At 44.1% G+C, this 288,358-nt stretch overlaps 5 protein-coding genes and 1 long non-coding RNA gene across 10 annotated transcripts; 3 read left to right on the plus strand and 3 right to left on the minus strand.

Moving 5' to 3' along the window:
• The first annotated feature begins 39,215 nt into the window (after window positions 1-39,215).
• On the plus strand, window positions 39,216-90,698 carry LMTK2 (lemur tyrosine kinase 2). Its single transcript, XM_054992400.1, has 14 exons — window positions 39,216-39,593; window positions 53,510-53,637; window positions 58,411-58,555; window positions 60,927-61,000; window positions 62,105-62,223; window positions 63,674-63,761; window positions 72,025-72,158; window positions 74,202-74,286; window positions 75,340-75,461; window positions 76,426-76,575; window positions 77,697-80,559; window positions 83,167-83,302; window positions 84,483-84,735; window positions 86,349-90,698. The coding sequence occupies exons 1-14, from the start codon at window positions 39,464-39,466 to the stop codon at window positions 86,371-86,373; spliced, it is 4,452 nt and encodes a 1,483-aa protein (XP_054848375.1). The 5' UTR covers window positions 39,216-39,463; the 3' UTR covers window positions 86,374-90,698.
• A 1,317-nt stretch (window positions 90,699-92,015) lies between these two features.
• BHLHA15 (basic helix-loop-helix family member a15) lies at window positions 92,016-95,295 on the plus strand. Its single transcript, XM_054992401.1, has 3 exons — window positions 92,016-92,363; window positions 93,555-94,250; window positions 94,637-95,295. The coding sequence occupies exons 2-3, from the start codon at window positions 93,737-93,739 to the stop codon at window positions 94,717-94,719; spliced, it is 597 nt and encodes a 198-aa protein (XP_054848376.1). The 5' UTR covers window positions 92,016-92,363; window positions 93,555-93,736; the 3' UTR covers window positions 94,720-95,295.
• Window positions 95,296-101,617: 6,322 nt separating this feature from the next.
• Window positions 101,618-104,220, minus strand: LOC129338996 (uncharacterized). Its single transcript, XR_008597982.1, has 2 exons — window positions 103,907-104,220; window positions 101,618-102,686 (listed from the first exon to the last, which is right to left on the minus strand). It is a non-coding gene; the product is annotated as an uncharacterized LOC129338996 (long non-coding RNA).
• Window positions 104,221-108,103: 3,883 nt separating this feature from the next.
• On the minus strand, window positions 108,104-165,001 carry TECPR1 (tectonin beta-propeller repeat containing 1). Of its 4 annotated transcripts, none has more exons than XM_054993507.1 (25): window positions 164,953-165,001; window positions 155,245-155,477; window positions 154,149-154,331; window positions 150,773-150,895; window positions 149,067-149,192; window positions 146,329-146,503; window positions 146,146-146,246; window positions 145,572-145,673; window positions 145,057-145,202; window positions 143,294-143,808; window positions 142,613-142,758; window positions 140,962-141,117; window positions 140,253-140,402; window positions 138,580-138,737; window positions 136,682-136,809; window positions 135,476-135,578; window positions 132,027-132,123; window positions 129,976-130,055; window positions 128,205-128,261; window positions 125,066-125,240; window positions 123,381-123,516; window positions 121,429-121,521; window positions 121,159-121,265; window positions 113,662-113,781; window positions 108,104-111,843 (listed from the first exon to the last, which is right to left on the minus strand). In XM_054993507.1, exons 2-25 carry the CDS (start codon window positions 155,473-155,475, stop codon window positions 111,646-111,648), a joined length of 3,606 nt encoding a protein of 1,201 aa, XP_054849482.1. In that variant the 5' UTR covers window positions 155,476-155,477; window positions 164,953-165,001; the 3' UTR covers window positions 108,104-111,645. The 4 variants fall into 4 exon arrangements, with proteins under 4 accessions (XP_054849482.1, XP_054849481.1, XP_054849483.1 ...); XM_054993506.1 differs by lacking the exon at window positions 164,953-165,001 and adding an exon at window positions 158,890-158,962; XM_054993508.1 differs by lacking the exons at window positions 108,104-111,843; window positions 164,953-165,001 and adding exons at window positions 112,215-112,346; window positions 158,890-158,962.
• A 414-nt stretch (window positions 165,002-165,415) lies between these two features.
• On the plus strand, window positions 165,416-183,012 carry BRI3 (brain protein I3). The gene is made up of 3 exons (XM_054993061.1): window positions 165,416-165,817; window positions 172,160-172,277; window positions 182,618-183,012. Exons 1-3 carry the CDS (start codon window positions 165,655-165,657, stop codon window positions 182,748-182,750), a joined length of 414 nt encoding a protein of 137 aa, XP_054849036.1. The 5' UTR covers window positions 165,416-165,654; the 3' UTR covers window positions 182,751-183,012.
• A 3,021-nt stretch (window positions 183,013-186,033) lies between these two features.
• BAIAP2L1 (BAR/IMD domain containing adaptor protein 2 like 1) lies at window positions 186,034-252,202 on the minus strand. 2 transcript variants are annotated; one of them, XM_054993282.1, is made up of 14 exons: window positions 251,858-252,202; window positions 235,905-235,980; window positions 229,840-229,926; window positions 202,012-202,073; window positions 201,854-201,925; window positions 201,133-201,270; window positions 200,543-200,695; window positions 199,395-199,562; window positions 198,475-198,622; window positions 197,261-197,468; window positions 196,431-196,508; window positions 194,922-195,117; window positions 188,195-188,235; window positions 186,034-187,175 (listed from the first exon to the last, which is right to left on the minus strand). In XM_054993282.1, exons 1-14 carry the CDS (start codon window positions 251,906-251,908, stop codon window positions 187,100-187,102), a joined length of 1,554 nt encoding a protein of 517 aa, XP_054849257.1. In that variant the 5' UTR covers window positions 251,909-252,202; the 3' UTR covers window positions 186,034-187,099. The 2 variants fall into 2 exon arrangements, with proteins under 2 accessions (XP_054849257.1, XP_054849258.1); XM_054993283.1 differs by having other exon boundaries at window positions 194,922-195,090; window positions 251,858-252,200.
• Window positions 252,203-288,358: the final 36,156 nt, after the last annotated feature.

Consider the following 288,358-nt stretch of genomic DNA (forward strand, 5'->3'; position numbering starts at 1 on the left):
CAGTTCTTAACCAAGTTTAACCCAGTCTCTTTGTGGTAGCATCAGCATCTGAATAGTTGGTATGTTTGCAAGGTCAGAATGTAGACTAGTAGTGCACTTAGGGTGAACAATAGAAGACAATCTGGACAGGGGGATCTACTCTCAGAAAAATGGCAAACGCATGTGTATTGTGCTCTTCTGGTATGCCCGGCAGGAGTGCCAGAATCATAACAGAAAATAGCTGTGAACCCTGGGCAATTCATCATGACTGAGAAGGTTCCTCCCCAGGGCTTTTTTTCAGGGGGAATGCGGGGGAACGGAGTTCCGGAACCTCTTGAAAATGGTCACATGGTGGGTGGCCCCGCCCCCTGATCTCCAGCCAGAGGGGAGTTGAGATTGCCTTCTGCGCCGCTGAGCGGCGCGGAGGGCAATCTCAACTCCCCTCTGGCTGGAGATCAGGGGGCGGGGCCACCAGCCATGTGACCATTTTCTCAAAGGGCAACCCACTGAGTTCCACCACCTCTTTCCCCAGAAAAAAAGTCCTGTTCCTCCCTATTACCAAACATATCTACAGCATAACTTTGATGATGCCATTTGGTTCTCTGAATCTTCAGAAATGCAACATATGCAAGGTCTCCCCTCCTCCTTTAAAAAGTGGTACACACTGTGATACTAAAACTTCTAAGATTGGCTCACTCTTCCGTTCTTGGGGAGGGGGCAGGGCACTGCTGCTAATATGCATTACCCTGGGTGCAAGCCAACACTGGCTGAGTTCAAGTAGACGTGGAATCAGCTGTTGTTGATGATGGATGGTTTGTTTTGCTAGGAATAAGGATGTCCCCTGTATAACTCTGGGATTCTGGAACCAAGGAAGCTCAGGGCTGGCTTTGTCATTAAGCAAGCTAATGCATCTTCCCCTTAAGTATTACATTTTGCAGATACCACTGAAGGCTGCCAACTGACCATTATTCAGTGTATCGTTATAGTTTTACCACCACCGGGAGAGTAGTGGCAAAGTGGACTGTGGGTTTTCTGCACGAAAATATCTCACACTGTCTGTGGGAAGCCCCTTGCATTTCACAGAGCTCTGAGGTTCCGAAGCAAGGAAGGTGTTCCCTTCATTTGAGATGTTCCTAAAATTAGAAGCCTTTTTGGCAACTCTGCTTGCGAAGCGCTTGCTAGGTCACTTCTGCCCAGGCCACAAATGAGACTTGCAGAGTGAGATGAGGTTTCCCTCAGGGACAAATACGGTACTTGGTCTCCACAGTGTTCCCAGACCTGAGCCAGGGAAATTCCACTGCTTCTTGACGGAGCCACTGGCTTGCAGCAGTGAGAACCAGGGTTTATTGGCAGGGCAAACCCTTATAAATTATAGGCACAAACAGATGACGTTGGCCCTCTGAAATCAAAAGCAAGCGTGCTTTCTCACTCAGAGCCTTACACAGGTTGGACACTTGTCAGCTTCCCTCAAGTTTTGATGGGAAATGTAGGTTTCCTGGTTTTACAGCTTGGCTCTCCATAACAGCTGCAAGACCAGGATGCCTACATTTCCCATCAAAACTTGAGGGAAGCTGACAAGTGTCCAACCTGTGTAAGGCATCACTTGTAGCTTGGCTCTTAGTATAGATCCCTGCAAGACCAGGTCTACTGCTTTTGGAATGAATAGGCCCACAGCAGTGAATATGATTATCTTCTCTCCCCCCCCCCACCGTTATCCTCACAACTGTCCTGTGAGGTAGGCCAATACTGTCGGTTGGTATGCATTTTTAATCCTACCCTTCTTAGAATGAGCTGTGAGTGATATGTATAATTCTCCCTCCCCTGCACATCCCATTTTTATGCTCACTATAACCTTGTGAGGTTGGCTTGGCTGAGAGAAAATCATTGGCACATGGTCACCCTGTGGATCTCATGGTAAGGGAGAGCAGGGATTTGAACCCAGGTCTCTCGGATCCTAGTCAACTACACCACACTGGCTCTCATCACATTTTCTTAATATGTGCTCGGGTTGCTGCTTCGTTGGACCTTTTCTGTGACTGCTTTTGAATCCCAAATTCTAACTATCACTTATATGTGAATCTGCTTGTTCATTTAGATCATCTTCAGATACTATGCTTTGCATCCACTGTCTGAGTTGTGTTAGATGGGTATGCAATACAGGGATTTCTCTATAGTGACACCTGCCCGGCTTCTTTGTGGGTGGGATTAGGAGGTATTCTTTGGGGAACTGAAAAGATGTCCTAGCCTTTTCTCATTGGTTTTCACGCTTCATTGACATTGTTTTCTCCTGTAATTGTTGTAGTATTATGTTTTTAATGTCATTTGTTTTTATTATAACGTAAGCAACTTTGTTAGAATTTTTGATGGAGGGTAGGGTTGCCAGCTCCAAGATGGGAAATTCCTGGAGATCTGGGGGGTAAAACCTGGAGAAGCCTGGAGAAAGTGGGGTTTGGGGAGGGAAAGGACCTTGGCATGGCATAATTCCATAACATCTACCCCCCAAAGTAGCCATTTTCTCCAGATGAACTGATCTCTGTGACCTGGAGACCACTTGTAATTCCAGGAGATCTCCAGCCACTACCTGGAGGATGGCAACCCTAATGGAGGGGCAGGTATAAATGTTTTAAATCTATAAGCAGCAAGTGTTGGGTTTTTTTAAAAAAATTAGAACTCTCAAAAATTGCTCAACTGATCCATAATTTCAGACTGTGATTAATGAACTTTTTAGTGTTCATGCAATTATGCTACATTTTTATTTAACAAAATGTACTTGCTTACCTGGAAATTTCAAATTTGAGGGTCTCTCAAACTTCTTTTGCACCTTAACTGTCTCATAATCCAAAACGTCTATGACATCAAAGGATTTCAGTCAATGGGCAAATGGAAGAGTTTAAGACACCTATGTTTTAAGAATCCCAAATTAATCCTAATCCTAATTATGCATCATGAAAAGATAAATTCTGCAACCTGGGGTAAGCAAACTAAGCAAATGTAGGTGAATTTACTGAACTCGTATTGATTTCTTCTGCTTCATACTTGATATAAAATCTTATTCAGCCACCTCTCTGGCTTCTCAGTGTAGCTCTGTAGAAACCGCTATTTGTAGAGGATTGGACTATAGAAAGGCATTGGCTGTTGATAGTTTGATACCTTCAAGTTTTGGGTTGGATGGAAAATAGGTTAAAACAAGTTTTGGCTACTCCGCTCTTGAGAGAAAAACTAGTCTTTCTGTCCTCCCCTTGATGAAGGTCCCGGTTGAAAGGAACAGGTTTGTGTGGCGATTGATTTGTGACCTCTGAAGTTGACACACAGGATATAATATCTGTAGATTTCTTTATAGGCTGGGCTATCCAAACTGATGTGAAGGCCTCTAAAGGAAACTGTGAGAAGAAAATGTGCTTTGGCAAAGTTTCATATATAGCAATGTAAGCGGTGTCTTGCAAGTTTATTCTGACTCGCGGAGTGAAAAAAAAATTATTCCGTACTGATAACAAACTGTGCAAACACATTTGTGCAATTCTAATTTTGTCCTACGGTATTGGGTTGCCTGGGGTTAAGTTGCATAATGGTAAGCAGAGTAACTGGGACATGATCCAGTGCAAAGTGAGGCATGAAACTGGCACTCCCCCCCCCTTGTAAATGTGTATCAGCAAGAAGCAGACATTCCAGCAACTACTGGTGCAGAGCTAGAAGAGATCTGTGCAGTTTGATACCCGCATTCTTTTGAAATGAATCATTCTTTAAGGCAGACACAGGATCTCTCGCTCACTGTGAGACACATGCAAACATCAGTCTGGTTTAGACCCGGATGCGTAGCGACTTCTGTCTATGTACTTATATGGCCTCAATCTCTATAGTGGCTGAATGCTCGCTGCAGAAGGAGGTGTGGGCAATACTGGAATACCCCAGTAGTATTCCAAGGAGCAAATGCATTTCTCTGGGATTATGTGCTTGTTACAATGTATGTCTGTTTGTGATTGTACTTCCAGGAGACAAAATGTGCGCCCCATGCCAATGCTATTTTGGCACTGGCATTCCAGCAGTTATGTTTGCATTTACTAATTTTTGCATTTTTTTGTTTATCTTTTACATATTATTACTTGCCTCTCTTACCTTCTAACAAGGATGGCTGGTTTACACAGAGCTGCCATCTAGGGGCACAGTCCACAGCGCAATATGATAGGGTCCTATGCCTTATCCTCAAGTGGAGGCTGGGAAGCTGGGTGATGCAAGGATTCATGTGCATCCACAGCAGGGAACCTATGTTTCTTGGGAGCAGACACAACCATTTCCTGGTTAGGAGGAGCCATTCCTAACCATGGAGCAATCGTGGCAGCTCCAATCTGCAGCGGCAAGTTGGCTTGGCCATCGGCTAGGACCCAGATGGTTTGAAGACATGGCAGCACAGAGCGGCTGTTTAGCTGCAGCCTTAAGTCTTGATGCATTGTGAATGTCTTAGGTGCCTGGGCTGGGAAACCACTCTGAAGAAGCAGTTTGGATGCTTGGAGCACCATCAGAGCATACCCTCTGGGAATTGTTGTGAAGAAAATGTAAAAAATAGATTCTCTCTCTCTCTCTCTCTCTCTCTCTCTCTCTCTCTCACACACACACACACACACACACACACACACACACACACACAAACACACACCTTATATGTGAATGAGGCTACCCCATCACAACTGGTTTGATTCAGAGATTCTTGTTGCTTTGGCCATTTTTTACCCACATTCCCTATCCTTGTAGGAAGGATAATGGAGAATGTGCTTCTAACAAAACTTGTGTTTTAAATGAAACATTTCAGAACTGGAACTAAACTGACTTCTTATTAGACAAGACTTGGTGGAGAATGGATACTTGGGGTAGTATGAGATTCAGTTAATCTGATTCCAGGACTGGTTATGTATTTCCATCCTTTATGATTTACACGTTGCAATCAAAGAATGGCACCTTAACTGGTGTGAGTGACAAAAAAGTGGTTGTTTGTAGGGCATTCTCCAATGCAATCAACTTTGAACAAGCACCTTTGCAAATATCACACTTTTTATTTCAGGGAAATGTCACATTAACTCATCACCACACTTCCACAAATGCCTTTTAAAAATGCCTTGTCCTAGTCCCCCTGTGCCTGTAAAACTATATAACGGGTTCACCTTTCCACTTTGCATGAAAGGGCAATCTAATATCTGGTTATGGCTGAGGTACAAGTGTTCCGAAGGGGGGGGTGCGGTGAGAACTACAGCGATGTGTGCAAATGCCACGGCAAATGTGTTGTGGGTAGTGTCCCATCACACGTACCTCCCTTTCAAAGCCCTAGAGATTGATTGCTTGGATTATCTCAATTTGCAGAAGGGGGAATGGACAAAACTAACTGGCAATTCCTCACGTGACTGGGATTTAGGAGGGGGATCTGTCAGCAGCATCAAAAGGTTTACACGTGCTCCAAAGGCCCTTGTTTGCCAGGGACGTCCATTGTTTTCTAATCCCTGTCCCAGGTAAAGCACTTCGTCTCTCGTGTTCCCCTTGATTGCACAAGCATGGAAGTGCGTGAATGCAGATGCTGGGGTCAGAACAGAGGTGAGTGATGGAGATCACGGATCTTGGTTATCATGATAGCTCTGCATTGTGGCCGCATAGAAATTATAAAGGAGGCTTGTGCTTCCTTCTGCCTCTGTTTGGATTTGCTAATGGGGGCTATCCCCACCCTGTGCTGCTGCTAGCCCTTTAAAGGGGCTTGGAGGTGACAGCACCCTTATTTTGCAATATTTTTTTTCTTTAAAGGGCTCTATCAGCATGCAGTGGTATGTTTGGGCAGGGTGGTGGTGGTTTGCTATTCCATGCAGGAGTGAAGGGGTTAAACTCTCCCATGCCAATCCTTCCCTGATCCTAATTAGGCCCAGTTTAAAAAGACGCTGGGAAGACTGGTCAGAGATCTCTAAGCCTGGTGCCCATTTTGACCCTTGAGCTCCATGCAGCTTGTGAGGCAGGGGATCGGAGGGCCTTGCTTAAGAATATCCTCCCCCCTTGAACTCACTGGGACTTATTTCAGGGTCACCCTGCATAGATTCAGGCCACGTATCCCCTTGGGACAAGTCTAGTCATAACTCACTGTCCAGGCTGACTTCACTGGGGCCCTGAGTATGACTGGCTCAGATTGGAAACCTCTAGTTAGAGTAATTATTCTATCCTTCTAAGTCCTTTGAAGTCAACAAGCTTCAAAGGGCCTCCACTTTGTTTAGGACTGGACTCTTGTTGTCCTGCCAAGGGGTCATTCCCCCCGCCCCCATTATGGCAAAGAAAAAAAGAGAAAGAGGGGGAAAAAACACAACCCAACAAAAGAAGGAAAAGATAGAGACAAAAACCAATGTTGCTCAAAATATGGTACAAATAAATTAGGAACCAGTAAAAAAAAAATTAAAACTGATAATAAGTAATACAAAAATAAGGTTAAAATTAAAAACAATAATAGTGTGGTCCAACAAATTAGTACTATACCATTGTATATAAAAATGAACAGTTTCCAGATATACAGGTATTGTACATTTATCACCATATGTATAGAACCAATAAAAATGAACACGTTCCAAATATCACCATGTGTATAGAACCAAACACATTTTAGCCTCAGGCCTTATCTCATGCGGTGTACCCCATAAATATAACTCTTTCTTACAGACTGATCATCACAAAAGGAACAGGAAAATAAAATCTGTATAATTATTGTGTATATATTATTTTCATGGGAAATTAAACTGATTTTAAATATGAAGCTTATTAAAATATTTTAATTAATAGCCCAGTTGAAAAGGAAGGGAGCAAAAAATGCACAGGGAGTGGCCTAAGGGTTACGTCAGCGTAACCTGAATTTACACTGGCATAACTCCCCCCCCCCCGCAGCTGGGCACATGGCTATGGTACTGCTCTGCTGTAACCCCCCCCCCCCCCGGCTGGGGTCTGGCCACAGCAGCTGGGTGCGGGCACATGTGCGGCATAATTCATTGCACCAGCCCCTGGGGGGCAGGACCTGAGGTAGTTGGCTCCCTAAGCTGCTCTGGGCCTGGGAATGCCAGGGTGGGACGTTGTATAGCGAAAAATGGCAGTGTATTGTACGGTGCCCATTGTACGGGAAAAACTTGCTCCCCCAATGCCCCGCCCTGCCCACGTAGCTCAGTGGAGCACAGGATGCAATGACCACAGGAACCAATCCGCTTATACGCTCGTGGTGGCTGAGCCCTCTCCCCGGCAGCCAGTCTGTCCTCTGTACACCCTACATAAACTTTGCCCAGAGTGGCCATGGCCCCAGGTAAGTGGGGGCTCAGCGGGAGGCCCTGCCTGAGAGCACCCTGCCATAGGGACTTAGAGCACAAGCTGGGAGTAGGCTCATAAGGTGGGCAGGGCAAGAGTGCACCAGGGGACTTAGCAAAATTTGGGGAGCACTGGGACTCACTCAGGGAAGGAGAGCTGGCTCCCGAACGTCTAACTGACCACTTTCGCTCAAGTTCCCTTGCAGGTTATCCTGAGTCCCAGCTCAGGGAGGGCTGAACTGCACCCACCGCTAAGGAGGAACTGGGGAGCTGGCTGCTGTGGCTCGCTCATTCACACCAGCCTCCCCATTCCCCTCACAGGCCCCCACAGACAAGGCCTGCCAGGGAGAGGGCATGGCCCCTGCCCACAAGCTTGCACATGATCCAGGCCTACCAAGGAGGCAAACGCCCAAGGAGCCATGTTAGCCACAGCTGTTACAGGGTGGGCGGATTCCAGCAGCCCATGCCGGGGCTCCGGGTGAACACCCTCAGCCAGGCTCCCCGCTCAGGCAGAGAAAAGGACGCGGTCGCAAATCGGGGTGACTGGGTGGTCTCTTTTGTAACTCCCTGTCGATGGTGGGCACACAGCTCGTTGACTGTCTCCCTCACAGGATCAGAGTTGCAAGCAGCCATGGAAACAGGCCATCTGGATGTGGATGAGGGGTACATTCTCTCTGGAGGGGCATGCATGATCTGGGTGCTGATAGTGCCTGTGACCATGGAGCCACCATTGCTGCTGCTCCCAGCCACGAACACCCTCCCAGGAAGTTGCTGACCAGGCCAAAGTTTGCTCGAGGCTGTTCCTCTTGCCTCACGTGTGTCTGTTTCCCTTTCAGACAGGTCGCAACCCATCAGGGAGGCCATGGAGCATGGCTGTCTCTGCCCTTGGTGATCCTTCTTCACTGTTATTGAAGCCCAGCCCAGAGAGGGGTTCCCCAGGCAGCCCGTATCTCTGCCTCACTCCTGTGAGGGCAGCAGTCGGTATGGATCTTGTGGCTCCAACTGCTGTGCAAATAGGCTCTGCTTCCCTCCCAGCTGAGGGATGTAGACGGGACGCACCTCCAGGCATCCCATTCACTTTTCGCAGTTTAATAAAATCCATGTTGAACAACTTCCCTGTCTGTTTGCTTGTCTGTGCATGACAGCTGCCCCCCTCCACTTTCCCAATGGGCTGCCATTTTACACTTTAGGCAATTGGTCTCTGACTCGGGGCTGGGATGGGTGGGGTGGCTCCAAAGGGGCGCCAGGTGCATCTGTGCCTTTCTGGGGCTCTGCTGCCCAAAGGAGCAGGTGTTCAGCAGCCAGCTTCCCTCCCCCCCTTCAGGTTTATGGCAGGCAACGAGATGGGACTTGGAGTGTGTCTGGGGTGGGGCTGGGGGTGCCACAGAGGACTCTCCTTCCCCGACAGCTCTCCTGCTGTCTGATAAAGCAGGCAGAGGACCTCTACGTACAGGGAGCAAGGTTGTTGCCAGGGGGTGGGATGGGGAGCAACATCCTGGGATCCTCACAGTCTCTACCCCCATGAGGCCAGCCTACTCTCCCATTAGTTCTTTGCAAAGGTAGGGATGGACCATGAGAATCCTGCACTGGGGATTGGGATGGTGGCCCCGGAGCAGGTTCTCCAGTCCTGCAAGCCATCACTACACTTTGGGGCTCTCTTCCTGGGACTGGAGCATGGCTCATGCGATCCACCTTGTGTTCTTCTTGCACCTTCTTGATGCTGTGACGTGTTTCAATGGAGCCACTGCAAGTCGATGGGCATTTGTTGCACCCATCACATCCAGTGGTCCTTCCCGTCTCCCCAACAGTCTCCCCATCAGCTGCTGCAAAACCCACCCCCTGCTCACCTCTATGGAGCTGCCCCTCCATGACCTTGAGGGGGGCACTCCTGAGTGCTGGGTCTCACCACCTTTCGATCCCTCTTTTCAAGGAGGCGGAGCATGTTTCTCGGGGCGGCAGTAGAGGGACTTGCAGGCAAGCGGCGCTTCAGTTGCCAACCTGGCCCTTGTCGGAAATGGGTGCTGGGCAAGCAAGAGGGCGGGTGACCTTCCTGCAGTGCCGGATCTAGGGTTGCCCATGCCCAGGGCAACCCTAGGCTGAGTACCTCACGTGCACACGCAGCGCGCGCACTCCCACGCCGCGTGTTGATGTCACTTCGTGATGTCATCATGTGGGGGCGGCGGCGGCGGAGGCAGCGTGTGGGGCTGGGAAGCCTCCCACGCCATTCACCTCCCCTCAGGCAAATGGCACGGGTGGCCTCGCAGCCCCGCGCGCTGCTTTCGTCTGCCCCGCGGGACAGGGGGTGGCCGGCTTGCTGTGCACCCCCTGCCCTGCAGGGCAGGCAAAAGGCAGCATGGCCACCTGCGCCATTCACCTGCCCTGCTGGAGAGGGGGCAGCTGGCTGCCCCCTGTCCTGCGGGGCAGGCGCATGGCGCAGGTGGCCTTGCAGCACCCTGCGCTGCCTTTCGCCTGCTGCGTGGGACAGGGGGCTGCCGGCTTGCCGCCCACCCCCTGTCCTGCAGGGCAGGCGAATGGCACGGACAGCCCTGCAGCCCCCTGCGCTGCCTTTTGCCTGCCCTGCAGGACAGGGTGTGCATGGCAAGCCAGCCACCCCCTGTCCCGCAGGGCAGGCGAAAGGCAGTGCGGGGGGCTGCAAGGCTGCCCTCGCTGCTGTCTGCGTCCTCTGGCAGCTGGCAGCTCTTCCCAGTGCCCCCTCCGTGGTGGCGCCAGGGGCAGACTACTCCCCATGCCCCCCCTCGATCCAGCCCTGCCTTCCTGTACCATTGGTGAACTCCCCCCTCGCCGGGGCAGGGCTCCTCTCAAGGCACATGCCTCTTTTGGGGTGTGGCAGGCCCGATCAAGCCGGTCTTTCTGCCCTGTCCACCTGCTCTCTGCATGGTGGGGGAGTGCCATTGGCAGCTGGCAATGAGAGACACGGCCCGGCCCAAGGACTGGCTATGCCTTCCCCTGCCACTCACAGCATTGTCATCTGCAGCTGCACTCTGATGGGGGTGGCGCTGCCATTGGCTGGCGCTGGTGGAGTTGTCAGGGAAATGGCGAGGTGGGCGCTCTCGGCAGCGGCCGCACCACCCCCTGTCCCGCAGGGCAGGCGAAAGGCAGTGCGGGGGGCTGCAAGGCTGCCCTCGCTGCTGTCTGCGTCCTCTGGCAGCTGGCAGCTCTTCCCGGTGCCCCCTCCCTGGTGGCGCCAGGGGCAGACTACTCCCCATGCCCCCCCTCGATCCAGCCCTGCCTTCCTGTACCATTGGTGAACTCCCCCCTCGCCGGGGCAGGGCTCCTCTCAAGGCACATGCCTCTTTTGGGGTGTGGCAGGCCCGATCAAGCCGGTCTTTCTGCCCTGTCCACCTGCTCTCTGCATGGTGGGGGAGTGCCATTGGCAGCTGGCAATGAGAGACACGGCCCGGCCCAAGGACTGGCTATGCCTTCCCCTGCCACTCACAGCATTGTCATCTGCAGCTGCACTCTGATGGGGGTGGCGCTGCCATTGACTGGCGCTGGTGGAGTTGTCAGGGAAATGGCGAGGTGGGCGCTCTCGGCAGCGGCCGCACCATGCCTTGCTGGGCTTGGGTGCCGGCATGGCTCTCCCACAAAAGTCCATAAAGTGCTGCAGGAGCACTGCTGCTATGCCTACACTCAGGCGCAGGTGTCAGGTGGTGCCTTTGGATTGGGCTGTAAGTTACTTACATACAGTAATGATGTTACAAACAATTGTGGAATAAATACATACCAATCTTCCAACGAGAAAAACGTTGAATCCAATGTGGGCAACGCTTAAAGAGTTTTTCTGATGGGAAGATCGGAATGCATTCATTCCATGATGGTTTATATAAGTAACTTTATTAAAATACTTTTAATTAACTTTAAACAGGCTGTTACTTGCCCACTAATTAAAAAAAATCTCTAAACAAAAACGATGTGGCCAATTATCACCCAGTCTCTAATCTGCCCTTTTTAGGCAAAGTAGTTGAGAGAGCAGTAGCTGACCAGCTCCAGGTCTTCTTGGATAATTTTAGTGCTTTGGACTCTTTTCAGTCTGTCCATGGGATGGCAGCAGGTCTAGTAGCTTTAGTGGATGATCTTTGCCTGAATACAGACAAAGGCTATGCTTCATTATTGCTCCTCTTGGATCCATCTGAAGCCTTTGATATAGTGGACCATGTTATCTTATTGAGGCCTTTGGAGGCAGAAGTGGGTATCAAAGGATGTGCCTTGGACTGGTTTAAATCATTTTTCATAGAATTAGCCTCAAAGGGTCACTATTGGAGACCAGCTATTTCCAGAGTGGAAATTATCTTGCAGGGTTCCACAGGGCACAATCTTATCCTGCATGTTGTACAACCTCTATGTAAAGCCTTTAGGAGAACTCATTTGTAGCTATGAATCGGATGCCATCGATATGCAGATGACATCCAACTCCATATATCGCTATCCGAATTACTGCAGGATGCAGTAGAAACCTTGGGTCACAGTCTGAAAGCAAACAAATTGAAATTGACCCTAAAGAAAATGGAAGTGATGCTGGTTTGGAAGGCAGAGCCCTTGGAGAGCATTGTACTCTCCACTTTCAATAGAGTTTGTCTGACCCTTGCAGTCTAGGGGTTATCCTGAATCCTGTGCTACTGCTGGAAAATCAAGTTAAGGCAGCTGCAAAAAAAAAATGCTTTCTACAACCTTAGTCTAGCCTGGAAGATGGCTCCTGTCCTTACCTTGACCCTGCTGATCTGGTCATCGAAACTCAACTACTGTCATGCATTATACATAAGTCTGCCCTCTAAGATAACTTGGAGACTCCAGTAGGTGCAGAACTCTGCAGGTTGGTTATGGGGAGCTAGGAGGAGAATGAATATCACTCCCATTCTGCAGTCACTCCACTGGCTACCTACCTATCAGTTACAAGGCTCAGTTCAAGGTATTGGCTATCACATATAAAACTCTTCATGGCTTTGGTCTGGCATATCAATAGGACTGCCTTTCTCTCTATGTTCCACCATGGCAGCTTTGCTCATCTGAACAGGGCCTTCTGCAGATGCCACCTTGCACATGAGCAAGATCAACGGCTGCTTGTACATGTGCATTCTATGTGGTAGCCCTTACCTTATGGAATGGCTACCTGAAGAAGTCAGGGAAGCTCCCACTATCCTGGTCTTCCACAAATGATGCAAAACTGAATTGTTCAAGAAGGCTTCTTTATTGAGATGGGAGGGCTGTACTGTAAGGAAGTGGTCTCAGAGGGATGCATCACTTGAGGGATAGTGACTATAGACTTTACTACTGTGTGCTACTGTATGCTGTCTGTTGCTTTGGGTATGATCCAGATTGATTGATTGATTGATTGATTGATTTAACTTATAATACGCTCTCCTTGTGAACAGGCTCAAAGCGGATAACACTAGTATTAAAATTTACATTAAAACCATAAATAGACATACAATCCAGTCATAAAAACAACTCTACTGGGTAGCTCTGTGTGGCTTAATGTGTCAGTCTTAAAATTGCTTATGTTCTGTTTCAGCATTTCTTCCACTCTGTATTGGATTTCTGCTCATTTTGAATCTTTGCAAATTTGCATTCATAGTCCCCACTACACTGTTTATTGAAATGTCCTTGAAACTGACTGTACTAACTCACACTGTGTAATTCTCCTTGAGTCTCAGTGAGAAAGCAAGGCCATAAAAAAATGTAAATAAATGAAATAATGAATAAAATATATTTGAAATCAGTTTGGTTTCCAATGAAAATAACATATACACAATACTAATACAGATTTATTTCCTCTTTTTTGATTCACTTTGTGCACAGTCAGTCATTGTGTAAGAAAAAGTTGTATTTATGGGGTGCATTCTACGAGATGAGATTATACCACTGAGGAAGGCCTTAGGCGGAAATGCATTTGGTTCTATATATACGTGATAAATCCACAATACCTGTATATTTAGAAACTCTGTTTTTATATACAATGGTATGGTTTGAATATGTTGAACTACTATTATTTTTAACCTTATAACCCCCCCCCCAATGCCTTGCTAAGGATTTTGCTTGCCATCCAGTTACACTGCAATTATTTGTCCTGTGCCGATTTTTTAAAAGTAGTGTTTGTTCTTAAAGGCACATTAGGAAAATCACAATTGCCCCCATGGGCAATTTTCCGCATCCAAAATACACCTCACCAGGTGAAGTGGTGCCGTGCGCTGCATGGTGCATTAATGGCCACATCTGTGCATGCCTGTGCCCTAGGGACAAATGACTTGGGCCGTTGTCACACGGGCCCTTATTTCGTCAGTTTTGCACTAGAAATAGTTTCTTCTGTTATTGTTATTAGAATGGATTCTCCCATTTTTTGATGACTGCTTGCGCTTCCAGTCAGTCACATTAAAAGGGAAAAGCGCAATTCGACGGTCAGTCAAAGTGCCTCCGGAAACGGGGCCCTAAAACCCTGCCCCTTTTTATTTTTTATTTTTTTGCATATTTGTACTATATCGCTCTTCTATTATACCAACGTTGTGCTGGGCCAACCCAAAAGTCAACCATGATAGGTAGCAGAGGTTTCCCGCCCATGGCAGAATATCGCTATAGCGCTATAGTGCTATAAGGCTGACTTTAAAAAAAAATTTACTTTGAGGCTTAATTGCAGGTCGCACTGGGGCTTGTGGGAGTGTAGGGCAGGAGAATCAGTGTTAGGTGAGACAGATGATCAGGGAGAGTGAGCGTTTTGGTGTTGCAAAGCATTCATAGTCGATCCAGGGCATTCACATGGAAGTGGATAAAGATGACATAAAGAGTCCCAAAGCGTGAATTGGGGAGAATGGCGAAATCGCAAGAGAGCTGGAGTAAAGTGAGCATTCAGCGGGAGATGGTGCTAGTTTGGTGCTAAATTTATGGCCGTGTGATGACGGCCTTGGTTAATTGCAGAGAGATAACTTCTGAGGAAGGTCAATTACGAAACGGGCTTACATCTAGATGCTCATCACAAGGGTGGAACTTTTCAGGACAGGATCACATTATTCATTGTGATACTTTTTTGTCATCTATGTAATATGCAAAGATCATACGTAATTTTATTAAGTATAAATATAGTAGCCATACATCACAGCAATTGTTTATCTTTGGGTTTGTACACTGTGATCCCAGTTGTTTTTCTGCTCTAGGGACAAAAGGGGACATTCATTAGCAGGGATGGTGCAAGGCAGAATTTAGGGGACTCTCCCTGATAAACAGGAAGACAGTTTGGAGTGTATGAATACAGAATTGAAATAGTATGCTGAAATGGTGGGTGGGTGTGGGTGTAGGAGCTTGAGCAGTGCTCTTGAGTGTGAGAATTGGGACGCTGTAAGCATGACCCTATTTAAATCGACCAAATGTTGGCGGGTATCATTTTCAGGCAGCATAAATATTCATCCATCTGCACTCCTCCCCCCCCCCCCGTCCCCGCTCCTGCCTTCACAGAGGACATCTCTTGCTAGAATGCCTGCAGAGCACCACCTAGTGGGCCTCTGGGCCAGAAACTTCACTGCAGCTTGGAAGAGACGGGACTCCTTCGGAGTCAGCAAAGATGAGATCTTGTGTGAAATCAGTTCCTATATATAAAAGATATAGCATTAGCCTAATAAGGCAGAGCAAGGAGCATCAGCGGGGCCTACAAGCAGTAAATTTGCTAGTGGGCACATTTTCTCTGGATGCTGCTGCCCTTAAAGACTGTGGTCAGAAAAGCTTAAGCTGTTTAAATGCAGTAAACTCCGAGGAGAGAGTTGAACCTGAGCTGTACGTTTATATTGGCTCAGTTAAGGAGATAGAACTTTGGGCTGTGTTATTTAAGACCCAGGTGGAGGATGCTATATTTTCAAATTTCCTCTACTATGCTATTGGAAACATTACATTGCAATGTGAAGGTTTCTTAAATGTATGTATTTTTAAAAGGAGGAATGTACAAAAATATGACCCTGAAAATGCAATGCAATCTGAGGTGGTACAGTCCGGAATTCTGCCCTCCCCACCACGTATTACTCCATCCTGCATAATCTGTCAATTAACTCTTGTTTCTTCACAAATCCCATTTTGTAGACAGAGGAAGAAAGAATAAGGGGTCAGGAAATACCACTTGTTTATTTAGATATTTATATTCTACTTTCCCCCCCAATGGGGAACCAAAGTGGCTTACAACGTTGTCCTCCCTGCCTTCATTTTATCCACACAACAACCACCCTGTAAGGTGGGTTAAGCTGAGAGAGTAGCTGGCCCAGACACCCAGTGAGCTGACATGGCAGAGTGGAGACTTGAACTGGGGTGAACTTTCAGGCCTAGAAGACCCTCTAGATGGCGCTCTTCAGGAATTCTAGTTAGAGACAGCTCTAACCACTATGCCATGATGGTTTAGGCTTTCTCAAATTGGAAACATTTATAAATGAGCAGCAGGAAGGTTAGAGCTGCAGCATTGTGTGAATGCTGAACATTATGTATGCTCATACTGTCCCTATTTACCGGCTACAGTCTCTGTTTTCCAGCACCTGTCTCTGCTAAATCGCTGTCTCTACTTTTGCCTTTTGAAGAAGACTTCTCAAAATAAAGACATTTCTTAGCATGTAAAGTGACTTTTATAGAGTCCACTGCTACAGGATGCAATGATGGCTTTAAAAGGGGAGTACACATGTTCATGGAGGTTAGGGCCATTAATAGCTATCAGCCACGAAGACTCAATTGGTATTTATTTATTTTAATTTTACTTCATTTATACCCCACCTTTCTCCCCGATGGGGGTTCAAAGCAGCTTACCTCAGTCTCCTCTCCTCCATTTTTTCCTCATAAAAGCCCTGTGAGGTAGGTTAGACTGAGAGGGCGTGCCTGGCCCAAAGTCACCCAACAAGCATCTGTGTCACAGTGGGGATTCGAAACTGGGACCGCTGGATCCTAGTCTGTCACTCTAGCCACTATACCACACTGGCTCTATAAATGGAACCTCCATTTAATATACTACTGCTTGGGGCAACAATAAACAGAGCCTTTGGTCTCCACACCTTGCCTGGAGGTCTTCGTGGGCCATCTGTATGGCCACTGTGTGAAAAAGGAAGCTGAGTTAGTTGGGCCAACGGTTGATCTAATGTTAGTGTGAGTTGTTGAAACTGCCATTCTTCAGAGTTTAGTGCCCTCCCTGTGATCTCCTAGAAGTTACATTTCTGAAAGATTGTTTCAGGTGGGCAGTAATGTTGGTTTGCAGGAGGAGAGCAAGATTTGAGTCCTTAACACCTTGAAGATTTCCAGGGTATAAGCTTTCCAGTCATCTGACGAAGGGAGCTTTGATTCTTGAAAGCTTATTCCCTGAAATCTTGTTGGTCTCTAAGGTGCTACTGGATTCAGATCTTGCTTTTCTGAAAGAGTGGGTCTTGTTTTGTGTGCATCCACATGCATGCTCATGAAGGCACCATGCAGCGCCACAGTCTGCTTTTTCACACGCTACAGCCTTTGAGGTCTGTTTTGAAGCATTACAGCATAGTGCCAGACAGTTATATTTTTTCCTAATGGATCTGTGGTCTAAAGACCAAACTTCACCTTGCAGACTGCGGTGTACAACCTTCAGCAAAGCGTGAATGGTTGCGGAGAATCATCATGCAATCCTACACAGAGTTACACCCTTCGAAGCTTATTGACTTCAACAGACTTAGAAGAGTGCTTAGGATTCCACAGTAAGGATGTTAAAGCACATTCTTACTTTCACCTGCAAAATGTTGGCAGGCATGGAAGTAAAGTCATCCGTGGTTTAACATGAAAACTAGAAGCCAACCTGCACTCTGGCTTACTTGAGTTACATTGTTCAAGAATGATGCTTTCTAGCTTGGTTCAGACATAATACAAAACCATGTTTTATTATAACTAGGATTCAGTTTGCAGATGATCCTGGCTTTTATTTGAACAAATGCTGTTTTTATCTTCTTTGCTCCGTAGCTGAGTAGGGCAGTGTGAGGGAATAAACTACAGTGTATGCATCTGCGTATCCTTTGCAACTAGAGTTGGCTTAATTGTGATTACTAAACTAACTTCAAATCCTGGCTTCAGATCTTAGTATATAATTTTTAAAAAATTTACTTCATATCTACCCTGCCTTTCTTCCCAGTGGGAACCCAAAGCAGTTGAAATTGTTTTCCTCTTGTCCATTTATCCTCACAACAACCTTGTGAAGTAGTTTAGGCTGAGAGTGTGTGACTGCCACAAGCCCAAGCTCAACTATGGCAGTGTGGGGATTCAAACCTGAGTCTCCCAAATTCTGATCTGACTGGATCTTGGCCAACCCCAGTGGTGTGTCCCACATTCAGATGGTCACATAAACCATAATTAGTTTAATTAAACTATGGTATTGTGTGATGGTTAAACAGACTCCTCTGTACACAGAAGCAGTGCTGTGATCCAAGCAGAGCTGGTGGGGTTTTTGTTCTTTTTTTTATGCCCCACCTTTCTCCCTAATGGGAGCACCAAATGGCTACATCGTTCTCTCGGATCCTAGGCTGACACTGTTTCCACTACACCAGACTAGCTCTCTAGCACACTTTGAGTGCCATGTTGGTACCCCAAACTGTACCCTAGCCTCTCTCCATGTTGCCCACCACCCAGCTGTATGTTTTTTTTTTTAATTTCCTCATATTTTCTTGTTGTATTGCAGTGAGAACAGAAAACACTACCTTAAATGCCTTGGTGCTTAGCTAGGATCTTGAAACAAACAAACAAAAATCAAGAAGATCCATGACAAAGCTTCATCTTGATACCAACCATTTCTCTTCACTCTGCTTGTCTCTGGGGCCTTAGCTCTTCCTGTGTTCTTTAAAGGAAAAGCAGCAACTGGCTAACACTGCAAGCAACAGACTACCTTTGAAGTCTTGCTGACTTATACAGAACTGCAAAACTGCTGTAAAACTGCCTTGAAACACATTGCTGATAAACAGTTGGGCCCAACACACCTTCTCCACCCTCATTTTACACAAGCAGTTTCCACCCACCATGCTGTCTCTCTGGCTCTTGCATGGTTTCCTCCACACTCAAATCAATTCACCCCAAGATCTGGCCATCTCCCTTTGAAGCAGCTTTCACCTGTTGCCTCTATAAATGGCCCCTTTCCTTGCTATTGCCTTGCTGCCACAACTGGTTGTCAGGTGCTACACAAGGATGCAGTGGTTGTAGGAAGAAGGATGTGTGTGTGTGTGTAAAAAGTTGTCAAGTTGCAACCAACTTATGGTGGCCTCGTAGGGTTTTCAAGGCAAGAGATGAACAAAGGTTGTTTGCCACTGCCCACCTCTGTGTAGTGACCCTGGACTTCTTCCGTGGTCTCCCATCCAAGTATTAACCTGGGCCGACCCTGCTTAGCTTCTGAGATCTTATGAGATCAGGACTAGCCTGGGCTATCCAGAGTAGGCAGGAGGATATGCTGGGAACCAAACAATCTAATCATGGGACTCTCCATCGTTTATATGAGGAAGAGCATAAAGTGTTCCTTTTTTAGCAGGCACAAAAAGAGGTGGGCATAGTTGGGAGCTGTCAACAACCTAAGGGCCTGGCACTGTAAAGTTTCAGCAGTGGTCACAGCCTGCCCTCTCCCTCTGAGGCTTGGCACTGGCCTCCCCTCCCCTCTGCCCTTTCTTTGCATGTTCACTACTTGCCTCCATGTTCCAGGGTCTGTCTTGATCTGGTTTATAGCTATGCTGGGGCTGCTCCACAGCATCTTCTCTTGAGAGAGCCCGTGGAACAGGCCTTGGATTCTCCTCCAGAGCAACCTGCGCAAGTGGACGAATTGATGCTCTATATAGGGAAGGAATTAGGCTTGTGTCAGAAGATCAGTATTGCCCACTCAGTTTGGCTGTTGCTGTCTGATGGCCTGCAGCCGGGTCCTTTTAACTGGAGATGCTGGGAAGTGAAACACTATAAACTTCAGCCTTTGTACTTTCTCTAGACCAGTTCTCTCTCCCTTCTTTACATTTCTTTCAGACTGCCCGTTGCAGTTGACTCTGGGATGTAAAAACTACACAAGGCAGGCAGGGGAAGGCGAAGAGAGGTTTCTAACGCCTCTCTTAAAGTACTAATTTTTCCATCTGAGTCATCTAAGTCCCTGCTCCATTCTCTCGCTTCAGGAACAGCTCCGCTCCTCTCAGGGATCAACCTTCTCAGCAATTTCAAATTTACATTTATGTCTTTAGAAACTCAGTATTGTGTTTCTTCACAATGGACTTCTGTTGTGAAAGCAGCTCTATTATTAGCCTGAGCAGGTTTTGACCTCTTTCCACTGAGTCATATTTGCCATTTACCAGGGTATTAAAAATAATGATTATCAGTGTTAGTCTCTACACTATGTAGAAATAGTGTGTTTGTGTGTATGTGTGTGTTAACCTCTCAAAGGTGATGTTTATAGTAGGATGCTTCCACTTTAGGATACCTTTGTGCTGTTCACTTATTCCTTTTTTGTAACTAGCAGCCACTTAAATTAAAATGATGGTTCCCATGACACTAAATAAATGCTCTGCATTCCCTGTTTGTTTTTTAAGTAACACTAATTCCCTGGGATAAGATTCTTTCACCTAGCAGTAAGTCCTGCTCTGCAAACATTTTGCTTTCTCCTGCAACTGTCCCTTTTGCATTTTTCTCTTTCCCTCTTTTTTGTTTCTGCTTCTCAATTAAATTAATTATTTTCTGTTCACCTGCTATAGGTGTCGGCATTCCTGAACTGACACTTTTTAATTAATTAGTTAATTAACTTTATTTATGGTCCTCCTTTCTTGCTGAGCACGAGGCACTCAATAAAAAATGCACTACAACTCAGATCACAAAAACTAGAACCATTTGGGGAAAAACACATCAGTGCTGGAGGAGCAACGGCCTCACCAGAAGTCAGAAAAAAAGAAAAACCAGGAGCAAGGTGGAAGGATTTATTAAGGTTTTTTTTAATCCCTACGTATTTCGCTTTAAGCTTCGTCAGGGGATCTTCTATGGAGAATTTCAGGTTTCACCTTGAGCAATGGAAATGTGTGGGGATCAAAAAAATACATCAGGTATGATATATCATAGTGCAAAACAAATGAAATGACAAAAGCAGAAAACAATGCAGTGTAAGAGCAAGACAGTACATGCCATACTACAATCATGTTCCCTTTGTAAAAGTTCCCTCTGTTTCATTATACTAAAGGTTTGTTCCCTTTACAGAAATGACCTCCTGAACAATTCTGTTCTAGACAAGAACTCTGTGTGTGTGGTGGTGTGTGTGTGAATTACTACTTTTCACTTTGCAGCCAAAACGATTGCTCATTAATTTCCTTTCCTTTTTAAATGCATGTCCATGGAATGCCCCTGCGTCGTTTACTAACTTGAAGCCTCCAAAATCTCCAACCAATAAATAATTCAGATCTGTAGTCCTCCTTCTGCAAATCTACCATGTAACGTACCTGAAAGAATGAGAAATGGCCCTTGTGCACTTGCGTAATTTGAAATGAAGAAAATGAAACTGAAGCTAATTGAAAACCAGCTGGATCATAAACCCAGACTGGACATGTAGAGGATGCGGCACCATAGGAGAAGGGATGGAAGCGCGGTAGCATGGAGCACACATGAGATGGTGTTAATTTCCTCTTTATAAACATTTTTTTGTTAACATCCCTGCGATGACTCAGTAATTCAGAAGCACTTGGAAGGTTTTGAGGGCTAAACTCTAAACAAGGAGGACGTCAATTGAAGGTGCCGTTCCGTGACATGACTGTGGGGTGACATGACCATTTCCCAGCAATTTGCAGGTATTTGCCTCATGATGGCGTGCTTTTGCTATCTCATATTCTTCTGTGAGGCAAAGCAAATTGCTGTGCATTTTATCTATCTGTAATTTTTATGTTATTCACAGGGTTTCATTGGCTAGGTTTGGGACTCGAGAGGTTTTTAATTATTTGTATTAGGCCGTTATTTTATTGTGATTTTATTGAATATTCTATTTTTGTATTGGATTTAACTGCTGTAATTGTTGTGAACCGCCTCAAGATCTTCATTGAAGAGAAGCAGTATAACAACAACAACATTCGATTTATATACCGCCCTTCAGGACAACTTAATGCCCACTCAGAGCGGTTTACAAAGTATGCCATTATTATCCCCACAACAAAACACCCTGTGAGGTGGGTGGGGCTGAGAGAGCGCCTAGAAGCTGTGACTGACCCAAGGTTACCCAGCTGGCTTCAAGTGGAGGAGTGGGGAATTAAACCCGGTTCTCCAGATTAGAGTCCTGCCGCTCTCAACCACTACACCAAACTGGCTCTCAAAAATTGAATAAATAAATAAATAAATAAATCATACATGGAGATCTCTGTGCTGGATCCATCTCTGGGATGCCTGCTTCAATTTTGAACTTGTGCTGCTCCCTGCTGTTGTCGCATCAAGCACCTGTGTGTGTGAATCAGTGAGGCAGAACTTTCATATTGCCTATTCAGTGGCAAACGGGTCAGTGTAAACTATCTTAGTGTAAGCTGTTCTAGAATACTTCGATTTCTAAGTACTGGTTCGGGCTTCATTGTGCATGCCATGATTTCTCTGCATGTGATTGCTATATGGCCATGGTTCTGCTCCTGTCAGAAGACTAGCTCTGCCTAGAGTCCCATAGTGTTGGATTTTGTACTTCCAGCACTGTCATACACTTGTTCAGATCATCCAGGGATTTGGTGTCATCAGTATGCTGAAGTCACCCAGCTCTATTGTTTATTTTCCCTCCAGCAAAGTCAAATGGTGCTGTAGACGTTTGAGCAAGTGATTGGAGGCTAGCTGAGGAACAATATGATCAAGATGTATTGTCGAAGGCTTTCACGGCCGGAGAACGATGGTTGTTGGGGGTTTTCCGGGCTGTATTGCCGTGGTCTTGGCATTGTAGTTCCTGACGTTTCGCCAGCAGCTGTGGCTGGCATCTTCAGAGGTGTAGCACCAAAAGACAGAGATCTCTCAGTGTCACAGTGTGGAAAAGATGTAGGTCATTTGTATCTACTCAGGAGGGGTGGGGTTGAGCTGAGTCATTCTGTAAGAGTTTCCCAGGGTGTGGAATGCTACTGGCGGGAGGCTTCACTGTATCCTGAGGAGGTTCTTTTGCATATGGATTGGTGCTTGATGTGCTAATCTTCTCTGCAGGGCTATTGTCGGGTGTGGAGTGTTTTGTTGGCCTGGTGTTTTTCAGAACTGGAGCCCATGCTCTGTTCATTCTTAAGGTTTCTTCTTTCCTGTTGAAGTTTTGCTTATGCTTGTGAATTTCAATGGCTTCCCTGTGCAGTCTGACAAAGTAGTTGGAAGTGTTGTCCAGTATTTTGGTGTCCTGGAATAAGATACTGTGCCCTGTTTGAGTTAGGCTATGTTCAGCCACTGCTGATTTTTCAGGCTGTCCAAGTCTGCAGTGTCTTTCATGTTCTTTTATTCTTGTCTGGATGCTACGCTTTGTGGTCCCAATGTAAACTTGTCCACAGCTGCAGGGTATACGGTATACTCCTGCAGAGGTGAGGGGGTCTCTGCTGTCTTTTGCTGATCGTAGCATCTGTTGTATTTTTCGGGTGGGTCTGAATACTGCTTGAAGGTTATGCTTTTTCATAAGCTTTCCCATCTGATCAGTAATTCCTTTGATATATGGCAAAAACACTTTTCCTGTGGGAGACTGTTTTTCTTTGGTTGTTTGATTCATCCTGGGTTTGATTGCTCTTCGGATTTCATTTCTGGAGTAGCCATTTGCCTGAAGTGCGTGGTTTAGATGATTAATTTCCTCATTGAGAAAGCGCGGCTCACATATCCGTCTTGCACGATCCACTAATGTTTTCATTATGCCTCTTTTCTGTCGGGGGTGGTGATTGGAGTTTTTTGTGTAAGTACCGATCAATCTGACAGACCATCAACTCTCACCAGAAGAAACCTCCATCTTGGCAAAGGGAGGAAACTTTGCAGTCACCCCCACCAGAATTCCTGTGGAAGACATCATTGCAAATGTAGAAGCTGCCATCCGTCATCTACCTGAAGAGGAAGCTGAGGAAATAAGAGGAGAGACAGCCAGGATTCTACGAAAGGCAAAGCTTCCCGCCAGCAATATAACACGCAAGGAGAGAGATGCCATCAAGACCCTCAATGCAGATCCAGACATCATCATTCTACCAGCTGATAAAGGCAATGCTACAGTGATCATGAAAACAGAGGAATACAAAAAGAAGATTAAGGAACTCCTGGACCCCTCCACCTACAAAAAACTAAAACGAGATCCCACCTGCAAAATCACCAGGCTAACAAATGCGCTGATCAAGAATTCCTCACTACATCCCGACACGCACAGCAAACTATGCAAGACAGAAGCACAGCCACCTAGACTATATGGACTCCCCAAAATACATAAAGATTCAGTCCCACTCCGACCCATTGTGAGTGCCATTGGTTCACCGACATATGAATTAGCTAGACATCTGGCAGATCTCCTGCAGGACCACATCGGGAAAACCTCGTCTTACATCAAAGATTCAGCAGATTTCATCAACAAAATCAGTTCTCTGAAACTCAATCCACAAGACATACTTGTCAGTTTTGATGTTGTATCCCTGTTTACCAAGGTTCCAGTAAAAGACACTATTGCACTGATTAATCAGATTTTCCCAGAGGACGTAACAGCCTTATTCCATCATTGTCTGACAACCAGTTACTTCCAATGGGACAACGAATTCTATGAACAGATGGATGGGGTGGCCATGGGGAGCCCACTCAGCCCAGTTATAGCAAACTTCTACATGGAACATTTTGAAAAAACAGCTCTAGAATCAGCACCCCACAAACCCAGTGTATGGTTCCGGTTTGTGGATGATACATTCATCATTTGGAGCCATGGGGAGGAAGAATTGATGGAGTTTTTGAATCATCTCAACAACATCCACCTGAACATACAATTCACAATGGAGAAAGAAAGTGAGGGAAAACTCTCATTCCTGGATACCTTGGTCATCCGCAAAGCAAACTTTCAGTTAGGTCACAAGGTCTACAGGAAACCAACTCACACTGATCGGTACTTACATAAAAACTCCAATCACCACCCCCGACAGAAAAGAGGCATAATGAAAACATTAGTGGATCGTGCAAGACGGATATGTGAGCCGCGCTTTCTCAATGAGGAAATTAATCATCTAAACCACGCACTTCAGGCAAATGGCTACTCCAGAAATGAAATCCGAAGAGCAATCAAACCCAGGATGAATCAAACAACCAAAGAAAAACAGTCTCCCACAGGAAAAGTGTTTTTGCCATATATCAAAGGAATTACTGATCAGATGGGAAAGCTTATGAAAAAGCATAACCTTCAAGCAGTATTCAGACCCACCCGAAAAATACAACAGATGCTACGATCAGCAAAAGACAGCAGAGACCCCCTCACCTCTGCAGGAGTATACCGTATACCCTGCAGCTGTGGACAAGTTTACATCGGGACCACAAAGCGTAGCATCCAGACAAGAATAAAAGAACATGAAAGACACTGCAGACTTGGACAGCCTGAAAAATCAGCAGTGGCTGAACATAGCCTAACTCAAACAGGGCACAGTATCTTATTCCAGGACACCAAAATACTGGACAACACTTCCAACTACTTTGTCAGACTGCACAGGGAAGCCATTGAAATTCACAAGCATAAGCAAAACTTCAACAGGAAAGAAGAAACCTTAAGAATGAACAGAGCATGGGCTCCAGTTCTGAAAAACACCAGGCCAACAAAACACTCCACACCCGACAATAGCCCTGCAGAGAAGATTAGCACATCAAGCACCAATCCATATGCAAAAGAACCTCCTCAGGATACAGTGAAGCCTCCCGCCATTAGCATTCCACACCCTGGGAAACTCTTACAGAATGACTCAGCTCAACCCCACCCCTCCTGAGTAGATACAAATGACCTACATCTTTTCCACACTGTGACACTGAGAGATCTCTGTCTTTTGGTGCTACACCTCTGAAGATGCCAGCCACAGCTGCTGGCGAAACGTCAGGAACTACAATGCCAAGACCACGGCAATACAGCCCGGAAAACCCCCAACAACCATCAATATGATCAAGCCCAATTCAAACAAGATGCTTGTGTCATTGGTGGGTATTCTTCTGGCCATGGAGGTGGACTTCAGCCTGTACTGGATGGGGTTCCACTCCCTCCTAAAGGATCATATCCAAAGTTTGAGATTGTTTTAAGGTATGGTGTTATATTTGGATCTTCAAGAAGTTTCTGTAGCTTGAAGTGCCCTTTACTAGCTTATGTCTGTTGGAAGGAAAGAACTGCGGAATGTCACTTAATGCTATCACAGACATTGGTGTCTAAGGGAGTCGGTACAGGGAGTAGAGTCAGTACAGGGCTAGATAGGTCACTGCTTGGCTTTGCCACTGTCCATTTCTGTCACTTTGCTACCCACAATGCTACACTCAGAGGTTTCTTCCTTCTGGGCTGTTTTCACACGTCTTATTGGCCACGGAACATCGTGCAAAGCTCCCGGAATGACAGCATCTTCCTGGCGCGATTTCGTGCAAGAACTGGAGTTATTATGATGGGAAATCGCGCCAGGAAGATGCTGTCGTTCCGGGAGCTTTGCACAATGTTCTGCAGCCGGTAAGACATGTGAAAATGGCACTGGTCATTCCCCCCTCCCCTTTTATCCACCATGAGGGCTTGGCATGCTTTCTACAATCTTTCTCCATCCTAGTTTTGATAGAAATCTAGAAGCCTTTACTCTGCCTTTCCTATCTAGTATGGAGTTCTCTTACAATAAGGAACTTCTGTTTCTTTTCTAAGTAACAAACCTTAGTGTGAATTTATTCCTCCAGAAGCCAAACTGCACAATTCTGCTGTGCAGAGACACGGCTCTGCTTTCAAGGCTGGCTGTGCCCTTTCTTGGAAAGAAATGGATTTGCCAGGGTTATCCATTCTCTGGTCACATCAGGTTTAAATCACTGTCGTGCACTTTACACACGGTTGCCTTTGAAGATCACCTGGAAACTTCTGCTGGTCCAAAATGCTGCAGCAGGTAACGAATCCACCACTCCATATTGACAGATCTACATTCCCTTCCAGTTTGGCCATTTTCACACGGCTTACCAGCCTCCAGAATGCTGTGCAAAACTCCCGGCAGACAGCATCTTCTTGCGCAATTTCACGCAAAACTCCCAGATAACAGTATCTTCCTGGCGTGATTTTGCACTAGAAGACGCTGTCTGCCAGGAGTTTTGCGCAACGTTTCAGAGGCTGGTAAGCCATGTGAAAACGGCCTTTGTTTCGGAATGCCAGGGGATACCCTCTGTTGGTCTAGAAGGGCAACACCACCAGAGGGCTTTGTCATTTTGGCAGTTTATGGCTTGAATCCTGCCATCCAATCTTCTCTCTGCCCAACTTGACCATGGAGGGTTATGGGAAAGATAAAATGGAAGAGAACATTGTACTCCATTCTGAACTCTGCCAGGGAATGGTGGGATCAAAATGTGACAGACCCCAGAAAGACGAAGGATTTTAAAAATTCTGATGTCTTTGTTGTTTCCAGTATTTCTATGATATATTACAGGGTGTCACAAAATTCTTGAGCGAGAGAGTGAGAGAGAGCATGCACGGCATGGAATCATTAAGTTTTCTGTTGAGGCATGCCTGACAGGAAATGAATTTTTCAGCAGAGCTTCTGTCAGCAAAATATTCATCCGCTATAATCTCCTACTGGAGTAACTTGCTGTCTGCTTAGAATGACTGTTGCTCTGCCACATGGAATTGGAACAAAATGGCATGATTTCAAAGAACACATTCCTTTGGCCGCCGTAACACAAATCCTACTGACATGGAATACATGCTTTGAATGCAGAGTAGTTTCCGTTCATCCAGGCAGCTGGGGAGGAAACTGTAGGGATTTCCATTAAGTGACATTAGGATTGGCTTTCATGTGACGTTTGTCAGGGAGGGATATTAGCGAGAGTCAGTAACAGAGCTATGTCATGGGGTGGGGGTGGGAGGATGACAAGAATGAAGCTGTGGCATGTGGTATTACATAATTATGCTGTGTACAATTGCCAGAGCCCATTTGCAGAAGCACTGCAAGGTTTATTCTAAGCGTTTTCTTTCCTCCATTGCACAAGCAGTCGGTCCAGGATGTCCACCCATCGAGTGAACATGAACACACACACACAATTGTTTTTTTAGCTGGAAGAAAGGCAAACAAGAAAATAGAGAAAGGAAATAGGGTGGTGGGTAGGAAATAAAGAAGAGAGGGGGAGAATAGAAGGAAGGGAAAAAGAGCAAGAAAAGAAGGGAGGCGGGGGAGATGGTAAAGCACAAGAAGACGGGAAGTGTGTCCAGTCCTGGCTGAGTGCTGAGCACAAGGCAACTTGGTGTATCTCTGAAGGGTGGAACCAGCAAGGAACAAGGCTTGTTTAGAGGCAAGCAGCAGAACCTTGGATAGCTCCACAGCTGACGGCTTGTTCCAGTGACCATTAGAGGTGATCAAACTCTTAAGCAGGAGAGGGCAGGCTTAGCTAGATCCAGCCCTGCCCCACCTTCCTAGGGAACGGAGGACTGTGCTTAATGGCCCTGTGTTTGTCTATGGAGCCTGGCATTTGCATGGTGTTTTTGGACCTTCTAGCAGGTGCCATGGTGTCTCTTCGTGATGGTATTCTTGGAAGCTGTGGAACCCACAGACTCCATCGTTCAGCTTTAACAGCTGTTGCTCTCGAAAGCAGATATTCCAAATCTTAACATTGCCCTGGGCTGTTCGGGATCTCTGTGACATCAGAGCAGGTATTTTATTTAAATACTTGTGCCCTGCCTTTCACCCTGAGGAGACCTAAAGTAGTTTACAACCCAAAAAGGGGGATTATACACAAACCAATAAACAAAACGGCACAACAGCAGACACCATCTTGGTATGGCCCTCCTCCGAAGATCTGGGCGGCAAGCCACGGGCTAAGGGTCAAGAGCCCTGTGGCTTTTGCCCTCTGGTCACACCTGAACAGAAAGGGGTGAGAATCCTCAGCAGGATGGGGCAGCTCCTCCAGTCTTCCCCTTCCTGCTAAAAAACTCCCTCCTCAAGCCCACCAAGACCAGAGCAAAGCAAATCAACCACTATCTACTGGACAGCACCTACCGCCTGCTCTGTTCTCCAGCAGCACATGAATTGGGATCAGTCCTGTCCCTCAAATGAAAGCTAGAGGATGGGGTGGGGTGGGGTCGTAAGACAAGTTGTCTGCAGTGATCAGAACAGATTGGAGATAATCTTTCAGCTGTGTTAGGGTCATTTTTTAAAAAAAAAATCTTGTTTAAAAAACCCCCAGACCTATTCTTAAAAAAAAGTTTTATCATCATCGAGCTGCTGTGTGATATGTCAGCAATTCACCTCTGGAGAGTTAATTTTTTCTTCTTCTGAATGTTAGACTTTGTTCCTTGGCTTTCATTTCCCTCTAAGAAAAGCTTGCTGACAGGATCAAACTCTCTTTCTCCCCCACCCCACCCCACCCTGTTTTGTTCAAACATCGCCATGGTTTTCTGTTCTTGTTTCCAGATGCTGTCAAGACTGGGGATGGGCTAATCACTTGGGGAGATAGGGCTGGATTAAGGACTGTGGCTCTGAAAGCATCAAGAGACAGCAGGACACGAGACTCCTCTGCCTTGAAAGCTCTAGATGTTGAATACGGAAAGCCAAATGGAAATGTTCCAGCCTGAGTGCATTTATTTATTTATTTAACTTATAGTAAGCTCTCCCCGCAAGCAGGCTCAGAGTGGATAACAGTGTTTGAATCTACATAAAATTGCCATTTAAAACCATAAAACCAGGGCTTTTTTTCAGCAGGGATGCGGTGGAACGGAGTTCCGGAACCTCTTGAAAATGGTCACATGGCTGGTGGCCCCGCCCCCTGATCTCCAGACAGAGGGGAGATTTGATTGCCCTCTGCACTGGCATGGAGGGCAATCTAAACTCCCCTCTGTCTGGAGATCCGGGGCGGGGCCACCAGCCATGTGACCATTTTCTCCGTGGGCAACCCACTGAGTTCCACCACCTCTTTTCCCAGAAAAAAAGCCCTGCATAAAACAAATTCAGCAGTAAAAGGAACAGCACTAAGAGGCGGCCCATATTACCCATTTCGAAAACATTTCTATGGGTGGGAGGTGAGGGACAGCAATGGTCCAACAGATGGAAAGAAAAAAACAGGAAGGGGTTACGTTCCCTCTCTGTAGGTGGCTGGACAGAAGGCTCATCCATAACCCAGCCTCAGCCATATGCCTGGCAGAACATCTCTGTCTTGCAGGCCTGGCGAAAAGATAACAAACCTTGTTGAGCTGAAGGCCAAATCCACACACACTCATCATCCGCTTATCTTGCGCAGTCCATGCTGTGCATCATCACATTCACCCTCCCAGTGCATCTTCGTGGCGCAATCAGTTCTCCACACACCACTGAGTAAAGCGTTATAGTGGGCAATTCCGTCCTCCGTCATCAGCGTTGACGGTGCACATCACTTCCCATTTTTTTTTAAGTTAGTTTTGCGCTATACCGATATTCCGACTTTTAAGAAATGGCAAGGTTCCCTCTCCCTCAACTTTGATTGGCCAATTTTTTGTTCGTCACAGACCACTTTCTAACAATTGGCTGGTGACATACGCATTCTCCAGGGACCATTTCTTTTCCCGTGCAAACTGCTGCTCACTAAAGTAGGTTTTGCAGTATACCGACCTTTCTTTATTGTGCAAATGCGCTATGAAAGCCCTTTAAAAAAAAAAAAGGGCCAGGCAAAAACAGATTTCCGCCATTATCAAGTGGTACGGAAAGGAGGTGCAATTGGGGCGCAGTGATGGCGGGGAACACACGGAATGGGAAAGCGTGTGAGTATCTGCTTGAAAAGCGCCGTGGTTGCAAAAAAGGTGCGGAAACAAAAAGGAAGCGTGGATTCGGCCCAAGTCTCAACAGACAGAGAATTCTGCCAGGTTGGTGCCAGGACCAAAAAGGCCCTGGCTCTGGTTGAGGCCAAGCAAGCTTCCCTAGAACCAGGGGCCACTATTTGTAAAAATGTAAGCATCAGATCTCACTTTGCCTATTTAGTACGGTGCAGACTTCCAGGATTTAATTATTTGTTGGCTTCCATCCCAGTACATGGGATCTTACAGAGTTACATCTGATACAATTAAATGGGGTTATAGATTAAGATGAGGAAAAGATCTTTCAGTAGATATTCTAGAGGAAGCATGGAGGAAATTAATTAATGAAATGTCGGAGATTTTGCTTAAGGTAGGAATTAGAACCCATTGTTTTGTTTTCTGAGGGCATTACGCTCCAGCTAAATTTTCTTTGTTGGATGGACCAACAAAAAGGTACTCTCATCCTTGTGTGACAGGAATGTACAGTGGTGAAAGACTTTTGAAACTTAATACATAATGAGAGCAATTCTAAGCAGGTCAGCTCAGAATCAGGTCTGTTCAATGGTGCTTACTCCCAGGAAGTATTCTTAGGTTTGCCCTGAATATTATTTTTTTAATAGTAAGCTACATATTTATTGGGAGAGTATTCCAAGAAAATTAGGAAAGAACATGTACGTTTAGTCAGGGATTTAATAATAGCTGCACAGATGGCTCTACCACAAATTTGGAGGCAGTAGGGACTCCAAAATAATAAAAAAGAGAATGGCTGTATAAAATATGATGTGTTAGTTATGTGCAGGGCTTTTTTTCAGTGGGAACGCGGTGGAACGGAGTACCGGCACCTGACATGGAGGGCAATCTAAACTCCCCTTTGTCTGGAGATCAGGGGGCAGGGCCACCGGCCATGTGACCATTTTCGCCAAGGGCGATTTAAACTTTAAAAAACTCCCTCCTTGTTCCAGCTGACCCAAAGTGACGTCATTGTGCGGTCCTGAGTTCCACCACTGAGTTCCACCACCTCTTTTCCCAGAAAAAAAGCCCTGTGACAAGCTGGACAAATGAGTTTGTTCAGAAATGGCTGGAACTCAAACCATCTGCTAGAGAAGATTAAAGAAGAGATTGTGGAATGTATCTAATTTCGAATTAATATTTGATAGGTTCTTTACTTCTAGTTTTATATTTGGCAGTTAGTTATGTTGGGAAAAAATGTAACAAATACACAGCATTGTGACTTCGGGTATTTGTTATCTCTTGATGTAAAGATAAGGAACTTAAGTTGTAATTGGACTAAAAGAAGGAGAAGGGGCTAGTATAGTATATTTATAATAAAAATTAAATCAGAGGGTGGCTGGCCCCAGACCTCTCAGCAAACTTCATGGAAGCCTGAGGATTTGAACCCAGGTCTCCAATACTCTGGTCATCCCTCTAACCACTATGCCACTCTTGCCAGACTTTGTGTTTCAGATGCTGGACTGCATTTCCCACAGAGAACATTGTTGAGAAGTACTGAAGATAATGGAAAAGCAGTAAAATAAGCAGCTTCCCTGAGCTGATCCAATTAACCCAGTCTAAAAAAAGAATTCTTTTTAAACACTTCCCACGTACAGCAGCCGTGGAAGTAATGTGGCAGCGATAGCAGCGCATAATTAGGAAGCATGCAGCTGTTCAGTTAGATAACCCAGTTTTGTACAATCCACCCTCCGGTTTTCTGGCATTTCAATAGATACACCTATTTGGAAATCTTCAAATTGTTAAAGCCTCTCTCTTTTTTTTGCGGCAATATGAACCAGGTATTTAGCCTGTGTTTTTTGCACTTCATACTTAGCTGGAGGGAGATAGATCGGTTGTAGCTGCCCATAGCAAATGCAAAAAATAGATCTTGCAGCACAGGCTTTCCCCCCCCTCTCAAGATGAGAGCACAAGAGGGTGTCAAGGAGCTGTGAAGTGAGAGAGCAAGGTTTCGTATCTGGAGTGGTGCAGTAGTGAGGAGGCTGAGCTGTCAGTTAAGCTTAAATCTCACCTCTCTGATCATCTCACCAGCAGAATTATACCTCTTGACTTCAGCAGACCAAGAACTCTGCTTGGGCTGGCTCTGTAGGCAGCCTAAGGCCATGCGTTCTCTCTGCTCTCCCTCATCAGTAATATTTATTTATCTATTTATTTCACCTATTTATAGCCCAGCTTACTTACTGAGAGCTGAGGCGCATTACAGAATAAAGAGAGAGAAAATGTGTAATCATACAACATAAGACAACCAATGTATGATCCAATAGGGCCAGAGATACCAAGTGTCTGGTCATAGATCCAGAAGAGTTAGCCGTGTTAGTCTGTAGTAGCAAAATTGGAAAGAGTCCTGTAGCTCCTTTAAGACTAACCAACTTTACTGTAGCGTAAGCTTTCGAGAATCACAGTTCTCTTCGTCAGATGCATCTGATGTCGCATCTGACGAAGAGAACTGTGATTCTCGAAAGCTTACGCTACAGTAAAGTTGGTTCGTCATAAAGGAGCTACTGGACTCTTTTCAAGTGTCTGGTGACCCTGTTCTCCTGTTCACCCCCCCCCCCCCAGCCCAGCCCTGCAGCAGCAGACACCGTCCTCAGACCCTGCAGTGCCATCTCTCTCAGTGTCTCAGCTGCAGGTGCCTCTATAGAGCCCTGGGCTACCTTCACCATTAGCACACCAGCAGCCGACTCCCAGGCACATCCCTGGAGAACAGCCTGCAGCCACCCAGCTGACTCACCCTTCTCCTGCAGATGCCCAGGCAGCTCAACCTCAGCCAGGCCCACAGGAGATTGCTGGCAGCATGAGCTGGGCAAGCACAGACCCCAAGCTGCCAAGGGAGCCACTGGAGAGGCTCCAGAAGCAGCAGGGGTGAGCCAGGCAGAGAACAGAGCAAATGCCCTGGGCTGGGCTGGAGTGGGTGGGGCCAAGAGACTGCAGAGCCTACCTAGCCCTCTCATCAGATAGGCTGGGAGAAGGGTCACACAGGGAGGCTGGGTGAGGATTGGGAGACGATCCAGGGAGGTGGGGCTCATCCCTAGGCAGGCCACCAAGGGGTCAAAAACACCCTGGTGCATCTATTGGATCATTTCTTTTCGCCCTTGATGGCAGGTGATGTGAAAGAATTCTGCAAGACATATTCAGTGTGCCAGTGGACCTCCGCTCAACCTCCACACGGAGCCCCCTTGGCTTCCTTACCAGTAATCCAAATGCCCTTTGAGCATGCGGCCATGGACTTTGTGGGGCCCTTGCCATGGATGCCAAGGGGTTACTAGTACCTCCTGGTCCTCATGGACTACTCTACCCGATACCTGGAAGTTGTTCCCCTCCGCAACATGCAGACTGTGGGGGTAGCAACGGCACTGCTTTGGTTCTTTGCTCATGTGGGCCTACCCAGGGAGATTTTGACAGACTGGGGTGCCCCATTTACGGCTGCTATGATGAAGCAATTATGCCAGACACTTGGCATCCGACAGATCCATATGTCCACCTACCATCCCCAAATGGATGGGTTGGTTGAATGTTTCAACCAGACCTTGAAGTCCATGCTGCATAAACTATAACAGAACAGTCCACGCCAGTGGGACTTGTATGTGGACCCTTTGCTTTTTGCTGTGCGGGAGACCCCACAGGCCTCAACTGGCTTCACTCCCTTCGAGCTGCTGTATGGCTGGAAGCCCTGAGGGATCCTAGTCCTAGTGGAGTCCCGCTGGGTGGACCCTGGCCCTGCAGAAGGCATAGATCCTCCTGAATATGTAAGGCGACTATGGGACCAGTTGGACAAGACTTGGGAGGTGGCTGGGCAACATCTTTGTGTGACCCGGCAGGCGCAGAAGGAGCAGTATGACAAGGAGGCAAAGACATGGTCCCTGACTGTTGACAGCAAAGTTCTGGTAAGCTGTTGGGTCTTACCCCAAGGCCTCAGTGACCACTGACAGGGACCATTTCTGGTGACCCAGGTCGTGAACCCTTTGTCATATGAGGTACAGTGTGGACCCCCCCACTGGCATAGGAAAGAATTGCACATCAATGATCTTAGAGAATGGAAGGAGTGGGAGCCTGTGGAATGCCAGTTGGCCAATGATCCCCATGCCCTCCCTGAGGGAGATCTGCCATGGGGGAGTCAAGAACCCACTGACATTATGTCCAGGATGGATGACGATCTGACACTAGTGCAACAGCAGCAGCAGATTCATCATCTGGTAGAACAGGTGCCTGGCATCTTCTCCTACAAGCCAGACTGTACCTCTTGGGTAAGACACACAGTTTCCACTCCCCCAGGGCAAGCGGCCTGAGCAGTTTGGTGCCCTATCCCTCAGAAGCAGAGGGAGATGGTGGCTCAGGAAGTTGATGATATGCTGTGCATGGACATAACTGAGCCCTCTCACAGCACCTGGTGCAGTCTGATAGTTTTGGTACCTAAACAGGATGGGAGCACCTGGTTTTGTATAGAGAGGTGAACAACCTGGCATAATTCAATGCCTACCCCATGCCTAGGGCTGACCTCTTGATTGATCAGTTGGGCACAGCCCATTACCTGTCCGCCATAGATCTTACCAAGGGCTATTGGGAGGTCCCTATGAAGGCGTCCAACAAGATGACAGCCTTTGCCACCCCACAGGGCTTGTTCCAATTTAAAGTGATGCCCTTTGGACTTCAAGGGGCTACCGCTGCATTTTAGAGGTTGGTCGATTGGTGAGGAAGGAGCCTCACACAAACTTCAATGACAGTGTGCACAGCAATGGAAGCTGTAAACTGGCTAAAGCAAGTCATCATGTGAGCCATGCAAAATATGGTGTTAGAAGGTGTAAGATAATGCTTTAAAAGCCAGGTAATTACTACAGTAATAAGGGCATAATTCAAGTGTGTTCATATAGATTATGGGCATCTGAAAGTGCTGCAAAAGTGTTACTATTTTTATTATAGATTTTTTAAAAAGTTACCTAGATAAATAGATGCTTGAAAGAGGATGCACTTACTGATTAGTTAAGATATTCCATGAAGATACAGTGCTGGTTATAGACTGGATGGGGAAAAAACAGATATGGATGGATGTCATCTTTGAACTCATTGTTCCAAATCAGTACAAATCAAATTCAAGTTTTATTGATTTTCACTGTGATACAGTTGCTCATGTCCATCAATAAAAATAGACAAAATCCTTCTAAGCCATCCAGAAATACGTGACAGTTTGCTTATATACATTATAGCACAGTGCTGGTTTTAGCAACCATCAGTGAGTTCATGTAAACCTCTCTGGCAGAATGCAAATGGCATGATAAAATGTGATTTTGTTTAAATTATGGTTTATGCAAAGTCTGTGTTCGTGATGGTGAACACAGTTCGATAGTATGGGTCACTAATAAACTGTAGCAGTCCACACACATTCTGTTAAAGAGTTCTGAACCTTGATCAGGCCAACAGCAAACTCCCAAACCAAAAATAGTGTAATATTTTTTTCTGAGGACCACTGAAAACAACACAAAATAGCTGCAAGCTTTTGAGATCTCCATACCTCTTCATCAGGCTACCTTTAAAAAAATCCAACTCATTGTGTTCTTCTTAGATGAGATGCATGTTCCCTATTTCATTTTATTTCACTTTGGTTTTGTACATTTGTTTGTACTATGTAATCTTGGTGCACAGTTTTTATATGCACTTTATTACATATAAAGTGCATATAATATATTACATATGTAATATAAGATATTACATATATTACATAATTTAAAAGTACAATATACATACATTATATACATATAGTGCTGATTTACTGACACTCAAATAACCTTGGAAATTCATACATTTTACAGGAAAAAGTCACTATGAAGAAACAGAAAAATGGCTTGGAAATGAAGAATCACCTATTTGAGTGGCTCAAGGAAGGTCAAAACAGCAGGTAAGAGAAATTCAAAAGCATCTCTAAATTTTACAAAAGTCCTTTTCTGAAAAGTCCCAGTATTGCTGGAAGAATCTGTGCCCTCACCGGGCTGTTATCTAATTTTTGACACAATTAGCTATTTGGGGCACTTTGCATTGAAATTAAGGATCTGATTTGTCAACCACATTATGGTTCTTAAGCTTGCCTTGTTCTATAAGGAGCATTTTGATGTTAAGGGCAAACATCTTTCAACATCTCTGAGGCAGTCAATCCACATCTTCATGTATACCCCCAAAGAATTCTGAGCTGCCTCTATTCAGGCATCATCTGCAGATCATCTCACATCAGACCCACACCTTGGAGAACAGCATAAGCAGGTTAAAACCAGTCACTGCTTTGACTCAGAGTGTGACTAATACAGCCGGGAGCCTCAGCATATGAGATATATATGGAATAAGACGCAAATGTGTCAAACTTTCACATCAGCCCAGATTGTAATGCCTGTCTAGCTACACATTGTTTAATGGCTCCCAAGGCGCTCAGGGTTCGCCTCCATGGTTATTCTCACAACCATCCTGTGAGAGAGGTTAGACTGAGAGACAAGGTCTCACTTTCCCTTCCCTTCTCCCTAAATAAAGGGGATGATGAGTGATAGCTGCACTTGGCTCAGTTTCCCAGTTCCATATAGTGATTAGGGCTTCTGGAATGTTGTGCTCTTGTTCACCTCCTTGGAATCCCTGTATCTAAGAACATAAGTAGAGTCTTGCTGGATCAGAGCAGCGGACCATCTAGCCCAGCATCTAGTCTCACACAGTGGCCAACCAGGGCATAGAGGCTTGGGCCTTCCCCTGATGCCGCCTCCTGGCACTAGTATTGGTTTACTGCCCCTGAACATGGAGGTTCCCTTTAGTCACCATGGCTGGTAGCCTCTGATAGACCTAGCCTCCCCAAATCTGCCTAATCCCCTTTGAAAGCTATCTGTGCCTGTGGCCATCATGTCCTCTGGCAGCAAATGTCACATTTAATCACTTGTTGTGTAAAGAAGTTGTGTGGAATATTTGTTTCCTTTTCCCTCCATTTGATCTTTACAACTAGTAAGGTAGGTTATCCCGAGGGAGCGTGACCAGCCCCTGGCTGTCTAGCGAGCTTCATGACTGAGTGGGGATTTGGATCTGAGGGTTCCCACATCGTAGTCCGATGTTCTGATCACTTTGCGGCGCTGCCAGACTTAGTGGCTTGCAGATGAAAATAACTATCAGCATTTTAATAGTCATCGTCATCAGTCTTTAGTGTGTTAGCAAAAAGCCATTGCGAAAATACAAGAGAAAATTAAATGCACTTTAATAGTGTATTTTAAGTGCTCAGATTCCCACATTTTCAATCTGAATGTCTTGTTTCACCTGCTTCCATTTATCCATACTCCACCTGTCCCAATTTACTAGTTTCCAACCTTTGTCCTTGTTTTGTCCCTCTTTATGCCATTTGTGGATGCCTTATTTTTATCAGTACGAGTTGATATCAGAGTTCAGCCCCTTCCCTTTGACTTTAGCGATTAAATCTTTGTGTGCATATGAGGAGGGGGGCATCTTTCACACATCCATAAGGTTGCTGGGTCTCAAGTTTTGGCCCTGAAAGCTCAGATTTAGGGGGTCATTCTCAGCACCTCAGAGTGGTTGAAATCTTAAGTGGCTGGCTTGATGGTACTGGGGGAGTGAATGGTCCTTCTCACAAAATGTGTAGTGGAACAATTTACTAGTGAGACAATCTAATGCATTAAATTAATATGTTATAATGTGTGAAATAATACATTATTAAAGAGTTCAGTGGATGTTAAGGAGGGAAAAAAAGGCAGAGAGGAGAACTAAAAAAAGATGCTGTTGGTTTCCCAAGCTGAAAAAGAGCTTGGTAAGATCTAAAGTTTGGGAACATTTTAAGTCGCACTAACAAAAGTATAACCATGCTGTTGCTTTGAGTCCCCCCACTCCCATGAATCAATATGGCTCCTTGCAATTTCTCTCTGTTTTGAGGAACAGTAGGATGGTGCCACTGAGCATACATAGAGTGCATTCCCATCAATGTAGAACTCCTGGCCTGGCAGCTGAGGTACTGGGAGGCCAGTGGCCTAAATATCAGCAGGCCTAAGCAGAGATGTACTCTTCAAAGCCCATTGAATTAAATGGACTGCAAGAGATGTAGTACGTCTGCAAAGGATGGTACTGTAAATGGTCTTAGGAGGGCCACACTACCCCAGCACCTACCCCCAGGGGAGATACAGGGGTAATTGGCCTACATTACAAGGCTGCTTGTAAGGATGGATTAGTGGCTGCTAATAAACATGGAATGTTTTGAACACTGAAAAATGCTACAAATACAGAATTATCTATAATAAATACACAGTATACACAAACAAATTATGATATCTTTATACATGCAAAGTATTATTTTATACCTATAATAATGCCAAATATTATTCATGTAAAGTTTTTACTTGTAAATACACATCCTCGTGAAATACATACATATAATTAGAATGTAATTGTAATACATGTAGATATAGTATACAATATATACACATATATCAGTATCACACACACATACACTCATATATGCAAAGTATAATTCCAAAAGATAAATATTATTTTATCTATTTTTATGCAAAGTATTATGTATAAAACATTATATACGCATATGCACGTGAAATGTACATAAATATACATACATATTTAACAATGTAATTGTAATACTTAGACCCAGTATATAATTATAATTTATACACGAACACAACCCTCAAATATATGTATGTGTGTGAAACAATTTATAAATATGTATAGATTTTAAAAATTGGCACAACCTGCTCGTCACAGTGTAAGGCTTCCGCAATACACCGAGTCCAATTTTTTAAAATATAAAAGAGAGCGAAGGGGGGCGAATAGTCCCATCCCTGACCGAGCCTCTGCTTCGCGCTCCTCTCGGAGAGCGAGCCCGATTGGTCCCTTCCACCCGTCCATATCCCGGCTCAGACCCGCCCTCTTTCCTTTCTCATCCCCTCTCCCCCCCTTCTCCTGTGCTCTGCGGGGGAGCGGATCGGCCCACGATTGGCTGCGGGCGCTGTCACTCCCAGCCGGCCCGCCCCCTTCTCAGGTAGCCCGGAAGATGGCGGCGTCGAGAGGGGCTGCCGCGGCCGTGGCCGGTGGCGATGCGGCCGGCCGGGTGGCGTGAGGGGAGCCGCCGCGGTGGGCTTTCCCGACCGCTCCCCGCTTTTCCTCCTCGGCGGGAACCGATGCGGGGGGCCGCCGAGCCGCGCGGGCTGAGGGGAGACGCGGCGGCCGGGAGGCCCGGCGGAGGGCGGCGTTGAGGAGCCGGCGGGGGAGAGAGCCGGGCGGCCGGCGGGCGCTGCGTGAGCGCGGCATGCGCGGGAGACGCCGGCGGCGGGGGGGTTCGCCCCGCGGCGCCGGCCTCGGCCTGGCGTCCCAGCTTTCCTTCTTCCTGCTGCTCCTGGGCGGCGGCGCGGCCGTCCCACTTCCGCAAGCAGGTGCAGGTGAGGCGCGGGGGTGGGGGCGGCGGGGCCTCTGCCCGGGCGGCGGGAGCCTTCCGTGGGATCGGTTCTGGTCCTGAGCGATTGCCAGGGCGGAAGGCGCAGCTCTTGCCAAGGGCCTGATGGCTCTTCGCTGCCTCCGAGGGAGTCGGGGCCACCTGGGAGGCTTCTCTTCCGCCTAACAACAAGCCTGTGAGGTGGAAGGGGCGAGAGGGAATGGCTGGCCCGAATTCGCCAAAGTGTCCCACGGTTCTCCCCCCTCCTCCTTGAATCCTCATAACAGCCCTGTGAGGTAGGGGAGGCTGAGGGGGAATGGTTGGCCCCAATTTGCCCAGAGTGTTTCATGATTCTCCCCCTCCTCCTTTGAGCCTCACAACAACCCTGTGAGGTAGGGGAGGCTGGCAGAGAGTGACTGGCCCCAATTCACCCACTAATTTTTATTCCCCGCCCTTTTTTTTTTACAATTCATTTTCACAACATCCTTGTGAGTCTGGGAAGAGGGGGCTGGCCTGAGATTCCTCAGTGAAATTCATCTCTGAGGGGTTTTTTGAACCTGTGCGTCTCTGGTTTAAGTCTGATACTGTGATGCTTTGTTCTATAAATGCACAAATAACATTCTATAAATGCACTAAATAACAAGACTTTTAAGAAACAAGAGCAAGATCTAGGTATTTCTGTGTTGCAGATGAAGAGTCATAGCATCGTGTTTGTGATGCCAAACCAGGCATGACTCTGGGAAATCCATGGTTAGCATTCCTGTGATTGAATCAAGGAAAGAAGTTGGTGGGAGAAGATCTGACCTGCTTCCCACAGTTTTCCTGGTCTGAAACCTGCCTCCCTAGTTGCTCCATTTCAGAGTGCAGGCAGAAGATGATGGCTGATCCACTTTGTGAATACTTCTCTGTTAAAAATTCCTTCCAAATAGATAATCTGAGCACAAGAAAAAAAGGAGGACTAGAACCTTTCTTCATGTGGTGCTAATTTTCTATTTGTATGGATTTTTTGTAATAAGAAGGAACATTTGAAGCAGGGGGTGCTTGAGGCACCTGCAGCCTCAAGTGCTTCCTCATTTCCACCTCCATAGGTCAACAGCAAAGCATGCCTGCTTATCCTCCCTGTCTCAGCCGAACTTTGTTGCAGTATTATATATGTGTGTGACAGAGAAAGGAAGACCAAACAGTAGTTTTTTCTGTAAAGTCATTTGGAACTGCTGTGTAAATAGGGATACAGGAAGTGAAGGTTGTCTTGAAACTGCTGTTACCTGCTTGTGTCCTGAATTTTTTTTCCAATGCAAAATCCCCCCACCTTTTAACAGAACTGTCTTACAACTTCCAAATGTGATCATCATGTTTCTGTACGTCATGTTCACTTGTTGAAGTTGCCGCTCTCTTGGTTCAGTACTAGGAAGGAGAACAAAGCTCTTGTATCTTCAGTGGCTGTGTAGAAGATGGGATTTCATTAAGAGCAGAGTTTGTCATGAAGTATGTGTGAGGGAAGCTATACTAGCTGAAATTCTGCCTATTGTGCAACTGTAAGGAGCTCGATGCCCTTTGCATTTGGACCAACATTGGCAATCCTTGCAGTTGCTGAAGTGGATCTCCACTATGTTACCCAAATTGTTAGGCTTCTGCCAGGTGGCCACCGATACCAAGAAGCACCTTTGAGCCTTTCTTGGTACTGTGTGTAAATTCTTAGGCTTCTGCCAGCTGGCCACGTGACACTGAGAATCACCTTTGAGCCTTTCTTGGTACTGTGTGTAGATGTGTGTACAGTTAGTGTGGTGTAGAAAGCCAAAAGTACCTTCCAGGTGATATCTCTGCCCTACAGGCACAGAAAATACAAAAAGCATCCCTTGGGGGGAATTACTGTGAAAACAAGCATTAACTGATCCATTTTAATGGATTTCAAGAGCATTCTCAGAGGGTCAGATTCTCATCCTTGGTGATGGAAATGGGGCTGTGGGGGAGAGGGGTGCTCAAGAAGTGAAAGGAAGCTTTGGAATGGGTGACAGCAGTGGGCTGTAAGCTTGGATAGAGTGCCTCATACTAGGAAAAGTGCAGTTGACCATGCATCTGCAGTAGGAAGTGGCGCTCTCAGGTCTGATGGCATGACTTCCACACAGGATGGAGCTCCAACCCAGCTTCTTTCTGTAGAACTTTGCTTGAGGACAGAATCGGTGATGGAAGGCAGGTTAGGAAGATGAAGCCTGCCACCAAAGAGTGTATAGAAGATGAAAGAACACATGCTTTATCAACAAGATTATACTCTCCTAGTCTGTCATTCTGGAATAATTACCACTACCACCCCTACTTCTCATACCCCTCATTGCTCATGTCATTTGAAATCCCACTTTGGATGACAGGATCTGGGTGAAAGGGTGATAAATGGCTGGGGAAGGGTGATGTGCTAGATCAAAGCTGGTGGGCAGCTGAAGGAGGAATAAGAGGCAGTGTATTGATGCAGTTGAAGTGTAAGATGGAATCAGTGGAGTGACTGAGCAAAGCTATCCTTTTCTCATGAAACTGTATAGAATGGGGGGGGTCTTAGTTCTAAACTAGAGCTAACAAAAAGCTGTGTTTTAATGAGGTAAACTGCATGGGAAGGGAACTGGACCCAGACAATGGTAGAGATCCTTCATCTGGGCTCTTTGCCTGCTGAATATTGCTTTTATGTTGCCCCTCTGAATTCTTCATCAACAGAAAGGAATTTGTCACCTCTGCTCTCAGAGTTCCTTTGTTAGCGAAGGCTTAATAGTCATACTGCATATGTGTAGGGGGGTTGGATTTACTTTTCGGGGGGGGGTGCAAGGTATGTATTTGTGTTAGGCTGAAAGATGTCACTTCTGCATATGCCACAGTCTTCAAAGGGTTGAATGGCTTCCTTGGGATCTACGACTTACGTGGATCGTTTGTGTACTGCTGTGACCCACTCTGCTTTGAGATTCCTCTGGGGTTCTGCCTTGACTGAGATTTAGGTTTTGGGCTTGAGGCTCATTCTATGCAATCGAGCCCCTTGTTACTAGAATCTCTCTTCTGCTCCTCCATTTCTGTTGCTTATTCCTTCCTTCCAATTCTGTTGGATTGCATCTCTTTTAGACTTGGTTATTTCTTTTCCTTCCATGGATCTCATGTTGCAGTATAGCTTTATTGGCTCAGAATGGACTCTCTTATTTCCCTTTTCAAGATTTCCTCTAATCGAAACATCTTTATTGCCTCATCCCAATAACATTATAAGTAGAATTTTAACATCTCCAGCAAAATCTCAAAAGTTTATGTTGTTGAATGGACCACATACCTGTTTAATCCTGGCTGTTAAAAGCCAATCCAAACCATAGAAAGTTTATAGTGTTGCAGGAAAATATTAAAATGTGGATTTTGCATCTGTGGGTAAATGAACTTCTGCCCCTGTTATGCGGATGCTGAGGATGCCTCCTGATATGCCTTTGGAGTTCAGATTATTATTATTATTATTATTATTATTATTATTATTATTATTATTATTATTATTACATTTCTAGACCGCCCTCCCCGTCAGACACTCTCAGGGCGGTGTAACAACATACGATTTTTACATAAAGATTAAAAACAATAAAAACATTATAAAAACATTATTCCATATACAATTAAAATTGGCTAATATAAATATTAAAATACAGCATTTTAGACGCAGGGCTTGGCTCTTGCATCATGCCCTGCCTCACACTTATGAGCTCCTGCATGGGTGGTGGATGGTCTTCAGTGGTATGGCCGGCGAGAGGACAGCCTAGCCGCCACCAAATGCCTGGCAGAACATCTCCGTATTGCAGGCCTGGCGGAAAGATGATAAATCCTGCCAGGCCCTAGTTTCCTCAGACAGAGAGTTCCATCAGGTCGGAGCCAGGACCGAAAAGGCCCTGGCTCTGGTAGAGGCCAGGCGGACCTCCCTGGGGCCAGGGACCATCAGCAAGTGCTTATTGGCTGATCGAAGCAACCTCCGGGGAACATATCGGGAGAGGCCATCCCAAAAGGTATGCTGGGCCCCCACATATAGTGCACAGATGATGGTAAAATTTTGGATGGCTCATTCTAAAGATGGCAATGGTGGTGGGCCATGAGGTGCGGTTACGGCACTAGCTGTTTGGCTGATATAATTATTACAAGTTGGGCCCCTGCAAAAATTGTATGGTGGGATTCCAGAAAGCTGTGCTGGACATCTGGCAACTCTCCCTCGCAGAGAGCTTTCCCCTTTGCTATCTCCCTTCCAAACACTGTTCCTCTTTGTTCCCCCTCCACAGGGGAAGGGTGTTGGGGAGGGGGGGAAAGGAGATGAGTTCTTGGAAAGGGCAAAGGGGAAAGGTACTTGGAGGGAGGCAAAGGGAAAGGTGTTTGGAAGGGATGCTTGGAAATCACCTTTCCTGTTAATCTTTCAACCCTCACATTTCCTTGTTAATGTTTCCACCCAACTTTCCCTGTTAATCTCCCCTCAAGTACCTTTCCTTATCAATATTTCTACCCGCCCACCATACCCTCCTCAGCCTTTTCTTGTTCTTGAGGTGCTGCCTCCTGACTTGCTGCCATGTCAAGTGTGCAGGGGAGATGTGAGGCTGGCTCCCAGACCCCTGCAGCTGATTGGCCTGCGGTGACTTCTTACCTAGTCACTTGGAGCCTCTTCCATCCTCCCCTCCCTCCATCTCCTCAGAGCTAACATGCAGGCTGCTGCCACTGCTCTTCCCCACAATGCTGATTTATAGGCACTTTTAGCTATTTAAGAATTGTCATGAGGCCTCACTCTGGATCAGGCGCATGGTGATCTGGATTGGGGCCTGGCAGTAATTTTTTAAACAGCTAAATTTTTCGGCATGGCCCAGGAGAAGCGTGGGATGGGGGATTTCAGGGATCTTCCTCTCCCCCCCCCCACCTCTGCTTCGTTCACTGCTGAACATGACAGAGGAAGAGGGAAGTGCATTTTCTGCACATGTGCATAAAATGTTTATTTTGAGCGGGGGGGGGGGATTAAGCCTCCAAATGTATTTTTTAAACCATAGAGATTTTTCTGTAACCCTGGGGGATCCCCCAAGATTGCAGAAGCATCTGTTTTCTAGCCTAGCTCCACTGATCCGCGGATTTAAGTATCCTCATGGGAGGCCATTTGGCTATTATTATATGTGATTGCTAGGACCGCTGCAGACTTAGGCTGTAGTTAGGGTCAAGGTAATCCACACTTGGATTTCCCACAGTATTTCTAGCTGCAGGGAGACCTGATTTGGATTGGGGTTGTGTTCTGGGAATGGAAGGGTTTGATTTTTTTTAAAACCTTGTGCAGTGTTCCTGGTGTGTACTGCTTCCCCTCGCCTCCAGTCCTGGTTGGTGAAGTACAGGTATTCATATTCTCCCTCCCACTAATAGAATGATAGCTATTAATAGCTCTAATAGGTATCTGATGAAGGGAGTGTGCCTTTCAAAATTTTTTGGAAATTTTGTTGGTCTTTATGGTGCTACTGGACTTGAACCTTGCTGTTCTATAGCAGACCAACATAGCTATTTACCTGAAACTGTCTAATAGCTTGAGGAAAGGATGGGAAATTTCTATCATGAAAACAGTATAGAAAAGGGTTAACCCTCACGGTACTATGGACCCAATTTTAATGTCTCCCAGCTGTTTTTTAAAAAAAGATTTGAAGATATATCTGAAACTCTGAACATGGCTCTCCCATGTCATGTGAAGTTTGATACTTAAGGTGTCTCCTCCTCCTTTAAGGAGGGAGAATTCTTCTCCATGAGAATACCAGATGTATTGAAAATTGCGCCTGGATCACCCAGATCCTAGTCCATCACTCCAGCCAATACATCACACTGGCGTGCATAAGCATGCTCCTTTAAGACAATTTGATTTGTATCCTGTCCTTTCACAAAGGTTTGGTGCAATTAACACATTAAAAACTTAAAATCCATCACACGTAAAGGATAAAGGTTAAAACTTGACCATTGTGCGTGCACCCTTACCCAAAGATGCCAAAGCGAGTCTCATTTCTGGAATATGTTTGGATACCATCTCTGGCAATCTCCTGGGATATTTCAGGCAGTTTCTCTCCAATGTACTAAAGTCCTAACCCAGATCAGACATGATAGCTGTTCCACATCCATTTTATTGCACAGCTTGCAGACAACGCACTGTTCAGTACTCAGCCCATTGGTGAGATGGCCAGAAGCCTCACAGGGGAACAAGCGTATCCTTTCCACACTATTCATGACCTAAAGAACTTCTAACTACAGGAGTGGGAAATCCTGCCCACAAAACTCAAAGAGTTTACAAAGCAGTATTCTTTGGTATATACAATCAGTGATCGCCACAGTACCTGTGAAGGGATAAGCACAAATGTAAACGTGGGGCAGACATTCTAAGGAGTCACTGTCAAATTGCTGCTATCTGCTGCACGCCGACAATTTATCTACAGATGCACATATATCTGTTGTACACCATATGGCATGCTGTAGTAATTTGTATTAATAATTTTGTAATTTCCTTGTTATTTGCTATGGCTGTGCTGAAGCAATAAAGATACGTACATATGGCATGCAAATGCAGTGGTCCAATCCACCACTCTTCTTAATGTCAGAGGAGATCAAGGGCTGCAAAAATTGCTCTGTGGCCACATATTGCCCACTCTTGGGACAGCAATTGAAGAAACATTGATGGGGAACATAGCACGGGCTTAGTAGCAACAGGAGCTTTTTCAGATCACCACTCAGACACGACTTCCAGTCCTTAACATGTCCCCCAGAACTGGCATTAGGGAGAATCAGAACATGATGAGAAAGGTGCCACACCACCAAGATGACAGATGTGATTTTCAAACTGTGTATTCTGCAAAAGTTTCTCGACGAACGATCCCTAAAGGAAATGGAAAAGGAGGCACGATTAAGCTGGTATCACACATACAAAAGGCCATTCTCTGCTTGACTGTGGAAGCTTGCAGGGTGACCTCGGGCCAGTCCCATACTCAGCCTCGACCGTCTCACAGAGTTTGTTAGGAGGAAAAAATGGAGGCGAGAGAATGATTGTAAGCGGCTTTGGATCCTCATTGGGGAGGAAGATGGGCTATAAATGATGAAAAAAAATGAAATTTAGCGGCTGTTCGAGACCTCTGGGTCAAATGAACAGTAATAGAAAAGAAAAGGAAGGAAGAAAAATTGAAGAAAATATATGACCTGGCAAGAGTTGCTCTTCTCTTACCTGTCAGACCTCTTACCTGCCAAGTCCTCAGTTTCAGGTGGGTATCCATGTTGGTCTGCAGTAGAAAAGCAAGATCTGTGTCCAGTAGCACTCTGAAGACCAACTAGGTTTCCAGGGTATATATCTGAGGAAGGGAGCTCGACTCTTGAGATCTTACACCCTGGAAATCTTGTTGGTCTTTGACATGCCATTGGACTCAGATCTTTTGGTGAAGAAGGAAGCTCTGTACAGCTCGCAGGGTGTAATTTTTGCCTGGTAACTTTCATGTCTGCAAACAGAACACTGAAATCTTTCTCATTTTGTCACAACTGTGACTTGCACCTTTCTTATCTGAGGTGTTCACTTTTTTGTAGCTTTTCACTTCTCCATATTTTCCAGCTGCTATGGAGGGGTTTATTTTATCTTCCATATTTTCTTTCCAATTCTGGCCTCAACTGTACTGTTGCTGAAAGCTTTGATGCATCTCCAAAAACGGACTTGATTCTTTTGAAGTTTGTTCCTTTTTCACAGGATTCTCAAAAACAGAAGTGAAAATTAGTTCTGAATTTTTTTTTTCAACCTGTGGTTTATGTAGGTGCTGATGGGGTTGGTTGCGGTTAACAATTATAAACACTTTTTGAAACCAAAATGCTTGTCTCTCCCTGAAGATATTACGCTGTTTATATTAGCTGTGCAATAGAATTATTGCGGAGTAACTAACACCTCTAAAACAATATTATACATTCAGGTAAAAATTCTTGCATCTGCTGTTTCGAACCTTGCAACTTTTTCCTTTCTGACATTATCACCTCAAATTTATTACATGATCCTTAATACTGATGTTTGAGAGCCACTGTGGTATAGCGGTTTAGAGAGGCACCCAAATTTGAATCCCCCTTCTGTCCTGACACCTTGTTGGGTGACTCTCAGCCTAAACTACCTCACTGGTAGTTTAGGCTGAGATCCGAGGCATCCAAATTTGGGTGGTACGATCCGAGGCACCCAAATTTGAATCCCCCTTCTGTCCTGAAAGCTTGTTGGGTGACTCTCAGCCTAAACTGCCTCACTGGGTTATTGTAAGGATAAAATGGAGAGAGAGGAAAGTGATGTATGCTGCTTTGGGTTCTTATTGGGGAGAAAAGTGAGGTATCAGTGAAGTCAATCAATCAATACTCTGTCTCTTCATACCCAAGGGGTCAGGCAAGAACTGAAATGAGTTAGAAAGAAAATGACACTGCATTATTTAGAAGAATTACTGTATTATTACTATTCTTTCTTTATTATTATTACAGCACTTAGCCAGTACGTTAACCATAAAATTTAAGTGCACATTTTACAACTATTATTACTATTAAATTTATAGTCCATTCTCCCCACAGGTGGGCTCAGAGCACATAACATCGTGTAATAAAACCACATTAAAACATAAAATTCAGTACAAGAAGACAGCAATTCTACATGGCAGCCTGTATTGCTGAACCCAACTCAGTACATCTCATAGGGTGGGAGATGGTATACAGCATTAGGTGAGTCGCTAGGAGGAAGGGGGTTATGATCCCCCCTCAACAGGAGACCAGCAAAGGAGCTCACCCACACCCTAACCTCAGCCATATGCCTGGTGGAACATCTTTGTCTTACAGGCCCAGCAGAAGGATAACAAATCCTGCTGGGCTCTAGTTTCCACAAACAGAGAGTTCCACCAGGTCGGTGCCAGGACCGAAAAGGCCCTTGCCCTGGTTGAGGCCAGGTGAGCATCCTTGGAGCCAGGGACCACCAGCAGGTGTTTATCTGGTCATCTCAGCAATTACCAGATTTCAGCCAAAAAAATGAAAAGCTCTCAGAACTTCCTGTAGCAATAGCAATTTAAAATTAATCCAAAATCAATTAAAATAAGATTTTAGTGAATTCTTGGTCCAGCATGATAAAAAGACTGCTTTATCTTCTTCCTGTGACCTTGCTGATAGTGGTTAATAGCTTGGGAGGAAGAGAGGGAATTGGCAGCAGTCAAGTTAGCTAAGCATTCGTCCCTCTTTTTCTGCAGGCAATTTAAAGTTTGGGAAGGGTGCGGGAATGACCCTTGAGCTCTTAGCCCGTGGCTTGCCATCATGGCCCTGAGTGAGCTGTGATGTCATAAGTGCCACCAGCCCAGAATGAACTGAAGGCACATCATCTGTTCCTACATTGTATTGGAGGGCATGCAAGGTTTTATGTATTTAAATTGCATTTTGTTTTGTATATTTCATCTTGCAGGTTCTAGGAGAAAGCGGGGTAAAATATTTTAAATAAACAAACTTAGTGCTAGGCATAATCATTTTTCCGTTTGCTGTTGCTTTAACTGATTTACCTGTTGTAAACCACCTTGGGCATAACTCTTTTTACAGAAAGGAAGCCCAGACATTCAGCAAACAAACAGACAGACAGACAGACAGACAGACAGACAGACAGACAGACAGACAGACAGACAGACAGACAAATAAAGGAGGCGTGTCTGGCTGCTGCCATTTTTTCAATGTGCCCTCTGGGATGGCACTTTATAGTTCCGAGGAAAGGAACTCTTGGCCTGAGCTGGATCCAGACATGGTGGGGGGATGCCTGACCATTCTGTCTTCTCCTGCTGGTGCTGAATCCAGGCCTTGTGAGGGAGGGTGTTTGCAAGGCTGAATAAGAGGCAGCTTACCAACCAGCATGGTGACTGATTCGGTACAGTCAGCTCAAATTGACTAACTGAACTCCTGGACCATGTCAGGCTTCCTGAAATGTCTAGTGCTCCTTCCTATCTGGAAGCTCTTATTTCTGTGACGGCAAGACAGTTTCCTGAGTTTAGCTTTGGTGGGCTATAATTTCAGCTGGTCCTTGTAAATCCAGTTTTGAATAATGTTACTAGCTCTCATCCAACTTAATTTAGCCTGCTTATGTATTATGTTAGTTACTTGTGGGTCATGAAGAGTGTGAAAAGCGGAGGAGCAGAGAACCCTCTCGTCTAGTTTCTCAGAAATGCCCTCTCTGTTCACATGCAGGCGGTTCTTACTCACCAGAGGCAGCCAAGAAAGTGACTGCTTGCAAGCCTCTTGTAATTAGGTAAAAGTACAAACTGTAGAATTAAAACTTCATGCTCATTTTCATCTTCATCATTTCTATATTGTCAGTTAAAAAGTACCTTCTGTCACTTCTTTCTCTCTGACTGAAATGCCATACCTGGTTCATTTTAGAGATGCTTTAAACTGGCTTTAATTATCAAACCATTTTCTATTTTTAACGATAGATCTGTTAAGTATTTGAGTCATTGCGGAGGATGGGGGGAAAAGCTGTCACAGGTTTCCAGTAGAAAATGTCTTCATTTAAATCCTGAGGAACATAATCAGTGTAGGGAGATGATATGAGAGCCTCATAATATTATCCAGAGGAGTTAGCCGTGTTAGTCTGTAGTAGCAAAATCAAAAAGAGTCCAGTAGCACCTTTAAGACTAACCAATTTTATTGTAGCATAAGCTTTCGAGAATCAAGTTCTCTTCGTCAGATCTGACGAAGAGAACTTGATTCTCGAAAGCTTATGCTACAATAAAATTGGTTAGTCTTAAAGGTGCTACTGGACTCTTTTTGATCATAATATTATGTGTTACACGTGCTCATAAGTTGTCAGTGACAAGATTTGGTATTTGACTAGTTAAATATTTGGATCTTGCCCAGGATGCTGCCACTGAATGATCACTGACTTATAATATTTATGATATTCCATGATGCAGCCGTTTTGTAGGTTTGAAAATTGTCTTGAGTGTTTAGCCCCCATGCTCTACAACTCACTCGGGTGACGGGGTGCATAAAGAGAAGCATGGTGGTAAAACTACGTGAGAGGGAAAGAAGTGGTGTGGGAAGAGGCTGGGGCAGGAAAAGTATAGGGTAGGTGTGGGGAGAAGCAGCCCAGTGGTGCCACTGACAAGGAACTGGGCTGAAATTTCTTACCTGGGCAAAAAACAAAAAACTGACATGCTGTGCCGTGATCTGTTAACTTGCATTCTTTCATACCCAATTTCTTTATTGGTGGGTTTCTTCAAGGCAGTCCTTACTGAGCAGGATGTTGTAGCTCACACAAAGATCTAACACGAAATGGGCATTAGAGGAGGATGTAACAGCTGTGGTGTTTTTGTTTGTTAAGGGAGAGGCCTAGTAACTTGGCAGCATTCCCTGCCCCGCACTGAATAAGATTTAATTACGGCACATTCTTCCTCCCTTGGTCTTCCCTTGGTTAATTTCTGGCTTTGCTTGTTTAGCACAGAATGTGGATTATTTGTTCCTTTGGGGCTGGTTTAATGTGTCCATGAAGATGAATTCTGAGCACAGCACTTCTGTCTGTGCAGCTTATTCTTCCATCTCAGATGAGCAAGCCTTGCAAGTTCATTAAAAGAGGCAATTTTCACAATAAAGCAGTTGCTTATGACAGTAAGGTATCATATTTGCTATCATTGTTTTGTAAAATATTCATAGTTGAGCATTTATTCGACTGCATTAACTTCTCTGAATGCAAGAATGCTTTCATGTTCTTAGGGGATTGCATGCCGTGTGTGCCTTTTGGTAAGGGAGACTGTACTTAAAACCAGTGGTACCATCAATCCTAAAACTCAAACAAAATGTGATTTTACTACTGGGATGAGTAAAATTAAATTACTCTGGATGCATTTCTCTGGAAGCCAAGTAGGAAGTTTGCTTAACAAGATTAATGTGGTATACAGGAGCCATTGAATTGCCTTTTGAAAGGATGGCAGAATGGTGTAATTTATAACCTTGCATCAGTACCACCTTGAATGACATACATGTCAGCATTTGAGGGAATATTTGATCATGACCATTGAGGAATCTGTGCAGTCAACTATTTCTTGGGCTCAGTGCCTTTGGAAGAACGAGTTAAGCTGCCTGCCTGAGCAGTTAGGGTATCACTATATACAAAATGCCTTCCCCAAGACAATTACAACCCCCCCCCCCCAAATCAGACCACTTGCAGACAATGGAGGGGTCTTCCAAGGTATGCAAAAAAATATGGCTTTGTATAATTTACAAACAGCCCCCCCCCCAAAGACCTGATAAGAACTGAATGTACTCAAGGAGGCAGAGAATGTTAAGAAACCGTTAAATGTAAAAAGCACAGGGGAAACTAGCCTGCCCCGAACTCTGAGAGCCTATATAATCCTAGAGGGAGGGTGTGTGTGTTTGGGGGGATGTGAACTTCAGAATTGCCCCCCCCCTCCCTTTGCAATTCTTCAGGATTCCTGAACTTTCACTGGAAACATTTCTCTCTATATCTTGTTGGGCTTAGAATTCATATGCGATGCGGGAACCTCTGACATTGTACAAGTTGCTTTTGACCATATGTTGATGGTCTCTCACATGGTCTGCTTCTTAAATGAGACCTGTACCTGGCTTGACAAACATGTAAAAATCATTGCTGTTAGATTCTCATGGGGAAACAGAATATTAACTTGTAGTTAACTTTTTTGGACTAAGGCATTTGAAATAAGTCAAAATTTTATTTTTTAATTTCCTGTATGCACTTGTATTCTTCGTTGGCATGTGGAAGTTAACAGGTAGTTAAAGGAGAATTGACTCTGATATTGTAATAAGACCTGCCTTACTGGGTCACACCATCTGGGCCCCCATCTGGTCTAACATCTGATAGTTGATGGGGGCCAGTCAGATAGCTCTGGGAATGTTACAAGTAGGGCATGATAGAAAATAAAACGATCCCTTATTGTAAAGAGTAGACTGGGAAGTGAAAATGGCCCTGGAGCAAGCCAAGCTGAGGAGCCTCTGTGGAGCTAGAGACCAGCACTGCAGTGTCCCTTAGTTCACTGGGGCCAACCATGATATTTAAATTCATTCATTACTTTCCCTCCCAAAATGGCAGCTGTGCAGAAGGAAATAATTTGTGAGCTGACAACAGCCATCACCACTTATGAAGGGTCTCAGCCAAGCAGCCCGCAAGGTTTAGGCACTGTAGCTGGGGCTTGGTTCTGCTGGTTCAGGGCGACCAGTGGCTGGCTGGGGTAGTGGCCCACCAGGAACATTCCCTGTAAGTTAAATGGCCAGTCTGCCCCTGCATATTGTCTATATTCAGCATCTGATAATTACAGATATAGTGCCTCTGATCCTGGAGGTTCTTTAATTGTTATAGCCCAAAGCTTTTGATCTGGTGTATCTAAGCTAGATTTTGTTGATGCTTATTAAATACCAAGTTCATTGTTCAAAAATGCATGCGTAAATGTGAAAGCTATTGTATGTCATCTCTAGGGTGGGGTGGAGGAATTGTGTTGTAGTGGATAAATAAGTCTTGCCAAATGCACCACACCACATGATGAAGTTGTCCGCCCCCTTAAAAGTGGCAGAAATCTCATAGCCCGTTCCACCACCTTCTTCTCCAAGATGCCTGTTTTCACTGATCTGTAGATGTACAAGCCCAGTGGAGTTAGTGTTGGAGTTCAGCTAAGGACTGATCCCCTGCTGTGCCAAGAACCTCACTGAATGACCTTGGGGCCATTATCTTGCTCAACCTAGCCTACCTCATAGAGTGGTTGTTAAGCTAAAGGAGGGCAAAATGTCTTGCTGAGCTCCTTGGAGCAAGGGTGAGGTAAAAAACCTCGTTGCAAAGGTGAATGATTTGAAGAGGTGAGGTGAAATTTTTGCCTGTGTTCCAATGTATAGAACTGTATTCATTTTGCTGCTGCTCTTATCAATTTCTAGGGGCAGCAGCAGCAGGAGTTGAGGTTCCCTTCTCGTTAGTGATTCTGTCTGCCTGCAGCCTTGTAGTGCTGGTGCTACTGTCGGTGAACTGCGTATCCTGCTGTAAAGATCAAGAGATAAACTTCAAGGTGAGTACAGAAGGAAGGAATAGCGCCATTCCTCTTGTCCGGTATCTGTTGTTGGTGTGTAAAATTCCCTGTTGAGACTCAACTTCATTCTGTGATGTTCAAGCTATTTTTTGTTGCTGCTGCTGCTTTAACTTGGGGTTTCCCTAAAACTGCCAGATTTTTGAACCATTGCTGGAGCAGATTGTGATTCATAAGAAACTGGTACTTCCTTGTGCTCTGTGCATATATTTTGAAGTAATTAGCAATGGACAAACTAAGGAAAAGCCCCTTTTATGTTCAAGAAACTTTGTTCTTGTAGTTCCTCATACTTTCAAAGTAAATGAGAGAATTACTTATTTACTAGTAACAAAGCCCGTTGTGGGAAAAAATACGGGCGCTAGAAAGGGGAGGCAGGCAGGCGGGAATTCCCTCCTCATCTATCACTGATCCTGGCTGGATGAAGGTTGGGGGGGGGGGGGCGCAAGAATGGCCACCTCCTCTGCACCTCATCTTGGCCAAGCGAAGGAGGAGGTGGGCATTGCAACCTGCTGTGCACCTGATCCCACCCGGGTGAATTGGGGGCAGGCATTGCCTCCTGCTCCACTCCTGATCCCCGCCGAGTGAAGGGGCAGGCCTTGCCACTTGCTCTGTGTCTGATCCCGGCTGGGTGAAGTGGGGGTGGGCATTGCTACCTGCTCCACTCCTGATTCCGGCTGGGTGAACTGGGAGGGGCATTGCTGCCTGCTCCATGCATGATTCCGGCAAGTTGAACGGGGGTGGATGGGTGGGCATTGCCTCCTGCTCTGCACTTGATTCAGGCCGGGTGAAGGGGTGGTGGGCATCACCTCATTCTCCGCTCCTGATCCCAGCTGGGTGAAGAGGGGTGGGCATTGCCACCTACTCCACTCGTGATACCAGCTGGATGAAGGCGGGAGATGAGCATTGCCACCTACTTTGCTCCTGATCCCAGCTTGTTGTCTTGAATACACTTAGCCTTTTATATAGTAGGATTTACTTTAGAACATTTTTATGCCGCACTGTCTTTAAGGAGCTTAGGGTGGTGTACCTCATTTTCTCTTTCTCTGTATTATCCTCACAGCAACCCTGCCAGGTGGCTTAGATAGAGAGCGAGAGAATGTATGACTGGCCCAAGGGCATCTAGTGAACTTCTTTAGCAGAGTCGAGATCTGAACTTGGGTCTCTCAGATCCTAGTCCAACCCTGCTAACCACTGTACTACTCTGGCAGATCTTGCTAAGATGTGCTGTAAGAGTCAGAGCAACAGATATGGAAGACACTGTTCATTGTGTGTGTTTATTTTCCTGAATTTCTGAGCTGAGAAACCTTTTATTGTAAATGTTAGAATGAAAAGAGATTTAAATAAATGAAAAAATGCCTCCCTTTTACATTGAAGAAATTGCTCTTTCAAAAACAAGGTTATGTTAATAAAACAGTTAATTCAGTTAATAAAGCAGTCTCTGTAATATGTGGGAAAGTCTGAGGCCTCTTAATGAGTAGTAGTTATTAAAATTAATATTCTCTTGGATCAGATATTCTAATACACAGCCAGAGGATGAAAGCTTCAACAAATGGTTGATTTGGGATTTTGGAATGTAAAGAATGAGATGAACAGGATATTGTTTGGCAGCTGTCTAGTCAAGCATAATAGACTGGTGAAAGATGCCTTTTTATTAGTTTTTTTCCCTTCCTTGGATGTTGATACCACCCCTAAAAGTATTCTCCTTTCCTCTCCGCTATGGCCACGTAACTTAACCTCACTGAAAGCTGACACTTTCGGTGTGGGACAGAGTCTGGACAACATTCTGTCACATGCACAGGGAACAATAGGGTGATCATTCTGCTACAACCCCCCCCCCCTTTGAAGAGGAATGTAGGTGGAAAACTTTGAACAGAAAAGCCACAGAGTTAAGATAGAAAAGATCTGAGCAGGGTTCAGCAAGAATCTAGGCCAAGATAAAAACTTGTGATTAGTTCTGAACTTGTGTTTCCAAAACAGTGACTCGCGTGCTGTATGGCAAACAGCTTTTATAACAGGGATTTCTTCAAATGGTTTTAATCTGGCATTGTGTGGTGTCCGTTTCTTGTTTTCATGTTCTTAGTCGGTTGTATACTATGCACTTTATAAAAGCATCTCTTTGAATCCCAGACTAAGTCTCCTGTTTGAGGGTCTCCTTGCAAAGTACATGTGGATTTTTCATTTCTATGCAGTGTTGTCCATGTGTGTTTCTTTGCAGAGAGAACAAACCTTACTTTAGAAGTGACGTAGGATAAAGTATTTGGTGAGCCTTCCCAACAGAGTAGCTCTAAGTCCTCTTTATGAGTTCTGTCTTGTCTGGAGGTGGTGGTGGTGGTGCGATCCTTGCGTTACGAGTCCATCTGTGGAGCTTATTATAGCCTGCTATGTGCGTGATGATTTATCTGTGTCTGTAAGAGACAGGCAGCCATCAAAAGCGAGTGGTTTAGCAGTACCCGGTTTGCTGAGGACAGAGGGTAATTCCCCCTTTACCCTAAAATTCATTTCTGTGCGGGCAAGTCACAGTTTATACTCCGCTTTCTTCAGTATAGATCTGTGTATGTTCTAGACCCAGATGGCCTTCCTTTATGAGGGAAGAAGGAAAGGCTTTGTTCAGATTAGCTGAAGAATGCTACTCAGATTATTACTGTTGTGTGCACATGTGGATAACAGATTGCAGGATGATTCTGCAGAGCTTCAGCTTCAGCTTTATTTAATTCGGTATATAACCAGCACAAGTCTCTACAGTAAAACCAGAGTAACAGAATAAATAGACACACTAAAATTCAAGCTATCAAAGTACATTAAAACCTACCTACAAGATTTACTTTAAAATTCTCCACCTTCTCTATAGAGATTAAAATCAAAGTAAAAAGATACTCATTCTCATCAGCCTCCCAGCTACATTAGGCTTTGTCTTTACGAATCTTGTGGGCTGTAACTAAAAATTTGGCATTCTGCAGAGCTTATTGGAGCGGATTTTTGCAATTTACAAAAAAACCCATAGATCTTCTTAAAGAATTGTTTGCAGCTGCTATCAGGTGCAGCATAATGTGTGATTAAGCTTGCGGTGCTGTCAAAGGTTGGTGTAAAACACTTTTTTTTACAAAATGCTATTTTTATGTACTGATGAGAGCTTGCATGTTGAAAACAGCTCCCCATTTCTCCACTTGTCGCATTTTCAATTAAAAATACAGCGCAAGTAGGATTCTGAAACTGTCATGATGTTAACACATTGAGAAGCAAAGTGGTCTGTTGGGCAAATTTAGCTGAAAATGTGTGCCTCCACTGAGCCCAGTGTCCCCTCCTCTTGGCCACCAGTGGGCCATGTCCCCCTTTTAGTGCCAAAGGTTTTATTGCCTGGTAGTTTCAGGGGAGGAAGGAGGTCTTGGGCCCACTCATGGCTTTTTGTTGGGCTTGGTCTGTTCCTGGTGTTTGTTTTTTATTTATTTTAAATATTTATATCTACCTTATCCCCACAAACTCAAGACAGCTAACAAAGCAGCAAGATGTCACAAGTGTCTGACAAGTCAAAACCAATATACTAGTGAACACAGTTAAAAGCCAGCACAATTAAAAAGTCAAAGAAAGTTTACCTCCTCCACACCAAATGTCCTCTGGAGCTAAGAATCCCACTCCCCCCGTGGGGGCAGTGGATCCCCCACTCACAGCCTCCATCCCCCACTACTGCTTACCAGGCCAGCAGGGGTGGGGGATGGTGTGGAGAATGGGTGTGGAGCTCCTACGTGCTCCAGAGGACTTCCTTGTCATGCTGGGAATTCCAACACAAGAAAGTGAAGGCCCCCGCGCGGAGCCAATTTGATAAAACTTGGGTCAGCAAACTAGTGCTGAGGACCAATTTTGATCCAATTGGCCCCACTCAAGGACCTTCACTTCCTTGTCATGCTGGGAATGACATCATTCCTGGTATGACAAGGAAGTCTGCTGGAGCATGCGCACGAGCCAAGTTCCCCCATGCGTGCCCCCCACAATCCCCCCATCCTCCAGTTTGAGCCCCTGGGAACTTGGAAACCCTGTCCGGAACAGAACAGACTTCCACACCTCCCTGAATGCAGCAAGTGAAGACGCCCACTGCACTCGCTTCGGTGGGCCATTTGAAAAGAATGGACCCATCACAGAGAACTTGTCAGTTGCTAAATGCTAAACGCCCCAGCGTTCACTAAGGGAAGATTATTTGTTTGTTTATTTAAAACATTTATATACCCTTATTCTGAAAACAGTTTTTAAAAGACTGTCTCCATGCATACTCTTCATTAAAAAAGAAACAAGAGATTAAAACCCATCATAAAAACAAATAATAGTAACTGCCATTATCAGGGCCAACATGACAATAAACAGTGAGCTACCCAAATAATTACTTCCCTCCCACAGCTGACAAATAATGCTATGATGCTGGAAGTGTTCCATAGCAGTGTGGAGGAAACGTGTACAGAGCCCTCAGGAAGAGGTTTTGGGCATAAGATGGAAGATCCAACCTTACGCTGTTTTTCTGCAAGCTTATGCGATTTGTTTCATGACTTTTTCCTTCATCAGCCGTACAGGGAATAGTGTCCGTTTAGATTGATGAGCTGTAGCAATTACAGTTGTACCTTGGGAATGTTTGATTCTGCAGTTTAAGTATTGATTTGGCTGAGAATAAGGGCCAGATTTTGTGCACGTTATAAAATATTAAGCCTGTCTGAGTTTCTAAGGAGCATTCCTTTTTTTGTTATTGTTGTGCTGCTCTTTTTGCTTTTATAGGAATTTGAGGACAACTTTGATGATGAAATAGACTTCACACCACCAGCAGAAGACACACCATCTGTTCAGTCTCCAGCAGAAGTGTTCATACTTTCGGTTCCGAGCATCTCTTTGCCGCCTCCATCGCAGTTCCAGCTTCCCCCAGGTAAGACCTTTCTGGCTGAGAATTATGTCTCTCTCCTTTCCCCTCACCCCCAGTCTAAGCATGTCACTGGACTGTCCTCTGATGCTTGGTTTCATGAATGGAGCTCCTCTTCATGATAGCTGTTAGCAAATCCAAAGCACAATTGTTGTGCTTCCCAGGAGGGTCTTTTGAGCCTCATAACATCTTGCATGCAGTCCTTGTGATGCAATCCTGCTAATTAATTAAACAGCTCCCAGTGTACATATTGGCAAATGTATTGTTTTTCAACGTACTGACTTTTAAAAATGCTACTTTCTGTAATGTGCTTTTCTGCTGTCTTCGTCAGATGTTCTAGCCCCCCCTCCCCTTAATTTTTTTTGGTTATTTTATCAGTCTCCCACAGAATGCCATTCCAGAATAGGATGATCTTTCTTAATCTTGTTTCTGGAAGTATTTTAAATAGGAGCTGTGAACCTTGATAAAAAATAGCCTCTTGTTTGGAAAATCAGAAGATGGAGGCTCTAAGCCTGCATACATTATTTGTCTGAGGCTCATGTGGTTGTCTGCCATGTTGAGAGTCTGAAATAAAACCTTAAATTTTTGCAAAGGCTTAGGATGGATTTACATATAACAGGGCAGTCCTCCCCACCCCTAAAAAAAGGATTAGGCAAACTCACGGAAGATGGCTCCATCAGGAGCAGCTAGCCACATTAGCTAAATGAAGCTGCTTTGTTTTGTGGCTGTATATTCCAATGCTAGATGCCGGGGCAAGGAAGAGATGGCTCTTGTTTGTTCTTGGCCAGCTTGTGAATTTTCATAGGCATCTGGTTTGCCAGGTAATGTCAAGATGGAATGCTTGACCATATGGATCCTGGTTGGATCCAGTTATGCAATTTTTACTTTGTGCTCATTTTTAATTGGATTGGTTATCTCCCCTCAACATTATTTCCACTAATAGTTAATTATATGCATGGAGATACTTTGTCACTGAAAAATAAATGTATAAATATCTTTGAATGTTACTAGAAATGACTCCTTTGTGGGGAGTGGGGGAAAGAAAATGCTTAGGAATAATTGCAGATTTTGTAATCACACATGGATCCAGTTAAACCCCTAGCAGCAAAATGACAAAACAGTTCCCTGGTAGAGGGTGCCAAATAACATAGCAACGGAGACTGTTCTAATAAGATGCTTTCCAACTCTGCTACCTGAGATCTTTCAACTGGTAACACCATGGATTGAATCTGAGAACTTCTGCAGTAAAGCATGTTCTGTACTATGGAGTAGTGCTGCTTCTCTCTCTCCCCCTTACCTGCAGAGGAGTTAGCCGTGTGAGTCTGTAGTAGCAAAATCAAAAAGAGTCCAGTAGCACCTTTAAGACTAACCAACTTTATTGTAGCATAAGCTTTCGAGAATCACAGTTCTCTTCGTCAGATGCATGGAGGGCAAGAAGAAACTGGTCAGACATATAGGTGGAGAGGGGAGGGCGGAGTAGATGCAAACAGTAGCTTCTGATATGGAGATCAGTAGCTTCTGAGTAGATGCAAAGTAGGCGGAGTAGATGCAAACAATAGCTTCTGATACGGAGATCAGTTTGCTTCTGTTAAGGAAGTCAGTTACTTCTGATAGTGAGATAACCATTCATAGTCCCTATTCAATCCAAGTCTGACTGAGTCAAATTTACATATGAATTCCAATTCAGCAGCTTCCCCGTTGGATTCTATTTTTGAAAGGTTTCTGTTGAACTACAGTGAACTTTAAGTCCTTGATGGAATGTCCTGATAAATTGAAGTGTTCTCCCACTGGTTTCTGGATGTTGCCATTTTTAATGTCAGATTTGTGTCCATTTATTCTTTTGGGCAGATGTTGGCTGGTTTGTCCAATGTACAGAGCAGATGGACATTGTTGGCATATGAGGGCATATATCACATTGGAGGATGAGCAGTTGTAAGAGCCAGTGAGAGAAGTTGTAAGAGCCAGTAAGAGCAGATGAACAATGTCCAGCCAACCTCTGCGCAAAAGACACAAAAGCAAGTGACAATACCATTTGTGTTAAATGGTATTGTGGACAGTGTTAATCATCAGCTATAGAGGGAAAATAGACACTAATCTATCTTTGTTTTAGTTTTGTTTTTGAATTCTTACAAAGCTGAGTGCCTGGTGTCAAATCAAAGCATTCATCTATAAAAGCATGTCTTGAGCAGATGTTATGGAAAGCCACCTAGTTGTGCAAATCAGATTTCTTTCCAAGGCATTGTATATGCTGGTGTACTGTTCTGCAATGAACTGTATGAGGATTTTTTTTAAAAAAAGAAAACCATTTAGTAATGAACACAGTACAAATTGTGGTTATACTTTCATTGATATGTTGACTTTTTGTTATTTATTTCAGAGGAATCAAAGTCTCAAGTAGCACGTCAGAATCTAAACTACATCCAAGAAATTGGAAATGGTTGGTTTGGAAAGGTGAGAAGTCTTTAATATTCTAGGGTTGCTTTTTCAGGTCATATATTCCTCTCAAAACTTTTTCCAATGCAACAATTGCAAAACCAGTTTTTCAGGGAGTGTATGCATGGCATGTGTGCACACACACACACTTTTTAGGGTATTTGGTATTTGTTATTCTAATACAGGTTGGTATTTGCAGTTCAAAATGGAAATTTTTATAGGAATGGGTAAAAAGCTATTTCTCAGGCTTACTGAAAGAACATTTGTTTACAGCAGTAATTCACATATTTTTACTGCTACCCTTTAGCTCTTTAAAACGTTTAAAGAGCATTAACATTTGTGTGCACTGTTTTTTGCATAGGAATGTGTAACTGGGATGATAAATGTAGCATTATTTTTATTAGGAGTATATAAGTAACCTTCTGTGTATACCTTCTGGTCTTCAGTGGTTTTGATAGAGATGCAGTACTCTACTGAGTCTGCTATCTTCTCTCAGCCTCTGTCACAGTCTTGTGATCCTATGGAGACTTTAATTTTTGGAGTCTTAACACTATGCTTCTTGGGAACTAAAGCATCTACCAGTTTCTGAGGGAAGCAGAGATGATCTTTTTCTGTGCAGTTATGGTGCCGGTGTGCAAACAGATCTTCAAAGCACAAAGCTCAGCCCCCGCACACACACACGTGCTTGCTTGCTGTCTTTGGCAGAGGGAAGGGCCAGGGACTCTCACAGGTCTTGTTCCCCATCATCTGTACGTACATGCGTGCATGTATGCAGGTATGAACTTACAGGGAAAGGGTTGGGTCCTTGGTTCATTATTAAACTGGGTCTTGCTTTTTTGTGTTTGCACACTTGTAAACTGAAAATGCCAAGGTCCAGCAGCTGGAATTTTTTAAAAAAAATTTGCAACTGGACTGTTCTGTTTCTATTTTGTGTGGGGGTTTCCCCCCCTTTTGTGCAAGAGATACGAAAACATACCTTTTCAGGATACAGTCTTAAAGCATTCTAAGTTGGTCTTAAGCAGCTCTTAATACTCTTCTTAATATGCATTGTGTGGTGACCTTTGTTTGATTTCTGCACTTAAAAAACAAAATCGAAAACACTAACACAGGGCTGTGTTTCAGGTTCTGCTTGGAGAGGTGTACACAGGCACTAGTGTGGCAAGAGTGGTTGTGAAAGAGTTGAAAGCAACCGCTGGTCCCAAGGAGCAAGAGCGGTTCTTGAGGCATGGAGAGCCTTATTTGTGAGTAGCATCTCAGTAGTTTACAGCAGCATGAGGAAGCATTTGTATATCAGGAAGTATCCTGGAAAATAGTAGTGTGTAAGTTGTGAAGAGCTTTTATTGACTGTCAGGCTCAATCAAAGACTGTGTTTTTTTAAAAAATCTATAAAGCCATTTGCACCTTGTGACTTGCCATACTTCAAGAGCTGCTTCTCCTAGAGTCAACCCATGTACCAGGTTAGGTTGGCCCAGCAAACCTTGCTAGTTGTGCCTGTCCCCTCATGCAGAGTAATTTACACGTCTTATGCAAGGGCCCCATGGCGCGGAGTGGTAAGCGGCAGTATTGCAGCCCAAACTCTGCTCACGACCTGAGTTCGATCCCAGCGGAAGCCATGTTCAAGTAGCCAGCTCAAGGTTGACTCAGCCTTCTATCCTTCCGAGGTTGGTAAAATGAGCACCCAGTTTCCTGGGGGTAAAGTGTAGATGACTGGGGAAGGCAATGGCAAACCACCCCATAACAAGTCTGCCAAGAAAACGTTGTGATGCGATGTCCCCCCATGGGTCAGTAATGACTCAGTGCTTGCACAGGGGGACTACCTTTACCTTTACCTTTTTACCTATGCAAGGGCAGGTGCAATCGCTGCTCCTCCTTCTCCACAACAGTCTTTTGAAGGAGATCTAATCACTCTTAATTACCTTTGGAAAGGCATGTACAATTTTCTTTGTGCGTTTTGTTCCAGAGTGGCTTTTGCATGTTGATGTCCTAGTTGCTGATTCTGTCTGCTGGACTTTGCATTTGCATTGAATTCTATGTTCTGTACCACTTTATTTAATGTGATTATATATCTTATAACTACACGTGCAGCTCTGAGCTTGTGGAAGGCATGGGGAATAGCAATTCTTTAATAAATTGTGTTGCTGTGCCTTTTGTATCCCTTGTGGATCAGAATCCCTTGTGGATCAGAATTCCAGAAGTGTAGCCTTGTTAGTCTGTTGTAGCAAAAATAAAACTGGACAGCCATTTTATTCTAGCACGTCTTCAAATCCCATGTATCGCTAAACACATAGCATCTCATGAAGTGGACTCTAGTCCATAAAAATGAATATTGGAATAAAATTTTCTTAAGTTGCTGCAAGACTGATCCATGAATAATTAGGACAGTAGAACTGAAAATAGCCCTCTCCCAAAAGCTTTACAGTAAAATTCGCAGCTTTTTTGTTTGTTTGCTTAAAAGCTTTAACATTAGATGTTATGGAAATTGCAGATTACTAGCAAGTGCTAACTGTAGAAAAACCACTGCCGGTAAACTCAGTTTGGGCTTTTGTGAGGGGGGAGGCAGAGAGGAACCTCAGGGATGTACCCATGTCGCTCCCATTTTTTTGTTGTTGGTGTTCATCTTTGCTTTACCACCTTATTACCCTGGGATGGAACAAAGTGTTCTTGACTCCCCCTCCTTTGCTTTCTTTACAGTAATCTTCAGCACCCAAATATCCTCCAGTGTATTGGGCAGTATGTGGAAGCCATACCTTGTCTTCTGGTGTTTGAGTTTTGCGACTTGGTAAGTACATGCTATTTAATTGTACTGGCACTTGTACTGTTTTGGTAAGGGTGCACTGCTTGAATGGCTGGTGAATGGATTGGAACTGGGTTCAAGTTTTTCAGTTCTTCATAAAAGTAAACATAATTTTCTCCTCTGCCAGCAATCACTACAGGAAATGGGGGAATGCTAGTGATTTAAAAGGCATTAATTCTTGTCTGTCTTCTGTGTGTGGCTTTGCATGTTGAATTGATCTACAGCTAATCTACCAGACTTCCTAATGTCTACTGCATGGGTTGTCAAACGATTACCTTGCTTCCTATGCCCAGTAATATATATAGCCATCTGTGGGACTCTCTGCAGTACACTTATACACCTCTTTCTTCTTCCTTACTTTAAATATGGTGATAAGCCACAGATAAGTATAGTATAGATAAATCATGTCCATTGTGGAGAAGGGCTTTCAGTTGCCGATTTCTTCCTTGCTATGTTTTTTATAATAAAATATCATTTAACGAGGGGGGACTCGTGCAGAGGGGCAATTCTGCCCCTTTCCTTTGTTGTGGCTCCACTTCCAGCTTGGTCTTCCTTCCTACCACCTACTTGTCAGGTCACCTCTCCACTTCTCCTGATGTGGTACAGAAAAATGGGCTAACAGGGGAAATGAGCCAGAGCAGGTTCTAGTTCCCTTTCTTGCCTGCTCACAGAAACCATCATCACCTGTTTTCGTGCAGCATTTTGGGAGGGTAGCGTGCCACCCAGACTCTCCCATCTGCATACACACAACGCAAGCATTACTGTTGCAGTTTTGGGCATTCCCTCATTTAAAAAACCCCTAATTCCTAGCACTTGTACTCCATCCCAAGAGATCAAAATTGCATGTGTGATTCCTCCCCCCAATCCTGACAATAACCCTACAAGGTAGGGCTTTTTTGGCCAAGCAGAGATTTGAATTCGATTCTCTCTGCAACACGTGAGAATAAAATATATAGGGGAAAGCAAGGGGATGTTTGCTGCTGTTCTAGAAAACGTTGCCTATCTACTGTCTTTTAGAAATTTAATATGCATTGGGAGAAGGTGCCATCGTTCCAACAAATTTTCAGTGATATACTGAGTTACTTCCTCATCTAGCAAGGTTCCCTCTGGTGTTCTAGGCTTGTCTCAGATTTGTTAAAAGCCTGAGCCATTCAGACAGTTTACTGGTTCTTGCTGCAATGAACTTTTAAGCACCTCTTATCTGGAGCTACTCATCTTTTGGAAATCAACTGGACAAAGTAGACCAAGAGTTTGACCTAGTAGCACTCCTCTTCTAATAAGTATCTTGCATCTCCAGAGATCAATGCTAATTAATTAGTTTTCTCTTTATTTCCTGGCCCTTTTGCAGGTGGGGGATGGAATGAAGAAGGGAAACTAGACATTTGCATGGAAGATTTAAACTCCTTGGCTCCGATTTAGTTAGGCTTGTTGTGCATCTGATCTGCATTGTTTCCTCAAAACTTTTGCACATAAATAATTTGTTCTGGTTCATCTAATGGGCATTTCTTTTATATTCTTGAATTGCTTGGAAGTTTTAGCACATCGTGACCAGCTTGGAGTGGCGGTTAGAATGTCAGGCTGGAATCTGGGAGATCTTGATTCAAATCCACACTCTACTGTGCTGAAACTTGCTGACTTACTTTGGGCCAGTCACTCTCAGCCAAATCTGCCCCCTATGGGAGGGGCTGTGGCTTGGTGGAAGAGCCTCTGCTTTGCATGCAGAAGGTCCCAGGTCCAATCCCTGGCATCTCTAGTCAAAAAGGACCAGGCAGTGGGTCATGTAAAAGACTCCCCTTCACCTGAGACCCTGGAGAGCTACTGCCAGTCAGAGTAGACTGTGCTTACCTTGATGGACCAGTGGTCTGATTCAGTATAAGGATGCTTCATGTGTGTGATTGTTGCGAGGATAAAATGGAGAAGGACGGAACCACGAAAGCCACCCTTCTTGGAGGAAAGGCAGAATAAAATCAGGATTGATTGAATAGATGTCTGACCCAGCTGCAACACAGTTAGATGATGGACAAAGAAATTTGTCCACCTGGCTACATTCTACTTTAGTCAGCTCAGAGCTTTTCTTGAACATTAGATTGCAGAAGCACTTTGCTCCTTGTAAATACATAAGGGGTCTGTAATTTTTTGCAAGTGAGAAGTGGTGGAGCTGGCAATATTATCATGCTGCCTTGCATAGCCATGTCAACACACACACAGCTCTAGCTGCACTTACAGTGGGCAGGGCTAGCAGCTAGCAGATTATTTATGACCAGTACCAGAGAGTGTTTTGTCAACTCTATCATGTGGTAAATCTGATATATACCAGTCATGGGAATTGTCTCTAATGACGTTGTTTCGTAAATATGCAGTGGTGGTTCCCCTCCTACGCCAATGGAGAAAACAGTTGTACTCAGTTTGTGGAATTCCTCTTGTTGTTCACAGCAGCTGTTTCTTGGGACTTACTTTTATATGCTTGCCTGTATGTTGAAGCCAATTACCTTTTGGGGGAGGGGATAAAGAGCTCTAGATCATGCTAGATGGTGTTTCAAGGATGCCAATGAAAACAGCACCAAATGGGCTACCTTTGCTGTAGTGCCGTAGACTATTTGGGTTTTTAAAAAAGCTGATTGAGGAGAGACTTCTTTTTAAGCCTCTTGTCGTGCCCAAGCTCTTATGCCTGAGAACAAAAAGTGGTACAAGCAGAAGGTGGAAGTTATTCAGCTCCATGCAGGATGTTTGCCTACACAGATGGGTGTAAGAAAACAAATCTCATGGCAAATTGGCAGTGCAAAGGCAGCGTCTCCCCACTTTCTGTCCATGAGAGCTGGCATAGTGTAGAAGATAGAGTGTTGGACTGGGATCCTGGGAGACCCGGTTTCGAATCCCCACGTCTAAAACAGAAGCTTGCTGGGTCGCCTTGTCGCAAAGCCTCCGCTTAGATTACCTCATAGGGCTGTTATGGTGAGAAAATGGAGGAGGGAGAATAATATTCTAAGCTGCTTAACTAGGGAAAAAAAGTGGAATATAAGTAAATAAATGCAAATGTATGCATGCTTTTACCTCTTATTGGTTGGTCCATGACTGAAGAGGCTTGGATCCTGGTCCTCTGGCCAGTAGCCTTGGACCAGGCGCTGTATATCATGATGGGCTGTTCACTGTTTGTTGGGGCAAGCCCTGGCTGTCACTAGTGCACAAGAGAGGGCTCAGTCAGAAAGTAGGCAAGTAGCCCACCATACTGTGCTCAGTATTGGTTGAAATGGTGGCTTCATTACACACAGATACTTTTTACAGACATACACACATGTGTTAGAACAAGTCATTTTCTCCCTGCCTGGCTTCATGTGTTGGACTTTGGCTTGGGAGATTTGTGTTCAAGTCAGCAGTAAATCTTACTTCGTCACTTTGAGAATCTTATGGATGGCCATGTTGCTGCTGCTCTGATGCTCTGTTTAGGGGGTTCATGTAGAAGAGAAGGGACTTGAGATCGCACCTGAAGCCCTTGAAGTCCTTTTGGGCTCCCTGCCATTGAGGATCCAGCCTCAAAGTCTGGATGACAGAGGCAGTTTTTGTCCTCACCGTAGCACTGTCGCCAAGCTGCAACACTTCACTTCCTCTGTAGAAGTGAATGGCACTGTTAATTTGCTTCTGTGGGAGAAAAAGCAGAACTCGTAGTGGCTCCCTGCTTCTGGCAATTCCCTAGAGATCCAGCCAGCCTGTTTTTATTGCCATAGCTCCATCCTGGTTATTGCTTATTGGTCATAGCATAATGAGACTAAACATTGAGACTTGGCATGTGTGTACTCATGTGAACTGCTGGAGTCTGTTCTGTTTGGCGATCGAGCAGAGAATTTAGAGCACCGAAGTTATTGGCAAAGCTTGTGCGTGAAGTCAACTTTTAACACTGTGCCCTTCAACACAATCCAATTCAATGCACTTTTTAAAATCTAGCAAGGTAAACTTGAGTACTTTATGTCAAAGGGGGCTGATTTCTCTCCCATCCATTGATGTAAGCTGTTACTGTCTATGCTTGTAAAACAAGTGATAATTCATTAGAGGGGTTCCTCTTGTCTCAAACAATTGTGTTGTAGCCCTGTCTGATATGTTTATGGCAGTCCTCTTAATCTATAATTAACTAATGGTGTATCATTTCCTTTCGTCATCGGGCTGTACCAGGTTTAAAAATAGTATAGTAACAAGCTTATTAAGTGTAATATATTTCCCAGTTGTGTGCTGCCAACCTTTTGTCAGTGTGCAGAATTCCTTGTTGATAGAATGATGGATGGGGGGGGGAGCAAAGAATCATATTATAAAGTGGATGTAACCTTGTATATCTCAAGGCATCCTTGCCTGTCAACCCTACTTGCTTCTTTCAGAAAGCCACTGTCGGGAGCTTCTGCAACTTGATGAGCAGATGAAGTTAGCAGTCTGCAGTCACTTGATACACACTCTGCCTCTCCTTTAGTACACAGTGTTGCTTATCTAGGGTCCTGCCTGCAAGGACATTCTTGACCTGTCGCCGCTCTGTCCCAAATTTCTAAAAACATGAGGAACATCCAGAGATGGAAAGAGGAACATGTGTTGTCTCTCCCCACCCCTCCAAAAGAGGAAGAAAAGTCAAGAAAAGAGGTTTTTAAAAGAGCCTTACTGGGTTCACTTTGTTTCTTTTAGCCTTAGTTCAGACTCCTGTGGCTGATAGTGACAAACTCTGAAGGTTTAACAGAGAATGTGTGATAGCCAGATGTGGCAATGGGTAATAGAGGTGTGACTCTCCAGAATGGAAACACTATTCTTGCCTGCTTTATAGTCGCAAGAACCTTTCCTGAAAAGATTTATGGTTTTCCCCCCAAGTTTGGCATTTACCAGCAATCCAGCGTGAGCTTGCATTTCACTGTGAATTTGTACTGATTTCCTGAAGAATTTCTCCCTTCCAATCCAATCATTGCAAGGGAGAAGCAAAGAGCACTCCTAGCCAATTCGAAACTGCAGAGAGCCACCATTGTCCTTCCCCCTTCACCAAGGGTTTTCAGTGGAAAGGTACAAAAATATTTATTGTCAGTCACTGTAAGAGTAGGGAAATGAAATGACTGCAGACAGGGCTTTGCTTTTTTTAAATGCTGGTGACTGGCTGAAGCTCTCCCACTGGCTGCTGCTTGACGGCCATTTTAGGAATCAGTAAAGAGAATTTAGTGTGGCTGTGCACAGAGGGACTTACTTTGGGGCTCTGAAATCACACACACATGCGCGCACGCACACACACACACATGCGCGCACACGCACGTTGTTCAATCTCCTTGAAATGTAGGAGTCCTTTATATTAGAGGGAGGACTGTGTTCTGTGTGATTTTGATGCCATTAAGTGCAAAAACAGCTGCCCCAGGGCCTCCAATTGGCCCCCCTCTTCTTTCCCATTGAAAAGAACAGCCATGAAAATCATCAGAATGGAAATTAACTAACAAATTTTGACCCCAACCTGGCAATGCTCCACCTGAAAATTATCCAGTCACATGAAACATTTCACTTTACAGCCCCTGATACAAATCCACAATGAAAATTCTTATATGCACACTCCTAATGGGCAATGCTTCCTGTACACTCCCTCAGAACTAGCTATTTTCCCTGACTGCCAACATTTTTTCCATGTGCACTTATGTGCACGTGCCACTTTACCACTCTCTGTCTCTTATGGTTTTTCTGCCTCTCTTTTTCCTCCATTAGTCTACTCCATCCCAAACTTCTTTTATAGTTTGGACCCAAATTAGCATCTACAATTTCTTTTTAATGGTTTCACGCAGATCCTTAATTCCACCACTTACGTGACGTCCTGTGGGGTGATGACCATGGGCTGCGGATAACTCTGCCTTGGCACCACTCCTAAGGGAAGGCTTGAATCTGTTGGGGCACCTTTGACAGAAGTCGTGTATTCTCCCCCTCCCTTTTTAAAAACTCCCCATCTGAGCCTCTGAAAGAGAGAGAGATGTTCCCACTTGATCAGAAGCTCCTAAAGGAGCTTAAAACTCCAATTATGTCTTAGTTATTCTGTCTGAAGTTCACGCAGCATTAGGGCTTAAGCTATTTTAAGTGTGCCTCAGAAAACAAATGTGTTGTCCCGACGATATTGCTGAAGCAAACAGAAGCAAATGGCACGGATGCCGTGAGCATGTTGTCCATCATGTAGTCTTCTCTGGGTGGAATAACTCGGTGTGTCCTCCTGAGTATACATTCAGCGGCAAAATCAGGTGTGGTTTTTAATGTATGCAGTGGCCAATAGCCGGTTGCCAGACTTGAATTGCTAACAGTTCAAGCAAACATGTAAAACAGAGGTTCTCATTCTGCGGGTTGCAGAGAGCCACGTTTGCTGCCATCCTTTATCTGAGGCCTGCTCCTCTGGGAAGCTCACAGCTTTTTTGTTCCTCTGGCGGCAGCTGTTTCAAGCTGGGAACCAACTGTCAACAGCAGTCCCCACTGGGCCAAGGGTCTTGCCCCTTTCCTGAAATGTAGAGTGGGTGCCACATTGGGAAATGGTGCTCAGAAGAGCCTCATGCATCTCCTGAGCCGCTGAGTGAGTATCACTGGTGTTAAAACTCTGCAGTGTGATATTCCAGTATGGTGCCTTTCAAATAACAGCTTCAAAATGTATGTTGTGTGATACAGATAGAGCTCCTCCTTTTCCAAGCTGTACTAACCCATTATGCTCAGAACTCTTCGGAGTACTTGGCAGAGTGTCACTGTAAATTACGATAGAGGAGATATTTATATCATTACCCAATCAAGCTTACTACATGGCCCCTTTTCATCAGGGCTTATTTTTAAAAATATTTTCTGTTCTGAAAGGTGGGTGCCCAAATTACTTTTTACCTGACCTATTTTGGCAAACACAAGTTTTGCGTAAAAGGTAAAAGACATCCAGAAAAATGCTTTTTTTTTTTTTTTAGAAACAACCTAAAAATTCTTAACTGTGTGCTTTAGCAATCCCTAATCATTTTAGATAGCACAGATTGCTGGAGTTTGATCCAGCAAATGAAAGGACATTTTGCTGTCTGGCTGTGAATAGCAAGACACTTTTGCTTCGTGGTTTGCTGCCACCTAGAGCCGGTGAGGCAGACTTGTTCACTGTTTTACTCTCCGCTCTTCTGTCATGAAGAGCAGGTTCATAAATGCATGTATATGAGCCATCACAAGTCAAAAGCCATAGGATGTTTTAATATTGTTTCAGAGAAGATGCTTTACAGTGTAGTGCCTTTAGAAATTTCCGAGTAAGCCAGCCAGGTGCAACTGTTTCTGAGCTAGCTGTGCCGTTTGAAATTGTCCATTGTCAGTTGTGGGGGCTGTTTGCTTCTTTGATGCTTCCCAGTGTTGCAGCTTCAGACTACCCTGTAAAGTGCTGTGTGTTCTTGATGCAAAAACAAATGCATAAATTGGAATTTGGGGTAGAGCCTGATGTATTTGTGTGATCCTATAGCAGCAGAGCCCTGACCCGGATGGCCCAGGCTAGTGTAGTCTTGTCGGACACTGGAAGCTAAGCAGAATCAGATTCCGCTTAGTACCTGGATGGGGAAGCACTAAAGAGGTCCAGGCAATGACAGAGGCAGGCAGTGACAAACCACCTCTGTTCATCTCCTGACTTGAAAATTCTATGGGGTTACCATAAGTCAGCTGCAACTTGGCAGCACTTTGCACACCCAAATGTTAGCAGAGTTGCATTATGGAAAGCTGGATGTGATGTTTATTTGAAACAAGCCCTTATTAAGAGACCCAGAACAATACAGTGGTAATGCTGAAACTGGAAACGCAGGGCCAGGTTCAAAACTCCACAAAACCTGAAGTCCCTTTTTCTGCCAGAGGAAAAACGTCATGTGTGATTGCTGTTGCAGTTCTTCCTTCTCCATATTGCCTTGATCAGCTCTGGTCCTCCTGAACTCCTGTCCACCACTTTCCCATTCTCCATTCAGTCCCTTTTTCCCCCAAAGGAGAACGGTGGACATACCTACCTAATTCAAATCTGCATTTGAATGTACATGCAAAAGTCAAGTGATAATTGGCCATAAAAGGACTAATAGTGTGTACCTTGTATAAGAAGCCATACGGAGACTTGAAATTTGATGACAGGGCTCTCTAAGCATAAGCTTATTTATAACTACTAATAACCTTGCTGACTGACAAGAACTAAACTGTGTCTACTTGCTGCTTCATTAAATACCTGTTGGGTGCGACCAGAGTGAGAAGCCATTGATGAGTGTTCCATGACTTGTTTTTACAGGGTGACCTTAAAACATACCTTTGCAACGAGCAAGAGAACATTAAAGGAGATGCCCAAATCATGCTGCTGCAGAGGATGGCGTGTGAGATTGCTGCTGGACTCTCCGCTATGCATAAGCAAAATTTTGTGCATGGGTATGACTTCGCAATATATTTGTAATGCTGCAATCGGAACTTCCATATTCTTTCAAAAGTCTCCTGATAAAACTCAGGAAGCAAAATTGTAGGTACAGTAAGCTCCAAGACATACTGGAGCCCAGCTCCTCTCCCCGCAGCATTCCCAGAGAAGACAGCGATGGCCGTGTGCTTTAACTTTGTTAATGCTTTTCTCCTACTTCAGTTCATTCATGGGTTCTGGAACTCACAGGTTGGAGGTTCAAGCTACAGAACAGCCATATTGCAGTGCCTGTGCCTCCCTTGTTAGAGTCCAGTTACCTTCTCCCATTTCAAAGATCCAGAGGAGTTAGCCGTGTTAGTCTGTAGTAGCAAAATCAAAGAGTCCAGTAGCACCTTTAAGACTAACCAATTTTATTGCAGCATAAGCTTTCGAGAATCAAGTTCTCTTCGTCAGATGCATGATACAAACTGGTCAAATACAGAACCAGTTTGTATCATGCATCTGATGAAGAGAACTTTGATTCTCGAAAGCTTATGCTGCAATAAAATTGGTTAGTCTTAAAGGTGCTACTGGACTCTTTTTGATTTTGCTTCTCGCATTTGGAGTTCATACTTTATTCAACACTCAAGCCTTTCTGAAGCTGGTGGTATCATACCACCTACTCTTGTAACAGCTTCCATATTGAAATTCATACCTTGCTCCTTCACTGGTCTTATTTTTATTGTGGCAACTGACTCAGGGTGGCAAAACTGCCAGTTAATAATTTGTCGAAATAGCATTTCTTCTGATGTTTTAAGTGCTGGGTGAGTTGATGTGCTTTTGGGTTTAATGGACGTGTTCATTAGGCTCCTTAGTTTCAGCAGCTATGTATCTGTTTGTTTTCAAATTTCTGAAATTCTTACCCTGTTGTATTGTTCATTGAGCTTCCCAGCTGTTGATTATATTGACCTACACCGTGTAGTCTGCCTTGAGAAAGGTGGACTGTAAATAACATAAATAAATCTCCCACTCATGCATCTTCTTTATTTTACTCAGATTTTAGTTTATAAAACTGCTTTGCTAACCCTTAAAAAAAGGCACTTGGAGTGGATAGCAATAAACATGGCAAGCATATCTGGAAAAAACATCAGATCGGTCTAGTCATGGGAGAATTTTGTAAGCCTAGATTTCTTTGCTAAGGGAGTCTTAGCAGGTGTGTAGCTGTAATAAATGTATTTCTACTCCTGAATTGGAGGCTCTGAGATGAAAGAATATGGGCCAGTTCAATTTCTACCATGAGTTTTTATGAGAAAGACAGACTGTAAGTGAAGCAGTACCTAAAATTATGCGCTGTGTGACTTCCGGGGTATACCTATGATGTTTGAAAGGGGGGCATAAACACATAGGGAGTTGACTTTAGTGCTTTAGTTACAAATTAAAATCTCTCTTCAAATGTTAAAGGCATTTGGTGAGATTTCCTCTGTTGCAAATGTGGATTGCTCCTTAATTCTGAATTTTTGCTCTTCTGCTCCCTTATCTCTTGAATATAAAATGAACTCTAAATTATAGCTCTGTACTATTATCTGCTCAGACAAATTGGCTGCTAGTTCAAGCAGTTCTAAGAATATTCTAAGCACATAAAATGGAACCCAATATTTACTTTGCATTGCCCTTATTTTCTGAGGACCTCCAAGTAGAGTACATAGGATTTCTTACCCACCTTTACCTCCTCAGTCAATTCCTGTAAAGCAAGTTTTGCTAGGAGACGGTGACTAGCTTGAGATCAGCAAGTGAATTTTGTGACTGAGTGGTGGTTTGAATCCAGCTCTTTCCAGCCTGGATCACTGCCCCCCCCCCATCGACCACATCATTCTTATATACCAGTATAAGAATGTGTGTATTGACCTACTCCTCTTTGAGTCGCTGCAGTGCTTTATCACCATGCTGTTCTCAAGTCTAGTATGACGCTGAGTAAGCCAAAATGAGCTAGGTTAGCTGCGTTACTGTTTTTTTCCAATCACCTGAGCTTGTATTGAGATTTCTTTTGTTCTCCCTCAATGCTATTGCATTTTTTCCTCCAGTGACTTAGCCTTGCGGAATTGCTTTCTTACATCTGATTTAAACGTAAAAGTTGGAGATTATGGAATAGGATTCAGTAGGTACAAGGTAAGTCAGTGCATTTAAAGATTGTCAGAGATTTAGACCAAACTTAGTGGTGTAAATTGCTAGAATCTAGCCAATGAACCAGTACTTTGTCAGCTTGCTTGGTGTTGCTTAAATAGATTTTTTTTTGTATATTGTAGCCTCAGTTTTGGGGAGGAGGTTATTGCACACTTAACAGATCTATTTATTATGCTAGATTTTCTGGTGGTTCTCTTTGTCCCTTAATGCATTCTTCTGTCTCTTGTTGATACAGCTTTTAGTCCACAGATTTGCATACATCAACACACAGAATTGTGTAGACTTGGGCTTGGGAACTGCTATTAGGTAGGAAAACTCAAAGGCAAACTGTACAGTGCATCCCAGGCAGGCTCATTTTTTAATGAAAACCAGCCCTGGGAGTTTAAATAGAAGCTACGTTTGAGATGCGGTTGTGGGAGGGGGCATTTAACCTCTCTACCGGCTGTTTTTCTGCATTTGTCATCTCAACCGTTTCTCCATTTTAATCCTCCACAGTTTGGCCTTCCTGTTTATGGGAAGCAAAATAACCTAATAAACATTTGGATGATGGTGGCTGACTGCATATATCACTGTTCGCTTTACGTGTTAAAAAGTCATGTTTCTTACAGCTGGAAACAACTGAAGTTTTCACTTTTATGAGATTTGGTTGTCAAAGAACAACAAAAGAAAATTTTAAAAACCCTTACTTTTTTTACTTAAAACTTTTTACAGATTGATTTTCCTGTCTGTTTTGAAAATCATTGAACTCAATTAGTAATGTCAGCAAAATTAATTTGAAAAATAAATGAATTCCTGCCTTTGTTCTTTTTAATAAGGAACACAAGGCAACATATATGGGATTCTCCCTTGCAGCTATTAACCGGACCTAGATCCACACAGTTGCAGCAAGACTGCTATGTCAAGGCTCTAGGGGAGGTTAGTGAGGCTGCAGCTTAAACATCTAAGGCCAGGAGAGGAAATAAAAAGGACAGGTAACCCAAGTTACCATATGGCTTTCTCTCTTATTTTGGCTTTTTTTTTTTTTGCTTAATGTGTCAGGAAGATTATATTGAGACTGATGAAAAGAAGCCTGTGCCTCTTCGCTGGACTGCTCCAGAGCTGGTGACTAGCTTTCAAGACAGATTGTTAACAGCTGAACAAACAAAGTACAGTAACATCTGGTATGAAGATGATCCTCAGTAGTAGAGGGCTTTTATTTTTAAAAAATTGACTATCATATTTAGATTTATGTTCATTTAATTGGCAGATGGTTTCATTTAAAGGGGGAACCTGCTGAGTGGACTATTATATACAGAGAATTGGGGTTTTTGCTTCTGCTTTGAGGATGCATTTATTGTAGTGAAAAATTGAACAAGGTTGGTGCTTGCTGCTTAGGAGAACTAAAATAGGAGGGGAGGTCCATCAAATAATTAGCATCAAGTCTCAGGCCATTTCATGTCTGGAGATGTTGTTGTGACCTTTAGTTTTAGAACTAGAAAGAATCAATGACTGCTGTAAAAAATGTTGGGCCCTTCAACTGTGCTGCTGCCGTATGCTTCTTGCGTGTGTACCATGAAGTCGCTTCTGACTTATGGTGACCATGTGGATTAATGACCTCCAAAATGTCCTATCATTAACTTCTCAGGTCTTGAGAAATGAAGGCCGTGGCTTCCCTTATTGAGTCAATCCATTTCATGTTGGGTCTTCCACTTTTCCTATTGCCTTTAACTTTTCTTATCATTATTGTTTTTTCCAGTGAGCCTTGTCTTCTCATGATGTAACCAAAGTACAATAGCCTCAGTTTAGTCATTTTTGGTTTTTAGGAGAATTCAGACTGGATTTGATTGAAATGTGCAGATTTGTAATTTTTGGCTGTCCATGTTATCTGTAACTAGTCCTCCAGCCATGCAGATTATATGGGCTATCCTTGTCCTGTGTTTGGTGCTTCTCATGATGTAGCTGGGTTGGGGTGGGGGAAGGGGGGCTTGTGGTGTGTGTTCATAATGCAGTTCCAGTACAGGCCTTGCTGATGAGCAAGTTTTTAAAAAAGAAGGATCAAATTCTAGAATTCTCGTAGTAACAAGTTCCGTATTGGGGAAATTCCTGTTCCAGTTGGGCTTCTCATTCAAGGTTTCTCTTTCCCAGGTCACTTGGTGTGACGTTGTGGGAACTGTTCAGTTCTGCTGCAAAGCCTTACTCACACTTATCCAATGAGGAGGTCTTACTGCAAGTCATAAAAGAGAAGCAGACCAAGCTCCTGGAACCGTGCCTTGAGCAGCCATATTCCGATAGATGGTAAGGTGGGAGTCTTTTGTGGCTGATTAAAAAAATTATATTCTTTGCAGGTTTTCTTGGCACTCTTACAGTCCTGTCTTTTGTCAGTAGCTTTTATAATAACCCTGTGATAGGAGGAGGGGGTGAGGTTGAGTGGCTTGCCTAAGACCACCCAGTGAGTCTGTGCCTGTGTGCAGACTCTGCACTTCTGCAGTGTTAAAAATTACTCCTGCTGATGAGAAGTTTGTAGAAATTCAACATGTCAAGGGTAAACTAACTTTTATTTATTTATTTTATTAAAAATTTATAACAATAAACTTTTAAACTATATACAATCATGAATTTGCAGCCATACAAGAAGTTAATACTATAATCCGTTAATAAATACATACATCAAAATTAAGAAACACGTAACATGTTATAATAAGTAACAATTGAATGCATATTAAAGCAGTTTAGAGGGTTATATCTGAGCATATATCTGAACAAATATAAGGAGAAAGTACTTGCAAATTCTAACATATTAAATTGACAGATTACTTACATATTTGCATATGTATGAAAGAGTTTAAGACCAGATAAGGAACTATTTATTTTCGAGGTATTCAAAGAAAGGAAACCATTTCTCAATAAAGTCGGTTGTTCTTGGAAAATTTTCTACATGGTAAATTTTATCATATAACTTTTCTGATATATAATGGTCCCAGATTTTTTGTGTGCCAGTTATCAATTGAGGGTGTAGACTTGGATTTCCAAAAGGTAGCTATTGAGCTCTTTGCGGCCACTAGTAGGGTGGCTATTAGGTCTCTTCTTATTGTTGAAATTTGGTCTTGGTATTTGTAAGGGTAAACTAACTTGAAAAACATGCTAACTAAAGTTTTAGGTGGGTAGCTGTGTTGGTCTGCAGTAGAAGAGGGAGATTCGGATCCAGACCAGCAAGATTGCCAAAGCTTAAGCTTCCAAAAGTCAAGCTTCCTTTGTCATAAAGCTTATACTCTGGAAATCTTGTTGGTCTTGAGGGTGCGACTGGACTCAAAGCGTGCTAACTAAAGAAGACAAGTTGATAGAAATTGATGGTTGATCTGAAATAGCTTGTGACGAGAACAGTAGTAACTCAACATGGCTGTTTTTCCCCCTTGTAGGTATGAAGTTTTACAGTTCTGTTGGCTGCCTGCAGACAAGAGAGCAACTGCTGAAGAGGTACACAAGCTTCTGACGTATCTCCGAATGCAAAGCCAAAGGGATTCAGTGATTGATCCTGAACAGTGGAACATTCTTAAGCCCAACATGTCAAACAGAGATTTGTCAGTGAACTCCGCCTTTCCGATTCTGGATCACTTCTCCGGCAGCAGTCTTGGCCGTGAAATGGAAGAAGTCCTCACAGTCACTGAAACAAGTCGAGGCCTCAGCTTTGAATACGTATGGGAAGCCGCCAAGCACGATCACTTCGGAAGCGGTCAGACAAATCCTGATGAAGAGCTGGCGTACACAAATATCTTTTTCCCTGTGGAAGTTTTCGAGAACACCCTTTTGGAACAAGGGTCTGGAGCTCAGGATGAAAGTGGCCCGGAGACTTCATTTCGAGTGCCTGGGGAACTTCCTGTGTTCAACGCCCACAAACCCTCAGTGGGCAGTGACTATTACATCCAACTCGAAGAGAAATGCAGGAGCGGCGATGAGGGTTTCGACAACTGTGCTGTCATGGTGACGACTGAAGTGGACAACCTCGAAGTCCCGAAAGACAAAAGTTCTCACTTTGTGGTTCTTGGGGACTTTGATGCTACTGAGTCTGCTACAGATGGGGACTTTTTCTGTATTAATAATAGTTCCAAGGAAGGAGACATGCATGCTAACAACCAGGAAAGCTCTTTCCAAACTGTATTGGCTGATATCACCAGAGCAGAACCGTTGGCTAATGAAAGAAATCAGTTTGACTTAACTGATCCGAATGATATTTATGTAGAGTTTGAAGCAGTTTCCTGTTCGGATCTAGAGGAATCGGCAGTAGCCGATCAGCACATAAAGGGAGTTCCTTTGCATGCTTCTGAAAACAAAGTTGTTTACTTGCATGAAAGTGGCACGCAGAAGTCTGATCCTGGCCTGCTGACTTCAGAAGAGCTGTGTGCAAACTTTCTTTTTCTTCAAGAGAAGAACTTACTAAAGGAGGTGTTGAATGACACAGTTAACACAGCCAACGCAAATATGTTACAGGTACCAAATAGGAACTTTCTGGAGGTTGAGCTTAAAATGGATGGAAATATTTCAACCCATAAAGATGAGTATTTGATAGAAACAGCCACTGATAAAAGCTTGAGCATTATGCTTCCATCCCCTGTGGAAAGTCAGGTGCCTCATAGCTCACCTGTGATGGATAATCAACTGGTAACACCTCTGTTGAGAGCTGGGAAAAACCATTCTGACATAGGAGCTGATCGTAGCTCTCTCAGCAGTACTGATGACTCCTGCCTCAGAATGGATCATGATGACTCTGAGGTCATCTCTGTTGAAATGCTGTCCATAAATACGAAAAACCAACCAGGTGGGACTAACTCCAGTCAAAGCATTATATTCCATACTCAAGAACAAGAGATACAGAATAAAAACCAGGAACTTGATTGCAATAATAGGTGCTGGGGGGAGTTGATCCATGATTTAGGGAATAAGGAATCTGGATTAGAACAAGACAACAATTGTCATTTGGACCAAAACAATGAAAATTCAGCTCAGGTTCAAAAGCGTAACACAGACGTTACTCTCACATCTGTCCTCCCTTCAGACCGAATGAGCCAGGACAGTCTGCTAGAAGACAGTGTGTCAACCGCCACACAGAGCATGGGGCAATCTTTAGATACACCGGACTCGTTGGATTCAGTAGATGTTAATGACGTCTTGGAGTCTTTAGTGAATCAAAGTCCCCAGAAAATTTTACCACCTGATAAACCTGCTGACAGTGGCTATGAAACAGAAAATCTGGAGTCTCCTGAATGGACTTCACACCTCGTTGGCACTGACTCCAGTGAAGACACCGCTCTGTCTATTGTTGTCGACGATGGTCTTTCGAATGGAAGACCAATTATTATAGTGTCATCAGATACTGAGGCAGATACAGTGAATATCATGGACTGCTTTGAAGAAGCCACCACAGCTTCTTCAGGTGGGCTTCAGAATTCATACAGGGATTCTGCTTATTTTTCCGATAACGACTCTGAGCTAGATAAGAAATCTGAAGAGACTATAAATGTATCTGAGGAACCAAAAGCTCTAGTGGAGGATGATGCTTGCCGTGAATACTTAGAAATGAATAAGAGTGCCAGTTCAGAGAAGCAGCCAAACTGCAGTCAGGTCACTGATGACCAGTTTGTTCATAACTCCAGTTCACAGTTGGAATTAGATGAGAAGTTAGACCTCCACGATATAGAAATAGCAAGATGTTCCCCTGATGGCGTTAATACAACTTTACTTCGGCCTGCAGTGCGCTTAGAGCCTAGCGAGGAAGATGACGTTAAACTGTATGAGAATTCCCCGAGAGGCGTCTCTTGCACAGGAACAAACACAGCAGATTTTTACCCTGAGCAGGATTTGAAGCTTGCGCCTGACTTACTCAGCCCTGCTGAAGCCTTTGAAAGATCTTCATTGTGCTATCTTGATGGTCACAAGCTCAAAGAGCCAGACGTGGAAGGAAAATACCTGGGTAAGCTTGATGTGTCTGGGATGCTTGACCGGTCACTGGATGGAGATGATGCCGATGAAGAAGATGAAAACAGCGATGATTCTGAGGATGACATGAGAACTTTCCATCTGCACGGTCTTAGCTCTGACAGCGATGAGGAAATTGTGCATCAAGTACCAGTGATCCTTACTGATAGGGATGATGGCAAACATCTGAGGAGCTTACTGAAATGCCCAAAACCTTTGGGTCAGAATACGCCTTCTGAAAACTCCCTAAAGAACGAAAGGAAAGCAGTCACGTTCTTTGATGATGTCACCGTCTATCTTTTCGATCAGGTAACTTGGGGTTTTTCTTGGCTTTGATTCTCAGAAGTGCAGGCTTGGAACAGGTGAATGATAAAACCATTGCAATGGTTGGGTTTTACTCATGGCTAATAAAAGGGAGGAGGGAATGAGTCTATAGTCTGTATAAGGATTGGTTGAGCTTCCAAAGTGACTGACCCACACAAGTTCATAATGAAGTTGGTAAAAAAACTTGATACTGCATGGATCATGTATGTTTAAAAACACTGAAGTAAGCATTCAGAGTGCTGATGTAGTCCCTTGTGATTTTTTTTTTGTAGGTTTGATACAACATTTGGGATTAGTCTTTGTAAAATGAGAGCTTTGTATCCTCTGTCTGTGGTTTAAGATCAAAGTACATGTAACACTGGAGTTTTGTGACTGGAGCTCCTCACATAATTTGGCTTTTCTAAAAAGCAGGTGCTGGGGGGATTGGTGTGGCAGGCATCTGGAATGAGGTTGCAGCCCTTCACTTGCTTGTTTCCTGGATCAATAACTACTCCCCTCATTTCCAAACTGTTTAAGCCCTAATTTTAGGAGGGGGGGGGAAGAAGTTGCCTTTTGGGGCATTTTTGATCAGGGAAAAAGCTGGTGGTTGAAAGAGTGAACCCCCCTCTTCCCCAGAACTGGGGCTTCTGGATCCACACCACTGTTTCACGCACAGACAGTAGCTGTTCAGTTGGATTTTGGAAATTCCTAATTCCCATGCCATGTAGAGCATAGTCCAGCTGACCGGTTCTAATCAATTGTAGCTTTGCTGCTTTGGGGGGATAGCCATTATAACCTCCTGTGAACAAAAGTCAGTCATCCTTCATTAAAATGGTACAGGTCAGCACAGCTCAGTATAAATAGATGCTAAAAATGTGCCAAGCAAGAAATGAATTGAGCACAAGTTCATATGGGGCCCAGAACATTAATTTCCAGTTTTTAATTATGAAACACACTGGGGTTTGCATGCGGGCCTTTTAGTTAGAGCCGCACATGCACATAAACTGAATGAAATTGACCTATTTTCTGAACTCTAAGGTTGTGTATCTAGTTCTTGCTTCTGTAACAAGATAGCTGCAGGGTGCTGTTTATACAATGTGGGAAGGCAAACTTGTGCAGCAAATTTAGGATTTTCTGAAAAGACCTAGAAATTAACTCTGATAGGGTTATAGTATGAAGAAGAATTTTTGGAATATTCTGGGTGTTGTCTGAAATAATAGACTCTGCTGTTCCAAGACCTCCTTTATTAATTCTGTTGTACTGAGCATTGAATACTAAAAGTATGCAGGCATTTCCAAATACTTAAGAGCACTTACATTTTCTTAAGAGGGGAGGGCAACTTCCATCTTGCTGCTGCAGCTGCCTGAACCCCCTTCCAGATTTTGTTCTTGGCAGACTTTAGACCCTCAGAACCAGCATAATGGACAAAATGGGGAGGGGTCTACAGTAGAAGAAAGGGAATTAGTGGAAATCATCCTCCCCATTATGAAAACTTGTGCCCTTAAGTCTTAGGACTTGCATGCTTCGATTTTATATATGCATTTAGTGAACATAGAAACTGCATTTTAGACAGATAATCCTAAAGAGAATCCTGGTTTTAAATGAATTGCTTTCTATTCTATCCAATATTCGATTGGAATATTCTTGAAATGGTCACATTATAGTTAACAAATAATCAAATTCTGTGAGGTTCTGGGAAGGATGTTTGCTCTTGTTTTGTTACTTCTCTATTTTGACATTTGTTTATATTTTATTCATTGGCTGATTTTCTTGTCAAGCATATATTTTAATAACAGAGGAAAAAGATGAAGGAAGGGGGATGATAGAGACAGGTTTAACTAGTGGCAGAAAAGGTATTTACATTGTTCATTTTTTAAACTTTATTTTTACATTACCTTTCTCCCCAGTGGGACCCAAAGCAGTGCATGTCTTTCTCCTCTCCTCCATTTTTATCCTCACAGCAACCCTGTCAAGTAGATTAGGCTGAGCGTGTGCGACTGGCGCAAGGTCACCCAGCAAGCTTCATGGCAGAGCGGGGATTTGAACCTAAGTCTCCCAAATCCCAGTCTGGCACTCTAACCGCTACGCCACACTGGCTTAAGAGAAAGTTATGGCAGAAGGGGGTGTGTAATATGGAATGATTGTTTATATTTAACCTTCTGACCTCAGAATATGTAACTTCAGAGATTGAATTAAAAAAAATACACCAACTACTAAAAGAGAATAATATGGAAGATGGGGCTGCGCTAGTAATTTTAATGCACAAACACAGAGGAGTGAAAGTTACAAATGGCATGATCATTAGAGAGATGACACAGAGGCAATCTGGACTGGTGGAACTGGTAGAATATAGGTGACTTTGCCATGACCACGTTTTGCTCCTGGTTCAAGGAAAAGGTGTACTAAATGCAGAGATTAGGTGTCAGCTTATCTTTTTCTCTGAAAGGGCAAGAAAAGTGACCCTCCCACAAGTGCAAACGTTGCATCTCACATTAATAGAAGGGCCAAGCAACACGAGACCCATGATCAGATCCCCCAGAGCATAAGCTATGCAAGATCCATCCCCCGTCTGCAATAACAGGAAATGATCAATGTTCCTTCTGGATTTTTAAGGAAACACCAACCAAAGAACTTGGGAACCGTGCTGCAGAATCAAACTGCTCGGGCTCCAGCAATGCTCCTACTCCAGCTTCTGGTGTTGGTTACTTGAATAAGTTTACTAATTCGGAAAGCTCTACTGATGAAGAAGGTACTGCTGAAAAATGCTGTTTTTAATGTTACAGGTTTAATCTGGAACATTACAGGTGCTCACAGTGGGGTTTCTTGTGTGTGTATTCTCACTCCAGCCACAAAGAGCCTCTTCCTTCCTCCCTCTGGCCTTGCAGGAGTTACAATTTCCTTCCGGATGTAAAAGTTAACATTTAAGCTATAAGTAGTTTATCACATAAGCAGGGGGTACAGCAGCAGTGGATCCAAGTGAAACCCCACAGCACTTGAGGAAGAGCTGTGGCTCAGTGGTAGAGCATCTGCTTGGCATGCAGAAGGTCCCAGGTTCAATCCTCGGCATCTCCATTTAAAGGATTGGGTAATAAGTGATGTGAAAGGCCTCTGCCTGAAACCCTGGAGAGCTGCTTCCAGTCTGGGCAGACAATGTTGACCTTGATGGACCAAGGGTCTGATTCAGTATAAGGCCGCTTCGTGTCTGTTTAAGCTCTTGTATGAACACACAGCTTAGTTCTTATTTTATTAATTTATTTAAAACATTTGTATGCTGTTTTTCTGCCCAATTAACACTCTCAAAGTGGCAAACAAAAAAGATGTTAAAAATGCTAGACAAAGCGGAAAAGTCTTTATCCTTTGGCAGTAAAGACAGTGATCAAGGGGGGATAGATGAATCTCCCTGAGAAGGGAATTGGATAGTCGAAGCATGTCTTCTGGGAAACAAATTTGGAAAGCTTCAGGCATTCTCTCCTTAGGTTGTGTACAGAGCAAGAAAAAAAGGTGGTGACCTTAAAGGCATAAGCAAACCCCCAAACATCTTCACATTGAACACAGCTGGGTTTGCATCCATGTGTCTGGTTTAAAAACAAGTTCTCTTTTGGTATGATCAGTTCATAGACCCAGTCTCTGTATGTCCATTCCCAATAGTTTTTTTTGTTTTACAACTCATCTGGCCCACATAGCCGAAACATTCCAAAATCTACATTCCAGAAGTGTAACCTACAGAATTTTAGCACATTCCAGATTTTGTGTTGCAAGTGCCATACACTAATCCATTCTCGCTGGCAGTGCCTGTTGCTTTTGCATTTAAGACGTATGATACTGAATGCAGATGGTTGACTCTGCTGCAGATCATTGGGAATCTGCACCTTGGAGATTACGTTCTCTGCTTTCCCCCCTCTTACTCAGTTTTCATGTGTGTGTTTTAGGTGGAGGCTTTGAATGGGATGATGACTTCTCTTCTCCGGAGCCCTCTTTTATATCCAAGGCAGCAAACACTCTCATTAATTCCAAACCTTCTCTACAGACATCAAAGTACTTCTCCCCACCGCCGCCACCTCGAAGTCCTGAACAAAACTGGTCACATTCGCTACCTTACTCTAGATTCTCTATCTCACCGGCAAACATCGCCAGCTTTTCTATTACTCACCTAACGGATTCAGATATTGAACAGGGAGGCAAGTATTTTTTTCGTTCAAGCAATTTTATCCTTCGCATCAACATTGCTGGAATTTTTTAAAATTGTATACATATAAAGGAAGAATTATTACTCTGAGTTCAACTTACAGGTTTTTGCCACACATTTAAGTGGTAGCATGGTTGAATTTCAGTTGCCAAGACCTTCTGTTGTCGTTTGGTTATCTCCCTGACTTGCTTTCTCTCATGGGGTTCCTTGAAGTTCTCCTGTTCATTCAGCTTGTATCTATTGCATGTTTTTCCTACTGCTGCTGCACTGCTTCTTTCCAACAGAGGTGGCCCAGTCAAGGTGTGTGCGTGTGTGTGTGTGTGTGTGAGAGAGAGAGCAATTTAAGGGATTGTTAAGGACTACAGAGTAGGAACCAGATGGATCTTTGCTTTCTGCCATTTCTTGGCCAGAAATACCAGAGCCTTTTGTCAGACAAGACCATGTTGAGCATAAACATATCAGTGGTCTGACTTATTATGCAGAACTTTGCATTTGTAATCTTTTGAGCTGTTCCTGTTTTCCAGAAAGAATTCCCAAACCCTTTGGAACGTAAAGCATGCCAAATAAGCAAGTTCATCAGTGGCCTGTTTTGTTTTGTTTTTTAATGATAGAATTAGAACAGATCTGTTTTGAGCGCATGCAGTGGCCCTGGTCCTTGAGGTCCTTGGTGTTTTGGTATGGGAGTTCATTTTTTGATTCAGCTGAGCAATGTTGTTTGCACTTTTGCTAGAAAGTGCTGATTAGATAATATTCTTTGCTTGGTTTTTATTAATAAAGGCCAGTGTTTCAGATAAGGCATAGCTTTCTTGGTGTCCTGAACAGTGACATTGAAGTGTGTGATTGGGACAGTTGTGCCTGGGAGACTTCCATGTGTGCCCCTTGAGGCGGGATTTCAGCCATAGGAGAGAATCATTACGGTACCGTAAACGTTTTGAGAGGAAAAGTATAAGTCCCAGGGTATTCCTCCCCTTTGGGAAGCTATTATGACACAGCCCACACTGGCTGCAGGCAGGCATCATGATAACCATGGTTGTGCAGCAAACACTGGTTAATCTAGCAGACTGGCAGTGCAGTCTTAAGCACAGTTACACCCTTCTAATCCTGTTGACTTCAGCAGACTTGGTTGGGCATAACTGAGTTTAGGATTGTACTGTAATTGAGAATTTCTGGTTTGCCTTCAGCAGGTAGAAACTCTTCTAAATCCTGCTGTTTCTGTGACTGCAAAGGACCTGTGCTGCTCCGCAAACGGGTTTGTGAATTCATATGTTGCAGCACACCATCTATGGTAACCAGGCCCTAATTTGAGATTCTGCTTTGAGCCCAACTTGTTGGACTGTTTGCTCTCCGATCTCATAACTGACACTGAAGTTTGGTCACACCAGGGTTTACTGTGAAGTCTGAATGCAGCCATTGAGGTTAAGCCGAGTTGCTCCTCCCAAAACAACTCTGTTGTTTCAAGACTCTTCCCTTATTTTTATGGAACTTGCATAGGAAAATTTCCCTGGGAAGTAAACCCAAAGGTGATACTTTTGTCTCAAGGGGCTCCTTGTGAAAGTAAAACATCCGCGTACTTTCCAGACTGACAGTTTTGTTTCTTTTTCACAGGAAGCAGCGAAGATGGAGAGAGAGACTAGGCACCGAATGCATGCAGACATGCTTGTGAAGACATCGGGGAGGGGCGATGGCCTGGTAGCCGACTTGAAAAGGTGCGCATCCAAAAACCGAAGCAGGTGTGCCGAAGTTTAGCAGTCGAGCAGTTGGCAAGCACTGGAAGGCTGATCAGGACCTGAATTGTGGAAGGCGAATGGTATTCTTGTTGTGTGTTGTTTTTGAAACTGGTGCATTTTGCGTTTCCTTAACAAAAAAAAAAAAGATTGCTCTGTGCTGTCCCTCCCCCCAGTGCACTCCCAGTACTTGAAGTATTCTACATAAAAAAAAGTTATGAAATATGTAAAATGGTTTATGTTTATGGTCTGGTTTATATATAGGATTGTACCATACCCTTTTTTATCCATGTATTATCTGTATGAATGTGTAAAATTGTACATAGCTGAGCAGCAGGTGGCTGTGTCACTTGAAACGCTGGGACTGAACGCTGTTGTATAGCAAGCCATATTTCTGAGAATTCACCCGCTACTTAACTGCAGATGCCTATAGGCAATCCTTCCCAAGTCCCTCTGCATTGTATAAAACCTTTTCTTTTTTTTGCTTCTTGGTTGCTTTGGCCCATTGAACTGAGCTCCCTTTATACTTCTTCTGATCCTGTTTTGGACAACACACTTATCAGAACATTCGGAGCTTGAGTCTTCCTTTTTTAAATAATTTCTAGACTTGTATGTGATGGTATGGTTTCTCCTGAAGCCAGCCACTGTCCTTTTTTTTTGAGATGTATTCCCATTTTGGAAGTATGGAGTTTGATGTATTGGCCATGGTTGTGCTTGGCAAAAAGAGAAAAATGTGGTGGTGTTTTTTCAAAAGAAGTCTGAGACCCTGGAATCCTTTCAAGTATGTTGGCTTCACTCCAGGTGGCCCAAGTTTTACTGGCTGACTCCTGATAAATTGCTTCTCTCCTCTTCTGGGATCTAACTGGGAATCAGTCTAACTGGGAGGAGGTGATTGAGTTGGCTTCATGCAATTGCTTTTCTTTTATGAAAGCCTGACTTCAAAAGATCAAGAAGCTCAGTTATGGGGCTGACTGTGCTGGCTGGTTTTATTACGTGGTTTTCAGTATGGGCCAGGGGCTCTCATGCCTCCTTAAGGATGAGAGAGGCAGCTTACGAGTTAGTGGGCACTGCCTGCTTTGTTATACTCAGATCTTTTAGCAGGCTGTTTTGATGGGCTTTTCTAGAGCTCCACAGCACTGAGGGAAAAGATGCTCTCACTTGGTTTGTGGAATAGGAAAGGCCCAGTGTGGCATACACTCCTTGATTGTGCACTGCATATATGTATGTCCCTCTCTCAGTAAAAGGCGCATATCTGAAAATGAAGCATTTGAGTTGTAAAATAGCTTGTGTCTCCTGAGCTTTGGCAAAGGAAGAAATTTTAAAACTGGGGGGCCCTTTTTGAAAGCTATCTTGCTGTCTTTACATAGCTTTGGGTCTGACTGAACTTCTGTGAATCTTGGTAGCTTAAAATGTTTTAAACCGTATTCCCCCCTCCTCTCCTCATCCCCTTCCGCTGTGAAGACTACAGGAAGGGTGAAATCAAGTCCACTAATATTGCCAAATGGTCATGCTGCTGATATGCTAGGAGCTGCGCTTCACAAGGAACTCAGGCCCTGTAAAAATGGTATCTGCTGAAGCAGCCTGTGCCCTCTGCTTGCCAACCTACTTGTATGCAGTGCACTTAGGTTGTCCTGTCCTCCAGTGATTGTTTTTGAAAGTGCCAGTGTTGCCGTGCATTGAATTCTCTTTTTTAAAAACACAAGCTGTTGTTTTGGTGGTGGCCTCTTGAAATCTTTGCTCAGCTCTTCAGTGGGCTTGGAGACCTTGCGCAGATGGCCAGTCCATCTCTCTTCCCAGCTTGTTCACAGTGTGATAAATGTTAAAAGCAGAATACAGGCTGAGAATGAAAAGCTTGCAACAATCTGTGGAGGTGTAGAGCAGGTCTGGATCTTTGTAGACCATTATTTTAAAATGTAGTTTATTATGGGATTAGATGAGATGAATTTATCTGCAGAAATTTAATGTTTGCATTTTACACTTTGGGATTTTCTCCAGAGATGGGTATTCCCTCTCCCACTTTTTTAAAAAAACATTGAGTGTATCATGCCACAGAAGGGAACATCTGTTCCTTTATCCCAGGCCTGAAATCATACCGACATCCTGGTGCCCCCCCCCCCGAAGATTATCAAATATCTGGTGCAGTACATGGTTTTGAAGATGGCTTGTGGAGGGTGTTACAATGTGGGACTGGAGTGCACACACATAGTGCTTCTCGCAAAAGGTTTGTGTGACTTTAAGCAACCTTGAGGTTTTTTAAAAGTTCACCCCATGTTGCTGGGGACTCCAACACGGGATTAGCCTTTATGTGAATGGTGAATTCGGACTTTTGAGGCTTGCTGTCTCAGGGAGCATCCAGAGAGCCCAGTGTGCTAAATTGCGCCTTGTTAGCAAGACAAGTATTCCAGCATGCCTTCTGCTGCAGTGTGGCTGAGGAGGAATCCCCCTACTAGGGGTAAGGAAGGATGAGGCCTTGAACCATGTATAGCCCAGTTTTAACGTGTTTTCACTGGCTCTCTAATTCACAGATCTGGCTTAGAAGTCTCATTTCTTTAATAGTTACTTGAAGACAGTTTTTAAAAAACAATCGAGGAGGTGGATTTGTGTGTGTGCGAGTGAGAGAGAGAGAGAGAGAATTTGAGCAGATAATCTAGTTTGTAAGGGGTGCACTGTTTGTGTACTGTTCCAGGTGTGCAGGTCCCAAGATCAGCGTGTTGGAATCTTACCCTTCTGTTGCTGCTGCTACATAAGCTAGGCTTGGGGCTTTCTCTTTCTCTCTCTGCTTTTTAACGGTTGTATGATAGCAGCAATTTAGCCAGTGAAGCCGTTTCCAACACTGTGGATCAATTGCTTGGGAAAGCTTTGCCTGCTAAAGGACTGTTGATCACACTGAAGACCCTGGAGTTCTGCTTTCAAAATGTCAGCTGCCCTAGCATCGGTTGTCTCTTTTGGCGCAGTTGGAGTATGTAAGGAACTAGAGGGGAGGGTGTTACTTGGGGAAGGGAAGAGGAAGTTAGTACTTGTGTCCCCTTATGTTAAATCATACGGCTAAATTAGCAATGCTGCTGCCTCAGGGAACCTGCGGTGCAGTGGCTCTGGCTACCGCTCCCTTGCAGAGAAGAGGTGGGGGACTTAGAGTAAGCAGAGCAGACCTGATCTGCTTTGTAAGTGACCGACGATGGTTTCACTTGCCTCTGTTTGGAGCTTGGTAGCTGAGAGATCCTTAGGATTAGGTGGAAAGATGGAAGTTCACAGCTTTTTAAAGGACAGTTGGTTGAAGCAAGTCTGTCATTTTGTAACGAGAAGCCAAACCAAGAACAATAAGGATTTTTGCTTGTTTAAAACATTTTCCCAAACCTTTTTATAATGGGGGTGGGGGTGGGGGACAAAGAAGATGAAAGCCACTACAGCAGTGGACAGAGTTCTCTTTTAATCCTTGGGGGAGCAACTAGTGAGAGCCATTGAAGACAATTTTTTTTAAAAAAACAAATCAGTATTTTATATTGTGATTTATACATGCAGTTCTGATTTGATTTTTTTAAAGACAGAGTGAGAGAGATTGAGGACTGGTTAGCTGCTTTGGGAAGAGAAAGCTATTAAGCACTCATCTAAAATGTCATTGGAGGGAAAATGGCTATTTGGGTGGGAAGTTGGGATTGGAAAAATAATTAGCCTTATAAGAAATAGCCTTAAAAAGAAGAATGGAGTGTACAAAATTAACTTCAGCTTTAAGTTGTATAAAATCCTTTAAAAATCAAATCTTTGCTAAGGAGGAAATTGTAGAGGAGAATTTAAGACTGAGCATATAAATACACTAAGTGTTCAATGCCACCAGCCTGTTTTTTTAAATTAAACTTGAATGCGGTTAAGATGTCTACTTCCGTTTTATTAAAATTGTTTGATCTTGCACAGTGGTTAAGGTGTAACCTAATGGTAAATGGTACCGTTGTATGTGTATATACAAGGTTTTACTCTTATTTGTAAATGAGGAAATTTATGTAAACAACCACAAGGGAGAGGTTTTCCTATTGCAATTTAATACAGGTATGAGGTTTATGGCAATATCACAGTTAAAGAAAATTTCAGGTTGAATTTGTCTTTAAATTGTGTACATCGAAAAAATGTAATATTTCTACTGTACATTGATCATGCATAGTGTGATTCAGACTGCTTGTAATTTAAAAAACAAACCTTATTTAATATTCAAAATAAAATAAAGGTATATATTTATAAATTCAGTATCTTTATACATTAATTCTGCTACCTGGTCCTAAGGATTTGCTGTAGTGCTATTGGTGGTAATGCCATGTTTTGTAAGGAGGTGCCTGTATGGTTGTGGCGATTAGCTTGTTGCATCCTTGGCACTTTTATAGTGCTGGTGGTTTAAAATATTGTTAAGCTTCTGTGCCAGTGCAGCGAGGATGAGAAAAATGGCTTCTTGTGTGCCAACAAAACTTGGTCATGGAAAGGGCATTGCAGGTGCAAATAAAACTAACTAGATGAACAGGTTTTGAGACTCAGTTGTGGATGAAGTAGAATGCATTGATTTCCCCCATTCTGCTTCTTCCCATGACGCTCTTCCTGTTTAGGTCAGACGGAGAACACAGCAGACGAGACCTTGATGGTTGCTCACTTCTGAAGTTGCCCTTTGTGGACCAGGTTTTGTTCTTTGGGTCCAAACAACGTAATTATGGTTGGCCTGGCTTCACAGCTTTTCAATCAAAGCTCTGTTGCATCAATCACAAGTCTTTGCTATGCTTTCTGGAGGCACAAATTTGTATACCAGAGGTAAAGACTTTTAAAAGACCACAGTTAGATGGATCGATCTCCAAAACAAAGGAGCAGCTTCCTCCCTTCCCTTAGCTTCAAGATTCTCTGCAACTTTTGCAAACTGTTGCCTGTGGATCTGTATCTGTAAGAAGGAAACACATTTTCTGAGTCTCATTAAAGACTCGTTGATTTAGTCTGTAAAACAACTTTTTTTGGCTCTTGATTCTCTGTGTAGCGTGGGAGTGAAATAGATATGTGCTTGATCTTCTGCTTCAGTTTTTCTGCATATGTAGTGGTTGTTGGTCTGTTGAGTAATCCTGTATTTTCCATCTAAGAATGCTGCTAGTGTTCCCGAGCATGGAAATGTAATCTGGTTTAGAGACTCACGCTTCCTTTCCAGGAACGTATAGCTAAATTTCATCTTGAATTTTTTGGCAGAAAATTGAAAGGTCTTGTATTGGAATTGCCAGGGGTACAGCTTTGGAAGAGCCTTCTTCCCTCAATTACAGGTTCTTTACCCTTTACTCTTTTCATACATGGAAAGGATATACAATCCACATATGACAATAACATATTCATTTTTTCCCCTCTGCATGTATAGGCAGCATTGGAATTTCGGCTAGTCCAGTGCTAGAGAAACACTTGAAGGTGAATGTCACAGTTTGCAGACTTCATTTTTCTAGTAATGCTTTGTGTGCATGGGCTTTGTGTGCCCTGACCAGTGGAAACAATAATACACCAAGTAGTTATAAGGTCACTAGCCTCTCTCCTTGCGTAACGTGGGGGCAGGGGCAGTGCCAGGATCTGTCTTTTGTATAACCCGTGCCAAGCACCAGCCACATGGCAAAGCACAGTCCCCTGTGTCATAATCTCGCTACTGCCACACACACACACACACCCCCTTGGCTTATTTGCAAAAGACTTGTCCAAGCCAAACTCCACCTCTCTCATTTGCTGCCTGTGCATTAAAGTGACGTGTCCTAGCCCTGGTATAGCAGTCCACCAGAGAACAGGGAAGTCAAAAAAACTTGCTGTCTTGAATGCCAGTCGCTCACTCATCAGGCTTTTTCGTTCTGCTGCCTATGCCAGCTTAGACCAGTTAGAGATGCTGCTGGCAGTGGTTTCATCGCCAGGTAAGGCACTCACCTTGGTTTTTGCCTGAATCCATTAAAGTGCCCATAAGAAATTTCCCTGGCTTGGATGGTCCAGGCTAGCCAGAACTTGTCGGAGCTCGCAAGTGAAGCAGGGTCAGCCCTGGTTAGTACTTAGGAGATCAAGAATGTCTAGGACTGCTATGCAGAGGCAGGAACATCTCTTGCCTTTAAAACCCTCCGGGGTCACCATAAATCAGCTGCAATTTGATGGCAAAAAAGGAAATAGCTGGTGGCAAAATGTCCACAGTTCATGGTGGTGCCCTGTGCATGAGAGCAATAGATCATGGAGGACCATTAATGGAAAATGTGTTTAGATTTATTTTTACTTTTTAGAAATCTATACCTTTTAAAAGACTAGTGTTCTTTTCTAGTATTCTGTTTCTTCAACTGAATCTGGTTTGGAATTCTAACTTTTTTAAAAACACGTTTTTGAAAAGTTACATTTTAATGCAAAGATGTAAGCTGATGGGAGAGCGTGGCTTCTCCTCCTGGAGCAAAATAATGTGAGTTAAAGAAGAAAGTAGCGACTGTGGGGAGAAGGGACTCGGAAGTTACCGAGATCCATACCCATAGTATGTAAGTATGGATTTATCTCTAGGTCCTATACAGTTGGCAGTTTAGCTAACTTACAACTATACGTGGAGTCTGTCCTACCATACAGTTGGTGGCTTTCACGTATTGCATTGAAGTATGCACAAGGCCTAATGTGTGGAATGGCCCTAAGTGCTAGGCACAGGAGGGAAGTGTGGGTGAGCACACCCACAATTGTAACAGTAAGAAATTTGGGGTCCCTGTAGGCTATTTTACTAGTAAGGTCTTTGGCCTCTTTATTATCTCTGTTAATTCATCCATCCAAAGGACTTGAATCTTGACACTCTTTTCAGGGCTGATCCAAAGACTTTTGTTGCCCCAAGCAAAGTATGCATCTTTGCCTGAGCGTGGCAGCCTGGGAAATTCTTTACTGTGCAATAAGTTTAAATCTTAAACTATGGCCCAGGGACCTTTTAGGGCAGTAGCTTACAGTGTTGTAGAGGAAATTGTGTTTGGCTATCTAATGAATTGATATTCAGGATAATTGATGAATTTATCATCTTTAAACGCTGCATACTAAATTATAATACATTGCCAAGTTTAGTGTTCTGTGTACTTAAATACTGTTATCTACTGCAGGAAGAGGACCTCAAGGTTGTTTCCTCTCAGCATTACCACTTTGTGATTCTAGCCAAGTGACTTGTGTTGAGGCTGGAATTCTGGCTCAGTCAACAACCTGTTTATGGTCTGCTCTTTAAAAAAAAGACATCTGGAGCCCAGAGCTAGTTTTAATAAGAAATAAAAGTGGTTTTACACCAACAATGAAGACCAAAAGCAAAGGAGCAAAACGTAAGCATGCAGTCCATGAGGATGCAGCGCTCCAAGAACCAGCTCAGAAGAGAAATGAGCCTCTGAAATGTTCACGGCGCCAGGAGAAGAGGAACAAAGAGAGCAGCAAGCCTGCTGCTCGGCCTACGAAACTTCCTTGGAGCACCAAAGACAGGCGTTTGCGGCGCCTTGAGAGCAACGAACGCGAGCGCCAGCGTATGCACAAGCTCAACAATGCTTTCCAGGCCTTAAGGGAAGTCATCCCGCACGTCCGGGCGGAGAACAAACTGTCCAAAATCGAGACACTCACCTTGGCCAAAAACTACATCAAATCTCTCACCTCGACAATTCTTCGGATGTCAAACGGACATCTCCCTTCCGCCATAGATGGGTCTACTTCTGGCAGCAGATCCAAACTCTATGAACATTATCAGCAGCAATGTGGGGAAGAGGAGTCTACAGAGCAGCTTCAGAAGTACTCGACCCAGATCCACAGTTTCCGACAAGGTAGCTAAAACCAGCTAGCTGCTTCTCCTGGGTTTTTGTGTGTGCGTGTTTTGTTTCCTGGGAAAGTGTTGAAGCAGTCAAGCATCTCGGTGTTAATTCCACCCCCCACTTTTCTCTTTCAAACAAGTGATGCTTTTGTGACCATAGTGGAAAAGGCTCAGTGAATTCATCTAATGATTATGAGGATTTTTCCCCAAGGTGGATACTTGCAGAACTTGGTGCCTATCTTATTAATCCATCAGTCTACCTGCTTCCTTACATGACAGTAACAGTGGCACAAATGCAGGGGAAATCCTAGAAAGATGCCTGGATCAGACAATATCAGGGTAAATATTGTTTCAAAGATAGATCTGACCCCGTTCCTTTCTTTTCTCCTTCCCTCCTAGTTTTTCGTTTCCTCTACCTGAGGCACTGCCAGCCAACGCAAGACAATGCTGAGCTTAGGACTAAAGATCTGACCCGGCTTTAAGGCAGCCCCCGTGTGAACACACGAAGTTGCCTCCTGCTGAATCAGAGCATTGGACTGTCGCGGTCAGTCTTGTCTGCTCTGACTGGCACTGCCTCTCCAGGGTCTCACTCAGCAATCTTTCACGCAACTCATGGCTTGATTCTTTTAAACTGGACATGCCTGGAATGGAACCCGGGGCCTCCTGCATGCAAAGCAGATGCTCTGCCTACTGAGCCACGGAGCTGCCATTCAAGACGTTCATACCGGCCTGTTCATCAGATCCCTGGCTGAATTTGTGATGCGCGAAAGGACTTTTGAAATATTTATCACTGTGTAGCATCTGGCTTAACAGAGGCTTGGAGGTGCTGGTGGGTGTTTTGTTAAAAGCTGTAAATAATAAAAATAAGTGATATTTTTTTCCTTGCAGGGCCTGTGATCAGAAAATAAAAAGAATTTTTGGGGGAGTGGGTGGGATATATTACTAATCTCTTTTGTTTTGATCCAAGTACAGTTGATTAAATTAATGCCAGGCTACTAGAGAATTCTTGAAGAATCAACTTGTATATTGTGAAATAATAAAAGCATGGAAGGGGCTGTTAAAGCAAAGAGAATTATGATTGTTTTGTGCCTGCTTTGTTTTTCTTTTTTAAATGGACACATGGTGTGCCAGTATTTCTTGCGTTCCTGGCTTCTCTGTCTCCCAGATCCCGTTCATACATCCTTTGGTGGCTATCATAAGAATCCAGGTGCCTTGGTGAGAGCGTTAGAAAAAACATACTCTGCCAAGGAAGCTTGCAGGTTGACCACCCACATTCTGAACCTCTGTTGTGTACCCTGTACTGAAGTCCAAGAAGGAAAGGCAGGATAAAAATGTATGGAATAGCCAGTCAACCAGGAGTCCCCAGAAAGCCTGTAAATACAGAACCTGGAGTTCAACAACTTTCCTTGTTAGCCCAAGGAAACAGCATTCAGCGGTAGACTGCTTCAGAACATGGATAATCTTCGACAACACATGGGAGTGGGTGGGTTCTGGATTGATGAGCTGGTGTGAAACGAATTCCATGCAGTGTCGATAGCTTGGAAACTACTGACTGGAACGTTCTGATAGTTCTGATATTCATATACCTGAGACTGTTCACGAACCTGGGAGGGCAGGGCACAATGCGTTAGATTGTGTTGGGAGGGGAGGAAGACAGGAGCTGGTAGACAAGGCCCAGCACCTGCCGGAAAATAAACAGCAGGCTAAACCACTTTGAAGTGCTTTAATGGCAAAGCAAACAAGCGCTGGCTTCTTTTGAAGGAAGACAGAGAAGAGCTTTGTTGTGATGGGCACAGCTTACATTTTAAATCAAAATGGGTCAGGGAAGTCTGGCTGCTGCTCGCTCTTCAAATGGAAACGGGAGATTCAGCTGAGAGGGGTATGGTGAAACCTGGGATAACCATGCACGTAAGAGGTAATGCTTTGCAAATTGGAATTCTTTTTAAGATGTTCTTTACTTTCATGTAAGTTTCTGTGATGTACTGCTCTATGTAGATTTTTATAAAGTAGTCTTTCTTGACAGAAATTAGCAGGAGTAACACAGGAGTGGCCACTGGCCACATTGCTCTTAATTTATGGTTTTCATCAAAAAGCAGCATGAGCTAAGAAAATTGATATTGTTTCCCAACTTACTGTGGACAAAGTGGAATAGTTATGTACTTATTTAGAAAGTTTATAAGGCAGCTCTCAAGAACCCTGCTTGAGTTAGCACATGAGATAACGATAAATGTAAGCAAATCATAAAAATCAGCACAGAACAAGCCCATGGTATACAGGATTAAGTAGACTAAAAGAGAAGGGCTTCAGCTTATATACAGCTTTAAGAAGACAGAATGCTTCAATTAAAAGGCTGGATAAAGAGAAATGTTTTGGCCTGGTGCCTGAAGGACAGTAAAGTGAGCACCTTGCAGCGTAGCTTGTCCCTGCTTGGGGGGGGGGGTGGATTTGGAAACGTCTTGTTAGGTACAGACTGTGGCTCTTAGTAGAGAGCAGTTTTGGAATTTTAACAAAGGGTAGTGGTGGTGCAACCACAAAATGCGAACTGCAAAGGATGCTGGAGCCCATGACAAAATGTTGAGGTTCCCAGCCCATCGTCCTTCTGTTATGGAGGCAGCTGTTTCCCAATGGCTGCTCCTTGTTGATGGAAAGATAATGTTTCCTGGGCTCTATAGAACATCTCCTATTTCCAAAAAGTGGAGAAAAGCCAGGATCGGCTCTTTGCTTTGGGGAAGAAGGGACTTGGCAGCAGGAAACTGATCTGCAGGCACCATGATACTGGTAAGTGCCATGTTGGGAATCACTGGGCAACCTGAATAAATCACTATAAAGAATCAGATGCTTTCCTCTCCCTTGCACTGCTCCAAATTAACTTGGTGTTGGGTGCCTCTGCTAACTCAGAGGGCAGCGAACCACTGTAGAAGTTACATGTGATTGGGAGGAGCCCTGCAGGAAGGGCTGGCCACTCTTTCCTTTAAAAATTAAAGCACACTTTTTTCACACGCTGTTTTGCCTTTTGGAGTTGCTAGCACCATAGTTTTTCTGCCAAAAAAAAGTGAACGTTGCAAGCATTCAAGATTTTGGGGAGAAAATCAAAATAGGAAATGGATTGTTGTGGAACCATAAACCACACACGATTATACCACGTCGGACAGGGCAGGGTGGAGATGCACAACAACTGAACCAGATGCACAGCCATGTCTAATGGTAACCACATTTAAAATGGAAGCGAAAGAGTCTCAGGCAATCAAAAATGGTTAAAGCCCCTCTGTTTTTCCAAAAGCAGATTTGCTTGACTCTCTCTTTTTGGGAACTTGCATAGAAACAATTCTCTGCCAATGGAGACGCCACGGCAGAGAAAATGGCAGAGCTATTTAGAAAGGTCAGTACTGTTTACTTGCAAGAGATTTGCAGCCAATGAACCTTTGGTAGAAAATCAAATCATTTGCATCGTTTAGGAAGAACAGGATAAAGGTTATTAACCACATAAGGAACATGAACAATGCTACCTACAGTGCTGGCAAAAAAAGTGGTTTAATAGGATTTGCAGAGAACTTGGTCTGCCTCCAGGCGTTTGATCACCTTTGCTACACATTGCAGTGATTTTTCACGCATATAGTGAACCTTGAGTTGTTTTACAGTGGCTTTCGAATAACCCCTCCAGTAGTAGCCGCAATGCAGTAAGAGGGGAGGCGTGATCACCTCCCATTGATATCAGCGGAATGAAAATGCATTGCGCTTAACAAAAAGTCCCATTCTGTTGCTTTCAGTGAGATTTGGATCATCGCCAACCTTTTTGCTAGGTGGTGGTTTTAGTGTGGTCATTTGAAGCCTGCAGGCGTGTGGATTCGCTTGTTTCAAATGTCTGCATCCTTTGCTTCTGCAAATTCCTACTGTTAGTACATTTGGTCCAGCCATATAAATTGGTCTTTGTGGTGGTGGAGAGGGCTGTCAAGTCATAGCTGACTTATGGTGACCCCCGGTGGGGTTTTCATGGCAAGAGACTAACAGAGGTGGTTTGCCATTACCTGCCTCTGCAACCCTGGTATTCGTTGGAGGTTTCCCATCCAGTTACTAACCAAGGCCATCCTTGCTTAGCTTCCGAGATCTGATCAGGCTCACCTGGGCTACCTGTAGCAGCTGGTAAATGGCAATAGCCATCTCATTCACACCTGATCCTGAACCTAGTGATTTCCATCTCATTTTCTACAAGAAGGTGGATTGGAGGCTGGTGAGATTCATGTTCCTTTACTCTCTGGCACAGGAAAAACTGCATCAGACCCAAGGGTCCATCCAGACTAGTTTTCTGTGAGCAGCAGCAAAGATGGCTACCATTTTCTCCTGCTGCCTCTGGACCTGAAAGACCTACTTTGTAATCATGGTTAGAAACAGTAACCTCTCAGAACTAGTATTTCAGAGAACTGAAGTGAAATTGGCAGCAAATCTGGTAATTCATTCCACAAAGGTCAACCCCCATGGTTATTTCCTCGTGTGTCTGTTCTATAGCTATGAAAAATGGAACAGTATTGCTGTAACAGCTCAAATCTGGTTCAAAAGCTTATTGGTTTGAAGTAATCGTCAAATGTCTTCCTTTTAAAGGCAGTTGAATGAAAAAGCTGGGTTTTTTTTTCTCACTGGCAAGAACTCAGGCTAGAGAACTGTCAAGCGGTATCATCTTACCTGGTTTGTAAGAATGTTCTTACGTTTGTGACAGACTAAGTTATTGGGCATTTGGCAACGCAATCGACACTCAAGTGGTACAGCTTGTACTTTCTAGGAGCGCGCACCTTCACTGGGTAAATATCAACTCACCCTTTGTTCTGTCTGACGTTACGGTAAGGAAAATAGGTAGTAATTTTTGCCTTTTTGGCTAGGATAGTAATATTCCTTTCAAGGATGCCAACGCTGGAGGGAATATTTATCCAATTGGTTAACAGAAGTGTCAACATTTGGAGGAAAGAGGGTAAAGAAAGGTAGTGTTGAATATAGGCTGGGTTCTATGGATCCATTACACCAGCGCCACTGCAACTGGAGACACTGAAACCAGAATATTTTCTTGTTTGCCAGATCTTGTTTTTCTTTTTCTTTTTAAAGAATTGTTTTCAGATTTCTTTATTAATTTGTTAATATTAGTTTTTCTTGTATGCCATTAAAGGGATTTGATTTATTAGTCTTCCGATTGTTAAGGGCTCATCCTGGGGAGGGACTTTTGACCAACAAACATGGCCACAGGCGACATTGGCTTTCTCCTGTGGTCCTTTATGCTAAAAGTTAAGCTCCTAGAAGGATTCAATCTAATTTCAGCAAGTCTGTTACGTGGTGCCCTCCAAGTTGTCTCCACTAGAGAATATGCAGATGAAAAATCTTGTGATTTGTGGGTCCCCGATTGGAGTTTGAATTCCATATATTGCAAGACATTATGCAACTGTGAAGCCTAACAATAAAGGCACAGCTCAGGAAAATTTGCGCCAACTTTTTCATTAGGTTTCCTGAGAGTTCTGTGTGAAATTCTGGACTTTTTATTTGACCGGATCGTGTGCGCTCTTTAAGGTGCACTGCCATTCATTTAAGATTGCATGGGGAAGCTGGAGCTGGAAGCCTCTGAAAAAAGAGAGAGAATTTGGGGGAAGTTATTTTAATTAGCTGCATTTTGATTAGCCATGATAGACTCAATGAAGACCACCCTTTGAAGCTTGGAGTTGTTTTTTAAAACGAATGGCAGCTGGCTTTATTACATTTTGTAAATTAGGTATGATCTTGGTTCCAGTGAAAATAAATGGGCGACAATAGATTTTGTGATGTTACGGAAATGGGTGATAGGTCTGATGTATAATTTATTATACTTTATCTTGAAACCCGATAACAGGCTATATCATTCCAGGGCCTCCATAACAGCTGGCAAAGAGGATTTACAGACCGAGAGGTATAATTCTACGACACTGGCAAATAGGCTAGTTCTGTGTGGTACACTGCTAACTGGTAGGCCTTTTGTTTTAATTATTATGTCTTAGGGCCTCTGCCCATAGTTCCATTGACTTAATCTAATCTAATAATTTGTTAGTGTTCTGACAGTCTGGAGCTGAAAGAGAGGAAAAGGTCCTTAACACTGAGACCCAACAGTGTCGTGGTTAGAGAGTCACCATCATCAATCTTTACAGCATTAGCAAAAAGCCATCACAAAAATGCAAGAGAGAATTAAATGTCCATCAAGATACAATTTAAAAATAAAACTCCTGGGTATATGTGCAGAAAGGATTAAAACACATTACCACCATTTATATATCTGACAATAAAACACCATACAAGCCAAAGCCAATGACCCAGAATAGAACAATTACAGGACAATCTGATTGGAATCCCAGCTCTGCCACCAAAGCTCATTGGATGATTTTTGAGCCTATCACAGCCTCTCTGCCTAACCTACCTCACAAGGTCGTTGCTGCTGAGAGGAAAAGGGGATGGCAATAGTGTGACAAATTGTACTGGGGCAAGATAAAGAAAAAAATAGGATGCTAATAAAAAACTTCTAAAATTGTATTGCATTAAGACTTCAGCTAGGGGAGAAATTGGTTCAGAACCAATGGTGGGGCTGCCTGGCAGCACCCAGCATTCAATACACCCCCTTGATGATAATTTGGTAAGGAAATTCTCTGGATAGGGATACACATGTACTCCCTTTGCCCAGAGGTAAGTGAATCCACTAGGGTGAGCAACAATGTAGGGAAGACCCGAGGGAGGATGAAAAACCAATAAGCAATTTTCTGTAAGATGCCTGTGCTATATCTGTCTATCCCCAAAGGATTTTGATTTATTACAAAAGTACACAATCTTAAAAGTGTATCAAAGTTAGTTCACATGCAAAGTCAGGACTAAAAACAACCCCTGACACATTAGAGGAATCTCAGTCAAGTACCTATTTCCAGCCCAACTGCAGACTGAAACCATTTCAATTGTAAAACCAGTTAGAGCTGTATTAATGATTTTAACTTTATTCCCTGCACTTCCCTCTCAGCATCAGTTAATGCAACTCCACCAAACACACTACATTTAACCTTGATTTAGAGAAGCAAAGTGAACCTACAGAATCTTTTGATGATCTTAGTATCCACAATAGTGAACTAAAAAGAGAACCAGAAAATCTCAGCAGTCAGCAAATCACAAAACGTGACATTTCACTTAAAGTGTTTCACAAACAACGTCCTTCAACAGACATGTAAAACACAGAGATGGGCTGTTCTAAGCGTCTAAGAGATTAGAAACCAGGACTCGGACATCCTCATCTACTGTTGTCCCCACCCCCACCCACACCTGCTTATAGGGAAAAAAAAGATAACTCACAACACAAAATGGGTGGTTAAAAGTCCAGTGAATGATAGCAGGTACTTCGCAATTTAATAATAATGTTTATTTAATTATCACTTTTATTTAACAGAATTAGGTAATCTGTTTGTACAGGGAAAACAAAAACAAAACAGCAGCAAGTATAACAGATCATTCAGCTAACAAAAGGCCACAAGAGATCAGGGCAGAGCATTTTTTTTTTTAAAAAAGCCCAACATCACCTGGACATCCACAGGAATCCTCACTTGCAGGGCGCCTTGCAAAGAGGATAGCGTGTCAGAAGAGGTCACACTATGCCTGGTAGTCTAAACTTCACTGCCTTAGCAATACAGAGGGAGGTACAGGATGAACAGTAGTTGCGACTACTGCAGGGCTGTCACCAAACAGTGAGGGGAAGGAGGAAAACTAAGGAGAGAAGAGCGCCTTCCACTAATATTTGTGCAAAATTTTCAGTAAATCACAAGTAACAGTAGTAGTTATTACTGGACAAACTGTGTGGCACAATTCACATTTTAAAATGCATCATAAAATTCCCCTGCTCTAGAGGTAAGGTAAAGGTAGTCCCCTATGCAAGCACCGAGTCATTACTGACCCATAGGGGGATGTCACATCACGACATTTACTTGGCAGGTTTTTTACAGGGTGGTTTGCTATTTGTCTTCCCCAGTCATCTACACTTTACCCCCAGGAAACTGGGTGCTCATTTTAACGACCTCGGAAGGATGGAAGGCTGAGTCAACCCTGAGCCGGCTACCTGAACCCAGCTTCTGCTGGGATTGAACTCAGGTTGTAAGCAGAGCTTGGACTGCAGTACAGCTTACCACTCTGCGCCACGGGGCTCTAGAGGAAATACATCTTATTTTCTGTACAAAGCCATCAATGCACAGGGCCTGCATCCTTATCTGAGATTCTCTTTCTCCACCTGATTCAGTATAATCCTTTCCCAGCATCTGAACAGTTTCCCCTGGCCAGGTGTGCATGCTCTTCTGGTTCTCTTGTGCTGCAGAGAAGTGCCTGGTTATGGCTTTCCTCTGCCCAAGTCATTGGTGTGGCTCATGGAGCTGGTCTCATTGAAACCATCAGACTCCTCAAGGATCTTTCAGTTTTTGGCCTGAAATGAAAGGGTTAGAAATGTTAAACACACACCCTGCCACACCTCTTTGGACTCAGCAGTCTGAAATTAGGATCATTTGTGGGTTTCAAAAAGCTCATTGGTAGTCTCGTGTGCCTGTTTTATTTACTTACCAATCTAAATCCGTTTTCCTCCTCACATTGGCTTACAACATTATTCAAACAGCAAGACATTTGGTATTGATCATTTAAGTCCAGTTGCCCCATTTAATTCTCAAAAGCAAACAACAATTTACATTATGGCACAAAGTTCAACCAATCCATTTTGGCAAGAGGGTACCCTAAGCACTAAAGGGGGGGAAAGGCCTAGTGAAACACATCTTATTAGCAATGTCTCTAGAACAGGACAGAGGAGTTAACCAGGGGACCTTTTCTTTGGCCAGACAGATACGGGAGTGGGAGGTGACCCCGTTATAAACTTCCCATCTTGGAATTATTCAGGGAGACCTTCACAGCTGCTTGTAAGAGAAGAACACATTCTCCCTTGCTGGAGAATGAGGTCCCAATTCTAATCCAAAGGTTGACTGGGACTGCTATGCTTATGGGAGCCTAGAAAATTAAATCCTCCTATTCAGGTTCTTTCCTGCAATCTTTTAAAATTCTCAATTTTTAAAAAATCACATACATATAATCTTTAACCCTTTATATGATAAGGTAACAGAATAAAGCAGAATAAAAAGCAGTTGAGTCATCTGTGGTTGCTTGTAGATTTCCAAATCTGTAAGTTAACATAGTTTTTTTGTAAAGATTACATGTATAAGATGAAAGGCCTTATTTCAATTAACTAAACTGCCACTCTCTGATAATCAATTCGGGGGGAAAAGTTATCTCAATGAGAGAAGGCCATAAAAATGAAATGTTAAGGTAGCCCTCCATCCTACCACCTTTTCATCAGCACATTCAACCTGCTTCTCCTCCTGCTACAGTTAAGGCCTCCCCCCACCCCCAGGCTTGGTAGCCCACCATTACTTCTAACCGCAGGAAGCAACTATGCCCAGTGGCACAATCCCCGCCCTTGCCCTGTTGGAAAAGCAGGTTTCCCAAGTAGAGGTGCTGACAGAAGCCACCTCTCCCCAAAGACCAGCCTGAATTGCCCCCCAACTTCATCCTATGCCAAGGATCCTTCTCACAGCACTTGAACCCAAGCCCAGCCCTCCATTGAAAAGAAGATCCTGGCCCAAGTCTTGCCAGGTCACCTACCTTCCATACATTTTGAAGAAGGGAGCTGTGACTCTCCAAAGCTTGCACCCTGAAAATCTTGCCAGGCTCTACGGAGCCACTGGACTCGTATCCTGCTACCTTTCATACAGCATTCCCTGGACAATTATTGGCTTCCAAGGAGGCATGGAGGAAACCAGAAAAAAGAGGCAGAGTAGAGGAGAAGAAAGTCTCTGACTTTCTAGCAGGGACTGGGGAAAGAAGGCGCAAAGAAACCCAAGCACAGGTCGGAAGGGAAGAAAACCAGAGGATGTTCAGCCGGGTCTTTGGGGAGACGCGGCTCCCGTCTGCGCCTTTACTTGGGAAAAGGAAGTGGCTGTAAGCCGCGGCCAGCCAATCAGAAGGCTCTGGGCGGAGCAGATGAATCAGGTGACAGCACCATTGCATAGAGGCAAGTAGACCAGAGTAACACTTCCGGCTTCCAAGCCATCATGAGGGATCCTATGCCAGCTCAAGGCCATTCAAGGGAATAGGGGCTGTAGAAATCTAGCCGGAAAGGCTCCCTCTTCCGGCCGCGGCTTCCGAATGGGAACCTGAGGTGACAGCTGCACCCAGAGCCTTCTCAGCCAATAGCAGCCAGGCTCATCATGTGATTGGTCCTCGATGGCTTTGAAAAAGGAGCGGCGGTCCCATCGGGGCTTCTTTGAGCGCTGGGCGGGGCTGAGCCAAGAGGCTAGGCTGCCTCTTCCCTACCGTTGCCGGAGTGTCCCTCCAAGCAATATACAATAATGTACGATAATGAGGCTGGGTCAACAGGGAGGGAGAGAAACGAGAGACCCTGAGGATGTGCAGAGTGCTGGAGGTTCCATGGGATGGAGGCAGGCTTTTCACTTGCAGGTTAAAAAAAAAAGGGGGAGGGGGGAGGCTTTAAAGGCATATATTCCACAAAACGGAACGGCATAGCTGCGGCGGCTTCTGCAAGGTACTACTATACACTGTAACTACTGGAATAAACACTTGTATCGATTTGGTTCGCACTGTTCATTGCATGTATTATTGCCTTGTTTGCGCCGCGCTGTTTTCTAATTTTTAACAGTTCAGTGGTTGCGTTACTTACGGTATATATATTGCAATGGTTTGGGAATCGGAATCGCGGCGAGGAAGGCAGACTGTATCAAGCAGATGGTTAAAATATGTACATGTGAGTCAAAGCTCAGGTCGTATCTGACAAAGAGGTAAGTGCTTATCCCCTGTACAATTTTTGCTGGTTTTTAATTAAGGTCGTAGCGGACTTGAGGTTTGCTCTGCTAGACAGAGTAACATGGCCACCCACCTGAGCAGCACAGCCTCCCCCCCCCCCCAGTAAGGATATAAACTTCCATGAACTTAAGAGAGTGTAACCACATTTAGGGCTGCACTGCATCTCCAATCATTACAGATTGGGTGGGGGCAGCTTTTTGCCTCTTTGCAAGCACTGATTTATAGCAATGACAACAACAATCCAAGCATCTCTCTTACACATGAGTATTGTTGATGATGTTGGACAAAGTTACACCGTATCCTCGGGGGGGGGGCGGGAATGGAGGATGATGACAAAGCAGCAGCTTTGCTGCCTGATCCTGCGCAGAGCAGGCAGCTAGGAACACACAGTGGTGTTGGATAGGAGCTGGTAGCCGGCTTCCCCCTTTGGCCTTCTGGGAAGAACGGAAGGGTCACAAATATAAAAGCAGGTGTTTGTTAAAGTCTAAGCCAGATGGAAAACAGAGTTCAGTTAGAAAGCCAAGAGCCAAAGGCTGTGTGGGTAGTCATTTTAACAATCCAGTACTTTATTTACAGTACCAAAACTAACCTCAGCTGCAGTGAGGGAAATGGCAGGTTGTTGATATGCATGCATTTTCATACCTGCATGAAGTGCAAATAAGATGCAGCTCCCACCCCCCAAACTCCAGAGCTTTAATGTCTAGGGATCCAGGAAAGGGGGCCAAGTCTTTGGAGCTGATATGCCATGTCGGAGCTTGACCGATATGGCACATCGGTCAAGAGCTACGTGGAATGGACAAGACCACTCACGGATGTTAGCAGTCAGGTGAGAAACAGGAGTGAGTAGCATGTGGAAAAGTAGAGCCTCTAAAGAGTAGGTGTTATCAGTGCACTTCAGGGATTATTGATTAATAAGGCAGCTGCATATTACTCAAGTTCAATAATTATTTTCAAATACTTCAACAACAACCAACTTTTTCCTGTCTCTGAAGTACTATTAATACATTAACCTCTCTTAGGCCCGGATAGAAAATTGCCCACCTGGCATCAACTTGCAGCTTAGGGTCTTCCAAATCCTCTCCTGCTGCCTTTGAAGTGGACACATTTACTTACCCATCACATTTAGAAATTATAATCTCCAAGACACACACTTTCAAAAAGCCAACACAAATTTTAGGTATTCTCTCACAATTAATTCCACAAAGGTTGCATCCCCAGATACTTGCTTCTGATTTTGCTCTGCCTCTATAGGAAATCAATAGTGTTGTATGATCACCAAGTTCTAGCGGCTTGAGAGAAGAGGGGAGTTCCCAAGGGAGAGTTTGGTAACTTGACTTCTGGTACTGTAAACCACGTTGTTGCACAGCCATAGAAGGGACAGCAGGAAGGAAACTGGCAGGCCATAAAAGCAGTATGAAGACAGCCCACTCCTGTTGCAGGAGGTGGAGGGTTAAAAACTGCCTCAGTTTCCCTGTCCCTGCCACCCAACTTCAGAAAAGAAAGAAGCAAGCAAAGTTGTTGGGGTTTTTTTTTAAGTCACATCTTCCAGGCTAGAAAAAGTCCCTTTTGCTTAAAATTCTTCCGGCTTGCCTAATAATAAATGCAGAGGAATACAGCTGGTTAAAAAGCTGACTCTAGAACTGAGTTGGGGACTAGAGATGGGCACGAACCACAAAAGAACCGAACCATGAGCCGGCACGAACTGGGGCCAGTTTATGAACCAGTTTGTGGTTTGTGGGGTTTAAATGCTCCTTTCCGGCCGCTTAGCAGCGGCAGGGAAAGTGGCATTTGACAGTTTAAAGGGCCTTGCAAGTGGCAGGTCCCTTTAAACTATCAACTGGCAAGAGGCAGGGGGGGATCCTGGGGGCTCCAGCCCCACACTTACCTCACACTGTGGGCCTGCAGTGTCCTCCCGCGAGGGGTGGGAAGGCTGTTTTGTCTCTTCCGCTGCTGCGTGGCCCCGCAGGGCGGCGGAGGAGGCCAAAAACGGCCTTCCTGCCCCTCAAATGGCAGCCGTGGCGGCCATTTGAGGGGCGGGAAGACCATTTTCGGCTCCCTCCGCAACCGAAAATGGCCTCCCTGCCCCTCAAATGGCAGCCATGGTGGGGCTGGGATTTGGGCAGTTTAAAGGGCCCTGTGGCTTTCAATTTTATATGGCCATTTCCCTGTGGAAATGGCCATTTAAACTGTCCCTTTATGACCCGAACGAACCAGTAGACCAGTTTGTGGAAGTTCATGGAAACCAGCTTCCATGAACCACTGGCTCACGAACCACTGGTTCGCGATCCATAAACTGGCCTGGTTTGTACGTTTTTTGGGTCATAATTTGATTCGTGTCCATCTCTATTGGGGACTACCAGGAGCAGCTGAGTGCAAAAGTTGACTTATTCTTATGAGGAACAGAAAGGGTATCATCTTACATGGTTTGTAACAATGTTCTTGCGTTTGTAACAGACAAAGTTACTGGGCATTTGGCAACTCAATCAACACTCAACCAGTACAGCATGTACTTTTTAGGGACGTACACCTTCCTTGGGTAAATATCAACTCAGCCTTTATTCTGTAATACCAAGGTAAGGAAAACACAAGTCCCCCCGCTCTTTTTGGCTACGATATTAATATTCCTTTCAAGGATGCCAAAGTTGGAGGGAAGTATTTATCCAGTTAGTTAACACAAGTGTCAACATTTAGGGGAAAGATGTTAAAAGAATGGCTGTGTTGAAACTGTGGCCCGGATCCTGCAGATCTCTTTCCTCCGCTATGAGGTGCACGACAGGTGTGTTCTTTCACAAACTGGAACATAAACCAGCACAATGGCCTGGTACAACTACCGCAAAACTGACAACATATTTCTCTGGTGGATGACTCGCCCTCCCACTCCTGCCACAACACAATTAAGTCAACCCAATTAAACGTGCCCACATCTGGTGGAACTGAAAGCACAGATATGAAAAAGAGAAGGGGGGAAATCCAGCAAGGTTATGTTCAAATTAATTTTATTGACATATTGGGGGCCATTCTACATGCAATGTTTGATTGTTTGGGAACATATAAAGAAGGCTGTTGCATGGCTCCCCCTTTCTTCACTTGTGCTGGATTGGGCCCTTGGTGTTCAAAAGAAGATCTGACTTTTTTTGAACAGGAGAGAAAAGGGAACCCAGACCAACAGGTGCTATAAAGCTATCGCATCAAAATGAGTGTCTGTATCCTTGCTTTTCTTTATAAATACTGAGAGAACTACTTCCCAATTGCTCCTTCCAACATAGCCAATGCAACTGCGTCCCCACTAAAAACACATAAAGACAAAACCAACTTATTAGAAAAGTTGCTTGGAAAGAACACATACGTATCTCTTGGTCCTTCACCTTTGATCAATAATCCTTGTTTTGCTTGGCATCAAAATAGCATCTAAACACACAGGTTCCAGAGCAGGGCATGCAGACGTGAACAGATCTACTTCAAAATACAGAACTATTCTAGATCATACCACAACATTACTTTGTTTTGCATCATAAAAAAAAGATCCAAACACTATCACGCTGGCTGAAAACTAGGATGCAAACCCACAGCAGTGGCAAATCCACGGTGGAAGTCAATGGAAGTCTCATTCGATCTGCAGAGCGGCAGGACTGGCCCTTTGACACAGCTGCTCTGCTCTCTTAGGTTCCAGGTAATTAAATCCACCAGCCCGGTAGACGCAACACGCGTCTGCTTCATGGAGCAGTAAGATTTGGCAGTTGGCAACTGCAGTGCCAGACTCAGGACTGAACTAGGGATGGGGGCAGGATCCCATGTGTAATTACAAACTAGGGCTGCCACCCTCCAGGTAGTGGCTGGAGATCTCCTGGAATTACAACTGGTCTCCAGGCCACAGAGTTCATCTGGAGAAAATGGCTATTTTGGGGGGGGTGGACTCTATGGAATTATGCCATGCCAAGGTCCTTTCCCTCTCCAAATCCCACTTTCTCCAGGTTTCTCCAGGTTTCACCCCCCAGATCTCGAGGAATTTCCCAACCTGGAGCTGGCAACCCTACCCCACACTCAGCAACTTTTTTAAAAAAATGGAACATGGGAAGGTGAAGGGAAATCGAAGGCTGCCTTCTCCTTTCCCTTACCTTGCAGCATGCTATTGCTTGCCAGGTGCTCCTCAGACCATGAAGAGCAGCCAGGCCTTTAAGTGAAATGTGCAAAGCAAGAAAGTGTGGTGAGGAAAGGTGGGGGAAGGAGCAGGGTTGGGCTGCTCCCACGCTCTGTTTTTGGGAAAGAGGAAAAGGACGCCACTCGTGTCTCAACTCTAAACATCAGTGGATGGACGTGGATTGAAATACAGCTGGCTCTCCCCCACCAATTGACCTACCTTTAAGACACAACCTCTCTCTTTTCTTAGGAATTCCACCTCCCACTTGCGCAACGGTAGCTTCGGTTTTTGGTCTTTTTCCTGCTGCTTGTTTAGGATTAGGCTGCAAATACATAAAAACCAAATACCTGATTTAACTCTTCCCGAACCCTGAGACCAGTGGGATTTGCGTCCAGTGGCTCCTTAAGAGACCAGCAGTCCTGCTGTTCTTCTGCAGACCAACATGGCTACATATCTGACCCCTGTGAGTGTCTGTGGAGGGGAGGGGCAGCAGCCGTCCACTTAAATGCTCCCCCATATTAAAAAATTCCCTGCCACAGCAAACTACCGTTTCAAAGAGACAGGGTAAACCTCACAATCTCTGCATCCTGAATCACGCGCACACACCCTGTATTTTGCAGAGGGCTGTACCGTATGATGCTCCAGCACCCTGATACAGCCAAACTTCATGATCAGGTATATAGCTATGGCTTCTGTATTTTTTTTATATCAGGCAGAGATCTGTAAAGCTGGATTCTAAAATACAGGCTTTTTAAACATGTGGGTGATGCAGCTGCTGTATCTATACTTCGCTCCAGCCAGAAAGGTGGCAGGAAGTAAAAAGGCTGCCTGGAGTTGCTGGAAGAAGCATAGACTTGTGGAAGATTTCCATGGGCTGCATCTAATGCACAGGGATGAATAATGGACTAGTGTTACAGACCTTGGGCCACCTGAATGCAGTTTTCCTGGCCTGTTATGTTAGGAAAGGGTTAATGGGTAGCACAGAGGGGAAAAGGTGTCCCAGCAGCAGTGGCGACTGGCTCAGGTACTGGGAAATCATCCCTGCAAGGGAGCATCATTCTTATTGATCAGAACGCTCCCTTAAAAGTTAGTGGCATCACAATTCACAGCATAGCGTGCAGAGGAGCACTGTGTTTCGATTGTGACAAGAATGAGCCAGGAAGCACACAGTCTCAAACATCACGTTCTCCTTTTATCCCGATTTCACCAAGAGAGACAGAAGACTTCCTGGTTTACAGCAAACTGCAGTTTGCTCTTGTGATCTTTCTCAGAGGCCCTTGCTTTGGGCGCCCTACGAATGAAAGCAGGCGGCTTCCAGGGGAAAGGCTTCACAGTGGTGGCCCCGTGACTATGGAATAGCCTCTCCCGAGACATTCACGTGGTACAGCCTTGGCTAGTGTTTTGGCACCAAGTTCCTTACAGCTGGCTTTTCCTTTTGTTACATGATTTGCTAAATTAGATTTTGCTGCTTCATTAACCCGTTTTTCTCTGCCAGAATCATTCTGTGGTATTTGTATTTCTATCCCCGGTTGGAAGCCTGGTTATTTTCGTCACTGTAGCTGTGGCTTTTGCCAGCTGTTTTAACAATGCTTACATGATTTGTTTGGAGGGTTTTACGGTAAGGTTTTATTGCTTCAGATTTGTCACCCTGAATGTATCTTGGAAAAGGCAGAATAAAAATAAATAAATAAACTTGCTAAGGTTTAGATGCTGCAGTCCGTGTTTGTTCCTAACCAGGAAGTCTTCTATTTCATCATGGTGAACAAACAGAAGAGGGAGGGGAAACACCCATCAAACAGCTTCCATCGCTTGCTCTTGTCACACCAACAAACCCACTAGGGTTTCTTTCCGATGTTCAAATGCAGCCACTGTTTTCAAGAGACGGGCTATAGGAGAGAATGTCTAAATTACAAAGCCCCAATTCACATTTGAGTTTCAGTTTCACGGTCAGCTTGTGTCCACAGGCTCAGCTTACAGTGAACGATTGAATGCAGGCAATTCATCAGCACTGCACCAAATAAATATTACTAAGTGAATAAATTAAAGCACTTCCCCTCCTCCCCATTTAAGAAAATTCCAGTTCTACAGACAATGCAGCTGGAACTTGACCCATCACCACCTGCGTGGGCTACACAACCCAACACTGTCGCAATGGCTCCTCCACATTCCTGAACGCCACTCAGAGGGCGCATCCAGCGGATGGCATTGTCGCTGTTCACAAGCAGCCGCGATGCTTCATCCTTCGCTCTTCATGGGAGGAAGCATTCAGACGGGTTTGCCGCACAGCTCCACCGCACCTTTACATTGCATGGGGCGGGCAGAGAGAGTGGAAGACGGGAGGGGAAGTTCATGCCACAGCCCATCTCTAATGAATGGAGGCACATTAACACTGAACGGCATTTCTGTCCAGGCTGTGGTCTTCATCCACAAAGAGTGTGGACTGCGGAGAGTCTCCTCTTCCTTCACTCTCTCCTGCTTCGGAATTGTTGGATTCAACCAGATGCTCCACTGTGGCTTCCCAGGAGGCCCGTTTGGCGATTTCTGTAGCATTTCCCCTGACAGTAACGTGCTCCCATCCTCCCTGGAAGACAGGCACACGAGAGATGCTTTAAGGAAGGACGTAGCAGCCTCTGAAAGGCTAACGCCATGGAAATAGGTGGGAAAAGACTGGTTTGAAGTCAGACACAGGCATTGCCCTTCCACGTTATGTTCAGAGGTAATATTAACTAACACTGGCAAACCCACCTCTTTCAAAACTAATGCTGGAAAGTCACCTCAACGTAAGGTAGAGCGAGTTTTTAAAAAAGATCTCTGTTTTAATTTTTCAATTAATTTAACTTAATTTATTAAATTTCTAACCCACCCTCCCCGCGAACAGGCTCAGGATGGGTAACAACGTTATTAAATAACAACAATAAATACAGTATAAATACAAGTAGTATAAAACTCGGTTTAAAAACCCTAACAACATACCCAACAGCGGCAAAGATGTTAAGACTATACACCTCTTCAGCAATCAGAGAGGGTCGGGCAGGCAGGTCATGGATGTAAGGCCTCAACACAAAACAAGATCTCTGCAAACTTCTACCCCCAAATTGAGATCCAATAATGAAATATAATTAATCACCACAACACACACATAAATCAGGGCTACGTCAATATATTCATAACTCTATAGTAATTCTAGAGTAATTACTGGGCCTGGGAGCATCAGTATGTACCATGTGTTCAAGAAAAAGTAACTGTATCTTAAGAAATCATCTCAAACAATCTGCCCTTTTACTTTGGGGGCAAGTTTTCCCATCACTAAAACATGACCACCGATTCTTAAGGTGAAACTCACTGTTTTCTAAAGTCCGGATATCACAAGTTTGGCTACCATTAAAGTTTTTAAAAAAAAATTATTTAATTTTAGTTGCAATGAACAAGAAACATAATTGGTAACAACCTTCCAATAAACTATTAACACAATTGTTATTTACATTCAAGTAAAAGATTCTGAATAAAATACATCTTCCTTTCATGCTGTTATTACTCTCTAACAATGATATTGAGTGTATATTTTCCTAATGCCTTTTCAAGAATTCTCAAAAATAGGTAAGCAAGTTATAATAATCCTGGGTTGGCAAGAGCATTTTTAGAGAATCGACTCGTCAAGAATTTTAAGACTGGAAACCATTGCTCAACTGTGATTGGAAATTTGATCATTCTGATTGTGTTAATTGGCCTGTGGGTTTTTCCATAGTAAATTGATCCCACACTTGGGTAGGCTACCATTAAAGTTGTTGGCAATGGGCATATTAAATCTTTGTATCGATAACACTGAGCAGAGATCACTCTGGGTTCTTTATGAACCTGGGGCCCAACAATCCCCTTAACAAGAATCAGAAAGAAACAACGCCAGAAAGGGTCTTGTGATTCATGGCCCATGCACAGCATACCTTCTTACATAGAATGAATCACAGTACCAATTTGCAAACTAAAGCCCCCAAACAGAAAAAGGCACAAATCAGATTTTAAAATCTGTTCACCAGAGAAAGGGCTAATTCTCTTGGAAGAAAAGGTTTTGCCAAAAAAGAAAAGTATCCTACAACACAGGAAACCAGATTTGGAAGTGTGAAGGAGGTCAAGCGTGTAGATTTGTCCTTCGTAAGAACTCTTCCAGAAAGGTGCAAAAACTCTCCATCGGATGAACACAAAGGGCGCTTTGCCCATGCCATCCCTCAAACCAAAGGAGGCTTGCTATCCAAAGGCAATGCTTCCCTGTCCCTTACTCGAGGCTTCACATGCCCTCTGCTTTGGAACCATCTCCATGTCGCACTTACAACCGGGCCAAAACAGATACCAAAATGGTTTGGAACCTCTGTTGGGAACAATTCAGGATTCAAAGGTTACTCACCCCGATGCCGTAGTCCCAGGATTGCCCTTTTGGCTCCATCGGCTGGACTCCCGTCCGGTGACAGACAGTTCCGCAACTGAGGCTGTGGCTGCCCTGTACTTTATCGGCTATCACCCAAACCTACCGAACAAAGATGCAAGAGAACAGCTGTAAGCACAGTTCCTGCATGTGGAAATAAGGCAGCTTCATACAGAAATTGCCTTCCAAGTGCTTCCGTATTCTCCCCTTCCTGCAGACTTTAAGAGCAAAGGGCCACTAACAAGGGGATCAAAATGCCTACACAAGAAGGAAGCATTCTATTCAAGAATTTACATATATCTGGACTTCCGGTTTGGGATTCATGGAGGTCTAACGCAGCTCCATTTGCGGAGCTGACCGGACTGCCGTTTTAATCGGCCGGAGGGGTGAAAATAACCCGCGGCCGACTGCTCTCAGGCGGGGAGCAGGCAAAGAACGCTCAAGACCCTAGGGTGAGTTAGATCTCGGACGAGGGGGGGCTCTACACAAGGAGTCTCCCCCCTGATCCTTGAGGTCCCACCTTGCGACGGGTCGGCTATAATCTCTGCGGCAGTTTTGGGGCCAATTCGGCTGGCATAAGACCTACATACCCAAGCTTCGATCGGGGAGGGAAGTCGAGAGGAGAATTTAAGATCGAAACAGCGATTACAACCCGAGAAAGCTGAAGAGAAGGTAAAGATCGCTATCTCTTGAAACGGGACAGATTGATAAAAACAGAGAAGAAAGAAAGTAGATTTTTAAACTGCAACAGACTAGTGAAAAGGAGGCGAAGACTCGGCAGGAGTTGTATTTTAAAAGAGACTAAATTTAAAGAAGTTATTGCAAAAATTGGACTATTGTTTTGAATACCTGTGGTTTCGGAGCTGTGGGAAAAAGACACCATCGCGAGACCTGCTGTGGGAAGACGGGAGACAGGAAGTGCGTAACAACAATAGAGTGGCTGGAGGGAAGCGGCCCTTGCCGACGGACAGGAAGCAGGGAATCGCCATTTTTGAAAGGGGAAGGGTCGCGGCTTCAGCGGAAGAGGAAGTAGGCCATCTTGGATTACAATAACATAGAGAAACCATAGAGAAAAGACGCCCGACATTTTGGATACAAAAAAAATTAATTTTGGCAAAGATTGGGACATTTGAAAAAAAGGAAAACGTTTAAATATACGCCACGGAGCTAAGGAAGAGAGCAGATTCGTGGGAGCGAGCTAAAGCAAGCCCCACGATGTCGAAAAAAGAGTGGCAATCGGCGATAGAAAATTTGGACAAAAAACTTATAGACATGATGAAAGAACTTAAGGACACGAAACTGGAGCTTATTAAAGAGGTCAAAGAAGTTACACAGACAGTAAAGTCGGAGCTGTCAGAAGTGAAAAAAGGCGTGGAAACGATTAGTAGTGAATTACAAGGAACGCAGCAGAGAGTTAAAACAGTAGAAGACGCGATGGAGAATTTAATAGACACGCAACAAACAGAGATGAGACTGGTGAAGGGGAGGATGTCAGTTGCAGAAACTAAACACATGGAGAAGCAGCTTCGTTTTCGTGGTCTGCCGGAAGTGGAAGGGAAGTCAGCGCAAGAACAGATGACTGAGGTGTTGGCTGATTACCTGGGGAAGGAGGAGGAGGAAATTGTGGCTATCCTAGATGTGGCGTACCGTGTGAACTCGAGAATTGCAACCCAGAGGAAACTACCAAGGGATGTGATTGTGCAGTTTACAACTAGAAACATGAAAGAGAGGATTGTGACAAAACAATTTCAAGATCCATTGGAGATTGATGGCAAGACGATTATCATAATGAAGGAACTGCCCAGATCAGTGTTACTGGACAGGAAAAAATATAGAGTGCTAATTCAGACTTTGAAGGACATGAATATCAGGTACAGATGGGAGTTACCGGAAGGAGTGTCCTTTGAGTTTGGAGGGGCAAAAAAACGCATCAGATCTGAGCGGGAGATGGAGAGATTTATCAAGGACAATGAAAAAGACTTACCAACAAAACCATGAATATGGAGTGTAAAGTATTATCTTGGAATGTAAATGGACTAAACTCACCGAATAAGAGGAAAAATATTTTTCATTGGCTACTAAAACAAAAATGTGATATTGTTTGTTTGCAGGAGACCCATATTAGAAAACAGGATGTAAAATATTTAAAATCTGGAAAATTGGGCAAAGAATTTGTAGCGGCCTCTAACAAGAAAAAAAGAGGAGTGGTGTTGTACATAAAAGAGGAGCTGCAGCCAAAATTTGTTATGAGAGATGTGGAAGCTAGATTTGTAGCAGTGGAATGTAATTGGAATTTAAAGAGAGTGTTGGTAGTCGGACTTTATGCACCTAACGGTGCAAAGGAAAGCTTCTTTGAGGATTTAAGGAAGCATTTAGACGATCTTGTATATGACCAGATAATTCTTGCTGGAGATTTCAATGGAGTGACAGATTTGGAACTAGACAAAAAGACTACAACAGCACAAAAGAAAAGAGGACTATTGCCAAAGCTTTTTTTTGAGTTGATTCAACAAGAGACTCTCGAAGACGTATGGAGGAGAGAATATCCTAAAACCAAACAGTTTACTTTTTATTCTGCAAGGCATCTTACATTATCAAGAATTGATATGATCTGGGCCTCAAAGGACTTAGCGTTATGGACTAAGGAGGTAGAAATAATGCCGATGGTAGGCTCAGATCACAATCCAATTATGTGGAAATTTGGAAAAAGGAGGAAAAGGAAAGCCTGGAGAATAAATGAGGACTTGTTACAGGAAAGTGAGAATATGGAAATATTGAGAAGAGAGACAAAGTTTTTTATACAATACAACGTGAATAAAGAAGTACCAACCAATAAAGTTTGGGATGCTTACAAGGCGGTTGTAAGGGGCATACTAATGGACTTAAATGGCAGAGCAAGGAAAAAGAAAGAGGAGAAAAGACAAGAGATTGAGGAGAAAATAAAGGCCAAAGAAGCACAGTTAAAAAAGAGACCAGGGAAAAAGAAAATATATCAGGAAATCAAAATTCTTCAAGAACAGTTAACAGCAATGAGTAATAAAGAATTGGAGTGGAACCTTAAAAGACTGAATCAAAAAGCTTTTGAGGGTGCTAATAAACCTGGGAAATATTTGGCATGGCAATTGAAGAAGAAAAGGGAAAAGAAAATAATAAACAAAATCTGTGAAGAAAACAAAACGTATCTGGAACAGACTACCATTAGTAGAGCCTTTTATAAATTTTATGCTAAGCTGTATAATAAAAAAGAAGTAACCAAAGAATCAATAGCATCATATTTGGAGAAAACTAAACTTCCAGAGATCTCGGAAGCTTGGAGAAATAAGTTGAATAGTGAAGTAACCGATGAGGAAATAAGTAAGGCAATACAATCTGCAAATCTAGGAAAGGCGCCAGGGCCAGATGGACTTACGGCTAAATTTTACAAGACAATGGCCAACGAACTGGCACCATTCCTAAAAGAGGTGATGAACGGAGTTTTTAGGGATCAAAGAATTCCAGACACTTGGAGCGAAGCGAATATATCATTGATCCCAAAAGAGGGCCAAGATCTGACTAACGTGAAAAATTACAGGCCTATATCATTACTTAACAATGACTACAAAATTTTTGCGAAGATATTGGCGGAGAGACTGAAGGGGTGGCTCTCGGAAGTCATAGAGGAAGAACAAGCAGGCTTTTTGCCAGACAGACAAATAAGAGACAATTTAAGGACAGTGATCAATGCTATTGAATACTATGATAAGCGTTGTGATAAAGAGGTTGGTTTCTTCTTTGTAGACGCTGAAAAAGCGTTTGACAATTAACCTGGGATTTTTTGTTTGCCACTATGGATAAGCTACAACTGGGAGAAAGATTCATCAGAGCAATTAAAGAAATTTATAGAGACCAGACTGCAGCAATTGTAGTGAATGATGAACTGACTAAGAAATTGACGATTAGTAAAGGAACAAGACAAGGTTGCCCGTTATCTCCATTGTTGTTCATTTTAGTATTGGAGATTCTGATGATACAAATATGACAAGATGAGGAAATACGAGGAATAAAAATAAAGGACTACTCATACAAGGTTAGAGCATTTGCAGATGACATAATGTTAATTGTAGAAGATCCATTGGAGAACATGCCAAAAGTGATAGATAAGATCAAGGAGTTTGGTGACTTGGCAGGTTTCTTCATTAACAAAAAGAAGTCAAAGATATTATGCAAAAACATGACTAAGCAGAAACAACAATTGTTAATGGAAACAACGGACTGTGAAGTAACTAGTAAGGTGAAATACTTGGGAGTTGAGCTGACTGCAAAAAATATAGATTTGTTCAAGAATAATTATGAAAAATTATGGACTCAGATAGAGAGAGACTTGATCAAATGGAATAGACTGAATCTGTCATGGTTGGGCAGGATTGCAGCAGTTAAGATGAATGTGTTACCAAGAGTAATGTTTTTGCTACAGACAATACCAATCATCAGAGACTCTAAACAATTTGAAAAATGGCAGAGGAAAATATCAGATTTTGTTTGGGCAGGCAAGAAGCCTCGAGTGAAAGTAAAAGTTTTACAAGATGCAAAGGAAAGAGGCGGAATGCAACTGCCCAACTTGAGACTTTATCATGATGCAATCTGCCTAGTTTGGTTAAAAGAGTGGATGACGTTAAAGAATAAGAAACTATTAGCCCTAGAGGGATATAAAAAATTTTTTGGATGGCACGCATACCTATGGCACGACAAAGTAAAGGTCAACTCGATGTTCCTACATCATTTTGTAAGGAGAAGTTTATATACAATCTGGAAGAAGTACAGAATTTACTTACAAGAAGGAACCCCCTTGTGGGTGGTTCCATACGAGGTGATAGATCCGAGAGCTGTTGATAATGAACAACAATGTTTAACATACAAAGAAATAACTAAAATTGAAGTATCTAAACTTAGAATAAAGACGCAAGAGGAACTATCACCTAACTACGATTGGTTCCAGTACAGACAGATTAGAGATTTATACAATTCGGACTCTGTAAAAGGGGGCATACGAACAGAGAACTCGGAACTAGAGCAGACCCTTCTTAAAGAAGACAAGAAAAGAATATCCAAGGTATACCAAGTACTGTTGAAATGGTATACTGAGGATGAGATAGTTAAAACACAGATGGTGAAATGGGCTATAAATTTCAATAAAGAAATAACAATGGAGGCATGGGAATACTTGTGGAAAACTACAATGAAGACAACGACATGTATCAATATTAAAGAGAACATTTTCAAAATGATCTATCGTTGGTACATGACACCAAAGAAGATTGCGCTAGGGAACTTGAATACTTCTAATAAATGCTGGAAATGTAAGAAACATGAGGGCTCCCTCTATCATATGTGGTGGTCGTGTGAGGTAGCTAGGCAGTTCTGGGGGGAAATAATAAGAGAAATGAGTGAAATTTTACAGTTTCAAATAAATAAGAACCCAGAACTCCTGCTGCTAAACTTGGGAATGGAGGGAATTCCAGTCCATCATAGGACGTTGATTTTTTATATGACTGCAGCAGCTAGACTTTTGTATGCGCAGAAATGGAAAGTACAAGAAGTACCAACTATTGAAGATTGGATCTACAAATTGCTGTATATGGCTGAAATGGACAAGATGACAAGAAAACTGAGAGATCTGGACTCAGGGCAGTTTAACACAGACTGGGAGAAGCTGAAACAATATCTGGAGAAGAAATGGGAGGTGGGAGGAAAACTGTGGCAGTTTGAGAACTACTGAAGTATAATAAAAGTATAAAAGAGAGGGGTGACTTTACCGGGGGAGGAAGAGAAATGTGAATTTATAAGCAGTTAGATTAATTGATTGAGATATATATAGATATGTATAGGTTAACTGATAGAGAATAATTAATGATAAGGTTTAAACATGAGGATTGACTAACTAACAATATTTTCTTTCTTTGACAAGATTTATATGCACCAAACTGAATGTATAGAAGAGTTAAATTGATTGAGTATCTGAGGAGTTATATAGAATTACCATAAAAAGATGAAATGAGTAATACATAGAGAACAAATCAAATTGGTTGATTTAAATGTGGGAAATTTTTATGGTTTATGATATATAGGTTTATATAGAAATATTCAAAACTGGAAAATGGGATAAATTGTTTATCTAAAGACGTATAGTTTGGGTGTATAATAAGTAAGGGAGTTAAAGATGTACTGCTTAATATAATGGAGAATGTATATCTGTTTTAGATAGAGGAATTTAATAGAAGTAAGGGAAAAGGGACAGAGGGTGGGAAAGCTGTTGGAAGTCAACAAAAGGGGGGGAAAGGGAGGGGGTTAGAAACGGAAAATTAGGGGAAAATTGATTGTAATGCAAAAATAATAATGTTCTAACCCAATAAAAAACTTTTCAAAAAAAAAAAAAATTTACATATATCCCATGTGCAGAGAGAGACATGAAGCTCCCTTATACTGGATCAGTTCGGTGGTCCATCGAGGTCAGTATTGTCTACGCAGACTGGCAGTGGCTCTCCGGGTTCTCAGGCAGAGGTCTTTCTCATCATCTACCACCTGATCCTTTTAGTTGGAGATGCCAGGGACTGAACCCAGGACCTTCTGTATGTCAGGCAGATGCTCTACCACCGAGCCACAAGACTGCACATGCAGGTTTTCCAGTCCATGTGTGCAGATGGTTTATGTTCAAGCAACAACTAGCTGTGGCTGTACCACACATATATAGACCAATGGGGGAAAAAAAGAACTTCATACGACAAGAGTACATGATATTCTAACATGCATGTTAGACAAAACTTCATACAGTAAGAATGAGTGGCTCTAAAGTTGAAAATCTGGGAAAACCTGGCTTCTTTTCTATTAGCAAAAATGAAAAAGGTTTCCCCAAAAATCTTCTCTGAACCAAGACAGAAGATTTACGTGCACTACCGCTAGAAGTGAATCGGCCTCCGCAGAAGAATAATCTTGATCCACGTCAAATCCTGCACAAAGTTAATTTAAAGTGCAATATGCCAAGTGCTGTTATGAAAAAAAATTCTCTCTCATGCAGAATTGAACAAGCCCAGTGGTAATTAGGAATTTTATAGGAAGTTATGCCAAGATGTCAGCTTTGCCCTCCTGCCCCAGAAGCAATATGATATTTAAAGGAGGGGAAATGAAACTCGTAACATAGGCTTTACTCAGGGCTTTTTTTCTGGGAAAAGGGGTGGTGGAACTCAGTGGGTTGCCCTAGGAGAAAATGGTCACATGGCTGGTGGCCCCGCCCCCTGATCTCCAGACAGAGGGGAGTTGAGGGCAATCTCAACTCCCCTCTGTCTGGAGATCAGGGGGCGGGGCCACTGGCCATGTGACCATTTTCAAGAGGTTCCGGAACTCTGTTCCACTGCGTTCCTGCTGAAAAAAAAGCCCTGGCTTTACTAAACAGATGGATCTTATCCAGACACAATTGAAAGAAAATATTTGATGCTGAACTCAGACCTGGTCCAAAGGCCCGACAGAAACTTTCCGGACGTTGTTTGAAATGTGGTCCCAGCTGGATCCTTGAGGATAGTTGGGTGTGATTCCCTGACGATACCACAGATTACCTATAAACGACAGTATTACAATGGCACTATCAGTCCAGGGTTTTTTGTATATGGATACTGTTTTGATCCACTGACACATCTAAAGTTCCTCTCTTGTTTTATATCATCCACAAATCTCACAGGTGAATGGGATGAAGAAGTGAACAGGAGTTAAAATCCTCACCGTTTTTATCCACTGCAAACACGGCCGTCCGTCCGACAGAAACTTGTTTTAACTTCTGCTTTGGAGGAGAACGAATGTGGTACCAGCAATCCCCTGCACGATAATATATGCATTAAAAAAAGAAGTGAAAACACACACACTAATTCAACTGGATGGAGAAAGTGTGTTGTGATACACAGCCCAACTTAATATAATAGGAACAACCAGGGGTCATTTCGTAGAAAAAGAGCTGCAGGAACTCATCAGCATAACTCATTAGCATATGCCACACCCCTTGCTATCTCCAGAAGTATGTCATTAGCATAACTGATCTGCATGTGCCACACCCCCTGACATCACCTATCCTGGCTGTTTTGGACCGAATCCTGGCCATTCTGGGCCGAAATTGGGCCCAAAATGGCAAAAAGGGGCCCAAAATAGTCAGAATTGGGCCACTGCTGAGCGGGAGAGTGATCCACCACCCATCAGAGGCCCGATCCTGGCTGTTTTGGGACCTATCCTGGCTGTTTTAGGCCCGGTCCTGGACATTTTGGGCCAAATACAGGCCGAAAACAGGCCCCAAATGGCCAAAAATCAGGTGGGTGGGGCCACCTGACATGTGACCTCTTTGGAAAACTACCAGAACTGCGTTCCTGCGCGTTCCCCCTCAAAATGAGCCCTGGTAACAACAACAACAACAACATTCGATTTATATACTGTGTTCAGGATGACTTAACACCCACTCAGAGCGGTTTACAAACTATTATTATTATCCCCACAACAATAATCACCCTGTGAGGTGGGTGGGGCTGAGAGAGTTCCTAGAAGCTGTGAAGGATCCAAGGTCACCCCGCTGGCTTCAAGCGGAGGAGTGGGGAATCAAACCTGGTTCTCTCCAGCTCTTAACCATTACACCGAACTGGTTCTCAGAAACACCCAGTGCAAACAATTCGCCCAGTAGAATTATCCCCCCTGCTCTAAGGGATTCAGCTTAGCCCAGCTTATCAGAGCTTGGATGGGAGACCACCAAAGAAGACCGAGGTTGCAGGCAATGGCAAACCACCTCTGCTCATCTCTTGTCCGCAATGCCCCGTAAACAGGGTCACCATGAGTTGGTTGCAACTCAGTGGCACGTTATTTTTTCCTAAGGGCTTAGGCTAGATCACATCATCCCTGTCCTTTTAAAATCCCTGCCAATAGAAAATTAGTAGGTCAAGGGAAAAGCTAGGCAGCACAGACTGCTTTTTTCTTTGCTGGTTTTCCATGCACGAGGAATGCTTTTGTACAAAAGAGCACACCATTGTATGAACCCCCCACTTGCCATTTGAATTGATGGAGCCCAGACATAAATTTGCCACCTCAGTGAGAACTGGGCTGCAGCTGGATCAGGAGAACAAATGTTCCGGATGTATTTTTTTTTTAGTCTTAAGAAGGATACCGTGATACATCTGCATGATCTAGCCCTCACTGGAGAGGAGGCTTAAGTCCTTTATTCCAATGGATATCACCTTCCATGAGCTACCATTAACCAGTGCAAAGACAGGTATATTTCTGATATCTGCCTTCTTCACTACTGGGATGAACATCAGCTAAGAGGGCATGGAGGTATCTTCCAACCAAATAATATGTGTTTGGAGGAAGAGTTAAACCCCTCTCTGGCTGATTCCACACACGTTGGATAATCCACTTTCAATGCACTTTAGCTATCGTTTGGAAGTGGCTTTTTTGTTTCGCACTCGAAAAATTCAGTTCCAAATGATCTCTAAAGAGGATTGGCATTATCCAACTTGTGTGGAATCAGCTTAAGTCTGGAGACATGGCCCAAATGTATCATATGCCCTGCTTTCTAAACAGCAGCAGCTTTTTAAGGTTAAAAGGAGTCAGAAAATCAAAGAGCAAGTCTCCAACGTAACACTTAAAAGCACAGACTCACCCAGAGCAAAAACCAATGGCGGACTAAGCAGTGCCCTTACCTTCTGGTTTCTTCGGCGAGACCGAGCCACGATAGAAGGCGGAGCCGTCTCGAGCGACAGCCCAGACCTGGTGGAACCCTCCTATGGATACTGAGATGAACGGCTGGTCGGTCCCCACGTGTAGCCAAGAAGAACCCTAATTGTAGAGAGAGTATGCACTTTACAGAACCTGAGTGATCTTTGGAATTCGGGCAGAGGCAAAAATATTGGAGAACTGCCCTCATCTGTCAAGTAGTTCTCAATCGGGGGCAAGGCTGCAGAATCACAGAGTGCAGCAGCAATGCTAAGAGTGTCCAATACAATCCTATACAGCTGTTTCCTAAACATTTAGGAAGGACAAAAAAACCCTGTGGTTCCAGAGTGCAGGACTGTCCATCACATAAAATGTTCCCCAGGCAACTTTTAGAGTTAACATTAGAACTGTGGAGTCCCTGTTTCTCAAATGTAATGAACAGGAACCTTGGGAGCCCTTACAATCACCGACATGATGAACTCTACAGCTGGAGATGTCAAACAAACTCACTCTGTTTCATTTGGGATAAGAATGAGTTTGGGTTCTCCTCAGTCTCGCACGAGGAGGTAAGATCGAAGATTTCCTGGTTTGAAAGAAACCACAATTTGTTTGTGACTCTCAACTGAGGCATTTCAACCAACTGCGGCTTGGAGGCAAGAAACCATCTTGGGGAGGGAGTGTGGGAGGAACTCAAGGTTAAACCTGGCTAGTTCACACCCCAAACCCAAGCGGGGCTAGTTTCTGACATTTGGTGCGATTATTGGTCTCTAGATAAATGCACACTATTTGGGTGGGTTTTTTTCAGCTGTACCACAGAAATATCTGCCCCAATTACTTACTTTTCTGATCAACGGGACTCAAAGCAGTGTGAATCAGTTAAAAACAAAATCTCAAGTCATAAAAATACAAACGCAGCCGAGCACTGAACTATTAGACACGCATCAGAAAAACTCAACAAGCCTCTGAACTCTGCATGATCCTGGGCCATTCCACAGGAAAAGCCATTAAGAAAAAGAAGGGGCTCTCTAGTGTGGCTGAAAACAGACAATTTGGATTCATAAAGGTGTTGGTTTTATCTTTTAAAGCCCTACATGGCTTGGGACTGGGATATATGAAGGATCCTCTTCTCCCGCATGTACCTGCCTGAGAGTTAAGACCACAGGGAAAGGCCCTCCTGACTGTCGCATTAACCAAAGAAGCTTGGTTGGTGGGTCCAGGGGAGAGGGCCTTTTCAGTGGTAGCCCCACAATCCTGGAACAATCTCTCCAGGGAAGCATGCCTGGATGCCACACTCTATCTGCGGGAGGCAGCTGAAGACTTTTATTTAGGACAGCTTTTGCTTAACTACTTTTCATATATTTTAACTGTGCTTTTAAATCTGTTTTTTAAATGGATTTTTAATATTTGTTCATTTAGATTTTATATTGTAAGGTGCTTTGAGTTCCTTTTTGATGAAAAGTGGATAATAAATGTTTTAAATAAATAAAGGACTCATTGATTCCCCTCGTCCAAGTTAATCTGAGAAATGGACCTTGGATGCTTTCAAGAGGAGAAAATGGACTCAAGGAGGAGAGACACGGATTCAAAAAAGCCTCATGGACAATCTTGAGGCTTGTTACACATTCATATACAAACCAAGGGAGGGGCAGAGAAAGCACACACAGAGGCTTACAGCTGGGTTTTGCCGAGTGATGTTCAGCCGGCAGAGCACGTCTCCCTTGTCGCTGATGGCCCAGAGCGCGACACATTCTTCTTTGGCAGTGGGTAATTCAGGAATGATGGAGACGTCCCATAAGGCTATGGGAGGCACTTCCAGCCAAGGCCCACTGGTGACAATTTTGCATTTCCTAAGGGTGGGGGGAGAAAAACCAAGAGAAGAAGTAATCCCAGCATTTTTTCTTTAGGATTTTTTGAGGGTTGTTTTTGCTTGAAGGTCTTAGGTTGAGGAGAGTGTTCTCCAGACAGGACGGCGCACTGGCTAGACCCACAATGAAGAGCTATTTGCTAAAAATGGAAAATATCTGCATTGCAACCGGGAAGTCGTTCACATTTTTATACACCTGGGAGCTGACAGCAGCATAGCCAGAGTCTCCACACCTGCCCCCTCCCCTTATCTTGAATTCCGGGAGGTACGTTCTGCTGGGAAAATGTCTGGCCCAAAGTCACCCACAAGATTCCATGACGGAGTGGGATTCTGAACCCAGGCCTGTTTCGTCAGCACCCAACACGCCACTCCCTACACTCGTGTGGACTCTTAACAAATTTGTCTCGCTCACTGTTGGATTTCCATCCTTTTCTACTCTGTCGAAGGACTGATTTTACAAGCAACACGGGCATGTAAAATAAACTTGCCCCATGTGGCATTCCCATGCAGCCAGCACTGTGCTCAGACCAGCCCCCCGGCTCCTGCATCTGCTGATGGGGTGCGCTTTTATTTATATTTTTAGTCTGCTCTCGCCGCAAGCGGGCTCAGAGCAGAGCACAACAGAGCAATATACATAACAAAATAAAACAATGGTAGCGATTACATTATATTTTGGGTTACAGATTCCTGGTCAGGCCACAATGCACACGCAGTTAATCGTGACCCTCATCTGAAATGGGAGGCCGACTGCAGGGAGCACCACGTGGCTCACATCTCTTTCCAATCAGGCCAAGCCCGCATGGAAGATTAAACCTGTGGGAGGACTTCTGCAAGCCAGGAAGTCACAGGGACAAGCCCAGCCAGTTTCAAACATTTGCAGCTTTCCCTTTTCTTCTGCATCAGCAACACTGCAGGGTGAAAAGAAATCTCCCCTCCCTTTTGACTCTCCTCACGTTTTTAAAAGGATGTACCTAAACAAGTAAGATACAATGGAAATGATCCTGCAAAATCAGAGACACGCAGACTGTTCTCCTTACTTCCTAACCCATAAATTCAGGTCTATTTCAAACCCAAACTGAAGCGAAGAAGCTGAAAAGGAGAGAGAGAAATTATTCCAAGCCTGAAGGCAAAGTAACTGCAGTTCCCAGAAAGTACAGGATCTACAACCGTTTGCTTAACCACAAGGAACTGGGGACCCACAAATGGCTGAATCTGCAATCACAAAGGCAAACACCCAGACAGGCAATAAACAGATTTGTAGGATTAAAGCAGTTAATTACAGAATGTGTATTTTACAGATTAGTGAAGGAGTGGGGAGAAAGAGAGAGAATGATGCCGTGTTGGTTGAATATTCAAATCATACAAGGGGCTCTCTTTGGAAGCAGAAAGATGATATGCTGCCTTCAAGTCATAACTGATTTACGGCGAACTCCTGGTGGGATTTTCATGGCAGGACACTAACAAAGGTGGTTTGCCATCGCCTGCCTCTGGAACCCTGGTCTTCGTCAGAGGTTTCCCATCCAATTCCTAACCAAAGCTGACTCTGCTTAGCTTCTAAGATCTGATGAAATCAGGCTGTCTTGGGCTATCCAGGTCAGGGCTTTTTTTGGAAGCAGAGCTAAAGCAAATACGAGAGCAGGAACAAGAAACAGGGAGCCATACAGAGAAGAGAAGCTCTGTCCTCCTTTGACAAAACTTCCCAGTCCACCCCCTCCTCCTCCAAATTTGGAAATTATCCTTGCAGCCAGGGGGCCACAACATGCAGTGGTGCTACCGAACTTGTAGCTCATGATCTCAGATAAAACAAAAACGGCAATTGGTACAAATTGCAGTTTAAAAGTCCAGCCACAAACTTTTTAAAAAAAAAGATTTAATATAAGAAACAATAGAACCATAAAATACAAATAAGAAAACAATTAAAATTAAACCATAAAAGAAATAATCAAAACAGCCCTTGGCAAACTGTTAAAAACCCAAGAATTACAATAAATAGGCATTTAAACTTTGTTTCATTGAGGGGATTACATCTTTGGCATTTAAAACATCTAAAACTGGTTTCCATATTTTATCATACTCGAATAAAGGGACTACCATATGCAAGTTCCCAGAAAACGGATTGTGCATAATCCTACCCATCAAATATTGCTCCCAGATTTTCTGATACCATTTTTTTAGCAATGGGGCGGCCTATGAGGGATTTCCAATTTGTAGCGATAACCAAACGAGCAGAGGCAACCAACATTGAAACAAGAGACCTAGTATTCCTATCTAGCAAAGAGTTGGGCCAAAAATCCAATAGGAGAAATTCCAGAGAGTATGGCAACGAAAGACCCACCATGTTGGATATCTCTTTGTGAACTACTCTCCAAAATTCCTGAATGAGATGGCATTCCCACCACATATGTAGGGTCGTGCCTTCCTGCTTACAAGATCTCCAGCACAGAGCGCTCAACAACCTATTCATCTGATTCAATGGCCAGCCACAAACCTGAGCTTGAAATCCAAGTTTTTTTTGCGGGGGGGGGGGGATCTAATTCTCTGAAAACTGCCTGTGTTCAGACTTTGCAATTCACTGGCATCTGATCAAACTGGGGTTTATTGTGATGTCTGAATGTAGTCTATGATTTGCAAGTGGTCCCTTAATAACAGCTCAGAGCCTAAGATTATTGCAGGCCTCAGCCCTATGCGAATAGGAGAAGGACGGAGGAATCTGCATCCAGACCCCTTCCCAGTGCTTTAATCATAGTTTGGATCAACACCAGTGTCAGCCCTTTGTAACTTCCACTGCCTCCCTAGAAAGGAAGTCAAGAGTAATGAAGTTGTCACTGGAATAGAATCAAAATTTTAAAAGGGAGGGGGGAGGAGGAAAGAATGTACGTGCAAAGGAAGAAAAGAGCAGTATTCTTGAAATGTACCGAGAGTTGTTTTGAAATACCAAGGGTTTTACCTGGCCCATCGCCTCCGCCGCACAAAATCCTTCATTGTTTTCTGTCCGTGATAAGACCTGCCAGGAAGGAAGACGAGAGTTTTAAAAGACTCCCTTCAAGGGAACTCCTGAATGATCCTAAGGCAACTGCTCTCTTTCAGTGAAGGTGTCTCCTCTACCTGGTCTTCTGGCTCCTGCCTGGTCAACAGAGCAGTGCCTTCTACCTGCTGTGCTTCACGCTTCATTGTGGGACTTCACTCTGTCTCAAGTCTGTAGGATCACTCTGTCTACAGTCCAGAAGGAACCCGTGCAAGTTAAAAACATACATAGTATAGATTAGGATGCACATCAAAGTCCATCCGACGTGAATGTAATCCTAAGGTAAAGTGCAAGCACTGAATCATTACTGACCCATGGGGGGATGCCGCATCACAACATTTTCTTGGCAGACTTTTTGTTATGGGGTGGTTTGCCATTGCCTTTCTCAGTCATCTACACTTTACCCCCAGGAAACTGGGTACTCATTTTACCGACCTCAGAAGGATGGAAAGCTGAGTCAATCTTGAGCCGGCTACTTGAACCCGGCTTCCGCCAGGATCGAACTCAGGTCATGAGCAGAGCTTGGGCTGCAGTACTGCAGCTTACCACTCTGCGCCACGGGGCTCCTGAATCTAATTCTGCTCCCTGCCCCCCCCCCAAAACCTCCCTTGCAAACAAGCAATGCTTTATGGCCAAAGTCTTGCGAAAGGCCAGTAGACAAAGGTGAGGTGCTGGTTCTAGGCAAGACTAGTAGGCAGCAATAGATCTACTCTCCATGAATTTGTCTAAATTCCCTCTAAAGCCACCTAAACTAGCAGCCAACGCTACTTCTTGCAGTACTGAATTCCACAATTTAATTAGCCACTAACACAAAGACACACATCCTTTTGTCTTCTCTGAATTTTTGCCTTTAATTTCATGAAGCAGGCTCCCCTGTGATTTCTAGCATTATGGAGGGAAAAAAAGGTTCCCTCCCCACACCTTCTCTGTACCAGGCACAGATCTAGGCTGATTCCGCACACGTTGGATAATGCACTTTATCAACCGTTTGAGGTGGATTTTTTGTTCCGCACACGAAAAAATCCGTTCCAAATGATCTATAAAGAGGATTGGAAGTGCATTATCCAACGTGTGCGGAATCACTACTAATGTGCTTCCATCACGCCTATGTATCTGTTCTAAACTGCGAACTCTCAAACTCTCCATCGCCAGCCTTTCCTCATAAGGAAGATGCTCCAACCCTTCAATCAAGTCTTCACTTTAAAACAAACAAACCCAAACAAGGATTTGTTGACACCTGGATTTAGGGATTAAGAAACATGAACAATAGAAAAAAAGAGGGGTCTTGTGACTAACTTAGAATAAGTGGGACTCTAGAAATGATATATACTTGTTGCGGAGAAAATCGGAACTCAACTTGTAGTGTAATTTAAGGGTTTTTTTCTGTTTTCTCTTTTCCTCTTAATTTTATAGATATATGTGTTGTTAGTGTGTCATGTTTAGAATGGTGTTTTTTTCTTATTCTCTATGTTTATTGTTTATTATGTTATGGTGTATAGTTTATAGTTTAAATAAAGAAAATTCAAACACACACACACACAAAAACCCTATGCTGGGGTCATTCTAAACAGGCTGTGGTCTGCTTGTGTTACCTGACCTTGTACAATTTAAAAGCCACCCTTCATTCTGGAGACAGAGGGGTGTTGAACTGCGCTACCCAGGCAGGTAAAAGAATGACAAGGGGAGTTCTTACGCTGGAAAGTCAGCCGCGTACTGCCAGCCTTCCCGATCAGTTCCACCCGAAACGCTAAAATCAATGGACCAGTCAGAGACCTAGATTGCATAAAGGAAAGGCATTCAGATGCGTTTTCTTTCAAGGGAGAGAAAGAATGGGGCTTTGTTCCTCCCCTGTACTTTGCCCAGGGCACTGGATGGCTTCCAAGGGAATGTTCCTTCAGCACTGAAAACAACACTTCCTGGCCCAACTTCTGATTTTGTTATCATTACCATTTGTGGTTACAGGTGGTTACCACGTATTGCACAGAGGTCTCCTTGCTTGGAAGGACAGCAGTCGGGTTCGTGGGCAGAGCTTTGCCAACAGCGGCAGGTCATTCTCGACACACGTACGCTCCCCAGCAGCTTAAGCCTCACCATCCATGGCGGCCTGTGACATCGCTTGGGGACTCGAAGTGCACGGAAATGGTGGCTGCAACTGCTCCTGCATCTCTGCTCTCCCCCCTCTCGCCCCAGAGATTTGGGGACCCAATTTTGCAAACAGTTTCCCCCTTCCTATTTGACTCAAAGGCACCCTGGCAAACACCAGCAAGATCACCTCCTGTGTGCACGTCTCCCTGCTGGTATTTATTTATGTTATTTATAGTCCGCCTTTCTCAATGAGACCCAAGGGGGATTACACAGTGAGATGGACAGTAAACAATACAACAGGGTATGCGTAGCAGAAATGTGAAAAGAAGCATACAGTTCAAATGCAGTAATAAAGTGACGACCATTTTGCTAAAACAAAATGTAACCTGATGATGCAGAAACGACCCAGTAAAGCAGAGTGGAGACTCAGAGAGTAGCCAAAATCAAGACTGTGATTTTGAGCCACGTCTGTGACATGACTCAAATTTCCCAGGCCTTCTTGATGACTTCAGGGTGGCTTAAATCCCTAGATCTCCAACTGCGAGGGTGGGGGCTGCCAAGTTCATGGAGGGAAAGGAAAAGGCTGTGCTTGGGAGAGGATCCTACCAGAAGCAATTCCCCACCCCCATTAGGGATCTACTGCTGGAATCATCCACAGTAACCATGGAAGCTGCAGAGAGGGCGGGGACGGGACACAGCCTTCTTTTCAAAGCAGGCACATGAAACTGCCTTCTACCAGGTCAGACGAAATTGTGTAAATTTGGATGTTTTTATTGATATTAACTATCTAATGTATTTTAAACTATATATGGTTGTAATCCGCCCTGAGCCTGCTGGTGTGGGGAGGGCGGAATATAAATCCAACATATATAAATAAATAAAAAAGATTGGTCACTCAAGATCAGTCTTACCTACTCTGACTGGCATCAGCTCTCCAGGGTCTTGGGCAGAGCATTTCTAAAGCATCTACTGCCTGATCCTCTTTTGTCTTAACTGGAGCTGCTGAGGATTGAACCTGGGACCTTCTGCACACAAGGCAGATGCTCTACTTCAGAGCCACATCCTTGCTCCTGACTGGTTGGTTTTAGGACATCACCCTTTTCAATGCTAAGGTTAGACTGGGGTCCGGTCCACACCGCTTTACATACACAGCTATGGGCTGCATATGCATAAGCGGTGCAGGGAGATTCTGCATGCTCATCTGGAACTGGAAAGCTCGAGAGGTCAGAAGGGAGCATGTGGCGTGCTTAAAAAACACAGCAATTACAGGCTGCCTCTCCAGAGACCTGAGGCCACCAAACGTCCCACCAAATATCATCAGCTCTTGCCCGCAGAAAGAGCTCACTCTCAGATTTTGGTGGTAGATTTCCAGAATGTTCAAATGCCACCTGGATCACCCCTTCTGCAGGTGTCCAAAAAGGATTACCCAGACATCTGCAGAAGCGATGAATGGGACTAACTACAGCCTGCCCGTAACCAATACTGATTCAGTCTTCCTTTCATTCTTTGCAACACCCAGGTGAAAAGCCAGAAGAGGGTGCGTTGCCAAAAAACACCTAGCCAAAAGGCGGTGGAGGGATTTGAGCCCAGCTAACCAGGAAGTATCAAAAAGGTACCTTTCCTACCAGAACAACTTCCATCAAGACAGGGTCAACTTACCCATAACCACTGTGGCGACGGAGGTTTAGTGTTCGCTTTTGTGCATTCCTGCAGGCCAGAAGCATCGCTCCACATGTACCTGTCGGTAGGCAGCCCCCTGAAAACCAGCGGATTACAACAACATGAGCGCTCAGTCCCAGACACGGTGACTTAAAGATGCAAGCTCCACTCCCTCTAGCTGGACTCAGGCTTGGTTTAAAACATGATCCTGGCGAGGCGTGGAAGATTTCCCCTCGGGATATAGCACTCACTCAGCGCCTTGATTTAACCTAGGCTGCTACCCACACAAAGCAGGTTGTCCCGATTTATGCCAAGCTCTGCTCCTAGCAAGTAGAGCAACCACAACAGCCTAGAACTCCCCACTAACATCAGAAAGGCCGTAAGTGCCTTTGTGGCTTGTGCCTGCTTTGAGTCTCTGCACCATCTCGGGTTCGTGCTCCCGCTCATCCTCTAATGTGATTTATGCCCTCGTGTCAGCAATGCCCTTCCACCCAGTCCCTTCAACAAAGAATTAATGGGCATAAGTCTGACATCGGAAACTAAAACATTTTAAAAAAAGTGGGGAAACATTTTAACCTTCCAGGACATTCCGGTTTTGATTTAAAAGTAGCAGTTATCCTGCAGAGGAGTTTCAAAGGGAGATTAGAAAGAGAGACTGCTGAATTGCAAATGATAACGAAGTTCAAGACAATGCATCCACCTAGACTGAATCAAGACCTAGGCTTCCTGTTGCATTACCAATGCTGATTTCTTCACACCCACTACCCCACCCTATCCAATCATGCCTGCTACTGTCATTCACCGGCTATTGTCATTCAGCATCTGAAATCACTCCACTCTCCAAAATACAAGGACAGATGGACTCACATTCTAGCCGTATTTGAAGAAGTGAACTGTGACTCACAAAAGCTCATACCTTACCACAAATTTTGTTAGTCATATAGGTGCTACTGGACCCTTACTCTTTTCTACTGCTACAGACAGACTAACATACATCTTGAGTCTCTATGAGAGATAAGCAGAGCAAAACCCAAATAGCAGTGTCCTAAAAAGAAATATGAAAGCCTAGCTTTCCCTTTATGTGTTCACTACCTTAACTATTTGATCACTTTTCTTCCTTCTTGTAACTCAATGCAGTGTGCTTAGGGTTTCTCAGAAAATCTCCCACCCAGGTCCTGTATGGACCCAGACCTGATTAACTTCATCAAGGAAGCCACACCATGTGCCTTCAAAGCCAAACCCTGGGACATTTTTAGGTCTTTTCTGCTCATTATTTGGAAGCAAACTCAGGTCTGAACACACACATCATTGGCAGGGCACTATGTTTGATCCTGAATCTCCAGGTGGTGTACCTGTACAATTCAAGTTTGCTAATGCATGAGGCTGGTTCGTTGACAACCTTTTCAGGTGGCCATTAAAAAACTGCAGGTGTACAACCAGGGTGAAAAATTTGAGAATCAGGCTTTGTGGCTGTCATAAAATGAATTCATAAATTGCTCCTCTTCTCCCATGCTGAAAGTCTTATGCCAATGTGACCTCTTGTGGGGAGAGTAGGCATTTACTCATGATGAAGACTGTTGTAAGATTCCCTAGTTGTGTCAAACACCAGATCATTGAACACAAGTATGTATTCAAGTGCACCACCCACACTACGCACATAACTGTGGCTATGTGGCTATGTCACATAATAAGTTTATCTGGTGAATGCGTATGGTTACTTTTTTTTTTACAGAATATATTTAATTTAAAAGACCTCTGGAATTCAATCGGGATCCAATACAACATGTTTCAGTTATGTTTAGTCAACAAAGCCAAAGAAGGGGGAGCCATGTTAATTTTACATGTTCAAGAATTCTTTCAAGTAGCCAAAAGAAGTTGGCCAGTATATTTGATTTTGGAAATACGAAATCAATAAAGCATGGTTTAAATGGGTATATTTCATGCATATGCTTGCTAGGAATAGCCTCTTGAAAAAAAGGTAACTGCAGCTTTGAAACTGCTCAACATGGCTAGGATTTTAGCTACATGTTACGTTCCCAATTAATTTTATAAAACTGTGCATTCAAAAGAAGTGGAAACATTCCAAAGGGGGAAGGGAGTAGCAGTAGTAGAGAATTCTTCCTCTCTCATATGGCTGCTTGTCACATCAAACATTAATGGAAGAACCAGGGAGAAGGTGCAGCTGGCAAAGTCAGCAAAGAGAGCAATCCTAAGCAGGTCTACTCAGAATCATACTCAAGTCTATTCAATGGGGCTTACTCCCAGGAAAGTGTCTTTAGGATTGCACTCAAAGAGTGCAGAAAGTTGTAAAAGATAACACACAAGCCAGGCACTTGAAATGCGAGGATCAGAAAGAGTAATCTTTATGTTTTATTTACAGAACAAAAGTACAAGGAGAAGGAACTGCGTAGGCCATCCCCAGCTCTTTTGAGAAAAGGTGGGATAAAAGTTTAATGCAATAATGAAAAATGATCAGTCCTTTCCACAAGGACTCGTGAAGGCCAAGCCACAGAACATATCCACACTGCCCAAGCCCAGCAAAATGGGATCTAACAATACCTTTGTTCACCAACCACAAGTGAAGCTATATTGTCGAAGGCTTTCACGGCCGGAGAACCATGGTTGTTGTGGATTTTCCGGGCTGTATCGCCGTGGTCTTGGCATTGTAGTTCCTGACGTTTCGCCAGCAGCTGTGGCTGGCATCTTCAGAGGTGTAGCACCAAAAGACAGAGATCTCTCAGTGTCACAGTGTGGAGAAGATGTTGGCAGGTAATTTATATCTATTCAGGAAGGTGGGGTTGGGCTGAGTCATCCTGTAAGAGTGAGATCTCTGTCTTTTGGTGCTACACCTCTGAAGATGCCAGCCACAGCTGCTGGCGAAACGTCAGGAACTACAATGCCAAGACCACGGCGATACAGCCCGGAAAATCCACAACCACCACAAGTGAATCTGCCTGCTACTGAATCAGACCCTGGGTCCATCAAGGTCAGTATTGCTTGCTCAGGCTGGCAGCTGCTCTCCAGGGTCCAGGTAGAAGCCTTTAACATCACCTACAACCTGATCCTTACTGGAGATTGATCCTGGGATCTTCTGCATGCCAAGCAGATGCTCTGCCATGGCCCCTCCCCTTCAGGACTGAATGGGGATTTTTAACCCAAAGCGGTCCTAAGTAAAGTTACACCTTTTCTGGACCCATTGACTTCAGGAGGGTGCAGCTCTGCTTAGGCCTGCACTGCCAGGCGCTCGCTGAATGTGTACAGAGTACATTTGCCACACTCCAGGAATCTGGAATCGGGACTTCCAAGGCAGAGATAACAACTCTAAAAAGGGGAAGGGGGGGGATTATATCTATTTTTTAAGAAATTCAACACTGCTGCTACACAACACTCACAAATCTTACTCATCACAATGAGGAAAGCATGCCATCCTGCGCGCCAGGACCCCTCACCTGCTGCTGTATCCGGTGACTGGATTCCATCGCTGATTCTCATAGATGTAGACATTCTTCACATCTGACTGGGCATAAATGTTGTCGGCGCCGTTTGCCAAGCCTGTAAGACCCAAACCAGAGTAATCCCTATTTCCTACGCGCTTTTCATTTTCATGGTAAGTTTTAATTTTTTGGCTTTTTAGGTTTTACTCCATGGGGCTGTCAGTTTGCAAAATGGGAGGCATTATATTTATAGCCCACCTTTCTCGCCGAGGATCAAGGCGGATTACAAAATTTAGCAATGCTATAGGGACAACAGAAGGCATATCATAAACTCTGAAAATTAGGAAACAACACAATCAAAACATGTAAGACATGACATAAATGCAAAATCTGGCTTAGAGAAAGTAGAAAGCAATGCAGTAAAAACAAGAAATGTGACAGCACCATAAACTACAGCCCTTCTCTATCTTAATGCATCCTCCTGAACAATTCCAATTTTACTATAGGCCTGTTCTTTTTATTAAAAAATACCTACCGAACAACTCTTCTTAAGTTTATGACATCCTGAGATGGCTATCAGTTTGGCTTAAGTTTGGCTTAAGCCATCCTGAGATGGCTTAAGTTTATGACATCCGGAGGTATGGCTATAATTTTTTTTAAAAAAATAACAGAGATCCAAAGTACAGTAAAAAGGAGATAATAAAAATGACTTAATTTTCTCTTAATTTAATAAGATGAACATCGTTCTAGATTAGTACCTGGCGAATCAACACGCTTATCCTGAGAAAGGGAAGAACACTGAGAAGAAATTATGCCAGTGATCCACAAACTGAGGGGCAGGAGCCAAAAGTGAGTTTCACCTCTCTCAGAAGTGGGTCATGGGGCAAGGAGGGAGAAGGTGACAGCCGCTCTGAAAGCCTTGAGGGCAAATCTGAATTCGCCTCTGCATGCGGAGGGCCACAAAACACAGCCTTCTCCTCAGCAATGTTATATATTTATCAACATGTGAAAAATAATATATGAACTTGTTTGGTGTGACCGGCTTTGAGATCCCTGAGGCTCATGTCAGGGGAAAAGGGTATAACCAGGTTTGACAACTGGGTCCTGAAAAGTCCAACAGATGTAGCAGGAGGTCCCACTTTTAAAGCATTTGAGAGCCACAGAATTTTGTTATAGTAAAGCAGCCAGATGCTCAATGGCATGGGGGGGGGAATCAGTTACCTGAAAAGAAACCACCTCCATATCCTCCGGTATAAACCCAGGCTGTGTGGTCATACCCCACGCCCCATACTATTCCACGGCTGTTGGATTCAATCAGGCGGAGATGTCCTCCAATCTGTTGCCAGAACCTACAAGGATGAGAGAATCTGCTGAATATTCCTCCCAGGATTCTTAGTAGCTTCCGCTTCAAAGTCTTATCTGTTAGAGTAATTGGCTGTAGGCCTTCTGACGAACAACATCACTGCCTTGCTCTTAATCATAGAACTTAAAAAAAAATGAGAACAGTTTTTAGTCTAAAAGCTGCTGGTTGGCAGGTGCCATCTTAAAAGAGGCAGTCCTCTATTTTTAATTTTTTTATAAACGTGCAGCCCAATGAAATGTTCTGGTGAACTCGAAAGCTCGTACCTTGTTACGTGTCATTTGGTATTAAGTGGATCATATTTTATCATATTTTATAAACCGCTCTGAGTGGGCATTAAGTTGTCCTGAAGGGTGGTATATAAATCGAATGTTATTGTTGTTATGAAGTTGGTCTGCTACACCAAAAAAAAAAATGTCCAGTGGTGTGAAAGAGTGAAATAAGTAACATTAACATAAGCTTTGGGGAGTCAGAGCTGATTCAGTCAGATGAGGAATATGTGAAGACTGCCATTTTGCAGCAACTGTCCCTGAGTGCTGAATTGTTCTGGGGTTGCAGTTCACTAGAGTTGCTGTTTTTGTCAGGTGCAAATTGCAAATTTCCTGGCTTTTCAGTCCTTACATCCCTTACTTCCAAAAAATGATGAATAAGAACATTTTGTAGCTCAAGATTTGTTAATCCATGAGCTTCTAAGGGAATAAAAGGAAAGGAATTCCATGGCTTAGTTGTGTGTTAAAATTCACAGCCAGTTACATGCAATAGCAGCCACACGTTTAGGACTAGTTGCCAGTTTGCCCCTCAACTCCTTCTTTGTAATCAATTGGAAATTTCCCCCATTACATTTTACTCTTCCAAAGACCCTGGGAAGCCTGTGCTGGTCAGAGCAGACAATACTAAGCTAGAGGAACCAATGGCCTGACTCCATATAAGGCAGTTTATTATGGACAAGTGACAAGGGTCCTCTAGCGAAATAAAGAGGCTTGAAGGACACTGATAACTGGGAGAGTTAGCTTGTCCCCTTCAACTGTTTTGTAAGGACCAGAAAACAGGGATCCATAGGGGGAAGAAAAAAGAGCAAGGCATGTTTTCCAAACTATGTACCCCACACCAGCCTCAAAGGCTATGAGACGGCCTTTCCCCCCTCATCCTTGAACATTAGGAAAGGACACAGAGATGAATTCTGCAGCATCAACTGGGCATGGGGGGAAAAGGCAGAGCCATTTTTCAAAACGTTATAGGAGGAAGGCAAACCTCAAGAGACTGTCAATAAAGGGCTGGCGAGTGCATTTCAAAACTTGATCTCTTGCACCTCCTCTATGAGGAGCTGCTTCTCCTTTTGTGCTGGCACCCAAAGGAACATCTTGCCCGGAAGGGGACGGGCAATCTGCCTGTTGTGAAGAAGTCCCCAAGTGTGGCTCTAAGACACATGATGTAGCCACCTGGATCTGATTGGTGCCTGGAAGGGGGAGGAACCTCATGTGCACCCTCTCTTTGAGACACTTGTTGGAAAAAAGGTGGGATGATGTATGTCAAGACCTGAAGTGTGTTGGACCAAGACAGATGAACTACTTCATTAATTGCCCTTTTCAGGGTTTCAACACTTTCTCTATTGTTTATTTTGGAGGGGAGAACCACTGTAGAGATCCCTGAACCAGATGGTTCTCCGTCCAGGGACATCCACATCAAAATTTACCATAATGCACCGAGAGAAGCGTATGGAGACCCACGTAACAAAGGGAGAACATTAGAAGCTTCTTACATCTGGTCACAGGGCATTGGGTGCGCTGCTGCCTCCAAATCGGGAGTTGGTTCGCTGACGAACAGATCTCCCTTGCAGGTCACCGACCAAATGGCCTGGTGCGATGGAGGGCCCTGGATCCGCCGGCTTTCACAGCAGGACATGCTCAGTAGAGCCAACTGAGAGGGGGTCAAAATGAGCAGAGAGTTAGAAACAAGTTGGCATTTCCTGATCTTCAAAGACGAAATGGAGCTATGAGAATCAGCGGCAGCTCCTGAATTGGTCTCTTCTGAGGGCCAAGCTACAAATGACAAATGACACTTGAACGGCAAGTGTATTCCTCCCTGTTCACTTGCTCTCCACTTGCGCTCCACTCGATCCACTTGCCGTTCAAGTGTCATTTGTCACTTGCAGCTTGGCCCTCAGTGCTTTCCCAGATGACCCCCAACTCCTTACTACTACCAGTTTTGTAACATGTCGTGTTCAAGAGGTTTCTCATTTATTCATCATATGCCTGAAGGCGATTTTTCTACTATGTTTTTTCAGAAGGAAACCACCACTCAAGCTGGCTTCTAGTGTTGTTATGGAAAAGGGATTTTTTTTTTCAAAATTCACCTGTTTGGATACAACCATTGATTTCTCTAATTCTCTTTTTTCTTTTTTGAAAAAAAAAGATTTCTCTTTCATTTCTCTGGGAAGAGAAATCAATGCACCCTTTTGAAACTTCAGCACATGCAGTTGTTTTAAGTCACCCACCACAAGATGGCACTCTAACAGGAGGATATGAAAGTCTGGGAAGACATTGCCTGCTTCTGGAACACCTACAGAGTGAAATTCTGCAGACCCTCCCCCCCTCCCTCTTCGTATTTCTATTTGATCAAAATGGAACTGATTAGAAACTGAGTCCAAATTCTTAAAAGGAGAAAAAGTATTGTAGGATTTCAGAAACTAGGTAAAGAGGAATTAAGAGAATTTCTCTTAACAACTCTATTTCTCCCCTTTAAATCCTTCTGCAGTTTACATGTATAATTAAGAACATAAAAATAATACAGTTAAGGTGTATTATTCTACACAGGGTTCTACACAGCCTGCATTACATCTAAATCAGGTTGCTACACCTATGATAACAGGCAGCAGAGTGAAATCTGTCATTCTCTTCCTGGTGATGTACATTTGACTCCATTTTTATTTCCTTTTTTTTATAACGCAAGCTGAGACTCCCCTTTTTCAGCAGGTCTTTGACCGAGATAACAGTGGTTTTAACAGGTGGTTGTTGAGGGTTTTTAATCCTCCGGCTGTTTTTTTAATTCTGATTGTTACAGTGAATGTGTGTGTTTTATTGTATGATGTATTTTAACTGCTGCACTGCAAGCAGCTTGGAGAGTTTTACCACAGTGGGGAAAGAATAATTACATTACTGACAGCTGTTACAAAAAGAAGTCGCTTCATCAGTGGCAATCTACTTTTGGTCAGTTAAATATACACACCCATCTCCAAGAATTCACTGTTGTAGTTTTCAAAGGAAGTCAGCTTTGCGCAAAAGGAAAGTGCTTAGCTTTTTTATTCCATATGAAGACAAAAACCATTTCCACAGGCTGATGCTGTTAATTCTACCCCCCCCCCCGTCCCAATGAAGCACAAAGATGAATTTTAAACACAGATGATTTTAAGAGGCGGCAGCACCGCGGACTCACCCAGTCATGCATTTCTTGTTCAGTAGCAGCTGCAAGCCGGATTGGCCAACGCTGCTTCGTCGTCTCTGGGGTATACAGTGCAAAGGAATGCTTGGCCTCATTCAGGATCTCCACTAAGATGGTGACTTCATTGAGGAACACGTGGAGGTACTAGAGAAGCAAAGGGCACAGGCCTCTGACCAAAAACCCATGCGTATCGAAGCAGTATCCTGACCTGGATGGCCCAGGCTAGCATGATTTCATCAGATCTCAGAAGCTAAGCCGGGTCAGCCCGTTAGTACTTGGATGGGAAACTGCCAAAGGAAGACCTGGGTAATTATGCAGAGGCAGACAATGGCAAACTACCTCTGAACGTGTCTTCCCTTGAAAAGTCAGCTGCAACCTGATGGCAAAAAAAAAAAAAATCTAAAGGGCAAGATGGGGCTGGACTAGATGACCCGAGAGGCCCCTTCCAACCCTATGATTCTAAAATGAAACAACAGCACCCAAACATATCTGGTGCCCATTTAGAGGGCTTCCTGCTCCAAGGGGCTTAATTCTCCCATTTCAAAACTTAAGCAAGATCAAACAACTGAGAAAAATCACTGAAACAAAGAAGAGAACTAACATACAAAAGCAAACCACACCAGAACCCAGAAAATACAACACAATTCCAGAGCAGAAAATTCAACACGAGGTGCCTGGAGGCAGTGCGATCTGAGGAACGTACCTTCTTCTCCTCCAGCTGCACGTAATAGATGAAAAGGATGCTGTCCCGTGTGCCGTCGTTCCCCGTGAACTGCTCCAAGGCCACCCGCACGTCAATCCATTTGTAAGGCTTCCAGCTTCTCCACCATTGCAAGGTACCTGTTTTAACCCACACAGACTACAGAAGCAGGGGGGGGGGGAAACAAATCAAATCAAAACACAGCAGCATTTCAGGCTGAAAAGCCACAAAAAAGCAAGGTAACCCCTCCCCAGGCCTTGTGAGATCTCTTCTTTTCCATGTCACATATGAGAATCTGGGGCACCAGGTGATAGCCTAATGCAGGGCTCTCCAATACGGCTCCTGTGGGGCCACCGACACCTTTCCTGGTTCCCACCAAGTGTTTTTAGGAAGGGGGGGGGGCAAGTGAGGCTTTTGTCCAGCAAGGCTTCTGATGGGCTGAGCAGATTTTTAAAAATGTTGCTTCAGGAGCCCCTGCCCACCACAGCATGATCTTCAATGTATGAGTGAAGGTAAGCTACGGTTCCCATTGTATGGCAGGCTCTGTGTCACGTCTGAGCCCCATCCATGCCAATTTTGATCCTGTTGTGCTGAACAAATGTATCCTGCTGTAACTCAATATCACTTTGCCAGTGTCTTAACTATTTCTTTCTCAGACGTTTATCTGTTGGACTGTAACAGGTTCCAGTGTTTATGACCCTGTGTTCTTTCCCAGATTTTGCTATGTCTTGCTTCCTAGTAACTCAACTTGATATCACAAATATGTGGACCGTTCTCAGACCAGAAGAGCGCCAAAGCCTTGTTTATGGTTGGGCAGGGGGAAAGAAGCAAACTTGAATGTTAAAAGAGAAGTTTCCCTCACATGATGTCATGCCTATCAACTTGCACTCTTGCTGCTTAGATGCCTACCCTGCTTCTAAGTAGTCGTATGGACGTATGTATGGAAATGATCTGATTTCTGAATAAAAGCCATTTGACCAAGAACCTGTGTCTTGCTGCAATGGGCCAGGGATCTGTCTGCTGTATCCTGTCACCCATAGCCTGACACTCTGCCTCCTGCAGCAGCCACCTTGTGGCTCTGCCCATCTCAGTGTCTCTCTACACGAGATGCTTCAGCACATGCTCTTCAAGCGCACGGAGACACAATGTTATCAGGGGACTGTAGTTTAAAAAGACAGATCCAGCGGAGATGGCTCCTCAAAGGGTTTGTTAATGTCATCTTAGCCTCTCTGAAGGCTCTGTCAATTTCACCTCTCCACTCTAAAACTGTGTGGGATCGCATCCAGAGGGCAGTGAGAAATGGGAATGGGCTGGAGCTGCCTTCGGACCTGGAGAGGTTCTAATAGGCTGAAGTTTCCCTTCTGGTATTTCACAAACTGTGCTGCTGGCTCTTTTTAAACTACCCTTTCTGGCTAAAACTGTATCTCTCGACACGTGTTCTTCATGTGTCAGATATCTCTCTATGTGTAGAGACACTCTCAGCAAAGCCGCTCCACAGGTCACCAGGGGTTAGTCATGCACTCTCTGGTTGACCTACCTTACAGGTGTGTACCTTACATGACATCCATCCAGACCTCCTCAGAGGAAAGAAGAGAAATATGACAGACAAAAATCTTTCTCAAAACTGGAAAGGACAGGTGCCTTTCCACTTCACCTGCTCAACGGCTTGTTCGTAGTGTCGGAAATTCTCCAGCTCCCGCCGGGTCCTTTCGGCAAGCTGTTGAAAGATCTGCTTGCGCCACACTGCAGTCTGTGCTGGGGTGATGGATGGACAGAGGGACTGCCCCGAGGAGGCTAAACCTAAGGAGCCGGAAGAGGAGCGCACAGTAAAAAATTCAAGTAACACAGAACTATCTGGAGCAGGAGGGGAAAATACAGGCAGCCGTTGCTCGGGATAAAAAGGTCATATTTATTCAGCAGATTTTTCCCCCCTACAGTTTGTCCGTGGAACTCACCATCTCCTCCCCTCCCCATTTTATCCTCACAACCACCCTGCAAAGTAGGTCAGATGGACTAAGCTGGTCAGAGAAAGCTGGTCACCAATTTGAATCCTGGTTTCCCTAGGCCTAGTCTGGCTCTCTAACCATTGTATCATACTATTGTGTGATCAACACACCTGCTACAGGTCAGAGGAGACAATATTAGCCAGATGGAGCTACGATGTGATTTTGCTGCACCTTCTTCTGGCCCTGTAAGCCAAGAAAACATGAAGCTGCTTTATACTGAATCAGGCCCTCAGTCTACCAAGGACAGTGTTTTCTACTCTGAAGAGCACGGTAGAAATGTTTTTAATACCTGCCTAGAATAAATTTTTTTAAAAGCAATCTTCATATACCTGAGTGTACCATGAACCACTTCAGTGAGCTGAGCGAGTCCACCAGGCAGCCTCCGCCAGAGACCCAGGCCCATACTGGATGTTCGTCGGCCCCGTAACGATCCTCCATGCCGAGTGGTAATGTACCAAAGGAGGAGAGGCTGGACGTCTCCGCAAAGGCACTGACAGAAAGCGCGGGGGTCTTGCCGGCCTCCTTCAAGTCGATGTTGGTCCACTGCAGCTCCGCTGGGCGGGAATCCTGATCAGAGGAAGGTTTTTCCGGGACAGGCGTGAGCCTTTGGTCTGAAGCGGGGCCGGCTTCTTCAGGAGTGGTGGATGCAGTATCTGCAACTGGGTTCACATCTGAGTTGGCCGCCTGGCTGGCCTCGTCATGTCTATCATCACCATCAGCAAGCCCAGGAAGGCAAGAGCTGGCGATAGCCAAAGGCATCTCGGCATCGGACAGAGGATCTCCATTGCTCCGGAGAAATGAGTTGCTTTGCTCCTTAATATCATCAGTGAAAAAGCAGCCAGCACTTGTCGGGGTGGGGGAGAAGGAAAACCAGATATTGGATTGACAGCCATATCCATTCAAGGAAGTAATTCTTTCATTTCTTACACTTATTTCTCCGATCAGGAGAAAAGAAATTGTTATCAGTCCCTGGCTCCAAGGAGGCCCGCCTGGCCTCGACTAGAGCCAGAGCTTTCTCAGTCCTGGCTCCTACCTGGTGGAACGCTCTGTCTACCGAGAACAGGGCCCGGCAGGATCTACTATCTTTCCGCTGGACCTGTAAGACAGAGTTGTTCCGCCAGGCTTATGGCTGAGGCTGGGCCTCCGCTGGCTGGAGGATACAACATCTACTCCCCTCCCTATGAGAGCTGCCCACCACTGTTCTTAAGCTGCTGCTATGTTCAACTGTACTGTTGCACTATTTCTAATTAACGGTATTGCCGCCATCAAGAAAAAGAGTGCTGCTATTTTTTTATATTTTTGTACGATGCTTTTAAATGTTTTATTTGGAATGTTTTAAATGTTTTAATGCTGTTATCTGCCCTGAGCCTGCTCGCGGGGAGGGTGAAATACAAATACGATAAAATAAAATAAATAAAATAATATATTCTGTCTCCCTTCTATGCTGGAATTCAAGACGGCTTATTTAGGAGTCCCAGTTCTCCCTATCCTCCATCAGCATAACTTCAGCAAAGCTGCTGTGCACTCTGGCCTCCAACTGTACTCTTGGATCTAGCAGCAGCTCCTAACAGGGTATGATGGAGATGTTTATCTTTGTGTACTTTTTTTGAGTCATGGAAGGTTCATGAACATTCCAACTTGTAGGAGGCAACACGGAAAGGTGACTAATAAGCACAGCTGCTCTGAGGGAAGTGAAAGGTCAGTGTGACTGAAGGGGGGGGGCGGGAATCATACAAGATGAACCATCGTCTGCCAACCAGAAAAGGGACAAAGGCAGAAAAGCTAGGAGGGGAAAGCAAATGTTGATCCAAACATTATGAAAAGGGGATCAGACAGAGCATGTATGATAGAGTCTTGGGAATAAATGCGCAAGGAAAACAGGCACAGCATTTTTGCATCCAACACCTGTGTACTAGCCTACACCCCTGCCCCTAAATGGCAGTTCTGTGGGTGCTCACGGTCTAGCAGATGGGTTCTCGACCACAGCAACAAGGAACTGCAATTGTGCTGCAGCTAAAGAATTCTCGGGCTACATAGATCTTCCCAATTTGTTTCCCCTGCAACCCTTTGCTTGCCAGAATTTCACAGGTACCTGAGGAGACTTGTTGAACTGCCAGTCTGAGAACGATCAGTATCTCGGCTGCAAATTATCGCCTTCCAGGCTTTCCCGCTAAGCTCGCTTGGAGTGACCCCTTGCCGGAAATAAACGGCTCGGTCCTCACAACTGATCCCCCACACCTACACAAGGAAAAGATCAGAAGGCTTGACTGGAATGCTCACCTTTCCCCCAAGGAACAAAGTCAGCTGTCCCAAAGGTTAGGTAGTCTGTTCTCCCAACATCAATTTCCTAAATGGAAGGATTACTTTTGTGCAGAGGAGCAACTGACATGCAGCCCCTCATCTTCAGGGAGCCCACTGTCCACCAGAGACCTCTCACCCATCTGCTTTCAGCAAGGAATAGGAGATCAGTGACACGATAGAAAAGAGAAAGGGGGAATCACGCCCATCACCTCGAGCTCTTTGAAGATTTGTTAGGAGGTGGTTTGTGGGGCCAGATCCCCAGACTGGCATCTAGACCACTCCCTGCCATCCCTACGGGAGCCTCACCTGGTCGTTCAAACCCACGTTCACCATCATCATCTCCCCAACCATCTCAATCCAGCTGGTGCCACACGGATTGTGCGAGTTGACCCCTCTTCGGAACCAGACCTACGATAAGAGTGCACAGGTCAGAGTCAGCAACCGCCCTTTTTAGCCCCGCAAATTCCACCCGCGCAGTCAACTTCTGCCAATCGGTCATGGCATTTCTTTTGAGCAGAGCTTTGGAAATTGCATCAAGAAAAAAACAAACGCCCATGGGAGGATTACAAGCAGGATGCGACAAGAATGGCCTCATGCTTATTGTTTGCTGGGGGACCCCTGGTCTACTCAGATGGTCCTGGGTCTCAAGCAGAATCTGTCACATCACCTGTCCCCTGTCCTCTTTCACTGGACATACTGGGGATTGAACCCGGGACCTTCTGCAGGCAAAGCAAGTATTCTCCTTATGAAACATGACTCTTGCCTCAGTTTTTAATTCCCACTCCCCTTTCCACGATAATGAGAAATATTTACCTACCAAATGACCAAGCTGGTGGTGGGAGGGTTAAACATACCACCCCTGTTGCTCACAGCTACTTACTTTACCGTCTTTGGTAACTGCCCACACCACATTCACACCCACAGACACATGTGAAATGCCATTCTCGGGAACCGGAGGCTGTACGACCGTCCAAGAAACCCCTGTCAAAGGCAAAGCCAACGATTTAAAATGCTCATCCAAGCTCCGTACGGTACAGTGAAGCAGACAAGAAACGGGACTGACCTTGCGGGTTATTCCTGTCGATCCCTTCCCGAACGATTGCCTGCCCTTCCCAAAGAGTCGCCCAGAGAAGATCGTATTGCCCACAGCTGATCTGAACTACTTCCCCAGGGGTACTGATTAAGGACCATGAAGAACCTTCGGGATTGTGGTGGCAGACATTCTCCCTGTACCAGACCTTAAAAAATAAAGGGAGAGAAGGCAGCGTTCAGAAATCACGAGCGGGAAGGCTCAAAGTTGTAGGCAACAGGGGGTGTTACTTAGGAGCACAGCACGAATTTCGAATGCAGAAAGTCCCTAGCTCCGTCTCTACCATCCCAGCTAAAAGGACCTTAATAACAGAGCAGGGAAGGACCTCAATTCGTCATCTCAAAAAGCTGCTGCAACAATGAGCCAAGAGTTGTTAATGATAATGATAATAGATTTATATACCACCCTTCAGGACAACTTAATGCCCACTGAGAGTGATATACAAAGTGTGTTATTATCAGGGGTCATTCCGTAGAAAGAGCTGGAGGAACTTATTAGCATAACTCATTAGCATATGCTATTCCCCTTGCCATCACTGGACGTGTGTCATTAGTGTAACTGATTTGCATATGCCACACCCCCTGACATCACCTATCCTGGCTGTTTTGGACCCAATCCTGGCCATTCTGGGCCGAAATTGGGCACAAACCAGCAAAAAGGGGCTGGAAATGGTTGAAAAGGGGCCCAAAATGGTCAGGATCGGGCTGCTGCTGAGCGGGGGAGTGATCCACTGCCTGTCAGAGGCCCGATTTGGGCCATTTTGGCCCCAATCCAGGCTGAAATGGGCCCAAAACGGCCGAGAGTCAGGTGGGCGGGGCCACCTGACGTGACCTCTTTGAGGAACTGCCGGAACTGCGTTCCTGCGCATTCCCCCTCAAAATGAGCCCTGGTTATTATTATCCTCACAACAATCACCCTGTGAGGTGGGTTGGGCTGCCCCAAGAGCTGTGACCCACCCAAGGTCACCCAGCTGGCTTCAAGCAGAGGGGTGGGGGATCAAACCCGGTTCTCCAGATTAGAGTCCTGCCACTCTTAACCACTACACCAAGCTAGTATTAGAGTTTGGGTCCCTCCCTAATTTCCTGTCCCTTTTTACCAACTTAACTGACTGTAAAATACTGTGCTGGAGCCCCATCGATCCAACACCTGTTTGGGCCACACTTAAAGAGTATTTTGCCTCTGGTTCTCCTCCCCATTCTGGCAGTCTATGCCAATTCCAGGCAAGTTGATACCCTGGAACTCAGGACCTGCATGGGCTAATAGCCTGAAGTGTGCACTGAAGAGGGGAGGAGAGGCAGATTAAATTACGGATCTTAATTTGGTCAGCACGGGACATGAGATGATGTTTAATACTTAACTCTGTGACATGTTCTTATTACCTGCTCTGCTGTTAAGCAGCAAAAATTATTTTTGCCCCCAGCTTGAGAAAGTCTTGTGCAAACTACCCTGGGGTGAATGTTCTCAGTCTGATATACCCTGTGGTTATCTCTAACCCCTACTGCTGGTCACGTTCACCTTTTCAAGAAAAGCGTACTCAGGCTCTGTAATACTGCAATTGATGAAACTGTTGCCGAGTGTGTAGCAGCAGTGAAAAAAGGCAAGCCAGGGATTATTAGGAGGGGAACCGAAAAGAAAACAGCCAGCATAACGCTCTTGCATAGATCAATAGTACAGCCTCATCTGGAATACGGTGTGCACTTCTGGCCGCCGTATCTCAAAAAGGACATAGCAGAGCTTTAAAATTTTAGAATTGTATGTTTTTAACTCGTAAAGGCCTATGGCCACATACAATAAATTCATCTGCCCGTCTGACATGGCAAAGCTGGGAAAAGAACAGAGGAGGGCAACCAAGATGATTAAACAGTTCAAGCACCCTTCCTAAGGGGAAAGATTGAAAAGTCTGGGTCTTCTTAGTCTATGAAAGCAGACGGCTAAGGGGAGACATGATAAAGGTTGATAAAACTATGCATAGGACTGGGAAAGTGAATGGAGAAAGCTTTTTCTCCCTTCCCCCATTACTAGAACTTAATGAAATCATTAAGAAAAGTACTTCTTTACTTGACGAGCAATTAAATTATGGAATTCACTGCCAATGGAGGAAGTGACGGCCATGAACACGGACAGCTTTACAAGGGGGTTAGACAGATTCAAGGAGGTGAGGTCTATCAATGGCTTGGCTTCTAGGCATGGCAACTAAAGCGAACCTCCACGTCCAGAGGCAGTCAACCTCTGAATCCCAGTGCTAGGAGGCCGCACCAGCGGAAAGCCTTGGCTGCTATGCCGTTTGTTGGCCCTCCAGGATAACGGCCCCTGCATGAAACAGGATGCTGGGCCAGACGGGCTGCTGGTAGGATCCAGCAGGCTGTACTTATGTTCTTGATTAACGGCATCTGAATTTTAGCCCGTAGAGGAAAAAAGAGATGCATTGTACGGTCAACAAATCTTTAAAAGACAAAAGTTAAAATGAAGAAAACTGTTACAGATTTAGAGGCCTTGGAGTCAGCCAGTAGCTGCCAGCGAGCACCCTCCCCCGATCGGAGGAATTTCTTCTTGCTGACCCACAGTTCCCACATGAATTTCCACCCCACTCCTCTGCCCCTCCTGGCTACCTTCCTTCCACCCTTGAAGATCCAGACTGACACAAGAATGCCCCTTTGCCCATGTAGCCGAACAAGCAGTCGATTAGCACCCCAGCAACAAAACGGCATTACCTTTCCTTGCAAAGAGACAGCCCAGACTGATAAGCGCCCCGCAGGCTCGTCGGTGATCTCCCATCCTCCCACTGAGAGATCGCTGAAGGGATCTGGCAGTTGTTTGGGATCCTCCTCAGACGGAATCTAAAGAGGATAAGGTTGGGGCAAAGCTTGATGGTTTTCTCATGGCGGAAGTGTCGTAAAAGTAAAACAGCTCCATGAAGGTCTTTCGCCCCCTCAAATGACTCTGCCCTCTCTCCCTTGTTGATCCTTATGCTTGGAATGACCTCTCCAAACACCTGTGTGATGTCACCCTTCTTACCCACTTCTGAAAACCCATCTTTACCATGCAGCCTTGGATGTGACCCCCTTGAGCCCCCACCCTTTCCTAATGAAACTAAGCCCAACCAAAGGTAACGAGAATTGAATACAATAGTTCCCTTGCTTTATTTCTGCCTCTGTATCCCTGTGAGGTCTCCCTCATGTCAAGGTTTTGCGTGCAAACTCCATGGGTCAGGGGCTCAGGTTTCTCTAGTGCAGCACCCACATTCACAGCCGTACATCAATGTAATAGCAATATATAAAGGAATCATATCTCCATGTTGCAGTTTAGAAAAGAGACGACTATGGGGGACACACACATGAAAAAGGTTTATAAAATTATACATTGGGATAGAGAAAATCGGGTAGGGAAAACTTTATCTTCCTCTCCCAAAAGACGACTAGACGGATTCATGGAATATGCCTTAATAGCGATTCCACATGGACTCTGCAGTCAGAGGCAGTCAGGAAACTTTTGAATCCCAGCACCAGAGGGGAAGGCCTTGGCTTCTACACCGTTGTGGGTCCTCCAGAAGAACTGGTTGGCTGCTGTGTAGGACAGGATGCTGGACTAGATAGAAAACTTGTCTAATCCAGCAAGGCTCCTCTTACATTCTTGTATCAGACCCTGGTTGTTTTTCTTTTGCTGGCATTGCATGCTAGAGGCTACAAAAGGAATCCAGAAGTCAGAATTCCACTACTGCCAGAAATGAATTCGGTGGTCTCAAGCAAGCTACTCTCTTTCCTTCGCACCATCTGCAATATGAAGATCATACCATCCCCCTACCCTATGGGACTTTTGTAGGGGTTACAATATAGCATATGTGGCAGTCCCTGAATGTGCAAAAGTGCTATATAAATGTATTAACTGGATAGCCTCCAAGGAGTTGGAATCATGTCTTGTTGCTAAATCGTCTGAGACCGCTCATAGATCCAGAGGAGTTAGCCGTGTTAGTCTGTAGTTGCAAAATAGTGAAGGGTCCAGTAGCACCTTTAAGACTAACCAATTTTATTGTAGCAGAAGCTTTCGAGAGCCACAGCTCTCCTTGTCAGATGCAACTTTATTGTAGCAGAAGCTTTCGAGAGCCACAGCTCTCTTTGTCAGATGCAACTTTATTGTAGCAGAAGCTTTCGAGAACCACAGCTCTCTTCATCAAATACAACTTTATTGTAGCAGAAGCTTTCGAGAACCACAGCTCTCTTCGTCAGATGCATCTGACGATGCATCTGACGAAGAGAGCTGTGGCTCTCAAAAGCTTCTGCTACAATAAAGTTGGTTAGACTGAAAGATGCTACTGGACTCTACTATTTTGAGACTGCTCAGTTAGCCACTTGGGATCACAGAAGATCTGGGGATACCCGCACTGCTGCTGGGCTTTAAAAGTTTAAGAGGCGAGAGAGACCTTTGCCCAAGCATCTCGAGATTTGTATCTCCTGTATCGAATCCATCTTCTGCGCCGCACGCAGGAATTCCACCTCTTGTCTTTTGTGTAGGTGGCTGGGAAGTCGATGGCGTACGTCCAGCCCTGAAGAGGAGAGAGGTCCGGAAAATTTTTAAAAGGCTCCTTTTTCTAAAGATCCAAGAGGACACAGTACAAAGCACAGAATCCGTTCAGGCCCAACTCGTAACGCTTAACATAATGCAAAAGCTACACACTGGGGTTGCAGGGTTTTAATCCATAGATCCACGGACACTGTTATTTGGCCCATAAAAGAAATCCCACAAAACGTGCCATCAACTTTGATGGGGATTTCTGCAAGACGTTATTTCAAAAAAACACAAATGATCATGGTTCAAGTTTGTATTAGAACGGGAGAAAGTAACGGAACATTTCTTTCTGACTCTCTCGGAGGGCTCAAAGCAAAAAAAACAGAAGGCTGCACTGCAGCCCCTTCCTTCCTGGGACTCTGCACTGGCCTGGACCGGCTTACCATTACCCCTGCCAGAGAGTCAGACCACTTAGACCTGGTACCTTTCCCACCTAATCGCAAGAGAGCCAGTGTGGCACAGGGGCTAGAATGACAGACTAGGAACTTGTTGGAATCTGTGCAAGTGTCCTACGCTCAGTCGTGAAAGAGTTAAATTGTTGTTTTGTTTGTTTAGTCAGATAGCTGGTTAGCATAGGACCACTTAGGCCTCGAGAGAAGTTCTTGCCAGAGAAAGTGGGAGTCTTTAGTCTTAATGAGGGAATCCAGGATTGTCTATTGGATGAGCCAGTTTATTGGGGGGCAATTAGCTAGCAACATATACTAAGGTTTTATTGCTCTTTGTTCACTTCACTTCTTCTTTTGCTACACTACTACTACTTCACTAGACCATGCAGTCTAAGCTTCTCTCTCTCTAGTACCTAGTTGAGACTATCAAGATGTAGTCAGAAACTGTTTGTTGTTTTTCCTACCAAATGTACCCTTTTTTACCCTATTATGTGGTATTTTTATAGAGCTAGAATCACAGAAGTCTGTCTACTTATTTCCACTGTGCTATTATCAAACTCTGCTACTCTGCAAACTTATTATTATTGTTATATCTCATTGCTGCTACAACTGCCAACAGAACTGGGTGACCCAAGTTTGATTCCCCACTTGGCCATGGAAGCCTGCTGGGGGACCTTGGGGCAGTCTTAGCCTAACCTAATTCACAGGGTTTCCTGTGAAGAAGAAAAATGGAAGAATGAAAAATGATGTAAGCTGCTTTGGGTCCGCACTGTGGAGAAAGGTGGAGTACAAAGGAAGTAAAATTTAAAAGGTGTGTGTGTGGGGGGGGGTGGCAGGATGAGCAGTGAGACTGAGCTAGGCTGCCCTCCCCCCTCCTTCCTGGATCCACAGCCCAGCACTCCAGCCCCACCCAGACTGCCTCACTTGGGGTATACCCTAGACTGGACTCAGCTCCAGAGGCTGGGGCAGGGGTTCAATACTCGCTCCCTCCATGCCTGTCCTGGGCCTAGCTGGGTCTCACTCTGGCTTCGATGCCTCCATGCTGGTTTTGCAACCCCCGCCTGCTTCCCAGTGCTCCCGAGAGTTCTTCTGGACTTGCAAGGCCTTCGGCTCCATCAAGACAACCCTTCTGGCCAGCAGGGTGCTTTTACTACTAGGGAACAGGGCCAGAGGTGGTGGAACTCAGTGGGTTGCCCTCGGAGAAAATGGTCACATGGCAGGTGGCCCCGCCCCCTGATCTCCTGACAGAGGGGAGTTGAGATTGCCCTCTGCGCTGCTCAGCGGCGTGGAGAGCAATCTCAGTTCCCCTCTGTCTGGAGATCAGGGGGCGGGGCCACCAGCCATGTGACCATTTTCAAGGGGTTCCGGAACTCCGTTCCACCACGTTCCAGCTGAAAAAAAGCCCTGCTAGGGACAGAGAAGCTCCCAGGCAATGAGGTGCTGCTGATTCCTCCAATCTGTTGCTTGCTCCAAGCTTGGGATTTTGGGGGGCAGTGCATGCGGATGGAGGACACCAGGCCATCCACATTAGCGCTGAGGCAGTTCTTGAGGACAGAGATCCTCTGCACGTGCTCGTAGATCCTCTCCCCCCATTTTCCAGTAGGGAACTTGGAAATCAAGGTCAGCTTTGGATCTGAACCCAGCATCAAACCACTGGGTGCAAATTCCTGAGATTGGATTGGCTTAAGCGAACCTGGCCGGTCTCGAATTGTAACTCTAAAACCAAATGTAGCGTTTTTGCCCCAATTATTGGTTGGGAGCTACATGGAATGGGGAAGACAATTGGGGGACATTCGGGGGAGTTTGTCAGGCAAAAGGGGTTAATTAGTGCAAAATGAAAGTAGAGAGAGAGAACTTTGCGTGGTTTACATGCTCACGATTTACTGATATCATTAATACAGTATAGGGATCCTCAATTAGCAAAACAATGTCTGCATATTGATCATGTTTTCAAATGATTTATAAATACTTCAGAAGCATCCCTCTCTTCCATATCTCTGAAGTACAATTACCACCTGAACCTTTTCCAGGCCTTGACAGAAAACCCTTTCCCCGATCTGCTAATCGTGACTGCCGTTAGAGAAGCACATGCATACCACTGGGACCAGCACACCATTCTAGTTTACTGGGAATAAGTCCCACTGAAATTAATGGAACTCTCTCTCTGAATCAAGCAGCATGTCTTGTAGATTAACACATTCTCCACTTAGACCAGGAAAGTTAATGTGTGCAGCAAATCAAACCCAGTCTAAAACTCAGGCTGCATACCACTGCAATTCCCACTTTCCCCAAAATGCAGCATGTTTGGTGTTGCAGCAAATTGCCAGTTTGGACACACAGAGCACGTTACAGCCGATCGGTCTCCCAAACGCTTCTGGTTCTTATTCTCGGCCTCTTAATTGATCCAGAGCTGGATAACCAGTTCGGGAACCTCAGTGGACAATTACAGCTGATCAACGAGTACGATAAGCAAGAATATGTTTTTCAAGAGTTGCAGTGCCCCTTATAAAACAAGAGCAGCTCGCAAGAGCTTAGCTACTTTGCTTGGTTAGCAAATATGAACACTGAGATACTTGATCTTTTTAAACTTCCAACGAAGGTCAGACAGAGCGGAAGGCTACATCCCTGTCTCCACATAACTGAAGAGCATGGGGTGGTCTTTCCACAGAGAGTAGATATTGATAGCATACTCTCGGCCCTCTGTTAAAAACAGCGGCACACCCTTCCAAGCCAAAACATTCCCTCCTTCGAGCATGATCCGTGAGCCAGCCAAGCAGCCAATCCCACCCTTCAATGCCCCCCCTTTTCCAGGACATAGACCCCTTTTCAATATTATTCACCTACCCCTTTCTCTGTGGGGTCCCCTCCAAAATTTTCATCCACGTACCAGTCAGACTCCCACTCCCAGTGAGGCGACGGCAGAGCAAAGCTTTCGAACTTCTGATGCTTCAGCCCACTCACGTCGCTCCATTGCCAGCGGTCGCTAGGCAAGAGCTTCTCACAGAAGCCAATCACGGGATTCCAGCGCTATCAGAGGGAAAATGGTCACATGTTGCGTTGCACCCTAAAGCCCAGCGCCAACACAGCGGCCTAGCTCGACATATAATTAGTCTGTCTAGAGACAACTAGTCTATAAAGTCCTATAACTGGATTACAACTAGTGAGACAGACTGTGTGGTGCTGCAGTTAAGAGCTTTGAACTAGGATCTGGGAGTCCCAGGTTCAAATTCCCACTTGGCCACTGAACCTTGGCCCAGTCTCTCCCTCTCAGGGCCAAGCTACAAGTGACAAATGACACTTGAACGGCAAGTGGATTGAGTGGAGAGCAAGTGAACAGGGAGGAATCACTTGCCATTCAGGTGTCATTCATCACTTGTAGTTTGGCCCTCAGTTTGACCTAACTCACAGGGGTTTTGTGTGGATAAAAATGAAGGAGAAGAGAAGAACGTAAGCTGCTTTGGGTCCCCACTGGGAAGAAAAACTGGGTATAGATGAAGTAAAATAAGTAAATATTCTTGTGTTTTTCAAAGGGTGTGTCATGGGAACCGAGGAGTTTCTTGGAAGCTTCTTGAGGTGGGGGGTTCCTTCATGAGAAGTAAAAAGAGATAACCATCCACAGCAGAGTTCCACTGCTACTCATCACCAACTCAGTGGAGATGGAGCAGTGCCTTGGAGGAAGAACAACTGCTCTATATGTAGGAAGTCCCGGGCTCAATCCCCATTTCTCCAGTCTAGCTCCTAAAGCACAAGAAAATTGGTCAAAACCCACACGTGCCTTTAAAAGCTCAAATATACCACTATTAGTCAAAGAACGGTGGTCAATACAGGCAGATTCCTTCAAGGATATTTATTAATACTTCAAGAGAGTTCTCAAGAAGACACGCAGACATAATAACCAACCAGTCTCTAGTAGAGAACAAACCCATCTTACTATCCGTACCTGGTTCTCATAAGTTTCTTCCTGGTACCGGATTGGGACGTCACTAGAGTGTACGTAAACATGTATTTGGTGGTCGCATGCAATTCCCCAGCAGCACTGTTTGACGGCAGAAACACGTTTGAACTCCAGCTGCCCATGTTTACAGAGTTCCCAAAACTGGCCTGTAGTTGAAAGCGTGTAGACCCTGCCAAAGATATCAACGGCCCACAGGAGAGAACCAGACGATGCCATGGCTGAAAGGCAGAAGAGGCAAGCGTTGTTATGGGTCAAATCCATAATGATAATGATGATGATGATATTCGATTTACATACCGCCCTTCAGGACAACTTAACATCCACTCAGAGCGGTTTTCAAAGTATGTTATTATTATCCCCACAACAATCACCCTGTGAGGTGTGTGGGGCTGAGAGAACTCCAGAGAGCTGTGACTGACCCAAGGTCACCCAGCTGGCTAAAAGGGTGTTAGTTAGGGTTCGTCAGACAAGGTCTTAAACCATGGTTTGAAGTTAGTTTCTTAAGCACAGTTGGTTTCACGAGATGTACAAATGGAAACATTCTGGCTTAATCCTGATTTATTTCATGACTACACAGCAAAGGAGAGGCAAAACCAGCAATTATTTAGGCAAATCAGAATTTGCACAACTATCTGCAAGCTTTCACAAGCTATTCATAGTCGAAATAAACCCCGTTTTTGTGTTCTGTCTGAATCAAGTTATTATCTGTACAACAAGTCTGTAAGGTAGGCCAGTATTATGACACACACACCCCATTACTGCAGAAGGGCAGTTGATAGACTGTGAGAGGTTGGCTAGCCTATGGTTTAGCTTGCTGAGCTGGTGGCCAAGGTGGGATTTAAACCTGTGATCGCCAGTGAAATTCCAACACACACACACAAAGCAGCAAAATCAGACACAGGATTTTTTTTTGCCAAGCACTACCCAAAAAATGTCATTGTTTTCCATCCAAAAAACTGAAAGTGTTCTCAGATATTTTCATTGCTATGCATTTTGAATGAGTTGAATGTTGCCTTATAAAGCATTTCACTTATCATAAAAGGGAAAAAAACATAGACCCTCTACCTGTGTTACCCTAAATTTTCTAATTTTTCCAAACATTTCCCCCTGACCCATTGCATTATTAAGGAAGAATCATGTATATTGTCCTGGGCTCCATAGAGGAAGGGTGGGATACAAAGCCACTCAATTAGGGTTTCCCAATCTTTTTGAACCTGTGGGCACTTTGGGAATTCTGACACAGGGTGGTGAGCGCAATTACAACATGGCCACCCCAGAAGGCGGAGCCAACTACAATATGTCAGGAAGTGAGGTCATGCATCGCTCTAACGGTAACTCTTCAACATTTCAGGAAGGAGCTCTGTTGAACAGGATGCCTTTCAAAATGAACATATTGTTTAGATATATTTTCTGGCATACGCACAGCTTCAGTCATGCAGTCAGTCATCCTTGTGCTGTGGCTGCAACTGCGAGTAAAGCAAAAACCAGCACAGCCAATCAGATCAGCACAATTGCCCATCAGAAGCCCCACCCAATTTCCTAAAACATGCGACAGGCACCAGGAAAGATGTCAGCGGGTGACACAATGGGGACCCTTGCACTGGACCGCACCTTGATTATTTTGCAAGTTTTCATGTTTATGACATGTTCAGCAATAATGAAAACCAGCGGCAGATCCACAAGGAATTATAGATGAGGGAGATAAAAATGAAGATTGTTTCTTTTCCTCTCTGTAAGTGTACACATAAGTAAGCAGGTAGAAAGCGAAAGGTATAGATGCATGTGAGGGGACTTCAATATGCTCTTTTACGGGGGATAATCTTTTTCAACTCCCTCTCCCACTTAAGTCAACAATGCACTCCCGGCAGTTGGTTTTATTTGGTTAGTAAATGTTTACACTGCCTCTCCAGGAACCAGCCCTAGACGGCTTACAAGATAAAAAATAATTAGAACCAAATGCCAATCTTAAAGCAACAGTCTAAAGAAAACTGAGAGATGTTTGCAAAACATGTTTTTAAACAGAAAGAAATGGAAGGGGAAATGATACTAAAAGAAAGGAATTTTTTAAAAAAAAACACAGGATTTTTGGAAGAGAAAAAAGGGGGAAGGTGGCTAGAAAAGGATTTTAGAGACTCTGAGGGCTTCCCTGCTTGCAAAGCCAAACATGAAGCAGAATCCTGCCTGGGACAGTGACAGGGCCTACTGCTCAGTCGAAGTAGCCTCTGGACGCCAGGCCTCAGGAAGCAGCAAGAGGATGCAAGAAGTGACAAGGAGGGACAGAATTTGGGTGCAATGTAGCGAACTGCTGCCCCACCAAAAGTCTGGTGCAAAGGTTGCCTACTGTGTGTGTGTGGGGGGGCAGATTCCTGAAGATTTGGAGGCAGGGCCTGAAGAGGATGGGGGTTGGGGAAAGGAGGGACTATTAACACCAGAGACTCCACCACCCAACACATCCAGTTTCCTTCAGGGGAGCTGATCTCCGTTATCTACAGGTAAGTTGGAATTCTGGGAGATCTGCAGGCCCCACCTGGAGAGTGGCAACCTTACCCTCTGTAGAAATTGGGGTGGGCAGGTTGAGGGGAAACCACAGGCCCAGGATAGGGTTGCCAACCTCCAGGTGGAGCGCCTCTGGAATTATAACGTAGCTTGCCAACTCTGGGTTGGGAAATTCCTGGAGATCTGTGGGTGGCGTTTGGGAAGAGGGCTCAGCAGGGATGTGGTACCATAGAGTGAACCCTATGCGCTGCCATTTAATATAGGTAGGGTTCCAACCTCCAGGTGGGGCCTGCCGTTCTTCCAGAATCTCTGGACAACAGATATTATTTCCCCTGGGAGAAAACAACTGCTTTGAAGGGTGGACACAATGGCATGATACCACGCTGAGCTCCCTCCCTTCCCAAAGATCAGCTTCCACTGGCTCCACCTGCAAATCCCAAGGAATTTCCCAACCCAGAGTTGGCAACCATATCTTCCAGGAAATTGATCTCTGTAATCTGGAGATCAGTTATAGTTTTGAAAGAACTTCAACCGCCCCCCCCCCCTCAAAAAGTTGGCAACGCTCCTGAGAGGAGGGGAAGGGCCTGCTTACTTTCGCCCATGCAATTGGGCAAGAAGCCATGGATTCTTACAGCAATTATAAATTATTATTATTAATAATAAACTGGACAGCACTTATTAGAGTTTGTGACTTTAAGAGAAAAAACTTGCAGCCTGGTCAGAGCAAGGACAGAGGAAGAGGAATGACACAGAAGAAGGGGCCTAGTCTACTGCAAGAAAACCAGGGCTGCCAACTCCAGGTTCGGAAATTCCTGGAGATTTGGATGTGGAGCCTTAAGAGAATGGAGAACGGGGAGAGGAGGGACCTTAGTGGGGCACGATGCCCTAGAGGCCAAACCCCCCCCCCGCTATTTTCTCCAGGGTTAGTTGATCTCTGCCGTCTGCGAGGGCTCCAGATCCCACCTGGGAGTTGGCAACCCTGAAACCAGATGATGAAGGACACGGAACCGGCCCCGGCAAAGCAGAAAGGGATGGAAAGGCAGAAGGCAACCGCACGGACGAGGGGGGGAAGCACCCCCCTCGAGCAAGCAGGGCACCTAGGCTCGGCCCTCCAGCAACCCCCGCGCTGTCTACCTGCTCCTCCAGCCAGGCCGCCGTCCTTTTCCTTCTTCCCTCGCTCCGCACGACAACCGCAGCCGCCGCCGCTGCAAACAGCTGTTGCCTCTACGAGCAGGAGGAGGATGTCCGGGCCAACCGGAGCCCTCCGTTCATTGGCTGGGAGACGCTCCGCTCTGCTCCTATTGGCTAGCGGGGGACCCGGAGAGATACACGGTGTTCTATCCTCCCCCGCCCCCTTTGCTGGAAACAGATGGGAGCCAGGCCGGGAAAGGTGCTTGTTGCCAACCTCCAGGCAAGTCCGGGAGAACTCCCGGGATAACCACTGACTTTTAGCCCACGGCGATGACGACCACGACGACTATTGCACTGTTTCCATGAATGTCCTAATTTGTTCATTATTGTGCTGTGCTCAGTGAAACGACCTAGCAATCAATAATACTGTATTTTCACTCGTAATCTGCCTTGGATTTCAGTGAGAAAGGCGGACTATAAATAAATAAATATAATAATATACTACTCTTCTAGACAGATCAGTGCCCACTCAAAGTGGTGAACAAAGCCAGTGTTATTATTACCCCCCCACCATACAGCTGGGGAGCTGGGACTGCAAGGAGTGGCTTACCCAAGGCCACCTGCTGAGCTCATGGCAGTTCCCCTGGAGCCTCTGGGCTGGAGGAAATGGCAGCTTCAGAGGGTGGGCTCCACGGCAGCACATCCCCACTTATGTTGCCTGCCCCAGGCACCACCTAACCCCGAATCTCCCAAAGTTTCCCAAGCCAGATTTGCCAACCTCAGGAAGATACATCATCGTGTCCACCCTCCAAAGCAACCTTTTTTTCTGGCAAAGAACCTGTGGCACAACAAGTCATATGAATGGCATCTCCCTCGACAGAAAGCAAAGATCTATGGCAGGGGGAGGGGGACAAAGGGGGAAAATAAGAATGGCCTTTTCACACACACTTTTTGTTGGCACACGTGAATTAATCGTACATCTGTTTCTTGTAGGCAGCATGAATTCTGCATCCAGCTTTTACCCCACTGAAGCCTTCTTGCTCAGTAATTTCCAACAGCTGTGCTGTTTTAACTTGGCAGGTGGTTTAATAAGAAAAACCAGAATTCAGACAGATAATCTGTCTTGTGTGTGACCAGATGGCAGTTAAATCTCAAAATTGGCACTGCTGTTTCCCCACCCCCTCCCTTTAAAAGCAAGCATACAAAAGCAAACAGGTAGGATTTCATCAAAAGGAAGACCTTCCTCCCCATCAAGATATCAGCTTCCTCAGCAAGAAAATGCAGGAAGCACCAGTTTCAAAGAGATGATAATCGTTGGCATTCACATTAGGAGCAAGCACAAGTCTGTTGGCTGACACCCCCTAATCAGTATTCAGTCAATCAATCATTTATTATGGCTGCAAGACTAGCCAAGTTAAGTACAGATAAAAAAGAATGGGTTTTAAATACTTAAAATGGATAAATACATAAAAGATGATTTTATACACACACACACACACACACACACAACACACACATCTAACTCACTTCATTAATTCCCTTCCTAGCAATTGACATTTCCTTTGTTAAGTGATTCTGCTTCCTGAGTACTGTCACACAGAATTTTGCAACTGCATAAGATACAGTTCTCTGACTATCCTCTAAAAGATATACCCGAAGGGTTTCAGGACTAAAATCCATATAATACTGTAATGGTTTGAATCTATAAAGTAGTGGAATAATTAATTGTATCCTATCTTCTTGATAGAATTTGCAGTGCAAAAGTATGTGTGTGATATTTTCAACCATTTTATTCGAACAGGGACAACAACGCTGTTGCAAAGGCAGGTGAGAGAATCTCCCATACAAAACTGCAGAGGAGAATGCATCAAATCGTGCTCTAAAGGCCCATCTACATCTTTTGTTTGTAAAATCCGAAAGATATGGGGATGTGGTGTAACTCAGTCCTTTTTTTAGGCTCTTATAATTTGGAGGGAGTATTGCCTCATCATTTTGGGACTCTATATTAATTAATCTTTGGGTTATTAAAGCTTTTGCTAACCAGTATTGAACATGGAACGTGCAGAAACCCAGATGTGGGCCTTTCTTCTTCTACACTGTCTTTAATAGCTCTTAATGGCCCTTGACCCCAAAGCCATTTCACAATTTTTTGACAGTGTCATCTTCAAGTTCAGTAGGGCAGTCCCTCAGTCTGCTAAACTGGTGTGTCCAACAAATTCTTAAGCAGCTTGAGTGCTAGAAGAAACACTCCTGTGAGTCAGATAAAAGTCCCCAGCTATTGATTGATTGACTAACTTCATTTATACCCTGCCGGTCTCCCAAATGGGGACTCAAAGTGGCTGACATTTGCCCCTTCTCCATTTTATGTTAGGCTAAGAGTACATGACTGGCCCAGGGTCATCTAGCGTAGTCCCCTCCGACAGAGCGGAGGTTCACACCTAGGGTTGCCAGCTCCAAGTTGGGAACTTCCTGGAGATCTAGGGGGTGAAACCTGGAGAAAGTGGGGTTTGGGGAGGGAAAGGACCTTGGCATGGCATAAGTCCATAGAGTCCACCCCCCCCCCCCAAACCAGCCATTTTCTCCAGGTGAACTGGTCTCTGTGGCCTGGAGACCAGTTGTAATTCTGGGAGATCTCCAGCCACTACCTGGAGGCTGGTAACCCTATTCACACCTACATCTCACAGATCCTAGGCCTGCACTCTAATTGTTATGCTGCACTGATCCACGCTTTGCCTGCCTGCACTCTGTACCTTCTGCTGCTCTAAATGATGAGAAGGTTCTCTGGATTGGCTCCGTTTCGAGGATGGAGCCCTGGTATACTATAGATTCTGGACCAAATCCCTCTTCAAATCCCCCCTTCCACAAGCACTTCCCTCAGATCTTCAGGGATCCTGGTGTTAGCAACCAAGAAGCCACTGTACTGGCAGCCAGCTAATTCTGGTTGTTTCCCATCTTTCTCCCTTGCAACACTGAACTCAAGAACTACATCTAGGAAGAGAGTCTGCCAACTGTACAAAAGGGGAATACAGACTCACTAGGCAGTTAGTGAATTCTTCTTCTGCCAGTGAATTTCCAACAACACTAGGCGTACCTGGCAGAGAAGAGAAATTCTTCGACAAGCCACCCCTTTCTTAAAACCCATCATTCAATGCACCTGTCAAAAGAGAATGGTTAATGAGGCAAAGAAGTCTCTAAGTGCTGCAGCGTTCCATTTTGTCCACAACTCAACAAAAGTCTCGCTCCAGAACTCGTTTCCCAGGTTGTGAAATAATCTAAAGGAGGGAGAGCTTGGGCCATATGCAGGGCTTTTTTTTCTGGGAAAAGAGGTGGTGGAACTCAGTGGTGGAACTCAAGACTGCACAATGACATCACTTTGGGTCAGCTGGTACAAGGGGGAAGTTTTTAAAAGTTTAAATTGCCATTGGCGAAAATGGTCACATGGCCAGTGGCCCCGCCCCCTGATCCCCAGACAGAGGGGAGTTTGGATTGTCCTCAGGGCAATCTAAACTCCCCTCTGTCTGGAGATCAGGGGGCGGGGCCACCGGCCATGTGACCATTTTCAAGAGGTGCTGGAACTCCATTCCATCGCGTTCCCGCTGAAAAAAAGCCCTGGCCATATGTAAAAAAGGAGGGAAGAATTTGGGAGGGAAAGGAGCTCAGCAGAGAGGGGATGCCGTAGAGTCCACTTTCTGAAACTGCCATTTCCTCCAGCAGAACTATAGTCTGACGATCAGTTTTAACTCTGGCAAGATTCCAGCTGCCCATCGCAAGATTGGCAACCCGACGTCTGGGTAATGAACTACATAAACCAGTCCAAACTAGATTGTGTTGCTGTTTTCAGAAACAAGACTTTCCATGATCTCAGCACTTTTCCTTTCAGAAGATAACATTTTTCAGCAGCTCTGGTAACAAAATGATCGAGAGCATGAACGTAGTAGGTCTTTAATCTACCACTTATGGTGCAATCCTATGCATATTTAATCAGGAGTAAGTCCATCAACAAGATTCGCTCCCAAGCAAATGTGTATAGATTCGGTTTTCTTTGGGCAAGAAAGTTTATATCTGTGGGAGAGCGGGAACACCAGGCTTTTCTATTAAGTACGTATTTATTTATCTACCAAATTTATGCCACACCTTTCTGCCCTCATCAGGGCCACCAATGCAGCTGACAGATTTAAAACACACATAATAAAAGCCCATCATTAAAAACCATTAAAACCAAACAAAAAGTCATTGTTAAAATAATTAGAACTGAGCAAAAATACACAAAGACACAACAAAACAGGAAAATCATTGAGGAAACCATCAGATGAAACAAAAACAACTACAACAATTAAAACCAAAACTAAATAAATATTTTAAACCATATAAAACTGGTGGTCCCCAGCCCTAAGGAAGCCCGCCTTGCTTCAACCAGGGCCAGGGCCTTTTCAGTCCTGGCCCCAGCCTGGTGGAACGCTCTGTCAATGGAGACCCGGGCCCAGCGGGACATATTATCGTTCCGCCAGGCCTGTAAGACAGAGCTGTTCCGCCAGGCGTTCGGTAGTTGAAGGGGGCGGTGCCATGTCGGCCTCCCAGCTTCGGGGGGGGGAGGGTTCTCCCCACCATTGCACTTGGTTAATTTATTTCATTATTGTTTTGTATATTGATTTTAGTATCGTTGTTTTCTTGTTTTTATTGATTTTAAACTGTTCACCGCCCAGAGCCTCTGGGGATGGGCGGTATATAAATTGAAATATAAATAAAACCATAGTTGATGCATAGGTCAGAAAGGAGGAGTCACTGAGGGAACATCACAAAACAGAAAAAATCTTCACCTACTAGTGGAAGACAATAACAGAAGGGGAGAGGGGAGTTTTGGTGCCACGATCAAGAAGGCCCTGTCCTGGGTTGCCACCCAACTAATCTTCAGGCGAGGTACCTGAAGCAGGGTTTAGGAAGATGACCATAGTGGTCAAGTCAGTTCCACAGCTGAGTTACTGAAGAAGTTACCTTGTATAACCCTTCTTCTTCCACTTCACAGAAACAGAAAAAAGACCGAAAGACAATCCTCTCCTCCTCACTAGAAGAAAAGCTTCTTTTTTCATTCTGCAGCAGAAAGATTTCATAGCAAGATGCATACCTGTATAAATCCTCCTTTCAGGACCTCCCCTAACAGAAAATAACCGCCTCCTTCTGAATTTGAATGGGAAGGTGTTAAAAAAAACCCCTAGATTCATTTATTTTTTTTACTTCATTTATACACTACCTTTCCTCCCAGTGGGGACCCAAAGCTGCTCACATCCTTCACCTCTCCTCTATTTTATGCTCACAATACCCCTGTGAGGTAGGTTAGACTAAGAGTGTGTGACTAACTCAAGGTCACCCAATAAGCTTCCATAGCAGAGTGAGGATTAGAACCTGGGTCTTCCAAATCCTAGTCTGACAATCTGCCCATCACGATACATTGGCTCTCAATTGTATAGGGAGGGGGGGGATTGAAATTGTAAAGATACAATATATTTGTTCATTATGAAATTTTAAAGATACAGTATACTAGTTCATTGGGGTTTCTGTAGGCAGCCTCTAAAATTTCTGAGATTGTCCCTGATTGGTCAGTTTTTGTCCCCCCTCCCCATAAGAAGAAAGATTGATAAGTCTGGTCAATAAAGTCTTATGGATGTAATCATTTATCAGGGACTCACAGGGAGCCCTAGAGAGGGCTCCCTGCCCAGTGAACTAATGAATGGACATGTCTGGTTTAAAAAGGAAGACAAGCCCTCTGTGCCTGTAGGGAGGAATTTGTTTGCTGCAGTCCTGAGTTCAGGTGCAGACTGACCCTGTCACCCGCCTTGAGTCTTAGTGAGAAAGGCGGCCTATATAAAAAAACAAATAAGAGGATAGCCTGGAGAAAATGGCAGCTTCCCAGGGCAAATTCGATGGTACACCATCGACTGTAAGTGAACTCCCTCCTCAATTCCCCTCTCCACCCTCCACAGGCGCTATTCCAAACTTTCTAGGTATTTCCCAGGCTGGAGTTTGTAAAACTGGGTGGGTAGGAACAGCAAGACTGGAGCCTAGAAGCACCTTTTCAAGTTCCCGTCGTCGTCGTGATGATGATGATGTCCTCTCCAGCAGAAACTTGTATCAATTTAGCAAGGCCAATCATGTGACCTCTGCTTATTGTTGACTGTGTTTCGGATAATTCGAATAAATCGAATGATGATGATAATAGCAGCACCACACATGGGAGTGAAGGGAGCAACTTTGGAGCCCGCATGCAAGAAGAGGACTTCAAGCCTCTTTTAAAAAGGGCGCAGAGTTCGCCAGGTCTCTTTTGGAGGGGGTGGAACTTTTCCAGTGGCATTTCAGCCTACCCCTCCGAAGTCGCCAGAGCCTGCTCAGCGCCCCCCCCCCCCGCGCCCCCCACTCAAAAGCGCTCGCAGAAACTTTCCGCGTGCCCCGCCCCCTTTGGGCGGGGCGGGCGAGCGCGTCTCCTTTAAGGGGCTCCCCCGCCCTCCCTGCCGTCACGTGAGCTCCAGTCTTGTGACCGGCCCGCCCGCCCGAGCACATTGCCCCGCCGCCTGCCGCTGGGCGTGTGCGCGAGTGCGGGCTGGGGGCTTGGCGGAGCGGCTCTCCCGCACCCATGCCCCGGGCGTGACGTGAAGGCGCTCGCCGACCCCGCGCGGGGCGCCTCTCCAGCCCCCGCGCTGCTCTCCGGACGCCCCAGGGAGCAACCCCGGTAGAAAAAGTTGGGTCCGGAGGAAACTTGCCTCGCCCTGCCTGAGAATGGACAGCAAGCCCCTCCTGCAAGAGAGACCCCCGGCCTACAGCCCGGCCGCCCAGGGAGGCGGCTACGAGTATGGGCAGGGCGGCTACGGAGCCATCCCTGCTTCCCAGCCGGGATTCCAGGCGCCTCCGCCCTACTCGTATCCCCCCGGCTCTGCTGCAGGTAAGCCTCGGGAGAGAGGAGCGTGTGGTCGCCGGGAACCCAGTGCACGATCTTATTACTGTATGCTTGCCTTGCTCCAAAGATCTCAGGGTAGCTCGCCTCGCCGGCTCTCTGTTTCTCCCTCGCAACAACCCTGCGAGGTAGGTTAAGTTGGAAGCGTCCAGGACATCCCGGTCGCCTTTAAGTGGGAACCTTCTTCGTGTTGGCCCCTAGATGTTGGAACTGCTAAGAATTAGCCTTATTCCCCATACATTAGGCCAGTTAGACCCCAATTCAAATATTGTGCTTTTGTTCTGCTCTCTCTTCAAAGAGGTTAGGGCCTTCCCTTTTATTTTCACAAGAGCCCTGTGAGGTAGGTTAGGCTGTGAGAGTGACCCCCCCCCTTTTGAACTTAATGGCCCAGCATGGGAATTTGAACCTTCTCCAGTCATAGTCTAATATGCACTCCACTGGCTCTTCTCTAGTTTTTTGTTTCTTGGTCCCTGTAGGATCACAGTTGGTGCTCTGATGGGCCTTTCAGCATGTACAGAGTGCCATGCCAAGCAGTGGGGTCCTAATGCATTTTCAGGGATGAAAATGGACCAGGAGGAGCCAAAAGTGGGTTGGCTGGTGCACTCTTAGGCAGGCTTGACCCTCCCCTCTCCTAATGCTTTTTCAGTGAAATCCTAAACTGAGTTACTCAGTGTAAACCCATTGTTTGGATTTCACTGTTTCTCTTGGCAATGTGTATGATTTTGTATGAGGAGAGGGGAGGTTGTGTGTGTATTAAGTCTGGAGAGGTAAGTGCATTACTTTAGGGTAGCAAAGCAAAACGGAAGTCCAGCCACGCCTTAAAGACTGGACAGCCTTTATTCCAGCATAAGCTTTCGTGAGGCAGGGCTGACTTCTTCAAATACAATTGGAAGAAAAAAACTTGTTTACCTCATTTCTGTTCTTGCCATTATATCTGAAGAAGTGAGCGCCTCCTCATACTGGAATGTCGAGCCTTTAAGGTGCCACGGGACTTCTGTTTTGTTTTATGCGCACATCAATGAATGAAGGATCTAAAATCTTCCCCAGTAAGCACTTCTGTGCGCTTCCCCTGCCTTTTGGATGGAGGGGAAGTGAAAGCAAGGCCTTTCTCTTTCAACTGGGAGCACTTCTGTTTCTCTAGACTGGCCTGTGAGAGAGAGGAGGGAAAAGGAAGGCTAGTCCCGTCTGCTTATTTAGGGATGATAACCAGTGTTCCTGCAGACTGTCTCTCATGGGAATGGCATGGGGGGAGCCTTTTGACCAACTCAGAAGTAGTTTGCATGCAGTAAATTCCCTTTGTCAGCCTAGAGATTTCCTAAGCATTACAACTTCTGGTGTAGCTCCATCAGCAGCCCCTTGATTTTTCCCATCCTGGCAGGCGGCTCAGGCATTCGAAAGAGTCCTCCCCAGCCATTTAACAGCAGCGTGGAAAGTCTGGGTATTTTTCCTTTCTTTTTGCTGAACTCAATTGGCACTGCCTGGTTTGCTCTAACTGGGTTTGGGGTGACTGACTGTCTAAATTGTTCACTTGCTTTAAAGGGGATGGTGGAGATGGTTACATTCATTTATACTCCACCTTTCTCACCTGGATTCAAGGCAGATAAAAACCTCTCAGACAGATGGTGAAGAATCCTAGGACTACATACATGGGCACATTCTCTTGTGCTTTTTAAAGACTGGCCTTGTTATACTGTCATTATGGTGGTAGAGAGTGCTGTCAAGTCATAGCTGACTTACCGCGACTCCTGCCTGGGCAAGAGACTAACAGAGGTGGTTTGCCATTGCCTGATCTTAAAAGGTCTCCCATCCAATTAGTAACCAAGCCTGACCCTGCTTATTTGTATTTGACCAGTTCGGATCAGGCATCTGATGAAGAGAACTTGATTCTCGAAAGCTTATGCTACAATAAAATAAAATTGGTTAGTCTTAAAGGTGCTACTGGACTCTTTTTGATTTTGACCCTGCTTAGTTTCTGAGATCTGATGAGATTGGGCTTGCTTGGGCTCTCCAGGTCAGCATAGAACCTTATTATCTTGCCTCTTTTTTTTCAAAATCACACAGTGTAAACATCAGTGTCTGGACGATAGATTTTGACCTTCCATTTTCCCAACCAACGTGGAAAGCCACAGCTATGCTTGCTTGTAGCATGGCTCCCTTGTGGACCTTGCTGTTTTTTCTTAATAAACTGGGAACAAAGGATGTTTCCCCTGATCCTTGGGAACTTTTTTGGTGTGTTGGAAGGAAATGAGATGCCCACAGCAACTGATAATGTCCTTATTTTGCATAATAAAATGTTGACCATTGTGAAAAGGCTCAGAATCAAGTGGCTGCACCTGCTGGATGGCGGCCTGAAAGGGCTCAGATGGATCCAAGTTGTTTTTGCCCCAACGTGACATTTCCTAAGTAGGCTTCTTCACTTGGAACAAGTGACCCTTGTTTGGGTTTGCAACTCCTGGTTTACTTTTGCAGTTACAGTTGCGTTAAAGTGCACTCTCTGATGTTAATAATTAGCCCTGTGCCTTCATAGGTCCTCAGCCTGGGGCGGAATTGAAGTCGGAGGAACAGTTTATTGTTTCGTGTATTTGGTAGCAGCTTTACTGTGAAGACTTTGTCTTGATCAGGGCAGATTAATGACTAATTCCCCGGTGTTAAATGTTAATAATGTTGCTTTGGCGAAAATGAAATCAGAAAGCAATAATGCTACAATTCTCTTAAAACTGAGTTCAGTTCTGTCGGTTGCATTGATTAAAAACCTTTCCATAGAAAAGGGGGAAAAAAGAGGAAACATGAATCCTCACAAAAGCATATGTATGTTTTGCAACAATTTATGAATATCTGCTTAAAATGTGTTCTGCTTTTTTAAAAACCCCAAGTTGGTTCACATCAGTAAAAATAAATGGATTAACAGATTGTTTTTTTGTAATCTCTGCAATGGGCCTGTGAGGCCTGGCAGTGGTTTCTCCATATTGCGGGGACCGGAGGGGGGAGGGGCATGGTTGGAAAAGAGCATCTTGCATAAGGCCTTCTAGTTCATAATGGGACTGACCTGTGGACCGCAGCAGCTGTTTTCCGGCTGCTAAACTGCACCTTCCATCTTACAATGAAACCCTGATGACCAGCAACAACCACTCTTGCTTGTGGAAAGTTCCACACTCCTCATTTATATACTGGATTGTGACCTTTGTCTCTAAGTGATCTTACTTGGAATCATTGCAAATGAAGCCCCTGAATTTCACAACGGCCTCTCTTGTGCTAGAGTGATAGGGATTGCATCATGTAGCAGGAATAAAAAGAAGTTTGGTCTTCTGCTCTTTGGGTAGGAGTGTAAATGCTTTGTCCCTTCTGGTCCAATTCTGTATTGATACAGGAAAACCTTGAGATTTGGCAGTCGGTTTGCCAACTCTGGATTGGGAAATTTCTGGCATTTTGGGGGGCGAGGCCTGGGGGAAGGGAGGGACTTCAGTAGTGTATAATAGCAGATAGTCCACCCTCCAAAGCTGCCGTTTCCTTCAGGGGAACTGATCTGTGTAGTCTGGAGATTGGTTATAATTCTGGAAGATCTTCAGGCTCTGCTGGGAGGTTGTCACAATATTCTGGATGTCTGAAGGTATATGCTTGATTGATCCTGAGCGCTGACCAGGTGGGTAAGTACTCGCCATTGCTTTTATGGACAGAGTATCTGTTCTGCAGTCTTCCTGCATATTCCAACAGAAGACTGGTAAGAGATCTAGCTGTTTTCTTGGGTAGATTCCTGTTACTGGTTGTCTAGAATCGGTGTTTCAGGGAGTTTCAGTGACTTCTTGCTGCGGCAACCCCCTGGAATATTGATTCTAGACACAACCTTATTTAAATTGATGTCCTCCTTTCAGCTTCGAGTGGCATTTTAGTTTTGCAGGGGGCTTGTGCAGCTAGGTTGAGAGAGGTGTCCTTGGGGACTTCGCAGCTGAGCTAAGATTTGAACCTAGTTTCTCCGCATCCAAGCTCTCTCCTCTTTACCATATTGCCTCTTGGGATCCTTCCACTCATGCAATCCGCCCTGCAGCTGCTACGCCACAGGAAGCTGCTGGCCAAGCAAATGGCTCCTAATTATTTGAAGCCAGCCTTACGATTCAGTGGAATGTGAAAGCACCTCTTCTGAATCTGGTCAACTCTGACTCAGCGGTGGTTCTTCATAGGCGTCCTCTCTAGCTGGGACCAGATCTGGGACCAGATCTTCCACAGCTGGGGCCAGATCTTCCACAGTCCCCTTTTCATGGAGGACGCAGGGGCATCAAGCTGGGGAGAAGTCTCACCCCTCCTTAAAGTCACCTCTTGCCCGCTTTAAGCTCCTGGCCATCCTCGCAACCATAATATCACAAGAGACGGTCTTCTTGACCAGGAGTTCTTGAGCTCTACAGTAGAGATGGGCACGGACCAAAAACCCCCCGAACCATGTGATTCGTGGTTCGTAGCATTCCACGGAACCTTGAACTACGAACTTCCGAACTTTTCTCAGTTCATGGTTCGTTGTTCCGTGGCCTTTCAACCACCCTGCACAGGCAGCAGGAGAAACCGGCTGTCAGTTTCACAGACCCCGCTCTGGAGCCGGCGCAGGGTCTGTAAAACTGTCAGTTTTACAGACTCCGCACTCGTGCCAGAGCGGCAGGAAAAGGGGCTGTCAGTTTCACAGACCCTGCACTGGGTTCAGGTGATGGGCTGAAACCGGTGCGGGGTCTGTGAAACTCTGAACCCACGGAATGGCTGGAAAAATTGTTTCGGAAAAGCACGTTCCCATGGAACGTGTGTTTCGGTGCAAACAAACCGGCCATTCCATACGGAATTTTGTTCCATAGTTCGTTTCGTGCCCATCTCTACTCTACAGACAGGCTTCCACCTATTAAATGGAAAATGTTGTGGAATGCCTTGGGTGGAACGTAACATTGCTCCTGGTAGAGTGGAACGCACTCTGGCCCCATTCTGTCTTCATTTTATTACCTTGCAATGAGTTCGCTGCGATATATGCAGGAAACATCCACCCGGTTAGATGGAGGTGTGGAGTCCCCTGTTCAACTCTTTCCTTGACTTATGCATTCGCTAGGTGGCATGAGGCAAGTGTTTGAATACCACATGCTTTTAACTGGGGCGGGGGGAGAAAGGCTCTTGTTAGAACATTCGGTGTATTTGTCAGGGCTAAACTGAGGGCTGTTGGTCCAACAGAGCAGGATGAGAAATGGTTAGCAAGGAAGGTCCTGTATTATTTCTCTTCCAACAGTTTCTGATTAGTTTTTGACCACGAGTGCTGGCGCTCTACTGGAAGAAAGCCTCATAGCTGTTGCTGCCCTGCAGCAGATGTGGTTGATACGTATGTATGTGCCATCAAGTTGAAACTGACCTATGGTGACCCCAGTAAGGGGCTTTCAAGGCAAGTGGGAAGCAAAGAGGGTTTGCCGTTGTCCTCCTCTGCCGAGCATCCCCATTCTTTCCTGGTGAAGAGAGCCTGATTCTCAAAAGCTTATGACCTGGAAATCTTGTTCGTCTTTAAGGTGTGACTGAACTTGAACCTGGCTCTTCTACCACAGACTAATACAGCTTCCCGTCTTCCCGGGTGATCTCCTGTCCAAATTCTGGCCAAGACTGACCCTGCTTAGCCTCTGAGGTCTGGCAAGATTGGGCTGTACTATGCCACGTCCCCTCTAGGGCTGCTTATGTAACTAGTCTTCAAAAGAGATTCTTCCAGGAGTCAAAAGAAGAGCAATTCTTTTAGCTTCCTTAAGAAGAACACCCTGATTTGTCGGGGTGGGGTGGGGTGGGGAATGCAAAGCTGCTTTCTCTTCCATGATGAAAGCAAAATCCAAAACTCTGGGCAGTTGTCCAACTCCCCTCTTTCCTTGTACGTTAGGACTTAATGCCCATTAGATGAGGAGCAACCTGTGGGAGCAGCTATCCTAGTACTGTATGTAGCTTTCACACAGCTGCTCTTGGGGCTCTGGCACAGTGGCCTTAAGCAGAAGCTCAAGTGGGCAGCTGGGTAGGCAAGCCACCCTAGGGTAGTGCTGAAAACGCACCTTGTTTCTTTCGTAGAAGGGTATGTTGACACTGGGTTCCTGGTTGCTGTTCCCCTTCAGAGGTCGAGAGTCAGCTCTCTGTGGTTGGGATAGGGGTGTTTCTGTTTGGCTGTCTCCAGCTTTAAGTAGTCAGCATATCGGGCTGCTTGGCAGCTGTACCATTTGCAAGGTAGACAAAGGTAATAAGCATAGCTCCACTCGCTCTTGTTAATGTAGTTGAATGAAGAGGTCGTTTTTTAAAGTCACTCCACACACACACTTTGTTGTATTTCTGCTTGTTTTCCAGCATACGCTGTTCCTTCAGGACCACCTCCACATAACTACCCCAACACCACGTACACAATAATCCAGCAACCTCCTCCCACTACCTCGGTTGTAGTTGTTGGTGGCTGCCCTGCTTGCAGGTAAGGTCACTGTCCTCTCCCGGTACTTAGTTCTTTCTCTTTCTTTTAAAAATCTTAATGCTCAGACAAACTTAAGATAAGTCTCGGTCTAGTTGGAGGGAGGTGTCCAGTAGAGTGATACGGGACTCGATTCTGGTCCCAGCGCTTGCCAAAATGATCTGGATGAGGGTGTGAAGGGATTACAATATGTCACCAAACTGGGAAGAGTAGCAAACACCCTTGAAGATAGGGATAGAATTTAGCAAGATCTGAACACACTGGGAAAGTGGGCAGATTTGAATAAGAAGCGTTTTAACATGGATAAGCACTGGGTTCTCCACCTGGGTAACAAAAACGTAAAGCGTGCATACTGGATGAGGGATGCACTTCTGGGTAACAGTGTATGTGAACAAGTTCTTGGGATACAGGTGGATAGGAAACTAAATATGAGCAGTCAGTGTGATGCAGCAGCAAAAAAGGCGAATACAATCTTGGTGTGTATCAACAAAGGCATAACATCCAAATCACAAGATATTATCCCACTATATACCGCTTTGGTCAGGACTGGCTTAGAGAATTGTGTGAGTTCTGGAGGCCTCATTTCAAAACGGATCTGGACAAATTGGAATGGGTGGAGCAGAGATCAACCAGGATGATCAGGGGCCTGGAGACCAAGCTCTACAAGGAAAGACCAAGGGACTTGGGAATGTTCAGTCCAGAGAAGTGGAGGTTGAGGGGAGATATGATTGCTGTCTTTTAAGTATTTAAAAGTTTGTCACTTAGGTGAAGGAAGGTAGCTGTTTCTGTTGGCACCAGAGGATTGGACTCAAAACTATGCGGTTAAACTCAGGACAGAAGATACTGGCAGGATGTTAGGGAAAACTTTGCGTTAAAAGAGTAATTCAGCAATAGAATTGACTGCTTAGGGATGTGGTGGTTCCCCCTCATTGGCAATCTTCAAGGGGTGGCTGGGCAAATACTTGTCAGGGATGCTTTAGGCATTGGGCAGCGGGTTGGACTAGATGGTCTGTAACTCTTAAGATTTGTTGGCCCCTATATAATTGGGCAATTGATAAGTGTATGTTGATGCTTATTGGAAACAAAAAAATTCATAACTTTAAATATAGGCTGATGGGATCTGAACTGGCTCAGATGGGGCTTGAAAGAGATCTTGGGGTAGTAATGGAAAAATCAATTAGAAGGTTGACACAGTATGTGGCAGTATTGTAAAAAGCCCATCAACTTCACTGAGTGCCCCCAATTTACGGGATGGAGGAAAAGCTCCGTCTCCACTTTCTCCACCCCATGCATAATTATATAAGCCTCTCATGTTTCTCCTTAGCCTTTTTTTTTTGCATCATTTGTAGTCCACGTTTCTTTTGGAGACTCAAGGCAAGTTACCAAAAAAAAAACCCACCACTTGAATTCAGACTGCATAAAATATCTGACAAACAATGCAGTGGGATTAGGATTGCAGAACTGGAAAACAATGCAAACGAATAGAAAGGCAAGTCTAATACAAGTGTTGTCGGTTAGGAGTCTGGGGGTGATCCTTGAAAATGGAGGTTCAGGTCGCAGCGGTTGCCATGTCCTCGTTTTTCCACCTGACGGACCAGGCAGCTTGTCCCGTACCTCTAGTCAGCGACTTAACTACAGTGATCCAGGCAACGGTCATCTCTAGGCTGGACTATTGTAACTCGCTCTACGCGGGGCTTCCCTTGAGCCTGACCCGGAAACTGCAGCTGGTTCAAAATGCAGCAGTGCGTGTTATTGTAGGAGCGCCAACTGGAGCTCATATAACACCTATATTGCGCTAGCTGCATTGGCTGCCAGTGGAGTACCGGATCAGGTTCAAGGTTTTGGTATTAACCTATAAAGCCCTATGCGGACTGGGACCAGCGTATCTGTGAGACTGCCTCTCCCCACATGTGCCCCAGAGGACGCTCTGTTCGGGAAACACCTATTGGTGGTCCCTGTCCTCAAGGAGGCCCGCCTGGCCTCAACCAGAGCCAGGGCTTTCTCGGTCCTGGCCCCAGCCTGGTGGAACTCTCTGTCCACTGAGACCGGGGCCCGGCAGGATGTGTTATCATTTTGCCGGACCTGTAAGACAGAGATGTTCCGCCAGGCATATGGCTGAGGTCAGGCCTGGCCTCCACCAGCTGAAAAATGGAGAAGTATAAAATCTGAATCCCTCCCTACTAAGGTTGTCCACCACCTTACTGTGTCAAGTTGTTTCTGCTGCTATTGATTGCTGCCATCTGAATGTCTATTTTATATGCGAGTATATTATCTTTTTTAACAATCTATGTACGGTTTTAACTGTATAAATTAATTTTTAATGTGTTTCAGTATGTTGCAATTGGCCCTGAGCCTTTCGTGGGGAGGGTGGAATAGAAATCCAAAGAAAATAAATAAATACAAAGTCAGACTGCAGGCTTGTGCAAAGTAATGTGGATTAATCTCTTAAACTAGCTCTGCTGGTCACCTGTCATTTTAAAGGAAAACATTCTTCTCCTTTAAAAGCATGCCTCTTACTCCTTTTAAATGCTAATATAGCTGTGCAGAGCTGTCAAATCTTCAGTTGGCCATTAAGCTCCCTGGGGTGCCCTTGGGCCACTTGCATTCTCTTGGCTTGACCTACCTTGCAGGATTACTGTGAGGCTAAAGCACAGAAGAACCCATATGTGCCCATCCTGAGATCTTTAGAAGAGAGAGATTTTTAAAAAGTGGTAGCTCTGTGTGTGTTCAGCACAACAGGAATCCGTTCTTGGGAGGAGCAGGTCTTTTCTCAAACGGCTGAGCTGCCAGAAAAGCTGGTTGAGACGGTGGTTTCGGCAGCTAATTTGCTGGCTGTCAGATGTGTCACTGCAGGACACAAACATATGCCATGCTGTCTCTTCTTAATTCAAGATTTACTCCTCTTTCAAGTCTGGGCCAGCCACTGAAACCTGTTCGGTGTGTGATGTCACACTGTTGTCAGCCTTCATTTATAGCGGCTACTTCTGAGGGAATGGCTGGCTTAACTGGCACAGTTGTTAGTGTTGTGGAGTAGACTTCCTTCGTGTTCTGACCTGTGGTAGCTCAGTTTGCTACCACTGCAGATGCTAATTTGCCACTCTGAAGATTTAATCCGGCTGTCATTACTTTACTTATGGGGCTCATTTTCCCTCCTGTCCTACATCTGATTCAGTTTTTGGACTTGAAGTAGGAATTTTATCCGTCTCTTAGTCATTTTCTGGCAAGGAAAGCTCTTGCACAAATCTAAGGAAGATCGAAAACGAGTACATAAGATTGTTCCATTATCTTGCTGTATGTGGAATTTACCTGCAGGTAATGGATCCCTTGAAATATATGTTCATATTTCTTTCGGTAAAGGTCCGTATCTTTTTTCCTTTGGTTCTTTTTTTCTTGCTTGGTGGAAGTAAAATACTGCTTAATACAGGGATCCCCGAAGTGGTGCCTGCCAAACTTCTCAGAAAGTGGGCAGGGTCATTGTAAGGCTGGGCTTATTATTGGCTGTCCTCATTCAGATAAAAGGGTCTTCCATGCCGCAGTGGGATTCAGGGGGTCTGGTATGCATGCAGGCTTTTTGTTTCATTCCCCATTCACATTTTATTATTTTAATGCCCCTTTCCCCCTTCTACCCTCCTCAGGCACTCCTTCATTTCTTTTAATTCCCCCTTCTGCAGTTCTTTTGCAAAGCAGGGAGGGACGTATTGTATTCAGCTCCAGCTGTTGTGGCAGCCATTTTGGGGTGGTGGTCACATTCCTTCTCAATTCCAGAAGTGCCCATAGGCTTGAAAAGGTTGAAGACCCCTGATCTAAAACTTTTGTATCCACCTGTTATCTGAAGGCCAAACTACAAGTGTTGCCTGACGCAGGTTGGACACTTGCCAGCTTCCCTCAAGTTTTGATGGGAAATGTTGGCAGCTTGGCGGAATGTTGGACAAGTGACAGTTGAAAAGTCCATTGGACAGCAGTCAGAGAGCCAAGCTGCAAGACCAGGATGCCTACATTTCCCATCAAAACTTGAGGGAAGCTGACAAGTGTCCAACCAGTGTCAGGCATCACTTGTAGTTTGGCCCTGAGGAGCTCAGAGCATTCCAAGATGACCTGCTGGACAGAGACTGCTTGAGTCCCCCCGTTATTGGGAATGGAACAACAGCTGGTACCTTCACACCGTCATCCAAGCCCATACTGAGAAACTGCCTTATACAGGGTTGGACCAACTAGCTGTGATGGGCAGCCACACTTCAGGGTCTCAGGTAGAGAGGCTGTTTTATACATCTGCTGCTTGAGGTCTTTTTAAATGGAGATACCAGCACCTGACCCTGGGACTTACTAAATGCAAAGCACGTTCTTGGTCTCCAAGCCATGGGCTTTTCCCTGCTCATCCTTGGGGGCGCTTAAGTCATATGCTTAATGACTGAATCAAAGCAGCTGGGCAGGGAGTTAACAGCATCAGTTAAATTCTCAGCAAGCACAGCCCACATTAGAAACTGATTGGCTTATTTGTTAATAGGGGAAGGAAAGTAAGGTCCTCATTTTATCAAGCTAATGAAGAAGGAAAATAAAAAGCTAGCGCCCCCCCCCCCTCATCAAGGTGATTAAGAGAGGGAAAATTAGTAGCCAGTGTATGATGGGGAAACTTTGGGACAAGTATTCTGGTTTTGAGCACTTGGGAGTTGATGGGGCTTTAGAACTAAAAGTATGAAGGGGAAGGAAGCTGATTCAGATGTGTGCTCTGCCATGGGAGTAATTGGGCAGTAGTCTGGTTATCAGATCTTTTGGGACTATTGAGTTGGAGCCCTAAGAAACAAAGGTAAGCAGCAAAGGTAATCTCCAAGATGGAGGTGACCAAAATTGAACTTCTTGCTTCAAGAGTTATCTGTAGGGGAGTTCAAAATAGAGGGAATTAACTGTAGTGACCGCTCCACACCGCCATAAGATTCCTGGAGTTCTACTGGTATCCTACTCAAGGTGTTGTACACAATTGTCCATTATCACCCGGTGAGGTTATGCTGAGAGAGAGTAACTAATCCAAGACAAGCTTCATGGTGGAGTGGCAGTTCGAATCCCGGTCTCTTATGCTGGTTGGATATTATGCTAGTCGGATACTCTACACTGCCTTGATTTGGTGGGTCTTCAGCTTAAAATCCCTTGCGCTATGATGTGTCCATGTGTGAGACTTTTCTTCTGGCCTAAGATAACATGCTCCGTGCTCGCTTGAACCCTTCCAGTGCTTGCTAGGTGATACGTAACCTTTGTGAAGACACTAACAGTGCAATCCTAAGCAGAGTTACTCAAATCTAAGCCCATTGAAATCAATGGGCTTAGACTGGAGTAACTTTGCTTTGGATTGCACTGTGTTTAAATCTTAAATTGCTCTCCAAGCAAACTGTAGTTCAAATAGGAGCCCCTGGTTGTGGTATAAATAAGCTTTCTCTATTTTTAGACCATCTGGGAGTGGTTTGGCTTTAAACCACAGGAAAGCTGATTAGGTTTCCTCAGGCCAACTTCTTTTTTATAGCTAAGATTAGCAAGTCTTTAAATGGAGAATGTTGCAGTCCTCCCCTTATGTCCCCTGGTAGCTGATCTAAGTGGTCAAGTCAAAAAAAGATATCAGTGCTTTGTAACTTTTGGAAATATAAATTGTTTACCCTACGCATTGCGATGAGCTAAGAAAAGGCCATGACTGTGTATGTAACTTGGTCTATAATTAGGTGGTAGAAATGTACCGATGGCTGCTGAACAGCAGTGCCAACTGTATTTGCTGGATTGTGAGCCATGGCACTCATTGATGTACAAATCCACCAGCAAGGTACATGCTTGTCTGCAGTGGGTGATGGTGTGCATGTGAGAACCCTGCCCACCTGGGTGTTGTCCTGAAGTCAAAATAACTCAAGCTATTTTGAAGCGCTGGGCCAAAAAGAATCTTGCTTACACAGCCAGAAAATCTCTTTACATCAGGTAGCCACTGAAAGAGCTCTCCATTCTTGGTCTTGTGGTAGCTAAAGCTGTGCTGAGGAGAGGCTGTGGCTCAGTGGCGAAGGACCGGTTCAGCATGCGGAAGGTCCCAGGTTCAATCCTCCATCTCTCCAGTTTAAAGAACCTGGCAGCAGGGAAGGACCTCTGCCTGAGAACCTGGGAGAGCTGCTACCCATTTGAGTAGGCAATACAGACTAATGGACCAATGGTCTGATTTGGTATAAGGCAGCCGTGTGTGTGTGTGTGTGTGTGTCTGTGTCTGTGTTGTAAGAGATCTCTCCTCTGCAGTTTCCCATGTTGTCCATGACTTCACCCACACCTGACTTGCAGAGGCAGAGATCCTTCATATCCAGAAGTACGGTGAGGGCCAGGTAGAAGTCAGCATTAGCCTCAGCAGTAACAGTTGAATTTTCCTCTTAAAATCCCAGGGATCACGAAGCAGCCTCATTCAGTACCACCTTAGATCTTATCTTTTTGGCTGCGAGTGCAAACAGAGAGACTCTATAGGACACATGATTATCAGTGTCAGATAACAAAAACACAATCTTCTCGACTCTTAAAATCCATACATCAGAGGAGGTGTATGAATTCTGCAATCCGTGTGGCAAGTTCTGGGTATAGATTGGATACTTTTAAAAAACAGACTGAATCCACACAAGGTCTGCATTCAATCTTTTCTAGATGTTAGTGGTTCCAGGCTTTGGGAAGCAGTTTAAAAATGTGCATAGCTATCTTGTGAAATTTCCTGAAGAGGCACTGAAGTGGGCTTTAGTAGTCAAAAGGGCAGGGCCATCCATAAGTGAAGGGTGTCTTGTTTTTCCTTGTATTTAGTAAAAGGATAAGCCATCTGTGTGTTTTCCAGAACAAAGGTATACCTGGTCTGAGGTAAGCAAGTAACAGAACGTGTTAGCTATTCCCATTTACCATATGGCTTCCCTCTTGATGTGTGCTTGCCTATTACATTTTCCCCACCCTTCTGAGGAGCGTGGGGTGGCAAAGGAAAAGTGTGAACTTGGGATCGAGGCACATTGATAGAGCGAGAGTCCCATCAGTTTCCCTGGTTGCAGACTCTTTAGGCTTACTGGGATGTCAAGGAATAAGTCAGTCTCTCTCATATGGTGAACTGAGGCACTAAAAATTCTTGAACTGTACCTCCTGATGTTCTCCACACTCCTTGTTGTGTTTGTGTAACTGGTTTCCTCTTTTATCGGTTGCGAATCGGCCTACCAAAGCACATTTTAAGCCTGTGTTTCAAGGTCATTCCAGTTCCCTTCCTTTTTTGGCTTTTCCCATACAGGCAACTGCCAGAACACATCCTCTGTTAAATAAACACTGCTCTGCTGTTAAGTAAACTTGGAAGAGAATCTCGGAGCATAGAATATTATCCTCCAAAATGGTGGTTTTAGGACATTCGGATCTGGGAAACAAATCTCTCTTGCTGAAACAGAAAAATCCAGTCCCTGGAAGCAAAATTGCCCATGTCTTGTTTCTCCATTGAGTGCAACAGATCGGACAGAGCATACTTGTCTTTTTAATTCCAAAGACATCTTTCCCTTGGCATCAGAACAGCTTTGTAGTTGCTTTTTAGGGAGGTCACCTCTAGGAAGTAGAACACAGAAACATTCCCCGGGCAAGAAGCCCAAAGAACTGAGCAGACTTCAATCTGGAGATGATATCCCTTCTTTCATCACACTCATGGCTTTGTGGCACATTATGTAATCTGCTGCTAGACAGTTTCAATCTCTTTGGATGCTTTAACCTGCAGTAAGCCTGGGTTGTCTGTCTCTGACTGAGAATGAATTGCCTTTGTTCTTATTGTGAGCCCTGCTTCTTTCTTTCTCAGAAGTTTGACACTCCTTGATGAAATCCATTCAGACTTGGAGGCATCTTCTTCTGTCATACAGGAAGTCTTTTTTTTTCTTTGCCAGAGTAAAACGGCCATCAGTTTTAATCGAGTACTTTGTTCTTGCTCCCTGCTTCAAGCTTGGTACCAAACCACGGGTCTCCAGGATGCGATTCTCATCTTATTTGATTGAAGGGAACGCCCAAATCCCAGTTGTGTATGATTGGGTTGTGTTGTAGAAATAAAAAGGAACAGCTTAGAGTTTAGTGGCTTGCCAAAGGTGAGAAATACCTACTGGGATTTCCTGGTTTTACAGTTCCATATTTCGTCATGATAGCATGTAAATAGGACTTAGCACTAAATATTCCAGATGCTTCATATGCATGATCTTGTATTCCTTACAAACTAGGTAGATTGGGCAGCAGATGAGAAGGTGTAGTGGTTACTGTTGGATTAGGAGCTGGGTGACTCAGGCGCCAATCCCCATTGGCCATTAAAACCCACTGGGTGACCTTGGGCCAGTCATGCACACTCAGGCTAACCTACTTCACAGGATTGTGATGAGTAGGGCTCATTTTGAGGGGGAATACGCAGGAACGCAGTTCCGGTAGTTCTCCAAAGAGGTCACATGTCAGGTGGCCCTGCCCACCTGATTTTGGACCGTTTTGGGCCTGTTTTAGCCTGGATTGGGCCCAAAATGGCCAGGATTGGGCCTAAAACAGCTAGGATTGGTCCCCAAACGGCCAGGATCGGGCTTCTTACAGGTGGTGGATCACTGTCCCGCTCAGCAGCAGCCCAATTCTGACCATTTTGGGCTCCTTTTCAGCCTTTTTCAGCCCCTTTTTGCCATTTTGGGTCCAATTTCGGCCCTGAATGGCCAGGATTGGGTCCAAAACAGCCAGGATGGGTGAGGCCAAGGGTGTGGCATATGCAAATCAGTTATGCTAATGACACTTCCAGTGATGGCAAGGGGTGTGGCATATGCTAATGAGTTATGCTAATGAGTTCCTGCAGCTCTTTTTCTATGAAATGACCCCTGGCGATGAGGATAAAACCGAGAGGAGAACAATGTAAGCTGTACCCGTTGGGGAGAAAAGCAGGGAATAAAAGAAATAACGGCTTGCTTAGGGTAACCTAGTGAGATTTGAACCGGGGAATGTCACCCTACAAGTAAGTCTTAGCCATGCTGTACATTAGCTCCCTAACTTCCTCAAACAGCAATGTGATTTCAAAATACCATTTCCTCAGTCCATATCTCCAGATTTCACATGGTGCTTCCCCTCGCTGTCTGTGGCAGAGAGCTCTCGCTCTTCTTTCTTGCAGATGACAACTAAGACCTCTCAGTGTGTGCCGATTCTGAGCTAGATCGGTACAGGAGTGAGAGCAGGCTTGCAGGCTGCCCAGAACCCTTCCTTAAGGATGTGTTTGAAATAAAAGCGGGGGAATGTGTTCAAACTAAAGGCACATCGAAATTATTCTGGGATACGTATGTGCATTTTACTCCTTTGCAGGAGGCCCCCCATGCTTATTAGTCTTATTTGTCAAGCACAAATATGTGAAAGGCTGGGGGTGATGTGTTTGGGTATGCGTTGGGGCCCCACAGCTACCTAAAGATGAGCTTGTGGGAAGTGAGGCACGTGGTGGGACAGGCACATTCTGTTTTCTGTGATTGGGAGGGGCAGAAGAGAGAAGGAGCCCAATGGGTCAACAGAGAGATGCCTTGATAAAGGAACAGGGACTGTAGACTATACTACTCTGTACTGTTTGTTGCTGTAAGTAGGGTCATGCTTGGTAACTTCTATAGCGTTTAACACGTCAGGTTTAATTGCTTATGTTCTATTTCAGCATTGTCTCAGCTCTGTATCAGATTTCTGCTTGTTTTCAAATCTCTGCAAATTTGCATACTCTGTTGCGTTGTTGTTTATTGAATGTCCCAGCTGCTGATTGTATTGACTCACATTGTGTCCTCCACCTTGATTCTCAGAGAGAGAGAGAGAGGGAGGCAAAGGGTAAATACTGTAAATAAATAGGTGGTATTTGAGGCCTGCAAGCGTGCAGCTGGCCCATTTTTTTCTTTAGTGGTAATGCCTAGTATAATCAGATCCATCCACCTGTTTGCAGGAAACGTCAACTTTTTAAAGTTACTTCTTTATCCCCACACCCTATGTGCCCCCCGCCGCCAAATAACACCATCATTGAACGTGGTGCTTCAGATTACAAGATACCCTGCCCCAAGTTTGGATGTTATAGCTTCCATTTGTGATCTCTAGTAGATAAAGGGGATTCCCCCCCCCCCCGCCCCCAAGGACTTGTGATGGTGATAGGGAGTGATGGTGTTCTTAAGAACTAGGGAAATCTTGAGCAGGCTGTTCTGGTGGCTTTTGGAAAAATGTCACTGGGTAGGTAAGATGAGCCGCCAAGAACTTACTTTCTTTAAATGGAAGTTGCAACATATAATGTTTGTCCCCCTCCCCCTTTAAGGTGTCCCATCCAGGTTTTCGTAACTTTTTGCCCCTCTCTTATCTTACAGAGTTGGAGTCCTGGAAGACACTTTCACCTGTCTGGGCATCCTCTGTGCTATCGTATTTTTTCCTATCGGAATTCTTTTTTGCCTTGCATTGAGGCAACGAAGATGTCCTAACTGTGGGGCGACGTTTGGTTAAGGAATCGATTGATATACAATCGCACAAAGGCTTTGGGGAGCCGTAACTATATTGTAGTATCTTTTTTCTAATGTAAATGTCATGTACAATCATGTTGATGCTTCAGAGCTGATTTTGTATAACTGTGAGGAAAGCTTGAGTTTCTTGCATGTAAAGATGTCCGATGAGCATGTCCATTGCAAGATGCAGTTGCTACCTGGCTTCTTGTTTAAATGCACCTTCTGAAAATTTAAATAAAAATGGCTTTTTTGCATCTTCACAATACGAACATTTCTTGAAAGAAACTATGGATTTGTACCATGTTAAAAGCGGTGTGTGTTAAATAAGCATGTGGGTTGGAAAACATTCAGGGACTTGTTTAAACGAGCCAACAAAGCTTAAATTCCATCTCTTATAGCTGATAAAAGCAATCTTTTTTTAAAAAATGGAGCATGTTCAGGGCTTTTTTTCAGTGGGAACGCGGGGGAACGGAGTTCCGGAACCTCTTGAAAATGGTCACATGGCTGGTGGCCCCGCCCCCTGACCTCCAGACAGAGGGGAGTTTAGATCGCCCTCCGCACCAGGCGCAGAGGGCAATCTAAACTCCCCTCTGTCTGGAGATCAGGGGGCGGGGCCACTAGCCATGTGACCATTTTCTCTGAGGGCAACCCACTGAGTTCCACCACCTCTTTCCCCAGGAAAAAAAGGCCCCGAGAATGTTTATCAGTTCAGTGAACTACACAATCGTTTTTTTGTGCCATAGGAGCCCCTAGGAATAAACACTCCCATGCCTAAAAAGCCAGAAGGATGTGAGCATCTCCTCCACTGTATAGCCTCTGCTGTAAGCAGTTGCTTCATTGCCCTTAAGACTGCACTGGTGACTACCAAGCTTTGTTTTTCTGGGGCTTTAGCATTTCAAGTATAATACCATGCTAAGAGGATGTTCTGCAAGGCATTTGAACAGTAAGTATTTCACAGTCTATTACCATGTGCTGGAATATATGGATCACTGTTCCAACCTAGTATGTCTTTGCTCTTACCGTATTTTTCTCCCTGCCCTCATCTCTTTTCATCTCCTATGAATGCACTTAATTGCTACGATCCTTTATTCCTGCTGATGACAGAAATTACTGTTCATTGGAGGTTCCAAAACTGCAACATCTGAAGGGGGCCTTTCTGATCTATCGTTTACCAACAACACCATGCTGGAGATGTAAAATAGCTGCACTGCTGTCTGTCAGTGAGGAATGGAGTGCTGACATTTAAAAGGGCTAAATTCTTGTTTTGGGGGGGGGGGGTTCACAAAATACTTTGACCGTCACAATCCAAACAAAATGAACACTTCCCTTCAGGCCACTTCACTTTTTTTTAACATAAATGTGTTTACGTCAAAGTAACTCATAACTTAGATGAGATTACCTGGTAAGTATGCTTAGGAAAGCAGCTGAAATGTCCTAGGCTTGTGGACTTGATATTCAGGAAAAGAGGGAATTATTTTGTCCATCAGTGAAACAAGTTGCTTATTGACCCCAGTAGCCTCAAAGGGAAGAGAAGTGCATAAAAGCTAGTATTAACTTTTTGATGTATACCCCTGCATGGAAACTTGACTGTACCCCACATACAGTTGATTCATGGGGCCATTCAGAGGGAGAACCGTATCAGGTGTTGGTACCTAGGAGAGCCTAGCTGGTGGTTACCACTGTCTGAAATGCTTTTATGACCAAGTAAGCCATGGCAGGTTACCAGAGCCACTGGAACACGCTGGACTCTGGTAGGTTAGTGAGTGGTTCTGGTTGTTCAGAACCCATATGTTCATTTGGAGGGATCCAACTGAATAGTCTTCTCCTATATATGGACAGAACCAAGCAGATTCAAGCATTGAGGTGGACAGGCTGATAAAGATATGAGGTGGTCCTGACATGGAGAGTATCTTGGAAGAGAGAGACTTCCAAGAGCTTCACAGAAATGCAAAGGAACCTTAAAAAGGGCAAGCCGGAAGATCCTGCATCATCTTTGTACACACGTGATGCTGCCATGTACTGGAACAGACCAACAGTCCATCAAAGTCAGTATTGTCTACGACTCTGCAGGGTCTCTGGCGGAGGCCTTTCACATCACCTACTGCTTGGTTTCTTGCAGACCCCTTTAAAATTGGGACAGTTTACATAGTGCATATGTACAGCTTTGCTGCAAATCCTTACCAAAACTGCTCTCTGGCCCATTAGGAAAAAAACTAGGAAGCAGTCACAAGAGTACTTTTTTGCTTTCAGGAATAATAAATGTATTCTAATATATATAAAAACAGTTGTTTTGAATGGGTACAGATATACCTGGCCACTTTAGAAGAGTAAGCTGCTTTGTCAATTTTAACCACCTTTCTCTAAAAAACTAACTCATTGGCTGCAGTTAGGGATTGGGTTCTGGATATGAGCAACTGGCCTTTAGCAGCCTCTAGGATTATCCTTGTACAATTTGATGAAGTTTTTTTGGGGGGGAGGGTGCTACTGGCCCACCTCACTGGCAATTGAACGTAAGCGCCTGCAAGCCATAAGTGCCTTTTAGAAATGAGCGTAAAGCATAGGGATATTTCTTCTACAAACCACAACCTGAAGATTGTTGGTGTCTACACTTGCTCTAGAACAGGTGTTATCTGTAGTCTACATGCTCAGAGAAGGCTGCTACTTTCTAAACGTGCTGATTTTCAGAACATCTTGTGAAGAAACCCACTATGTCCAGCAGTACAGTGTACTTTCATTACATACATATGGTAGCAGGTAACATGAAGCTGCCTTCTAACATGGTATACAGATCTCTACAGGGTTCCTCTAAGATTTAAGAGGAAGGAAGAGAAACCCCCATATGCTGTTCTGAGCTCCTTAGAAGGACAACAAGATCAGTCTACATTCCTCAAGTTTCTTCCCCCAAAGCAGTGTGTGTTGAGATGTGTGTGTTATTTTCTAGCTTCTATCCTCCCTACCTTCCTGAGACTGGGAAAGAGGAGGAGGTTAGTAAGACTAGTTTAATCGAAGAAAAGGCCATTGGAATGTCTGTGGAGACCACACAACTCTGAGCCCCATTGTACAACAACCAGTTCACTGTGTTGTTTCCGAGTTCTGTAAATTAACTATCAACTCCACCCATCCCGATTTCATGGTTCTGTCACAAGCTGTACCGTATCCAGCAGTAACCACAGAAGTGCCTGTATATAACCAGACTGTCATCCTTACAAACTGAGAATGGAGAAACTGCGATGCTCACCCCAAGGCGCCATCTTCCAGGCCAACAAAGCATGTTCACTCAGAAGCAAGCCTCAACATATGGCTTTATTTAGAAGTTCTCTCCCTCGCCCCACACTGAGTAATTCACAAAAGTTACATACCTTCTAGATTCTCTCCTTCTCCCTACAGCCCTGTTGTTTATATCTTAATATTTTCAGGGAACATTTTGAGTGTTAATTAAGAATCAGCCATGTTTCGATGTTGCATGAAACCTAAGCAGGTCAATGCCACGATGAATGTTGCCAATTTCCCTCCCACGATTTGTAAGCGAGACATCGGTAAGGTTTCCCACTTAGGAGCAACTTTTACAGGCACAGCAGCATGCAGCCTTTGGAAATGTAGAACCGCCCCCCACCCATCCTGTAGCATGAAAGTATGCATAATGATACAGCCACAAAAGCTGATCCAATGACACACAATGTTGCCTAGTGTTTTTTTACAGTGATTTTTCTCTCTTGCAGGAGGTAGTGCTCTAAACCTACCGAAAGACAGTCTTGGAGAAAAATATTACATTGCTATGAGTATTTGGAAGATAAATATTTTATTCTTACTGCATCCTAAGACCTCTGTACCGACGGCTAATATGAATATGACTTAAGTGATATGAAATGTATTACTGTACATGATATTCTATTGTTGAATTGTTAAGGCAATCCTTAGCTGGCTTCTCTATTTAAAAATCAGCTCAAGCAGAGCACGGGTCTAAGTAAACGGTACAAGCAAACTTAAATAATTAGAACTTACCCATAGAATTAACCATACAACGGGCCTAGAGGAGTATTTTTCAAGGATTAATTATGGTGGCAATGACAGTACTGAAGCGTCCCCTTATTTTCATGATTCTGTCTTCCTAACCAAGGCACGCTGTACAAATCAAGACAATTTTCAAGCATCTTAACCCAAGGCAATACTTAGCTGATGTCAGGAAGCAATTTTTTTTTTCAAGTGAAGTCCTTTGCAACTTTTTGCTACCATACACATTAATTATGCTTAAATAAGGTTTTAAAAACTTTTAGACAGCCTCTGAAAATGATATTGCTGAAAACAGCATTCACAAGGAGGGGAGTAAAAAAAAAATCCAGCTAATGTTGCTCATCGAAGTATCGGTGCTGATCGGTCGTTGGTTACTGTCGGTCGGAGCTTCACGGTGGCAAATGGATTTTCTCCACTGCAACAGTAAAAATGTACTAATTACTACATGACGTGGTATAAACTGGAAAATGCAAGCAACGAGGCTATAATTCTTATGGATTAAAAAGCAGCATGACCCTGGCAAAACATCTGATTGTAAAAGAGGGCCCAGAAGGAGTCTTGGAAGGCTTAGTTTCGTGCACATGCTTCTATGGAAGACAAGAAAGTCCACCAGAACCTGATGTTATCATAGGAGCCTTTCAAGAATCCAATGGGCTAATGGGCTTCTCTGGCCTTAAATGCTTGGGAAACTCAAGTAAAGAGTCTGAAGCCACACTTTACACTGGAAAGATTATTTTTAAAACTAGTTTAACAGAATTTGTTCTGTTAAAAGGAAAAAAGATGACCCAGTTGATCTTTACAATTTGTATGCAGAACAATCTCTTTTTTTCCTCAAATGCCTATTTGAAGTGTAACAAGCAAGACTGGATGATCTTGACTGTTATGCTTCAAATAAATTCAATCCATGATGTTTTCTCGTAGTTTAACAGGAACTGATAACAGGTTGATTGGAGGGATTGCTTATATTGAACGAGGGAACTGATGAACCACATTTAATGTGCCCCCAAGTGGTGTGTGTTTAGTTTTTTCAACTGCATATCAGCATTTTCTGTTTCAAGGCCCCCCCCCCCAATCCATCATAATTATACTATTCAGCAAAATTCCTAGTGGCTTCGATGAGAACTGGGCCATGGCTACCCATGTCTCACTACTGAGAATCCAGCTGTGAGGATAGGTGGGCAGAACTGACTGACTTGTTCTGCTATGGAGAATTAAGGTTTGCTATTATTGTCAGTCTCTCAGTTCCACCAGAAATCTGGCAGTCAAGATTATTTCAACCCATTTCCTGAAATGTCAAAAAATAGCCATATCAGTTATGCTCAAGAAGCAGTTGGGGGCTGGGAAAGGCCCTCCAAAATTGCCAGCTCCTCTATGGCTGCCCCCAAGAATCATTGTTCATACTTGTTAACAATGTTAAGAAATTAAAAAGCCTACCTTAGGAAAGGTGGTTTTACAATGCCGTTCATGTCAGGCTTCTGAAAAAGAAAGAAAATCCATAATCATCCAGTTTAGTAAATTAGCTAGTAGGATGCTATGATACTCAAATAATACCCTTCGTTTGCAAGGATAATTTCCTACCAAATGGTAATGTGAAAGACCTCCTGTTGCTTCCATTTCTCTATGAATGTTAGCAGGAATGATGTTAAACAAGGAAGATCAAGGCATAGAAAGAGCCTGTGTGGGCTGTGCCAAGGAAGGTGGAAATAGCTGCAGCCATACCAGCTGTCCTACTGGGCTGCTGTCAAAATCAGTTACCCAGAGTTCTAGTTTAAAACAACAGTACTTGAAGAAAAGTCTGCTTAGTAATGGCTGAAGCCAACCTGGCAACATCATAAAATGACCCCTGCCTCGCAAGCCATAGTTACAGCTATGCTAAACAGAACTGTGGCTGAACACACTAAGATTAATTAGCATCTTGTTCTGCCAAGTTTCACTGTGTTATGGAAACTTGAGCATTCCTTCAAACGGTTATATTTATCCTGGTGAATTCACAGGTCGCCAGTAGCTCTCTGTGTCCAAAAGGTGGCACTATAAGGCTGCAAATATCTGTTTTTCCACAGCAGGTACAGTGAAGGAGCAACCCTGGCATTGCAACAGAGCGCAGTATCTTCCTGTGTACACGTACACGTACACGTACACGTACACACACACACACACACACACACACACACACACACACACACACACACACACGTGCAGATTTCATTTTATTACTTTCTACAGTATGAAAATGAGATTACACCGATTGTATATAAAAACCAGCACAGTGAACTTTATTGCAAAGTATCTGATTATTTCCTGTGCAGTAAAAATTAAAGAGAATCAAGAGCAGCATCCAACTAGTTCTCCTGGGCCAAAAGAGGACCTTGGATGTTTCCCACTCTCACATGGCAAACCACTTCTGAAAGTGAGAAGAGTTTGAAAAGCAAGTGGTTATGTGATATGGAGGACTGCTGTTCAAAATGGGGAATGGGTGGGTCAAAAGCTCATCACCAGCATCTAAAAGAGCTCTCTGGATCCTGGCTAATGTACAACAAGGTCACAGGATATAGGATTAATTTGCCCAACCTACAGGTTTAGGGGGGACAATTCAAGCTGTGTGTGCAAATGGGCGAGTGACCAAATTGCTCCTGCATACTCGAGAATGTTAAGCATACCACCTTCCAGGTATTTTATTTAGAAAATTTCTATACCACCTGTCCAGAAACCCGCCTGAAAGGTAGCTTACAAAAATAAAAATAATAAAAATAAAACATTAAAAGATATTAATTAAAATCCAGCATAAAAGACCATAAAACCAGACTGCTGAGAGCTTAAAACAACAGTTTCAAGACTGAAATAGTGTTCAAAGATCAACCCCTTAATTAAAAGTCTGTGTGGACAGAATTGTTTTGGCCTGGTGCCTAAAAGAAAGTAACATAGGTCTGCCAGGTGAGCCTGGAGGGGAAGGGTATTCCATAATGTACTCCTCCTATATACTATATACTACCTGTGCTTCATGTTGTTTAATGTCAGTCCTAGAATTGATCCTGTTCTGTTTCAGCAGTTCTTCAACCCCACATTGGATCCTTGCTTAATGCTATGTCTTTGTAAACTTGTTTTCATTTACCCTATGACATTGTTTATGGAAATGTTCTTAACACTGTATGGAAACGCCTGCCCTTGTCCTTGCTACTGATTGTACTAATCTCACACTATGTAATCCGCCTTGAGCCTCAGTGAGAAAGGCCGACTATGAATGACGTTAAATAAATAAATAACCAAAGTGCCACTGCTGAAAATGCACTTTACGTCTCTCAGACATCAAGGAACTGTCTCCTTATCCTGTGCTGGACTCATAAAGCTTCACTGTCTATTCCAAGTAACAAGGGATGGCTTTTGAGCCAGTCCTGTTTTCATGGTGGCACCATGGAATCAAAATGCATAACCTTACTGCAGGCAAAGGACCAGTGGGCTAAAATCTGCCACTCTAAACACTCTATACCAACAATGCCATCCTAAGCAGGTTTACTCAGAATCCTGTTTGGGGTTATTCAGTGGGGTTTATTCCCAGGAAAGTGTTCCTAGAATTGCCCTGTAAGACTTTTAAACAGGGCAATGTCTGAGTTCTCTCTCTCTCTCTCTCTCACACACACACACACACACCTTCTTTCCATTCTTCCTCATGCATAATTCTGTGCAATGTGAAAACTTGCCCAGTTATAAACGTACACACACAAATCACACACACATAGTTTCAGGTTCGGTCTGCAGCAGAAGAGCAAGATTAGAGTCCAGTAGCACTTTAAAGATGAACAAGATTTCCAGGGTACAGCTTTTTGAGAGTCAAACACCCTTCATCAGATATGTCAGCTTAACTCTAGAAATCTTATTTCCTGGAAATGTTCATCTTTAATACGGGTGTGCAAAACAAAACAAATAAGGCAGAAATAGTCCAGAATTTGCTTTGTTCTGCTAAAGCGGCATCTGGAACGGTGAACCCAACCCGAGAAACCAACTTATAATGGCACCTTCCCACTGAAAAGTTTGTGTGTTTTGTTTTGGTTCTTAACTGTGCGCCTGCAACAGCAGATAGGCACCAGGCTGGCAGCATCTAATTTTACTCAATGGCAGATCAAAACTGAATCCCAAGGGGAGAGAGGCAAGCCCTTACTTATCTCCATTGGCTGGAAGGAGGAACTGTACAATGTGCATGAGTGCAGCTTTTTTGTCGCTACCTGGGCAATGTTAGTCTGCAGACTTCATTGGTGGGAAGGGGTAATGTGCGCAGTGCCCATTAGGGCGCTTGGACAGTCAATCAATTGAACTTGGTAAACGTCCTGGAAGCTCCAACCATAGGCTGCAATCCTAAAGGCATTTCCCTGGGAGTAAGCACTATTGAATTAAAATGGAACTTACATCTGAATAGACCTGTTTAGGATTACTTCCCTCCCATCCAGCATCCACCAAACATTATTTAAAAACAAATTCTCCATATCAAGCTTAAGTCAAACTCCCTGCAAGCCACTGGCCTACTCTGCCATTTCAAAAACAACCCTACCTGCTCACAGCAAAAGGAAAACATATGGGAAAAATCGGTCTAGTTAGGTGAGTGGGGGTGTGTGTGGATTCAGACAATTATGCCTGCCTGCCCACCCGCCTGCACTTGGGAGATGGAGACTGGCAAGAACACCCTGATTTGCCGCAGAATGCTGAGCATCTAAAGGAAAGATTCAGATTTGCCCCTCACTGTGGGAACAAAACTGCAAAGCACAAGAAAACAGTGAACACAAAGCAGGATTTTCTTCTTAAATGTTGCTGCACTGTGCTGGTTGGAACGCTCTCCTGCTTTGGTCCGGCTACTACCACTGCCCCACTACCACTTTGCCAGCCAGTTGGCAAAGTGAGCACCCACTGACATTTGCCTTCTTTGGAGTCTCTTGTTGTGTGTGTATTGCACTTGAGGAAAAATGCAGTGGATTGATTGAGGGGGGGACTAACGGTGGATATAATTTTGGGTAAAGCACAAAAACACCTTCCCCAGAGCTTCATTTCCCCAGCACCCTTTGAAAAGAACTGTGTGCCCAAACTTGCCTAACCTTGATGCCTTCCCAAAACATTCTTTTGGGTCCATAAAGACCCAAATCTGTTGTGTGCACTCAGACTTGGTGGGTCAGTGGTTTAGAGGCAGGACTATTTTGTGCAATTTTGGTGCTGTTAACCACAAATACAGCTGCTCCAAAGAGCCTCAGAGGTCTCAATGTAAAGAATGGGGGCCCCAAACTCATGATCATGAAAAAAAACCAAATGGATTAGATCTGAGCCAGCAATACTTCACCTGAAAAACAAAACAAAACCAGAACAGAACTTGTCTGGCACCCCTGATTTGAAACTGAAACCATTTTTTTTCAGTGCATACCACTAATCTTCAAAGTGCTCCTGGACTCAAATCTTGCTCTACCCCATAGACATAGCTTCTGAATCCAAGACTGAATGAGCTCCTGCCTTGTAGCGATGAAGATGAAAACACCATTTCCTACCTAATGTCATAGTTCTGAAGTTGGCAATTTTGCAAAAGGCATCATTACCTTTAAACTCTCAGAGGCTGCAGGCAGCCCAGTTCTGTTTTTCAAGGATTATAATTCCTCTATTCTCATAAGGATTGCAGGTGCCCAATTCACAAGTTAACAACAGAAACTGGGATGACTTTTTGAATCGGGCACTACTTAGACGCTATCTAAAACATTCTCTAAATTGGAGGCCCCCTCTAGTGTTGAGCAGGATAAATTTAACTGGATGAAATACAGTCTTATGGTTCTTAAGTAGTACAATAATTTAACCAGACTCCAACAAGTCATCTCTCTGCACGACAAAGAACTCATTGTACTGCTTGCACAGCACCTTTCAACCAGGCTAATAAATCTCAAAAACTATCGCTTCCATAATTATAGTCAAAAGGACATGTTGATCTAATAGGTCTCACCAACTGGCCACAGACTAAACGGATCAATATATAATTCTGACACTGTACAAGGGTTAAGGCACATTTCTTTATCTTAAAATAAAAACTGAGCTCACAAAGTATGGCAAAATATAAGTCCTTCTGACAGCATAATTATTTTAAAAACAGCTTGACCCCAGGAACCTAGTACATAAAACGTTTCCTTCTCAAAAATAATTCTATCACAAAAATTTTTAAACTGTTGCCTTTGGAATCAGGAATATGTGATGTGAGCATTCACAATATGTGATGTGAGCATTCACAGACTACAATATGTGATGTGAGCATTCACAGAGAAGTAACTTATTACACACAGCCAACTAATTCCCCATTAAAAAGCGGTGTGTGGGGGAGATTTCACAAAAGGGGCCTTTGCATAGAAAGAACACCTATGTACATTAAGTTACACTGGGCTTTTTTTCAGCGGGAATGTGGTGGAATGGAGTTCTGGCACCTCTTAAAAATGGTCACATGGCCGGTGGCCCCACCCCCGATCTCCAGACAGAGGGGAGTTTAGATTGCCCTCTGCACCGCCGAGTGGCACGGAGGGCAAACTAAACTCCCCTCTGTCTGGAGATCAGGGGGCAGGGCCACCGGCTATGTGACCATTTTCGCCGAGGGCAATTTAAACTTTAAAACACTTCCCCCTTGTTCCAGCTGACCCAAAGTAACATCACTGTGCGGTCATGAATTCCACCACCTCTTTTCCCAGAAAAGAGCCCTGAAGTTACACAACACACACATCTATACATTTGGGGATGAACTGTGCAGGGGATGGGCAGCCATTGGCTTCCGCTGTTGCCAAGTAAAATGTACCTGGCCATACTCTCATTAGGCAGAGGATACACATGTACTGTTTAGGGAGGTTTGAACAATCCAACCCCCCTTTCTTTTGATGGCCAGCTGATACGCCATTTTAATTTTGAAGGATTGGAAGTAATAGAAACTTTTGTCAGAAGATAAAAATTGTGGCTGGGATTATGATAGTATAAGGGAGACTGGGTCAACCATGGTTCCCTTCTACACACCTAAGTTTGTAAAAGTCAAAGCTGAGTTACAGAGACCCCGGTGGGGGTTTTATGGCAACAGACTAACAGAGGTTGCTTGCCATTACCTGCCTCTGCAATGTAGGTGTTCATTGGAGGTCTCCCATCCAATTACTAAATCCAACCCGGCTTAGTTTCCGAGACCTGACAAGATTGGGATTGCCTGGGCTATCCAGGTCAGGGCAAAAAGCTCAAGTAGATTTCCAAAATCTAAAGCAGAAGGAATGCTGAAGCACAACAGAGATCTGTAGACTTACAATCTGCTTTGGAAAACCCCTTGGAATTATACTTCTAAACACTGGTTGTCTATTATTCTCAAACTGTCATCTAGTACAACAGTCTTTGTACATGTATGATACCTTTAGGAAATCTCCTTAAAATCATGCATTGAAACCTTTCGTTACAAAAATCATAGTTGGTCTCCTTATGTATTTTTATCACACCTTTTGATCACTAAATATAAAATGTTCATATTATCACGACATATGATAAATTTCAGACTTTGGAGCATTTGTTTTGGGACTTTCTGTGAGGTGTTTATTACCTAACATGGTTTGATCAGTGAGATTTTACTGGCTAGACCAGTTAATAACATGCATTCTACTACTACCCGGTCGCTTATGCAGTGCAAACACCCGACACCCGGAACGCTAATGAAAGTTTCTATTGTAATTAAATATTTAATTCCATCCTTCTAACTTCTCTGTTTCATTCAGGTACTGCAACTAATCAAGAACTCTGTTGGACAATTTTACACAAAATTGTCTATCTGGAAATGAAGAAAGACACTTTACTATGGAATTTTACACTTTTAAAATCGATAAGTAATTTAAGTGCATGTATATAAAGATTATAGACTTTTGCTGCAAAGAAACTTCTGGAAAAGTATTCAAAACCATGTGAAATGCATTTCCCCCCCTTCCAAAGTTTTTTTTTTATTCTGAAGAAATAAGAAGATTTCTGGAGAAATCATTTACTTCTGCAATTAGTTATGCAACCAAATGGCCAAGGCAAGGTGTGCATCATTTGCTCTTCCATCGTGGATCCTTCCATGCCAATTTCAAACTCGCATACACAAGTGAAGTGCTTTATCCAAGAATTCAGAAGGCAGTGTTCGGGTGGTAGTTCTACTTACAGGAGCTGTGCTATCTGGTTTGGCCACTGGTGTTTTAACCGCAGTCGTCGTTTTAGAAGACTCCAGTCTTGTTCCTATTTGCCCAGGTATCAGATAATCTGGTGGGGGAAGGACGACCCCACCTCTCTCTGTCAAGTTTACTGAGCTGATGCTTCGGACAGGTGCAGGGCTAAAGAGGGGGGAAATCGTTATGGATCTACCAAAGAAAGGAAAATTCAGTTCACTATTTCTTTCATTCACACCCTGCCTTTCTCCCCAGTAGGAACCCATAATGGCTTACGTTGTTCTCCTCTCCTCCATTTTATCCTCACAATCACTCTCTGAGGTAGGCTAGGATAAGAGTGTGTGACAGCACAAGGTTATCCTGTGCGCTTCCATGGCCCAGCAGGGAATCGAACTGAGGTCTCCCAGATTCTAGTCCAACATTCTTAACCGCTACACTGTCCTGGCTCTGTGTGAATTTCTTTTTTACTTCTGGGAATTAGAGCAGTCAGACTGGTTGCTCCCTTTGGTTCTGACAGGGAGACCTCTCCAGGAATGATTTTCTCAAGCAGAAGGAACCCCACCTTCTCATTTGGACAGATGAATACAAAATTGCAGTTGTCCAGGGACAAAGGTAGTAGAGAGAGGAGAACGTCAGAAAAAGTCTGAAAATTGGTGGGACAGAGAAATGTGGCCATAATTTTGACTACTGGGAATCCATGTTGAGTCCTGAGATGTTCAGAAGAAAGGGGGAGGGGGTGTATAACCATTTTAAAATAAATCAATCCATATGTTCCTACATGTTGCCCACCTGCTCAGAGAATGGGGCTTGGCCAGAAAGTCTGGCCTGCCCACCCTCATCCCTCAAAAACAGGAAGGAATTTGACAGTTAATTCAAATGTTCCTCCTCCTCATTGGAGATAGGGATCTGAGACAGGAGCTCCGCAATACTGTGCCATCTCATAAGAAGATTCTTCTCTGTAAAAATGAGCAGGAGTCCTGAGGCATTTAAAGACTGGCACAATCTTATTTCAATATCAGCTTCAATGGACTAGTGCCCATTTCTTCAGAGGCATCTGCTACTCCTCTGGAATTACTCTCTGGACAGAATCTTCAGTGTTTTGCAGTTTCTGCCAGCCAGTGTGTCTTTTTACAGCACGAACTGTGTCCCTACAGACTTCCACAAGGGGATGGGAATGAGGTAATCTTCTATGCAATCTTCTCTATATCAGGCTGTTGTTCATCATGTGTAGCAACTGCATTCAGTGACCTCAGGCACTTCTATTTAGCTGAGGGGCGGTTCTGTTGGTTTCAAATGGGACTACTCGAGAAGAAGGCAGGGTAGGTTCAAGTGACCAACTATGAAAAAGTGGGATTTTTAAAAAGGGAACATAATAGAACTATGGCTGTGCTGCTGGTTTACAGACTATGTTTAGGGAAGCTGATCAGCTATTAAACTTTCATTTTAAAAGCCACTATCTTGAAAACGTAAAGGCTTTACCCAAATACCAACTAAAATAAAATTACCTTGGGACTGGCACACTAACTGTCTCTTCAGCTGGTTCTTCTAATGGCTTTGTGTAGGATGATGGGAACCAACCTTTTCTAAAACAGGAGATAGTAACAAAACATTTGTTTAGATAGTTATGCCCCTCTTGTCTCCCCAGCAGGGACCCAAAGCAGCTGACAGCAGTGTTCCCCCCTCCTTCCCTTTCATTATCGTAACAACCACTCTGTGAGGCAGGCTGGAAGAGTGTGCGTGGCCCAAGAGTCACCCCAAAAGCTTCCAGGGCCCAGAGTGGGGATTTAAAACCAGATCACAGTCCAACACACTACCTGCACTAACGCCACGCTGGCTGGAAGTGACACTTATAACCTTTGGAAGAGCTAATTCTGCACGAAGCAGTGGCGTAGAAAGGGCTAGCTGAGACATTTACAAAGTTCATGGCTGTTACTACTTTGATAAGGATATATGAAAAATATTTTGAAAGGTGAATTCTAAATTGCAAATTTCCTCCAGCGTGAAGTCTCCATGCCCTCGCTCCGAACGCCTCCCAGAGTTTCCTGCAAATGACAACCTGAGATCCTGGTTGTGATTGGAGGGTGTGTGAGAACTTGAGAAAATTAAAGGCATCTTGGTCTAGGGTTGAGGGCCTGTATGGGAGACCTCCTGGGAGACCTATGCCTGCTACTTTTTTGAATTCCATGATGGAAGAAAAGGAAATGCAGAAATGCAATACGTAAGAGCAAATAATGATCACTAACTAGTTGTTAAGACATAAAAGTAGTCAGTCGGCAGTCCAATCCTTTCATACTCTTTTTAAAATCATGGAATATGGACACATCCATTAACTCACACTTTAGTCACGTCGTGCTCTCCGTACAGCCAACCATCCCTTTCCTCTGATACAAGCAGTGTGATGGTGTCACCTTGTGCAAAACTAAGCAAGGTTTTGTTACTCCCAGCGGTATGAGGAAAGATGGTTTTAACTTTCTGCCTTTTCATTATGTTGAGTCCTGTGGCCACAGAAGTTGATCGTGATAAACTGGAATCATCTGTGTGATCTAATTTGCAAAAAAATAGAGACACAAAAACATACATAGTGACATAGCACTGGATCAAAGGATAACAACGTGAAACACAACTGATGATCAAGGAGACAAAAAACGAACAGCCCTTCCCCATATTGATTTTTTTTTGTTTGCCAAGTAATTTGCACTGCCACCCTAAACAGAGCTGTATCCTTCCAAGTCAAGGGTGTGACTCTGTTTAGGATGGCAATGTTGGTCTCTGTCTATTATCAACTGCTCTTTACAGCTGCGATGTAGTAATGCTTTTCCATAGATGCACACACAATCAAAATATATAGTTCACACAAGCACCAGCCTGTGTCTGGACTGCTCCCTACAAAAACAAATTTCTGGATGTAGAAAACTAGGTGTCAGGAAAACCTAACAGGCAAGTTTTATATGTGCAGGGATATTTTGGTGGTGGTGGTGGGGAGTGTCTACAGGGACATTTAGACATGCAAGACCCGCAGCTCTGAGGCAGTGCAGTAAACGCAGCTTTCTCATCATCTCAGATATAGTTTTGGAGAACAGTGCTGGCAAGAGTTCAAGGGCTTATTCAGAAAGAAGGGAATTAGGCTGGAACAAATGATTTTTGGAAGCCCCCTTGAAACATTAGCTAATTAGCATCTCTGGCAGAGTATGAACAGAATCAGGCACGTGCTCTTAACACAAACTATTTTCACTTTCTATACCATGCAGTCATTAAGTTTCAACTATTAAATGCCACAGATGCTTCGGAATGAATGTCCTCCTTTGTCCCTGCTGCTGGAATCCCAAAGGCTTTGGTCAAAGATAACTGTCTTAAGATTCCAGTGGATTCAACAGTGCATCATTAGTACCCGATATTTTTGTAAGTGTCAATTAAAATATTTATTTCCACAAGAAAATACTGCCCCCCTCTCTCGCTCACACACACACACACACACACACACACACACACACACACACACACACACACACACACACACACACACACACACACACACACACACAACCTTACTTGTTGAATGATTTAATCTCTCTGATGGTGCCTTCGGAGCCGCTGGGTTGTTAAACATATCAACTAAGGGACTTGTATAGGCTCTGACGGTAGGTGCAGGAGGGACTTGGGGGGAATTCCTATGAAGCGATTCATAATCATTTCCAACCTACCAATACACACAAAAAATCCTCAAACGTCAGTGCAATGGAATAATACTTCAGGACAATAAATTAACAATTCTCCTCATATGGGACACACAAGCTGGTAAAAGAACATTTTTTTCTTTGAACAAGGTCAACAGCGAAGATTTTAAACTTGCTGATATCAACCTAAGCTATGCCTGAAGCAAGGGGGGGAAAACCAGGCCTGCACAGTTCTGCATGATAAAATGGGAAATGAGAACTCCAGGACTTCTGGTACACTTAACATTATTTATTCAGTCCGAGGTGGCCAGAGGTCACGTTCTTCTGAAGAATCCCTGTTTGGGTTAGATAATCAGTTCCATCTTGTTTATTTTTCACTGAAAGCAGCGCATTGAAAGAGAGGTCTCTGAAGAAGGCAAGGTCTTCAAACCCTTCCCCTACTGCTTCTGTTTGCCACAGGAAGGACCAGAAAATTTTGTCTCTAGAAAGTAACTCAATGCGATCGTTTTGCTTTTTCAGCACAGGGCCAGAATGCAAAAACAAAGCAGCCGAAAAAGGCTCTGGAATCCTCCTCTATACGGTCACTGACCTTGTCTGTATTCTGTCTACAAAGTGTGCACAAACTATAGGGAACAGATGAACTCGTTACTAAATTACACCTCTGGTACTATTATACCTGTTTTACAGCTAATTTACAAAGTTCCAGTTTGTTGCTGCCCTAGAGTCAAGGTCTGGTTTTGAGCATTCAAGCTTTAAACAATCTGGAAAATCAACAGGGTTTTTATTTTGTCTCACCATGCTGTTTCTCTCGATCATCGGTGAAGGCATAGGAGTTCCTGAAACTGGAGTGGAGACGGGTGTCTTTATCTCTTCAATCATAGTCATAATCTTCTCTGGCACTTTGGTGGCATCGCTACACGTTTCCAACCACCCAGGCAACTTGGAGTTCAGTAAGTCCATACACTATCAAGGATACAAATCGTGTTAGAAAGGGTATGCATGTTTTCAGATTCAAACTTAAGAAAATGGCAGCAGGCTACATTGTTGTGACCATGTTACATTAACATGGACAGAAAAGGATCGATCAAGGCACAGATGTGGAATGTTTCTTTCTGGCAGGAAAACATGATATGCTGCGGTGTCTGCACATACATTGTTCAGTGAGATACACTTGAGAAACTCAATCACAGAAATCCAGTGTTGAATGTAAAATCCCCAAGATACAGCGAGAAACAAAAATGCCACGTGGAACATTTGGAAGGGTCATGAGGGACAATTAACTGCAATGGTCTGACATGTCACTTAAAGGTTTGCTCATCAGCAGGGTCGTTCGAGTTTTCAAAATGTTTGTATCATGAATTTCAATCAGTGGAGTCAAAAATATGGTCTTTTCAAAGCGTAGTCTATGGCAGCATTCAGACACCGTGACAAGCTCCATTTAAAACCCCAATTAAATTCTGAACAGGCACAAGCACAGTTTGTCACCTCCCTCGCACATGTCCCCCTTGCTCCTCCCGCCTCTCTTCCCTGGCCTGCTGAAGCTCCAATTCATGGTGGTGTCCAAATGCAGGTGCCTCACTGAATCGCGGCTTGTTTTACTCCGCACAAGCTGGGAATCTGAACTGGGACCAAACGAATGTTTCGAAGCCCAGCTTGTGTGCACTAAAACAAGTGACGATTCAGCAAGGGCCCTGCATTTGAGACATGACAGTGAGTGGCAACTTCATCAAGCAGGCGAGTCCTCGGCGCACAAAGGGAGGAGCAGGAAATGCTCACAAAGATCGTGACAGACAGGGCTGTCTGCTTGATCAGAGTTAAACCAGAGTGACATCGGAGCTTGTTGTGATATTAGAACGCAGCCCATGTTTGGGGAACCTCAGTGTCCCACAAAAACACGGAGCCTCGGTTTTTCAGGCAGCTTTGTGCCTTGCTCTTGTACTCACCTCTACGTGGTAATACTTCATGTGCTGAGCAAAACTGCAGTGTTTGTCCACCAGAAAACAGAATCTTTTTTTCTCTTCAAGTAGAGCTTCTCTGCAGCCTTCAGCAATAAATCTTTGAATATCACTCTGGCGGGAACTCACCGTTTCCAAATACTAAATATGAATATTAAATAAAAGATTAAGGCACTGGGGGGGCGGGGAATTGATATATTTAATTCCTTCTACACAACTTATATCTAATGGCAACCATGGCGTCTTATATTCAAGATTAATCCTTCATTCTTAACTAGAGCTTATGAAATAAAGTTCCCAATCCCCTAATATATAAGACATTCCAGTTGGAGCTACATGCATTCTGACTCAAGAGATTCCTTTAAAAAGGTACTGCTTTCAAAAGGTAAAAAGGGACAACTACATAGCTTGTAACCAGCCCAGTATTGAGAAATGCTTAAATGCTAGCATCTACAGAAGGGGTCTGCACACTTTTTTTTTTAAAGTGATATTCCAACTGATCTTGGGAAATTTTCAAGCTAATACTCCCCTTTCTTGGACACAAGGGCGGGGGGAAGGATCCCAAGGTGAATGCTCACCTCTGTTTCTTTATGCTCATATTTTGTGGCATTTCTTCCCCCTTGACTTTTCCTTCGGATCTTCTTCAGCTCGGCCTGTGATTTTTCCAAAGAATCCAGTTTGCTTCTGTGTTCGTTTTGGTACCTCTTCAAAGTAGCCTGCAAAAACCCCCCAAAGAGTTCAGAAAATCGAAAAGTTCAAAATCAAAGTGTTCAGGGTTCAGAAACACAAAAAGCTGAGGAGTTCAGAAGGATTTCAAAAACAGCTTCCTGGCAATGTTGGAAACCCACCCTAGTTATTCTGTTTCCAAACTGCAAGCAACACAACACTCCACCGTCGGTATGGTTATTAAAGGCCCCAGCTTATAGTTAGTGCAATGTGGGCCTCCAATATTGTTAAGCAGGTCATATCTACCGTAGGATCATCATCTGAACTTGCAGCAAAAACACCCCTGAAGAAGGAGTCTGAAGAAAAGAGCTCTGACTTTCGAAAGCTTACACTCTAAAAATCTACACCAGAAATCTGGTGAAGAAAAATTTGGTGTTTCCACAATCCACATTGTCCACAGGTAATCCACTCATGCTTCTAAAGGCTGCCTCATGTATTTCCATAGAAATATACTAGTATGCAGAACAAACAATGTACTTTTTACAATTTTTAAGACCAACAAGTAGCACTCTTAGTTATATACACACCCATGTAAGATCATCTTCCTTTGGCATTGAAAATCAACATACTTACATTCATGTATTTAACATCCAGTTCAGTTTTCTTTTCCAGCTCAGATATAATCTCTTTGTGGAACTTCTTGAACTTTAGGAGTAAAGAGAAGATAGTAAGGTCAAAGAGTTTAGCATACATATATGCACCGCTGAAATATAGCAAAAATGCTTACTTACACTTTCATCTAGTCTGTCGTTGAGTTTTTTCTGTGCAATAGAAATTTCTATGAGAACATGACCTGTTGACACACAGAAATCTAACATTATTTGTTAATTGACACAGCTGTGTTAATGGCAAGTATTCTGAATATGGAAAAAATCCCTTGTCTTGTCTTGTGGGCAGCATGTTTTTTATGCTTTCATGATTGGCTGAGGGTGGGGGGACAACTTTGCTATTAGACATTCTGGGTGCAATCCTCTTCCTTATGCATTAAAACTATATTCCTTGGATATTAACTATTATTTCAGCAAACTACAGAGAGGTCAAAGGCTATATCCTCTTCTTATCTTTAGCCACAGTTCTTCCACCTTTAACTTATCTCGCGATTGTGTTGTGAAGATGAGATTAAAGCACCTTTGGTATCGCCCTGCCCTTCTGTTTTTCATAGACAAGTGCCACCTCCTTACATGGGGCCAGGGCTTTTTTTCAGCTAGAAGACGGTGGAACGGAGTTCCGGAACGTCTTGAAAATGGTCACATGGCTGGTGGCCCCGCCCCCTGATCTCCAGACAGAGGGGAGTTTAGATTGCCCTCCGCACTGCGGCACAGAGGGCAATCTAAACTCCCCTCTGCCTGGAGATCAGGGGGCGGGGCCACCAGCCATGTGACCATTTTCAAGAGGGCAACCCTCTGAGTTCCACCACCTCTTTTCCCAGAAAAAAAGCCCTGCATGGGGCTTATGCATGGATAAACTATGGGGGTGGTGGTGGCAGTCTTAGGTCATTAATTTGTTAGCCTGACTTGAAATGCATACTGGAAAACACAATGCAACAATAAAAAGAAGCCCGGTTTACAATGTAAAGTAGACTGTTTATTTTTAAATTCCAGGGTAGCAAAGAGCAAAGTTCAGGCCCTGCAAAGAAAGTATTTCTAAGAACATCCCCCCGCCTCCCCAATGGTCTGCTCACACAGTATAGGCTTTTGAGAATCTGCTGCCACAGCAACACATTTAACTGGCAGTTGGCACACCGGTAAAGATTAATGCAGCAGAATCTGGAACTGGAAATACTGACAGCCAGCCAACAAGCTTGTGTGCTGGCTCAGCCGTGTCTCCCCACCCTTGAACACTCCCTTCCTTTGGCTTTTCCTTGCCACCGCAGTGTAAACGTTCAGTCAAGCGACTCATTCACCTGATGGGTCAAGACTGGAAAACCTGACTTTCAGAGGTTATTAATTCTCTTCTCGGTAGCATTTGGCCTAACTACCGCTCTCAAGGCAAGAGGGTGTGACCTCTGTTCCAAAAAAGCAACCCCCCGCCCTCAACTTAAATTTTTTTACAGGACCAATACTCTACCAAGAAATGAATATGAATACTTAATGCTACGATTTCATACACAAGCTTGGATTCTCCCCACCCTTTCACCGGAGAACACCGTCATCTCTATACATGCTGCCTCACCTATTTCCTCCTCATGTTTTGAGTCAATATTTTGACGCTTGAAACCATAGCAATCTTGCGGCATGCAAATAATGAGACAAACGGAACCTCTTTTACATAAATGTCAAATAGTTCCACTGACGGCAGATTTGGGGAAGTTTAAAAAATAAGTTTCACTAGGAGACAGCACAGGGCTGAGGATATGTTTAAGTTCATTTGCAATAGGTGCTCAGGGTGGCAGACAGGAAATCTGTATCCTAAAAATTGAAAGTCGAAAGACAGGATTCAGCTTGGTTGTCTCTTCTGAATGTAAAGCAGCTGTTGGAAAATAAACATCTGCTATCCTAAGCAGAGTTACACCTGCTGAGCCCATTGACTTCAATGGACTTAGACGGATGCTACTCTCCTTAGGCCAGTACTGTCCATCTTGATATATTTCTATATTTAAGCCTTCAGATTAGTTTCATTACCATGGCTGGAAAAAAATCAACTATCCTTTATACAGTCATGGGGGCCACACTGCACTTGACAACATAAGACCCCATTTTCTTCAAACATAAAGCAAGCCCAGGGTTCTCTAGATGTTGGATGCTCATGTCAGTCAAGTATTGCATATCAGATACCCAAGAAATTACAATGTTATATCGTTTGCCATTAGGCTTCTGGATATGGTTTGATATTCAAACTCCTTATCACCACAGTGAGAAATTCAACAGGAAAGGAAAAAGTCCTTTGCCAAAGGTACATAGGGGGAAAAAAACATAGCAAGAAGCAAAATCTCTCCCCTCAGAGAATCTGACTGTGTGTCATGGTTTAAAGAAAGCATAAAAAAAGACAAAGAGTGCTTATCGGAGCCTTCTTTGTGTATGTGGAATGTTGCAAGATGGTGGCATGTCAAGGCCTAGGTAGTACAGCTTGAGTGGTCTGATGCTACTCTGGGCCAGCATGTCCCGTGAAATTATGCCCGCTTAAAGTTCATTTTAAGAACGTAAGCCCTGTTGAATCATACTAGAACCCCAGCGGCTAACCAGATTATTTGGGATATTTGTTAGTTAATGCAGAGAAGCAGGAAAGTATGGAATCACATGTGGTGAAACACTCTCCAAGCCAGTATATAGCAACAGATAACTTACTTTTATTGAAGCTGAATCAAATTCACTTGCATGTTTATAGTAGCAGAAGAAAAACAGACCTAATCTAAACAACACTATTCCCTATTACAAGTGGCCACCTTATCCGGTTGCATGTGAGTGGGAGTATGGGTGTGCCTCTTGCAAGCTTGCACAGGGGAGCTCTGCAGAACTATTTTGCTTCTTGGAAGACCAGCAGGAGAGAGAGACCAACAGGACAGAAAGAGGAATCAGAAGCTTCCAGATCAGACAGAGAGGCATCACATAAATACACACTTTGCTTCTAATAGCTGAATGGTCAATGTGGAAAAGAATCACTATGACACAGTTTAAGAATGGATTGACATGGAAAAAATAATATCTGCTATTGGTTTGATGATCTCACCTGTTAAGACATTTCTAATATCCATTCTGATTGCATTTGAATTACATGACACCTGTTCAGTTCCATTCCTATCAACTGATTTACATAGATGTAACTAATTACAATTTGGTAACAAGCAACATGAAATGGATCAACTCAACATAGAAAGCCATGGCCTTCAGTTCCCAAGCCCTGCGCAAGGCTGTTAATGATAGGAAGTCACTGATTCATAGGGTTGCCATAAATTGAAAGTATCTTGATGGCACATAACATACACACAAATAACTCTTGATGTACCACAAGGGGGATCCCTTTTACTTAATCTTCTGTATGTTGGCTCAGAAGAACTAAGCTATTCTTAAATGTACTAAGAACTATTGTACCAAAGTTTTAAAACAATACAAAACAACCTACTTATATTTGAATAAATGTGTAAATTTCAGATTAAAGGAGAAAATACTCCAGAACACAATGTACATTTAGGCAGTTTTCGCATGCCCAAAGCCTCCAGAAGATCGCATGAAACTCATGGCACAAAGCGTCCTCCTAGCACGATTTCTTGGCACGATCCTGTTTAATGGCACGATTTCTGACTTCATCGTGCCATTAAAGGGGATTGTGCCAGGAAATTGCGCTAGAAAGATGCTTCGTGCCATGAGTTTTGCGCGATCTTCCGGAGGCTTATGGATCCATGTGAAAACGGTCTTAGAATATTTGTGCAAAAACTTACTAATCCATGTGGTATAGGGCTGCTTGAATGGTAGATCTAGCATGTCACCCACCCAGAAAGAAATGTTATTTGCACCAGCATGTGATTAATTACATGTTATAGAGCTGGAATCACTTGACACTAAGCAGGATTAAGATTCAGGAAATGAATACATTCTTATTTTAATGACAATGAAGCAGCGCTAGAAGAGCAAATGTCTCATTATTCTCATACAAAAAGGTTAGTTAATAAAATTATTTGGTCATTGAATAGCAACATGATTAAAAAGTTGTAAAGTTTGTCTGATATGACTTTCACAGCTCGATTATATGCAAGTTTTGTTCTTGAATTAAAATATCTAAATATTTCATGAATGCTAAGGAGAACTCCAGCCACAAACCCTGAATCAAATCATACCAAGACAGCTTAATTATTTAATAACTTTTGCTTCATTATGTTTCTCCTTTTAAACTGACAGTCCAACCTGTCATTTATCTCTGCATTAATACAGTAATTTAGATAAATGAATATGTACCTCAAGATTAAAGAGATTCTTTTTAATCTCCCTCTGCCTGTAATAACATTCAGTGAACATCTTACAAATCCTACTATAATATGCTAGTGTACCCTTCTCCGTATGAAGGCTCTTTATATAATTACTTGGCAAATATTTTATTAAAAGCCCCCAATATACAAGTATTATACATATATTTTATTTAAAATATGAAGTTTCATAGTTCTCACAGCAGCAAACGATACCTGAAATTAAAAGATTATTTATTGGCTTTATAATGTCATTATCTAAAGAAAATGTTTGCAAATTAAAGATACTAATTGAATCCAATGACTTTCTTCTGCTATGTGGGGTGTGTTGGACTCCTCGGATGTTTTGGCTAATCAGATGTGGGCAAGGGAGGGCAGCTGGAGAGGGCCGGGTCTGGGGAGGGACCTCATCTGGGTATAATGCCATAGAGAACACCCTCCAAAGCAGCCATTTGCTCCAGGGGAACTGATCTCTGTCACCTGGAGATCAGTTGCGATTCCAGGAGATCTCCAGCCACCACCTGGAGGTTGCTAACTCTATGGCTTGTGTACAAGGGCACCCTTCTATATACAGAAGATACTGCCTATTTATGGAAAAGCTGTTTTATATCTGTCACAAGATTGTTGGAGTGAGAAAAGTGAAACTGATCCACCCCCTCCAAATGTTACTTTGCTTGTGTAAGAGTTTACCATGACATCCTCTCTATAGAACAGAGATGTGAAGGCACAGAGGAAAAACACACACTTTTTTGTCTCATGGTTTTTCACTACATTTTTTTCCCTCTGAGGGCTTTTCAGTTTTTCTATCAGAAAAACTAGAAGGTTTGGAGAGCACTGAAAAAGTTTGAGTGAAATATTCTTTTGAAATGAATGAAATGCTTTTTAAGACAAACTCAGAATGTGTACTTATAAAAATGTTAATGTAAGATGATCAACAGCAATAATCCTGTGTATACTGTAGATATATACCACACATTTTCAACAATATATTTATTGTTTATATGTAATTGTCTACAATTAATATGCTATAATGTATAAGCTGAGAATAGTTACATGTTTTCAGTGTTACAACTCAATTCATCCAAATAGGCTGCTTGTCTTATTGTGACTTTATGAGACCATTACTGTCCAAATAAACTTTCTTTTATTTACTACGACATATCTGTTCTATTTTTATTCCCGCCCCCCATCTCTCAGTTGGCAAAAGCTAAGATATATTCGCTAAGATGTCAACCTGTTTGGTCTTAAAGTAGTTTTAAGATAATCTGACAATCCATTGTATTTAAAAATATCTGTCCCTTGTATGGAACAACTACACTTAAATATTTTTTTAAAATTTTTTTTATTGTTTTCCAACACATATATACAAACATGAGACAGTTATCATTTTACTTGTCGATATCTATTATCTGTTTCTTTTATCTCTTATATTCCACCTTATTACATCAATTGTGAGCTCTATTATGTCATTATACGGTTAATCTTAGTATCATATTTATGTTTACTGGTTATTGTTGTTTTGTCATCCATTTGTAGAACGGTTCCCATGGTACAGAAAAATCTTCCATTTGCCCTTTCATTAACAATGTTAATTTATCCATTTCTGCCGTCTCCATTACCTTCGTTATTAATTCTTCTTGTTGGGGGACTCTTTGTTGTTTCCAATAGGTTGCTAATAAGATTCTAGCTGCTGTTACTATATGGATTACTAAGTGTTCTTGCTCTCTCTTCATATCCGACGTACAGTTTAATAAAAAAATCTCTGGTTTCAAAGGAATTGTTATCTGTAGGATATTTTGTAATAACTTATGTACCATTACCCAATATCTATGTACTTCTTTGCAGGACCACCTCAACTTCACTTAAATATTAAGTACTTCATTTTACTACATCATCATCAGTTGTTCTGGGAGGAAAGTACACCAGAGAGCTAGAAAGTAGATTATCGTCAGCCACTGATCAAACTCTGTGGTGCAACTAGGATTGCCAGATCGCCTGATGCTCAAAGAAGGGCTGGGGGTCTTGAGGGGTGCACTGGTGGGTATTCACCTCATGCATGAATGCAGTCTGGAACGCTTCTGTATCATATTGGAATGACATCATTCCCAGCATGACACAAAAGAGTTCGGGTGTGTGTTTGAGAGTGGGTGTTCCAGAATTACCAGCCTCATTCCACACCTTTTCTCCCCTGCTGGCCAAGTGAGAGGTAGCAGGAGGTGAAGGCTGGGAGCAAGGAATTCTCAGACTGGTAACCCTAGGTGCAACACATACGCTACGTTGTCCAGGTACGATATAAGTTCAAGAAGTGAGTTCCCTGTTGATATGCACAATAAATTATTTATTCATGTTATTTATACTCCCCCCTTCTCACTAGAACTCAAGGTGGATTATACAGAGTAAGTCGATACAATCAGCAGGATAGGACATCCATCCAATAAAGAGTGCGACAGTATTTGTAAAGTAAACATCTGGAACCAACCAGATAACAGCAACAGGCTATACACAGTAGTATAGACCACAGTCCCCAAGTAGCTTTCTAAACCATTCTTCATGAGCCCAAAATTGTGGCATTTCAAAAGACCGAACATTTTTGTAGCTCATTTAGGGTGCCCAATGTCACTTGCAAGAGTGATGGTGGGGAAATGGGAGTGGGAGGAATAGGCCATGCGCAAACTTGGAAGCGATGTCAGCACAATTCTCTAGGGATTCTACCCAAACTCTATGGTAAAACCATAGTGTGGTGGAATCCTAGAGTGTTGCACTAATGTCACTGCCAGGGTTCATGCCAGAAGTGATTTCATGCCATTCCAGCAACACCGGTTTTGTATGCTCCCACCCCTACTCCTGCCAGTTGCCAGCGCTTGGCTGATGACCCTACCTAGAATGCAGGATTCCAAGTACAAAGTTTACACAGAAGCACTATACATATACACATTTCCACATTTTTAACCCTATTCCCTTGAGGAGAAAGAGTCATATGAAAGTAGGGTTCCCAACCTCCAGGTAGGGCCTTGCACATTATAGGGATCAGTTCCCCCGGAGAAAACAGCAGCTTCTGAGGGTTTTATTCTATGGCATCACATCCCTGCTGATCTACTTTTCTTCTTCCCCAAACTCCACCCCTAAATTTCCATACATTTCCCAACCCCACAGTTGGCAGCCCTATGAAACGGGCCAGAATACTGAACCAAAGATTTACCCTGCTCAATATTCATGTAGTTCTAAAGGTCTTACAGAGATGAATTTTAAAATGTGACGGCAAAAAAAAATTCAAAATAGTTGGGAAGGTTCTATTCTATTCTATTCTATTCTATTCTATTCTATTCTATTCTATTCTATTCTATTCTAGCCAGTTTGGTGTAGTGGTTAAGAGCGCGGGACTCTAATCTGGAGAGCCGGGTTTGATTCCCCACTCCTCCACTTGAAGCCAGCTGGGTGACCTTGGGTCAGACATAGCTTCTCGGAGCTCTCCCAGCCCCACCCACCTCACAGGGTGTTTTGTTGTGTGGGTAATAATAAAATACTTTGTAAAGCACTCTGAGTGGGTGTTAAGTTGTCCTGAAGGGTGGTATATAAATTGAATGTTGTTGTTGTTACCATTACCATAACCATTACCATTACGATTCTAGCCTGCCCTCCCCACAAATGGGCTCAGGGCGTTCTTCAGATCACATTATTTCTTTTGCTTCCTACAGCTATTCACCTACATTACAAGAAGGAAATTTTAGCCTTAAAAAAGAAAAGCTAGTCCAGACACCAAATATTTGGACCCAATTTTCAGTGCAATCCTACAAATATATTCCTGGGAGTAAGCCCCATTAAACAGACATGAGTAAGATTCTGAGTAGACCTGAACAGGACTGCTCTCTGTCATACTTACTACGATGGCAAGCCAATATCCAGGCACCAAGAATAAATGCACCTGGTCACCATCAAGCGGAGGTAGGAAATAAAGGCAGAAATGCATCTCTCGGAAGCGATACAGCTGTGTTCTGAAGGACTTGCACAGCCATATTGGTTCCCAGAATGCAGCCCCTCCCCACCCTGGAGCAAATTCCTATCCCCTCCAATGCCACCATACAAGTTCCGTAAGCGGATTAAGATGAATCTATAATTTTCTACCCTAAAGGCCCATTACGCATTCAATTACAAAGCCTTTCATCTCTCCACAACAGCAGAAGTCACCAAAACAACATTCAGAGAATGTTAAACCCTATCCATGCATATAGCAATTCTGCAGTGGATCAGCCCACCCTCCCAAAAAACCAAGGGCATAAAAAGTTTATCATCACTACTGCTTCAAGTAAATGTAAACGAACATTAAAAAAAACTTGATACAATTTGAAAACATTGCTTTATTGCAGTGAACAATTCTCATGTTAAAAAGTGAACAGGTGCATTGTTAATTATGCATGAACAGAACCGCAAACACGTTGCTTCCATTTGGCATACTAACCGAATGGTGACAAGTCACTGTTCTTTTTGTTCAGGGTATAACTCTAGACTAGCTGACATATACGATCAGTTTTAAAGATCTTTAACGTGGGCTTGGATCCAAAGAACTACATGTTCACAGAGGCTTTCTTAACTCTCTTCCTGTTCCAGCTGCTCATGAGCTGGGGGGAAATGAAAGAATGGTTTGTGATGCAGTACAGAGATGTGCCAGTGCAGGATGGGGGAGAGCAGCCAGCACCGATTACAGGTTTTGGCGGGCCCTAGGCTGACAGTGCCCAGGGTCCCCCTTCTGCCCACCCCCACCTGACTGTGGATCCTTTCCCCACTCCCACTGCCTGCACTGCGTTCATGCCCATTCCCCAACAGCCCTGGCTGTGCGCATGGCTGGTAGAGCTGCTGCTGCTGCGGCTGCCAGGAGTATCATTGCTGTGCCCCACCTGGATGCATTTTCCCAGCAATGCTGCAAAGCTGGGAACATGGGTGGTGGAGTGCTGCAAGCAAATGGGCAGGGAAGGGCACGCAATCAGGTGGCAGGGAGGTGCGCAGGTGACAGAGGACGTCAGTGACAGTGGTCCCTGCCAGAAGCTCTGGGACCCAGCAATTGACCCACCTCAGGGTATCTGATGCCAGCCCTGGAGCCAGCAGGAAACAATGCCCCTCCCCTTCCATAAGCAGCAGCATCTTTCGCTTGCTACTCAGGGCTCTTGGGATTTAAGCCGCAATATTCAGACTGCTATCCTTTGACAGAGGCTATATCCAGTGACGCTCTTGTCTTCTCAAAGTCTTAACACGCAGATTGCTTGCAAATCTGCCATGGACCTCAAGAAAAAGGGAAAATCCAATTACTGCCCAATCACAGGCCTGAACATGCCCAAAGCTTCGGCATTGTTTAAGCAGGCTGGAAAAAAAGATTGTCCGGGCGGGCCTGTGCTTGTGCAACAAAGGCTGTATAAGCAAAACACACAACAGCCTTGTTACAGGAATCTCAGGGATAGCCTCCAGCTCTGAAGTGTTTGCAACCTACTGTCTATAAAATATATGGCACATATCACATGCGGTAGTGTCCTTGCTTCCATTTCAGGTCTGGGTGGAGAGGAGAAGAAGCAGGAATAGAAAAAGCACTTAAAAATAAATGAAACAGGAGTCCAGCAGCACTGCAAAGATTAACAAACTTCCTTCCAGCATGAGCTTCATCAGATGCAATGTATACCCATTAGGTCGATGCTGTCCTATTCTCAATTGAAATGTCTGTGTGTTTGTGTGTATGTGTGTGGGGGGGAAGGTAAATGTTAGGTGGAGAGACCTGTTTAAAATAAATTCTAATAAAAAAGACTAATCAGTTCATTCAGGCTGGGCAAAGACCACCCCCTTAACTTTGTTAAAGGCCAGGGGCACAGCATGAACATATCTATATCTATATCTAGTGAAATTGTTTCTCATCAAATCTATGTGTACGCAGCACCTCCCCAATGACAGACAGGTATGTCCAGGTATAGAAACTCCAAGTAATATCAGGAGAGTTAGACTTTCTAGAAATGTTTAAAACATGGGATCTCTGCCCTGGGGGAAAGAGATAAGCAGGCCAGAACTATGTGGGAAATAATTATAAACAACTGCAATAGTTGTTTGCTTTCAAGTAATCCTCAACTTCCCTTTCAAGGGTCAAACAAAACATTTATTTATTGACATCATTTATAGTCCGTCATTTTCTCTAAGATTCCAGGCGGATTACATGGTGAGAGTCAGTACAATCAACATCACGACAATTCAATATACATGTAATGGGTATAAACATGCAGCCTGCTAGATTTAAAGAGAAAGAATGGTTTAAAGATTTAACAGTGTTGAAACTGAGCATAGGCAAATTCCATTACTGATATCTTAAACAACGTAGGAACTATCCAGCAGGATCATACGCATAGCCATAGCAGTGAAGTCTACGGTCCCACACCGTTTACAGCAATAGTAGTAAGTCTATGGATGGCAGCAGACCCTTTTCTTTAAATCCAGACAGATCTGCCCCAACACATATAAATACTGGGACCAGGTCTCCCACTATAGTGGGAGACTTTCTGGTTGGGACCCCTGTTCCCACTTAGTAAGCCTGCAAGGGGTGGGGGGGTGGGCCCCCCTTGACATCACTATGTCAATACCCAAAGGGTATTTCTCTGCTTGCACTCCCAATGCTTCTCCTAACACTATACTAGCAAAGATCCTGCTCACATGAGAAATCCTTGTATACACTTCAGTGCACTGGAGCAGATAAAGAATTTTAGCATGCTTTGAAAGAGTTTTGTTTTTGCTGAAACAATAACAGTTTCATAATATCAAGCAGGAGGGCAGTCTCGGAATCCTTTGAAGGGATCAGTGGGCTAGTGGTATTCATTATAAAAAATAGTGGTATGCATTTTACAATCGAGTTTTTTAAAAGTGAGATGTTATGTGACATGATTATCCCCCTCAGCCATCTTCCCATTTTGAGAATTCTCTGGGTGCAGAATGCTCCACAGTAGCAAATGCGTGTCCCAAAACTCACCCTCCTGCCTCAGGACATCTGAGAGGTAAAGATGTATTTTTATATATTGAGTCAATACCTTAGGCATATTATTAATGAAAAAGAAGCTTAAACATAGGCGTGGATGGCAAGAGAGAGCAACCAAGGCAATCTGGCCGGTGGGGATTAGCTGGCAGTGACCTGTTCCAACGCCATCCCACATTCAAATCTTCTCCGCCAAGGTATGTGCCCTGGACGGACCCATCCAACTGTTCAAAGAACTAGTCAGATGCAGAATGAAACAGTCACAACTGTCATGGCAAACTACACACAGTGAGGGTGAAAAGGGCACAGTAACACTTATACTCCAAATGTCAACTAGAGGAAACACAACCAAGGCAAACCCCACCCCTCATAAATCCTATAGATTATTAATATCGAGGACAGGACACTCCACAGGTATCCTATGCTCATTATCCTCAAAGGGTGCATCACCACACATACAATTGCAGGTGTGTTCTCTAGTGACACATGCATTTCTGTGTACATTGGCAACTTTCAGTTCCCTCTGTGTGTGTGTGCATGTGTGTGAAGGTGGGTGGTTGAAGAAAACAAACCAGAAGGGCCACATTGTATCCAGCAGTCATGTCCCAGTTTGCATATCCCTAGAACTACTTCGCCTGATAACTCCACCCTTTTATACGTAATGCAGCAAAACATGCAGCACAAATCCTAATGCTGATATATTACTGTGTCTATTTCCTACATGGGCTGAAAGTCTGACACTGGGGTGTTTTTTTCTCCTTGCCCCCCCCCCCAGTTTTCTTCCTACTTAATAACTTCATATGCCTCATCACTATTCAGAAAAGACTCCATCCTGTTTTAAACTCCTTCCTTTTCTCTGCTTAAGAGTTTATATGGCAGGGAGGATGATGTCAAGTTGGGGCAGGGTCACTGGTCGCTCCCTGTGAAGCATCAATGATGATGCAAATTGTGGGCTTTGTCCACCGGGGCAGCATCTGGCGCTGCAGCCAGAATCCTGAGAATTCTGGTTTTTAATGGAACATGCAGCAAGGCCTTGCAACCAGAAAGACACGTGCTGTTGGGGTGTATGAAGGACTGGCCATACCTGTTGAAGGCTGAAGAAAGCTTTGAGGGACCAGCAGAGAAACCGAGAGACTTTGGAACTCCCCATCCCCGTGTGTGTGTGTGTGTGTGTGTGTGTGTGTGTGTGTGTGTGTTAGTGCCGTCAAGTCGTCTCCGACCTATGGCGACCCTATGAATGAAAGACCTTCAAAACATTCTCTTTTTAACAGACTTGCTCAGATCCTGCAAACCGGAGGACGTGGCTTCTTTTCTTGAGTCAAGCCGTCTCATTTTAGGTCTTCCTCTTTTCCTGCTGCCTTCCACTTTTCCTAGCATGATGGACTTTTCCAGAGAATCTTGTCTTCTCATGATGTGATCAAAGTACGATAGCTTTAGTCTTGTTATTTTAGCTTCTAAGGAGAATTCAGGCTTGATTTGATCTGGTACCCCCTTATTGGTCTTTTTGGCTGTCCATGGTATCCGCAAAACTCTCCTCCAGCACATTTCAAATGAATCCATTTTCTTCCTGTCAGCTTTCTTTACCATCCAACTTGCACATCCATACATGGCAATGGGGAACACCATAGTTTGGATTACCTCGATCTTGGTACCCATCCCCATATTATCTTGTTTTACAACTGAATTCCACCCCAGATACCTTCTGCTGTCTCCGGAGTTTAAATATCCCACTTGGAAGACTACACTAGCGTAGGCGATTAGGATGGGAGTGCCTGACCTGTGGCAGATTGCACGGCTGCAAAATAATAGGCTACTACTTAAGCAGCTGCTGAATAAATGTGCTGTTAATTCAGGTTGAATTGCAGTAAAGGTCTTTGAGAGTTAAGAGCTCATTAAGACTTATTAATAGAGGGTAACCTCTTCCCTATCACTGCTGACAGGAGTTGCCTGCTGCTCAAGCCTATTTAACACAGTCAGTTACTTCAGGATAACAACTGCTGAACAGTAAGATATAGGCTGTTAATCACATAATTAGGCACGCACAAAAGGCTGGGATCATTAACTAAGCATATTCTATTGAGAAACAAGAGCATCGAGTAAAACTAGAAGGTGCAACAGAACATCAGCTTTAGCATAACCAGTCACTAAGTGAAACATAACTGCAGATTGACTTTGACACGTTAGCTATACATAACATCCACTTCCAATCTATTTACATGTTCAAGGGATAAAATCAAAGTCTGAAATGGATTAGAAGGATAATTCCCTAGAAAGATAATGTTTCTATTTTTCATGGATGAAAAAGAAATAAGAAGACTGTTGCCCCGAAGGGGTAAAAATGTAGAGTTCCAAACAGAAACAGAGTAATCCAAGAGAAGTCAACAACAGGATGTGGTTGAAATCTTGGAATTCCTTGTTCATTAAAGTAGAGATAACCTCCGTTTTGGTTGTATAAGCCAATCCTATTGAATTATTCCCCAAGGAGTTACACTACAAAGAGGGAAAGGGAAATTAATTCAGGTTCTTGGGAACTGATAGTTCCCAAGTCCAACATCTCATGACATTTCAAAGAGGTTGTCCTGTTATATTCGTGCTCTCATAAGGGTACAGAAACAAACTACTGACTTGGCCTAACAGAATGTGAGCACCAGCACAGGACAGAGATGCTCTTTTTCCAAGGCCACAGGAGATATAAATAGAAAAGAAACACCCTCTTGTCATCAACACATCCACCAGCAAAATGAGAAGGCGTGACTTCAGCTGCAACTCAAAGGACAGGTTCCACATGGACATTTGTCATCTTAGGGTGGAACTCTCATGTTTACTCTATATCTCCCCTCCCATGCCAGGCTGCTAAATGAGATTGGTTGGAGCTTTGGAATAGGGCGCTGTCAAGATGCGGATGATGCCCAGTTGTACACTTCATAGATGCCTCCCCCCCCAAGAAGTGGTATTTTCTATTCCAGGTCAATGCTCTGAGGCCACAGTCAAGGCAAGATGGAGGGGAGGTCAGGTCAAGAAGACTGATGTTCTGGAGGAGGTGGGCCTACCTCTTTTGGAGTGTCTTTGCAGAGCATGTTAAGAGCTTAAGGGTGCCTTATCCACCCAAGCCTTGTTTGAGAAACAGGTTAAGCGTGGTAGTAGCCAGAAGTCCTTTCTATCAGCTGCATTTGATTAATCAATTCTCCCCCCCATTTCTGGATTCAGCACCCAGCCACAGTAATCCAGGCTTTGTAACTTCACAGTTGGGTTAAAGAAATATGTTCGGGGCAGGGGGCTATCTTAGAAGTGACGACTGGTTCAAAATGAGGCAGCTAGGTTATTGTCAGGGAGTGGCCAACAGAGAAAGTATCACCAGCTTTTAAACGGCTATAGGTGTGTTTCAAAACTCAATTCAAGGTGCTACTTATAAATTCTACAGAACAGTCCTACACAGAGTTATTCCAGTCTAGGTACAATGAGGTCAATGGCCTCTGACTGCAGTAACTCTGCATAGGATTGCCCTGTTAATGGCTTGGGATTCATGTATCTGAAGGACTCTCTCTCCCTATGTGTCCTATGCACCCAACATGCTCTTCTGCTCATCATTCTCCCTATGTGCACACAGCAGGGTTGTTTACCTAAAATCTGTTAGAACCCATTAGACAGCCCTGCAAGAATATGTTGTTTGCAAGGACATTTAGAAGGATCTGCATTGAAGGCAGGCAGGTTTGTTGTGCAATGGTTTTATGAATGATGTACTTACTTGTGGTTTTAATAGAACAATTTGTATGCTACCCTGATCCACAAAAGGAATTAAAGATAGGGGTTTAATAAATTACTCAAACCACTAATAGCAGTGCCAGCCTGGGCTTTCTCCTCCTCTTTCATTTTCTCTCTCTTTCAGCAATCTGATGTTAGTAAGACAGGCAAAGAGAAAACTCTGCAGAGCTTCCTAGGCCATATCTTGGAAGACTGGAGCTCTTACACAGGAAAGGGGGGGGGGAGTAGCTGTCAACTTGATAAAACTTATAAAACCAACCCCTGTAAGTAATTTGATAAGTTGCTGCCTGTATCTCTGAACCAGGGAAGGATAGTTAGTCCAGCTAAGAATTGCACACTATTTAATACCTAATGATAATAATGGCTCACCAATGTTTAGAACACAAGTTAAAAGAAGGAAGTAACTTGCAGAAAATGTGCATGCAACTACTTAAAACAGCTGATTTTTCTGCTTCAGCGTCTATGACAACATGCATAAGATATGTCCCAAGTGAGACAGAAGATGCATTTGTATTTCTGCTGATTATTCTATCACCTAAAATGTTTTACAGAATGCAATAAATTTAAAAAGAGGATTAATGTGTTTTACTTTCCAATGCTATCAAAAGAGTAGGGGAGAGGCTGTGGCTCAGTGGTAGCACATCTGCTTGGCGCACAAAAGATCCCAGGTTCTATCCCTAGCATCTCCGCTTCAAAGGCTGCAGGTGATGTGAAAGACTTCTACCTGAGACCCTGGAGAGCTGCTACCAGTCTAAGTAGACAATACTGACATAAGTGTCAGATTTTAGCTTCTCCTTTCAGCTGTAGATTATTTCGAGCAGCTGCAGGAAACATCATTTACTTTAGAGGGGTGGTGGAGTAACCTAGGACATGATCTATTCGAGTTGGGGAGGGGGCGCACAGGAGTCAGACCATAGAAACGATTTCAAAACATGATGCTGGGCCTCAGAGAAATGCGAACAACACTTACAGCTAGGCCTCTCGTACCCCCAAGGCAGAGAGGCTAGTGCATCTCAGCGTTAAGCAGAGTCTGTCCATCTATCTGTCTACCTCTTACACTCACACAGGTCCCTATTATTTGCCTCCATACATTCAGGAGTTCAAGGGATTTTTGTAACTGAGGACAAGCGCACACATCCCTTTCTACAAATTAAGTTCACCAAGATGCAAACCTCACTCAAAGCCTTCTCGAATGGCAGGTTTGGGATGGAGAGCCAGCATGGTGTGAGGGTTAGGGTGTCAAGGTTCATTAACTGGGAAATCCACAAGGTCGTTGTGAGGATAAAATGGAAGAAGGAAGAATGGTGCCCTTTGCCCTGAGAGGAAGGGTGGGATAAAAATGTTCAAAACAAACAAACCATTCAGAGAACTGCATTGCTCATGAGAAGACTGATCATCTTGTGAAAGGTCAGCAAGTTTCTGTGGAGCCTTTCAGTGTTCATGAGCAGCAGCTGGAGAGGGGCACGATAGGTTGGATCCAAAAAGTGCTGTTGTGTGAGGGATGGGGAAGGAAAGAGGATTGAACCCGGGCTTTTTTTCCTGATGGTATGCGGTAGCATGCAGTACCGCCACCTCTTTCAGCCCGTGGGCCCCTAAGGTGGCAAACATCATAAATACCAGCACCTTTTTTTTCATAAGGAAAAAAGGGTTCTTAAAGGAACCCTTCCCTCTTGTGCTATGAGCAGTCCTGGAACAGTTGAGGTATGGAGGGACAAAGGTAGGCAAAGAAAAGGTTCCTGTTATTAAAAACAGCTCACACAGAAGGATCACATTCAACTGATAAAATGGTACCAGGAGATGGGGGTGGAGGATGGGTTAAACCCACTCTTTTCTCCATACTACAGCCTCAATCCAAATAAGCCCATGTAAGTCTATTTTTTAAAAACTGGAAAAATCCATTCACGGATTCCTAGCATGATATGGGGTTTGGCCCTAAGAGTAGCCGTGAGTAAAGGGGGGGGGGGAACCCTCTCTGGCTCATCTGATGAGGGAGATATTCTGGAAGATATATTGACATTATGACATCTAAATGCTCGAGGACAAAATAAACAGGGGTTAGTCATGCTTTTAGGTTGTTGTGCTTTTTATCTGATGTTCAGGAACTTCTCTACGTAGCAGAGCTTTTCACAGCACCTGGATGATGAGAGGGTACCTATCTTGCCAACCTCTTAGGGTCGCCAGCTCTGGGATGGGAAATTCCTGGAGAATTGGGGAGTGGAACCTGGAGAGGGCAGGGTTTTGGGAGGGGAGGGATCTCAACTGAATATAATCCAATAGAGGCCATCTTCAAAGGCGGCCATTTTCTTCAGGGGGAATTATGTCTGTAACCTGGAGATCAGTTGTAACTCTGGGAGATCTCTAGCCACCACTGGAAGCTGGCAACCTACTACCTATAGATGAAATATTGTTTCTGAGAAGGAAGTACTGTACAGAGGATGCAGCCAAAAGACATACAATATTTGTAGAACAGTTCCACTGTGGGCCCAAAGGCAGCATGGGCCCTACTCTGGCACTGAACAGAAGGCAACATGGAATCTCAACTACTTTGTGAAGAAAGACTTGGCTGTGCAAGGTAACAGGTGGACTGTGGGAAACACGGATCAACAGTATTTCATTGCTTACATTGGTAAGAGTTCAGGAAACCTGTCTCTTTCAGTTTCATCAGCATAGGTGACATCAGGGTTGCCGGGTCCCAACTGCCCTTGTGGGAGATCAGGAGCCTGGCACTCACCCCACAGCGTTCTTGTGCTCCTGCTCACACACGTGCACTCCTGGGCTTGCACGATGATGTCACTTCTGGGAAGAGATGTTATCATGCGGGTCAAAGGGTGGCCTGGGATCACTCCCGCACTCATCAGGGGGCCAAATAGGACCCATGCCATGCTGCCCAGGGGGGCGCTCTGGGAAGCATCCCCCCTGCCAACCAGGTAAGTGGGGGTGGGGGGAGGGTGGGAGCAGGGGATTCCCCACCCCAGCTGGGGGAACGGCACTCCTAGGTGACATTCTTCTTGAGGCCAAATATATTAGCTTTGCTAGTGCTGTGTGTGGGGGGGGGGAGCAAGCTGTCACAAGCAAGGAAAGGTTATTTTGAAACTTGAACCGGACTGTTCACTCTCTGGCCCGCTTCAAATTACTATTAACCATGGTATCTCTGGGTTCAACTTTACATTTTATATAGGGGTAGGGTTGCCAACCTCCAGGTGATGAAGGTCAGTTCCTAGGAAGAAAATGGCCGCTTTGGAGGTTGAACTCTATAGCATTTTATCTCACTGAGGTTCCTCCTCTCCCCAAGAACCCATGAGGGGCCTATGTAGAAGGTAGTTTAATAAAAATGCTAGTTTTGAGGACTAGAGATGGGAAATAAATCTCTCTCTTTTGATGTCCCAGGGGTAATGTGTCTCCACCTCCCAAATCTCCAGGAATCTCCCAACCTAGAGCTGGTAACCCAGAAGGAGGGGAGGCACACATGAAGCCAAGACCTGCTCCCAGTCAGACTCTGCAGAGAAGACTGGAGGGAAGGGCGAGTGTTGTCTGGACATATATTTGTTTGTTTAGGCTCAGATACTCTCGTACAATGCTGTTACCAAAATAATCTTGATTTGTTTTAACAGTTTTGGAAACCACTAACATGGGATAAAAGAAAAAAGACCCACACAATCGAAATTATTGTAAGAGATGCATTACTCATCTTTTACCGTGCCCCAATGAGTTAGAGGTTTTTGCCAAATTCTTAACCATCTCCCTGGAGGAAGTTTTGGTGGCAGTTCTAAAAAGACTGATTATTTTGCTGGCAGGTAAACTTAGTACAGGACTCCACACTGTGTCTTTAAAACTTCTATCATTGTATTAGAAGTCCAACTTATTTTCACCTCATGGTTCAGCCCAGAAAAATATTTATTTTATGCAGATAAGGACTTTTGGAAAATGCCTCATTGTCTGCTTTAAGTAGCTTATGCAGCTTAATTGATTATGCAGGCTTCATTCCTATTAAATATATAAGCTCAGTGAAACAAAAATCAATTTGGTCTTCATGCTCAAATGGTTAAAAAGACAAGGCAACCAAAACTTCAGGAAGACTCAGATAGAAGAAAGGTGCTGTGAATGAATTTCTGTTAACTTCTCAACTCTGAGCCAATAAGGCTGAGATACTAGATTTCTAATTATGACATAAAAGAGCCCTGTGGCGCAGTGGTAAGCTGCAGTACTGCAGCCCAAGCTCTGCTCACAACCTGAGTTCGATCCTGGCAGAAGCTGAGTTCAAGCAGCCGGCTCAAGGTTGACTCAGCCTTCCATCCTTCCAAGGTCAGGAAAATGAGTACCCAGTTTCCTGGGGGTAAAGTGTAGATGATTGGGGAAGGCAATGGCAAACCACCCCGTAAAAAGTCTGCCAAGAAAATGTTGTGATGCGGCATCCCCCCATGGGTCAGTAATGAGTCCCGGTGCCTGCACAGGGATTCATTACTGCACCTTTACCTTTAATTATGACACATCTATATAACCCTTTGACGACATCAGGTCCTGAACTTCCATAATGGAAATGCCTCTGTCTAAACTATGCATTTAATAAGCACTGAAAGAAAATGAGAAAGCTCTGTATCTTTTCATTTAATTGTGTAAAGAATATACAGAGCCAAAGTCCTCTTCCACGTTTATAATTTTAGAAAAATAAGATTATTATTCTCTGCAGTTGATTCAAAAGTTGCCCTGAACAAAGGATAAATTCTTAAAGCATTTTATAGCATGTCCACTCATGAACTTCCTACATTCCTGTTTAGTGTGAACGCACCAGAAGTAGCACACCCCAGAAGGGGCCTGGTCTGTTTCTCTGTGTGGTCCTTACTTCCTAGCTTGACATGAAGACTCTGAATGGATTATCGTGGGTTTGGTGTGAATGAACTGTGGCTTGCAGGCAGCGAATTACTATCAAAAGTGCAACTAGGGCAGGGTGGGAGAACCAACTCTAGTGCCAATTTGTAAAGCTTTGGAACCTGGTGATTGTTTTCTGTACAGAACTCAAGCTTTTTACAGAAACTATTTTCTCCAGGCAAACTGATCTCTGAAATCTGGAGATCCAGGGGAATTCCACTCCCCATCTGGAGGTTGGCAACCCAGGCCATGAGGTATTTGCATCTAAAATACTAGGATACACAAGTACACACCTTGGTATTAATGTACTAGAAGCTTTAACTCTTTCACAGTACTCTGAAGACAAACCACCAGGAAGCTTTAATCATAGCTGAACAGGAAAATGGCTCATAGGCCTAAGAAAACACTGTTAGAAAGTAGGCATTCTTGAATGCAAATATGCTAGAAATCAAGTTCACGTGGTTCTTGCAGAACCACTCCGGCATCATTCTGTTTTCATACGTCCTCTATACACATGACACTGAAATGCTTAATTAAGGGGTTTTTCCTCCCCAGAGCCCTCAGTGCTTATGCTTATTACTTCTCAAAGATCCAGATTGGAATCTTACATCTTGGAACTGGTTAAGCAAGAAATATAAGTGGTGGAGAGAAATGGTGGTTAGATTATCACTACCTGGTGCTAATATAAATCACTGCTGTGTAAAATAAGCATACATGTTGTGATATGCTACCTGAGTCACATCACATTAAAGTCTACAAATCTCTCCAGCCTTTCTCAAAATAGGGCCAATGAAGTGGCAATACCATTTCTCAGTTTTGTAATTTTTTAAAAAATGGTCTTGGTTGGTTTCTAATTTCCATTATACCTGGTGGTACAGTCTATTTACAGAGTTAAACTGTTCAGTTTTCTGAACAAGCTCCCGGAACCAGTTCTCCCAGACTCTAGCCCAGCACTCTAACCAGCGAACCATGCTAGCTTACTCCAACCTCCTGTTTCAAATCTTAGAGATCTCATCAAACTCTTGCTTCCGTACCTTCCATTCCATCTCTAATATCTTATCTCTGTTTCTTTGCTACAAGTGATTCTACTCTTGCTTATTTTAACTTGGTTCTCTACTCTTGACTTTTTTTCATGCTCCTCTTTCAGTTTGTTCACAGTGCCTTTCCTCATTACAACTTTGGGCTTTCCCTGTTTTCTTGAAATAGTAAAGAGTCCAGTAGCACCTTTAAGACTAACCAACTTTATTGTAGCATAAACTTTTGAGAACCATAGTTCTCAAAAGCTTATGCTACAATAAAATTGGTTAGTCTTAAAGGTGCTATTAGAATCTTTATTATTTTGCAACTTACAGATTAACACGGCTAACTCCTCTGGATCTATGCCATGTTTTCTTGGTTTCTATACTTGCAGTTACTTTGCCACACACTGTAGGAGTCCTCATTCTTTAGCTGATTATATAAAATATATGATGTGTGCTGTATTTTTTCTAAACAAACTTATTTTTCTAATTTGATCTTTGTGTCTTCATGCAGACTTCTGTACTCGGTGGTTAATTCTGGCTTCTTCCTTCCCCCTTTCGATTTCAAATAGAAAGCTTCCTCCAGTTCTTGTACTTTGCTATTATTTTGATCTGTTATTCTACTTTCTTCTTTAGATCCTACTTCTTGCATTAAGCTATCGCATGTCATTCTCCCTTTAGATCTTTAATCTTTACTTTGACATGTAGAGTTTTCCTCTTCATTGCAAGTTGTAGTCACTTATATTTTTAAAAGTCCACTTGTCTTCCCTTTACAGCTATCTCCTAATCTCTTCTGCTCCCTTACATTTCTAAACTCTAAACTGCAACAGTTTGCAATTTCTTTCTCCCAACCTGCTTTTTGACCCTAATCAGTTTGGGCTTCCAACCTTATTATTATAAAACAGGATCTATTACTGATTTTATTCTGTTGTATGAGAAGAGTGTTGCTTATTTACAAGCCCTCCCGTTGCTGGTCTTCATATTTTTATAGTATTAATCATATTGCTTGTTCATCAGAGGTACATCTGGTCTAAAAGCTAGTAAATTCCATCTGTAGTACTGGTAATACACAAGATGTGCCAACAGTCCACACAATCCAAAAGGTAGACTGGAACAATTACAACAGGAATGCAGCCTGCAAGAGAACTGCAATGTGGTGTCAGCAATGGGTTATCCGGTACTAGCAACCCATGGCAAATGTAATAGTTGCCGCTTCTGCATGTCCTTAATGGGATGGCCTGCCAACGGAACTCTGGCAGGTTATCTTACTCATTGCACATGTCATCGTTTCCTATTCGTGATCCCGGTTTTTAAGCATTTTTTGTGAGACCTGTTTTGGTCCATGTTTATTTTTGATGCAGATTTTCCGTGCAATTATCCTACCATATCAATGCACATGGAGGCTTTTTTGCGCTTCAGAAGAGCCCTCTCACACATCTCCAACCCCTCCTCTCACCATTACCCTTCCTTTAAACATCACACATGCGTCTGGCTCGCATGCGCGATCATATAATCCCCCCTTTTAACTTTTTTAAACGGTCCTTGTGTTATTATGGTATCTATGTATACAAAGGGAATCATACTGCTGTGATTGCCACACTGGATTACTCAGCAATCTGACTATCAGTCTAGGAACAACATTGAGAACGGAGTGCAATTTCTGATTTTATTTTAAATATGGAATCACGCAATCACACTACACTACTGTTCGCATATTTATTGAACACTTTTGCATTCAAAAATTTGAGCTGGAAATCAATAGTAGAGAACGGAGTACTAGGAATTTGCAGTTTCTACAGAAGCTGAAAGACAGGACAATAGTATAGCGCAATCCCACATGTGCTCAACAAAAAAGGAAAGTTGGGCGGGAATGTGCCAATGTCATTTGTGATGAGGAGCAGAAAAAGAACGTGTACTGTCTGGGATCTTTTTTTCCCTCACAACACACACCCACAAAACACACATGAGGACGACGTATGTGAAAGGTGAGTTCTTGAAGTGAATTGGGAAGATGTGGCTTTGGAACAGAGAAACCCCCCCAAAACTGAAACACGTGGAAGCAACCATTATCTTCAGCCCTTTAATCTTCCACTTCAAGCTGCCATTTTTGCTCAGCACATGGCAGCAAGAGAGAAATCTTTCACTACCATCGCACTAACTAAAGTAGGTAGCAACTTGCACTAATAATATCTGATGTGGAATCTAATTTATAAAATGTGGAGAACATCTGCCAATCCTGTCCCACTTTGCAGGAATTCTCCATCCATTCTTTCTGCAAATTCTACTATGGCTCATTTTACAGGCTTCTGTGGATTACAGTGGCTAAAAAGACCAAGATATCCAATAATAGGTTGAACTGGCTCAATATCTCCATGTGGTATCTTCTAATGTGAATACTAGCATTTTACTGTGTGCCTTTATTGGCCATAAAGGAATAAAGCTACATAGTTGTATCTACTTTAAGGTTTAAAAAAATGTACTAGACATTTGAGGTATCTGGAAAAGTCAGCACCAGTAAGTTTATTTCCCTAGCAATCAGTTCATCTTTTAAAAAAGGGGGGAAAATGTTCTAAAGACTTGTTTGAACACGCCAGTTCACCTTTAATCTCAACCACAGCAATTTCTGAGAAACAAATTCCTAAACAGAGACAATGTGCATTATGCAAGCTCAAGGTAATTAGCAAATAACCACCTTCTTTTTCTAGGGGAGCTTACAGAAAAGGGACTACTTAATCAGAAAGCTATCCTGTGTAGAAAAGTCTGTAGGCTCTTTATGGTATTAGTTTTCAATGTTATTCCTCTGAGTGAAGGATGATTTATCATATTATTCAAATTATGAGTGTATCTAATTGGGTTGCCTTCTGGGATGGCCTCTTGGTTACTACGGGTGCAAAATTTGGACGAAAAGTGTTTGAAATGATAATGAATTTACACAAATATGACAGAAGAATTTTTGCTCATGTGACTCCCTTTGAACATCATTCAAGCCTTTTAATCTGCAAAAATGAAAAAAATTACACTCCATCTCTTGAATTTGCAAATTAAGACAATGTTGTAAAGAGTAATTGGATACTAAATCTATTCCTAGCTCGGGCGATGCTGATTTTTTCAATGCTGCTTCCTTGCTCTTTTCAAGGGCTTCATTATAAACGTTAAAGATGGTTTTTGCAGACTCCTAAAAATATGACAGCTCTTTGTCCAGAGTTCTCTGACCTTTTGTATCTGTACAGCAAGCATTTTATCTGCATTTAACTGGAGAGAGTCCAAATCCATCTTTTCAATGTCTATAAAAAATGTTGCACTAGAACTTTTATGGTCTTTTGTTTGACAATTACACAGCAATGTCCCAAGTGGAAGTTGTACATTTTTAAGAGGATAGGGGACACTGAAGTGGCTGAAGTAAGAGAATCTCAATTTAGATGCTCAACTCAGGCCTTCTCTCAATATGCTGGTGCGCATAGTCAAAAAGTGATTTCCAATAACATACATGCTGAGTCCATACTACTGAAAATCTCCCGCTGAAAGCTCCTTCTCCTCCAAGGTAAGAACTGTCATCACCAAGGCCAGAGAGAGAACAATCAGCAATTGGGTACTCTTTAGGGCTGCCAACTCTGGCTTGGGAAATTCCTGGAGATTTGGGGTGGGAAGGACCTTACAGGGTATAATGCCATAAAGCCCACTCTCCAAAGCTGCTATTTTCTCCAAGGAAACTGATCTTCTGTAATACGGAGATCAGTTATAATTCCACAAGATATCCAGGCCTCATCTAGAGGTTGGCAACTCTTATACACGTCTGCAAAGTCTGGCTGACCACCCCCCGCAGCTATCAATTGTGGGGGAGGTGGTGGGACCCAGCATTTACCATTTTGACATCTTCACTTGTGTGTGAAGTGTGCGCACGCTCCCAGTATGGCACGACGATGTCAGGGATGCTCCTGTGCTTTGCGCTTGGCCAATTTGGGCCCCAAACAGGCTGAAGCCCAGGAGCACTCCTGGGGCCTGCACAATGACGTCACTCCTGGGAGTGACATCTAGGGGTGCCAGCCTCCAGGTGGTAGCTGGAGATCTCCTGGAATTACAATTGATCTCCAGGCCACAGAGATCAGTTCAACTGGAGAAAATGGCTACTTTGGAGGGTGGACTCTATGGAATTATGCCATGCTGAGGTCCTTTTCCTCCCCAAACCCTGCCTTTTCCAGGTTTCACCCCCCAAATCTCCAGGAATTTCCCAACCTGGAGCTGGCAACCCTAGTGACATTGTTGCGCCATGCAAGGAGCACGCCCCAGGAGGCCCATTCTTGTACCTTTTCACTTGCTGGCCAGGTGAGTGGTGGCAGGGGGGAGGAGGCTGGGAGTGGGGGGATCCCCTGCCCCCACCAGGGAAAAAGCAACCCTAGGCCAGAGGGAGAAGAGACAGCAGCCAGACAGCCTTCCACTGTGCTTTGAAGACAACACTGAAAACCCCTCCCTGAGTGCCTGTTATTGGTTATTAATTAGTTTTGAGAGCGACGAAAAACTAAAACAAAACTCTCAAAGCCCCGCTTCTTTCCTGAAGGCTGAGTTCAGTACATTACTCCTTTGTGAGTGAGTGGGCTATGTGAGTGTCAGCGTGAGTGTGTGTGTGTGTGAGAGAGAGAGAGACAGTGTGAGTGAGATTGACTTTAGTATATGGAAGGTATGTGAAAATTCAATGTAATGCTGCAGCCATATACTCCTGTACTTGAGAGTGGATCCCACTGTAATCACTGTAGCCTATTTCTTAGTGTATGTGTATTGCATGAGATTTATCTTATAAGTCATTGTATTAGAGAGATTAATATTAACAAATGTTCATATGCATTCCTCTAATAAAAGTAGCACTACCAATGACAACAAAAGTGTTAGCTAGCCAGGCATGATACGTGCCATGCAAATAAGATTCCTGTGCTTTCCAACAAAATCCTGCTAGATGAAAGTTGCCAAAGAAAATAATATTTTGTTACTCCCTTCCTGATCTCAACTTCCTTTACTGTCTTCCATACTTCTGAATTTAGTGCCAAACTAGATGAAACACTGGGCAGATCCAGAAAGGGATCTGCCCAGTGTTTTTCAAAGGGAAATGGTAGCCATTGGGGAGGGATCACAGTGCAGGGAAAGAACTGGTTTAATCTACTTCACACACAGTTTCTAACACAGCCCCCCCACCTGCTATTCACCCTGGAAGGGAGGAAGAAAAAGACAGGGAAAGGGTGTCTATGCTTTTCCCCTTCCAGGGCTAAAAATAGCCGAAGTTGGGGTAGCTTTAACCAGCGAATATGCAGTCTTGTCTAGTTTGGCCAAACAACCCTTATGGAGAAGGGGAGGGGGCAGAGAGCTGCTTTTCCTGTATATGGAGTTCTGTAAAAACTTCCATATATAGCAGGCCTTGTATAAAAATAGTTGCCAGACATGCCAGTCACTGTATTGTGTACGAAGGACTGATATGCTTCCAACACATAAGGCATTTTGATATTCTTGGTATTTTGTTCTGCAGTTGCAGTTGTGTCTGGCCAGTCTTTCTTAAAATAACTTGCAAAGCAAAGAAGGTAACTTGGTTTATGAATTATTTGCTTTTTGCTGTTTGCCTATCTGCCACTCCCTAAGATTCAATACAGAATGCAAAGAACCACACCACAATGGCTTTAAAAGGGAAACAGGCAAGGTAAGCAGCGCAGCGGCCAAGCATGACTCAAGAATTACAAGTTCCTCACTCACTACAGACGAGTGAACAAGGGCCGAGTTTCCTGTTAACAAGATACATTGTGGCTCAATTCAGAATTACAACTGAAACTAGGGTTTAGGGATTTGCAAAGATCAGGCTTTGGGATGAGGTACTCCTTACTATTTCCTTGGCATAAAATTCTCTCCCCGCCGCCCCAGTTCAGGAGTTGCGTGTGATGGTTCCCAAAATGAAAGCAAGATGCTTCTGCAATAACTGAAAGAATCTGGTAAGGCCGTGTGCCGTTCCGAATCCTAAGGCCTAATGTCCAAGCCTGAACTAGACACAAATGACAGAGATGCAAGCCCTTTCAATAGCTTTCTGTATTCCTTATATGCTGTTGTTTTTTCTTCAGGCAGCTCCTTCTTCCAAGCCAAACTATTTTAAACCTACAAATTGGGAGGAAGAACGCATGTGTGTGGAATCTGAGGAAAATTATTTTTTCATCATCCTATTCAAACTGTCATCAAAACCAAAAGAAATAACACAGGAACACTAATTTCTCCTGCAATTTTTTAAAAAATGCTAAGAGTGGGATGCTTTATTTTCTGTCTGGCAACATTTGAAATTGAGATGTACCCAAGATTCTTTGCAGTGTAGATTAAAACTTCTGATATTTGGGTTAGCTGACAAATGCAAATATAGACATGCATTAAACACATACACACTTTGCTCATGAAAAGAATTTGCCAATTCAAATGATGACATTTCCTATGTAACTCAGGTTTGGAAAGGGCAAACTGTATGGTAGGTATGCTTGGTAGCAGTAGGGCTGCCCTGACTCCTGGGATAGTGAGAGACTTCCTGCCACTTCCACCCACTGCCATTGTTTGCCGCCACTCAGTTGGGCAGCAGGAGAAATGCCCCTGCAAAAGTGGGGGGGTTGACACCCCTCCAGTGTGATAATGTTGCTTCCAGTGTGACCCAGAAGTGACAATATCACGTTGGGTGATGCTCTAGTATTTGCCCAAAACTCTCTGGTTAAGCCACAGAGCATTGGGCAAATGCTAGAGTGTCACCCCCAGTACAATAATGTCACTTCTGTGTTGCACTGACAGTGATGTCATTGAGCTGGGGATGCCAATTGCCCCTCCCCAGCTGTAAGTACCTCCCTCCCACATCTCCCAATAGTTGCATGGCTGTTACTACCACAGTCTTACAGTCTCTCTCCACCCAGTCAATTGTCCAGTTAAGTTAGCATAAGAGAGGTGGCTCCAATTTAGTTGCACGCATCAGCAGTCAAAAAGAATTCTACAGTTTAACTGAATAATCTGATACACTTACCCAATTCTTTAGATACTGGCGATGCGACTGCTATGTCTCCTATTTTTGCAACACCATCATAGTAAGCTCTTCCCGCAAGAATCATGGCTAGAGAAAGAGATTTGGAAATGGAGTAAAATAACTATTTAACCTAAACGTATAAAGCATGTTATAAATCTATTTATCTATGTCCCATGAGGAAGGGAGTCTTAATGAAAAAAGCATATAGCTGATAAATTGTATTGTATATGGACTATAGAACATATCAACAGAAGCTGAAAACAGACATGAGATTTCTCTTGGCAATATATTATTAAAATTGTATGTAATGAAAAAAACAAGTCAGATGTTCTTAAAAGCAAACCCAATGATGTGCTTTAAAACATTCAACTTTCATTTTTAGTGAACATAAAGTGTGCATGTGTCATCCCACTAAATATACCCAAATATACTCAACTGTTCTTATTTACCAAGGACAACTTCTACTTTTTGTCCATGGAAAATCACTGTACCTATTTATTTATAGTCCATCTTTCTTGCTGGGACTCAAGGCAGATTACAGGATATAAAACAGTGCAATCAGACAGCACAGGATAACCGAAGAATAAAGCAATTTGACTCAGATTATAGAATTAGAGCTCAGTGTAAACAACAACTACTAAAATAACATCCCCATTTATTGTTACTCCCAGATTATTTGAACAGACCTAAGACAAATTCACATAGAGAGCCAGTTTGGTGTAGTGTAGTGGTTAAGAGCGGCAGGACTCTAATCTGGAGAATTGGGTTTGATTTCCCACTTTTCAGCTTGGAAACCAGTTGGGTGACCTTAGGTCAGTCACAGCTTCTCTCAGCCCTACCAACTACACAGGGTGATGGTCGTGAAGATAATAATAACACACTTTGTAAACAACTGAGTGGGTGTTAAGTTGTCTTGAAGGGCGGTATATAAATTGAATGTTGTTGTTGTTGTTGTTGTTGTTATTATTATTATTATTATGCTATTGCTTATAAGAACACAATGGATAGTATTCTGTAAACAGATTTGCACCTATATTTAATTGTAAAATCTGTTTCCAAGGACAATCAAATCTAGAAAAAGGCTGTTAATAATACTGAATAAATGCCACCAGCTTACAATTCAATGCATTTCCTTAATCACCAAGTTCAGTGTAACACAGCTAACCACAAGAATGCCTTATGTAATGGTACTTTCTAAGCTACAGGTAATTTCAATATTTAAAAAGGGTAAGAACTCTCAAGGAGTTTGATTAAAGATTAGAGGTCAGAAGAAGAGAAGCACCTTGTTTTCAAAGAAAAGTGGGAGAGGGGAAGCAAACGACACCCCCCCCACACACACATAATTCTGTACCAATATATTTCAGACACAGTTCAGCTGTTTCAAGGAAGCAATAACATATGAGAGGTATTACTGAGTTTGGTTGTTCTCTGTAAATTATTTCCATGTTATTTTGCATTTATGATTTAAATACCAATGTGTATTCTGATACATGGGTCACAAAAACAGAATTTAAACTAGATAGTAACCAGAAGGCAAATACACACATGAAAGTGGCATTATCCATCAAAATCTGTTTTCCCTAGATCTTCTGGGCACTTGGAACAGATCTGTTTACCAATAACATCCACTGATTGATTTAACACATTTTGACATATTAAAAAGATGCTCCTGATTTTTTGGGAACCTGTTGTTGTTGTGGCTGCTGTTGTTTAGTTTAAGTACCTACAAAGCCATGGATGGCAGGCACCATCTTGGAAGAAGCATTCTTTTTCGCCTCTCATGCCCAAGAAGGAATGCCTCTTCCAAGAGGCACGTACGTTGCAGTTGGCATGATCTAATAATTATGATGCCAATGTAGGAAAAAGCAGCCTATAAATATTTTAGATAACAGTTGTTCTGTTTCCAGGTGCAAATGTATACCGATATGATTAATTTAAAGCAACATGATTAATTCACTAAGAGATCTTTGAACAGCCCTACTTATAATCTACCTTAAACCATCAGGTGAGGGAGCAGAAAGTCAGGAAGTAACAACAACGTAGGGCCTGGGAGGCAGCAGTTGCGGATAAGGTGAGAAAATGACGTTTTGTTGATATTAGGGGGTGGGGGGGTTGCTGAATAATCAGACCCAGGAGCTGGAACCTGGGAGTTCCAGTAAGGGAAGTTCCTGGTAGGGGAAGGGGCCAGGCCAGCATAGGATGTGTCAGAGGAGAGATCGATCAGGATGCAGCACGATGCACACAAGACGAGATAATAGCAACAGTTTTCTAGCCAGGAAGAAGCAGCTCCTCCCCTGGCTCTGCCCCCCCCAGACTTTAGTCCTTCCCCTGAGAGTCAGAAAAGGTGGCTAAAATCCTGAAACTTCCAGTTGGTACCCTGATACCAGACAATTCTAATTGGTTTTGAGGAAAGAATCTAGAAGAAAACAGTGAATACAAGCAAAACTCAGGGTCAGAAACTGGCAGAATAAATGTGTAAGACAGAGAGATGAGAGTGGGAGGAATCAGTAGGGCTAGGGCTGCCAGCTCCAATTTAGGAAATTCCTGGAGATCTGGGGGGGGGGGGGGTAAAACCTGGAGAAAGTGGGGTTTGGGGAGGGAAAGGACCTTGGCATGGCATAATTTCATAGAGTCCAGCCCCCAAAGTAGCCATTTTCTCCAGGGGAACAGATCGCTGTGGCCTGGAGACCAGTTGTAATTCTGGGAGATCTCCAGCCCCTACGTGGAGGCTGGCAACCCTAAGTAGGGCTTAAGTTTTATATCGTAATATGGAAAGAAAGAGGAAACAGATCTAGTCAGGGGCAGGGACATGAAGGAGCCTTAAAAGGGAGGACCATAACACTGTAAAGGGCAACAAGATAAGGTTTATAAACCAGAAATTGCAACTCTTGAATGCCACTCCCTCTTATATTAACTGTGTTCTTAGAAGCTAGGAACATATGAAGCTGTCTTATACAGAGACAGGCCATTGGTCCATCCAGCTCCATATTGTCTAACTGGCAGCTGCTCTTCCAGTCTCAGGTTGAGAAATATGCTCTCCAACACCTGCAACATGAAACCCTTTAACTAGAGATACCGGGGATCGAACCTGGGACCTTCTGCAGATGCTCTCTTGGTAAGCCACAGGCCCTCCCAAAGATGAGCGAGCTAGATGGCTGTCAGCCAAGTAGAGAAGGGCCATATAGATTCTTTACATCTCTCTTTTTTCATGGAAATCCAGTTTTCTGAATGTGTCATCGCTTCATACCTTCCAAAGCTGCTGATAAGCAGCCAATAAATAATCCACGGCAGGTGCTGCTGACTCTCCCTGTATCCTGTTCCATTACAGGTTCAGCAAAACCATTTTCAAGTACAGCATCAACCATCACAGAATTGCAGTTCTGCTATGCTGTCATACAGGAAAAACGCAGACTAAATTTTCTGCGAGGAAGCCAGTCTGACCCAGGGCAAAATGGAAAACATTTCCAGTCTGTAAATAGCTGAAGTCTTTGATACTTTTTTCAAATCTGAATTAAATTTCCTTGAGGGTAGGGAGAGTTAGCAGAGTTTGGAGGCAATGTGTTCTCAAAGCCTTAAAATGGGGGTGGGGAGATCAGGGCACTGTTTTTTAAGGGCCAGTTCACATGACCAAATAATAGCCCTCAAGGTTGTAGCAACTTCATGGAAATCCAAGGCGCATGACTGAGGGCTGCACTGGGACATGATGGCTTTGCCTTTATGTCCAAGGATTACTATTCAATGAACAAGGCACATAGAAAAATCTTACTGTTCATATGCTGTACTGCATTCCATGCGTGTACAATGGAACAAACTACTGTTTCATCATCTAGTGAACTGTAAGGAGTGCCAAGGGGGCTACACACAGAGGGCTAATTTATAGATTTAGGGGGGGGGTAACAAATTACTCGTAGACCAGAACAGTTTGTCACACACCAATCACTCAAAATTTCTTGCAACACGTAGGGTTTAGCAAACAAGCAAATATGTACTTTTGTATAGTTCTGATGCAGAAACATTGTGAAAAATGAACACAGTACACAAAGCTACTTATAAAAGAAACAGGTTCCTGACATGCTGTACAAAGCCTACAATCAATTTCTTCAGAGCTGCTGCTATGGAAGTATGAAGTACCGTACATAATTAGGACATTTATTCCTATCAACAATTTGACCAGCCAAAATACTGAAGTTCTTCTGTGCAGAAAGCTGACTGCCTTGTCAGATTATAATGAACTTTTCCCTAAAACACACACTTAAAAGCTAGCATGAAGAACTGTTTATATCATACATTTCCTTTTATCCTATTTAAAGAGCAGAGCGTTCAGTTAAAAAAAATGTAAAGTTAATGGGATATAAATGGATGTTTGAGACAAATCAGATTCTCTCATCTGTCTCCATCATGTTTTAATTTAGTAGTTTCAAAAGAGCACTATAAGTGGAAAAATATGTCCCACAGGCTCACTGGAAGAAAGCCACGTGCATTTCTTTTACCAGCTTCTCAAAGCTCTGCATTGCACCATGGGATAAACCATGTGATATGAGCTCACACATACCCCAAACAAGGCCATCTTCTCTGCCATGAAGAGAGGTGCATGAATGAAGTCAAAAGAAACTGAATGGATCTTTGTTTTAGCAGTGGTGCCACTAAACTAAGGCTGAAACCCTAAGTACACTTTCCTGAGAGTAAACTTCACTAGATAAAAGAGAACTTACTGCTGAGTTACATTGTGCATTAGACTTGCAGCCTTTCAAACTGATTTAGCTCTTCTAATATCACCAGTGGTCTATCCTAACGGTGCAATCCTAAACAGAGTTACTCCAGTCTAAGCCCACATTTCACTGGGCTTAGAAACTCTGTTTAGGACTGCATTGTTAGGCTTGCTAGTACCCCAGCAAACAGGGCTTATCCTGCACGCAAACAAAGCCCAAGGTGACGAGGCTCATGAAAATGTCCACAATCCTACTTGCTGGCCCACGCATGCCCAGATGAGTCATTTTGACTTTCTTAAAAGTTTCACATCCAGAGACAGTTATGACTCATTATTTAATCATCTTTTGCAACATCACAAAGCATCAGTATTGCACCAGCACTGCAAGGATGCTATCGAGGCACTTTAGGGCAGGCATGAGGGAACAAACACGTAGGGTCAAAAGGGGGTGAAAGACTACCCAACTGAAAAAGGTCACAGCACTGAATTCCAAAGTTTTAGCATCATCAGTCCTATTTTAATCTTGCCTTTAACTCCCATACAACCAACCTCCCCGGCCCTCCACATTCTTCCTGCAGACAAATATTGTTAAGTACTTTGTACACTGAAGAGTACTTAAAAACAAAAAAGATTAATGACAGGGCAAGCTGAATTTCCAAAGCTCTTCGTACAAAATATGTACAGGCTCTCCATGGTAAATGAGAAACAACAGAAGCCAAATCCTTTTGACCTAAACTCCTAAAGGAATTCCTAAAGAAACTCCATGAAAAATGCTATAAAAATGAAACGAGATCAGCAATAAATCACACGCTAGAATGAATTTGAAACTTCTGACACTAGAAGCCAGTTCTCATCGCGCAATATGAATCGGAGTGACAAATGAGTTTGTCACTCTATGCAAACAAAATAAAGCAAAAATACAAACAACAACAAAAACTAGTCAGTCTGTTGAGACGTTTTTATGAACTCTAAGAGCTAGGCCAGAAAGAGTTAACTCTGCCTGAGACCAAGGCTTTAACATCAAGTAATGGCTAGGGACCTTTGTTTCTTTCAGGTCACAACTGACTCACAGCAACCCCAACCCCAAGGCAAGTGAGAAGCAGAGGGGGTTTGCCATTCCTCAGTGGTCCCTCATCCAAGTACCGACCCTGCTTCACTTCCGAGATCTGACAAGACCAGCCTAGACCATGGCACTTTCCCACCCCAGGTCATCTGTAGCCACAAATAGTTAACATAGGTGTGCAATGGCAAGCGGGCTTGGGTATTTATTTTCAAGGCAGTCACTATACTTCAGTGCTATGGAAACTATGAATATTATGTCAATCCGCATGTTAATATGGCAAAAAGGGAGACTTACCGTTAACTGTTTTTTCATAGTTTTTCCCCAGGTTTATTAAGTTCCGCAGCCCTGGGTTGAATTGTTCCATCACATTCTGCGGAACAAAACAAGCAACATCAACCATGTTAAAGAACAGTCAACATCCTAAGAATGGCAACAATAATAAAAATAAAAGCAGCAGCCCCAACAACACAGAGAGAGAACCCACACATCTGAAGAAGAGAACTGTGATTCTCGAAAGCTTATGCTACAGCAAAGTTAGTTAGTCTTAAAGGTGCTACTGGACTCTTTTCGATTTTGCTACTACAGACTAACATGGCGAACTCCTCTGGATCAGAGAACCCAAACAAATTTAAAGCCAGGTTTTGCTTTAAAACCAGTAAGAATGTTACTACTTTTACCTGGCACCGTGGCAATGCAGGAGAGGGGGGGCAGGCGAACATGTCTGGAGAGGGCATTCTGCAATCAATGCCACAACAGAGAAAGCCATCACTGTGTTCTCAATATCCTTTCCTCAAATTATACATGTATGACTAAATATGGTGTATGCATTTTAATGCCCAAGCTTCAGACTACAGTGTTGATGCTGGAGCATAATGTTTTTTTACCCTGCACCGGTATGAGGCCAAAAAAAATTGATGCTGGCAGCCAAAATCATGAAATGTGGAACTTCTAAATATTTCAAGTTTATATTGTTTTAGGAAACAGTATTTTCTTTTAAAAAAACAGATTTCCAAGACAGAAAATGGGACTGAAACGAAAGCTGAAACGAAACTGGATTTTTCACTGGGCACAACATTTATACATGGACAAAAGCAAATGTAGCAAAAGCCAATTCCTACAAAATCACTTTTCAGAAGCAACCAGTGACCTGTACTGCTCAAGAAATCAGGGTTAATCTTACCATCTGAAAATGAGACCCTATAATTCTGTCATCAAAAAACCTATTTATCAGGTACAGCTGTTTCAGAGAAAGCCAAACTGATTTCCGCGGTTGACCATTTTGGTTTATAACGCACACACACAAACAAAAATGCAAGTGTTGCATTTTATTTTGCTTTACGACAAGAACATATTTATGGTATTAAAAGGCATGATTTTTTTCCTAAGCAAATCCCCCTTTTATTTACATAATCATGTTTCCTGACAAAGAAAAATGCCTTGTTCTCCTAACAAAGAGGCTTGGGGAAAATATTAAAGAATCAGAAAATTCAAATGCTTGCAAAGAGAAATGTAGTGGGACATTACAGGCTGCTAACAACAAAATTAATTTTATAAAACAACAAAGTTATACAGGGGCCTTGTACTGATCTAGAGGAATTTTGGATTTTCCTCTCCTGAAACTGCTTCTGTATTAAACAGATGCCAGATGTGGTTTTTAAACACATGATAAAGACTAAAGTATTAAACAGAAATAAACACAAGGTTGGGTGGCAATAGATTTTTCAAATCTCACTGTTCTCTTGGGGAATGTATGGCCAAATGTACAACCTAGTTATCTAAAGGAATGAAATTAATGGTACTCCACTTTTCTCTTAAATCCAAATGCTAAATTTAACTGTGTTACAAAAACAACTTATGAAAAACTAAAAAGGGAATCTATGCAGTAAAAACAAAAAAATGAAACTGGCAATATACATGAAAAGCTACAGAAATAATATTTAAACGAACTATTTAAGAAATCGCTTTACCATTGACATTACAATAAATTAAAACTATTTTTTAAAAAGTGCAGATTGTAAACTGTCTTTCCGTCTTTATTTCATTGCTCTAGGAATCCATTCCAGGAATGCCTTGTTGATACATGATAAAATTGGTCCACACAACAATGCCTTTGCTTAGCTGTTGTTCTACCCCAACCCCCATCCCAGAATTTATAACCTTAATACTGTCAAAGCAAAACAAGGTGGCAGCAGTGATTTACTACCCCTCAAAATCCTTGTCGAACAAATCTGTTTCACCACACACTCGATCCAGCACCATCATCCTTTTATCTGTTATTATTACACTTCTATCCCATCCTTCTTCCAAGGAGATCAGAGCAGTGCAACCTGGGCAGGATCCAGCCAGATTTTTCATTCCATCGCATCCAATTCCCTTCCTTAGTGTAGCCCTTGTGGCTCATGGCTTTTCTCCATACAGGTCCCATCGTAGCTTTTGGGGTGTGGAAAGGGGGGCCCACCTTCCCTTTCCACCAGCAGAAAAGCTGGTTGGAACCAACTCCACATTTCGCCCTTCTCCGTTTTATCCTTACAACAATCTTTTGAGGTAGGTTAGGCTGAGAGAGAATGAGTGGCCGGCCCAAGGGACATTGAGTGAGCTTTTAGGCCGTGTGGGGGGGAGACCTGAACCTGGGTCTCTCCAAACACACTCTGGTGCCGTAACAACTACGCACAGTGACTTGTTTTTCTGCACAGCCACACACTATTTTACAGATCAGGCCACTGACCCCATTAAAAAGAAAACAATTCAAATTTGTTTCCTTATAGATGCTTCTTCCATGTCATCACACAAAAGGGCAATAATGCCTGAGAGCCAGAGTAGTGTAGTATTTCGTCTCCCAGAGTATCCTCTGGGAGCTCTAGGTTCAAGCCCCACTCTGCCATGGAAGCTCACTGAGTGCCCCTGGGCCAGTGACACACTCTCAGCCTGGCCTATATTGCAGGGCTGCTGTGGGGATAAAACTGAGAAGAGGAACATGATAAAAGCCATTTGGATTCCCCACGGGGGAGAAAGGTGGGGCATAAATGAAGCAAAATAAATACAAAAATAAAATGAACGAATAAAAGTAGGCTGTTTCCACACAGCTGGTCATTCCCATCCTTTGCCTGTTTTTTGTGTGTGTTTTGCTGAGTCGTTCCGAAAACTCCCCAAAAGTGCTTACCTTGCAGTTTGGGAGGGGAGGTTGAGCACTTTTGTCATTGTCGCCCACCTCCCTTTCAATTTATTTATTTTTGCTCTGCACATGTGCGATTGCATGCTGAGAGCTTCAGGAGAATAGGTGGGCATTGATAACATGATTCCTCAGCGCTCTAACCATTCACATGCCCAAGAACGCAGAAGAAACGCTCCGTTAGCCTGCGGCAAAAGAAAAGTCCAGGGAAAGTGCAGTCCCAGAAAAGATGCCGAATAAACGGTGCCTGCAAGCATTTTGCAAATGGAGATGTCTGGAATTGTGGGGGAAAGCTGCCAGAGTTTCGTGAGTGAGTCGTTCCTATAAGGACGTGTGGAAACGGCCGTAGTCATTTTGGCTTGGTTCAGACTTAATGCCAAATTATACATTGGCTACTGCGTGAACTTCAGGGTCACTCAGCTCTTTTCCCTCCAACCCAGTGAGCTAATTAGTTACTTCTGCTTTGGTGGGAAAGGTGCTGATTGCTGCCAAAACAGTGAAATACAGTTTGAACTTAGCCTGCAAACCAGGATTCCAAACTGGGAACAAAGCGCCGTGGGAATCTGAGACACCAGCGGCAAGCATAAAATGACAGTCCGCTGGTTCAGATGTAAGACAGCAAACAATGCCACAAAAGTGGAAGTACCGAATAAGCTTACTGGCTGTGAGGGGAAAAAGGAGAAGAAAGGATCTTGCAAGGGAACCTAGAACTCCTTCAAGGTTCATGCACATAGTGCTCAACTTCAGTTTGGTGTTAGGTTTGCACTTGGTCCATTGAAGGCAAATGATAACCAGGCAACATTTAGTATTTGTTTGACAAAGATTGAAAAAAGATATTATCTCATCAAGACTTTTTTTAAAAAAAATCTTGTTGGTAGTGTCACTTCTCCATACTTTTGTGGACATTTATTTTTTAAAAGCTGTGTTCTTTATTACTTATCAACCCCAAAGATAAACAGAGATTGCCAAAACATTTGTGTATGAAGCATGTTTATATTTTCAGCAGACCAATAAGTACAGACAAATGCAGGAATTACTCCGGGAACTCTGGCTGTTCAATTCAGATACTAAATGTTACAATAGAACAGCTGTAATCTTCAACCCAAACCTAGAGAACATAGCTGACTTCATCCATACCTCAGAGGCCCAGCTGGACAAGACTTGGCCCACACAGTGCTGGCTAGGACTTGGTTGTTACTGGTGAAGTGGAAATTACCCACAAAACTACTATGGCCTTTTTGCACGGGTTGAAGCCGTCCAGTTCTGAAGTCACTAGAGGAATTGGCATTCAATTTACGCCAAGTCTAACCAACAGTGACATAGATCCTATTTGAGTAACTACGCAGTGCCAGCAACAGCAGCAATTTCAGGTGGTGAAGGATCTGACTTAAGGAGTTTCAGTCCCTGTTTAGTGAGGATTGAACTAGCTGTACAAAGTAGGGTTGCCAGGTCCAGGTTGAGAAATTCTTGGAGATTTTGGGGGTGGAGCCTGGAGACGGCGTGGTTTGGGGAGGGGAGAGGCCTCAGAATGGTATAATGCCATAGAGTCCACCCTCCAAAGCAGCCATTTTCTCCAGGGGAATGGATCTCTGTCACCTGGAGATCAGTTGTAATTCCAGGAGATCTCCAGCCACCACCTGGAGGCTGGCAACCCTAGTGCAAAGTCACTTTTAAGTGATGCAATTTTAAATAAATTTGCAGAAGCTCATAGAATCAAAGTTTCAAAGCATATAATCAAATGTGAAGTGCCTGGTTGTTTTCAATTACTTCTTTAATAGTTGTGTGCTGCAGAGTTACATGAGATAGCAACACAACATATAGATCAAATGGATTTTTATTAATTGCATTTGGCATAAGGAGTACTCACTGGGGCAGACGACCAGAAGCTTCCGCTTGCTGCCAAAACGGATTCAATTGGCTCCTTCTGCTGCCATTCCTGATCTGGATATCTAGGAATGAACTGACATGTCTGTAGGATTGCCAGTTCCCCACTGGGGGCAGGGCAGGGATTCCCTGCCCCCCTTCCATCCCCCTCCCCTGCTTACCTGGATGGCGGGGGGGGGAATGCGCCTCCCCGGGTGTGCTCCTGGGCGGTGCAGCATGCTCCACAGCAGCCCAAATCAGGCCCATTTCAGCCTGAATTGGGCTGAAATTGGCCCGAATCAGCCCAAAGCGGGCCCGAATCTGGCTGAATCGGCCCAAATCTGGCTGCTGCAGAGCGCAGGAGCACTTCCACACCCCTCTCCCCAGTAAACCTCCACAGCAGCTAACATCATAGCTGGTAAACTGCTTAACAGTGGTTAGAGGAGGAGCTGGCTCCCAGCTTATTAGCCTTGGTCTGCAGGGAGCCAGCACTGTATCTGCACCAGCCCAGAGTGGATTTTACTATATTTTCCATTTGTTGCAAGCTAATAAAAAGCTATATTGTCAAAGTATTTCAGAGTAACTGTCCTTTTTTTCTTGTAGAATATATGCAAGACAAAAACAATATCAAAAATTAAAACAAGAAGTGTATTTCTTTTTAAAAAGATGCAAAACTGCATCTTATCATTACAGATTTCTTTCCTTGCAAAGAAGGAACCAAAACAACAGAACTCATGCATTTGTGGGCACTCGTTTATTTCTAGGGATAGGGAAAGGTAATAGACAAGTTTAAAATTGCTGTATAACAAGAAAAGGGGATGGGGACTTCTAGCATTGCTGTAGTAGCAGGAGACCCAGCAAAGAATAAGGAAGATATTGCATTAATAGCAACATAATTAATAAAGGATTTAAACTGACAAAAACAAAAAGAGAGGATATGAAGGAAATGAGTGTCATAAACAAGAAATAAACCCATTATGGGGTGTTAGTATATTGCTGGCAGGGCCAGACATATCCCCAAAGTGGCACCCTATTAACTTGTTTATTAAGGAACATATGATTAGGGTCAAATAACTTAATGTTTATGGCTGATGGAAATTAAGAGTGGGAGTGATGTCTGAAGGTTTTTACACAAAACTAAGATTACTGGTAGAAGCAAGATGACTTCTTGAAAAATTAAAGGGCATAGGATAAGAGACAAATCTCCAGTTAAGGACCACAAGTGGCATGTGCTGTGCTACCAGAAGTCAGATTGGTAGTAGCAGGGGCATCTGGAAGAAAGAACTTTATGATTGTATTTCTGCTATGGATTTTTATAAACACAGCAGCATGTAATAAAGGACAAAGTGCATCGTTATAAATTAGACATTCAATCCTTCGGTTCCTGCAAGCATTGCAAAACTTTTGAAATAAAATAAAAGCAACTATTGGAATGTTTTCCTGTAAATGTTCAGCTTTGGTCTGTAATGTAGGACACACCTTCTTAGAACACAATAGCTCAGCAGGTCAACAATGCATAAAGTCCCTGTAGCTTCAGGTTTGCATCCTGCTGACATACATCCTGCTTGCAATGGCACCTCCACCAGAGTAGCAAATTATTGGATTATGTAGAAATTCACATCAATATCCTTGGACATAATAATATTGTACATAGATCACTTGATCATAGCAAAAGAAATACTTGTCTTTGTAATTTATTAAACAGTCCCATTCCTAAATATTTATTTTACTTACTTCATTTATATTTCAATGGGGTCCCAAGTGGCTTCTCTTCCATTTTACCCTCACAACAACCCTATGAGGTAGGTGATGCTGGGAGTGAGTGAATGGCCCAAAGTCATCCAGCAAGCTTCCAAGGCAAAGTGGGGATTGGAACTTAGGTTCCAAGATCCTTGTCATTCACTCTGACCAGTACATCACGCTGGACTGGATTTGCCCCAGAGCCTCTCTCTCCTTATGGTTATGGTTTATGGGTATGATATGTTGATACATTTGTCAGGATACATTAATCAATCACTTATTTGCTGATATAGCAGGCCACAGGATTGTCAGAATGGGAAAACCATGCATCGTTTCCATTTGGGAAGAAAATGCTATTCCAGAATAGCAATTAGTAAATTTAGTGCAATGTATGTATATCCATGTAAAAACATTTAATCCAAAGAGTTTAATCCCTAAATCATGTCACATCTGCAGACACCTTCCCCTTTCCTACCAGACAGTTATGGCCAGGGTTTTTTTTCTGGGAAAAGAGGTGGCGGAACTCTCAAAAGGGAAACGAGGAAGAAACACTCAGGATTCTTTGAAATCATATTTTCAAGCACTATTGCCGAGTATTTTCAAGAGGTGCCGGAACTCCGTTCCCCCATGTTTCCCCTGAAAAAAAGCCCTGGTTATGGCCCACTTTTGCATCCTTCCTGACCCATACTTCGAGAACCTCTCCTTTAAGCTGTGTTCAGACATTAGAGAAGGTAGCTGAACACTCCCAATCCTCCTGTTGTTGTTAGCATCCCTCAAATCAGGCTGGAAGAACGGTGAGGGGTGGAGATTAAAGACTCTGGAGAGAAAATTAGCAGAGAAAGAGGGGGAAAGGGAAACAAAAAGGTGACAAAGAAAACACTGGGAAAGGAGGGAGAGTAACACAGCAAAGGAGAAATGAATGCGAAAATGGATAAAAAAGAGATGGGAAAGGGGTCAGGAAGCAGGCACCAGGTAACATACTGATGGGCACAATGCTGGGGGTTGCTGGCTTAAACTTTCAAGCTATGAACAATATTATGTTCCAACAGTTGCATGGTAGTTTTAAATGTCAACACAAAGTCATTTCCACTGCTTGCATTAATTTGTGGCATTGAAGCAGTTTTATAAGCACTCTGTCAACTGAAAAGATTGATAGATTTCCTCCTCCCATAACATTAACTCAAACCTGCCCTAAGACGAATCAGGAAATTAAAGCATTTAAATTCTTGTATTGGGAGTCCCCTCAGTTTTGTGCAAGTATACTTAAGAACATTATGCAAGGTGTAGAAGTACATTCTGGAGGGAATCCAATCGAAGGATATTAAGCGCACAAGCAGGCACTATGCTGTGTGTGGAGGAAGAATCACGAGGCCACAAACAAACACTGTTCATTTCCTTTTGGACTTCTCCTAAATCGTTTAGCTACCTTGCAATTCAGGGGTTTAGTTGTATGATTGACTTTGTAGGCACTACGACAAATGGTTGACTGGTATTGCCAAAAAGCGATAGTTCAGTCTAAAGTTGCCAACCCCTATGCGCAGCCTGGAGATCTCCCAGATTTACAACTGATATTCAGGCAACAGAGATCAGTTCCCCTGGAGAAAATGGCTGCTTTGGAGAGAGGACTTTATGGCATTACACCCCACTGAGGTCCCTCTCCTCCTCAAACCCCACCTTCCCTGGGTTCCACCTCCAAATCTCCAGGGATTTCCCATCCTGGAGTTGGCAACCCTAATCTATGCCCACCTACCTCAACTGTCCCATATTCATTTCATCCCATCTTTACAGGCTTGAGAGAAAGCAACTTGTCTAAGTTGGTGGTAGAAAATCCAACACAACTAGCCCAGGGTTTATTATTGAAACCCTTGAACATATATTCGAGGCTAAAGCAGAACTGTGCCCATCTCTCACTGCTAAGTAGCTGAAATAAGCATCTCTCTATTTAAAGTTTGAAACATGTCATTTCCAGTTTGCTGGGATCCCTTACATTTTTTAAAATTCTTGAACACCAAGGGCTAAACGAGAATCCTTGAAGGCAGGTAGACAGGGTGGGGTGCTTTTGGGAGAGGTGCTTCAGAGAAGACGGGGAAGGGAGAGCTGCAAAGGAATAGGGAAGAAGACAACAAATAGGGCACAAGAATGTGGCTAAAACGTGTGTTTTGACAGACTGGGAAGGGGAGACAAAAGGGTACTTGTATCTATGCCTCAGATCGGAGGGAAACAATTTAGTTGGGGATGTTTTAATGCTGCTTTGACAGGAAACACCAAAAGAAACAGCCCTCAGGGCAAAGCTCCAGTCAGCAGAAAGGGAGGCAACACCACCTACCTATAGACTCAGATCGGGGTTTCAAGTAGTCTCTGTTCTGACCAATGAAGAGCAGAGAAACCAGTATCTTTTTGGGACGGATGGCAGAAGCAAGGTTTTTTTTTTAATGGGGTGGAGTCCTAGTCATTAGAATTCTGCAGGCCCCAGACCCCCAAATTACCCAGCTCTAGGACATCCAAAACATCATATTTTTAAAAAGCCAGATTTTAAGTCTGGTTATATGAGAACACAAGGAGGCATTAGAGTTGACTGCAACTCCTTCTAATCAGTAATACACAGCATTGTTTCAGAAGTAACCATCCCATCATGCCTGTCTCTCTGGTATGTCCTCTGTCATCTTGGGCTTTTAAAACCATTTTCTTAAGTTAAAATGGTTGCCCCAAGAATTGATAAATATAGGACAGAAGGAGCAGAATATGTGCATAAATATCTAAAGTTTGAAGGCTGGTAATGAATATTGACCTCAATCACAATTATGATTTTTTTCAAATTGCTCTTTTTATAACTCGGCTTTCGAGTTGCAAGCTGCAATTCCTTTGCTTTCCGCTTAGCCACACCTTATTTTATTGTATAGCACTGATGGTAGAAGACTAGTGAAGTGGCCAACAACTGAATCAACAGAAGTTGGTCCAATGAAAGGTATCAGCTTACTTGCTTCCTGGTACTGTGTATTGTGCCAAATCATTCCTCCTTTGACAAACTAGAGCTGTACCACTACACACTCTTCATACTAGTCAATCATCTGCTCCATTCTAAAGTTTGTAGGTGGGTGCCATGAATATCTGTCATCCCACCACAAAAAGAAAGATACCATGGAGTTGGAAAAGGTACAGATGTAGCAATGTTGTATATGTGTTTGCAGAACTGAAATGCTATTTTGGTTCTCTAGGCCTCTGGACAACTAAACAGCTAGGATTTTCCCAGCCCTGCATAAGCAGGTAGCCTAGAAACTAGCAAAGTTAGCTGAATTATCCAGCGATGTACAGACAGAAGGGTTGCAGTGACCACTATTCTCATTTTGATTGCTAGTTGCATACAGATCTAACTTTATGGGTTGGAAAAATCTGCATTGCCTAAAAACAAATCCCATGACTTATTGCATGCAGGCAGCCTTACAAGTTTTCCTCTTTTGCAGATTTGCAAGAGAGTTCTGCTCAGCTACAGCATTGCCACCGGGTCCCCATATTCACTCAACCTTGATGTGGATTTCTTGAGAGTTTAGTGGATCCAAGATTGAAGCTGCAGCGGAGAGCATTTCTTAAATCAGCTGTTGTTTATTTTATAATTCTTTTATTTGGATATTTACAGCAAAAAATTTATAGCAGGTATGATGGCTGGTTAAGAAAGAATTCTGCCTAACAATTCCTGTCTAACTTGAATGAACATTAAAAAGCTATGGGAAGGGGCCATGGCTCGGCAGCTGAACACGCTTTGAACGCAAAAGGTCCTAGGATCAACCCCTGGCATCTCTGGTTCACAATCCTCTACCTGAGGTCCTGGTTCACAATCCTCTAACCTGACTAGACCAGGATGGACCAATGATATGACTTAGACAGCTTCGTACTACATCCATAAGAGATTTGGTTCCTCAAGTGCTTTGGAAACCTGGCTTCTTGGCTCTTCCCTAATACAGGGCAGATATCCTAGCCAACTCATAGCCATGAGAGCTTGCTTGGCCTGCACCCTTTCTCTTTGCTTTTCTATATTTCTCTTTTGGGGAACTAACAGGATGGAAACAGGAGTGGGTGGACAGTGGGGTGCTTTTTATAACAAAATATAAAATATTGGTAAGTTAGATTTTCATTTACAGTTTGAGTTATCATCGGTTATGCAATCAGTCCTAGAGAAAGCCTGCCAAACTCATGCAGAGCCCAAATGAGAGAGTCCAGAGCCATGCATGTGTCTGCAATGCAAACTCCAGCTTTGAAAGGTGAATGTCACAGTCTTGTAGGCAGATTGAGCTGAGCACTGCATAAAATTCATACCACCTTAACAATAAGATGAGTCATGCTTCCAAGTGCTTAGCACTGCCATGCCTATAGTTCACACACACATCCTTAAAATGCCAACTTTATTTTCAAGGAAAGCACTAGTTGTAGGGAAACTCTGCTATTACTTTTAGAGCTTTGTCAGTTTACACGATGATATCCACACATTGCCCACCTGGCGGTCTTGCACTGGATTCTGTAGACTTCTTGGGGATGGAGGAGATCCAGAAAATAGATCCCTGGTGCCCCAGGAGGACATATAGAGAAAGTTTGTGGAAATATGTTTAGTAGGTTTAATGAAGCTGCAAGAAAACAGCACTCCTGTGGTTGACCAGTGGGGTCAAAGGCACAGTGGAAGACAAAAATTCCTTTCCACCCCTTTTGCAGCCAGCACCGCAACCAGAAACATCCCCAGTTCTTTCTCTCCCCATCTTCCAGCCAGGTTTCATTTAGAACAGTAAGAGCGAGAACGACAAGATAGAAGGAGACTGTAATGCTGTGAGCTGAGTAGTTATAAGCTTCACCCTGTGAAAAGTATGCAACTCCCCACCCCCAATCCTAATAGGATAATTAGTAGAGACCGTAATTTAGCCATATCCTAGGAACATGCTAGAGATCCTGACATGGGCCATAATAAATTTCTAAAAAAATGTTGAAGTTTATTTTAAAAAATCCCTCTAATGACATAATCCACTGTTGAAATGTGGTGCATGAAATATGGCTCATATAAAAGAATTATTTCTGATAAAATAAGATCTTAGTGATTCTTCATAGCAAAGTAAGCAAACCTATTACTCTTTGGGTCAGGAAGCAATTTTCCCCAGGCCAGTTTGGCTAGGGATTCTGGCAGTGTTTTGCCATCTTCTGGTCATGGAGCAGGGGTCACTGGGGGTGTGAGGGGGGAGGTAGTTGTGAATTTCCTGCACTGTGCAGGGGGTTGGACTAGAAGACCCTGGAGATCCCTTCCAACCCTATGATTCTATAATGAGTAGATCATCTTGTACTGTTTTAATGTGGTCATATGATCACAAAAGTGCACATGCCTCATTAGGTTAACAATTCAGACACACCTCAACATAATTAAAGGGATTTGTCATGGAGAAAGGCATGGTTTTTATCATGGCAAAAAAATGCAACAACCTTTAATGTTAGGTTAAAATAGCAAAAACAAGACCACAACAACCTCTCCCAAATTATCACACAAAACATTTTAGTGTGTAGTAAACCTGAGCAGAATCAGAAACCATCCTGAGCTGACACGGTATTTTACAAACATACAATATGTAATACACACCCACCCAACTAATCACACAGAAGACTATTTACTAAACAGATTTCTCAAGGTACAAAAGATCTCAATAGCTTTCAAGCAGCATACAAACAGGATTGTTGCAATGTGTGGAAATGTGCTACCCCTTGCCTAGAGGGCAAACATGCAATTTTAAGAAAGGCAAATAGACCAAAAGGACTTTTAAACTCGGTGAAACATCAATATATCTCAGTTACATCTATACATCTTCTGTTGTGGGTGGGGGGTGAATAAAGCCCCTTCCCTGGCACAGGGTTAAGTCTTGCCACACACAGTGTAGCTGTGCAACAGAAAATTGAGTAGTAGCGGAAGATAAGAAGGGTGTGATCTATAAAGTGGCTGTTCTTGTTTTGGCATTAATGAGATGCCAACAAAGTTGTTAACTGATCGGCACTTATATAATTGACTACATATTACGTGCTCAAAAGCTGTCCCAAGAGAGCGGTCAGAACTTATGGAAACTCTGTACTTTACGTTTTAATACAATTGTAGAGGCCTTTATTGTCTATAGTTATGCACATTATCTTGTTATGGCTAATGGCCAAGATAAACAGACTTAATGGGTAATTGTAATCGTATATGGTGGTGAGGTCTGACAGCTCACTGAGGTATAGATATAATATATATATAATTAAGAGGCTGTTCTGCCATGAATCAGTCCCTTTTCTTCCACCATTAGGATTACTTTCCTCATACCTAAGAAAGTAATGGGGAAACCATTTTTATATAGAAATTCAGTATAAATACTATAGAAATACCCTGTATTTAGATGACTGGGTTTCTATACTTTGGAAGCAGTCTGCCTACAGCCTTTTCACAGTTGTGGGGGTATTCAGTCTGCCTTGCGGCTTCAAATCTCAGACATATGATATGCATGAAGAAATATTTCCTCTGTCCAGGAGTTACTGATGAAGGTATACTAGGTACTGGAAGTCTTACCTTGCAGAACTATACAGTGCTCCCAGACAGGAGCTCCCTATCATTGACAGGTAATCTATATCATGATTCTTGAACTGGCAGTGGTAGATATGACATCTGCACAGCTCTATCCTGGAATCTTCCCTATGCTGTTGCCTCTGTATGCAGATTACTCTACCTGTTCTATATCCTGAAGTCTCCTCAGTTAGAAACAGCATCTCTTCCATATTGGAGCTGGCTAAAAGGCATTGCCCACTTGCAATTCCTATCAGGAATATCTGTGAGATATAGGCTGTAGCCCTAAAGACTCTTTCCTATGAATAAACCCCATTGAGTAATATATGGGACTTACTTCTAAAATGACCTGATTAGAATTACTCCCATAGCTTCCCCTCCCCATCACTGAAGTGAAGCCCTCTACTGGAATATATTAATCCATGTTAAGACCTGGCTCTCAGATATCATACTCTCTTCTGATGGATTGTCAGACCGACACACCTCAACTTTTGACTTCTACTCTGAATAAATGAAAAGAGGGGAGAGAAAGATCTTTTCAGACACATAAGCATGATAATCCTCTGCATTCTCCCTTAATTAATCAAAATAACAATCATGACCTAATGTGATACTTGTAATACATAACTTGGATTAGAATCTTAATCCCAGGAACATGTACTGAAGGAGGGAGGGGAGGAAAACAATGTTTTGGTACACATGCTGGATAATGTTATTTACATACTTACATCATTTATACCCCACTTCCCCCCAATAGTGTTCCAAGCAGTTTACATCATTCTCCTCTCCTCCATTTATCCTCCCAACAACCCTGTGAGGTGGTTAGGCTGAAGTGTATGAGGTTCAAGGTCACCCAGCAAGCTTTTAGAACAGAGTGAAGATTCAAGCCTGGGTCACCAGACCCTAGTCCAGCACTCTAACCACTACACCACATTACAGAGTATCTAATTAATCCATGCCTCCACCTTAATTTGGAATAGCTTCCATCCTCTGACACTCTGTTCCCACAGTCATCATCACAGATTAAAAACTCTGCCTAGCAACTGTACATACAAAGTCCACCCTTCCACCAACTTCACTGTGGGGTTTCCAAGTAGAAACAGACACAACGTTGACAGCCACAAGTCAGTCTGAACCCCATGGAAGTATGCTACATGGTTTGTGATGTGCACACCCAGTTAGCATGGCACAGTTAGCACGGAAGTGGAGGAGCCACCACTGCAACTAATTTCTAGCATGCATGCACACACTATATGCTGACTCATGTGACAAGTAAATGTGCGTGTGTGTGGAGGGGGTGGTCATGTTTGCTTCAGCCCTGAAATTGCACAATTAACCTGGTAAAAGGAAGGGGGGTAAGGAATGAAGTGTTTGTAACCACCACCTCAGAATTACTCAGAATTACGCATGCCGAATCCACCCTTTTCTTGAACAATAATTTAGACTTTATTTTTAAAGATGGACTCAATGCATGTCAATGAGTATTAAGCATAGTTTAGTAAGCCATGGAACCTCATGTATGCACACAGCAAAATGACATGGCAGAATCCCTAGGTGGTAGAATGCACTTCTTTAGACTACAGAGAATCACTTTTTTAAATTTTTTTTATTTAAAATCCTAACATGAGAGCAGCCATGTAGGATCAAGCCAATAGCCCATCTAATCCACATCCTGTTTCCAACAGTGACTAGTCAGTTAGTGCAGGAAAGCTCTGCTCCCTCTAGGAGGTCTGTCTGCTCCCTCTAATAAAAGTGTCCAAACCCCTTTTAAATCCAGCTCTAAACCACCACATCTTGAGGCAGTGAGTTCCACAAGGCAACTACCCATTGTGAGAAATATGATAACTTCCCAAACCCCATCACCTGAAGCGGTACAGTCTACTTCACCATCTCATTTCTACTGCATTCAGCCACAGTGCCAGTGCGGGAAGTACTAGAAACCATGTTATTCCCTATTCATAAAAGACCACCTGTGCAAGATCATTTAATGCGAATAAATGGAAACCTAATCACAACAAAACACTTTTAAGTAGGGTTGTAGGTAAACATGTTAGGCCATGGAGGTGAAAAAGAACAAATCCCCAAGTCATATTCTACATCTTTTTAAAGGACTAAATATATTTTAAAACATTTTTTTTTAAAAAAAATTAGTTGGGGGGCACACAACTTTTATTTTTGGACATTTAAACAGCTGTTTCCAACCCAGAGCTTCCCCCTACCCTGCTTCCAATGGAAGCACTCCAGATTAAGAAAAACACAACTATTAAACAGCACTCAATGTGAATTAGGTAACTGTTTAACAGAAATTTAGCCACACTAAACACTTTTAAGAGGAGTTTGTAAGTAGCCAGGTTGAATGGGGGGGTATAACAACTCCAAACACAAAACTCATGTTGTACCTTTTATTAGAATCAAATACACCACAAAGAAACCCAACAAGGGTGTGTTTGTGGGTGCTTCGGTCTTAACAAAATGGCAGGACACAACTTTTTACAAACCCAATATTTTAAATATATTACCTCCCCTCCGAAAAACCCCAACGGGAGGGGTGGTGGTTTGGCCCTAATTTTAAAAAGAGGACTTTTCTCTTTGAACTATTTCCCGAGCCTCCCCCTCCAGACCTCTCCTCCCACACCCGCAAACAGAAGTCACTCCGGATTTTAAAGGTCCCTTGATGCGAATCAGACACTCTTTAAAAAAAAAATCATAATGGGAACCGTAACCCGTGACAAATATTAGGAATATCTGGTCTGGTTTGAAAGACAAGATTATCATTATTCTGATGTCAGCCCCCTTGGTGGCCCCGATGAGGGCAGAAAGACGGTGTTATGCAGAACTTTTTGTGAATAAATAAATACTTCCTTCACGGCCCCCCCTTCCCCGAGGATCGGCCCCTCCTTCTCGCCTCCCTCCACTTACTTTATAGGTGCTCTCGGTCAATTTGTTCACTTCTTCTGGGTCCCGGGACATCTTTGGGGGAGGGGAGGGAACCAAAAAATAAAACTGAAAAAGGGACGCTCAGAGGCGCCGGGAAGAACTTTCTGCCAACACCCTCAGGACGGCGCTTCTCCTGCGAAGGCCGGCCCCCCTCCGCGTCCCTCCGCGGCCGCCCTTGCTCGCCGTCGTCCTCCACCGAGCCCGGCCGGCTGAGGAGAGTAGCGGCGGCGGCGGCGGCGCTCCCTTCCCGGCCACCTCTCTCTCCCCCCCTCAAACTGTCAAAACTTGTGGAACCAGCCAGCTCGGCAGCGGCGCTTTCGCCCAGCCCTTTCCCCAGCCGACCCAACCCGGCCCGGCAGCGCGGCCGCCGGGGCGGAGCCTGGCCAGGGTGGGCAGGGCGAGCGAGGGGGAAGGTCGGCGGCGCGGTGGGTTGGCTGCTCGGCCCTGCCGGCGCCCCTCGGCCGAGCCGCCGGCGTCCTCTTCTTCCCTTCACCTGAGGGACCGGCTTCCCCTCCCCCGTTTTCACCTCATTATTTCCCCTCACCTGAGACGCCATCTTCCTCAACTTGCTTTCCCCCCTCACCTGAGGCACCATCTCCTTCTTGTTGCCTTCCCCCTTTGCCCCTCGCAGGAGATCGCAACTCTCTTATTTCCTCTCACCTGAGACGCCGTCTTTCCCTTGTTTCCTTCCCCTTTGCCCCTCGTCGCATGAGACAGCAGCTCCCCTTATTTTCTCCCCCCTGTAAGGTTGCCAGCCTCCAGGTAGTGGCTGGAGATCTCCTGGAATTACAACTGGTCTCCAGGCCACAGAGATCAGTTCATTTGGAGAAAATGGCTACTTTGGAGAGTGGACTCTATGGAATTATGCCATGCCAAGGTCTTTTCCCTCCCCAAACCCCACTTTCTCCAGGTTTCAACCCCCAGATCTCCCAAGAATTTCCCAACTTGGAGCTGGTAACCCTACTCCCCTGAGATGCCATTTCCACCTCTTTTCCTTCCCCTATTTCCCCTCACCCGGGGCATCTTCCCCTCCTTTCCTCCCCCTATTTCCCTTCACCTGAGACACCATCTCCTCCTTCCTCCCTTCACCTGAGACATTTTCCCCTCCTACTATTTCCCCTCACCCGAGACACCATCTCCTCCTTTCCCCCATCACCTGAGACATCTTCCCCCTCACCTGAGACACCATCTCCTCCTTTCCCCTATCACCTGAGACATCTTCCCCCTCACCTGAGACACCATCTCCTCCTTTCCCCTATCACCTGAGACATCTTCCCCCTCACCTGAGACACCATCTCCTCCTCCTCCTCCCCTTCACCTGAGACATCTTCCTCTCCTTCCCCTATTTCCCCTCACCCGAGACACCATCTCCTCCTTTCCCCCTTCACCTTAAACATCTTCCCCTCCTTTCCCCCCCTCACCTGAGACGACATCTTCCCCTCCTTTTCTTACCCCCTCACTTGAGCCTGTGTCCTTCCCTCCCCCCTCCTTGATTTTTTGACATTGAGCAAGGAGATACTTTGAGCCTGAGGGAGAAAGTTTTTCCTTTCCTATTTGATTTTTTTCTGAGGTTTTTGTTGCATGAGAAGGGAGGAATGCTGGGGCTAGGCACTGCTCAGGCTTGCCCGGAGACAAAACGCAACCAGCCAGCAGAAGAGTTTGCTGCCCGTTTCAGGGCAGGTTGATTCTCACACTTGGGAATCAGGTTAAGCCACAGTGGGAAAAGGATTGTGCTTACGTCTCACTGTAGGTTGGCACCCATTTAGACAGATTCACATGTGCAGAACTTCATGGTCAAACTCATGGAGAAGATCATGCAGACTTCTTGTTGCGGGTTTGCAACCATTCACACACACGTTTATTCTCAATAAAATAGTTCATAAAACACAACGGCTTATTGGACTTATGTAGGGTGGGCCCAATACAAACATGCATGTATAAAAGTTTGCATTTGGGACCTGGTTCACACATGCAGGAAATTGGAGGTGGTCAAACCTGTGCAAAGGATTGTACATGCTCTTCACTCACCACCATGGATCTCCTGCACCCATATTAGACAGGTTGGCATGTGCAGGAGACTTGAGTTGGCTGAATCTGAAAAGCATTGTGCGTGCTTCTTGTTGAACGCTGGTATCTGTTTAAGACTTGGTTCATATTTGTAGGCGATCCAAGGTGGTCCAATGTGTGAGAAAAAGTTTGTGTACACTTCTCGCTGAGGGCTGGCACCCATTTGAGAGCTGGTTCGCATGCATGTAAAAGAGACTTAAGATTGACAGAGCCATTTCAGACTGCCTCATGAATGGAGGGTAGCATTTTGAAATACTGCCACATAAATTTTGTAGACAGGTTAACAGCATAGTCAGCAACCTGCAGTGCTCCTTTTCTATTTGCAGGGATGGTATTTTTTAATGCAAGGAAAAATAAAAGCCTGAAATGCTCCACCTGCATTCTGAAGAAGTGTGCAGTCCTTTTAGGACTTGTGTGAACCTGGCCTACTTGGTACTTATCTATAGGAATGAGCCATCATGACGACTCGCATCTTGGAGGAGGGACAGCCTGCCGTGCTTGTATGCCTTTAAGAAATGCAGGAGTTTCAAAGCAGAAGATCAGCTACAGAGCTAGTTTAAAAGTTGGCAACCCTAGCCAGGTAGAACTTGCCTATCAATTCATTAAGAGTCCCAGCACATATTCAGGATCAAGTCTTCAGGCATTATGCAATTGAGTAATGTACAGTGACTAAGGGTCACTGTCAATACCAAGAGGTGAACCGGGGTAGATTTGGAGTTAAAATGGCCTTGGAAAAAAATCTATCCTTTGCGAGAGTGGGGAGGAAGAACACATTTGTGCCCACCATGCACAATCAAGGACTGCCAGTTTGTGGGAATGGCTGGCACCCAACTTGTGTGGCACTGGGTCCACGGTGGCCTCTTGTGGGGTTGCTCTGTGTGAGGCAAGTCTCACTTGGGGCTGGGGGTGAGCACAGTGACAGCGGGGAGGGGCAGCCTCAGAGCCCATCGTCCCACCAGGACTTCTCCTAGTAGCTTTAATGGCCAACCCCCCCCCCCCAATGTGATGTCTAGATGTGTGCTTTGTTACTGAAAAACAACTTGGGAGCCCCAGTCTGGATCATGGCTGTAGGAGTGACTTTGAAAATCTCCCCTACCCACAGTTTTTGACCCATGTAAAGAGAGAAAAGGACTACCTTGATACAGGTGTCTATTTTTTTTAAGAAAGCAAATTCAGGTGAGCAGGTTTGAACACACATATGTACGCAAGCACATGTGAGCGCGCGCACGCACACGCACACACACACACACACACACAAAGCAGCCATATAAAGAGTCAGACCCTGGTCTATCAAGGTTAGCATTTTTTATTCTGACTGACACCACCTTTTCAAGGTCTCGGGTAGAGATCTTTCGCATTGCTTACTTCAAATTTTAACTGGAGATGCCAGCGGGGTTGGGGGTTGAACCCGAGACTTCTCCCATGCAAAGCAGGTTTCTGCCCCTGAGCCATAGCCCCACCCCAAATCTGAACTGAGTGAAATGCATGTTAACCTTCCCTTCCTCAGGAAAAGCCTGCACTAGGGTCGATCCATTCATGCTCCCCCCTCCACTATGGCTGCTTTTTACAGCTAAGTGTTGTGCCTGGAGTTCTAACCGCTCCAGCATCATTTATACCATGAGCCGAACAGACGGAACAATGAATCCAGAAGTTCTTGGCTTGAACCTCCCTTCTGCCATGAAGACACAAGGTGGCCTTAGGTAAAACACACACATACTCCCCCAGTACAGGATAATCATCCTGGCCTTCCTTACTGGGTTTGTGTAAGGCAGTGATGCTTGCTCCACCACTCTCAGAGAGCCACGTTCACAATTATCAACGCAAAGAACCACATTTACTTTCATCTTTGGCAAGAGACCTGGAAGCTCACAGCTTACCCATTTCTTTAGCAGTCACTCTTTCAAAGTAGGAACTATCTGCCAACCAGAAGCTGCATCAAGCATGGGCCTTGCCCACTTACTGAAATAGGGGGCAAGTGCCACATTGGGGAATGGTGCTCAGAAGAGGCACTGGTGGCATGTCCTGAGCCACAGAATGAATACCTCTGGTGTACGGATTACAAAATAATGTACATGAAGTACTTTGCTCCAAAGTGCTAACTAAAACTTCAGTGAAAGGGAAATACTTTATTAAGGGGGAAATCCTCCAGATTGTGTCCATAGGGTGTTTATATACAAGTTCTAATAATGAACTTGGGGGCTAATGAAGCAAAAAAAAAAAGAGGTAATGTGGCTTTATTCTTTCTTACATCTCCTCTAAATCCTATCCCCCCAGTCTGTTCCCTGTACCCTGTGGAGTACTAAATATGGCAAAATGCAAAGTTTGAACCCTGTGGCAGGGGGTAGAATTTGTAGAGAATCTATTGATGGGGAAATGGTTAAGCATTTCCCTTCCCACCCTTGTTTTCTGCTTCCAGTTTCTTTTCCTTTTAACCCCCTCCCCCTTTGGGGGTCTAAAATGTACATTTGTGTACTGTGTGTCATTTACTTCCGAGAAACTCTGCCTGAAATGGTCCCCCCTTCTATCTCAGTAAGCTAAAAGGCTAGAAACTCTTAAAATATTTGCAAATGAAAGAAAATTCACAAAGCAGGGTTGGGAGAATATCTGTACACAGGGGCCATTTCATAGAAAAAGAGCTGGAGGAACTCATTAGCATAATACTTAGCATAAGTCATTAGCATATGTCACACCTCTTGCCATCACCACAACCCCTGACATCACCTATCCTGGCTGTTTTGGACCCAATCCTGGCCATTCAGGGCCAAAATTGGGCCCAAAATGGCAAAAAGGGGCTGAAAATGGCTGAAAAGGGGCCCAAAATGGTCAGGATTGGGCCGCTGCTGAGCAGGAGAGTGATCCACCACCCGTCAGAGGCCCGATCTGGGCCGTTTTGGCCGCAATCCAGGCTGAAACGGGCCCCAAATGGCCAAGAGTCAGGTGGGCGGGGCCACCTGACATGTGACCTCTTTGGGGAACTGCCGGAACTGCGTTCCTGTGCGTTCCCCCTCAAAATGAGCCCTGTCTGTACGTGGAGGTGAGAATACCAAGCAGAGCCCTACCCTCACCTTATTCAAAGCCATTACTCTGTGAGTCCCACGCACTCCTTCGCAATTGGCCCCATCAGTTGGTAATAGCAGATGTGACACCTGATCTGTTGTCTCCACTATTGCTTCAGCTGCTGTCCAGGCAATCCTGATCAGAATCATACCCTTCTAAACCCATTAATTTCAATGGATCTAAAATAATGCAACTCTCTTTAGGGCTGGGCTGTGTGTCTCAAAATCAGTAATAAGAGGAGTCCTCCTGGCTAATTGTCATGGCTACGTGGGATTCGGAAATACTGCTAACAAAGCAAAACAAGGCACAGATCCGTTGTGGAATATAGCAAGGGATTCTGGTGTGCACTTTACTTTTTTTGTTTGTTTTATCACAGTGCTGCAGAGACAGAGGCATTTTATTATCTCCGCTTTTTAATTATCTTATTGTGTGTTTTATTATCATAGCAATTGCAGGTCTCCAGAGGATTTAGATTAGAAAAATATTAAGTGATAGAAAATTGATTTTCAGTAGCTTGGGTTGGGCTTAATGTCTGAGGTGACTACTGCTTTGAGCATTTCCATTTCTCTTGACTGATGAGGAAGGAGGAATGTTTTTGTAGACTGTTGTGATGGAACAATTAGCTAGTTAATTTTTCTAAAATGTTGCCCAATTAATCATGTTCAATTCATCTCTTATGTGATCAGATGTATTGGTTAATACAATAAATGTAAATTTATTTGATGGCTGTTGCGATGGAACAATCATGTTCAATTCATCTTTTATGTGATCAGATGTATTGGTTAATACGATAAATGTAAATTTATTTGATTTTTATACTCGGGGTTTATGGGCTGCCTTCACCTCTCTTGTGGGAGAAAATGCAGGATGTAATTTTTATATAAAAATAATGGTTCTGAAATCCATCCATGGGAGGATCTGACACAACCATCCCTTGTCCTCTTATGATGAACCTATTGTGAAATCTAGAAGCCCTTCCTGTTGGTTTTTGAAGGTAACAAATTTGGTCATTTACAATCCTAGTGAAATATTCCGATTTCTGGTCCTTTAGGAGTCAAGATTCTCAGGTACAATCCAAAAAGCATATTAAATAATTCTTTTGGGTAACATTTAGCATGACAAAGAATTCTGGCAAACTTTCAAGTTTGCATATTGTTGCGTGTCATTTTGTTGATCCTAAAAACTCTGGTTTTCATACTTTGATCACATAGTGAGAAGACAAGATTCACTGGAAAAGACAATAATGCTAGGAAAAGTTGAAGGCAAGGCAGTAGGAAAAACGAAGACCCAGCATGAGATGGATTGACTCAGTAAAAAAAAAAAAAGCCATGGCTTTTCAGGATATTTCAGGATACAACGCTGTAAACTGTTTGCAAAGCTGTCATAGGACTTTTGGGGGGGGTCATTAATTCATAGGATCGCCATAAGTGGGAAGCAACTTGACAGCATGTAACTCACAATAAAAGGTATTATGTGGATTGTTTTCTGGTTTTTTGGATTTTAGTTTGGAAACCACATGGTTGCTAATAACTTCTTTATCAGGTGAAGCCTCTCTTCTTCATTTCCCCTTCCTTTCCTCACCATCCCCTCATCCCACCCAGTCATGCAAAGGCAAATGTTCCATTCAGTCCTTTTCATGGGTGAAAGAGTTCTGCTGAGGCTGCCTGGCTTCTCACTGAAGATAATTGATAAATGTTCTGCTAGACTGGCTAGAACCAGCTCATATTAGAGCTGCTAACACTTCCTTCTCTTTTCTGTCAGGCTCATTCAGGTGAGAGCAGGCAAAGTAACCATACCTGCCTGTGTGCAGGAGGACTGAGACGGAGATACCTTAATTCCTGTCTTCATGTGTCACAAGTAAGTACGCTTGCATTGTGTGTTCATGGGCCCGCTGTACGCATATAACATTTCTCTTCTTTAATGTATTTGTTTAACAATTTATGCCCATTGATTATTCAGTGCAACCTCAAAGCACAGTGGAAGAAAATTTGAAAAAAATCTTCGGTATGATTCAAAATGAGCCACAAAATCAGATTACAACAAGCCAATAATAAAGGCAGAGGCAGCAGTAGAGGGCTTACAAAAACATACAAACCCTAAAAGTCCCCACAAAAGCTCTGCTGACAAATTGCTAGGAGAGACAAAGACGAGCGCATCTTCCTTGTGAGGGAGCCTTGGTGCCACTGGTGAAAAGGCCATGGGCCTGTATTACTAATCACTGCAGCTTGGTTCTTGTCTGGAACTAGGTGGAGCATGTATCTTACACCCATTCTGCCATCATTCCATCAGTTACTGATCAGTTATGTTCAATTCAAGGTATTAGTCCGGGCTTTTTTCTAGCTGGAACACAGGGGAACGGAGTTCCGGCACCTCTTTAAAATGGTCACATGGCCTGTGGCCCCACCCCCTGATCTCCAAACAGAGGGGAGTTTAGATCGCACTCTGTGCCATGGCGCGGAGGGTGATCTAAACTCCCCTCTGTTTGGAGATCAGGGGGCGGGGCCACCGGCCATGTGACCATTTTCAACTGAGGGTGATTTAAACTTTTTTAAAATCCCCACTTTGTTCCAGCTGACCCAAAATGATGTCATTGTGCAGTCCCGGAAGCATACACGCACTTTGCATGTGCACACATGGTACCAGGGGCACCGCCTCCCACCAGAAATTACCTCCTATGCTGGCAACCCACTGAGTTCCACCACCTCTTTTCCCAGAAAAAAAGCCCTGGTATCACCTACAAACCCCTTAATAGCCCTGGTCCTGAATGCGTGCAGGGCCGCCTTTCACGCTGTGTTCCGACATGACAGCTTCGCTCATCTGAGCAGAGCCTTTCAAGGGTATTGCCGGTGCACACACTGTGCATTCTCTCTGTGGTGGCTCCCACCTTGAAAATAGGGTTGCCAGCCTCCAGGTAGCGGTTGGAGATCTCCTGGAATTACAACTCGTCTCCAGGCCACAGAGATCAGTTCACCTGGAGAAAATGACTATTTTGGGGGTGGACTCTATGGAATTATGCCATGCCACGGTCCTTTTCCTCCACAAACCCCACTTTCTCCAGGTTTCATCCCCCAGATTTCCAGGAATTTCCCAACTTGAAGCTGGCAACCCTACTTGAAAATGGCGTGCCTGAAGAAGTCAAGAAGCCCTCCATGCTTCTATCAATCCACATAATGTCCTAAACAGGAATTTTAGGATGGCATTTTTATAAATGGATCCAGGAGGACTCTCTTATAAAGCCACAAGATTGGAGTCTATTGCAATATTTGCTATATATGGGATGTCATGGTTTATATGGTTTTCTGTTTGCATTGTTTCTTAATGTCTGTAATCCTAGTCCTATTGCATTGATACTGGACGTCTTCTGCTGTCTGAATTGAATTGTTCTCTATATTTGGTACCCCACTTTGTCTTTCAGTGAGAAGGGTGGGCTCTATACATAGAGGAAGTAAATAAATATCTAAGATAGTGCGGGCTCCAAGGAAGATTTTACTGTTCAGGTAGTGTTGCGAGGGAAGAAGTGGTCCTTTATATTGAAAATTTTATAGTCTGTCACATATGGCTCCATGGGTAAAATAATGATATAAAACAATGACGTACTGTGCCAGTATACTTGGGAGAAAGAGAAGGAACAAGGCACAGTGCTGTAAACTACTAGGTTTTCACACCCTCTTGCATACAAGAAAGGGTAGAGGTATTTGGGGTGGGTAGAGAGCCCTACCCTTCCTTGCATGGTTGGGCTTTACAACACTTCTTCATAAAAATACCTTCACCTTTGTCTTGTAAAATGCTTAGCTCTTCTGTCTTCCTTGTCATCTGTGGTGATTCACAGGTGGTGAGCAAGAAATGGACTTTAGACTCTTTCACATGGGGAGGTGAGGAGGTGGATATCAGCTTTCAAGCCCTGTAAAATTTAATTGTTTTCTCGGATGTGAAGGTGTTTGTATCTTCACAGTGGCCCTGAACTTTCTACACTATGTGAACATTCCGCTGAAGGTGCGAGTTGCCGAGAATCAGAAACAAAGTCCTGTTTGCATAATGGGGGCTTTTCTACATCTCCTTGCTGCAGAGTTGTTTGTTCCCTAAGCTGTTCCTGACAGTCTCTCAACGGAGTAGATATGGTGTGTGCAATGCTCCCTGGATGCTTCCCATTGAAAACAAAGTGATAGCATAAGGAGACTTCTAGACTGCACAAAGATAACCATTTTTCGACATTTGTGCCTTTCTCTTTCAAGAGATCAACTTATTGTGTGGTTCTTGTGGCTTGCTATCCTGGTGGTTTACGTGCCGACAGCAGTCTATAATCATGTGCCTCCAAACGATTCCCTCATTAAGCTATCTGTTTTATCAATATTTTCTTGGATGCCGGATGCCTATTATTATCTTTTGGGCTAAGCAATGTTCATGTGTTGCAAGATCTACCCCAGTAAAAGCTACTATTTTATTTATTTACATTTTTAAACCCTGCTTTTCTCCCCAATGGGCACCCAAAGCAGCTGACGACATTGCTCTCCTTACAATAACTCTGCGAGGTAGGTTAGGCTTAGAGAGAGAGAGAAAGAGAGAGTGACTGACCCAAGAGGTCACTCAGAGAGTTTCATGACTACGTGGGCATTTGAACGGGTGTGCCCAAATTCTAGTCCAATGCTCTAAATCACGATATCACACTAGAAAGGGTGTGGGTATGTACATTTTTGTGTTAAAGGCACTGAAAGCCAGCTTATTCACAGCTGATCTGCCAAGTGTGATCTTGTAAGGACAGGTCAGGAAACTGAAGTAAAGAAACCAGCTCTCACAAACTTGGGGTCTCTTTTTCCCCCTACATGGAAATCAGTATTCCCAATTTATATATTGTTCATATCATATAAAAAACACATTATTTTCTTTGTGGAAGTTAGCCTCCTTCTAGGAAAATTAATCTTCTTGTAATTATGTATGTAGGTTCATATTTACGTTGTAAAATTCTAGGTGCTTTTCTTTAATACAGTGAAATGAAACAATGCCAGAGAAATCTTGAGTCTCCAGTGGGAAGGCAAATAATAAACAAAGTAAATAAATAAACCCTTGAAACAAATGAGGATGAAAGCATGGCTCCAAAGAGCAGCTTCTAGCTCTTCAGAGGGCATTGTTTATAATGTGTCTTTTATAGGTTTTTTTCTTGGAATAGCTCCAGGATACAGGGGAAATTTTTTTTAAAAAAACCCTTTTTTCACCTGTGCAGGGGTAATAACACGTGGTATGGTACTCAAGATTAAAATGACCATGAAAGCCGGATTAAGAAGGATAGCGTAATGCTTCTGATTGTGCAATTCAGGTACTACACAAGCACCGCCAGTTTTAAATAGGAGTTTGCCAGTTTTTAAATTCTCTTTCTCTTTTATATAAAAAAAGCTGAAATTCAACCCCATGTCTTGGATCTGAACAAACTGGCTCAGAGTAATCAAACAGGTAATTATTGCAGGGAGTAATCAAACAGGTAATTATTGCCGTAAGCTTGCAAGAAAAGGGTAAAAGAGAAAGGAAGGATGAATTCAGAAGGCGTGAGATGAGACATCGTGCATAAGTGCACTCACGCGAGCACACACATGTGCATGCTGCTGCTCCGTGCGATCCTAAACAGATTTAAACCCTTGAATCCGCTGAGATCAATGGGCTTAGAAGGGTGTAATTCTGCTTAGGCTAGCGCTATAACCCAAGCAGATGTTTAATAGCAGATGAGTAACTACAACCAATTCCCACTCCTCTAGCGGTTAGGGTTTCAAGGGCATATGGTGTGCAGATCACTCCACCAACTTTACCACTTCTCTGCTGATTGGGATTGCCAACTATAGTTTGAGAAATTCTTGGAGATTTGGGGGTGGAGCCTGGGGATGGCAAAGATTGGACATGGGAGGGACCTCAGTAGCATATAATGCCATAGAGTCCATGCTCCTGATCTCTCGAGTTCAGTTGTAATTCCCAGAGATCTCCAGGTTTCACTTGGAGGTTGGCAATCTTACAGCTGAGCAACAGAGCTGAATAAAAAGCAGAAGATCAGATTGGCAAATGTAATCTCTCCCCTCCAGTCTTGGCTCAGGCTGGACTTTTTACAAATCTTTTGCCTGGCTCAAGTACGACTGAATAAGAAAGCAGCAGCCTTTATAGCCCCTTCCGTCCGGAAAGCTCCATCTGGGTGATTAACAAAGCACAAACTCTCCTGCAAAAGAAAAAATAGAATGCCTATCATGTTAAGATATCAATTAAAAAAACAAAGCATACCATCCAAACCAGCAGGTCTCGCAGCTCTTCGAAAAGGTGCTGCAGCTTGTCTCTGGGGAAGAACATTTGCATCTAAATAGCACTCTTGCACACATTAACTCTTATTTACTGTGACAGCTGCTGTGTGTCTTCCTTAGCTTCTGTAATTCATGGGATATCCCTGCGGGGGGAAAAAAAAAGAACCCCATTTTACCATGGGGGGATTCAACTGATAAACTGATGGATGAAACAAACAACGAGAAACAAAACTTGAGAAACATTTGAAGGCTTCCATCCACTGAAACTAGCACAGTATTGTTGATTTGCCATTGGTTGTTGCAGAAGCAGTGGTGTGCGGCGGAAGACATAAAAAGTTAAACCGTGGGGCATTCCACACAAAGGCTTGAAATGGTGTCCCCAACAGTGGAAGCGGGAGCAAGCAGGGTCAGTCCCTGCGCTGCCCTCTCCCCTCTGTTGCATGAGTTTGGAAGCACTGAGGCAAGTGTGGTGTAGCAGGTAGAGTGTCAGAAATAGGGTCTGGGTGACCCAGGTTCGAATCCCCACTCTGCCTTGGAAGTTTGCTGGGTCATCTGGAACCAGTCAGACACTCTCAGCCTAGCCTACCTCACAGACTTGTTGTGAGGAGAAAATGGAGGATAGGAGAATGTTGTAAGCAGTTTTGGGGCCCCACTGGAGAGAAAAGGCAGGATATAAATGAAGTTAATAAATAAATAAACCACCATGTCCCTTAGCAGCCCCCTGACAGCTAAGCCCCAATTAGGGACATCTTGGCTCAGGTATTAAAGGACAAACAAGAGGTGAATGGAGGTTAGCTCCACCCTTTTGAAGGCAGAGTTGACCCCTGCTTCCCCTCCCCAGATTGGCTTCTGGCAGAGATTCCATCCCACTGTTTCCCTTTAAACAGTGCTCAGAATGGGCACGACTTCATGTAGAGGCTCCCAAAGAGAGGAGCCAGTGGGAGCAGAAATTCCATTGTTTGGAAGGAAATGACAGCCATACTGAAACATTGTGCAGAATAACGAAACATGTTTTCAAAAGATGCAATAGGCAGAATACTAAAAACGAGACAGTTTTCTTTCCAGTGGTTGTAGTTTAGAAATGGAAACACGGGAGAATGTTTACTCCCATGTCTTGGAATCTTTGCTAAAGGCAAATCAGTAAATCTGCAGAAACAATCTGTTGTTCTTCTGCTGGACTTTTATGACTTGCATTCATGTGTCGAAATGCAAAGTCTGGCCATGAAGGAAAAAATGACGTTTAGTTTACGGCTTTGACTGTGTACAGTGTCGGTGAATTTAAAATGTAGGAAACACTTTTATGTACAATATTAGGAAACAATTTGTATCCTGCATTGGTCACATATAACAGTAATTTAAGATATTATTTGGATTCAGTTGAATGGCTTCTCAAGTAATAAAAGTTTTTTAAAAAAATGTTTACATTTTATGCAACTTTTGTTGCAGGAGAGGAAAACCTAAATTTATGCAGAAGAGGATCCTGTAGCAGCTAAAGCCAAAACTTTGTTCACTGCCCAAGGGTTCATTTTTGATAATATGGTCATAGAAAGGACTACCTCTCTTCCTGTGCCCCACCATGGCAGCTTTTTTCATCCGAATAGGTCCTTCTGTAGGTGCCACCCTGCACATGGGCAAAGTCAACAGCTGCCCATCCATATGCATTCTCTGTGGTGGCCCCCACCTTATGGAATGACCTGCCTGAAGAGGTCAAGAAAGCTCTCACTCTCCTGCTTTCTGAGAACTACGCAAAGCTAAATTAACCAAGAGGGACTTTTTACACAGGTAATAGAACTGTACTGTAAGGAAATAGTTCAGAGAGATGCGCTGGAGGGGGAAAGGGACTGGAGACTGTAATATTGTGTACTGTCTGTGGGTGTATGTACGCTCCTACTGGATAGCTCCATGTAATGTAATATGTTAAACTTGCTTATGTTTTGTTTTCAGCTCTGTATAGGAATCCTATCCCCCCAGTGGAGGTGGGGGATCCCCTGCTCCCACCTTCCCCTTGCCACTGCTAACCAGGTGGGCAGGTGGGGGGAAGGTGGGGAACGGGCCTCCCAAGCACACTCCCAGGGCTGGCATAACAATGTCATTGACGTTATTGTGCCATCCTGAGAGCGCTCCTGTGCTTTGCAGAGGGCCGCTGCGAAGCTCATGCGTGCTCCCTCACCTTGCGTGATGACATCACTTCCTAGAAGTGATGTCGTCACGCCACGTGTGGAGCACATATGTGGTTTGCACGCATGCTTTGTGTGCACATGAGAACACCCTACAGGTAAGTGCTGGTTCCCCACTTCCCACCAGGTCTGTGTAAATATGATTTTGTGCAAGAGAATGACTGTAGGAAGCAAACACATAATATATTGTATGTCCCTTTGAACACATAATAGAAAATAATTAGGAAAATAAATATGTCTATAAATGTTCACGTGTCTCCACTTCTGCGTTATGTTTGTGAGTACGTTTGTGAGATTATTGATGTGCAAAGTCATTTGAGGACAACTGAATGATTTACAATTTCCCTTGTATAGAAACATTGTAACTCATTTCAGCCTAAAATATGTTCAACATGATGAAGAGACAAAACCCAAGTGAGTTAAACAGAATTAGATAATCTGGGATTTGTTTTCTAGTGGGAATATGAATGGAATTAATAATATGCTGACAAAGCAAAGTTACCTGGATCATTTTAGGTAGCTATATAAAATAATGAGTAAGTGTGTGAAAAACAGGTTGGGGAGTAAAACCTCAGCTGAGATTACTAGTTCAGGCAGACAATTTCAGATTAACAAGAAAACAATTTTATTGTTAAAGGCTTTCAAGGCCAGAGAACGATGGTTGTTGTGGATTTTCCGGGCTGTATAGCTGTGGTCTTGGCATTGTCGTTCCTGACGTTTTGCCAGCAGCTGTGACTGGCATCTTCAGAGGCGTAGCACCAAAAGATAGAGATCTCTCAGTGTCACAGTGTGGAGAAGCATCCAGACAAGAATATAAGAACATGAAAGACACTGCAGACTTGGCCATCCGGAAAAATCAGCAGTGGCTGAACATAGCCTAACTCAAACAGGACACAGTATCCTATTCCAGGACCCTAAAATACTGAACAACACTTCCAACTACTCGTCAGATTGCACAGGGAAGCCATTGAAATTCACAAGCATAAGCACAATTTCAACAGGAAAGAAGAGACTTTAAGAATGAATAGAGCATGGTTTCCAGTCCTGAAAAACACCAGGCTAACAAAACACTCTACACCCTACAATAGCCCTGCAGAGAAGATTAGCATATCAAGCACCAATCCATATGCAAAAGAACCTCCTCAGGATACAGTGAAGCCTCCCGCCATTAGCATTCCACACCCTGGGAAACTCTTACGGGATGAGTCAGCCCAAACCCACCTCCCTGAGTAGGTATAAATTACCTGTCAACATCTTCTCCACACTGTGACACTGAGAGATCTCTGTCTTTTGGTGCTACACCTCTGAAGATGCCAGTCACAGCTGCTGGTGAAACATCAGGAACTACAATGCCAAGACCACAGCTATACAGCCCGGAAAATCCACAACAACCATCAAGAAAACAATTCTCGGCATAACTCTGGGCACAAACAAGCTCGGATTTCATCAAGGCGTCTAGCTTTATACATTTTGCCTCATGTTGATGTGCTTTGTTGTGCTACATTAGGGGGAATGCAATAATGTACAGTATTATTTATTTATTTAGATCTTTACACCCTGAGTTTTTTCTCCAACGGAGACCCAAAGTGGCTTACAACATCTCCCCTCCTCCATCCTTTCAACAACAACCTTGTGAGGTAGCTTAGATTGGCCTGAGATCACCCAGTGAGCTAACTTGATAAAGGGGCAATTCAAATCTAGGTTTCCCAAATACTAGTCTGACACTTAACCACTACACCTCACTAGCTTTTGAGTGGCATTTCCATATGGCGCTATACCTTTGCATGAAAAGATGCATGCAAGCTGGGTTACTACCTGCATACATTTTGTAGGAAAAAGTCACAATTTATGCAGATGGGCACCATAGGATAGGAGAGGCTAAAGTCAAAGTGCATTTGGCATCTTCCAACAGCAAACTTCTATAGTCAAATTTGGGATGGTTTGACTTGTGCGATCTGGCATTTTTCAACAGACTGGGTAGGCTTCTATGACCAATATGGGCTTGTTTGACTTGTAAGCAGGGCCAGATCGACGGGGGGGGGGGCAGGGGGGGTAGTCTGCCCCCGGCGGACCAGGGAGGGGCCCCCGGGAGCAGCTGCCAGAGGGCGCAGGCAGCAGTGCGGGCAGCCTTGCAGCCCCCCGCGCTGCCTTTCGCCTGCCCCGCAGGACAGGGGGCAGCCGGCCACCCCCTGTCCTGCGGGGCAGGCAAAAGCAGTGCGGGGAGCTGCGAGACCGCCTGCGCCATTCGCCTGCGGGGGAGGCGAATGGCACGGGCGGCTTCCCAGCCCCGCACACTGCCCCCTCCGTTCCGCCCTGCGTGATGATGTCACCAAAGTGACATCATAACACAGCGCGGGGAGCGCACGCGTGCTGTGCACGCGCACGAGATGGTCAGCCTAGGGTTGCCCCAGAGGCGGGTAAGTAGTTGTTCCCACAGTTCTCAATAGACCAATATACACTATTGATCTTTTGAGCACTATATTTGAGACTGTGTTAAGTATTGTGATTTCTGCTCATAGTGATTTCAGTTACTAAGGATTTCAGCTCATGATAACACCTTTATTGAAGACCAGAAGCAGACAGACAGCACAAGCTCAACAGGAGCAAATATATACACATAATCCCCATGCCCCTTTCAAACAGTAACCAATAAGAACACACACAACTAGAATCCTCAATTTGCATCAACTATATGCAATGTAATTAATTTGCAGCCCTTTGGTTGGTCTTTATTTCTGTGGACTGATTGGCTGCTGCCTATGAAAAGTAATCAATGAACATTAAGGCATTAGGAGCCTAACTTAGCCTGAAGCTCAACTCAGTACACAACAGCTTGGTTTGCACAATACTGCTTCAAAGACTGTTTATAATTGACTTCTGAAAATATTTTTAAATGCTAAATGTCATTCACGAAGTGGTTTTTAAGTACCTGCTTGTGAAACATGCTGGGAAAGGCTTTTCAAGATCACCATAATTCTTCTTTACCTAATGCTCTCTGTGAGTGTTCGTGCACGTTATCTCAACAAGGCTTAACAAAAACCAACAAGGCCTAGTTTTCACAAGCAGCAGTAAACGTGCATCTTGACTGTACCTCTGCAGCAGAAGGTTTGTGTGATGGAATGCTCCACCACAAAAAGGATGTATAGAAAGCCGACATGACAGAGAGAAGACTGTATTAAAACCCTTCTGCCTGACAGTAGCTAGCCTTAGGTTGGGAATTCTTGGAGACTGAGGGGGCGCAATAGAGCCTGGAAAGGTGGGGTTTGGGGAAGGGAGGGACCTGATATAATGCCATAGAGACCACCCCCAAAGCAGCCATTTCTCTTGGGGAACTTATCACTTTCATTTGGATAGTAGTTGCAATTCTGGGAGATCTCCAGCCACCCCCTGGAGGTTGGCAATCCAACATCTAGGGTACAGTTTTGTTCTTTTGGTATGCAACATTCAATCACATGAGTCTCTCCCCCCTCATCCATACTACAGATGCCGATTTACTTTCTCAGCTGCTGTTTGTGAGAATTAGGCCTAAAGAATCCAACCAGTTGTGACTTTCTATGACACACAACATTTTATTATGTGCCTAATGACATCATTCCAGTGATGTCCCATATCCAGGACTGCAGAGATCCATCAGGGAATCTAGAGCCGTATTTTATCTGGTCTTTCCTTCGTATTAACGAGACCCAGCTGCAACATTATTAGAAATCAGATCACATGACTCTCTACAAAAGTCTGAGAGCCAAACTAAAAGTGACGCCTGACACTAGTTGGACACTTGTCAGCTTCCTTCAAGTTTTGATGGGAAATGTAGGCGTCCTGGTCTTGCAGATTGGCTCTCCGACTGCTTGCCCAATGGACTTTTCAACTGTCACTTGTCCAACATTCCTCCAAGCTGCCTACATTTCCCATCAAAACATGAGGGAAGCTGACAAGTGTCCAACCTGTGTCAGGCGTCACTTGCAGTTTGCCTCTGAGGATGAGCAGACTCAAGAGTTCATGAGATTTTGTCTCCTTCCTCTTGGCCCTGTTGGCAGAAACTGCATTTTGAGTCTTAAAAACATGAAGTTTCCACAAATCCCTTTCATTCCTTTAGAAGCAATGGCTCTCAAACTGTTTTCCCTTGGTGTACTCCTGTGCCAAAAATGAGATGCACCCAGGCAAACCACACAGCCCCCACAATTATCCCTTTGTGAGCAGGCGGAAAATCTAGCCTGGGCCAAAGCCCTTTGTAGGTGCAATTTGTGGGGATTGGTTTGTGGGCGTGCCATCAGTGCAAGTGATCCCTAAAATCACAAACAGCAAGCGGACTTTACCCTTAAATTGTTTCCAAGAAGCCAGGCTTAAACTTTTGCTCCTGTCAATGCCTTTTCTTTATTTCAGGTTCAGGAATAATTACTTGTTTTATACTTCAGTCTGTGTGGATTTAAGCAGATTTATCCTTAACAATATAAACCCAAGTCTATTGTTTTAAGTAGTTTTCTGATCAGGACTGAATGTAATCTTTGCCACATATTTTTCTGTGTCTGGTGGGGGAGCTGTAATTCAGCTGCCAGGTCAGTTGGCCATGTAAGCAGCTAAGTATGAGACCCTGCTGTTAACTACTGCAGTTTTAACACCAACACATCTTGTATTTTTTCTAAGGACAGTAGCTCTGAGCCCCCAACTACCCACGGCGCTCCCCATGGGGGAAGAAAAGAACAGGCTCCAACTGCTGCTGTTTGCATCTATCCTGTCCAGGGCTCAGGCTGTCCACCTGCGGTGACAGCCACTCATGCCCAGGGCCCCAAAATCTTTTGTCCGGGGGCCCAGAATCACCAAGACTACCCCTATCTAAGGATAACTCTTTCTTTACTTGAGATGAGTAGCTGTGTTGGTCTACAATACAACAGCAGGATTTCAGTGGCACTCACTTTTTCAGATGCCCTCTCGCATGTGCTCCCAAACTGTGCAATGACGTCACTTCCAGGAAGTGACGTCATTGCACAGGGCCTCATGCCATTCCTAGGAGCACTCCTGTGCTCTGCAGCAGGTCGATTCTGGCCTGTTTGGAGCTGAAATGGGTCTCCTGCAGAGCACGGGAGCACTGCTGGGGCAGCGTGACAGGTCCTGGAGTGCTCCCGCACTTCGCAGCTGGCCAATTTTGGCTCCAAACAGGCCTGATCTGGCCTGCTGCGAAATGTGGAGCACAGTGGGCCCACTGTGGAGTGCAGATGTGTGCTGCACTGCAAGGAGCGCGTCCCGGGAGGCGCATTCCCCCGCCTGTTCCTCCGCTGGCCAGATAAGTGGTGGGGGGGGGAGGGTGGGTGCGGAGGATCCCCCACCTCCCAGTGGGGGACTAGCAACCCTAACTCAAATCCTGCTCTTTCGTTACTTACTTAGTTTACATAGCAGCACAGATCAAAGCTAGAAGATCTATATGGACATCTACAGTCTGTCTGTCTTGGGGTCTCTGAGGCCTGAATAAACATGTGTCTGGTCAATGTATTGTCGAAGGCTTTCACGGCCGGAGAACGATGGTTGTTGGGGGTTTTCCGGGCTGTATTGCCGTGGTCTTGGCATTGTAGTTCCTGACGTCAGGAACTACAATGCCAAGACCACGGCAATACAGCCCGGAAAACCCCCAACAACCATGTGTCTGGTCAGTTCACTTGATCTCAAGTACAATATTTCCTTCTATCCCAGCAATTGCTGACTATGTAATATTTGGTCTCATAGATAGATATAGATATAGATATAGATATAGATATAGATATAGATATAGATATAGATATAGATATAGATATTGAGAGAGAGAGAGAGAGTAGGTTTGCCAATCTCTTGGTGGTGGCTGGAGATCCCTTGGAATTACAACTGATCTCCAGGCCACAGAGGTCAATTCCCCTGTAGAAAAATGAATGCTTTTCAGGGTAGACTCTATGGCATTATAATAACCCACTGAGGTCCCTTCCCCCCTTAAACCGGGCCCGCTCCAGGCTTCATCTCCAAATCTCCAGCAATTTCCAAACCTGGAGATGAGAACCCTAATTCTCAAATTTGGGGCCTATGTTGTGAGAAACCTTCAGGCATTATGAAGCTCCCAGGAAGGCGAGCATCCTGTAGGAGGCAGGGTCAAAGATGATCTCTTCCCAGCAGCAGAGGACCAGCATTGCATCCTTCAGTACTGTTAACGGGGGAAAAAAATGAAAGTCACAAAGAGGTTTGAAATAATTTCTGGCCATGTCATTTTTATCTGTTCTCTACTTGGCTGTTTTTTTGCAGAGGTGAGTGGAGGACTAACAATGCAACCTTAAGTAAAGTCAGATCCTTCTAAGTCCATTGAAACCAAAGGGCTTTAAAAAGTGCAGCCGTGCTTAAGACTGCACTGTGTCAAGATACATGTTTTTTTTTTAAATGTAATTAGCAGCCCCACACAAGCAAGAGGTCCTAAATTGCAGATCTTTTGCAACCGGTTAGATTCAACTCTGAAATGCCTCATAGCAGCCTTCTTCTAATGTGGGGGGGGGGGGGAGGATAAGTGTCCCAGTCCACACATTGGCATAACCCTATACCTTATGATTCTGTCTGATCGCATGCTGAAGAGTGGTGGCCATGCTTGAGGGACGTGGAAGACAGAGTAAGGCTTAAAAATGTCTTTAAAATAGCGCCTCACTCATGGAAAGCTGGCGGCTTTTCTACGCGATTTCTGACGTCACTGTTTCCCAAACAGATGCAGGCAGTTGATTCCGTTTTTGTGGCGCCACAAAAAATGGAATCATAACTGCTCGCATCTGTTTTGGAAACAGTGATGTCAGAAATTGTGTGGAAAAGCTGCCAGCGTTCAGTAAGCAGGGTGCTATTTTTAAGATGTGGGGAAATAGCCTGTGTAGAAGTGGATCCAAATCCAATAAGTTTGTGAAATAATTTGACCAGGGCTCATTTTGAGGGGGAACGCGCAGGAACGCAGTTCTGGCAGTTCCCCAAAAAGGTCACATGTCAGGTGGTCCCGCCCACCTGACTCTCGCCCATTTGGGGCCCGTTTTAGCCTGGATTGGGGCTGAAATGGCCCAGATAGGGCCTCTGACAGGTGGTGGCTCCCACTCAGCAGCAGCCCGATCCTGACCATTTTGGGCCCCTTTTTGTCCATTTTCAGCCCCTTTTTGCCATTTTGGGCCCAATTTCCGCCCTGAATGGCTAGGATTGGGTCCAAAACAGCCAGGATAGGTGATGTCAGGTGGCGTGGCATATGCAAATAAGTTATGCTAATGACACACTTCCGGTGATGGCAAGGGGTGTGGCATATGCTAATGAGTTATGCTAATGAGTTCCTCCAGCTCTTTTCTACAAAATGACCCCTGAATTTGACTATATGTAACTGAAGAGATGAGGGTCTATTAACAGTGATGGGTGAGAGTGTGTTTTTTTAAAAAAAATCTTTGTAACATTGAAAGGGGAAAAACACACATGGGAGTTCAAAAGAAGTATACATGATGCCTAAACACCAGGCAATTCTGCCTTTATGTTAGAATTTCCCTAGGATGCTAGATTCGAATCCAGTAGCACCTAAAAGACCAACAAGATTTCCAGGGTGTAAGCTTTTGAGAGTCAAGCTGACTCCTGCTGTTCCACTGCAGACCAACATGGCTATTATCCACCTGAAACGATCTCCAGACCGCTATCTGCAGCAGCCGCTAGATGGCGAGCAAGCTATGCACAAGAGAACTAAAGCACATGGCTTATGTTGTTATAATACCCTCCTTGGTGCGCAAGGTGTCCACTAGTTAACACATCATGTTGGGTACAAAAAAGTAGCTGTCATTAGCATCCCAGCACTCATTGTTAGGAGATTTTCCCATCTTCCAACAAAATGATTTGTAATCATTTAACTTTCCCCTAGAAGTCAGCAATAGCTTCTGCAGGTGAGGGCAGGGATAAGGAACCAGTCAGGCTTGCAGCCCATTCATGCAGTAGGAGTCAGTCCTCCTATTGTGAATGGCCTCCTGTAGGTGACTACTCTTCTCCCACCTTACCTTTGCTGTGAAAATTAATTTATTATTTACTTAGCCCAGGTGAGCCTGATCTTGTCAGCTCTCAGAAGCTAAGCAGGGTCGGCCTTGGTTACTAATTGGATGGGAGACCTCCAACAAAGACCAGGGTTGCAGAAGCAGGCAATGGCAAACCTTGCCTTAAAAAATCCCACCAGGGGTCGCTGTAAGTCAGTATGACTTGAGGGCACTCTCCGCCACCGCTATTTACTTAATAGTCCACCCGTCTCACTGAGACTCAAGATGGATTACACAGTGTAAGTGAATGTAGCCAATAAGATGAGACATCTAATGAGCAATCCAATAGGGCTAGGATTACAAATGTTTGAAACAGCACAAAAAGTATCAAATTAGCCCCGTGGGGCAGAGTGGTAAACTGCAGTACTGCAACCCAAGCTCTGCTCACGACTTGAGTTCAATCCTGGCGGAAGCCAGGTTCCAATAACCGGGTCAAGGTTGACTCAGCCTTCCATCCTTCCGAGGTCGGTAAAATGAGTACCCAGTTTCCTGAGAGTAAAGTGTAGATGACTGGGGAAGACAATGGCAAACCACCCTGTAAAAAGTCTGCCAAGAAAACGTCATGATGCGACGTCTCTCCATGGGTCAGTAATGACTTGGTGCTTGCACAGGGGACTACCTTTACCTACCTTACTACCAATACAAAACATAGCATTACATCAACAGAAAACAAAGCAGTAAGAGAAAGGAATATAGATAATCCGTGCCATACACGTTGTTGTAGTTGACAGTCCTGTTCCTTCTTCCTGAACCATGATATGATAATACAGCCCTCACCTTTACAAAAATGCCCACCTGAACAGTTTTGCAGAATTGCCCCATGGTTCCAGTTGAATACTGGGTCTGCATCCTGTGGCTTCAAAGCCAAATGTGTCACAGCAGGGAACCAAGAAAATAAAATGTTTAAAGTTTATTGGAAAGGTTGGTGGGATATTAGAGCAACCAGGACTTGATGGGAATGACAGGCAAAGATTTTTATGAGATTTAAGAGATGCTGTACAGAAAGGAAAATAACAGAGGTTGTGCGGAGTATGCAAAGATGCATGGCTTTGTTCAGGGTGCTCCTGCAGGCATTCCTTACTACTTATCACGAGACCTCGTGTCTGACCTTCCCTGAAAACAGATTTACAACCACCTATGTTTGGGCTTCAGAAACACAGTGCATAATAAATCTACAGGTCACTTATCTCCGTAATGTTAAACTGTATATTTTCAGTTACACAAATCGGCTTTCTTATACTGGCAGTTTCTTGATCTTTTGCTTTTGAGTTTTGGCATGGTTTAAGTCTGGGACCTTCTGCCTGCCAAGCATGCCCTCCCAGTGTCAAGTGTGCCTGTCCGTTCCTCTTAAGACTTCAGTTAAAATTAGATTTAAAGGCAGAACGGTTGATTCCAGGAGTACTACGAGTAACAAGGACAAAGGATTTGTTTTGTGATATTATTTAGAGGCACAAGTCAGAGATGAAGCCCCCACCATGTGTCATTGGAAAGTGCCATCAACTTCTGGTGACCTCGAAGGGTTTTCCAGGCAAGAGACTAACACCTCTGTTAGGTGGTGGTTTGCCACTGCCTGCCTCTGCTTAGCAAGCTTGGACTTCCTTGGTGGTCTCCCATCCAAGTACTAACCAAGGCTGATCCTTCTTAGCTTCCGAGATCTGATGAGTAGTTCTTCCGCATGTCTGCCCTCCCTTTGCATTTTTAGAGTTAGGGTTAGTTGGTTGTAATATCAGGATTTTCAAGTGGAGGTGCTATTGTCATCAGTGGCATCATCAGTGATGTCACAGCACCCCATTATTTGCACATGTTTATAACGTATTAATATAAGGGCTGAATTTAAAAAAAATTGAAAGGAAGTCTTTAAATGGGGAAGCCTGAAAGGGAAGCAGCTCTACTACCCATAGGTAAGTCCCCTCCCCTGCAGTCCAGCTGGAAAACCCCACCTGGGTTGATCCAGAACTAGGAGGCGGAGGCTGGTACTGGTGGAGCATATAGACCTCTGTTTGGATGGAGCCTGGAACAGCAGTGGCTATGTGCTTTTCAAACCATGCTGCTTTTTCTGGTGCCAGAAGTGGCCACTCCCCCTCCCCTGGGCTCCCTGGGATTATTGCAATTGTTTTAAAAAATCATAATGTTATATTGACCTACTGTTGTGACAATACATGCAGCAGATTCTCTGAATTCCCAGTTTTCATTTTTTAAAAAAAAGTAAGTCTGTAGCCCCTTCCCTTACATAAATATAAGGAAAAAGGCATATCTCCACAATGGAATGGGCTAGGGACTTACTTTTTAAAAAATTGAAAGTTAGGAATGCAGAGAATCTTCTACATGTGTTGTTGCAATGGTAGGTCAACATAATGGTATGAAAATGATGATTTTAAAAAGCAGGGCTTTTTTTCTGGGGGGAAAAGCACAGTGGGTTGCCAGCACAGGGGGCAGCTCCTGGCAGGAGGTGGTGCCCCTGGTACCACAGGCGCACACGTAAAGTGTGTGCACGCTTCCAGGACCACGCAATGACATCACTTTGGGTCAGCTGGAACAAGGGGGGAGTTTTCTAAAGTTTAAATTGCCCTCAGTGAAAATGGTCACATGGCTGGTGGCCCCACCCCCTGATCTCCAGACAGAGGGGAGTTTATATTGCCCTCTGCGCCGTGGTGCTGAGGGCGATCGAAAGTCCCCTCTCTGGAGATCAGGGAGCGGGACTACCGACCATGTGACCATTTTCAAGAAGTGCCGGAACTCCGTTCCATCGTGTTCCTGCTGAAAAAAGCCTGATAAAAAGATAGAAAACTAAACCAGGAGGGGAGGAAGAAAGATGGGATGGAGGAGTGGTTTGATGAGGATGAAGTCCAATCATTGAAAAGTTGGGTTGGAAGTGGGTGGGACTGGGTGGGAAAAACAAAACTGAAAGAAACGTTACACATGAGGGAAAAATCATCTCAAAATCGGCTTTCCAGAAAAAGATTGGGGTAAAAGTGGCCTCAAAAGAACCGAAGCAAAACAACCGGGAAAAATATAAAAATGAAAAGTAAAAACTAAAGGCAAAAAAATGAGTGAGGAAATCAGAGGATAAATCAAAGCAGTATGGGGCTAGAACTAATGGAAAAAACCCATTCAGCAGTCCTTGAGATTGGAGTAGCCTGGGTCACCCAGGGCAGGGCACAGGCACTGTACACGTATAGACTTGGGCAGGGTTTCTTTTTCCCCAAAGATTTTTGCTCTATATTTTAGCTTTGCTAATCTTTAAAAGTTGTGTCAATTATTTATATCTTAGATGGTGTCCTAACGTTTTTGGTGGGTAAAATTGACAAAATAATGTTAAATCTTTCTTTACATCATATATACTTCTCCAGAGAAAATAATTAATTTTGTTTTCTGTGTGACCGAAAGAGAAGAATGTAGCAATAAATATCTTTGAAGCAGACCTACATGCTTTACATCATTATTTTTCATTGTTATCTCATGAGAAGAAAATGAGATGTGTCTAATCTTTTGTCCTGTATCCCGTCTACTGTGGCATATCAAGGATATCGAATTACTCCAGCGCAGGGCTTTTTTTCAGCTGGAATGCGGTGGAATGATGTTCCAGCACCTCTTGAAAATGGTCACATGGCCGGTGGCCCCGCCCCCTGATCTCCAGACAGAGGGGAGTTTAGATCACCCTCTGCGCAGATCAGGCATGGAGGGCAATCTAAACTCCCCTCTGTCTGGAGATCAGGGGGCGTGGCCACCGGCCATGTGACCATTTTCGCTGAGGGCAATTTAAACTTTAGAAAACTCCCCCCTTGTTCCAGCTGACCCAAAGTGATGTCATTGTGCTGTCCTGAGTTCTATCACCTCTTCTCCCAGAAAAAAAGCCCTGCTCCAGCACTAATGGTATTTCTGCTGAATCTGTTGATGCAGAGCTTGACTTGAGACTTCTGGCAAAAACAAACTGAAAAACTCCAGTGACTGCAGCAGGAGCCTCTCCCACCTTCTGACTGGGATGAAAAGACTTAGAGATCTCAATTCCTGCTTGTATCTGAAGAAGGGAGCTTGACTTTCAGAAAGCTGATACCGTGGAAACTCTTGTTGGTCTTTAAGGTACTACTGGACTTGAACCTTGCTTGACTACTGCACCAGGATCAAACGGGCACTGTATGGCAACTATCTGAGGTGCTTTTGAAAGTCCACAGCGGAGGCAAGGAGAGACAAGGAAGACGTGAATGCGAACACATTTGATTTATTTTTTATTCATTTTATTTCCTTTATAGCCTGTCTTTCTGGGACCCAAAGTGGCTTACATTATTCTTCTCACCTTCATTTTATCCTGACCAGGGCTCATTTTGAGGGGGGACGCACAGGAACGCAGTTCCGGCAGTTCCCCAAAGAGGTCACATGTCAGGAGGCCCTGCCCACCTGACTCTCGGCCATTTGGTCCCATTTTGGCCTGGATCAGGCCTCTGATGGGTAGTGGATCACTCTCCCGCTCAGCAGCAGCCTGATCCTGACTGTTTTGGGCCCCTTTTTGCCATTTTGTGCCCAATTTCGGCCCTGAATGGCCAGGATTGGGTCCAAAACAGCCAGGATAGATGATGTCAGAAGGTGTGGCATATGCAAATAAGTTATGCTAATGACACACTTTGGGTGATGTCAAGGGGTGTGGCATACACTAATGAGCTATGCTAATGAGCTATGCTAATGAGTTCCTCCAGCTCTTTTTCTACGAAATGACCCCTGATCCTCCCAACAATGCTGTGAGGTAGATTAGGCTGAAAGTATATGACTGGCCTATGGTCAACTAGGGTTGCCAGGAATCCTGATCCCGACCTCTACCCTCCATCACTACTCACCTGGCTGGTGCGGGGAAAAGGCAGGGGAATGGTCCTCCTGGGATGCACTCCTGGCATGGTGCGATAATGTCACTCCCAGGAGAGACGTCATCATGCGGACCCCGGGAGTGCTCCAGCTCTGCACTGGGCCAATTTGGGCCCCAAACGACCCAATTCTTTTAGAATCAACCCAGTGCCGAGTGTGGAAGCGCTCCTGGGGCCTGCACGATCTCACTCCTGGAGGTGATGTCTTCGTGCCAGACTGGGAAAGCACACGTGCAAGGACATTCACTATACCAGTTTGGTTAAGTGGTTAAGTGGTTATCATGGGTTCATGCATTTAGTTTTCTCTGGGGCAGAGCCCATGAGACAATGGCCATTTCCACATGTCTTACCTGCCTGTGGAACATCACGCGAAAGACCCGGAAGACACCGCCTTCTCGTGCGAAATCGTGCCAGGAAGACGCTGTTATCCGGAAGTTTTGCGCGAAATCACACAAAACTCCCAGATAACAGCGTCTTCCTGGCATGATTTCGCGCGAGAAGGCGGTGTCTTCCGGGTCTTTTGCGTGATGTTCCACAGGCAGGTAAGATGTGTGGAAACGGCCAATGACATTATATTATCTATTTCTATAAAAGGGGGCGGGGAGGACTTGACTCAGGTTGCCATTTTCAGTAGCATCCCTTTGCAAACCTGTAGGACCTTGACCCTTAGCATAAGCCTATCCAGCACCTCCGCTTGGCCCAGCAGTGCTTTCCGAGCGGTCCTGTGAGGCCATGGGCGATGAATGCCCGTTTGCAGGATTTTTCGGTAGCTGAAACCTTGTGTGAATTAGTATCTATATTTGCATGCATGTAATATTGCTGTGTCAATAAATATTACGGCTTGCAAATTCACTGCCAAACTGTTCTGTACTTCTGGGTGCTTTTAACCTGCTTCAAGTTGAAATTTACTTTGGCAGCTCCTTTAAGGGGGACGTCTTCAGAAAGCTTTCTGACAAGCACTAATAGAAAAGAGTACCGGGAACATCAGTTGTTTCAGTTTCTCCCTCCTGCTTGTTCTGAAAATGTCAACAAGCTGATATTGGATATTTTGCATTTCCTTCAGCTATTGAACAGCAATAAGTTGCTTATGTTGTTTTAGATGGAATTCCGTCAAAAAGTCATTTTCCATTAGTCTGAAGCCTGGTGCTTTTTTCCAGTTTAGATCATGTAGAGTCCCAAGAATTGTTCTCTGTCTGCATCATTGCCATTGCAATGTTTCCTAGCAACTAAAAGGTTTTTTTTTTAAAAAAAAGAATACCATACAAAGCAAAGATAGATGGCCCTGAAATTTAAATTTCAACCCTAATCTGAATTTCATAAGAGTTCAGGGTTGCTGGTATCCGGTATTTATTTCGGTCTACTTTCACACGCACTTACAAAGAGAATAGAGAGAAATACTTGAGAGTGCTGTTTATAAAATGTTCATATGATATAAGTGAACAATTGCAAAAGAGAATAAAAGTCCTTCGTGCATATGTCTACTGACTATGGGCAAGCTTTCACATATGCATTCGGGGCTTGGTTTAGCATTAGTTTATTACTCAGCTAGACATTACACCTGAGGCTGTGAAGGAGATTGCAGGTGGAAGGGTGGCTTCTTTGATGGTTTACCAGTTCACCATTCCACTTGGAGGTGCTGAGGAGACTGCAGGTGGTTCCTTGAACAAGGGAACCATTGACAGTGTGTGGCCTCCTTGTCTGTTTAATAGCTTGGCAGTTCACTTGGGAAATGTCTGTGCTGCATCTTTTCTCTTATAATCAGGGACGGTGCAAGGGTTTACCTCGCTTGCGGCTGGCCAGCCGGGCACCCCCACGCGCGCACGAGCGCGCGCGTGCACCGGCCTGCATGATGACGTCACGTGTGATGTCATCACAGGAGCGCACGTGCCGCCGCCGGCCCAATTGCTGCGGCGGGCGGCCTCCGAGCTCTCCCGCTCGGTTGCCTGCGCTGCCGCAGATGCCTGCCCACGGTGGCTGCGCCTGGCCGGGGGCTTGTGCTGGCGGCGGCAGCGGCGCGGGGTGGGAGGGATAGGAGGCTGGTCCTTTGTGGCATGCGCTCCCGCCCGCTCCGCCTCCTCCGGCGCTCCCTCCGGCACCCCGCGCCTGTGGCCACCGCCTACCTGGCCTCAATAGGTGCGCCGGCCCTGCTTATAATGCCGCAACAAAAAGGCTACAGACTTACCTTTCCAGTGAAAGCTGAGAATGAGTAAATCATGGAAACAGATCATTATAACAATGGAATGCTATAGTAATCTAGCAATTCCAGATTTTAAAGAAAACCCTCTGTGCAGAGGGACAGAATTGAGATGGGTGGGGGGCGCTAAGGCAAGGATAGTACATGGAAAGATGGTGTGTGGACACTTGGTTGCCATTGTGAATATTACTTAACTAGAAAAGGCCAAAAGCTAGGGATTATGCACAACCAAGAAAAAGCAGAGTCCCCTGAATACAGTAGACCATCAATCAACTCCAAAAAATTCTTATTATTTTTAAATTCAAAGTGCGCTAAGTGCATACATTACATACAAGTTTTGAATTAATCATATATACAATAATCCACAAATCCAAAGATGCATACATTCCGTCAATTCTGTTTACAAATATTTATAACGCTGAGACCAACTACTCCTTAATCAAGCAAACTGTAATGAGCTGTAAACACATGGGAAAGAAAGTGCAAAAGGTGCTGTGCAAAAGGCAAGCTATAGTCCATTGTGATATTCAATTCTCCAGTCGACGTCAATCTCAGGATGTCAACCTCTTAGCGCCCTTTGAATTTAAAAATAATAAGAATTTTTTGGAGTTGATTGCGGGTCTACTGTGTTCAGGGGACTCTGCCATTGTGAATATGTCTGCATTTGCAGTGACAAGAGTGGCATAATGGAAGCAGTCTTAGTTGGAGTTAACAATATTTGTTAAAGATGTAGATTAAGGATGTTTATTGGGGTTTGCATCATGGCTGGGCCCACCCATAGTTGCTTGCTTCTGAAACAGGTGGGTTCACATGACATGGCATGACTTGCCCACTTCACATCCAGCAGAAAATCCAGATGTGGTGTTAGATCATTGGCTGATACTCTGGAAACTCTACGGAATTTACCATAGAGCTTTGAGAGTACTAGCCAACACATTGACATAATGTCCGGGTTTTTGGTCAGACTTGACATGGATGCATCATACCATGTCACATCTGGCTCCAAAGCTCCCATAGGTGCTAGGTGTGGATACTTAGGTTTGAATGGTTAAATTTTAATTTAAAAATTTACATTGCTTTTTTGTAAAAAAAAGTTGTTTCCCGCATTGGGTCTAAATTGTGTCAAGAGAGGCCTAGAAATACTTTAAATAAATTCTGCAGTTCTCTGTCCTTTCAAAAGAGCCAGGAGGTGATGTTCTCCCTGACTGTATAAAAGACATCCAGGGCTTTATTTCAGCTGGAACGTGGTGGAACGGAGTTCCGGAACCTCTTGAAAATGGTCACATGGCCAGTGGCCCCACCCCCTGATCTCCAGACAGAGGGGAGCTGAGATTGCCCTCTGCGCCAGCGGCATGGAGGGGGGCAATCTCAACTCCCCTCGGTCTGGAGATCAGGGGGCGGGGCCACTGGCCATGTGACCATTTTCTCCAAGGGCAACCCACTGAGTTCCACCACCTCTTTTCCCAGGAAAAAAAGCCCTGAAGACATCCATTCTAGCTGATGCTACTAAGTGCAGCAATATTTAACCAATTTTAAGATGTGTTTTCATTTCGTAATTTGCTGATGATCGTTTTTTTGTAGTTGAAAAGTAAGCAGCCAATGCATTCAGTAACAGGGGCACTATCTACACTGAAAATATGAACGGCCATTGGGTGATATGAAAGCTCTGTCTTTGGAGTGTTGGTGGTGGAGATTAAAAAGAGATAAGTAAGTAGCAGAGTCTGATATTAGAGCAATGGAAATAAGTAGACAGACTTCTGTGGTTTTAGCTCTATAAAATACCTTTACTACGTTAACAGGGAATAAGGGTACATTTGGTAAGAAAATAAAGAATAGCTAACTAACTACATCTTGATGGCTAGAAAGAAAAGCTTTGATTAAAACACAGACACACTCTGAAACAAAGAACAAGAAAACCTTTGTATATGTTGCTAGCTAATTGCCTCCCAATAAACTTTTGCTCGAGGCCTAAGTGGTTGTCATGTCTGCACCTCATCCATGCCATTATTTTAAGCTAAACTGTTACAGTGAGCCATTGCTATTATAATGGGAACCATTATTGATGCTGTACCTTGATGTCATATTGCCAATGCCATAAATTTCCTTGCTTTCACAGGCCTACTGAAGCCGCAGGTGCCTTATCTAACTGCTTTGAAGCTCCCAGGGCTTCTGACCTTGTAAACTGTTCGTTCTCATGAATCACTGTGTTTCAACTCTAATCTTATGCCTTCCTAGTGTCTAGACTTGATATGTAAACTATGCGAGGAGTATTCAAGACTGCTTAGCGCCAAAAGTTATGTTTTACTGTTGGGAGGGGGGATGAGTAATTGTGTTCTATAAGAAGAATGGTTTTCACACATTTAGGTATTTCTGTCAACTTGCTTATCTGCTTGCTTTTCTTTTGAGCAATCCTATGGACATATCTGTGGATTAGATTTGATTCCTGAATAAAGCCTTTCAACCAAGATTGTAGATTTCTTGCTGTGAGGGTACAGGGGTCTATCTGCCATAGCCTGTCATCCATAGACAGACAGTGGTCCTATGCTAGCTAGCTATCTGACTAAACAAACAGAATAACAATTTAACTCTTTCATGACTGAACGTAGGACACTTGCAAAAATCCCAACATGGAGGTTAGTAGTATCCATCACGGCTCAGTCACAAATGTATGCAGCAGTGTAGTGTGGCTTTAGGGCACCCAGGGCAGTGACAATCTCTTCTTCATGTGCGCTTTGCATGCACGCTCCCAGGCCTACATGATGACGTCACTTCCGGTGATGTCATCTCGCAAGACGCGCCCGCGCCCCCCCGCCCGCGCCCCCGCAGCAAGCTCAGCTGGCTCGGCATCCGGCCGCATGTGGGCAGCACAGCTGCTCTCCCAAAGGGCACAACACAGTAGCTCGCTGTGAGCTCAGCCAGCTGTGGTGGTGTGGGCGACTGTGCTGTGCCCTTCGGGAGGGCAGCTACACTGCCTGTGCATGGCCGGCTTGCTGGGCACAGAGCCAGCCGAGCTTGCTGCAGTGGCAGCAGTGGCGTGGGGTGGTGGTGGCCGTGTCTTGCGCCCCTCCGAATCCTGCGCCCGGGGTGGCCGCCCCTCCTGCCCCCTTCACGCTACGCCACTGCAGGTATGTCACCCCACTCGATATCTTAGAGTAAATGAGCGATGAACATGCATCTGTGATGAGGCCTGAGTAGGAACAGTTCATTAGCCTCTAGCCTTCAGTTCCCAGTTTTCGCCTGTGAGCTTTGGACATCTGGTTGCCCCTTTTATTGTGTGAATCATACTGCAATAATGAAAGCAGATGGACAAGAAGGGGTTTTGGAATGTATGTGTTAGGATTAACATTCCTTACATCTGAAAAAATCTGTTTCATGTTCTGCCTGAAGATTAGATTTTCAAGAAGCAAGGAAGAGAATAAAAATCTGGAAAGTGGCCAGTTGAATGAGTAGAGATTAGCCAGGTTCGGCATCTGAATTTAGCACATATAGAGAAGAAGTAGAAAGGTCAATGCAGGCAAGAGAGAAAGCCTTTAAAAATATCTTTGAGGGAACTTTCACAATGGGGAATCCTCCCATTTGAGATCAGTGAGTTCTGGCTATTGCCAAGATTAAAATGAATGAAGAACAGCTGTGGAATGGCCAAGTCCTTCGAGCTTTCTTGGCCGAGAACCGAAATCAGCTGAGGCGGGTGCTGCTGGGCTTTGCTTTTAGGAAAAGTTGCGTTTGCTCTTTCCCTTTTACTCCATTTGGGCAACCATCCAATATTTTCAACACGATTTAGCTAGCTGGACGTTGCCGGCATAGCTGGATGCCCTGAAGGTAATGCATCAATCTGCTTGCTGGTTTGCTTTCCTGCCTCTTAACAGGCATGTCAGGCCAGATTCCGAGTCCCCTGCACCAGAAGGATGAAACTCTCAGCAATTGATTTCTCGTACTTAATGGTGAATGTGCCTGTTTGGAAAAGGCGCCGAGCTGTAACTGAAAGCCAGCTATACATAAAACTGAACTTAATATTATATAGCCTCTGACATATGCGCCGTTCCTTCTGGGAGGCTCGGATTGGCCAAGGGCTTTGCTTTCTGGCCGGTCCCAGATGCTAGGATGATCCTTGGAGATGACGGGCAGCTGGCCATGGATTACTAGAGCAATTCTCCCATCTGGAAAGCTCCCATATGCTAAAGCGTTTGTAATAAGGAGAACGTTGGCATTTGGTTTGCCTTTGGCAGCTTGTTAAGCATAGGGGTGGTACTTGAGACTCTATTGCAAAGCACAGAACCGAGGCTAATTTATATAATTTTAAAAGGTGTTTAATAATAATGCGGGGAACATTGTCATCCATTGAGTTCTGGTAAAAGCCGGAACGATTGCTTTTCACGCATTTTTCCTCTCTTGGGAGCTGGTGGCAAGCATCCTACAGCGGGGTTTGGTGTGAAGAAACTATCCAGCCAGTGAATCCCCCATATGGTACAGTTCTACAAAACATGTTATGTTACAACAATTATTTCACTTGCTGTGAGGGTTACAATAATACCGGAAGGGTAGCCTTGTTAGTCGATTGGAGCAAAACAAAACGGGAGTCCAGAGGCACCTTAAAGACTAGACACTGGACTTTTGTTGTATTTTACAAAAATACTGCCGCACATGCAGGATTTTTTGAACATGTACAAGAAAAAATGACCTCTGTATGAGGTTTGTGACCTCTTCTGCTCTTGTATGAGAATTCAGAATTGCAGTGGGTCAAAGTCCATGTTACATGGGAGATCCATGTCTGAGATCTTGATGTATTTTTCAGCATTAAACATTGGTAGGGGTGTGGGGGGCTGATTTGGATTTGCATACAGCATAAGCAGAGAATGGTTTAACCATTTCCTCCTGTGCTGTTTCCCATGTAGAAACTGTTCTCTCCTCTCTAGTGGCTGCAGTACAGCAGAAAAAGTAGCTGTGATAACAGTTCAGGATGGCTTATTTTTATTGGGGAAGTGGCACAGAGAGAAAGAGGTATCCCTCTCTTCCCACAGCCAGCTCTTGGACTATGATCCAGAATAAGGCCGGCTGATGATTCCTTCAAAGATTGAAAAAGTATCAGGAGATCCAGGCGCATGTCTTTCATATGCTAATGTAATCTAATTAGACATGTACAGGTCAAGATCTCCCATGGATTTTTTTTAAAACTTGAAAACAGCCTGTGACAGAGGATATTTAACCCTGTCCTCCTGATTTCGTCAGATCTCAGAAGCTAAGCAGGGTTGGCCTTGGTTAGTAATTAGATGGGAGACCTCCAACAAAGACCAGGGTTGCGGAGGCAGGCAAGGGCAACCCACCTCTGTTAGTCTCTTGCCGTGAAAACCCTTCCAGGGGTCGCCATAAGTCCACTATGACTTGACTGCACTCTCCACCAAAGTTGGAAGATCCAACATGAGATGGCTTGACTCAATCAAGGAAGCCACAGCTTTCAGTTTGCAAGACCTGAGCAAGGCTGTCAATGATAGAACATTTTGGAGGTCGTTAACTCATAGGATCACCGTAAATTGGAAGCACATCACTCACACACTCACACATGCACACACACACACTCTCTCTCTCCGCTTAAGCAAGAAAACATGGCTAATAAGGAGGAAGGACTGATAAAACAGCGCAAAAAAAGGTGCAATCTCAGCATGGTCATATATATGATTGCCTCAAGGACCTTTTTGTGTGATGTTTTATTGGTATGCACATGCACTCCCTGCATGTTGTTAAGATGTAGCAATGAATCTTGATATAAAGGTATACAAAACAGTAGCAAAGGAACTGAAGCAAGTGAAAGTTGCGTGAAACTGCGTATGTTGTGCCTCATACAGGATTTGGAAATACCAAACGGAGCAGTGGAGGATTCCTAATGCTTTGGTTCCATTTCAGAAACAAGACCAGGTAATTTGGAATTTCAGAATCCAAGGAGAGATCTGGATAAAGAAAATTTGGGAACTAGTCCTGATTTCTATGAAAAAAAAAAGGCTTTCCAGCACTTGCCATTTGCTGTCTCTGTGAGAGATTCGTCCTTGCCTCCTTCCTAGGAACAGAGCGACCCATAATGGGACCGCCGGCTCAATTGTGAATGGTAGCAGCAATGTGAAAATAGGCTTAGCACACTTTTAAAATGAGAGCACATCACTACATCCTCCTCCTTTATATTAGGCATGTGAAAATCGAGTCGCAACTTGCCCTGTTAGTGGCAGAAGAGGCAAACAAGCCTTCGTGACATCTTTATCATACCACTGGTAAATAAGCACAGTGGAAGGGAAAAGACTGGAAAACCACGTCTCTTGAATAGACTTCTTTTTATGGTTTCAGAATGTTTTACTTGTAAGCTTCCTCGATCAGGATCTCTGGAGATCTGGCATAGAAATTTTCTAAATCAACAAATTAGATACAGCAACCGCATGAAATGATGCATCAAAATTTAGTAGGGGAGGGGTGTAGTGCAAAGGCAAAAAAACCCACTGCAGGGTGATTTTTCATTACTAGAGAGCCAGTTTGGTGTAGTGGTTAAGAGAAGCAAGATTCTAATCTGGAGAACCGTGTTTGATTCCCCACTTCTCCACTTGAAGCCAGCTGGGTGAATTTGGGTCAGTCATAGCTCTTCCAGAGCTCTCTCAGCCCCACCCACCTCAGAGGTAATTGTTGTGAAGATAATAGCATACTCTGTAAACTGCTCTGAGGGAGCGTTAAGTTGTCCTGAAGTGCGGTATATAAATGGAATGTTATTATTATTACTATAGAGTTGCCAGCTCTGGGTTGTGCAATTCTTGGATGTGTGGAGCCTGGAAAGGGAGGAGTTTGGGGAGGAGGGGAAGCTCAACAGGAATACAGTACCATAGAGTTCATCCTCCAAAGCAGCCATGTTCTCCAGCGGAGCTGATCTCTGTTATCAGGCGTGTGTGTGTTATGTGTCATCAAGTCACCTCTGACTTATGGCGACCCTAGGAAGACCTTCCTAAACGTCCTATCATTAACAGACTTGCTCAGATCCTGCAAACAGGAGGGTGTGGCTTCCTTTATTGAGTCAAGCCATCTCGTTTTTGGTCTTCCTCTTTTCCTACTGCCTTCCACTTTTCCTAGATTATTGACTTTCCCAGAGAATCTTGTCTTCTCATGATGTGACCAAAGTACAATAGCCTTAGTTTTGTTACTTTAGCTTCTAGGGAGAATTCAGGCTTGATTTGATCTAGTGCCCACTTATTTGTCTTTTTAGCTATCCATGGTATCTGCAAAACTGTCCTCCGGCACCACATTTCAAATGAATCAATTTTCTTCCTGTCAGCTTTCTTCAGTGTCCAGTTTTCCCATCCATCCATAGTAATGGGGAATACCATTGTTTGGATTATCTTGATCTTGGTTCCCAGAGAGATATCTTTATTAGGTGATCAGTTGTAATTCCAGGAGCTCTCTAAGCCCCACCAGGAGGTTGGTAAACCTACATTGAGGTGAACTTTGTCTCGCAGAAGATGCCGTGTTTGAATAGTAATGCTTTGACGTGAGATGCTGCAGCAGAACCATGTGTCGAGGTAACAAGTGTTCCAAAGTAGGGCTTTGTGGAGAGCTCAGCAGAGTACTGCTGTGATGTAAGGAGATGTCTGCACCTAGCATGAGGAGAGGAGGGGAGGGGCTATGGCTCAGCAGCAGAGCTCTGCTTGGCATGTGGAAGGTCTCAGGTTCAATTCCCGGCATCTCCAGTTAAAAAGGACCAGGCAGTAGGTGATCTGAAAGAATTCTGTCTGAGGGCCAAGCTACACATGACGAATGACACTTGAACAGCAAGTGTATTTCTCCCTGTTCACTTGCCCT

This window comes from Eublepharis macularius, chromosome 12 (assembly GCF_028583425.1).
Source record: "Eublepharis macularius isolate TG4126 chromosome 12, MPM_Emac_v1.0, whole genome shotgun sequence".
Taxonomy (NCBI): domain Eukaryota; kingdom Metazoa; phylum Chordata; class Lepidosauria; order Squamata; family Eublepharidae; genus Eublepharis; species Eublepharis macularius.

Excerpts from the sequence above, each read along its gene's own strand:
- LMTK2 (XM_054992400.1), top strand. The coding sequence starts at position 39,464 with ATGCGCGGGAGACGCCGGCGGCGGGGGGGTTCGCCCCGCGGCGCCGGC. Across the intron at positions 53,638-58,410 it reads ATCAAGAGATAAACTTCAAG|GAATTTGAGGACAACTTTGA; the intron begins GTGAGTACAGAA and ends TTGCTTTTATAG. Across the intron at positions 58,556-60,926 it reads GCAGTTCCAGCTTCCCCCAG|AGGAATCAAAGTCTCAAGTA; the intron begins GTAAGACCTTTC and ends TATTTATTTCAG.
- BHLHA15 (XM_054992401.1), top strand. The coding sequence starts at position 93,737 with ATGAAGACCAAAAGCAAAGGAGCAAAACGTAAGCATGCAGTCCATGAG. Across the intron at positions 94,251-94,636 it reads GATCCACAGTTTCCGACAAG|TTTTTCGTTTCCTCTACCTG; the intron begins GTAGCTAAAACC and ends CTTCCCTCCTAG.
- TECPR1 (XM_054993507.1), bottom strand. The coding sequence starts at position 155,475 with ATGGCATCGTCTGGTTCTCTCCTGTGGGCCGTTGATATCTTTGGCAGG. Across the intron at positions 128,262-129,975 it reads TACGCGGCTGACTTTCCAGC|GTCTTATCACGGACAGAAAA; the intron begins GTAAGAACTCCC and ends CCTTCCTGGCAG. Across the intron at positions 113,782-121,158 it reads CTGTCGGGCCTTTGGACCAG|GTTTGGGTGATAGCCGATAA; the intron begins GTCTGAGTTCAG and ends TTTGTTCGGTAG.
- BRI3 (XM_054993061.1), top strand. The coding sequence starts at position 165,655 with ATGGACAGCAAGCCCCTCCTGCAAGAGAGACCCCCGGCCTACAGCCCG. Across the intron at positions 165,818-172,159 it reads TCCCCCCGGCTCTGCTGCAG|CATACGCTGTTCCTTCAGGA; the intron begins GTAAGCCTCGGG and ends CTTGTTTTCCAG. Across the intron at positions 172,278-182,617 it reads GGTGGCTGCCCTGCTTGCAG|AGTTGGAGTCCTGGAAGACA; the intron begins GTAAGGTCACTG and ends CTTATCTTACAG.
- BAIAP2L1 (XM_054993282.1), bottom strand. The coding sequence starts at position 251,908 with ATGTCCCGGGACCCAGAAGAAGTGAACAAATTGACCGAGAGCACCTAT. Across the intron at positions 196,509-197,260 it reads GAGCACGACGTGACTAAAGT|AAAAGGTTGGTTCCCATCAT; the intron begins GTGAGTTAATGG and ends CTCCTGTTTTAG. Across the intron at positions 195,118-196,430 it reads GTTAGTGTGCCAGTCCCAAG|ATCCATAACGATTTCCCCCC; the intron begins GTAATTTTATTT and ends TTTCTTTGGTAG.